The 219,383-nt window shown below is 55.3% G+C and overlaps 60 protein-coding genes across 60 annotated transcripts; 27 read left to right on the forward strand and 33 right to left on the reverse strand.

Moving 5' to 3' along the window:
• Positions 1–1,980: 1,980 nt before the first annotated feature.
• On the reverse strand, positions 1,981–10,050 carry J7T55_014998 (tpr-like protein; the record flags this gene model as incomplete). The annotated part of the gene is made up of 12 exons (XM_053133249.1): positions 1,981–2,121; positions 2,253–2,343; positions 2,479–2,734; positions 2,812–2,986; positions 3,065–3,148; positions 3,215–4,475; positions 4,562–5,771; positions 6,071–6,157; positions 6,515–6,618; positions 6,721–7,732; positions 7,791–9,865; positions 9,935–10,050. 12 exons carry the CDS (start codon positions 10,048–10,050, stop codon positions 1,981–1,983), a joined length of 6,612 nt encoding a protein of 2,203 aa, XP_052988727.1.
• A 1,105-nt stretch (positions 10,051–11,155) lies between these two features.
• Positions 11,156–13,080, reverse strand: J7T55_014999 (uncharacterized protein; the record flags this gene model as incomplete). Its single annotated transcript, XM_053133250.1, has 3 exons — positions 11,156–11,184; positions 11,240–12,520; positions 12,576–13,080. The coding sequence occupies 3 exons, from the start codon at positions 13,078–13,080 to the stop codon at positions 11,156–11,158; spliced, it is 1,815 nt and encodes a 604-aa protein (XP_052988728.1).
• A 4,531-nt stretch (positions 13,081–17,611) lies between these two features.
• On the reverse strand, positions 17,612–18,854 carry J7T55_015000 (uncharacterized protein; the record flags this gene model as incomplete). Its single annotated transcript, XM_053133251.1, has 4 exons — positions 17,612–17,732; positions 17,811–18,048; positions 18,130–18,683; positions 18,751–18,854. 4 exons carry the CDS (start codon positions 18,852–18,854, stop codon positions 17,612–17,614), a joined length of 1,017 nt encoding a protein of 338 aa, XP_052988729.1.
• A 1,402-nt stretch (positions 18,855–20,256) lies between these two features.
• J7T55_015001 (palb protein) lies at positions 20,257–23,264 on the forward strand (the record flags this gene model as incomplete). Its single annotated transcript, XM_053133252.1, has 5 exons — positions 20,257–20,274; positions 20,336–20,697; positions 20,773–20,992; positions 21,054–21,367; positions 21,425–23,264. 5 exons carry the CDS (start codon positions 20,257–20,259, stop codon positions 23,262–23,264), a joined length of 2,754 nt encoding a protein of 917 aa, XP_052988730.1.
• An 855-nt stretch (positions 23,265–24,119) lies between these two features.
• J7T55_015002 (uncharacterized protein) lies at positions 24,120–26,176 on the reverse strand (the record flags this gene model as incomplete). Its single annotated transcript, XM_053133253.1, has 3 exons — positions 24,120–24,319; positions 24,916–25,965; positions 26,149–26,176. The coding sequence occupies 3 exons, from the start codon at positions 26,174–26,176 to the stop codon at positions 24,120–24,122; spliced, it is 1,278 nt and encodes a 425-aa protein (XP_052988731.1).
• Positions 26,177–34,233: 8,057 nt separating this feature from the next.
• Positions 34,234–36,272, reverse strand: J7T55_015003 (uncharacterized protein; the record flags this gene model as incomplete). Its single annotated transcript, XM_053133254.1, has 3 exons — positions 34,234–34,903; positions 35,002–35,714; positions 35,793–36,272. The coding sequence occupies 3 exons, from the start codon at positions 36,270–36,272 to the stop codon at positions 34,234–34,236; spliced, it is 1,863 nt and encodes a 620-aa protein (XP_052988732.1).
• Positions 36,273–38,085: 1,813 nt separating this feature from the next.
• Positions 38,086–39,930, reverse strand: J7T55_015004 (tpr domain-containing protein; the record flags this gene model as incomplete). Its single annotated transcript, XM_053133255.1, has 1 exon — positions 38,086–39,930. The coding sequence occupies one exon, from the start codon at positions 39,928–39,930 to the stop codon at positions 38,086–38,088; it is 1,845 nt and encodes a 614-aa protein (XP_052988733.1).
• A 2,249-nt stretch (positions 39,931–42,179) lies between these two features.
• On the forward strand, positions 42,180–45,757 carry J7T55_015005 (uncharacterized protein; the record flags this gene model as incomplete). Its single annotated transcript, XM_053133256.1, has 15 exons — positions 42,180–42,320; positions 42,385–42,717; positions 42,774–42,837; positions 43,001–43,040; positions 43,106–43,163; positions 43,219–43,275; positions 43,333–43,593; positions 43,644–44,123; positions 44,175–44,295; positions 44,366–44,801; positions 44,855–44,970; positions 45,036–45,111; positions 45,163–45,253; positions 45,314–45,573; positions 45,646–45,757. The coding sequence occupies 15 exons, from the start codon at positions 42,180–42,182 to the stop codon at positions 45,755–45,757; spliced, it is 2,646 nt and encodes an 881-aa protein (XP_052988734.1).
• A 757-nt stretch (positions 45,758–46,514) lies between these two features.
• On the reverse strand, positions 46,515–48,613 carry J7T55_015006 (uncharacterized protein; the record flags this gene model as incomplete). Its single annotated transcript, XM_053133258.1, has 4 exons — positions 46,515–47,121; positions 47,221–47,559; positions 47,606–47,925; positions 47,996–48,613. 4 exons carry the CDS (start codon positions 48,611–48,613, stop codon positions 46,515–46,517), a joined length of 1,884 nt encoding a protein of 627 aa, XP_052988735.1.
• A 714-nt stretch (positions 48,614–49,327) lies between these two features.
• On the forward strand, positions 49,328–50,930 carry J7T55_015007 (uncharacterized protein; the record flags this gene model as incomplete). The annotated part of the gene is made up of 8 exons (XM_053133259.1): positions 49,328–49,406; positions 49,526–49,580; positions 49,652–49,798; positions 49,888–49,962; positions 50,041–50,527; positions 50,589–50,617; positions 50,671–50,763; positions 50,834–50,930. The coding sequence occupies 8 exons, from the start codon at positions 49,328–49,330 to the stop codon at positions 50,928–50,930; spliced, it is 1,062 nt and encodes a 353-aa protein (XP_052988736.1).
• Positions 50,931–51,064: 134 nt separating this feature from the next.
• On the reverse strand, positions 51,065–51,538 carry J7T55_015008 (uncharacterized protein; the record flags this gene model as incomplete). The annotated part of the gene is made up of 1 exon (XM_053133260.1): positions 51,065–51,538. The coding sequence occupies one exon, from the start codon at positions 51,536–51,538 to the stop codon at positions 51,065–51,067; it is 474 nt and encodes a 157-aa protein (XP_052988737.1).
• A 1,399-nt stretch (positions 51,539–52,937) lies between these two features.
• J7T55_015009 (lpha-l-rhamnosidase c) lies at positions 52,938–54,341 on the forward strand (the record flags this gene model as incomplete). The annotated part of the gene is made up of 1 exon (XM_053133261.1): positions 52,938–54,341. The coding sequence occupies one exon, from the start codon at positions 52,938–52,940 to the stop codon at positions 54,339–54,341; it is 1,404 nt and encodes a 467-aa protein (XP_052988738.1).
• A 698-nt stretch (positions 54,342–55,039) lies between these two features.
• J7T55_015010 (uncharacterized protein) lies at positions 55,040–56,513 on the reverse strand (the record flags this gene model as incomplete). Its single annotated transcript, XM_053133262.1, has 3 exons — positions 55,040–55,307; positions 55,386–56,323; positions 56,430–56,513. The coding sequence occupies 3 exons, from the start codon at positions 56,511–56,513 to the stop codon at positions 55,040–55,042; spliced, it is 1,290 nt and encodes a 429-aa protein (XP_052988739.1).
• A 1,033-nt stretch (positions 56,514–57,546) lies between these two features.
• J7T55_015011 (yippee zinc-binding protein moh1) lies at positions 57,547–58,039 on the reverse strand (the record flags this gene model as incomplete). The annotated part of the gene is made up of 2 exons (XM_053133263.1): positions 57,547–57,780; positions 57,941–58,039. The coding sequence occupies 2 exons, from the start codon at positions 58,037–58,039 to the stop codon at positions 57,547–57,549; spliced, it is 333 nt and encodes a 110-aa protein (XP_052988740.1).
• A 4,006-nt stretch (positions 58,040–62,045) lies between these two features.
• J7T55_015012 (uncharacterized protein) lies at positions 62,046–62,936 on the forward strand (the record flags this gene model as incomplete). Its single annotated transcript, XM_053133264.1, has 1 exon — positions 62,046–62,936. The coding sequence occupies one exon, from the start codon at positions 62,046–62,048 to the stop codon at positions 62,934–62,936; it is 891 nt and encodes a 296-aa protein (XP_052988741.1).
• A 588-nt stretch (positions 62,937–63,524) lies between these two features.
• Positions 63,525–65,908, reverse strand: J7T55_015013 (uncharacterized protein; the record flags this gene model as incomplete). The annotated part of the gene is made up of 2 exons (XM_053133265.1): positions 63,525–65,513; positions 65,570–65,908. 2 exons carry the CDS (start codon positions 65,906–65,908, stop codon positions 63,525–63,527), a joined length of 2,328 nt encoding a protein of 775 aa, XP_052988742.1.
• A 922-nt stretch (positions 65,909–66,830) lies between these two features.
• On the forward strand, positions 66,831–70,525 carry J7T55_015014 (uncharacterized protein; the record flags this gene model as incomplete). The annotated part of the gene is made up of 2 exons (XM_053133266.1): positions 66,831–69,836; positions 69,890–70,525. 2 exons carry the CDS (start codon positions 66,831–66,833, stop codon positions 70,523–70,525), a joined length of 3,642 nt encoding a protein of 1,213 aa, XP_052988743.1.
• Positions 70,526–71,029: 504 nt separating this feature from the next.
• J7T55_015015 (uncharacterized protein) lies at positions 71,030–72,889 on the forward strand (the record flags this gene model as incomplete). The annotated part of the gene is made up of 1 exon (XM_053133267.1): positions 71,030–72,889. One exon carries the CDS (start codon positions 71,030–71,032, stop codon positions 72,887–72,889), a length of 1,860 nt encoding a protein of 619 aa, XP_052988744.1.
• A 772-nt stretch (positions 72,890–73,661) lies between these two features.
• J7T55_015016 (uncharacterized protein) lies at positions 73,662–74,613 on the reverse strand (the record flags this gene model as incomplete). Its single annotated transcript, XM_053133269.1, has 2 exons — positions 73,662–73,784; positions 73,876–74,613. 2 exons carry the CDS (start codon positions 74,611–74,613, stop codon positions 73,662–73,664), a joined length of 861 nt encoding a protein of 286 aa, XP_052988745.1.
• Positions 74,614–75,239: 626 nt separating this feature from the next.
• J7T55_015017 (uncharacterized protein) lies at positions 75,240–76,800 on the reverse strand (the record flags this gene model as incomplete). The annotated part of the gene is made up of 3 exons (XM_053133270.1): positions 75,240–75,379; positions 75,543–75,631; positions 75,698–76,800. 3 exons carry the CDS (start codon positions 76,798–76,800, stop codon positions 75,240–75,242), a joined length of 1,332 nt encoding a protein of 443 aa, XP_052988746.1.
• A 794-nt stretch (positions 76,801–77,594) lies between these two features.
• Positions 77,595–79,344, forward strand: J7T55_015018 (uncharacterized protein; the record flags this gene model as incomplete). Its single annotated transcript, XM_053133271.1, has 4 exons — positions 77,595–77,685; positions 77,866–77,999; positions 78,064–79,167; positions 79,228–79,344. The coding sequence occupies 4 exons, from the start codon at positions 77,595–77,597 to the stop codon at positions 79,342–79,344; spliced, it is 1,446 nt and encodes a 481-aa protein (XP_052988747.1).
• Positions 79,345–79,709: 365 nt separating this feature from the next.
• J7T55_015019 (uncharacterized protein) lies at positions 79,710–80,628 on the reverse strand (the record flags this gene model as incomplete). The annotated part of the gene is made up of 2 exons (XM_053133272.1): positions 79,710–79,937; positions 80,014–80,628. The coding sequence occupies 2 exons, from the start codon at positions 80,626–80,628 to the stop codon at positions 79,710–79,712; spliced, it is 843 nt and encodes a 280-aa protein (XP_052988748.1).
• Positions 80,629–81,221: 593 nt separating this feature from the next.
• On the forward strand, positions 81,222–82,838 carry J7T55_015020 (uncharacterized protein; the record flags this gene model as incomplete). The annotated part of the gene is made up of 4 exons (XM_053133273.1): positions 81,222–81,246; positions 81,365–81,406; positions 81,481–81,779; positions 81,858–82,838. 4 exons carry the CDS (start codon positions 81,222–81,224, stop codon positions 82,836–82,838), a joined length of 1,347 nt encoding a protein of 448 aa, XP_052988749.1.
• Positions 82,839–83,473: 635 nt separating this feature from the next.
• J7T55_015021 (60s ribosome subunit biosis protein nip7) lies at positions 83,474–84,162 on the reverse strand (the record flags this gene model as incomplete). The annotated part of the gene is made up of 2 exons (XM_053133274.1): positions 83,474–83,850; positions 83,973–84,162. 2 exons carry the CDS (start codon positions 84,160–84,162, stop codon positions 83,474–83,476), a joined length of 567 nt encoding a protein of 188 aa, XP_052988750.1.
• A 472-nt stretch (positions 84,163–84,634) lies between these two features.
• On the reverse strand, positions 84,635–87,913 carry J7T55_015022 (eukaryotic translation initiation factor 3 subunit a; the record flags this gene model as incomplete). Its single annotated transcript, XM_053133275.1, has 1 exon — positions 84,635–87,913. The coding sequence occupies one exon, from the start codon at positions 87,911–87,913 to the stop codon at positions 84,635–84,637; it is 3,279 nt and encodes a 1,092-aa protein (XP_052988751.1).
• Positions 87,914–90,356: 2,443 nt separating this feature from the next.
• J7T55_015023 (uncharacterized protein) lies at positions 90,357–90,876 on the forward strand (the record flags this gene model as incomplete). Its single annotated transcript, XM_053133276.1, has 2 exons — positions 90,357–90,691; positions 90,756–90,876. 2 exons carry the CDS (start codon positions 90,357–90,359, stop codon positions 90,874–90,876), a joined length of 456 nt encoding a protein of 151 aa, XP_052988752.1.
• A 2,037-nt stretch (positions 90,877–92,913) lies between these two features.
• Positions 92,914–93,686, forward strand: J7T55_015024 (glycoside hydrolase family 18 protein; the record flags this gene model as incomplete). The annotated part of the gene is made up of 3 exons (XM_053133277.1): positions 92,914–93,088; positions 93,188–93,431; positions 93,539–93,686. 3 exons carry the CDS (start codon positions 92,914–92,916, stop codon positions 93,684–93,686), a joined length of 567 nt encoding a protein of 188 aa, XP_052988753.1.
• A 912-nt stretch (positions 93,687–94,598) lies between these two features.
• Positions 94,599–95,413, forward strand: J7T55_015025 (selT/selW/selH selenoprotein domain-containing protein; the record flags this gene model as incomplete). The annotated part of the gene is made up of 3 exons (XM_053133278.1): positions 94,599–94,666; positions 94,719–94,746; positions 94,811–95,413. 3 exons carry the CDS (start codon positions 94,599–94,601, stop codon positions 95,411–95,413), a joined length of 699 nt encoding a protein of 232 aa, XP_052988754.1.
• Positions 95,414–96,389: 976 nt separating this feature from the next.
• Positions 96,390–97,916, reverse strand: J7T55_015026 (serine/threonine-protein phosphatase pp1; the record flags this gene model as incomplete). The annotated part of the gene is made up of 5 exons (XM_053133280.1): positions 96,390–96,495; positions 96,769–96,797; positions 96,865–97,164; positions 97,244–97,645; positions 97,737–97,916. 5 exons carry the CDS (start codon positions 97,914–97,916, stop codon positions 96,390–96,392), a joined length of 1,017 nt encoding a protein of 338 aa, XP_052988755.1.
• A 7,809-nt stretch (positions 97,917–105,725) lies between these two features.
• Positions 105,726–109,371, reverse strand: J7T55_015027 (uncharacterized protein; the record flags this gene model as incomplete). Its single annotated transcript, XM_053133281.1, has 3 exons — positions 105,726–106,815; positions 106,872–107,887; positions 107,953–109,371. 3 exons carry the CDS (start codon positions 109,369–109,371, stop codon positions 105,726–105,728), a joined length of 3,525 nt encoding a protein of 1,174 aa, XP_052988756.1.
• A 2,805-nt stretch (positions 109,372–112,176) lies between these two features.
• J7T55_015028 (uncharacterized protein) lies at positions 112,177–113,513 on the reverse strand (the record flags this gene model as incomplete). The annotated part of the gene is made up of 3 exons (XM_053133282.1): positions 112,177–112,188; positions 112,356–112,652; positions 112,722–113,513. 3 exons carry the CDS (start codon positions 113,511–113,513, stop codon positions 112,177–112,179), a joined length of 1,101 nt encoding a protein of 366 aa, XP_052988757.1.
• A 1,404-nt stretch (positions 113,514–114,917) lies between these two features.
• Positions 114,918–117,558, reverse strand: J7T55_015029 (uncharacterized protein; the record flags this gene model as incomplete). The annotated part of the gene is made up of 2 exons (XM_053133283.1): positions 114,918–117,431; positions 117,526–117,558. 2 exons carry the CDS (start codon positions 117,556–117,558, stop codon positions 114,918–114,920), a joined length of 2,547 nt encoding a protein of 848 aa, XP_052988758.1.
• Positions 117,559–120,393: 2,835 nt separating this feature from the next.
• On the reverse strand, positions 120,394–120,597 carry J7T55_015030 (uncharacterized protein; the record flags this gene model as incomplete). The annotated part of the gene is made up of 1 exon (XM_053133284.1): positions 120,394–120,597. One exon carries the CDS (start codon positions 120,595–120,597, stop codon positions 120,394–120,396), a length of 204 nt encoding a protein of 67 aa, XP_052988759.1.
• A 10,788-nt stretch (positions 120,598–131,385) lies between these two features.
• Positions 131,386–132,706, forward strand: J7T55_015031 (uncharacterized protein; the record flags this gene model as incomplete). Its single annotated transcript, XM_053133285.1, has 2 exons — positions 131,386–132,193; positions 132,258–132,706. The coding sequence occupies 2 exons, from the start codon at positions 131,386–131,388 to the stop codon at positions 132,704–132,706; spliced, it is 1,257 nt and encodes a 418-aa protein (XP_052988760.1).
• A 160-nt stretch (positions 132,707–132,866) lies between these two features.
• Positions 132,867–133,934, reverse strand: J7T55_015032 (uncharacterized protein; the record flags this gene model as incomplete). The annotated part of the gene is made up of 1 exon (XM_053133286.1): positions 132,867–133,934. The coding sequence occupies one exon, from the start codon at positions 133,932–133,934 to the stop codon at positions 132,867–132,869; it is 1,068 nt and encodes a 355-aa protein (XP_052988761.1).
• A 1,474-nt stretch (positions 133,935–135,408) lies between these two features.
• J7T55_015033 (pyruvate dehydrogenase protein x component) lies at positions 135,409–136,575 on the forward strand (the record flags this gene model as incomplete). Its single annotated transcript, XM_053133287.1, has 1 exon — positions 135,409–136,575. The coding sequence occupies one exon, from the start codon at positions 135,409–135,411 to the stop codon at positions 136,573–136,575; it is 1,167 nt and encodes a 388-aa protein (XP_052988762.1).
• A 458-nt stretch (positions 136,576–137,033) lies between these two features.
• J7T55_015034 (muconate cycloisomerase 1) lies at positions 137,034–138,197 on the reverse strand (the record flags this gene model as incomplete). The annotated part of the gene is made up of 1 exon (XM_053133288.1): positions 137,034–138,197. The coding sequence occupies one exon, from the start codon at positions 138,195–138,197 to the stop codon at positions 137,034–137,036; it is 1,164 nt and encodes a 387-aa protein (XP_052988763.1).
• Positions 138,198–139,500: 1,303 nt separating this feature from the next.
• On the forward strand, positions 139,501–141,628 carry J7T55_015035 (uncharacterized protein; the record flags this gene model as incomplete). The annotated part of the gene is made up of 4 exons (XM_053133289.1): positions 139,501–139,784; positions 139,935–140,953; positions 141,192–141,313; positions 141,368–141,628. The coding sequence occupies 4 exons, from the start codon at positions 139,501–139,503 to the stop codon at positions 141,626–141,628; spliced, it is 1,686 nt and encodes a 561-aa protein (XP_052988764.1).
• Positions 141,629–142,335: 707 nt separating this feature from the next.
• Positions 142,336–144,263, forward strand: J7T55_015036 (manganese lipoxygenase; the record flags this gene model as incomplete). The annotated part of the gene is made up of 3 exons (XM_053133291.1): positions 142,336–142,689; positions 142,748–143,336; positions 143,398–144,263. 3 exons carry the CDS (start codon positions 142,336–142,338, stop codon positions 144,261–144,263), a joined length of 1,809 nt encoding a protein of 602 aa, XP_052988765.1.
• Positions 144,264–145,976: 1,713 nt separating this feature from the next.
• On the forward strand, positions 145,977–149,385 carry J7T55_015037 (uncharacterized protein; the record flags this gene model as incomplete). The annotated part of the gene is made up of 6 exons (XM_053133292.1): positions 145,977–146,057; positions 146,486–146,939; positions 147,001–147,209; positions 147,340–147,691; positions 147,745–148,438; positions 148,515–149,385. The coding sequence occupies 6 exons, from the start codon at positions 145,977–145,979 to the stop codon at positions 149,383–149,385; spliced, it is 2,661 nt and encodes an 886-aa protein (XP_052988766.1).
• Positions 149,386–150,148: 763 nt separating this feature from the next.
• Positions 150,149–152,913, reverse strand: J7T55_015038 (uncharacterized protein; the record flags this gene model as incomplete). Its single annotated transcript, XM_053133293.1, has 5 exons — positions 150,149–150,639; positions 150,700–151,147; positions 151,206–151,960; positions 152,011–152,407; positions 152,464–152,913. The coding sequence occupies 5 exons, from the start codon at positions 152,911–152,913 to the stop codon at positions 150,149–150,151; spliced, it is 2,541 nt and encodes an 846-aa protein (XP_052988767.1).
• Positions 152,914–154,796: 1,883 nt separating this feature from the next.
• Positions 154,797–156,212, forward strand: J7T55_015039 (uncharacterized protein; the record flags this gene model as incomplete). Its single annotated transcript, XM_053133294.1, has 3 exons — positions 154,797–155,207; positions 155,271–155,993; positions 156,051–156,212. The coding sequence occupies 3 exons, from the start codon at positions 154,797–154,799 to the stop codon at positions 156,210–156,212; spliced, it is 1,296 nt and encodes a 431-aa protein (XP_052988768.1).
• Positions 156,213–157,024: 812 nt separating this feature from the next.
• J7T55_015040 (ubiquinol cytochrome-c reductase assembly protein Cbp3) lies at positions 157,025–158,546 on the forward strand (the record flags this gene model as incomplete). The annotated part of the gene is made up of 3 exons (XM_053133295.1): positions 157,025–157,081; positions 157,354–157,930; positions 157,993–158,546. The coding sequence occupies 3 exons, from the start codon at positions 157,025–157,027 to the stop codon at positions 158,544–158,546; spliced, it is 1,188 nt and encodes a 395-aa protein (XP_052988769.1).
• Positions 158,547–158,674: 128 nt separating this feature from the next.
• Positions 158,675–159,406, reverse strand: J7T55_015041 (dihydrofolate reductase; the record flags this gene model as incomplete). The annotated part of the gene is made up of 2 exons (XM_053133296.1): positions 158,675–159,166; positions 159,242–159,406. 2 exons carry the CDS (start codon positions 159,404–159,406, stop codon positions 158,675–158,677), a joined length of 657 nt encoding a protein of 218 aa, XP_052988770.1.
• Positions 159,407–160,985: 1,579 nt separating this feature from the next.
• On the forward strand, positions 160,986–162,365 carry J7T55_015042 (uncharacterized protein; the record flags this gene model as incomplete). Its single annotated transcript, XM_053133297.1, has 1 exon — positions 160,986–162,365. One exon carries the CDS (start codon positions 160,986–160,988, stop codon positions 162,363–162,365), a length of 1,380 nt encoding a protein of 459 aa, XP_052988771.1.
• A 1,660-nt stretch (positions 162,366–164,025) lies between these two features.
• J7T55_015043 (uncharacterized protein) lies at positions 164,026–164,385 on the forward strand (the record flags this gene model as incomplete). Its single annotated transcript, XM_053133298.1, has 1 exon — positions 164,026–164,385. The coding sequence occupies one exon, from the start codon at positions 164,026–164,028 to the stop codon at positions 164,383–164,385; it is 360 nt and encodes a 119-aa protein (XP_052988772.1).
• Positions 164,386–165,550: 1,165 nt separating this feature from the next.
• J7T55_015044 (uncharacterized protein) lies at positions 165,551–170,620 on the forward strand (the record flags this gene model as incomplete). The annotated part of the gene is made up of 3 exons (XM_053133299.1): positions 165,551–168,478; positions 168,537–168,809; positions 168,866–170,620. 3 exons carry the CDS (start codon positions 165,551–165,553, stop codon positions 170,618–170,620), a joined length of 4,956 nt encoding a protein of 1,651 aa, XP_052988773.1.
• Positions 170,621–176,029: 5,409 nt separating this feature from the next.
• J7T55_015045 (uncharacterized protein) lies at positions 176,030–177,677 on the forward strand (the record flags this gene model as incomplete). The annotated part of the gene is made up of 3 exons (XM_053133300.1): positions 176,030–176,303; positions 176,377–176,538; positions 176,632–177,677. 3 exons carry the CDS (start codon positions 176,030–176,032, stop codon positions 177,675–177,677), a joined length of 1,482 nt encoding a protein of 493 aa, XP_052988774.1.
• A 2,063-nt stretch (positions 177,678–179,740) lies between these two features.
• Positions 179,741–181,903, reverse strand: J7T55_015046 (uncharacterized protein; the record flags this gene model as incomplete). Its single annotated transcript, XM_053133302.1, has 2 exons — positions 179,741–181,551; positions 181,690–181,903. 2 exons carry the CDS (start codon positions 181,901–181,903, stop codon positions 179,741–179,743), a joined length of 2,025 nt encoding a protein of 674 aa, XP_052988775.1.
• A 1,213-nt stretch (positions 181,904–183,116) lies between these two features.
• Positions 183,117–185,081, reverse strand: J7T55_015047 (serine palmitoyltransferase 2; the record flags this gene model as incomplete). Its single annotated transcript, XM_053133303.1, has 1 exon — positions 183,117–185,081. One exon carries the CDS (start codon positions 185,079–185,081, stop codon positions 183,117–183,119), a length of 1,965 nt encoding a protein of 654 aa, XP_052988776.1.
• A 3,681-nt stretch (positions 185,082–188,762) lies between these two features.
• J7T55_015048 (uncharacterized protein) lies at positions 188,763–190,405 on the reverse strand (the record flags this gene model as incomplete). The annotated part of the gene is made up of 2 exons (XM_053133304.1): positions 188,763–189,975; positions 190,089–190,405. The coding sequence occupies 2 exons, from the start codon at positions 190,403–190,405 to the stop codon at positions 188,763–188,765; spliced, it is 1,530 nt and encodes a 509-aa protein (XP_052988777.1).
• Positions 190,406–192,037: 1,632 nt separating this feature from the next.
• On the reverse strand, positions 192,038–193,283 carry J7T55_015049 (uncharacterized protein; the record flags this gene model as incomplete). Its single annotated transcript, XM_053133305.1, has 3 exons — positions 192,038–192,384; positions 192,447–193,101; positions 193,188–193,283. The coding sequence occupies 3 exons, from the start codon at positions 193,281–193,283 to the stop codon at positions 192,038–192,040; spliced, it is 1,098 nt and encodes a 365-aa protein (XP_052988778.1).
• Positions 193,284–195,108: 1,825 nt separating this feature from the next.
• On the forward strand, positions 195,109–195,685 carry J7T55_015050 (uncharacterized protein; the record flags this gene model as incomplete). The annotated part of the gene is made up of 2 exons (XM_053133306.1): positions 195,109–195,420; positions 195,488–195,685. 2 exons carry the CDS (start codon positions 195,109–195,111, stop codon positions 195,683–195,685), a joined length of 510 nt encoding a protein of 169 aa, XP_052988779.1.
• A 463-nt stretch (positions 195,686–196,148) lies between these two features.
• J7T55_015051 (uncharacterized protein) lies at positions 196,149–197,528 on the forward strand (the record flags this gene model as incomplete). Its single annotated transcript, XM_053133307.1, has 3 exons — positions 196,149–196,199; positions 196,286–196,825; positions 196,896–197,528. 3 exons carry the CDS (start codon positions 196,149–196,151, stop codon positions 197,526–197,528), a joined length of 1,224 nt encoding a protein of 407 aa, XP_052988780.1.
• Positions 197,529–198,567: 1,039 nt separating this feature from the next.
• Positions 198,568–200,137, reverse strand: J7T55_015052 (uncharacterized protein; the record flags this gene model as incomplete). Its single annotated transcript, XM_053133308.1, has 2 exons — positions 198,568–199,620; positions 199,688–200,137. 2 exons carry the CDS (start codon positions 200,135–200,137, stop codon positions 198,568–198,570), a joined length of 1,503 nt encoding a protein of 500 aa, XP_052988781.1.
• A 533-nt stretch (positions 200,138–200,670) lies between these two features.
• On the forward strand, positions 200,671–201,080 carry J7T55_015053 (uncharacterized protein; the record flags this gene model as incomplete). The annotated part of the gene is made up of 3 exons (XM_053133309.1): positions 200,671–200,690; positions 200,750–200,854; positions 200,915–201,080. The coding sequence occupies 3 exons, from the start codon at positions 200,671–200,673 to the stop codon at positions 201,078–201,080; spliced, it is 291 nt and encodes a 96-aa protein (XP_052988782.1).
• Positions 201,081–202,330: 1,250 nt separating this feature from the next.
• J7T55_015054 (uncharacterized protein) lies at positions 202,331–203,887 on the reverse strand (the record flags this gene model as incomplete). Its single annotated transcript, XM_053133310.1, has 1 exon — positions 202,331–203,887. The coding sequence occupies one exon, from the start codon at positions 203,885–203,887 to the stop codon at positions 202,331–202,333; it is 1,557 nt and encodes a 518-aa protein (XP_052988783.1).
• Positions 203,888–205,387: 1,500 nt separating this feature from the next.
• On the reverse strand, positions 205,388–206,318 carry J7T55_015055 (eukaryotic translation initiation factor 6; the record flags this gene model as incomplete). The annotated part of the gene is made up of 3 exons (XM_053133311.1): positions 205,388–205,934; positions 206,039–206,197; positions 206,284–206,318. The coding sequence occupies 3 exons, from the start codon at positions 206,316–206,318 to the stop codon at positions 205,388–205,390; spliced, it is 741 nt and encodes a 246-aa protein (XP_052988784.1).
• Positions 206,319–207,115: 797 nt separating this feature from the next.
• Positions 207,116–208,824, reverse strand: J7T55_015056 (uncharacterized protein; the record flags this gene model as incomplete). The annotated part of the gene is made up of 2 exons (XM_053133313.1): positions 207,116–208,446; positions 208,524–208,824. 2 exons carry the CDS (start codon positions 208,822–208,824, stop codon positions 207,116–207,118), a joined length of 1,632 nt encoding a protein of 543 aa, XP_052988785.1.
• Positions 208,825–210,054: 1,230 nt separating this feature from the next.
• Positions 210,055–219,147, forward strand: J7T55_015057 (multidrug resistance-associated protein 1; the record flags this gene model as incomplete). Its single annotated transcript, XM_053133314.1, has 11 exons — positions 210,055–210,060; positions 210,149–211,122; positions 211,179–211,856; positions 211,989–212,038; positions 212,680–212,909; positions 213,312–213,692; positions 213,799–217,713; positions 217,883–217,909; positions 218,030–218,096; positions 218,192–218,227; positions 218,813–219,147. The coding sequence occupies 11 exons, from the start codon at positions 210,055–210,057 to the stop codon at positions 219,145–219,147; spliced, it is 6,699 nt and encodes a 2,232-aa protein (XP_052988786.1).
• Positions 219,148–219,383: the final 236 nt, after the last annotated feature.

Here is a 219,383-nt window from a genome sequence, read left to right on the forward strand (position 1 = left end):
CCACAACCCACTGGAGGTTATCCCACAACCCACTGGAGGTTATCCCACAACCCACTGGAGGTTATCCCACAACCCACTGGAGGTTATCCCACAACCCACAGGAGGTTATCCCACAGTCTACAAAGGGTTATCCCACAGGAGGGTTATCCCACAGCAGACTATCCCACAGGAGGCAATCTTAGAAGAGGTTATCCCAGAGGAGGTTATCCCAGAGGAGGTTATCCCAGAGGAGGTTATCCCAGAGGAGGTTATCCCAGAGGAGGTTTTCCCACAGCCCACGGAGGGTTGTCCCACAGGAGGCTATCCTAAAGAAGGTTATCCCATACGAAATCGTCCTGAAGATCCTACAGGAGGTACTGGCTAAGACTTTCTCGTCTTGCGGGCAAATAAAACATTATCCGCTGTCAGCAGCTGGCTCGGAGGATTTAATTTGGGGATGTTTCACCAAACGAACAGATCGCCAGGTCAAGGGACGAGCCGATAGGCTGGCATTTAGACTTTGAAAGAGTTGGGACGAACCCTCAGGGGTTCTTCGCGTTACCCCCACTTACCAGCTATACGTGTATCAGTGATTTCTCACTTGCGGCGCAGTCCTGGCAGAAGAGGATTTTCGCGCTCAAGTGTGGTTGGCTGTCAATGCCCGCGCCCGGGCTTGACCCTGTGTACGTTTGCTGCCGAGGCCGAGATCCCAGAGATGGCGCTCTGCACAGGGGCTGAGCCTAATAGATTGACAAGTCAAAGCTCTCTGCTTGGCCTGCCTCACAGACCACTAGGTCTGAACTGCCATGAAGTCCCGTGCAATTGGCGGTCTTGCAGAGGTCTTTTACCCATGTTTCTATGCACGTCGGGTGAGAGAAAGAGTCCCACACGAGCCCACTGAATTGAGTTGACCTCGACCATCCATAGTGGGTCGGTCGGGTGAAGCCACAGTTCTGTGGGCCATTGAGAATGAACGGTCTGGACGTTGAGCCTACTCATGTAGCCTCTCCTCCTTCCTCTCATCGAACCCCGCGAGGTGTGTGTGCCCCCTTTCTCAGCCGGACGCCTGACAGTGATTGGACGCCACATGACGTTGTGTGCCCTTATTTTCCCTCAGACAAGAGAGGAAGCCACCTAGGACACCACACCACACCATTCTGTTCTTGCAATCGAGCCAGAATTGCAAGATATTTCTTCGCGCCCAAGGCCTGACCGGACTGGAGGGCGAGAGGCCTGGCGGCCGCCGCCTCTGTAGAGGCACAGAATTTGGAAATGGACTGGATGAGACCAGGGCACGGCACCAAGCGTGACCATCAGCCCTTGAAACAACCGGCCTGCCTCTTGGAGCGCCTGTCAGCCAGCCACTAATTACTATGCAGTAGCAGGACGTTTATCTCCAAGCGGTCTCAATCTGACCTAAACTCCTGAGTCTACAGTACAGTCTATCCACGGAAACATGAAGCCTCACATGGTGCTGGTCCCCAAGGCGCGCGGCTCAGAGGCCACCACCTGGCCGCCCGCCTTTTGGCTGCCGCCCAACCCACAACTTTATCACACATCCAGTCCACCGTATCAGTCCATTCAATCCCTCAGAAGGGAATTGTTTCATGAGCTTGCTAACGGCGCGTTGACAGGGTGGGATGTAATCACGACCCAGTGTTTGGTACGCCAATCATAACCTTCATGTGCCTGATCCCCCCCCTCCACGTGCATGCAGCTCAGGGGTTGGCTCACAGGAAAGAAAAGTCTCCGTATGCCCCAAATGCTTATCTATCCGCTTTGTGGTGATCGGTATGCATTCCGACTCCTCCTGTAAGCATTTCCTATCAAGCTTACTCGGCTTACACCGACACTATTTACGTACCGGCGACAGCCGGGGAGAAAAAGACAGGACGCAGGATGTGATCCGGGTGGCGACCTGCAGGATGGCGGGTGCTATCAGGCAGGAGAAGCCGGTCTTTCTCTCTTGACACCATGGGAAAAGAGGCCAGGGTGCGAACCTCAGGGCGAGACACGACGTATCACACTCGCACATGGCCCAAGCCGCTCCTCGGGAATCTCGCCCAATCTCATCTCGCGGTACAAGCCTCCCGGGCCTGTTATGCAGCTACCCTCTCTGGCTCTCCCGCTGAGGCCACCCAGCTGTATGGGGTCGTGCAACGTGTCATGGCAGCCATCGTGTTCAAAAAGCACGTTTTGCGGGAAAAGAAAGCCCGTGTTTGAGTATGTCTCGGTGACTGCCAACATGCCGTGCGCCGTGGCGTTGGACTTACGCAGATACTCGGGTGCGCAGCGCCGACCAGCTTGTGCTTTTCATATCTTATTGAGATGCCATTCGTGCATTCGAAGCTCTCGTAGTGACTCCTCATTCATATCGTATATATGGCGTGCTCGCAGTGTTCTATATAGATCACCACACCAACACGGCCGACACCCAAGTATACAGTAGCCTAGTCTACACGTCGTATTTACCCATCTGACCTCATAACACGGACTCACTCATCGGCCTCATTCGGCCAGCAGCTACCAACCTCCAGCCTCCCACCATCCTGCGCCTGGAATGCCAGCACAGGCGTCCCAAACTGAAGCGGGTTGCCCTCCCACACCACTACGTCACCGCTCTTCTCCAGTCCCAGGATCTCCTCCACGTTCGTCGATACGAGCCGCAGAGCCTCGTGCTCTGACAGACCCGCGTACTTGGCGGTCCAAGACGCCTCCAGTGCGAGTGACTGGATGCGGCCGTCTCCAGGGGGCCCTGTGTAAGTCGCATTCATAAGCCACGGAGCGGAGATAGGGGCGTGGCAGGGGGACCAGGGAGAGGGGAGGACTTACCGCCGTCAGTGTTGATAGCTACCGCGAAGAGAACTCCAGCCTCGGTGAGAATGTCCGACGGGCTTCGACCGAGGGGCGGGCCGGGCGGCGAGTCCTTCTTAGTCCATGAGTCCGGCCCGGGCCTGGTGCCCGTGAAGATCACAGATATCTTGGCTCTGGCGATCTCATCTGCTAGCTATAGAGAGAGGAAAGGAAACACGGGTCAGTAATCCACGACATCTGGATCGAGGGATAAGAGCTGGATTAGACCTACCAGAGGTGCCTCATGGCCTCCCAAGATGACCGCGTTGACAGTCGGGTAGTCTTTCTTCAGCAGAATAACTTGCTGGATGTCATGCTGCGTGAAAGGGAATAATTAGCCTGGACGGTTCCCCAGCCAATCCATTGAGACGAACAGACTTACGTTGCTGTCTGCCTTGACGACCAGAGGCAGCGACCCATTAGCAACCAGCACCCACGGGTCTTCAACATCACCCTCGCTAGTCCCCTTCTCCCCCTTCTGACCACCCGCCCTGATCAGCCCCCTCAACCTCTCAATAGCCACACTCACAGCCCCCACATTCAGCTTCGCGTCCTCGCCGAGCAGAACATGCAAGGCCACATCCTCCTGGAATAATCCCCCGTTCAGGAGGGTACTGTCCACACCCGTCCTCATCCCCGTTGATACGCCCACAATCAGGCCACCCTCCGTCATGGGTGCTTGTATAGCCCGCGTAACGCCGCCCAGCCGCGCCCTAGCGAACGTCTTTGACTTGGCCTTGCCGCCGCCAAGGGTCACCCCGTACTTCGCGTGGTCGACGACGGAACTGCCACTGGCGCCGTCTGACCCGGCCATCTTCACAATACCATCACCCGTAGTAGGGTTCATGGCGATCTCCGCGATGCCGAGAGAGGATGTCACCGCGATCAGCCCGCGGCTGAGGTGGCCGTTGTTGAGATGGATAGAAGTTATTTGCTCGTCATTATAGCTTTCATGGAGCTTGCTGGCTGCTGCACCGCAGTCTGCGCTAGTTCCGAGGCAGGTCACTTGTCCGTCGGCGATGATCATGGTGAGATTGTCCTGCGCAGACCCTTGTCCATCAGCGGCGATCAGGAACTGAGGGAACTCCTCCAAGAACGACCTGGTGATGCCGCTGATCACAAAGCCCCTGCCCTGTTCCCGAGACCCAGAGCACAGGCGCTCCCTCTCCTCGTGGGGTACTGTGGCCCGCATGGCGGGCTTGCCGGCCCCCCGGTGCGCATCAATACCCTGCCCTACGGCCACACGGGCCGAGCTCTTCTCGACTTGGGCAGGGTCCAGAGTGGCTACGCCGTCGATGAAGACCTGCCTCGGCGTCGCGCCAATGGAAAGCGGGTGCGAGTCCCAGACCACAATATCGGCGTCGTAGCCTGCCCGGGCATACCCTATCCGGTTGTCGATTTCTAGAGAGGCGGCGGGCACAGAGGTGACGGCCTGGAGAGCCTTATCCGCGGGAAGCCCGAAGCTATGACCGACAGCGGACTGGAGTAGAAGATACTTTGAGTTAAGGTCCTCCATCGAGTGGTCTGACTTGTAGGCGACAGGTATTGCGTGGTCATTCAGAATCTTGCCTGCTGAGAGACTTGCAGCGTATGCCTCTTTTTTGTAGAGCGCGAACTCGGCGAACGTGGCAATTGTCAGGTTTCTATTGAGTCCGGGTCAGCACTTTTTCGCGTAATCGGGGAGATTTAATAGAAGGTTCATGAGGAAGAATGCAGAGCCGCAACTCACTCGCCATATTCCTTAAGCATTTCTGGGACCTGCCAGGCCGAGATAGCATGGTGGAAGGCCCTGACGCGGAACCCAAACTCGTGCGAGATACGGAGCATAGTCTCAAAGTCCTCAGGCTCGTAGCAGTGGTTGTGCATCGCGACCTGACCCCTGAGCATACCCGCGGTGCTTTCAAGTTCCAGCTCCTCGGGGAAGCCTCCCTTATCCGCCAGGAGGCTAGCCCTCTCCTTCGCAGAGGCCGCGCCGCTCGCGGCCTCGCACCACGCGTCCTGCTTGTCCACCAGCTCCCTTGCGCGTGCCAGCCACTTCCTCAATTCCCACGCGTTGCCCATGCGCGTGTGTTTATACGTATCAATGGGGTTCTCGCCACATGCCATCTTCATGTACCTACCCGTCCGCTCCGCGGCCGGTATCCCGTGCTCGAGGAGCATCTCCTCGACGACGAACTCGGCGTTGGGGCCGGAACGCCAAGCGTTCTTGACAACAGTGCCCTCGCCGCCCATGATGTTGGCGCTGCCGGGGATGATCAGGCTGGCGGTGACACCACCGCTGGCGACAAGCTTCGTCGCCACGTCGTACGCCTTCATCGAGTCCAGCACGCGCACGAAGGGCGTCAGAGGGCCCCAGCCGCCGAACATCTCGTTGCCGTCCGCGATGTCACTCACCGCCGGCCAGTCCTCAACGAGGTGGTGGGAGTGCATGTCCACGAGCCCCGGCGTGACGTACGCGCCGTGGAGCTGGACCTCCTCGGCGCCGGCCGGGGCGGCGAGGGCGCGGTGCGAGGGCGTCACGGAGGTTATCAGGCCCTTGGAGAAGACGATGTCCATGGCATCCTCGATAGTATCTGCGCCATCAAAGAGCGTCGCGTTGCGTAGGACCACGGTGTGGTTCTGCCCGCTGGCGGCGTTCCATCTCGGATTCTGCTTGCGCTCCTTGGGGTCGGATCTGGTTGGAAGCTTCGTGATGGCAGCGCATGCGGCTATGCCTGCTTGGAATTTCTTTTCCTCCAGGGCGGACGATTTGGTGCGGGATAAAAGGCTCAGGTATATGTTTAGAGAAATGAGGAATACGGAGACCATAAGGGCCACACCGACGCGCAACGTAAATATCCCGCACAGGCGACGTGTTGGCCGTGTCTTGGGATACGCAGCTGCTTCATAAGGCGGAGGTGAGGAGCCGGTCTCAAGATTGGCCATGGCCTGCTTCGGGCCTGTAACCCTCTTGTCTTTTGACGTATCCATAATGTGGGACGTCTATAGCCCAATTGACCCCAGAAGAACTCAGACAACTCCAGACCGAGACCAATTGGTGCCTCGAGAAGCTGTGTGGCCGAAGGCGTGATGCCGCTTTTTAGTGGTGAATCCCGCAGCAATCAGGCACCAGAGGTGCGAAACAGCTACTCAAATAGCCGCGGAGGAAAGATGAGTATACAGGTAATAAAGCATGACGAACTCTGCTTAATCAAAAGCGATAAGGAGCCCCATAAAACTCATTCACTTGGGAACTCACGAGAATTGCATGTCGGAGTCGGAGTTCGGAAGGTGACGATGATGGAGCTTATACCAGGGTCAAGCTCCGTCGTCTCATGCACTTTGACTAGTGGGCGTTGGTACGCTGCGGCCTGCTCATTTGAGCCTCCTCACTAACCAGCCTCACCATAGTGCCATGGCCAGGGATGCAGCTCCCTCGGGTAAAGGGTCCCATCAAGGAAACAGTCCAGAAGCCAGGAGGCCTATATTACTCATAATGCGCCGTCTTCCTCTTCGTTATCAAGCACATATCCTAGTCCAGGGCCCCCAACATTAGCAATCAACCTGCACAGCATTGCCTGTTGGGAATGACCTCCCAAAAGACAGCCTGCCACGGAACAGCATGCTATGGGATGACGTCCAGTAAGATAAAGTCATATGTTCCTTGAATATAAGAGACAAGCTCTCCGAAAGACTTCATGACCATTTTGAGACCTCCCGAATTTCTTGAGTTCATGGACGACAGCGAGCGACGAAGTTCCTGAGGATGCACCATGGTTGACGAGACGTATCAGAAATTGGATCTGCCTGGAGCAAGCCCACGAAAAGTATACACAGCTGCACATCCTTTTGCAAGGCCTGGTTTTCTCTAGAATGCTCAAAAGACTCCTATGATCATGCATCCCTCACAAAACAAGCCATCCCTCCGTCAACGCCCTGGCACTCTCATAGTCCCCGTTCGTAAGCGAGTACGTCCTCAAGTTGACCGCCGACTCATACACAAAATCCTTGATCATCTCCCCTTCCTTCTCACCCCCCTCCTTGTCTCTGTGCTCCCGCGCCTCGGTGAGAGCGCGGCCGTAGAACTCAACGGCGAGGTGGTAGATGCCGAGCAGATGGTAGCAGCGGGCGACGTTATAATGGGCCTCGAGGCGCTCGACGACGTCAGGGGAGGCGGAGCGCGCGCCGTAGTACTCGAACATGTAGTGCATGCCCTGGGCGATGATGAACTGCCTGTTCTCGGCCTGGCGCTTCATGGCGTAGTGCACGTAGGCGATGCCCGTGCTGAGGTTGACCATGGGGTTGCGCGGGTCCAGCGCCGCCGCCCGCAGGAAGTAGTTGAGCGCGTACGTGTAGCTCGTGCTCGTCAGCAGGATGTGCCCGTACAGCATCAGCAGCGCCACGTCCAGCGCCTCGTGCCGCGGGCCCTGGCCCTCCTCCCGCGGCACCGCCCGGTCCCACGCCCCCATCGCCGACTCGGCGATGTCGTGCGGCAGCAGTGTCCGGTCCATTGCTTTGATCTGCCGCAGGATGTACTTCTGCGCTGGCCCGCTCGCGTACCATGAGACGGGTGACTGGCAAACCCGGCACAACGCGCTGAATACCCGGTAGCCGTCCGTCGCCGCGACGTTGTTACGCATGAAGAATCGCGCCACCGCGACGCAAGTCTCCTCGTCCGCGGCGTACACCGCGCACGCAGCCCATGCCACGTGAATAAGGAAGGTGTTGTCGCTAGATTTGTAGACGATGGAGTCACGTGCGGATTGGCAGACGAGGTACGCCTCCTTTGCCTTCTGGTGCCTGGCGAGGCTGATGGCGTACTCGAGGAAGAGGTCGAGCCACTCGTCGAAAGGAATGCCACGATGCTCGTTGCGTTTGAGGGTGGGCTGCAATGAGCCATCGCCTTCATCGGGCGCGAGGTCTATACATCGTCAGTCAGCTTGGCCCATGATAGCATAGAAGAAATGCCCAGAACTTACTCTGCTGCAATCGCTCCGCCATGGCCTCGAGCTCATTGTTTGCATGAGCGGTCTCTGACTCGTCCCTGTCACCACCGCCCTCGCCCTGCTGTTGCGCTTCTTGCTCCTGCTGTTGCTGCTGCATCTGCTCTCTCTTCCTCCTGTTCTCCTGGAAGAATGACCCATACCCCATGAAGCTAAGGTACTTGTCCCAGGGGTAGAACTCTTTGAAAGAACGGAAGTCATCCACTAGGTCCTGCGCAGCCGCCATCCACTCCGCCTCGGCATCCTTGTTCCCGCTCGCCATCTGCTCGCGCAGATCCAACACCCGCTGGTATTTCTCCTTGAAGTTGTTGGTGACGCTCTCCTCGTATTTTTCCCGCTGCGCCTTGTTCGCCATGCGTCGGACGTACACACGTCTTGCCCGTTTTGGCCTGGCGGCCCTGTCGCGGAGAACCTTCTGTCGGACTCGTTTCTGCCTCGTCTTTGCAGCCGCCTGGTCGCCCCCGTCTTCTTCTCCATTGTTCCGAGCTTCTCTCCTCTGGTCGCGCTCAAGTTGGAGAGCCTCGTTGACCAGAAGGAAAGCCTCCTCTTGCTCCTGGTTCGTCTCGTACATCTGGGCAAGCTCGTAACGCGCCTCAATATTGTCATCGTCAATCTCTATTGCGGCGATGAAGCATTCCTCAGCTGTGGCCTGGTCCTCCATTTCCAGATGGCATTTTCCTTGTTGGACAAGAATTTCTGCGTCAGGCTCTCCTGTCAATCTTCGGTATAGGTCGTAGAATTCCAGAGCGGTTGTTATCCTGCGGGCCTCAAAGAGTTCATTTGCCAGATCTTTGATGACGAAAGGGGTGTCGATAAAGAAGTTGTAAATGTCTGCGTCCTGTGAGTTCAGCCACTGCATGTGGCGAGTAGCCTCCTCTTCCTGCTGAAGCTTGAGCCGGAAAATGGCCAACTTGGCTCGAAGATCGAGTGGCAGCGCCGGACCGTACATTCCGTACGAGTACTTGTCAGGATCATACTCGGCCACCTCCTTACGGCGGTCATCCTCCTGGTCCCATTCCCGATCATCCTCGTACTTGTCCCAGAACTCCTCGACGGCCCTTCCAATCAGCATTCGCGCCAGTGACCGCAGAGCCAGTGCGGCCTCGTTGTACTTCTCCAGAAATGCACACATCTCGACAAAGATGATGACATCGGACCACTCAAAGTTTCCCCTCAGAGGCTGTCCGCCGGAACGAATCCACTTGATCACGTTCTCGTAGAACCCCCTGGCCTGCTCGACATACCTCTTCGCATTCCTTGCATCAAACGCCGCCTCCGCCATATTGCGTAACAAGATCATGTCGTACGGCCTCCTCTTCAACACTTTAGAGTACTCCGCGGCGGCGACATTCGAGTTCCCCGCCTCCAGCGCACAGTTTGCCTTGCCGACGCGGGCCTTAAGGCTCTTGGGGTTGGCCTTGATAGCGGCAGAGAAACACAGCTGCGCAATGCTGAGGTTGGTCTCACGCTGACCCGGTGTGACGTCGTCCAGCGCGTAGTTCGCGCAGTTCAGCCATCCGTCAAAGTCCCTGGGCCGCAGATGCGCCGCGAAGCATTTCGCCATAATGGCGTCGGCCATGGCCCCCGTCTCCTCGTAGATGGACGACAACATGACCCAGGCGTCCCAGGTCTCGGCGTTGACCCGGATGATCTCCAGGGTGATCTCGAGCGCGTCCTCGAAGCGCCCCTGGCCCCACGCCTCGGATGCCTTGGAAAGCTGCACCATGATGTCTGCAGACGGGGCGGCAATGTTGCTGCCTTTTGGGATGGCGGCGCGGCGCTTGGATCCCGGCGCAATGTCTAACCTGGGCCGTTTGAGCTTTCGCTTGCGAGGCAGACCCGAGCCCATAGCTAGCCGTGGGTCGAGGACATCTTCATCCTCGTCCGAAGAATCGGCAGCCATGGAAGCCTTGAATGCTGCGACGTCGGCATCGAGCTTGGCAATGTCGGCTTTGAGGCGGAAGTCGTCAGAGTCGGCGTCGGATACCTCAAGCTCCTCGTCTTGTTCCTGATGTCCCACCACATCTATGTCATCGTCCTCGTCTAAGTAGCTACCAAGGTGTTAGCCATGCCATGTGAACATGCGGGAGACATGAAATGAGTGACAATTTGAGACTTACTCATCAGCTGCAAGGGAGGCTTGCGGGAGTGGCTGGATGGAGAGCACATTGTTGATATTCGAGATTTCGGGCTCCTTGGGTGGCGGCGCCAATAGCTCTCGGAAGTCCGCCTCCATCTTGTGCCAATTTACTGATATTATTGACACGAAGTGAGCTCAGTCCAGAGGACGCGATGTCGTTTGCGATGAGTTGGCCGCATCAGACTGTTGAAGGCTGAGCTTCTTATGAGAGTGTACGGTGCAAGTGAAAGTTGCCCCACCAATCTCGAAGTACTTTGGGCGCGTCCATGCGTGGGCGGTACTTGGGTACTGGGGTGCAGCTTGCAGGGATGCCCACGGGTTTGTCGAGGCACCACAGGGTACGCAGAGAGCGATTAAGCTTGAGGTTCTTCCATCACAGGATTTGCCAGAGGAGGTCGTGTAGTCAGAAAGAATGCGCCTTGCCGTTAAATACGACGTTGGTCGGTCAGAGCCCACCCCCACTGATGCGCTCTCTTCAAAAACTACGTAGACTACGTCTTGAACGCAACGTCTTTGATACTACCACAGAAAGCCAATTCAAATTGCCGCCAGTCGAATCTGGCAGTGTCTGTCTCCGATCAGAGTTCAGACGTCCCATCCTATCTTACAGTTTGCACCTCCCCTGCCCAGCCCGTAGCGGCTCACGCTGGAAGGAGCACGCACATGCCTACACACATAGATGTCTACTGAGCTCAGTCTCAATTCTTTCAGACCGGCAGTTTCAGTTTTGCTCATGCTCCAAGGAATCGTATTGTCTTTCCGTGTCTCCCAAACCAGACTATGAAGGCATCTCATCTTTACTTCAGAGATAGCACTGACACTTTCTCGCCCGCCCAATGCTCGTCAGCACAGGCTACCTGGTTTTCCTGTCCTTCCAAGAGATTCTCGTTTCTGATGTGGTTCTTCATCTCATAGGCCACCTCCTCGTCCCCTGCCCTTCCCAAATTGCTTTGTGCCTCAAACTGTTTGTGGAGTATGTGCCGTAGACTCTCGCTGGATATGCCAGAGTGTGTGTATCCAGGTGTCGACTGAGTCAAAATCGTACTGATGAAGAATGCTGCCGCCGACTTTCCCGTCCATAGAGACCTCTATGCGGGAAAAAAAATAACGCACGTATCTCTGTCCGCATAAGTGAGGTCAACTCACGTCCTGACGAAATTCAAGTGCAGCGTTTCGACCAGTCGAGACAGGTATTAAGATTTTATGGAAGCTTGCCCGTAACCTTGGCTTCTGTGCATGCTGTCAGTTTCCACTCAAATTAGTCAGGAAGACCATCTCGACGTACCCTTGACTTGTTCGAACACCTTGAGCATCTTCCTCCTCGCACCAAGAGCATTGACACCGCGAGCCTCGAGCTGTGCATCGTCCAGCTCAACAAGCTCGGTCCACTTCAGGTCCTTCAAGTTATCAGTATACTTGTGCAGACGGAGGCTGCGCAGCCAAGCTGGAATGTCTTGCAGCAGGGTCGGATCGGTCGGGTCCTCAGGAGGCTTGCTAGTCCCCCTGCGACCACGCGGAGAACGGCCCCGGTTCATATCAGAATGGTCGGACAGGTAGCCCTCGTGGTGTCCTCCCATTCCCATCCCCCCAATGTTCAAGGAGCCCATGCCGTTGTTGAGCAGAGGAGATGCACTGCTGTACGGGTTTAGGAAACCATTGGCTTGAGGAGATGCGAAATTGCCCATTGGCTGAAACCCGCCTTGCATCGCAATGCCGGGAGAGTTGGGCCGCGACCTGTCGCCGCCAGCCAGCTGCTGCTGGTGCTGCTGAATGGCCATCATTTGCTCCGGCGTCAGGACTTGTCCGCGCTCATTGCTCATAACAATGTTCAATTGGCCAGGCACGCCCATCCCCGGTGGGAGAGGCGAAAGCGGGGCACCTGGCGCATCATTGGATCGAGCTCGGCGGTACTTCCGTACGTCGTCGAGCGCAAAGCGGTTGTTGACCGTAGAGAGCGCAGCGAGCTTCATCGCCGTAGCATTGGCCACCATGTCCGCCTGGTTGTTGCCCTGCTGCTGTGGGTTGAAGTTGGCAACCATGGGAGTATTCACCATGGAGGCCCAGTTTCCACCACCGGCACCGTACGGCGAAAGTAGAGGGAGATCGTTGACCGATTTGTCGCCACCTGTAGTGATAGTCTGGCTCTTGATTTGCTGGTTGCCTGAGATCTGTGGTCGAGGAGAACGAAGTCCAGCAGACGGAGGAGGCTGGACGAACTGACCCATAGGCGTCTGCCCAGTGGATGACTTCGGCCTCTGGTCCTGGCCCCATGGAGACGGGCTCTGACCATTAGGGTCATCAGGCGCCGAGATTGTGGGTGCGACAAGAGAGCTTCGGTCAACAGTGCTGTTTCGATTCGAGGGAGGGGCAGTGCCTGTCGATTGCGTGTATTTGGCCTTCTCGGTGGCAATAGCAGCGGCGGCATCAGGGAACATCGCATTGATAGTGCTTGAATCGAGGCCAGACTGGCGTTTGTTTGTGGAGGGCGCACGGGCGAGAGAAGCAGGTCTGTTTGATTCGACGCTCAGCTTGCCCATGGCATCGCTCAGGCGGCTGGACAGAGGGTCTGGTTCTCATGGTGTTAGCTGCATCTCTGCTGCCCAAAACTGGTGAGCTCTTACCTTTGTCAAAGTTGGCAGGTGACAAAACCCCTGACATCGGGTGCCCCTTGCCCATCTGCTGCAGGACCTGGATGAAGAATCGAATCTGCACCTGGGTGGTCTGCTGCAGCAGGGCATACAGAGCGGCAGTTCGCTCGGCCTCGCTCAGAACCCGGAACCATTGTTCAATAGCACTGAGCTCATCCTTAAAGTCCTGGTCCAGGGTTGCGGCTGCCATCTCCTCCAAGGTGGTCTCGTACTGATCGATGTCGGCGATCCACTGCTGAGCGAGCTTGTCCTGAGGGTCGAGCTCGCCCTGGCCCTGGCCCTGGCCATGTTGCGGCTGGCCGTAGAAGTCGGAGCTGGGACGGATCTGCTTGGACTGGGGCGTGCCGGTGAGGGAGGCCATGTCGGCAGAAGCGCGGAGCTGGTGCCCGGCGCCGATGGCCCTCGAGGAAGGCGGTCGGAGGGAAGAGGCGTTTCCAGCCTCGGGGGTGCTGTTGCGGTTGCTCATGATGTTGGACATTGTGAGCTAACCAATCAACAAAGGCGAAGTCGAGTCGATGATGGTAGCCGAGACAGGTGCTCGATGGAGCGGAGATCGGAAAGTGAAGGATGGGTACGTGGTTGTATTAAAAGTGAAGTCCTGGCCTGCCGGTCTGCGAGTGGACAGGGCCGTGTCGCATGGGACCTGAAACAAGACTGGAAGGCTGTTCGAGGAATCGGACGGAGGAGGTGTCGGGGGCAACGAGTGGCCCGTGACTAGCGATGCAGCGTTTCGTAGATTTTTCGACTTGACAGTCTCCCCTAAAACCGTGCGGCTATGCTCAAACGGGATGGGGGGTTGGGGGGGGGGGTTGGAGGGAGAGCCCTCTTCTTTGCGAATAGATATTACGATGGGTGGGGCTTTCGGCTTGGGCTCTAGGCGTGGGCTTAGGCTCGAAGTCGGCTCTTGTCGTTTGCAGGATTAAAGGCGGCGGCCGAGGAAAGTGATCTCACGAATGGGAAGACAAAGAGATGCGGACTTTTCGTAGGCTCCTGCAGTGACCGGCTGACCTCAAAGGAGATGTCGAAAAAGAGGAGCTTGAAGTCAAGTCGAAAGGCGACCGAGCACTGTTGAAGTGAAGTGGGCAGGAATGGAAAATAAGGGGTTCGGGTGGTCTAGTATGAAATACTCGGAGCACTGCAGGATTGTCGTGTCAGCGAATCGGCTAGCCTGGATTGCCCTATGGGTCTGGTGCTGCTACTGCTGCTGCTCAAAGAGGCGAGCCTTCTGGGAATGGATTGGGGGCGTGTGCTGTGGATCCCGCGCCAAGGTGGGCCTGAAATGCGGCGGCGACGACGACGACAGGGCTGGGCAGGGCCAGGCTCAGGGTCGAGATGGGCTGAGCGCAAGATAAACCTCGGAAGCACTGCAGCTCTAGCTTGGGTCACATGCAGCAGAGGGTGATGGGCGAGGTAGCTGCCGGGGGATTTATATTGACAAATGCCCCAAGGTTTGTCGATGAAAGGATGAAGGCAGGGGCGGGAAGGGAGTTGAGATGAATTTTGAGCTGCTAGAGAGATCGACGGCAAGGTAAGATTTGCGATTCGAGATCACACGCCACGGTAGCTCGCCGACGGGACAGTATCGAGTGGGGAGAAAAGGAGATGTGGCACCCAGAAACCGTTTGGAGAAGAGCTGTCTCCACCAGTCGACTCCCAAAACGAGAAACTGGAAGCCGAAGAAGCCTTTCTGGCGGCCGGGGGGGGGGGTTGATGTCTGTGTGCAGCAGGCCACGATGGAGGAGGCGAGGGTAGGAATGAGGAATGGAGGGGGGGGGTCAGCCTACTTACTCACAGACGCGATGGAAAGTCCATCAAGTAACAACCCAGGAAGAGTCTAAAAAGCAACTCGACAAGTTCAAGAGGGGGGTTTCTTTCGGTTTGCTGGCATCACTCGCTGGCCGTGGTAGGCCGATCGCAAGAGGTGACAGGTGGTGATACAGATGCTGATGATGATAATAATAATAACGGACTACGAAGATCAGTTCCACATCTAGTTGCTGGTGAGGCGACGGCTACGTCCATGGGGTTGAAGAGCTGTACCTGCCTCGTACCTATCACAGTCCACCATAGAGGGCCTGGTGGGTGCTGGGGCCCACTAGCGCCGACTGGGCGGGCAGTGTGAGACCCGGCTGGCCCAGCACGCCTGGGTACCTGGCTGGGCAGGTGGGCAGGTGGGCAAGCTGCCTGGCACGTCCTGGCTAACCTTAGAAACACCCCAAGATCCTACCACGCTGATGGCCGAAGGCACGCTGACTGGCCGCCCCTCGCTTGCAGAACCTGGGGATTGATTGATTGATTGATTGATTGATTGATTCAGGAACGCCATCCTCCACACAGGTTTCGGCAGCTTCCCTTTCCTGCTGCCCTCTGCGAGTCATTGTGCAGTTTGGCAGTGGAGGCTAGTCTCAACCTGCAATAGAGACAGATAGACACTCTACCTTAGGTAGCACTATGGCCAGATATGTGTCTGTCTATACCCATGGCTGACTGCCCCCATTCTGCCTAGGTATGTAGCTCCCCATCTCCTGACCAGCAAACCAGCAGCCAGTATTCCAGCAGGCCCTCTCCGGCGCATTCCCGGCTGAGGACACCGTTCGTTTTGCTATCCCGAGCTTACGCAGGTCCAAAATCTGCTCAGCTCCTGAAATCTCACTCGGGATCCATCAGAGGAGAGGCACACGAGCTCCGTCGGTGCCATGCCATGCAGCCGAGCCCCGCAAATTCTACTGCGAACTTACACTACGGGCCCCTTTCGAACCACGGCTTGTTGAGCCGCCCACACACACACCCACACACGGTCACTCACTCACTCACCCAGGCAGGCTAAAGATAGCACAGGATATTCCGGAGACGATCGCCCTTTGCGGGCTGTTCCTGACTCTTGCCGTCATGCTCCCCCAACGAGGCCACGGGTCACCAGACATCCCGGGACAGCCGGACGGACAAATAGAAAAATTCGAAATCTTGTGAGGTCTGCCTGTGTGTGGTCTAGATCGTGAGCACGATTCGGGGGAAACCTTCTTTTGTTCGCTTCTCGGATCTAACACCGATGAGTTCTTGGCATCCAAGGTGACGAGTAGTTGTTTAGAAGCCCAGGTTTCACACACTGCTCTACGCTGCGTTGCAGCGCTAGATGAAGCTCGCCTGTCACACAGTGTCATGCCACCACCTTGCAGCCTGATGGATGCACGCGGTAGATCCAAGAAACAGTGAATGTGTTTAGCTATCTGAAATTGAAGTGTTTGTGTTCGACTTTAGTTTCGAATCAATTGTCTCGATACACCCTACGCGAGACACTTTAGGGCCAGCTCTTCGGCCTTGTCTCCTCCTGCCTGAGTGTCCTCAGACACAAGTCTGAAATCAATCAGACAGGGGAATACATCATCATCTAGACTTGGAGATGTAGCCAGTCTTTCATGGGCCCAAGCCGCTTGAGAAGCGAAGGTACACAGGCCTTTGGTAATAGACAGGCTAGAGATCGATCTTGGCACGATAAAATCCTTCAGTCATTTTGAACATGGAGAAGAAGTTCAATGCTGTACACACTAATGCCTTTTGTTGGAGGGTATCATTATCCGGGGGAGGGGGGGTCGGGTGACGGGGAATTGTGGTCAGCGACCATCGTCTCCATCCGAAGCCGCAGGCCTGAGAGGTTGCTCGTCAAGCCGACGACCAGGACTTGGATGGAGGAGCATGTCACTCGAGAGACCGAGCACAAATGGCCTGGACGCAATGCGCAGGTTTGTTGTTGATGCCTTCGAATTTGGAGGAATCACGGCCGTGGTGGCATCCTAGCCGTGATGCTCAAAGCTGGGTGATATAAGCACAAGAGACGCCCCTGTAGTTTGTTCCCGACCGTCGTGATGGTATGATGCCTTTTCGCAAGCCAAATCCCTCGTCATCGCATCTAGTTTTGGTTTCGCTTAGGCTCGTTGCGTCCCTTAAACCGTCTCACGCTTGCCCTCCGCCTTCTCCTTCTGTTGTGGTTGTCAGCATCGCACTCGGCCTCCCACCACGGCCGCGGTGGATCAATCAAGCGCAGAGCTTGGGGATGCTCACCAGAGCCCGCATGGTACCGTGCAGGGCATATCTGTGGTTTCGTCGGAACTTGGGGTCGGTTCCGTTCAGGGAGGGGTAACGGTTGGTCTTGGGCTTCTTGATACTGTTGGCCGATTCTCCATCAGTACGATTGCTTCATAATCATTGTACGTTCTTGTTTAAATGTCTTTCGGTCGCCTTCATCTCGAGATGGAACGTGATGTGGGCAGGTTTGCGATGCATCGCTGCTGCGTTCGAACGTACCCGTTACGGTGAGCCTTCTTGCTCTGGTTGTGCTGGGACGAGTTCTTCGACTCTGTTCGCGAAAATGCGTCAGTAATCTAACGATCAAGAAAACACATCGTTCAGGGACGAGCGATCACACGTACTGGCCATTGTGACTGATTTGCCGCGATTTGGAGGTTCGTCGGTTGGTCAATGGTGGTGATGTGGATGGGTCAATTTCGGCGCAGGTTGCAGAGTTTTGGAAGTTTGTGTGTGTCTGTGGCCCCCCGGTGAAAATCGGGGCCATCCGTTAGAATGACCGTTTCGTTGTGTCAGATGCACGGGCCATAAAACCGTGACGGACTTGAATTCTCCCACTGATTTGCACATCAATTCACTAGACAGTGAAAATATTCAAACATTTCATTTGCTCATTTATGTACGAGAAAAGATCAGAACAAATGCTGTCTACCTAGCCACGCAGACTCCTGCGTCGCTTTCTAGCCCGCCCTCCAACTAATAATATATGCCGTACCAACTTGCAGTTCCGAAACCCACCGGTACTATAACGGAGTGCACGCCCCAAGAGACGGTCGTCACTTCGCTGTTGGAAAATCGCTAGTACGATTTTCTCCTCTGGAAAAGGGAGTCTTTCTAAAGTCACGCCAAACGGTTGGATTCCGGTCATGTCAAGAGACCCCCGAAAACAGAATGCTCATGCTATAGAGAGATCTTTTCGCAACTCTTTATTTGGTTGTGATCGGGGCAGTAGCATTCCTCGCAGCGACCAGCTGTGCAGTCTTCGCCAGTTGCTGTGACCGCAGCTTCTGCAGGTAGCGAACGAAGAGGATGAACATGATCTCGACACTGAGTGAGGCACGAGTAGTGTCAGTCAGCACAGCGATTCATCGTCTCCAGGGCTTGATTTTTTGGGAATCCACTTACCGTTCTTTTGTCATCATCAGAATTCCCTGCACCAGAACCCCTTTCAGGATCTGAGGACCAATGCCCTTGAACAATCCCAAAGGACCCTCATTGTTGACAATAAACTGCATCACCTCGCCGAAACTCTTGAACGGCTTACCCTTCCTCGACGGTGGGGGATTCGACTGAAGGCCGACCTTGGCGACAATGAGCGGCTGCGTGGCAACGGTCGCTAATGCTTTTGACAAGGCTCCCAGGACTGTGGCACTCTCGATTAGCACCCAAAGGTCGATAGAAATGTACCATATCGACAATCAGTTTGGCCAAGAAAAGGACTCACCAAAGGCCTGCCACGCGCTCAAGGGCTTGCCGCCAGGGAACAGAAGCGGCTTTAACCTCTCGTAGGCGCCATACGTGATGGATGGGTTGACCACCAGCACCAGACTGGCCTTGAGTCCCCTCCACAGCCCAGTCACGCCGTCCGGGCCATCGATGACCTCCTTGGCGGTCTCGAGCATGCCTTTCCTCTCCGACTTGCTCTGTGTCTGCTGCCGCGTGGTGACCACAGCCACGGGGATGGTGAACAGCTGAGCCAGCGCGCCGGCGACGGCACCCAGCGCCAGCTCGACAGCGGTGGAAGGCGGGGTCGAGAGCTTTGCGCCCTTGAAGTACAGCGTCCGCACGGTGCTGTACCAGTAGAAGTAGGCAAAGTTGGTGGACGCGACGCCGAGGAGCGAGCCGCTCATCCCGGCGTATAGGCCGGCGATGCCTTCCTCGTCGAACATCTTGCTGAGCGCATCCCAGGTGGAAGTGTAGTGGGGTGCGACAGAGGTCGTCGGGTCGGGAGTGTCGCCAGGCTTGCGTACTTCTTGGACTTGCAGTCTTGTCTTGACTCTGCGATGAGAAGACGTTAGGGCTGTGTTCAATATGTCGACAAGGGGATCAGGTCCAGAGAACGTACATGTCCAGCGGGTAGACCAGGGCGTTGGCAAGCACCGCGCCGGTGGCGCCTGCTGTAGCCTTACCCCACGGCCCAATTGGGGCTGCTTTGGACTGAATCGCCATTATTTAACTGGTATTGTCTAAGTACTGGACCTGGTTTCAAGCCAGAAGTGCCTGGACAAGTTGAGGCGGTCGTGTCGAAGAACCGAGGCGCAAAACGTAATCGGCGGTCTCGAGCACGCCGAACACCGGCGGCCGTCGTGGGGCTTGTAGAGAAACGAGATGTGGAGTGCTATCAATTCATGGGAACAATAGTAATAATATAGCGTGAATATATGGCACTATGATACCCACAGAATCTGCTGCGACGGATCTAGATACAAAGCACTGCAAGGGGACAATAGATGGAGCCCCGGCGTGGTTGTCAAAGACAAGAAGGGCGTTATCGAGACGGAGCACAGCAGGTTGATAACCGTGAACCTCGGTCTTCGGGCTGGCTCCCATGTGGAGCCGACCTGCCGCTCCCCGTTTGTTCTGGGGCCCGGCACCGCGGTAAATTGTGTGCCAGGTGACGTCGGCCCACGTCTGAGAGGTTCCAGTCACTGCGTAACACGTTTATATGTCCATCCGATCTCTGCAGCATGTAGTACTGCTAAGAGCTGATCTGACCTGGGTCAAAGTGAGGCTGAAGAGTGAGAATCATTAATGAACAGAGCGATTGCAACCAGGTCAACGGTGAACTGATGAACGGACTTTCACATTCTTTTCCGCGCACAGTTCCGTCCCCGAGAAGAGGGTTCAACCCTTGGCCAAGAGACACAACTGGGGTAGGGCCAAGTCGATGCCCAAGAGCCAGTCTAAAGATAGAAGAGGTCTGTTTCCAAGGGCATTCATCGCTCTTGGCAAGATTTCATCAGTACTGAAATAGACTCTGCCAACTCCTCAATATCGATATCCAAAGCCTGTCTTTGACTGGCCAGCTCTGCTCGGGGTGAGCTGTCATCTGTTGTAGCATCTCGCATATTCCCAGACCAGTTCAGTTCGCGGAGTTCGCGGCCGGTTAGACCATCGACTTGGGATTATGTCCTGCGGGCTGTGCAAGCTTGACTCTTGAAACGTCCACCCTCCCATTCTCGCACTACCACGCTTGGATATCAAGATATGCATCTCTCGGCTGACTCGATTTGAATATGATGTCCGCCTCTTGAAACCGCGGCCTTGGCCCTGCTGCTTCTCCTTGGACTCGCTTGCCCAACCTCATTATCTGAGGGATCCACCCGTCCTGCGCCTCGCGAATGCACCTCGTTCCTGCAGCGGATCAGAAAGCCTAAGGTATCGAGCATGTTGCGATGTTCAGTGAGGTCACCACAATTGCCTCGTTGCCAAGCAATTCCTTGACCCCCGTCACCTCGAGCCTCCTTTCGCCAGCGTGGTCATGAATGGAGGCTTTGTTACTCCGTGCCGTATGAATTCCCGCTCTTGACCGAGCACCTCGCTGTCTGCGTTTCAATCGTGTGTTATCGCCATGGAGGCCCAGGCCCGAGTGAGTATCTTGACGAGCCCTCTCGGACAACAGCACACCGAGGCTGACCACCCGGCAATAGGAATATGAGGCCAAGATCAGTCGCACGTCTGGCCAGGAGGCCTTCAAGAATGCAATACAGGCTGCCGAACTGTACATGAAGGCGGTCAAGGAAGCCTCCACGCCTGCTGAGAAGTCCCGCCTGAAGGGCAAGTGCCGCGACCTCATCGCACAAGCCGAGACGCTCAAGACGTCGGGCCCCACTGCCGCGCCGCCCAAGGCCCCGAAGCCCAGGGGCCCTCGCCAAAGCCGTGAGCTCCCAACGGCTGAGAAGACCATCCTGTGGCGGTCCTCCAAGTTGCATGGCAGTGTCTTCCCGCCTTGGGAGGCCGACCCTGATCCGGCCGTCTTTCGGAGCAAGAAGCTGGACGAACCGCTTTTCACGTGAGATTCCCTCCCTCTTTGCCCCCCCCCCCCGAATCCAAGACATCTGAATCGCTCTACTAACATTCCAACAAGTGACAACTCGGAGTTCTCGTTCTCCAAGAAGCAGAATGAGATCTTCGACGGCTGGAAGCGGCCCGCCGAGATCTTCAACGACTCCGGCCCGGAGCTGTTTGAGAACATCATGGTTGCCAAGACGAACAGCGACCTGGTGCAGGACATCACAACAGACTGCTCTGTGGTCGCGAGTCTATGTGCCGTCATGCGCCACCTGAATCCCAACAAGAAAGATTCGGTAAGCCTATCTTTGGACCCTGTCAAGCTCATCCAACGGTGCTCGACTAACGCTGTCCAAGCTTTTACCAACGTTACTATACCCTTTCGACTACGGCAAGGGCAGACCTATAGCATCGCAGAATGGAAAGTATATGTTCCGCTTGAACTTCAACGGATGTTTCCGCCAGGTGGTCGTTGATGATCGTTTGCCGACCTCCAAGACGTCTCGAACATTCTTTGTCGTCGATCGGAGGAACCCAGAGCTTATATGGCCAGCTCTCATGGAGAAGGCTTACTTAAAAATACGTGGTGGTTACGATTTCCCAGGCAGCAATTCCGGGACAGACCTTTGGGTGCTCACCGGATGGATACCAGAGCAAATCTTTCTACAGAGGTAATACGGACCAACATTACTAGATACTAATGCAGTTGCTAATGCGAGTCTATACAGCGACGACATTGAATTAGATCAGACGTGGAAGCGCATCAAAAATGCATTTGAGTACGGCGATGTGGTAGTCACTCTAGGCACCGGGCGTCTCTCGCGCCAGGAGGAAGAGACGCTTGGGCTGGCCGGCGAGCACGACTACGCCGTGATGGACCTTAAAGTCCAGAACACAGGCGAGCGCCGGATGCTTCTAAAGAACCCATGGTGCGACGGGCTCGTCTGGAAAGGCTTCGGTTCCACCACCACGGTTGACGCCGAAGTATACCCGCCCCCATCACCAACTCTGTCGCGCCCAGCGCAGCGCTCCAACTCCGACGTCACATCCCCATCACCTTATGCCGAGTTGACAGGGACATTCTGGATATCCCTCGAGGACGTCGTCCAGAATTTCGAGTCCCTCTACCTGAACTGGAACCCAAGCCTGTTCACCGACCGCCAGGACCATCACTTCACATGGACACTTCCCAGTCGTGCCATGCAGCGCTCGTTCGCTCACAACCCACAATACTCCTTCACCCCCCCAACATCCGGCGTAGTCTGGATCCTGCTCTCACGGCACTTCCAGGACGGCGAGCTTCCCATCGCGCGCAGCCGCCACACAAGACAACCAAACGCCCACTCGTACAGCCTCGGCTTTATGTCCATCTACCTCTTCGACAACGCAGACGGCCACTGCGTGCAGCTCCCCGACAGGCCGGCGCAGCAGTCCCCCTTCGTCGACAGCCCGCAGACCCTTCTACGCTTCGAGGCCCAGGCCGACACGGCCTACACGGTCGTAGTCGCGCAGGAGGGCCTGCCGCTGCCCAAGTACCCGTCCACGCTGTCCTTCTTCAGCCGCTCCCCCCTCACCATCAACCCGGCCACGCCGCCGCTGAAACACTACACGGAGCTCGAGTCGGCGTGGACGCGGCGCACGGCGGGCGGCAACGCGCGGACCGTGTCCTTCTTCCACAACCCGCAGTTCGCGCTCGTGGTGCCGCAGCCGACGCCCATCTCGCTGCACCTGGCGACGGACGCCGACGACGTGCCCGTGCACGTGGACCTGGTGTGGTCGCAGGGCGGGCGGCGCGTGACGGCGCTCACGGTGCGCGACATCGTGTGCTCGTCAGGCGAGTACCGGCGCGGGTGCGCGCTGGCCGAGATCCGGCGGCCCCAGACCATCGACGCGGGGACGTACACCGTCGTCGCCTCCACCTTCGAGCCGGGCCAGCTCGCCTCCTTCGCCCTGCGCGTCGGCTCCGACGTCCCCGTCCAGCTGCGGCCCGTGCTGTCCGACGCCGCCGGCCGCCTGCGCTCCGAGCTCGACCCCGTCGTCTTCCGCGAGGGCGAGAGCGAGCGCCAGCGCGCCCGCGTCACCGTCTCCCGCCTGACGCGCGCCAGCGTCGTCGCGCGGTCCGGCACCCTCGACGGCGGCGCCTCGTCCTCGTCCTCCTTCGGCAGCCTGCCGTTCTCGCTCGGCGGGTCGTCGAGCCTAGGGATCTTCAACAACAGCGCCAAGGCCGCGGCAGCACAGCGTGACCACCAGCAGCAGCAGGCGCCGCCCGCGTCGTCCGGCACCGCGAGCCCGATCAGCATCCCGTGCTCGGTGCGCGTGTCGTTCGAGTACGGGACGGGCCCGCACGCGCGGGCGGCGGCGGTGACGGCGGACGGCGAGTTCGCGGATGCGAGCATGGGCCTGCGCACGGGCGACGTCGACCTGGACCCGGACGCCGCGCGCCGCGCCGGCGGCCTGTGGCTTGTCGTCGAGCAGATGGGCGTGCATCGCGAGGGCCAGGGCATACAGGTCGACGTGCTCAGCGACGGGAGCATCGGCGTTGGGCCATGGGAGAGCGTGGACGATTGATTGATTTTTGCTTTCGTTTCGCCGGTCGGTCGGCTGATTGGTCGTGAAGTGCGTTTTTACATATACTGGCATGGATGGGAGTCTGTCTTCTCCTCTTCTTTCAGGGGTTTGTCTTCACATTGTGCCCTGGTGCCATCGAATTATCCCGCTACAGATAACGTTCTTTACGTGTCCACTGAAAGTAGAAACATAAAAATCTGTACCAGCCTTCGCTTACCGGAGCCCCATTGATTTCTTGCTGAACTGCAATACAGCTCATGATTTTTTGGCAATTTGCCAGACGACGCGAGAGGTTCCGTCACACATGCCCCTCTGCCCGCATAGACTTTCGTTAAGCAGTCAAATCCCCAACCAGCATCACGCGATAGTAGTAGGGGCATGTTACATCGTGTGCTTGCAAGGTATAGCGGTCAAGGCATTCAGCTAGCTAAAATGTCGTCTGCTGTACACTGTGCAATCCATCTTCGCCGAGAGGAGCTCTTGTGACCCACCCTATTCTCGTCGCTTCGAAACCAAAAATCGCTTGGGGAAACAAAGTTCACCAAAATCCTGCCCGCTCCAGGGGAACCATAACCTTGATACCATGCGGGCATTGTATCTCCACTTGCGAAAGAGTTGTCCGTCCTTCCCATTTTCTGAGCCAAATCTTCAAAGCAGCCAACGCCAGGAGCTGTCCGACAGCAATCGAATGGGTCATGCCTGATTTGAAGATTACCCCCGGGGTTGGGCGGCCACTTCTTGCCGAAATTCCATAGAGACATAGGGAAAAGAGGTGTCAAAAAAGTATGTACAGCGAGCGAGAAGTAGATGTTGTCGAGCTGTCGATTCACGAAGCTGCGTTGGGGAGGGGTATCGTCAAAAAGTCGAATATGTACAGGAGAAGTTAGAAGTGAACATGAAGTATTTATGACAGGCCGGCTTTCGTATTCGATATTGTTCAAAGCGGTCCGCCTCGTCGCCTGCGACCACGGCTTGGGCCATCTGGTCTCTGAGACAGAACATCGCGTAGTTCCGGATCATCCTTGTCTTTGTCCACATGGTGAACTCGGACATGTCTACGATTTGTGAGCAAAACTGGTCGAATCTGTAAACTTTTTGGGCCTCACAAACCTCTGCAAGTTATCCGGTCGCGGATATTTGTGTTCCCGATCTGGGCAAAACGGGCAGACATATCCAGGAGATTCATGGACTAGCCCATGACGAATCATTTCGTTCTTCCGCTTGAAACCCTTGCCGCCTTCCGATCGAGGGCAGCCCTTCACCGGGCAATAATGTGGCCGGGCTTGAGAGTGAACATTTGCGTGTGAATTCAAAAGGTATTGAGTCTGGAAAGGAGGGGCTTTGCATCCCTCAAATTTGCAGACATATTGGCCAATATCTTGAGGATTTGAGAAGGCCATACCGTCCAGGCTCATCCGATCCGCAACCGAATGCGTAGATGTCGCAGGCGTGGAAGCTGAGTGGTCGGTACTTGGCGTGCTACCGCTATTGTAATCAAGACTAGGTCGATGCGTCATGCCGGTTGGAGGGAAAGGATAGAATGGACTGGGTGGCAACAAGACTGAATGCGGCGAGCGAGGGTCGCGGGCATAAATATCGTGTGGTGAGATGGGTGGAGATGCATGGCTTATGGAAGGCAATCGAGGCATACCAGAACCGGGTATGGCAGGCGGAGACTGCTGAAAGGATGCAGGCGAGAGCGCCTCTGGCCCCAGATGATCTCTGATGGACGGAAGCGCAATCCCGCCGTTGGACTCCGACCTTGGCGAAGCATTCTGGATCGGCGGGAGGTCGCCGAGGCCAGGGCCCGCTAGACTACCCGTGGGCGATGTGAAGGTTCCGGTTCGAGGTGAATAGTAGTCGGTAGGACTGTATGGTGCTGGGATGACAGGCTGTGGCCTCTCTTCTCTCCGGATGGCTGTTTCAGGCCGAGGGATGGAGGGAGGAGGTGATGAATCTGAAGGCCGCGATGCCTCTGTATCCGTGTCTCCGACGGTGGTCGATGTCCGCCCATCCTCACTAGGAGACTTGTGGTCCCCCAAGGCAAGAGCCGCCAAAGCACCTCCAGCTAACGTCTGCAGGTCAGAAGGAGAGCCTGGCAGGACATCGCCTTTCCGATTTCCACGTCCTTGTGCCTGCTGTTCGACACCGTTCACTCCTGGGTCATCGCGATCGGCCATGATCTCTGACTCGTCCATCGAACTATCAGTGTCGGGGCTACTGGAGACTTCCTCCGAATCGCTCGGCAACGCCTCTTGACCAGCCAGGGTAGCGATGTCCGGATGCCTTCCATTGTCCATGATGCTTATCAGAACGGCATCGCCTTGACTGGGCCGTACCTTTGGTCGACGCTTAGTTTTCCTGCTACCAGGACTGGGAGGTGGACTGACTTGAACCAGTGGGATGTCTGGTGGAGGACTTAGGCTTGGTCGGAAGGTTACCTTTTTCGGAGCCAGCAAAGGACTATTCCGAGGCACCACTTCTTCGGGGTCGTACACTTCGTGGGCAGAAGCCGAAGCAGCGGTGGTAGTCATTGCTTCAGGTGTGCTCGCAGCTTTGCGTACGTCTGTGGTCAACTCGCCATGAGCGTAGGAGGCTGGGTCGTAGAGACAAGGTTGATGGAACGTCCGTCGGCGCACGGCTCCACCGATGATGCCGTCCCTGTGGGCGCCAACAATATTCTCGCCCTGCAAAAGACCAGCTGCTCACTCAGGAGCCAAGCCAACACTGCTTCCCTAGCTCTTGAATCTTTTCTGTGTGTGTATGCCAGTATGCGTGCGCGCGCGCGTGCTTCGCACTCTCTGTATCTCCTCGCTTCCCTTGACACCTTTGCGCCTGTTGGTACGAAATCGGCGAGGCGGGAGCTAGAACAATGGGCGAAGACGCCTTTGTTGCGCGGTGGTCGTGGTCATCCAAGGAAGGGGTGGTGTTGTGGCCCAGGCAGCGGTAGCCCGTGAGGGTGAAGCGAGAAGGTTGGGGAGTGGAGGTGTCCAGGACGGTGTAAACGAAGTAGCCCGCAGAGCCCCAACAGCCTAGGAATGCGGCGAAACAGAGCCTCTTAATGATATGGGGAAATGCTTGGCGCGTGACTGGGACCCCAAGTCCAGTCCCAAAAGCGACAGGCTGAGCGGGGCAAACAAACTGCTGGGAACAAAAACCGGGGGAACACGCCGGGCGGCAAGGATGAAGGGGGGAGGAAGAGAGGGAGGCGATGGGTGCTGTCCACGGGTCCCCGGTGAGGGGGTTTCGACCTGGGGGTTGGGAGGGATGGCCGCCTTTTGCTGTCACTCCAGACCCGAGCCGACTGCGAACTGGCGCTGTTACTGAGAGTGACACTGACACCGACTGGCAACCGACCAAGGCACCAGCGCCGTTCTGTCGCGGGGCCGGTGCTGGTAGAAAGCTAGTCACAGCCCGGTCTGATCCAACACAACCCAGCCAGCGCCAACTTAGCCGTACTCTTGTGGACGGCGCTTCAGCCCGAGCTTTTGTGGTCTCTGAATGCGATGCGATGCGAGACGAGACGATGCGATGCGCGATAGTGCGCTACGTCAGGATGGCTGATGGCTTTTGGCGTAGGGACACAATGTCTGCTGGTGGCAGACTGCAGAGTAGCTTTGTAGACAGAGCCTGGTCGAGAGAGTCACGACGTCGGATCGGGACAGTTGATCAGATCAGTGGCGCTCGGGAGGTGGAGGGAGACGGCAGGGCGAGACGAGGCTCTGGGTGGATCTCGTGGACCTGGACTTCGAGTGTCGCGAGCGGGCGGGCGAGTGAAATGCAACGCAATGCAATGCAGTCTGGGTCCGTCGTGCGTTTCTCCGTTCCCGGGCTGGAGTCCTCGAGGTCGGTTTGGCTGGCTCGCGATCGTCGTCAAAGCTGGCAGCTAGAGTAACGTGGGAAAACAAGGCGGAGCAGGCGACAGGGAGCAGGCTGTTCGCCGCTGGTGTTAGCCACCAGCCGAGCCGGGTCAGGCAGGTCAGGTCTGGTCAAGGTCTGGTCGACAAGACAAGACAAGACAAGCAATAAGATTGGACGGGACAAGGGAGGTGGGACGGGGGTGGGCGGGTGAGGTGGTGTTGGTCAGGTATAGATTGGGGGGTGTCAGGGAAGACGAGGATCGCAGTTTTAGTTCTTTAGGGTACGGGTGGTCTTCCGGGTGCAGTGCGCAGTGCGCAGTGCGAGGTGCGAGGAGCAAGGTGCGAGTGCGCGCGGCGTGCACCCAGGCAGCGAGCGCACAAATACTGTGTGTGGTAAGGAAGGAATCTAGAATCGAGTCGGTCTGGCTGTCTGGGCGTGGCCCAAACTTTGAGGCTGAGAAGCCGTGGAGAAATCCAAAAGCAAAAAGCAGAGTCAGAGCTTCCTAGTGGCACACGTCACCGATGCCGCCGCCGCCGTCACTGTCACTACAGTACCTTTTTGGAGCCTACAACGGGCCGTGGTGATTGATTGACTGGTTGACTGACTGACTGACTGACTGACTGATTCGACTGATTGGTGCATGCCATGTGTCACGTCATGGGGCAAAAAGGAAGTTGAGGATGAAGCTGGTGAGATTGGAAAGGGAGAGGATTTGGGCTGATTCTGGGGTCATTTCGCATCGCAGCTGATGATGGGACGGACGGGACGGGCCAGGCTGAAGCTGTCCGTCTGCCTGTCTGTCGACTCATTCACTCATTCCCTCGTTCACTGCTGGGCTGGTGGTGGTGCTCCAGTACACATACGGTACGGAGTAAATGTGGGCTACCTGACAGTTCAACGCACACCCACAACACACATGCACACACATGCACAGGCAGAACCTTGGGATTCCTTCAGAGGTGTCTTACTGTGTAGCTAGGTAGGGCAAGGCACACGAAGCCGGAACCAGATAATTCAGGCACGAAGACAGAAGAGAGGAAAGAAAGGCAGGCAGAGTAGAGTGGCTGACGCCTCGGGCTCAGGGGGGTCGCACCGTTTCCCCCAAGCTGTGCTATGTACTGTGGTGCATGTGTTGCGTGTTGAGCCGCGACTGAAGCTGTGCGTGCTCTGCTCTGCCATACTGTAGGTTCGTTCCATTCCCCTGGAGAAACCTTGAGATGCGGGCATTGTGGGTGCGAGGAGCCCTCGGGAGGGAGGGATGGAAATCAAAAGTGGGTAATAGGGCCTGCCAGCAGCGTCAAGACTCGACCTGCTGAGTCGTTGCCCAAAATTCTAATGGCAAGCGGGATTGCAAAAATGGATTGCGACGACAAACAACATGCTCATGGGGTGGGGAAACAAAGGAAGCTCTCGGAACACTTGACGTCTGCCCGCCTCAGCCCCAATTAAGCCTCATCGCTCGAATAACACTTGCGTATTATGCATTTCCCGCCTCCCCTTCCTTTCCTCGGGTATATTATCACCACCGTTGGTAAGCCGCTCCTATTTTAGTACTTCATGCACACCGACGACGAACAACCCTCTTTGAAACTGGCCTAGGCGAGGGAAACAGAACAAATTGTCTTGGACTCCCCTTCACACGGACCATGTATATATCATATATATATAGCAGAGTGCCGCTGCTTACCAGCAGACCTGAACCCAATCAAAACTCGGACGGGACTGTCAAACGAAACGATCGCCAGGACGTCTCGGACCCTGCTCCCCCCCGGTGCAACGCTGAGAACCAGTTCCTAGAAATGTCTGACTGTACCTGTACCCGATCACGGGGAAGCCCGTTACGCGAGCCACTTGGGGCGGGGGAGACCCCCGTCACCACATTAAGCCGCATGAAGAGCCAACCACTCAGACCACCTCAAGCCTGCCAGCTACCAACGACATGACTTGGAAGAGCCCGCGCAGCGTTGCAGTGGTGCTGTTCAGCTCATGTGCTACCGGCCCATCCTCGCGAGGGTCGCCTCCTTCGTCACCTGCACGACCTGAACTGACCTCCAGACCTAAAATGAGAGCCCATCCAGTGCCGTCCAATGCCGCAGAGGCAGATGCAGATGCAGATGTGAGGTCTGCGTACACACAACACAACAGTAAGTCCACCACCAGATCAGGTGCGTAGTAGATGCAACGATGAAGACTCGAAGCTTGAAGAGGCCTCTCCATTCGGTTGTTCGTGAGCCCACGAAGTACAATCTTCAGCCAGGAGGAGCTCATGTCCTACGTGACGTGTGCATTTTGGCAGCCATATCAGCTATACTGTACATGCAGGCAGGCCGTGTCCGGAATCGACAGCCAGCATACAGCAATCAGCAATAAGCAAGCAGCAACCAGTTGTTCGGCGACAACTCACGGCTCGTGGATGCCCAACGCCTGCTTTGTTGGTACCTAGACTCCAAGTGTGGCCCTTATGGCTCCAGTCCTGCCTTGCAACTTCGTTTCGTGTCGATCGGTGAGATTTGGTCGGATTCTTCGGGACGTCAAACCCATAGGTTGTCGTCTGTCGAATCGGTGAACTCATCAGTCGTGGCCGTGGGAACGGCGCCAGATTGCCCAATCTTGCGCTGGCGATTCGCAGCGGATCGATCCTTCGGCGGCCTCCAAGCAAAACTTAATCCCCTCTCTCTTGAGACAGAGCAACCTTGGAAGAGGCCCACGGGATATCCCATACCATACCATACCATACCATACCATAGCGTCCCATCCACCCAAATAATATCTCATCTCATACGCTTTGCCAGGATGGACACCGAGCAGGGACCGAACATCCCATCTCGCCGTTCCCGCTAGCGCCGATGGAGGAGGAGGGCTGGCTTCCTCTTACGTTTAACTTGGGCAATACATGGCCCCAAGGCTCAATTTCACTTCGGCGCCGGTAACGGTTGCTTACTGTGAATTGTGAATAGCCGACGCGTGGGTACAGTAACGTAACGGTGCCCAGACCGTCTGGACCGTTTGCCTGGTCAGAGCCTCCAGACCCCATCTCCAAGTGGGGAAAGACACGCCTGCCATTGGGCACAGGGCGGCCCTAGCCCCCACCTCTTGCGCGACCTTCTCCCCACGCTTTCCCCAGTCCAGTCCAGTCGCACGGCGTCTCCTCCTCACTCGACTTCCACTCACAATGGCAGCCACTCCAGCGGGAGATGACCATCATGCCCGACAATCATGGTTCTAATTTGCCCAGATTTGCTAATGAGAAAATTAAGGGAGGAAGGACCTTGGAAGTCACGGCATTTGATTCCACCGTTCCATTCCACTCTCGTCCGCCCCCCCCTCTCTTTCGTCTCGGCGACTATAACACCACGAATTATCTATCATGCCTGCGGAACTGAGACCATTGAGGGAATAACTGAGATGACCCTCCCACTCACCGGCCTGCTTGGGCCCCCAGGCAGATCAGGCTGGTCCTGGGGCGGCCTATCTGCATCCAGCTTCTCGACGTCCTTCCCGAGCACGCTTGTCGCTTTTCGTCGCGTGCGTCCGCTCATCGCATGACTCCATGTGGGACTGATGGAGACGTCGCGTGGCCTATCTCGAGTGCGGAGAAGGCCTGGCTTGTTGAGGCTAAAGCTTGAACGACCAACGACCGACACTTTGGTGCCACGGCTCTGATGGTACATGTACATTGTCTGTACTGTAAACAGAAACAGGACCCGAGGATGGTGGCAGCATCTCACACACAGCACCACATCTGCCAACGAAACACACGCAAGCTCGATGGCGGCATGCCTTCCCACCTGATAGTTAAAGAGTTAAGGGGTTGCCGGAGATGAAAACGCTGTTAAATAAGATGGTGGCTGAGCTCGACCATATCGTTGCTAATGTCTCGAACACGTACATGTGTCTTGACGGGAGTAGCGCCGCCAACGTGGTACACATTCGCTCAGCCTCAAAAATGGCCCGGCCCAATAGATTTTGGCCACTCGCAAATCACCCAAGATTTCGGCGAACATGCCCGGGTGCAGCGGTAATGCTACAGACACACTGAATTTCGAACACGAGCATCAGCGCTATGATGAACCCGCAAGCTTTCTCGCTACTGGGCCCATTTGCCGATGGGCCGACAAGATTTTCACTCTGCTCTATGCTTCTTCGCGCCCGGCGACGACAGGGCCACTGTACCGTGTAGACCACCGTGCCCATCTCAGGTCTCGGTGATTCTCGACTTATCGAATATTCAAGGCCGATCACAAGCTGACGTCAATCGGCACGGGTCGTGGAGGATCATTCTGGCTTTCCCGCCTTGACGATCAGCACCCGGTGTGCTGATGCTGCTGCAGAAGGAGAACACGCACTAGCATGCACGCACCCGCCTATGAAAATTGAGGCTCTGAGCATGGCGGCTGGTTAGCTCGCTGCTAGCACTGCCAAACAAGACAATCTCATTTTGTGAGCTGCCGATTTTGGCACCACCTCGGCTCAGGCTGTGCAACCGACCATGGCTTGCTACATTATCTTCGACTTTCGTACTGACCAGACCTCTGGGTGGGGTCAGAGATCAACAGTCTAGTACTCCCAATACTAAGCGGCTTTGATACCAGCTACCAGGGACAGTGACGGAGGGGACGCATTTTGCCCCCTCAGACCATTACCGAATGGCTTGTCATTCGCTCAAGGCAGTCGCTGTCAACCCGTCGCCCGTGGGATGAACGAGAACTGCACCACGTGAGCGTCTGACTTGCATTTGTCGCCGATGCAACCAGGTAAGAAAGCTCAGCTAGCTGCGTGGGGATCACAGCGGTGTGCAATGCAGTTATATGGCACCTGGGCAAATCTAGGCACCCAATGCCGCTGCAGTTAATCCTACCCGTCGAGGATGTTCACAGGTTGGGGAGAAACCGGACCTAGGGCGGCCTCGTCATCTGCAGTCATGCAGGTGGTACCAGGCAAGGCCTTCAGCCGCCCAGTGGCGGGGTGATGGCCCCAAGGACCGTCGACGGCCTTTGTGCTTTTCATCGAGCATCCGCAGGAACTGTTTTGGTCGACTGCTGTGCACCTTTGGGGTCTCCGCCGCTGCTTCCTCTCCGAGATGCGGCCTGCCTCACATCCATGTCCAAGCTGGATATGATGCCATGGATTGCTGCTTATCTCAGGCTTTCAAGTGACTTGTCACCCACAGATGCCACCAACCTCGCGTCTTAGAGCTTTACCTGGGCCCGACGATGTATGTGTGGGACACGAGTGAAGTGAGTTGTCAGAAATATTACAAAGCCCCCAACATGAAATAGGGGAGTATCATGATACTCATATCCTGACACGCCAAAGGGGTTAGTTGGCCACGATCTCTTCAAGTGAAGATCTTCCAGTGGTCGGGTCAAGGACTGTATATGCTCTATGAATTTCGCGACTGTTCTCCTTCTATTCCGACAAGTCAACAGCGCTAGGAAGCTCGTGGTGCTCGCTTATTGCTTCCGTTGTAGCCACCGTCGGCCGTCTGAAGTGCGCCGTCCGGTGCTGGGCCTGGAATAGTCAGCAATACCTCCTCGAAGATGTCCACGTATATTCAGTCCTACGCAGGTCGTGTATCTACGCCGCTTCAATGTGCTTGATTCAGCATCCGATGCTGTCTGCCCCCATATCTGAAGCCCCACGCGGATGAGTTGGCCGACTTTCGACCTAGTGTTCTATGAAGGGTCCAGTGAGACACAGCCGAGGATGGAAAGGGTGCAGAGACTTGTGAACTTATTTGCACGACATCTGAGAGCAATAACTGGTGTCCTCAGGCGGAAAGTTCTATGTCAGGGCTAAGACGAGGCGATCGAGTCAACGCGGGGTTCCTAAGGCGAAGCTCCATGGTTGATGTGTCTGTTCTCACTCAGAGGGCATGTACCATGTGTTTCTCTCTAGCCTCGCGGCTCGTTAAAACTCCTTCGCTACTCCCTTCGCGCCGTGGCTCAGTGCTTGGCTGCCATACAGAAATCCACCAGTATCGAGCAGTCGCTCGTGAACCTTAGCTCTTAATTGCGTCGTCGTGCTGGGATTCTCGAGGCATGTGACAATTCAAGCCTGTCATACCTGGGAATAGACCACGAGACGAGCATTCAATACTTCTGGGAACCTGCGTCATCTTGTGTGCCTCCCACATGGGCCATGAGTGCCTTGAGCTCCTTGAACAGGGCCTGGAGGTAGTAACTCACAAGCACTCCCCGCTGACAGTGCCTTTCCTAGGCAAAGATGAAATGTGAGCCCGAGTAAATCCGGCGGCCGCGTCTAAAGGCGGTGGCACCATGCCGCGAAATGCGCAGTGCGGAGGCCATCGTTGTCGGCTCTTCAGGTATTGGCTTGGAATTTTGGAGGCTTGTCCTCGATTCCGCTGCAGTGACGGCATGTTGGCTTCGGCATGAGCTTCACGTAACTTGAGTATGCGATGAGGCTAATGATCCATAGTTTCAATTCACAGTGGTGACCAGTACGATGGACTCACAATAGCCAATTCAGTCCGACTGGACTGTCACTTTTTGGGCCATGCGCGATGTACCAGCACCCCCTTGGCCTCCTGGCAAGACTGCAGAGCACGTTTCTTGCCTACTTTCGTCTGAGATTCGATAGGTGACGAGCTAAGGAGAGATATGGCAGAGCTTCCACATAAGTGAGTTTCATAACATGCGCACTGCAGCGAGGTACGAGATTCTCTATCGCCATGATCACTAGCGGAGGACCGCATCCATCATTGACTGGGGATGGTCAAGGCCGCTATCCATGGGTTTCCCTGGAATTCAATCGATGATGAGCCCGGGCTCAGCGATCAGTTCATGTCACGAGTATACGATGATGAAACTTTCTTTCTCCTGCGAATACTGATCATGAGGTGGAGTTGAACATGTTTCGACAGCTCAATATCGATCGAAATGTACGTCGACAGGTAAAAGCATAATCCTGGACACGCTGAGTGCATGGCACCAAAGCTGAAATATTTTATCGCTAGAATTTATAGCGGATTAATCTATAGTCGAATGTATGCTGGGGGGAGACCCTGCGGGCTATGTCCTTTCCGGCGAACCAATCCAGACATTCACCATGCTTTCGACTAGTCAGACCCTTAAACATCCTGAGCGACCTAGGCAACGAACGCGCGACGAGAGCGCCGAGACTTGGACGCCACCAGACTCGATGCCGCAGGGCATACAAACTCAGCGTTTGCAACCTGCTCAGGGAAGTGTCCGCTCGTGGGCGGGATGATCGTGCAGTCAGGCGCGCGACAGCCCTCATCGAAGCCGCAATCCGTCGCCTCCAGCGCCTGCTTCGCGAGACCGGCGTCAATGTTGATCGCGTTTGCCGGGTCCTTGAGATCATTAGGCCAGCCGGCGCCGAGCCCGAGGGTGAAGTTGCGAGCCGCGTCGCAGCGCAGGCTCTGGGCATCCGTCATGTGCTCCACGCGGGTGGCGTTGGTCTGCGTGTTGATGACGAGCCGCTCGCGGGCGTCGGCGCCGGGGCCGGACCAGGCGTTCCACTCCGGGGCGCCGCTGCTGCGGTCGGTGTTGGGGTCCAGGTTGCGGACGAAGCTGGTCCAGTAGTCGCGCGCCTGCTTGAGCGCCGCGTTCCTGCTCCCGTCGACGTAGCTCGTGGGCGCGGACATGTCTGTGCTGTTGACGCCGTAGAAGGCGTAGTTGTTCACGACGTGCCAGGCTCCCAGGCCCTTGGCCTCGTTCTCGGCATCACGGACGGCGTATTTGTAGTTGTACGTCGGGGTTCCCTTGGCTGCCAAGGCGTTCTGCATGAACTTGATTCTGGGAATTGTTAGAATGATGCTCCGAAGCCCGGACGATCAGGTTGTGAAAATCCCCAAGAAGGACAAGGGGGCCACGTCAAACAAAGTTATACGTACGGACAGTGAGTACCGAGGTCAGCGATAGCATTGGCTCCCTGGCGGTACAGGCTTCCCGAGTCTGGGAACTTGGGAGCCGGCTGGTACGCATAGAGGTCGTTGAGGATTGCAAGTGAAGAATTGGTCAAAGTGGGGACCTGTCCAGTGAAGTAGCTGTCGAACGCCTCAGTCGTGTTGGCGGAGCTGTCGAAGCTGTATAGTGTGCCTTCGTTGGCGCATGCTCCCATGATGGTCGGGACGTCTGCAACATCGCCAGCCTCATACATCTCCACGAGGCGGTCGCTGAAGAGGTCGTTGTCAAGGTTGGGGCCGAACCAGCAACTGCTGCTGTAGAGGTCCTCCAGGGCTGTTTCGCGGAGGCATGCCAGGCTATTGTCAGTGCCATTGCAGCCAGTCTGCGCCGTCAAGCAGTCATATTCCTTCTGTCCCTGTTCGACCTTTCGCATGGTGGCCCAGCCGCCTGACTCGACGATTCCACCGTGGAAGAGGGTGCCACCCAACGCTCCCTTGTTGGCAGCCAGCAGCAAAGCGACGGCACTTCCTCCGGCGCTGACGCCATCGATGGTTACGCGGCTTGGGTCACCACCGAACTTTGAGATGTGTTCTTGGATCCATTCCAAGCATTTGATCATGTCCTTGATTCCGGCGTTGGGGCTACCATCCGCGACAGCCTCCTCGCTGAAGAGGAAGCCGGTCATGCCAACACGATAATTCTGCGATTGAAAGTTAGGGCAAAGTGCAACGACACCTAGATGGTATGCCTAGACGAGTAGGCTTCGGATGCAGCTTACAAATTGCACGGAGACGATCTCAGCATCTGTGACCACATCGCTGGCGTTGTAATTCGAGTTGGAGTTGGAGCTGAAGCCACCGCCCTGGATGAACACATGGACCGGCTTGAGGTCAGTGGTGCTGGTTGGGGCCGTGACACTGAGGAACAGGCAGTCCTCGTCCACAACGAACCGATCAGACTGCCCACTGAGTGTGTAATCGGTCGATTGCTGGGGCGGGCAGATGGCACCGAATTTGGTGGCATCCTGGACGCCGTCAAAAGGCTCGGGGTCCTGAGGATCCCGGAAACGGTTCTGGCCTGTTGGGGGAGCGGCAAAGCGAACGCCGTACCATTTACGAGTACCGGCGTCTTCGAATCCCCGATACTTGCCATATCCGACATCGACAGTCAGAGGATCAGTCGCATTAGGCAAAGAGCCATTTGATGACTGAGCCTCGGCCACCGCTAGCAGGGCAGCCAAGGTGATGAGCGACCGCATAGCGACAAGTGGAGTTTATATGTACGATAGAAGTATAAAGAGTGGAAAGGCAACGCAGTTGCCGCGAACGTAAAAAGAGTGGAGGCAGACAAGTCTGTGAAGGAAAGAATGGGGCCCGTAGAAAGCAGATGCGAAAGCGAAAGAAAAGTCAAAAAGCTGCCGCTTGCTTGATATAAAATATTTATACACAGACTCTGTCACCGTCGTCGCATGCGCTCCCTACCACGGGCGGACCGGACCTTGAGCCTCCTCGCCAAGCCCTCCGAAATGAGCAAGGCCAAAACTAATTGACTGCCATTGCACAGAGAGTCATGCAACCCTGATTACATACTCGTCATTGCCTCCTTGCAAATGGTTCAGACCGCCAAACGATGGGAAAATAACATCTGATCTTGGGGGCTCTAGTTTATTTTACTGACAGGTCAAGTCTGTGTTGTTGCATGCAACATTGGGCGGCAGATCGTTATGATCATTGTGATATGAGACCTATAGCCAGATGGGTCGAAATCGATCGACAAGAGGGCCCTACCTAGTACCTTTAGGGGCTTTGTTTCAAAACTAAACCTTATAACGGAGCAAAAGATGTTCGGACGGACTGACTCCAAAGTCCGTGCAAAATAAACAAAGCTCCACATTGTTTCTTCGGTTAAGCAGGAGGACGTTTCAATCGTAAACCTTAATACGGCCAGCCGCATTTCTACCAGTTGGCTCATTAAGCCATAAAAAAGGCCGAGATCCATTTAGCTTCATCGCCTCGAAAAGCTTTGTAGGCGAGTCTCGAACAATCTTCTCCTGGGCTGGGGGCGGTTCCGACGAACCGATTGTAGTATAGAGGAAGTAAGACTATATATAGGCGCAATGCTGAAAAGGGGTGAAGTTTATCAACTTAGCCTCAGACACCTAGTTGCCCTAATCATGCTTAAAGGAGAATCAGAATTGCTCGTACGCGTGCCCTCTCAAATTTTTGCATTGCTAGCAAAGCTAGTAGGAAGTGTCGCCATTCCTGACTGCACAACTTTGAAACATAAGCAGGAGTGGCGGCAGAGAGCAAGTAAGTATTGCTGCAGTTGGCTTGGGATCTCTCACTTTCCTTTGGTACAGATGGAAACCTTCCGTCGCCAATATCTTCACTGAGCCCTACTCCGTGAGACTAACTCTAGGTAGACTCACAGTGATGGGAACTATATTTCCACGGAAACGATGTCTGAAAGCTTCCGGGGTAGCTTAGCATATTTCTCCCGATTTTTTTGTTCAGCCTGATGATAATGCCTCCAAATTCGGCCGGGTGGGCATGTCTTGATACTGCTTTGTTCGGGCGGGTTTGGCGGAAGAAATCTCAACAATTATGCGAGACGTCGAAACCCCACTCTCAGAGCGATAAAGACACAAACAAAATCTTCAAGCGGACTGAGAGACTGATTGACTAAGTTGCGGCGGATCATCATGGGTGCAACCTAGAGCGTCTCCTGTTATCAAACGGTGATACGCGGCGGCAATTGATTTCCGTTCCTAAAGACAGTCTGTTGTTCGAGCAAAGCGGAGGGCCATTACGCTGGTCGACAGAGAATCATATGTGAGATCGCCTGAGTCAATGACTACGTACACACAAAATTCCTATACTTCAGACTGTTCATAGACTCCTCGGCTGTGTCTCCGGCAACAGGAAAGCCTTCGCAGAATATTCCAACCACGTAATACCAGATGAATATCGCGCGAAGATAGGTGTCATGTTCCAAGCCACGCGTTCCTTATCGGGACTCTAAGCCCTCTTCTGCAGCTCATCTACATCACAGTCGCCATCGGGCAACTCGGTCTATCTCCCTTGCTGTCTCTGACAGAGGCCGCAGTCGCACTCAAATCCCCAAGTTGTCATCAGCGCTTCCTGTCTCGCCTTATAGCTGCTTCTCTCGTCGACGTAGCTGTGGAGAAGCTCCTCTCCAGCAGCGATGGGCCGTTTGGCGCGGATGAGCATCATATCCCCGATGAATTCCTTCTCTGTGTTCGGCATGCAGGAGTGATTAATGCGCGCAGCACGAACCCAGAGCCCTGTACTCATACTTATCCCACCGACCTCAGCTCCAGGTTTGACAGGGTTTCGGGCGGACGAGCCGAGGGCGAAGGCGTTCCGGGACACAATGTCATGGATACGGAACACGTCGACCACCGGGCTCTTGTCGTCTGGATGCACCTTTTGAGGATGGCAATCTTTATTCCCTCGGTAATCCCCATACATTTCCAAAACCCGCTCGATATTCGACGGCGTTCCGCGGAGCTTCTCCACTACCGCCTTGACCAAACCGACGGGTGACACCCTAATCCGGTCATCACGCACATCGTACGTGACTGCTGTCGCGGATGCCTTCCCGTCTCCCCACGCCACGCAGAAAGCTTTCTCGCAGAGCAGCAATTCTCCAGGTCGTACATCACAAGCCGCGAACAACCCGCAGCCTCGGCCGGGACTGTCTCCCACAATAGTCCTATTCACGAAACTTGCAGCGTCAATTTCGCGCGATCGAGAGAAGGCAGCAGCAGCTTTCATCTTCGCCCAGTCGTACGCCCCAGTATCTCGCTCGCGGATGCGCTGGTCGGCCTTGCGAATCACCGCATCACTCGCCTCAGGCGTGAGCTGTAGGCGTTTCGAGAAGAACTCCCTCGCTTCTTCGTACTCGCCGAGATTATACGCTGCGCAACCTGCCCGGTAATAGGCTTTGCTGTCCAGGGCTTGGGATTCCGTATCTGTTGCGGATGCCCCAGTGAGGGAGAACAAGGCATCACTTTTTGCGGCGTCGAGGTTGCTGAGGAGAAGGTTGGTGTGTGCTCGGTTGCGGTGGAGATCACGGATGATTGCCTCTAGCTGGGCATTATTGTGGAAGTCATTGACATGGTGTTGGGTGAGTTGTAGGCCGCGGGTGTAATAGGTATAGGCAAGGGGTGAATCTCGCGCCATGAGTGCGGCGTTTCCTCGCTCTTTGCAGCGCCGTGCTTCTTGCGCTGCTGTTTCTGTATCCTCGAAGCCGTCTTCGACCTTGCGTACAGAAGATAATTCCTCGTCATTGAAACACTCCAAATCTGAAGGATGATCCACCCTCACCGTCGCTTCCCCCTGCTCAGTGACCGTAAAATACGGCTCCCTCACCACCACCACTTTCCCTCCAGAGCACTCAAGCACATCCTTGCCATGCTGATGCGTGTGCAAGCACACCTCCAACCTCTCTACATCTCCATCCCCTTCCACATCCTGGACCAGAGTCCACGACCGCGCCGCGAGCTGCACGACTGCACTCAAGCCCTTACCTCTGACTCCAGTCGCCCTCTTCAGTATGAGCTTGCAACCGCGATGGTGCGTTTCCATACGCAAGTCGGCGAGTTTCATGGGATGTAAATCCGAAGTCGGAATGGTGCAGGCCGGGTAGGGCTGGCCAACTGTAAGGATGGGTAGGGTCTCACCCCGGCCCGGATTTTGAGAGGAGCCAGCCATATCTGCCAGTAGGGAGGCAGCCGTTGCTTCACGTAGGGATGATGGGGCATCGCGAGGCTGACGGAGTGTGCCTTTAAGTTGGGAGGCATTTTGGAGAGTGGATGTGACGGTGGCATGGATGCGGCTGATCTCTTGGGGAGTGAAGTAGACAGTGCTTGTGCTGTTGGGGTGGTTGGTCATTCTGAATTTTTGATGAAGCAGCCAATATTGAGATGTGTTAGATGTGTTTCCCTTTTACGATTATCGGTTTCGCACTGTTTGATACATTTGCATGACGGATATCAATCGGGACGAAAAGCGTCCTGGAGCGATCGCTGGGAGCGGAACTCATGTTCGCCATGCTGCCCGAGGCGAAGTTCACATTTTATCAATTATATCCTGATCTTTGCAATATACAAGGAGGTAATTCCAACGTGCACTCACTTACTACGAAGTCGAGTAATTACTATAGCACTAACAATCAGCACTAGCCTGCCTCTCAATCCTTTGTCAATTCCTATCAGCGTAATCATTGTGATCTACGTAGGCGGCTGGTCAGCAATTTCCATTTCTAGCACGCCGACGGAAGTCAGGCCGGTTGACGTGTTCATCTCAGTTCCATGAAGCTCGGGTAATGTGTCGGTGAGACTATTACGGCTAACTAGTCTGTTTCATTCAGCTTCTTCAAGATTTTCGTGGCCGAACGCCCGAGTTTAGCAATTGGTCGGACTCCTTCAACGGTATGTGCTTTCCGAGCTGCCCACTAGATCTTGTTTCACTTATCGCAGGCAGCCGCATACTAGGCATATTATCATACTAGGTCAATTGGCCATTCAAAGTATTCATTTCACATGACCATTCCGTACTTCAGATCATCAATTATCTGCTCTTTATATGCACATCTTTAATCTTTACTTTAGTGCAGCGACGGCCTTCTTAATCTTGAAACCATCTCAGATCAAAAAAGAGATAACAATCCAATTCATAGATAGTGAGATGCTGAATACATCTAGCATCTCGGCGGAGCTCACCACCAATATCTATGCATACCAAAACTGAGCCCCTATGTCTACTCGTCTTGGGAATATACACCGTCGACCTGGGCATTAGAAATCAAAATCATCTCGCCCTGATTACTGCGCACTCATGATGCAGAATGCACATCTCTCAGGATACCACTGTGTATAGTGCCACCGCTCCCCTATCTCTAACATGGCTGCGCATACACCAGAGATCCCTCGTCAAAGTTTCCGCGACGACCACCGGAACTCGGCCAGTTTAGAGTTGAAAGACCCATCTGAGATTGGAATTGAGACGACCCTGAGACCTTGACCCCTATCTCGAAGTTGGTGCGGGCGCGTCGAGTTGTGCTGCAGATTTCGTGCCTCTCACTAAGCCTGGTAAGGCGCCAAGTAGCAGTTATGGATATGATGGACCGTGACCACCCGAGGCTGTCAATGCCACTGTCGGATTGGACGGAAACGGACAGTCTGCAGGGCAAATAAGAGACATAGGCTAGAAGACCGGTCATACTTGAGAAGAGGGGAAAGTTATGATTCACCTTCAAGTCTTCTTCCCTCAGTCAAGATAGTGATCCAGGATAAGGCTCGAGTGGGCGCTCTCGTAAAATTTGTGGCGACTGGAGAATGTGAATATTTAAGTCCATAATACAGACAGGTTTTAGTGTGAGACAAATTAATCCCTATTTCGATGTCATTCCGATTAGAGTGGATGTGATGATAAGCGCGGCCTGCTTTCGCCGGCGTGCAGAGCGGAGTGTTCTGTTTCCTTCATGAAGAATACGAGACCCTATCTGGCGCAATACTACATTATCGAGGTGACATGCAGTCGGCCAGGGGCACAAGTCTCGGCAATGTCACCTAAGTAGAATCGGGCCATGCATTCCGATCAAGACATCCACGGAATCACGCGAATCCCATACCCATGTATTTCAGCAACTGCTCCTGTGGGAAACAGCGGTCGTATATGCACAATTGTAGTTGACACTGGTTGATCGACGTTCAACAGAGATCACCTGTGCATGTAAACTTGGACAGTTTGGGACACGAGAAATCACAAATGTCGCTCCTTTGCGCTGTTGCATACCGAAAGTCCGGCTTTCTAGGTTTATGACAGAGATAGTCTCATTGCTTATTTCTTTCCATCGTCCAGTCCCCGCTCGAGTGCAGCGGGTCAGTGTTCCCAAGAAGGAAGCTCGTTTGGACTGCGATGGCGATATCGCCAGGAGGCTTCTTGGCTTCACCCGTATCCGCAATGCAACGCTGTATTGGAGAGTCGCAACCTGGGATCTTGCAGAGAGATCCACCGCCATGGCCGAATATAGAAAGATAGATGGATTGCTTAAAATGACGACCATCCGGCACGTTTACTTGTGAACAGTGTGATTTCCTCACGCGACGCAGTATCTTGGCAGATTTGCTTGTTCCAAGATGCACCTGCTCAGCATCGCCGGTCTCCTCTATGTGCTTCCCTCCTTGGGAAGCGCACAGCCTTTTGCTGCTCGCCAGGCCCCTGAAGAGACCAACGTGACGACCACCGTTCCCCGGAGCTACATCATCGAATATGCTTCGGTGAGTGCATCTACCTCAAGCTCCCCTGCCCGACAAACTCCTGAATGCTCACGCCTCTTCTCAGGGTTCGACTAAGGCTCGGCGCGATGTCGCATTAGCTGCCGACATCAAGGTCGTCAAGGACTTTGAGACCGATGTATTCTCGGGTGCAAGCATCGAGACCGACAACCATAACGTTGATAGCCTGCTGAACCTTGCCGGTGTTGTTCGTGCTTGGCCTAACAAGCGCGTAACTCTCTCGCCTGTCGAGGGTCTCACGTCCATCGGAGACGCCGCCGCTGGCAACTATACGACACATAATGCTACGGGCGTCAGCAAACTTCACGACAGGGGCATCTTTGGTCAAGGAGTCAAGGTCGGCGTTGTTGATTCTGGGACGTGGTATAAACACCCCGCGGTATGAGTTCCCACTCGAATGCAAAAGAATAATTTCGTGGTCCTAATTACTCATAGCTGGGCGGAGGATTCGGCCCTGGGTCTAAGGTGGCCGGCGGTTACGACTTGGTCGGTAACGGGTGTAAGTTAAGACAGCTCATGGCGATGTCAAGAGTGTGATTGACGTTATATAGTATTTCCGAGTGAGCCCAAGGTTCCTGATGACGACCCAGAAGATCAACTTGGACACGGTACAAATCCCCCAAAATCCAAGGACAAATAAGAAAACACTGACAATTTTGCAGGCACCCACGTTGCTGGAATTATTGCTGGGAAGAATGACTTGTGGGCCTGAATTTTACAATGATCCTTCTTGATCGATCATGCCACTGACTTTTGATACTTCACAGCTGGACTGGAGTGGCGCCTGAAGCGGAGCTTTATTCATATAAGGTCTTCGCCCAAATCGTGAGTTCTACGGCCAAATATCGTAGCGACATATGAGGTCGCTAATATCCGGCAGGATGGTACAGATGAGGCAACCCTGATTGAAGCGTTCCTGAGGGCCTATACTGATGGTGTAGGTGATAAGTAATTACCGAATGGTTCCCAAGTATGTGACTGATCCGTCAACTAGGTTGATATCATCACTGCCAGCATTGGTAGTCCAGGAGGTTGGTCGACAGGCGCGTGGGCCGAGGTTGCTTCTCGCCTTGTCGACGAGGGAGTGGTCGTCACGATTGCAAATGGCAATTCGGGCGCTGCTGGTGCTTTCTTTGGGAGCACAGGATCCTCAGGCACAAACGTCCTTGCCGTCGCTTCAGTCGAGACTGAGACATATCCTGCGTCGCCCTTTGAGCTTACCTCTACTCTTGATGGCGAGAGCGAAACAGTCAAGGTGCGTTCCCCCAAACATTTATCGAGTAGCGGCGTTCTGAGACTTTGTAGGCTGGATATCTACCATCGACTTACTACTTCTCATCCAACGTGACTGACTGGCCTGTGGTGCCCCTGAACTTCAACACTACGGACCCTGCCGACGGTTGTCAGCCCTATCCCAATGGCACGCGAAGACTAGAAGGAGTGATTCCCTTGGTCCGGAGAGGTACTTGCACATTTGCCACCAAGCAACAGAACCTGGTTGCTCTTGGCGCTGAGTACATCCTCTTTTACAACAACGAAAGTCCTCTGATTACACCCGGGACAACTGAAGATGTTGGACTGATTGGACTCATCACCGCCGATGCCGGTGCGGCTATCATTGACATTGTCAAAGCTGGAGGAAATGTCACTGCAGACTTCTCCATCAACCCCGAGCAAGTCGTTGGTCTGGAGTACCCTGCTGGTGGCCGTCCCAATACATTCACCTCTTGGGGAGCCTCAAATGATCTACAGATCAAGCCCGACATCGCCGCTCCCGGTGGCCAGGTAGGGATAAGCTGTACCCATCACGTTATCCTTTTGCTAATTTAGATACAGATATTCAGCACTTACCTTGACAATACATACGCTCTGCTTTCTGGTACATCAATGGCGACCCCTTACGTTGCCGGTGTTGCGGCTTTGTATATCAGCGTTCATGGAGGCCGATCTGTACATGGTAGGTCTACTACAACTAAACTTCGTTCCATTAGACATAGTTCTTTATCCAGGTACTCATGTTTCTGCAGGAAAGGGATTTGCCAGGACTTTGCATCAACGCATTATCGCTAGCGGGACCTCCCTGCCCTGGTCGGACGGGACTGCAACCGACTACGGGTTCGCCGCTCCAGTTGCCCAAGTCGGTAATGGGTTGATCAATGCCTTCAAAATTGTCAACTATACAACGGATATCTCCTTCGAGAAAATTGCTCTCAACGATACTCACTACTTTAGCGGCGATCACGACGTCACCGTCACTAACAACGGAGGCAAGGACGTAAGCTATACATTCTCGTACGAGGCAGCCGCCGGGGTTGAGGTTCTAGGCTGGTACTCCTTCGTGGCGCCATACGCCGGTGAGAAGAGGCTCAAGAGCTTCTCAGAGCTCAGACCCACGAGCTTACCGATTGAGGTGTCTGTGCCGACCGAGCTCACGCTTGGTCCAGGAGAGAGCAAGACTGTGACGTGAGCATCAAACACATAGAACTCGATGTTGAGCGGGTGACTGACTTTTACAGCGTGAGCTTCCCCAATCCTGATGGCCTGGGCTGGAACTCGTCTGCCCTTCCCGTCTACAGCGGGAAAGTCATCGTTTCTGGCGATAATGGAGAGCAAGTTTCGGTTCCCTATCTGGGTGAGTATTCATTGACTGGCATGTGAGTTCTCTGTCTGTACATGCGGTCTAATCATAAGGAACAGGTCTTGCCGCGGATTTGAATGCTGAGATCGACCCCATTTACCGGCCTACGTACCCTTTCACAACACAAAGAGACTAGTAAGTCAAGTATGCAGAGATTCCCAGACTCCAATTTCTAACGAAGTACAGTGTCTACTCATTCAACCTGAACAAATCGAGTCCAGACTTCCCAATCATCTACTCCAAGCTCATCTGGGGCAGCAAGGAGGTCCGGTGGGACGTATGTTGCCCTCAGGATGCCACGTGTAGCAAAGTGCCACCAAACTGACGAATCCCCCAGATCTACGAGCCAGGCTGGACCGAGGAGCAATGGGAATACCCTCCAGTGCCGGGCGAGAACGGCTACGTTGGACCGGCCACCAGCCACGTCCTAGCTGGCAGCGTGAGCAACTTCGACCCCGACCTCTATGATCCCGATGACACCTTCACCTACCCCGAGGTGGATCTTTTCCGCAACGCTCAGACACAGAACTCGTACCATGAGTTCTGGTGGTTCGGCAAGCTGGGCAACGGAAGCCAGATCGAGCTTGGAAACTACACGTGAGTCAGCCTTTCCTACTTGCTGGAGGAGGCCCCATTCATTTGGTATTCTGACAAGCTCTTCTATTACAGTATGCGCTTCGCCACGCTTCGACCCTTTGGGGACCCCAGCGTTTCCGACGGGTGGAACATCTTCCAAACCCCCCAGATACAGGTTACTGGCAAGTACCCAAGACGAGCATGAGCGATTTGATGGCTCGAGCCGTGTTCTATTCTGCATGTGATCACTTGCCCTTGTGCAAGATAGAGACTTTTTATGAGGTTGGCTGTGGTATCATATTCAACCTTCTTGTACCCTTGAATATCTTCATAGAAATATCATCTCATTCTTCAAAAATATTGAAGGCTTCCATTACGCAAGAGCCACCAGCGGAGCAATTCCGTACCCTCATAGCTTGTGATGTCGAAAGCATGGCAGGACCCTAGTTGCCTCGAGAACAGACTTGCAGCCATATCTGCAGTCGAACGCAAAGGACGAGCAGCCTATCTAGCGACTCCAATGCTTGCTTCAATTTCTAGGTTCCAGATAGGTAAGTGCATTTACATACTTCGTCCAAAGAAATGTTTCGTTACAGAATAGCTGAGGCGACTTCCCAGCGCGAAGACCGAGTAGAAGGAGGCACAGAAGCATTTATCGAACATTTACTGCCCTAAAGACGTTGCAAATGTATATTTGGATTTATCGGCTTTCCCCACAGACGCAGAAATCTAGTTTGTAGGAGAGGGTGGTTTTCAGAACATAAGTATATTAAGTAAGATTAAAATTAAAGGTACAAATTTAATAGAGTCTGTTCATGCAAGAAGAGACCACAGGGATGCTCACATTCTGCAAAAGCGAATTTGCAGACGACCGACATTTTCACGTAAGTGATGCGAGCTGGCGACCTCACTTTTGTCTCAAAACATGCAAGAACGCTGCCCCAATAACATCGCGCACGACCTCAATCTTGACCAAGTTCCGGTAAGCTGTCTCGAGCTCGCTTCGAGCTCCCCGACGTCTCAGGCATTTCTTCTATGTTCAAATGAGCATAATTATTCACGAGATTCGTGAGCACGTAAGAATCGACATCCTCGTCCTTTCCGACGATGCTGACTGGCCAGTGGCTTCGCACGGTCTGCATCATGGCCTGTCTCCCAGCCGTCTTGCCGTCATCAATATTCATCGTCTCATGCAGCAGAGTAACTTCTTGAGGGCGCATTCGCCCCCGGACGACCCGATACACCGCCTCCGCCAGATAATAGTTGTGGCGCTGACTGTACAACCCCTTGGCAATTAGAATAAGAGTGGATCGTAAGTCTTTGAGCTTGGGCTCAGGCGTTTGGTCGTTAATGGCGTCGATACACTTGAATCCGGCAAGCACGAGCGGTACGACGAGAAACGAATCCATAGCATCATATCCGTGGCGCAAATAGTATAGTCGGACGAGGGTAAGGAGACATTTACTGGCATCGCTGACGATCTGCCGCAGAGAGTCTTCTTGATTCTGATCTGTTTTTAAGTCGAGTAATGGTTCATAAATGGCAAGGATAAGATTGTGGTAGTACATGCTGTCATCATGGATTCTTTTTAGCAAAAGTAAGACGATGAATCATGTGGACATTAAGGCTTCGTGCTCTACCATGATCTTTGGATGAGAGAATGCTCACTGCAGTTGCAAGTGCCCAGGAAGTACAATCGCCTTTGGCAGAAGCGGCCCTGGTAAGCCGTCATGCCAGCTTCTCAACCGCGAGCAAAGTTCGCCGGCCTTGTCTAGCGTCATTTTTGGGCCTTTTGTGTACGCAATATGGCAGGCCTCATTCATGATAACCCGAAACTCAGATCTCGCTTTGAATATTTGACCAAAGTATGACGGCGACAGGTTCTGGTTTGCTGGGTAATTGACCCAAATTTCACCATACCATTCTGCGTCTTCCGATGGATCTGGTAGTGGCTGGTCGGGAGGTTTCCTGAGCAGAGGAGGATACATAAAGGAGAAGCCGCAAAGCCTAGAATGTTCAGCTGCTGATCAAGCTCTGAGGTTGAAGTGCTTACGTTTCCCAATTGTACAACGCCCATGCAGCGTAGGCCCTGCCGTTCCGTGTTCTGTCGCTTTGTCCGTCTCCATCTATGGTGCCGTCGAAGAGCTGAAGTTTGTGAGCCAGGGCAAGGGCTTGAACTCGATACGCCTGGCCAATCTCGTCCAGGCCACAGAGGTTGTGTATAACATTGAAGACTATGCCAGCTTGTATTGTTGTAATGCGTGCCTTGGTAGCTTCCAGCTCCCAGATGCGCTTGGCCTCGGCAAGGAAGCGATACATCAGCGTGTTCGGATTCCAATACTCGGCGCGGTTCTCGAACCGTGAGTAGCAGCACTAGTACCGAGTCAGACAGGCCTCTTCAGGAATTGTGAAAATACTGTACACAAGAATATGCCAGTGTGACGTTGACGAGCAGTGATGAACAGAAGTCCTCTCGTCGTGCAGCCATGTCTTCTAAGAAGTAGTCTTTCTGGAATACCGCAGCGTGGTGAAATTCGCAACGGAAGAACACCCCGAGAAGATCTCGCATGAGCATATCATCATCGCAAATAGTGGTCCACAATGATGGTCTCGCGTCAGAGAGTCGAGGTTCAATAACTTGTGCTGCATGAAATGGCTTCAGGTAGAGACTTCTATACTCAGGGGATTTCAAATTGGTTATTCCGCCAGTTTTGGTGTGCCCTGAAGGCTTCGGGCACTGAGATGAGGAGTATAGTGATGCGGCCTCGTATATCAACGAGTCTAGGTACGGATTGTCTATGACAATGTCTCCGGGCATTTCCAATTGATAGGGGAATTCGTATCGAAATCGAGTCTCAGGAGAAACAGACAGCTGAAGCAGGAGGTCCCCAGCCTTGACTTGGTTGAGAATTGCTGAGATGCTAGAGCCGGATCTGAGCTTTTGTAGGACAAACTGAGCCTCTTGGTCCGGCAGGTTTTTCAGAAGCTCAATTAGCTCCTCATGATCCTTTGATCGATCCTGCAGATAATAGTAACTCCGTCTGAGGGCTTGTGACGACATCTCTCCTGGTTGGGTAACGTATTGGCACGTAATGTGCCGCAGGGCACAGCGACGACATGCCGGCCTGTCGCCAGAGCACTGGCAGGATATTTAGTCTCGATAGATAGGCTCTAGACTCTTCTGAAGAACACCTCAAGTACCTTTGCCTTTTTCATACGACATTGTTGGCAAGCTACTGCCGTCGCGGTGGCCTGACTTGGTCGAAGGCCTTTCAATTTGGGCACTGGCTGGCGGATGGTCGGTGCCGGCAGGAGAGGGCGCATGCGCCTTGCTTGACTACCTCCAGACTGCTCAGACATTGTTTCTCATCCATAGACTAAGTACTCCTTCTCGATCTCCAATATTGGCACACAGAATGAGGTAGACTTGAGGGGTTAAAGATCGGCTTACACACCAGTAATCACACAGCTCACAGCTCACAGCTCCTGGCTTATGTAACAGAGACGTCACATTCCCGTAATCGAATACCGCATTCGCTTGGATGCAACTAATTGAGCAGCCATCTCTGATTGGCTCAGATCCACAACGTTCTTGGACCGAGGCGGGCAACGGTCCCGAGGTTCGGACTTACGCCCGAAAAGCTGTCGTCCAGTGCGGGACGGTGCTGTACAGTCACGATCAGTCTCATCAAGGCTCTAAAATAGCTATAGCTGCTATTTTCCTTGTCTGAAAGCTCGCCGATACCCCTGGCTAAAAGCGCGCTCCTGTAGAGAGATGGCACAGAAGACCATGAAAGCCGTCGTCTTCGACGGGCCGCACAAGGTGTCGGTACAGGACCGGCCGGTCCCCAAACGTAAGTCCAACCTGAACGGCTCTGGACGGGCGGCCCCCGGAGCGTTCTTGAGGTAGAATACATGCTCGCTGTAAGACTTTCGCAATTTCTTTCCACTCTGCTAACGAAGCATTGTCCAGTGCAACATGGCGGGGACATCATTGTCAAAGTCCAAGCAGCTGCTCTGTGTGGCTCGTATGTCATCCCTCCAACACCCGACGGGCTCGAGGGTTACTTTAGGACTGGTGATGCTAACATTCATGAAGTGAGCTCCATACTTTCCGTGGGCACGCGGAATCCGACACGGGCTTCATTATGGGCCACGAGTTCACTGGGGTCGTGGTCGAGGTTGGTTCAGATGTAAAGACCGTCAAGGAAGGGGACAAGATCGTGTCTCCTTTCACTACCACTTGGTAAGCTCTATCTACGCATTCAAGAGCCGTCACAAACAAGACTGGTCGAAAACTTCAGACGCCGGCTGACAATCCCCACAATGATGCAGTGGAAAATGCTTCTATTGCGAGAATGGCTACTCCTCCCGTTGCGTGGACTGTCTCCTTTTTGGCTGTCCAAAGCTGTAAGCCTGGAACCAGTCCCACGCCCTCGATACGTGGCGCTAAAAAGGGGAGTTCCCCAGACTGACGAGTTGAACCAGAGACGGTGCGCAGGCAGAGTATGTTCGGGTGCCTCACGCCGACGGCACTGTGGTGAAAGCACCTCCCGAGATCCAGGACCAATCGCTTGTGCTGATGGCAGACATCTTCCCCACGGGCTACTTCGGCGCCAAGAACGCCTTCAGCCGGCTGACGCCCAGCGAGATCGCCAACGGGACGGTCGTGGTAGTCGGGTGCGGGCCCGTCGGGCTGTGCGCCATCATCGCCGCACTTGAGTACAAGCCCAAGCACCTCTTTGCTGTGGACAGCGTGGACAGCCGCCTGGAGGAGGCGAGAAAGCTGGGTGCAGAGCCGCTGAACTTTGTGAAGGACAAGGAGGGCATGTTTGAGAAGGTGAAGAGTGTCACAGAGGGCCGGGGTGCGGATGCGGTGATAGAGGTTGTTGGACTGAGCCCAGCGCTGAGGACAGCCTTTGACCTCGTGAGGCCCTGGGGCGTCATTTCAAGTATCGGCGTGCACAATGCCGAGGTAAGTGTCCAGTCGAGCCTGGAGGAAGACCTGTAGGGTGATTTGCTGACCAGCCTGACAGATCCCCTTCTCTGGTAACGACGGTTACAAGTGAGTCGGCCTATCAGCGTGGTCCTGCCTTCCCTACGCTAACTTCCGAACAGCAAAAACGTCCGACTTCAAATGGGGCGATGCTCGGTGAGGTCGTTGTTCCCCGAATCCCTTGCTTTGCTGGCGAAGAGCCAGGACAAATTGAGGTGAGATGACCACGTCTACCCTGTAGCAAGCAGTCTCATTTGAAAGTCCCCTGACTGACTGGTACCGCAGCTTCATGTTCGACAAGATCATGCCCCTGTCGGAGGCGGTGGAAGGATACGATCTGTTCGACAAGATGAAGGTTCAGAAAGTCATTTTCAAGCCGTGAGTCTTGAGCAACGAGAACTTGCGTGTTGCCTTAGGACACAAGGTAGCCGTTCTCTCGGCCGTCAGGTTTTTAGGCCTCAGGGTTCCCATGGATGCGATGGAATAGGGCGAGTCCCAGAATGCAACCAGTTGGCCCTAATTCTGTCTCGGCTTGACGATGCCATCGTGCATCATGTAGTAGACCACGGTAGAGTCGTCGTGGACCGTAGCAAGAAGCACCCGCTTCCCGCGCTTGGAGCCCCTCCACTTCTTCCAGTCGGGCGTGCTGTCACCTTCGGCTTCGATCAGCCTGGCGGCAGGCGGCAGGGCGTCAAGGGAGTCAAAGACGGCGGCGAAGGCGGCCAGCGTGGGCTTCTCCGAGATATGGATGGGCATGACCCACTCGTAGTCGGGCTCCTGCGGCACGCTCTCGCCCAGGGCCTTCTCGGCCTTGATGATGTCGATCTGCTCGTCTGGGTGAATGTACATGCGGCGAGTAGGCAGGCCCGAGAGCAGAGGTCGTGGCTGTGAGGGCTCGGCGTGCGACGTGACGTGCTTCCAGTCTTGCTGGTTCTCCAGGTTGTTGCGGACGACCTTGGCCAGGCCCTCGAGATGAGGGGGGAATTGCATTTTGACAGGACGCGTTTGCGTCTCGTTGCTAAGAATTGTGTGTATGGCTGAGTCCTGGGTATTGAAGAGAATTGTCTATGAGCGTATGTGTTGTGAGTAGTGAGCAGTAAGCCTGAGATTCAGTGAGCTTGTTAGTGGCAGTGAAATATTCGACCACACACGGGTCCCTTGATGGTCAGTCATGGCGGCCCATCCAGCCAGGGTCTAACCCTGAGATTGTTCACAGGGCAATGGGAACATTCATCTCCTTATTTTGGACAATATTTTGAGAGTGAGGACCTGGCTTATCTGGTTATTACCGGAGGTCGGCCTGCTGAATACTGATGCAGTGGCTGTGCGTAGAGGGATTCTACGTGAAGGTGCCCGAGCATACATAGTAGTCTAGTTATCAGCGGCAGCCATTGACAGACTGCGGAATACGGCAACTGCGTATAGGGAACGGGAGCGAATACGACAACGACAAAGTCAAATGCAATACGGAGGACGTATTTTGCTGAACGGGCAGACGGGCTGAAGGGCAGCTCCACCGATGCGCGCGAGCCACTTTTCCAGACCCGCATGAAATCTAGACCATTGCTGTCAAATCTACAGAAGTCCCTGAAACGATCTCAGTGCTTACATCTACCGGTTTCACATGCCACTATACAGTCAGACAGTATGCCCTGCCGGAATGAGTGCCAGTGAGTGGTGTCTCGCATTGTGCTGTATAGTCTGTGTTATTTCGCAGTGACATAGATGACATCACCCTGCCTGCGACTGGAGAAGCTGGCCATGATGATGAGCACAAGCTGTTACAAGCACAGCTCAGCACAGCACAGCACAGCACAGCACAGCAGCATTGTCACAACCGGCGGCCAGGGCCTCGACCAATGCTGCCCGGTACTGCCAATGCCCATGACGCTTACCCATCCTTGTAGACGCGGCTTGGGGGCCCCGGGAGCGCTTCTAAGTGGGTGGCTGCATCACTGCAACCCCCGGCCAAGGCATTGGGGGATGCTAGCTGAAGGTATGACCCGCCCCTGCCTCTTGCGCCACACTCATCACCCAAGTCTCCTCCTGCTCCCCCAACATCCTTGTTTGCCTGTGTGTTTGATTGTACCCGTACCAAATATTCCTTTGGACCTCATTGTTTCTCCTTCCTCACCACTTCAGGACTTGAACTTAATTCCTTTTCCCATCCTTTCCCTCCTTATCTCCTATTCTCCCATCATAATCTTGCTCCAGACAGCAGCCACGTTGGGCTTCCAGAACTAATTAATCATCGACCCAACCTCGCTTTACTCTTGCTCTTATCCTCGCCTTGTTATTCCATTCATCAACACTCAACACTATCACATATGCCGCTCTAGACAGTCAGCACCATTCTAAATCGGGTATTAACACGGTGACGGCTAGCATCATGGCCGAATCCGACGGGCCAAACCAGGCCACCACCCCAGGAGCCGATTCCCCTTCTCCGACGGACCCTCAACGCTCCCGACGTCCCTCCGTCACCTCGAGGATATCATACAAGGTCCGCAGCCTATCCAAAGACTTTGAGGAGTCCAACCCACCTGGCGGATTCATGGCAGCCACCAGCGAGTTTGCCTCCTCAGCCGTCGCCGGTGCAGAGACTCCCAGGAGAAACAGTGCCACCAACAGCGCCCAGTCCCTCCCCCGGCGGCGCACCACCATGTCCGACCAGTCGGTCGACCCAGTGCCCCGCGAAAGTGCAGAGTTCAATACCGCGACGGGACTTCGAGATGGCAAGACGACATCAAAACCCGACATGCTAGAGGCATCGGCCACAGCAGCAGCCACCTCAGGCTCGATTGAGAAGGACCACTCAAGAGCCACGTCTGACGAGGCGACGATCGCCGCGAAGAGCGAGCAGGAGGCACACGAGGCCGAGGACAAAGCGGGCGCCACGGAGCCCTTCGACAACGGCTACCACTTCCCACCGTCGTACCCCAAGCGCGAGGCGTTCAAACACGGCACGATGGCCTTCCTGCGCTACTCGGTGACGCCCGTGGGGTTCTGCGTCGTGCTGTACGGGCTCAACGTCGTCGCGTGGGGCGGCATGCTGTTCCTCCTGCTCTGCAACGCCTCGCCTGCCATGTGCTACCCAGACTGCAACGACATCAACTCGCCGCGCCGCAAGTGGGTCGAGTACGACTCGCAGGTCCTTACCGCGCTCTTCAGCCTGACGGGCTTCGGCCTCGCCCCCTGGCGCTTCCGCGACCTCTACTACCTCATGAAGTTCCGCCTGCGGGGCCAAAGGGACGGCCTGCGCCGCCTGGCCGGCATCCACCGCGACTGGTTCCGCATGCCCGAGTCGCAGAACCTGCCCCTCGACGTCGGCCCTGCGAACGTGGAGGAGCAGATCCGGGCGGGCGCCGTGTCGGAGGCCGTCGTCCCTGTCCCCGTGAACAAGATCTCGGAGGCGCCCCTGACCGGCGTGCGCGCGCCGGCGACAAAGGTCTGGAAGATGGACTTCATGATCTGGATGATGGTGTGGAACACGCTGTTCCAGTGCGTCCTGTCCGGCGTCATGTGGGGCATGAACCGCTTCGACCGGCCCAGCTGGTCCACGGGGCTGTTCGTGGCGCTGGGGTGCATCGTCGCCGCCGTGGGCGGCATCGTGATGTTTATCGAGGGCAAGAAAGTGAAGTCCATCGAGGGCGTCCCCCTGACCGACCGCGACAGGGCGAGGCTGGAGAGGGACCAGGAGCTGGGCATCAAGCACTACAACAACATCAAGGACAAGCCGCTTAAAAAGGAGAAGAGCAAGGGCGAAGATACCAAGGAGAAGGCGAGCTCCTGAGACGAGAAGAAAATGTGTGTTTTCAGCGTTGAATTCGCTATATACATCGGATAGGGCTTTGGCGTTACATTCGCTGTATACATGGGACATGCTTTTGGCATGCGGTTACGAATAAAACATGAGCTACGCGAACAGCGTTATACGACTTGTAATCGCCTTCAAACAGTACATATTACGGCGGTGGCCGAACCTGAGATACGCAGCACATAATATATCGCCCTACGCAAAAGGTACTATGGTCAAGATTGTATTCACATTTTGGTATTGAGCGTGACCTTGTTTTGTGAATAGTGAAGTCCATTTGGTACTAATGGTGTGCGTTGCTACGGACATCGAGCCTGTGAGACCTGAGCTAGGGGCCTATCGAAACGACAAATCTATAGTCACGAGATTAGTGCAATGTGTCAAGAACATGGGGTCAAGCGCTTTAAAACAGAGCGTGGAAAGGATTAACGATTTATGAGAGATGTCCATGGAGATAATAGTAGGCTTGAATAAGTTTAGATCTTTGTTACTATTTCCCTGCAGAGTAGAACCTCAAAACGCCGAGCAAACCTCCTATACCTAGTTCCATCCCAAATGCCCATAACGCCAGCCATCGTATGCAATCTGTAGACCCACATCACAGAGACAGAGCCCCTAATTCACCCATTCGTCTCCTATAATCCCATCTGTCTATCCGTAGCAATCTCCTCTACTCAGATGTGCTCTACGGGCTCCTCTGGGAGCAGCTCCTCCACTTCTTCTTTGGGCCGGAGGAACTCAAAGGGTGGCTGGACGATGCCGTTGAATAGGAAGGTGAAGTAGACGAGGAGGGCAAAACCGACAACCTGCAGCCACTTGAATGACTCCCAGCCAAGGCCGAGCGAGACGACCCAGATAAAGAGCGTCCTGCAGGTGTCGATGGTCGAGCGCGAGGTGGCGCTGACGCTCCGCGTAACGGAGAGGCCGAAGAAGTTGAAGCCGCTGTTTGTTTCACGTAATTAGCAATTCGCTCATTTCTTCAATTTGACGTGGTTGTGACAAGTGAAAAGCAGCTCTTACCCGATGCTGATCATGATGAGGAAACTCGACAGCAGCACCTGCGGATTTCCCGTCCACTGCTTCCAGCCCTCTACCATGTCGAAGGGCCCGTACTTGCCATGCTCGGTGCGACCGATGACAAAGTGCAGCACGATCATGCCTATCAGTGTGACGCTGAAGCCGAAGATGCCCTCCCAGCCGACGACGCGGATGGGGTCGATGGTGGACCGCTCGAGCAGGTACTCCTCGAGTACGAACTGCGTGGCGGTGAAGATCTGCGCGCCGGCGATCATGAGCACGCCGACGATGGCGAGGAGCGCGTCGGCGCCGACCTCGTCCGCGTGCGCGCCGCCGTCCCCGCCGCTCTTCTTCTGCTGGTCCGGCCAGATGGCGCCCGCGAGCCCCACGACCGCCACGCCCGTCACCACCCCGACAAGCGAGAGCCACTGGAAGAGATGCAGGTGCCGCTTGAGGAACAGCACGCTGAACAGCCCGACAAAGAGCACGAGCGCGCCACGGGTCATCTGGTAGATGGACGCGGCCACCAGCAGCAGGCCCGCGTTCATGAGCGTCGTGCCCAGGATGTCGCAGATGGCCGGCAGCGAGAGCAGCAGCACCCGGAAGCCGCTGAGCGTTGCGTCGCTGGCGGTGGGCTTGGGCGGCCTCCTGGAGCCTCCGTTGGTGTTGGCGTCGGCGCCGTTGGGGTTCAGGGGCTCGGTGGAGCGGATGCTGGCGGCGTCGGCGTCGGCGTCGGCTTCCGCCTCGGAGGTGTTGACGGCCTCGTAGCCCGCGGCGGACGACTCCTTGGTGACGTAGCGCCTCCAGAGCGCCATGAGGCCGACGACAAGCCAGCAGCCCATCTCGCCGACGAACATCTGGGCGGTCTGGATGACGGGTTGTTCGAAGTGTGCGCGCTTCTTGGGGTCGGGATCATCGCAATTGCGGACGCACTGGTTGTCCTGTTGTGTGTGACTCTGGGTCAGCTCTTTGCCCTGCTCTCTTCTTGGACTGCGCGGGCGACAATGTCGTAGACACTGCTGCCATTAGATGATGGGATGCACGCACCTGATACTTGGTGAGGAGGGTGTTGCACACGCCAGTGAGCAGCATCATCCCCACGAGGAAGGGAATCACGGCCTTGGTGGCCATTTTGGGAGGGTCGCCTTGGAGCTGTGCCGCTGGTTAGAGTGCGATGTTGTGAGAATAGAAGTTGTCGTTGTGTGTTCGGGGAGTTGGATGGTCGTCAGCCGAGATGGTCCCGAGGTGATCCTCTGACGTTCGCAGCGTTCCTTATCGGGCGCAAGCGAGATATGGCTGAAACCCGACAGCGTTGAATGAGCAGAAGCAATAGTAATGATTGTCAAAGAAGCAAAGCCTTTTCCGAATGTTACACGAAAAGAAAAGAAAGCAAAAATGAGAGGTAATAAAAAACAATTCAATCTCTATTCAGGACCCGATCTCATAAGGTCCTCTGTGCAGCTCAGTCTTTGTGTCAAAGGTGGGTGGCTGGACTGTGTAAGTCCGTCTTGATGGGGAAGTACAGCGGACGAAACGGCCGTCTTGATAAGGAGCGGCGGGCGGGTTATCTAAGTCGTGCCTGGGGAAGCGCCCGGCCGCTGTCCTCGTGCCGCTTTGGCCTGAGTGGCACTTGGACAGCAGGCGGCTGACTCGCCCAATACGACCGAATATCGGTCAGCTGAGGATCTAGAAAATACATTCGCTGTCATTATAGGCTTTCACGGCTCTTGAAAGCTTGTGGGGGAAAGCTTGTGAAAGAGAAATCAATGCAAGTCCGTTTTGCTGTAGGTTCGATGCACCAGGGCTGCTAGAACGACTCCAGCACAAGGACAAAGCACAGAACAGTTGACAATTGGCAAGATGATAATAACTACTACTGCTGCTTAAACAAAGCCCAACAGCTGGTCCCGTAAACAGGGTCAAAAAATCGATTGCTCTGGTCCCATCCAAACCTGTTCGCCTTCCGTACCCATCCTGATGCCTGGTTGATTGCCCCGTAGAACGCCAAATCCCCATTCTATGCAAATGCACATGCCCCCCCCCCCCCGGCCTGCTACAGCGAGCCAAGCCGTTCCCTCATCGTAGTCATCTCGTCAAGCGACATGTTAAGCCTGTATATTCCCATATGTTCGCCAACAAGGGCATTCCAGATCTTACCAGGCACCTAGCTGACGATGCACAGCAACTCGGCCTCCAGGATGAACTTGCCCTCCTTGTACTTCTCGCTTGACTCGTACGCCTTATCGTACTTCCAGCCGACGCAGGTGTTGCAGCCACGGCAGTGGATGTCCCGCACGACGTGGCGGCCCGTAGTCATGTTACGCTCGTTGGGCTCGGAGTTGTCGACATTGACGACGTTGTTGAAGAGGTAGGCCTTACCGTGTTGGCCGCGGAAGTTCTGTCAGGAAGAGGCTGATCAGTTGTCGTCTTTCTTATGCACCTCGGCTCTGCGGAAGTGTACTGTATGCGTGTAATGGGATGGAGGTGGAGGGGCAGGTGATCACGGCTAGTGTGCTAGGTGGGCGGGGGATCAAGATCGCAGCAGAGGAGAGACATACCCGGCTAAGGATGTCATCGTGGTCGGCAAGGTGGGCTTTGCAGTTGTGGCAGCCGTAGATCTTGTTGCCGTTGAGGTAAGTGTTGTATCTGAGACCCATGGCTCTTGCGGATCGTGTGCACAGTCGCACGATGCGTCAACGAGAGATGTAGTGTGGGCTGGTGGTGTGCGAGCAGTGTGCTCGTCTCTACTCGCCCGGCAGTCCAGAAACGATGCGCTGGGTTCACAGAGTTGACAGTCAGACTGGCGGAGATCGAGTCGCCAAACAGAAGGAGCAGACAAGCAGAGTTGGGCGGTCACAGATGGTCGACGATGTGGTGGGCCTGTTCGTGGCTCCAAGTTCAGGATGGCCGAGGTCCTGCAGGCTGGGCTTACCTTCTTCCTTCTTCGCTGGGTAGGGGAGAGTGAACAGAGGCAGTCAGTTGATACTTGATAGCAAAGTCGGGAAAGCAGTTTATGACAGGCGGAAGGAAGGCAAGATGGGCATGGGCCTCACAAGGCTCCAGCACTAACTACAGTAGACTGACTACCGGCTACTTGTAGTGTGTAGACTGGATGATGCATTGTAGAAGTGACGATTGGTCCCGACGCCCGAGAACGGGCAGGTGAGCAGTGAGCCAACCGTGGGGCCGCTGACCTCATAATTGGGGGAGCGACAGGGGCCCTGCGGACCACGGGTCTGGACGAACTGCATGGGAGACAGGCTGCTGCTGATCCCTTGTCACTCATTTACACCCCAGCAGCCCCAATTTACAGAGTACATCATCCCTCGACATCATCCGTCAAGCTCACCTTCGGTCTAAACCACTTCTACCGATTTACCTGCATTGTACAGTATTCTTATTCCCTTTTCTTCAAAAAAGCGATTTTTATGTGCCTGCCGTTTCACTCTCTTCTCAGTCACACATTGACTCATTGCTCTTTAGTATGTGCATCGTCGTCGTGGGCATTTCCTTCCTCAGGCCGGACTGTACACGATATTGCGCCAATCTCCAACTTCATGATTTCCTTTGGCTATAGTGTGCAATTTGCTTGGAATTAGAGCAGTCTCGGTTTCGAACTTTATCTTTAGCTGGCAATTCTGTTTCAGCAGACCACCAGTCTAGCCGCCATGACGATGTCTGGAATCATGCAATGACAACGACCCATCGTCTTCATGTCTGTGCAGCACCGTAATTCAGAGCGCTCTTGCAAGATTGGTGTACGATATTTCTACGTCTATCTGAAGCTCTCTCTCTCCCATGTGTTCTCGGCATCTAGACCTGGCGCATCTGTGTCCGTCCACAGGGCAACTGATTCAATTAGATCGAGCACGATCTCACTTCACTGGGCATCGAGTTCCAGCAAGCCACGTATTATGTGTCCATCCCACCCTGAATACGGGCTCCATGGCTTCAGTGAATCAGGATGACCTAGCTCAAGCTCATCTAGAGACTGATGCCCGCTACTTGTCTCGCCATCTGCATACTACGTACACTGTGGAGTTGTCTAGTCTGCGCTAATGTAGATCCCGAACGGGAGGTACTGCTAGCCTTCTCGTTCGAACGAATAGCTGGCACGGGACGAGAATACTGAAAAAGAGCCGAACAAGTTGAGAAGCTGGCGAGTGACTTCTCGCCTATTATGAAGTCAAAACTTTGTTGCCTGCGTATCTGGGACATCAACCGACAACTCTCCCAACCACACATTCAACCTTCCTGCACCGTGAATGGATTTTCGCGCTCCTGTTTGAAGAATTCATGAGTCAGGTTCTCGGCACCACTTTGAACGATAAATATCTGCCACCACGGAGCTCGCAGTCCAGTTACGCAGCAGTAGGCGCCACACATTCATTCGCTCGGCCGAATATTGAAGATGACGGCGTGCCGCTTGTATCGTAGGCCAGTTTTCCTCGTTGACATTCAGCAAGTTCTCTCAGAGGCATTCACTACGCCTCGGGCATTCAGTGACATTGCTGCATGACATACACACAATAAGGAGTCATTCTACTTGACACTAACTAGAGAAACAAATGTAGACTTGAAGTGTACAACTCTATGCTGTTTCATGGTAATTATTTGGTGGGAACGACGGATCATCAAATCTCTGTTGCGTACATGCTCGTCAATGCCTTGATCTCCAGCAGTCCAACATATCATGTTCCAATATGCACCCACCGAGGCCGAAGATCGTAGTCAGTGTGGAGTCTCTCTTTATCTCTATTATCATATATACTGGTCAAAGTCTGCCTGCTATTGACTAATCTAGGACTTTAGAACGTCAATAATTCGGAAAATGGTGAGAATTGGCATTGATGCCGATGTCGTGGGATGTCGGGACTTAGCCCCACCATGACAACCTTAATGCGGCTGCTCCCGAAACTCATTGCACATCAATAAACGACAAGAATCCGATACGTTGAATAATTACGGGAGGGGGGGCATCACCTCTTGGTGTAGATGGTCGCGATGTTATCGCTTTGCTGAAAATCATACATTGAGATCTCCAAGCCCAAGATTGATTGGCTCACATCTTCGAGCTGGCAAAATCTGAGTGAGAATTACCGAGCTTGACCATCCTCAACGAACAGGCTATCATCAGTGCAGAGACTCGTACGACCCCATCGCCGTCAACGCCTCGGAGGAATTAATCGGTATCTTGTGCCAAATATCTTCCCATATGGGCTTGTCACTTGTCTCACCGTGTGAGAATGTGACCAGAGCAATTTCGAAATAAGAGATTCTGCCTGTACAGGCGGCTAGGAGGCATTTGGAAAGAGGCGGTAGATAGAGAAAATACAAACAAAAGGGCGCTTTTACGAGAGATTCATAGGGATATGCATGCTGCAGAGTCTTCAATATTCCCAGCGACAACTGCAAGCAAGCACTACATCGTCTGCTGGATGCTGGTTGCGAGAGGAGCGATGTTTGATGCAAAAGCCCAGTCCTGCGAGGGACTATCAGGCAGACATGAGGAGTTTACTCCTAGATTGTGGCCATGGTGCCATGCAGGCATGTATCGTGTTTGCCCTGGGATAATCCGGTTCGAAGATCGTGACAGGGTGCGGTGCCATCCTCTGCTGGTTCGAAGTGATGTGATGAGACAATCAATGAGCTTGTATACGCCTAAAATCGCCCCAGGATTTCATTAGACTTGAAGGTGGGAGAAGTCTGAGTTGGTCTGAAACTACACTGACTTCTTCAACGATTTCTGACCGAGTGTAGGAAGCACTCGTCTTGTCATAGTGCGTATTTTCTTTCTTTCATTTTTGATTTAGCTTCGTGTTGCGTCCCTTTCAAGAGCTAGGTGCAACTCTGCGCTCCAATCCAGATTTCAAAATGTGAAATATGAAAGTGAAACTAGAAGTGGAAAGATGGCGTGTTTTTCGGATACATAAATTGAATTGAGTGAATCGAGATTCATCAAATCGAACAGAAGAAAGAGGCATACTTGCAGACAGAGACAATGGTTGTAGAACAGAGGATGTGTGCTGTGCTGAGGAGGCGCACTCTCAAGACATCGGGTAAGATGTAGAGCATGCATGTCTTCCACCCGCATGAAAACCGCAGCTTACGGATATCTCAATGTCTCAACGAATTTGTGGCAAGGCTGCCAGTCACGGTGGTCACAGCAGGTATGCCTCCGTCTCAGCTCGTGTCAAAGCAGCCACAGCTCACGCCCAGACGGCCTGCATATATGAGCCAGATTGAGTTGGGGGCTTTAGAGAGCTGATCCTAGCTGGCGTTCATGTCAATCTTGACCTCGAAGCTCACCGACACCAGTTGACAGCGGCACAGGGCAGCAGGGCTATGAGCTACCCCCCACCCTGTTCCCCACACCGCCTCAGTTTGATTGGGCCGAGTCAGTGTTCGGGGGATCCTACCGCAGCGCATGGCCTGCAGCCCTGCCGCCCGTACCTGGACTATTTCAGCACCCGCAGCCTCGGCCTTGACGTCGCCAACTTTTCTCCTCACCTGCAACAATCGAGCCATTTTCTCCCAACAGAGCGCGTACAACTCCCGGGCTGGTCCTGATATGCATAATCACACCAAACAGCAGCCATCCCTATTCAAACCTCGACCCGAGTCCTGCCATCTATAGGGCCCTGCTAGTCAGCCCCGTCCCCAATGCCGTCGGACAGCGAGACAGCCACCGCCAAGGAGGAGGTGCCGCCTGCGGCAGCGGCACCTCAGTCCGACGCGCATTCAGAGGAAGGAGAGGCCAGTGAGGTCGAAAGCCCCGAGGCCGACATCCACAACAAGAGCGACTCGGCCCAGACACCACGAGAATCGCAACCAGCTCCAGAACACGACGACGCACCGCCATTACCAGACGAGCCACTTCCAGGATCTACAGACCAGCAAGCACACGACGCACAAGATGACGGAGGCGCGCCCCCTCTACCCAACGAGGCACCTCCTGAGCAGGTAGACGACGGCTGGGATGCGATGTGGGACGCCTCGAGACAGGCGTGGTACTTCTACAACAGATTCACAGGCACGTCACAATGGGACAACCCAAGAGTCCAGACCGAGACAGCCTCCACCGAACCGTCATCCTCCGGCGCCGCCGCGCCAGCACCAATATCACAGCCCTCCTCCATAGCAGGCGGCTACAACCCTGCGATCCACGGGTCCTGGGACCCGAACGCACCCTACGCACAAGCCTACAAGCAAGCCGACGCGGTGGACGACGACACCACAACGCAGTACACGGCAGGCGAGACGGCGCTGGAGGGGTCGGCAGCAGACCCGTACGCGCAGGCGGCGGCGTTCAACAGCCGGACGGGCCGGTTCCAGGCGGCGGACCTGAACCCGGACAACTTCTCGGACGCGGCCAAGTCGCAGCGGCAGATGAACGCGTACTTCGACGTGGACCGCGCGGCCAACTCGCACGACGGGCGCAGCCTCAAGGCCGAGAGGAGGGGCAAGCAGCCCACCAAGAAGGAGCTGGCGCAGTGGAAGGAGAAGAGGAAGGCCAAGAAGGAGGAGAAGAGGCGGGCATGGCTGAGGGACTGAGGCACACGCACACACATCCCCCGTGAGGGGGCTTGAGATTTACGGTGCACATTTACGCGGGCATGTTGGCGTTGGGAGCGCCCAGGACGGCCTGAAGAAGGCCGGCCTGCGGATCGCACGCATAGACGGGCCATCAACGGTTTGGCGACGGTGGTGTTGATGGAATATCCGAGTTGGCTTGACACACTCCACCGGAACAGTTCCATGACCACTTTGGGCTAGGTTTGGCGAGAGATAGCCAGACTTTGTATACCCTGATTCTTGATGCTGAAAGCGCATTTTCTTTTATGATGACATAATGCACCACGCTGATGACACTATCCTCTTGGAGTGCTCGAAAATAGTGATATCCCCTTTCCAGTGTCCAGGGAATCTCACTGTTGGAGGCATGTTGAAATATTATCCAGAGGACTGATGCACCCGAGTCACGCCCGGTGAGTACAAGATTTTTCAAATCTCGAAGTCTACGTAAGACGCTCTTGAACTAGAGTATGAGGTTATCAGTGGTCATCTTCATATTATGTTTTCTTTATTTGCAACGACTCTTTCAATCAGATCTGTTGCCTTCTCAACGAGCTTACTTCTAAGCTAATCCTCGTCTCCATCATCCGAATCGTCGTCCAGGGCTGCATTCAGGTGCACGCTACCGTCACTGTCACTATCACTCTCATCATCCTCGCCCTGGTCAACATCCATCTTGACCTTGACGTCAGCAGGACCACCGAAGACCTCGGGTGCCTTCCCCATATCAATGCGTTTCGCGGGAGGCTCGTCCAATTCCTCACTCTTGCGTTTCAGCGTGGACGATAGCATGACTGTCTGCTTGGACCCGCCCGGGACAGACTCGGATAACAGCGTGGTCGTCTCAGTCGTGGTGACGACTGATGTGGCTGCCTTCGCGCCCAGATCGAAGCCAGCCGGGGGCCCGTCGGCAGCGTCGGCCATCTCCTCGTCCTCCGCCTTGCCACCAGTCCACCCGTTGCCCCAGCCCTTCTTCCCGCCTGCTGCGGTGTCTTCCGCATCCTCCTGGTCACCAGGCTCTCCCTGCAGTTGCGCAAGGATCGCCTCGTCATCTCCAGCATCGGCGAGTGAGGGCCCAGGTGCAGTGCGTAGGTTTGACCTCAGGACCTCCACAGCTTGATCGCGCGGGAAGTCTCTCGCCAAGAACGGGAACACACTTGCCAGTGCCTTGCCTGTGTGTGTCCTGTACGGGTTCAAAATGCTAGAGATCATGGCGTCCTTGTTGTGTGACAAGACTGCGGTGCGGTCAATCAGTGCCCGCAGGGTTTGTTTCAGGTGCTGCTGGGGGAGATGGGATAGCAGAGTCTCGAGCAGCGCAGACGCTGCCTCGATGTGAGTTGCGGACAGGTCGGAGGCGGCGCTGCTTGCCTTATCTTGTGTGCTGAGATAGGCATCGGCGTTGGAGGATGCCTTTGCCGACGATGGCTTGTTGTTGCTGCCCTGTTTCTGGGCGTCGGTCCCTCCAGATGGACTGGATACGGCGTGGCCTGACGCCACTAATAGGTCCCGACAGCAGCCTTGGATGATACGATCAAGAGAGTTGACACTAAACTTAGGCATGGTAGGACCGTGTATGAGCAACAATTCTCTGAGGAGGACGTAGCCTCGCTCTCGCGCAAGTGAGATACGCTGATTTGCGTCGATGAGTCGCACAGCCTGGAGAAGAAGATCCGCAGCAACGGAAACGGAACCATTCTCTAGCCTTCGTATGAGTGCTGTCAGGAGATCCATGGTGGCAACATGGACATCTGGAAGAACGCTCCACAACTCCTCCTTCTCTTCTCTTCCAGCGGCGGAGTTGAGTTGCGTTTCATCTTGCCCTCGTGCCCCTTTCTTAGGGGCAAGCACCATAGATATTCGTGCTGTCAAGTCGACGAACGAGGAGACTGGGATTGCTACGGGAGTCTTGGTAGGACACCTTAATGACTCCGTAATAGTCTCCAAGAGCCCTACCAACCGTTCCGCTCCACTAGTGACACCTGTCCACGAGGGGAGGTCATCAGCGGAATCACCACCACCTTGCGGTTCCTCATCATAATCGACAGATTTCCGGGTGTAGCCGCTATTAGACTCCCACGACTCCTGAACAGCACGGAATACCTGATCTGCGGTGGCATGACTGCTGTTGAGGAAAGCTGCGATGGTCTTGATCCACTCATCTGCATTCCCGTCCTTGGGAGTGGTGTAATGCTGCAGAATCAGAAGCCGCCGGGATGCTGTTCGTAGTTCTTGGGAGACGGCCAGCTTATCTGACGCAGCAGGAGCCAAGTATGCTCTGAATGCAGCCTTGATCTGGGCGCTAAAGGGGCGCAGAGTCGTCGGATAGAGAGGAATAATGGCAGCTAGAGCGTTTGCTATGGTCTCCACCAGTCGCGCTGGCGGTGCACCGGCTTTAGAAGATGTTGGAGATTTGACAATCTGCAGACAGGCAGTGACGAAATCACGGAGGGTAGGGGTTGCTATCTCCCTGACCAGGGCTTGATATTCATGGAGCAACGTATATATCCTCGTGAGAGTGATCACTGCGATCTCTTTGGACTGGTACGAATCATTTTTCTAGGACGGGGTCAGTGTCCGTGCAGAGTCTTTCTTGGGGGATTCGCACCACGTACCTGCAATATGGACAATAGTCCTCGAACCCATGGCTCTGAAGTTCGGAGGCATTCCCAACCGCCAGTATCGATCACGCCTTTGATTAAGATTGCGGCAGAGAATCGTCCAGGCAGACTTCTGCCGTTGTTCAGCAGGGTTGTGATTTGTGTCCTCAACTTGTGCACGAGGACGGAGGATTCCGAGGATCCTTCCTTGGGCTTCTGGTCTGAAGGCTGCGAGAGCACTGCTTGACAGCGCTGAATTTGTTTTATCAGAGATGGGCAGAGGCGTGGAAGGTCATCAGGATCTGTCGAAGCCAGACGTCGACAGAGGACTTGGAGATCCGGAGGAAGGGACATGGTCACTCCGTTCAGGTTTGGTGTTGCTGCTCGGAGATATAGGAACTTTTTGATATCCAACCGTCAAAGGCTGTCTTCTTCTGCGGCTGCTCACAGCTATCGATGCCTTGGGGGCAGCACTGTGTGGCTAGAGAAGAGGGAAAAAATGGCGTAACAACGTGAATGTGATACAGCCACAGTTGAAAATCAAGTGATGCAATGCGACAGTGACCGTGAGCCTGATACTCAGAATGAGGTCCTCACTTCTCACAAGCTTCACGAAAAAAAATCCAATTTGGGTTAGGAAAAAGCAACAAGCATCCCCGTCAAGGCGTACAGGGGTTATGCAGACAATCTTCGCTGTGGGGCCACTGTTTCTAGGCGGAACCTCGGCAGGCAGGACCCTGCGAAGCTTCCCCTGCAGCTGTCATCTCGTTCCTGTCGAGCTGATCAATTCAATGTGCCGTGTTGCTTGCACTGCGACCTTGTGAAGTTCGTCGTGGGTGCGCTGCGGATGCTGATGCCGAACCCGATGCCGCTGCTGATGGCTGATGAGGCGCATTCCCATTTCACACCACATTTCGACCCCAATCACGGTTTCCATCTTTAGACGTTCCAATTCCACGTAGATCCCACTCTGCGGCTCCAGTGGAGGCCCCCTGCCGCTGCCCCAGCTTCTTTAATTGACCACCATTGCTGCATCGCATCGCACCGCACCGCACCGAACCGCACCACACCGCACCACACCGCACCGTCTCAGCCCCTACCAACCTCGACGCGCTCCTTTTCCAATGACAGTGCCCAGCCCGACCCTCGTCATCAAGCATTACTCTTACTATCCAGCCGCCTAGCGACCATCCGTCCTCCTTTCCGACGTACGACCCATCGAGAACCACCCAATCCTCTGGGCCTGTTGGACGCTCATCATTGAGCCACCATCACAATGGCTCCAAATGCCACCAAGGGGCGAGGCTACCTCGACCAGCTCGACACTGCACGCTGCGAGGGCGACTGGGAGGCTGTTCCAGAGCTTGTACGCAAGGTGCGCAAGCATGCGCCAAACCGCGCCTGTCTCGCCTTGACCGCCGAAATCGAACACGGTATCGTCAAGTCCACAAAGTCCCAGAAACCAACCGCGCGCCCCGATACCGCGGGCTCTGGCAACACTCCGGCCACAGAGATCGAGGTGGCTGGCCAACTGCCCAAGCTCCTGACTCTCATCGACGAAGAACACACATATGCTGAGGACAGGTTCCAGGCCCAGGTCTGCGTTGGATGGCTGCATTGGGTTGTTGGGGAGTACAACCTAGCATTCGTTCGCCTGCCCGAGGGCCTCGAAGAGAATCAGGTCGAGAGCTTGGACAACATCTCAGAATGGACAAGGGTCTGCATGTTGAAGTCCGCTTACCTGCGGGCCAATTGCCTGGCGCGCAACGGGAAAGAGGTCGAAGCCCTCACCGTCTTCGAGTCTGCGATTCCGCCGAGCACCTTTTCTTGGAGCAGCCAGACGGCCAAGAAAGAGCTACGATATTGGTCTGAGCTGTTCCTCACTGAATACTGTATGCTGTTTAATGGGTCTCGCGGCAAAGGGGACGTTTCGCTCGAAGACGATAATTCACTGGCTAGCTTCCGGTCTTGGGGCAGATGGTGGGATGCGTCGAAAGGGCCAACCTTGGCAGGTGGCTACGGTTTCAAAGGCTCAGTGCCCCGACGCCGGATATGGTTCGAGTACTACGAGGCCTTGTCGACAATTCTGCAGGAAGACCTCCCCTACCCTATGAAACACATATTCCCTGCACAAAGCGAGCCATCCGCCAGAGGCCAGCTTCTGGTTGAGTTGAAGCGGGCGGAGACCTCATTTGAAGGTCTCTTGCTCAGCGAAACGACATTCCCAAAGGCCGACGAGGATAGAGAGGAGGTCGAGCTCTTTGTGGAAATGTTCATGCGGAACTGGACGATTCTGACCGGCCGTGGGTGGAGTGAACGGGATCTGGGCCAAGGAGGGAAGGCGGGCCTCAGTGCGTCTACTCTCGAGATGCTGTACCGCGCATCGACGAAAACCTTTCATTCGACTGCAATATTAAGGAACCTGTTCATTGTCCATCTTGCCGTGGCAGAGTTCGACCTGGCCTTGAAGGCATTCGACTCGTATCTCGATATTGTCAAGAAAGGCAAGGCTCGGGTGGAAAAAACAGGGCATCAAGAGAGCACACTCGACGACGATGCGACTATGCTTGATACAATATGTTTATGCATCTCGGTATTAAGTCGCTTCGGCGGTAGAGAGGCAGCCGAGAAAGCAAAGGATCTGGCTTCGGAGCTCGAGCATTGGCTTGGAAAGATTGCGCCACCTCAGTCAGGTGGTGCGATGGCGTCGGTCAGAGAAGACGGGGGCAGGTCTTCGGCTACAGGGGATCGTGTGCCAGCCAAGACCCTGGCTCTGGCATGGCAGTCTATCGGACTGGCCCAGGCACAATGGGCGCGCACGACCTTCGACCCATCGTCTCGAACAGAGGTTCAAAAGAAGGCCATAAAATCTTTGCGTGTTTCCCTGTCGGCAGACTTCGCTACCTCTGCAGATGTCCGAGGTGTGTTTGCGCTTGGATTGCTTCTCGCCGAGCAGCGTGAACTCACTACCGCCATTGAGCTTGTTAAGACAGCCCTCCTGACAAGAGCAGCGGGCGACGAGTTGCTAGTGCTGCATAATGGCCCATTCTGGCGTGAAAGATCGCTTATCCCACTCTGGCATCTCCTGTCGCTGTTGCTCAGTGCCAGGCAGGAATATGTATTGGCAGCTAGGACCTGCGAGTGCGCCTTCGAACAGTTCAGAGATCCTGTTGTGCTTTTTGGGCGTCAAAGTCAATTCAAGAGCGACCACTTGAATGAGGCGGAAAAGGACCTTGACGCGAGCCAAGGTCTCGTTGACGAGATGGATGATTTCGAGAAAGAGAATATCCTCGAGATAAAAATGACACAACTGGCAATCGTCGAGATCACTGAGGGGCCAAGAGTCGCTGTCAACGCCAGCCTGGAGCTGCTGACTTTGTTCTCGCGCTTGTTTGGTAGCGTGCAGTCGAAGCAAAATCTTGAGCCACCAAAAGCGGCAGTCCTGCCAAGGACCTCGGGCACTTTCCGGAGCATCAGGAGCGGCATATTTGGAAATCGCAATAGTCGCGCGGAAAGACGAGACAGCAATGGCACAGTACGAGCAACGGATGAGAACGCGGGATCAACTCAGCCCCGCCCACAAACACAACAGACTATACAAACGATCAGCCGAGCACCAACGATTCAGATCACTCAAGAAAATGGCAGTCCTCGCACACGTAGGAAGTCGACTAGTAACGAGAAGCGGAGCGAGTCTGCTAGGAGGAACTCGCTGCGTAAGAGAGAGAGTCAAGGTGCCAGGCGACGCGCTGCGAGCACCGGGCCGGCTCCGCACGTTGCGACAGTTGTTGATGGAGAGACATTCTACACGCCCATGCCTGGGCCCGAGGGCCTGCAGGCATCCGACTTCTTCACTTTCGCCAACAAGCGCAATCCGCTGTCGAGGCCTTCGTCTGCTAGCCGGGCGAACTCACAGCTGTCCGACTGGTCGGCCCGGCCACCAGGCCCAGACATGACGGGGATCGCACTGGAGGGCATAGAGCCTGTTGGTGCCGTGTTGCCAGTTATACAGTTCGACAAAGACGAGGTGAAAGCACGGAGAAGTGCCATCCTGCTGAAGGTTTGGCTTATGATCGCTGGCTTCTACCGCAGGGCTGAGATGTACGATGACGCCAAGGGTGCAGTAAACGAAGCACAGAAACTAGTCCAAACGATGGAGTCGGAAATGGGCCAGGCCTCTGGAGACAGTGGCAAGAAATCTTCAGGCTCTTCATCGCTTAGAAAGCCCGGTTGGGGCGGTCAGAAGTCGATTGAGGAGTTGTGGGCCGATGTTTGGAGCGAGGTAAGTTGACTTGGCCCAAATGGCGCATAGAAGTAAATACTAACTCGAAGCAGAATGCCCATCTTCAGCTCGGAAAAGGAGATGCCGACGCCGCACGCAAGGACTTCGAAGCGGCTCTGACGCATTTCCCTGATCACCCTGCCGCTATCGTGGGGCTGTCCAATATTTTACTCGATCTATACTGCGAGAAGACTGTGCCACCTCCGGCCTTCCCAAGCCTTGATCTCGTTGGCGGATCGGACGCGATGCCAGGCACGGAGCAGAGCACCGCGGAGCTCGTGTATCCAGAGCGAAATCAAACAGACTCACCCAAGCTTTTCCCCACAGGTCCCTTGGGCCTAGGCGCCTTCAAGACACAGAAGAAGGAGCCATTGAAACACGCCGGCCTGCCGAAGAGCCCTACCTCCCTCCATCACGAGACCCACCTTGAGCCACCGTACAAGGCGGCTTCAATACCGAAAGTGGACAGACTTGCTTCCCGTGACAGAGCCTATGGGCTGTTGTCGAACCTCACGAAGCTGGGCACCGGGTGGAACTATTCTGAGGCGTGGTTTGCGCTGGCGAGGGCGCATGAGGAGAGTGGGCAGCTGGACAAGGCCAAGGATGTGCTGTGGTGGTGCGTCGAGCTGGAGGAGGGATCGGGTGTGAGGCAGTGGGATTGCGTGAATACAGGAGGGTACGTCCTGTGAGGCCTTCAAAGGTCCGAATATGCAGAGACGCTCCCAGTCGACCCTCACGATATATATATATATCGGCTGTCTACAGGGCAGCTGCCCATACAATAGTCTATTTCTTAATGGCAAGCCCAGTGGGGCGAGGTGTCGACAATCTAATTAGAGTTTTGAGACGGTAAATTTCCTGTATCTATGACTTTTGTGTACTGGACAAATTTGCTCGGTTCTTGACTTAATCTACGGTACACTTTTTGCAAATGTATAAGCTGCCTGAAAGGGGTGCAGCAGCTACGGCGTGCACGGACCACGACGCGGTGCGCGTCCGGCTGGCCTCCCTTGTTTTTCCTCCACCACCAACCTAGAGCTCCCCCTTCCCTCCCATTGACATCCATACATGTGTTAACACGGCGCGTGCTGCTTTCCGCCCAGTGACGCAATCTAGCCATCTGAATCGTGTTCATCTATTACACCTACTGAGCATAATTTGTAACGACACGCACAAACAACCAAAGCACCGCAATGCCGCGACCAACACGGTCTCGAGCCGCCGCGTCGCGCAAGGCAGACTCCTCGTCCGACACCGCACCTGCGGCCCCCGCCGTGAGAGACAAGGCGCCGATCCAGTCCGACTCGACAGATAACATCTATGGGGTCAGCGATCGCGAAATCGAGCGCCAAAGGAAGAAGAAGGCCGCCTCGCCGAGGATCTCTGCCACGCCCGCATCCGAGCGGTCTGCCACCACGGCGGGACGGAGCACGCGCAGCCGCGCCACCATGGCCAGCAATGTGATGGATCAAACCGCCCTGCGGAGCTCAAGAAGCCGACGCGATGCCGCGCTGAGCAAGCTCGACGATCTCACTTCCACCACCACCGACGCGCGCGACAGCTCCGACATGGTCGTTAGCCCCGTGGTCGAGGCCGGCCGCAACGCGCAGATGGAGGCGTCGTCGCTGCTGGGCCCACGCGGTCGCGCCGGCGACCTCTCCGGATTGGAGATCAACGACAGCGAGATCTTTGGCCACCTCGACAGCAGCTTCGACATGACAGGGAACAACGACAAGGACGAGAGCGGTAGCACCACCACCACGGGACAGCACACGGGCACTCGTTCGGCCGACACGTCCACCTTCAACGTCAGTGTGTTCAAGCGCCAGCCGCGCCGCCGCCAGTCCAGCATTGTGGGGAAGGACGACGCGCCCATCCGCCCCAGCAGCCGAGGCCCGACGACGCCGGGCCTGAGCTCGACTTTTAATCTGGGCAACTTCAAGAGGCGCGCGCGCCAGCCGAGTATCCTGTTGTCGTCTGCACAGAAGGCATCGATGTCTGCGCAGCGGTCGAGGGCTGCGTCGGAGGCTAGCGAGAATGCCGTCGAGTCTGAGGCCGAGGAGGAATCTTTCCTGCCTGAGGCAGAGGGAACACCTGTGCGGCCGTCGCGGGGAAGAGCCAGTGCTGCGAAGGACGTGGTCGAGTCGGTGGAGGGTGGAACGCGCTCGCGGAAGAGAAAGTCTACGGAAAGCCACGAGGCCGAGGTCGCCAAGAGACGAGCTGTTGAATCAGACGAGGACGCGATCCACCAATCTATCGAGATGGATGACCGGTCGTCGCCACCTACCCTTCTCTCGCGCACTCCAGACTTGGATGACGACAGCGTTCTCGCCCCGCCAGCCAGCAGCAGCTCGTCTGAGGCTGGCAGCCCGATGGTATGGCCCTCGCTGAACATGTTGGGAAAGAAACACCGCGGCCGTGCGGCGCCCCGAGGCACGAAGACGCCGGTCTTGGACGATGACATGTCTGACATCTCCGAACCGCCGTCTTTGACACACTCGCCGAATTTGAAGGCGAGGGACGCAGCACCCAAGGGCAAAAGCAAGACCGCCGCACGAAAGGAGTCACCACAGCTGTCCACTGCTGATCTTGCCGCACTTCTCCCACGCCGACGACGCAAGGTTCGTCGTGATGGCGAGGGGTCAGAGAATGAGGAGACCGGGTCCGATCACGACGTGTACGACACTTCACGCCAAGTCCGGGCTTCGAAGAAGAGGACGGCACGACCAATGACTGGTCCGTCATCGAAAGCAAACCAGACAAACCAAGCAAAGCCCACGGCCGCACCAGCAAAACGGACGACGAGAAGGACATATGGATCACGGAGGTTTGACAAGGAGAACGACGCCGAGGGAGACTCCATCGAAGTCGGCGAGGACGCATCCACACCCCTGGACGACACCATGTTCGACGCTGACGAGACAGCGGCGACGTCTCAGGAGCTGGGCGAGGAGCTAAAGGCCGCGTCCAAGAAGTTCAAGGAGGTGGATAAGTGGGAGCTGGACTATGAGGAGGTTGTCGAATCCTCGTCGCCCCTGCCTGAGGGGCGCTAAATTGGGACGGTTGTCTTCACTTTTGTATCATGCACATGCGAGGTTTGGGATACCCCTTTGCTGGTTCTGTATTGGAGTGGACTGGTGCGGTAATTTGGATGATAGGCAGCGGCGCGGATACATTGGAGCATGGCTTTTTGCTAGAGAGGCCTCTGAAGCCGGAATAAAAACCCACAGTTGCCACCGTGACAGACTTGGTGTCTTTTGTTTAGACTCGTGCATTCGTGGAGCTGGATACTGTCACAGCTCTTTCCGGGCCACACTAGCTCGAGCAACCGTAAGGGTGTGTATAAGGCTTGCTAATTATTAGCTCTGTGGGAGGCAGACTCGGAGACACTCGTGCTATTACATCTGGTCACTTTGTCGACTGACTTAGATGACGCAGTGACCACAGCAGTGCTGTTTCGATGTTGCCGATGCGCCTCTTTCCGGGTTGTCTGAATACTCGAGACCGAGGCGGTGCTGAGTGGTCACATCCCAGTTCCTACCGTCCTGCTAGGTCACTCAAGCCTGCAATATTGCCTCACATGCTGATTGCAAACGCAAGTTGGGTATTGCCCAAGGTCGAGTCCCCTCGCTCGACTGCTGGCCCCATTGGGTTGAGTTATGCTATCTCCCCACCTGGGGCCGGCTTGCCTCTGTGCCTACCCCGCCGGTGGATAGCGACGCTGGTTCCGTGATCACAATAGCAAGTGTCATGCCTGTCCATGGCATCTGCTGAATTCCCAGTCCTCCTGCCGAGATTGACGTCCGCTTGGAAGAGATTCTTGGATCATTCCGAAAGCGAAACACTGTCTATCTTCTGCTCGACGATGGGCAGCAGGTGCGCCACCTGATTTGCGTCCCTAAAGGCAGCGGTGACAGCATCAGGATGGAGCCCTGACATGCGTAGACCCTACAGTAGCAAAATCAAATATCAGTCACAGATGTTTCGGTAGCAAATGAAGAGCACGTAGTAGGAAAGCCCTGCAATTAGATCAACTTACCCTCGTCACATTCTCGTACTTGTCCTCCTTGGCCGTGTACTCACGGATGACCTCGTCCTTTTCAAAGTCCACATAAACACGCGTGTCGCGGACCCGCACGACCACGCCGTCCAGGCGCATGTACAGCCTGCACAGCAGCAGCATGCGCTGCTCCATGACGCGCAGCTTGCAGCTGAAGACGGAGACGCCATTGTCGTCAAGCTCAGACTCGAAGAGCACGACCTCGTCAAAGAAGAGGATGGGGTCGCGCCTCTTGAGAAGCTCCAGCGGGATCTGCCTGCCCTCCGCCGCGGGCTGCAGGCCGCGGCCCGGCGCCGGCCCGTGCAGGCTGGCGGTCTCGGAGCCGCGGTAGGTGGTGCTGTAGCTCCAGTCGTAGGGCTTGACGACCTCACGGATGTCGTGGGCGGACGACTGCTCGCGCGACGAGGACCACTCGCCGGCGTAGGCGACCTGCAGCATGTTGGCGCCCGTCTTGTCGACGGCGTCGAGGGCCGGCTCGGCCGCGAACTCGACCGCCCACCCGGACGGCGCGTGCCGCACCGCCACCAGGTTGTCGCCGAAGATCATCTCCGGGATCGGGATCCCCAGCCGCCGCGACATGTCGTCGATCGGGCCGGACTTGGAGATGGGTAGCTTGCGCGACGAGATCTCGAAGTTGCCCTGCTTGTGCGTCGTCGTCGCCTGCGCCAGCATGGTGGGCGCGGGGAAGGGCTCGTTGGGCGAGCTGATGTGATTCATGGTGAGTGTTCTGTGTGTGCCTGTGTGGCTTGGTGCCTGTGAATTCTGCCCTGTAGACTGCGATGGAGCCTGATGTTATGTTGCTTGGCGAGAGTGAGAGTGAGATGTTGCGCAGGGTGTATGAAACTGCGTCGACCTCTCAAGCTTGGAGTTGTGAGAGCTCCGAGCTATATCGCTACTGCGCACGCCGTATCTTACGTATTCTTAGCCCATAAGCTACGGTCCACCGACTACACACTGCACGTCTTTGGAGTCACTGATTTCTGAAGTAACAAAGGCTTTGATTTCTCGTAAATTGTGTCTTGCAAAGAAAGTACTACAACTCAAATTTTGCAACTTTCCAGTAAGAAAACCATTTTGGTGGTAGATCAGCCGTGAAACTGGCTGTAAAGACCCCATCCCACAAGGCGCATAAAGGGTGAATTGCTTTCCTGGATTCTCCCATAACACACGATACTGACCTATTATTGCAAAGAAAGTGGCCATGACTCCATGCACTCTACCTACCATTCTAGCCAGTCCCTCTCAGCTCACTTTCCACCACAAATTGCTCCATTTGGCGCACCAAAAGCAGGCTTCTGCCGCCTCTAGCTTTCGCGCGGGTAGCTCATCTACTTCGACTCGTCTCAACGAGGCTGATTCTGTCCGAAAATGGCAAGGCTGCAATCTTGTGCATTTGACAAATCCGCGTCCGTCCAGCCTTCGTAATGCGGGATGTGAGTCGGATTTTGAGCGAAGGATATCCAGAACCTCGGCCCAAGTCCCACTGCGCATATAGACGTCCTGAAGAGTCAAACTGATCTCCGGGACGTTGCAGAGTCCCCTCAATTGTTCGAAACTCATCACGCAGCGACTTATAGCCAAGCTTCGCAGGCATGGCCATGTCCTCGAAGCTAGAAGAGCTATGGCACTTTTCCTCTCCTCCATACCAAACTCGTACTCCCCTGAGTCATACTCCACTGGGAAGTCCTCGTCCACATCGTCCACATCGGACCAGTATCCGGGCCCATCTACCATTCTAACGTGATTCAAGTCGAGTTTGGCTCTCTGGAGATTTCGGGCTGCCACAACAGTAGACACGTACCTGTGGAAGTATTCTGGCCTTTGTTCTAATGGCTCTTTGTCTGATAATCGAGTCCCAGACCCTTGGGATCGCTCTATCTCAAACACCCTGAGGTCTGTCACTGCCGCGCGGAGCCCAGAGAAATAGTCGTCGTCGAGGCTTGATTGCAACTCGGATAGAGAAGACATGAGAATCCGTAGCTGAACCAGCGACGTTCCTGCTGCTCGGATCGCAAGCGGCAGGCGATAGAAAGTCGAAAGAGGTGGGGCCCCAAGCCATTCGTGATCTCCCCATCTGGTCTTCCGCACAGTTACACTTTCCACCAGAATGGTATGACCGTTGACCTGGTCAGGGTCTTCTCCCAGAGTCTTTCGTGACCAATCCCTTCGGGGCCAGGGCATGCGATCCAAGTCCGTTATGGAAAGACTGTCCAAGCTGGGCATTCGTCTCGCCGCTGCCTCGATGGCCTGTAGAAATGCGTTGCCTCGTAGTACGCTTTCTTGGTCTTTAAACAGCTGTTGGTACAGCTCATGAGCTACCCTCAATGTAGCCACATCAAGTTTGGTTCCTTCACTTTGTGGGTTCTCTGGGGGTTTGAATTTAGATTTCGCCCACAAGTCTAATATCCGGTCCGCTTCCGCAAACAGTCGCCTTTTGGTATCACCTGGTACGTACGTAGCCCATTCTGGAGTGGTCTCAGGCTTCCCCCTGCAAAAGATACCCATCAGGTTTGCGAAACAAACCTCGGTGAAGGCCACGAAGTCATCAGCCAGCGCCGCGCTATAGAAGCCGACGTGGACGCGGAGAGTGCGTACACCTTTCGAGATGGTTGGATGGCGCGAGATCTCATTGAGATGTGCAAGCGATGGTGAAGACATGTCAATGTCGAGGTATGGGAGCAGTAGATGCGAACTGGCGTTGCAAAAACGACGGCAGGTCAAACGGACCTGCTGGATGTTCAAATTGTCGAATGGATCACGGGAAGTAATTTTGAGCGGAGGTTCCGTCAGATCACCTTTGACGGCCTCAAAAGTTTTGATTAGGACCTCCTCTGGCAATTTAAAAATGTATGGCTCCATGGGCTGAAAGTTGACCTGGGTGTCCAGGATATCCGGTGCTGGCATTGCGAAGCACGTATACTGTCGAGAAACTTGGGAATGGTATCAAGAGCTTAGAAGAGTCGGATATCTTTGGGAAAGACAAAGTCACCTAGCAGAAGCTTTCCATGTAGTTATGATATTACTTGTCGTTCTCAGGACAGCAAAAAAAGGTCGGCCCGCCCTGTGATAGACTCTGATACAGAGCTTCCCAGGCTTGATATGGAACGCAACAGATGTATCATCGCAAAAGCTCCCGTTAAGTACTTATTCTACCAAGTGTCTTCTGTGTGCAAGGGATCAATCTGATGATTGAGAGCAAGACTGGTTCACCGCCCTTATGAACAGCGTGTCAAATCTGTCACCGACCATGATAAGATGCGTTCAATCAACTTGATTGATCTGAGCCCGGGAGGAGATGTGAGACAATACAGTGCATGTGGCTTGCGAGGGGATGATGACCGGTGGAGCACACAGTCCGATGTGCGTGTGGAAAAGTAAGCCGGCACGAATTGATGTATACACATAACGATGATTCTTGACGATGGTGATGCCCTCGCGGTTGCCATCTCAGGAAAGACTGTTCATGTGTAGAAAAGTTATCTCAGAGGTATGCAGGCTTGGAGATGTCAGCAAGCCAGCACCCGCCAGCAAAAGGGAGGATGCCGGCTTTTTTGACAGAACTCAGAGATTCTAGTTTGCCATGCAGGAAAATACAGCCAAGGCGTCGTGAAGTTGAAATAGAATATAAGGGCGGGGTGCATAGCTCCTCACAGGCTGAAATCAGGGCGGTGGTTGGGAGCCGCAGAGGGCCGACGGGGATGCCACCCGTAGCCTCCGCAACCAAGGAAGGGGCCCCGCCATCCACCCTGTTGCTCGGCAACTGGCCCAAATATCAATACGAGCTACCAGGTCCAGCCACCACCAAATCCACCTCCTACACAATTCCGCAGACCATAATCAGTCCATCAGATCCTGTCCTCCGTCTCTGCAATACAGCACCACTAATCCGCCTCCAACCTAGACACTGCAATTGCACACATTCGAATCCAATCTCATATTCGCTCTCAACCTAAAACGTCAAACCACCAGCGAAGTGCAGCAGCGGCGACATCCTCCTCTACAAGATGGCGGCCACCCGAGCGCTGGAGACTGGGCTCCAGCGAATGTCCATCACCGATGAGAACGATCCTGGTGAGGCTGGTCGCATCTACCAAAAGTCAAAGGTGAGCCAAAAAAAAATCCCATTGCCCATGAAAGCCCCGTTTTGAAGAATCGCTGATTGCTCAGACTGTTGCCTCTTCTTCCGCACAGCTCACCCAGTCCATCAGCCGTACAGGCCTCTTCAAGGTCGCTCTTCAGTCTCAGAACACCAATACAGTCACCACTGTTACTCTGCCTTCCCAGGCCGCACAAAGAAAAGGCCAAGCAGCCGCCTCGTCGTCTACCGCCTCAACGCTGCCCCCTTCACCCACCAAGAAAAATGCCCAATCCACCACCGTCACTCTGCCTTCTCAAGCAGTGCAAAGGAAAGCCCAGGTGGCCAACAGCAACCCCCCATCGCCGACCAAGAAGGACAAGTCCAGCTCCGCCAGCACAATTGTCTCTCGTAAATCAGACGAGGCCGAGCCCGAGCAGCAGTCCCAACAGCTGACATTGTTGGACGAGCCGCGGATATTCCACCTCGGCATGTTCGAGATCGGCAAGCCACTAGGTAAGGGGAAATTCGGTCGAGTCTATCTGGTCAAGGAGCGCAGCAGCGGCTTCATCTGCGCCCTCAAGGTCATGTACAAGTCGGAGCTGCAGCAGGGGTCCGGCGTCGAGAAGCAGGTGCGCCGCGAGATCGAGATCCAGAGCAACTTGCGGCACCCAAACATCCTGCGGCTGTATGGGCACTTCCACGACCCTAAGCGCATCTTCCTCATCCTGGAGTACGCCAGCCAGGGCGAGCTCTACAAGCTCCTGCGCAAGGCGAACCGTTTCCCCGAATGGAAGGCCGCCCAGTATGTCGCCCAGATGGCATCTGCGCTGAGGTACCTGCACCGCAAGCATGTCATTCACAGGGACATCAAGCCCGAGAATATTCTCGTCGGCATCCATGATGAGATCAAGATTTCAGATTTCGGCTGGAGCGTCCACGCCCCTACCCACAGGCGAGCTACGCTCTGCGGTACGCTGGATTACCTCCCGCCAGAGATGATCAAGTCCGGGAGCAAGGACAACTGGTACGATGAGAAGGTTGACCTGTGGAGTCTGGGTGTTCTGACCTACGAGTTCCTGGTTGGCGAGGCGCCCTTTGAAGATACTCCTGTGATGACCCAGCGGCGTATTGCCCGAGCGGACATGACTATCCCGTCCTTTGTCAGCCCTGAGGCCAGGGATCTCATCAAAAAGGTACGATCCGCCCCCGTCTTCCTCAACACCTCTCAGTCCACAGCTAACATTCCGTCATAGTTGCTGGTACTGGACCCGGATAAGAGACTGCCTCTTGAGGACGTCCACACGCACCCTTGGATCTTGAAGCACTGCGTCAAGGGAGAGCGGGCCACCAACCGGGAGACGAGTAAATGATCCAAAATTGCATTTGTGGTGACTGAGCGCATCGGTGGCGCGCACAGAGTATCCGAACTTTGGTGGGCCCCTCGCGAGATCGATGCGTAGTGACATGCTTGTTTACATCTGTATGGCGTTAAGGTACTCATGGAAGGGTATGGTTTCGGCAAAGGCATAGGACCTTGGGGGTTTTAGGAGTCTCTCTCTTTGGCATTTAGCGTTTCTCGTTACTCTGGTCTCCGCTGTAAAGTCTTGAGCTCATTTACGATGGGGTCACAGCATACATACACAGATGAGCTCATCATTTCATCGTCTGTAGAAATACATTTTGTTAAGCGTTAAGTGGTATCATGGCATCCCCTCCTGTGTTTCTGTCCCGTGCCTCATCTATACACCTCGTCAAAGGGCCGCGTGTCTGAGAAGCACGAGTCCCAGACCTCGTTGACGACCTTGACGGCCTGCACGTCGTTCTTTACCCATGGCCTCGCAATCATCGATTGTACCGCCCGCGCCCGCACACATTTTTGGAATTGCTCTGTGAGGGTGTAGTTGCCCCGCGTGAAGACTTCCCGCGTCCACCTGCATTCGCCACTCAGCATCGAGGCTCGAATCTGTGTAAAGCACAATGTCAGCCAGCAGTTCTCCATCTACCTATGTCCAACAAACGAGAATCAGTGCTTGACTCACCTCCGTACAAGCCGCCTGCCGCAGGTCCCTCTCCCCGCGGAAGTCGACCTCGAACCTCAGCTGGTCGTAGGCGTGGACCATCTCGTGGGCGAGCGTGTCCTCGAGGTGGCCGCGGTTGCGGACCTCGTTGGCGCAGACGAGGATGCCGTGGGCGGGCTCGAAGCCGCCGCTCTGGCGCTCGACCTGCATGCCGTCGGCGGTCAGGCGGGCCGGGCAGCGGCGGCACAGGACGTTGGAGGGGGTCATGCCCTGGCCGTGGTTGAGCTCGGCGATCTTGTCGTTGAGGAAGCGCACCGTCGGCGAGTAGGCGAACAGCCAGTCGCGGTACTCCTCGCACCGCCGCACGTCGCGCGCCTCGTTCGCCCGGTACCGCGACTCGCGGTAGTGGAAGACCCCTTCGTTCGTCACCTGCCCCGTCAGGATCTTGAAGTAGTTCACCCACCACTGCGTCTTGGGGTCGAAGCCTGTGCGCGCCGGGTCGTTCTCGAGGTAGAGGCTCGGGGCCTGGGGGGTTGCTTTTGCTTGTGAGGAGGTGCTGGTTGTAGATGAGGATGAGAGAGAGGATGATGTCTTCGGGTCTGAGCCTGACGGGCTCGGGGCTGCGGTCGAGGCCATCGTGGTGGTGGATGATTGGAGTGGGAGGTCGCAAGAGGCGAGCACTCGAGGTGGCTAGCCGTAGCTGCTGCAGCTATACTGGCTGCTAGTGCACCCGAGGTCGTTCACAGATGGGGCGTTCACACGGTATTAGATTAAAATGGCCTTCGTGAAGCTGGAATTGGGCAATGTAATCCCGTCGTATATGCACAAGGCGCGTTCTCGAGGTCCTAGTGGACTAGCTGGGCTCCTTCAAGAAATTTAGAGCAGGCATTTGAGCAGGCCCTCTGCGGGCGCAGGCCAAGGAAGCGGTAGAGACGGAACGGACAGGGATTGACAGGGATGACCGCCGTGGCTTCTCCGCGTCCAAAACGGCCGGCGCTGCGGTCCAAATGCGACCGAACAGGCTCTGCCCCACGGGATCCCGCGCCTTCGACCCTTGGCGGCTGCCATCGAAAACCTGGAAAGTCTACTTTGTAGTCAAACCGCTTACCTTACGGCTGCTCAATTGCGCGGTGCCGAACCCACGCTGCTCGGCAATAAACAGCACACGCTATCCGTTGTAATTCGCTCCCCATCCCGAGCCCCCCAGGGTGCTTATGCAGAATCACACCATGGATCCAGGGGACGAGTCGTATTGTAAGTCGAGTGAAAAGGACGAGATCCCCCATGTTGTTTGGCTGTTATTATTCCATGGAGTGTGCTCGTCATTTTCTTTTCTATTCCCTTGGTTCTCCAGGCTGATCAACCGCTGCAGATATGAAGGGACCAAAGTCCCTCGGCATAGTCATCAAACTTGGTGAGAATTTGCCCGGCCTTGCAATAAGATCCCAACTTCTTACACAAGGCTGACTCACAGAAACATACGTGCAGGGACCAGTTCAATTGTAGATGAAAAGACTCACCAGCCTCTTCTCTCCAACCTGTCCCTAATAGTCGAGACTGCCTATAAATTGAGAGCAGATGGCCACCGCGTCGTCATCGTCTCGTCCGGCGCCATTGGCGTCGGCATGAGGCGCATGGAGAGGGAGAAGAGACCAAAACATGTTGCACAGCTCCAGGCCCTGGCTGCCATCGGCCAGTGCCGTCTCATGAACATATGGGACAGCCTCTTCCAGCACCTGAAGCAGCCAGTTGCACAGATTCTCCTCACCCGGAACGACATAGCAGATGTGAGCCCGTTCTTGCTGATGCCACTCATCCATCCCTACATGACGTCGAGTGAGTTGAGCGACTAACTGTGTTCCCAGCGATCAAGGTATTTGAATGCGCAAAACACTTTCAACGAGTTGTTGGACCTGGGCGTCATTCCCATCGTGAATGAGAACGACACCCTGGCAGTCTCAGAAATCAAGTTTGGAGACAACGACACGCTGTCCGCCATCACCGCAGGCATGGTCCACGCCGACCTCCTGTTCCTCATGACCGATGTCGACTGTCTGTACGACAAGAACCCTCGCACACACCCAGACGCCCAGCCCATCGAAGTAGTAGAGGACATAGCATCCATCCATGCCGATACCTCCTCAGCAGGCTCATCCCTAGGGACGGGGGGCATGTCCACCAAACTCGTCGCCGCACGTCTAGCGACCTCGGCTGGCGTGACAACCGTCATCACACGAGCCTCTAACCCTGGCAACATCATCAAGATCGCACAGCACATCCAGGCCATCAAGTCGCCAGGGTCAAACCACTCCCACACGAACGGGGACGACCACCACGCCGAAGACCCCCTGGCACAGTCCAGGGCGTCCCTGCAGAGCATTGAGCTCAACTGGCCCGACGTACCCCTGCACACACGCTTCCTGCCGTCGCCATCGCCCTACCGGGACCGGTCCTTCTGGCTGCTTCACGGGCTGAAGCCCCACGGGGACGTGTACATCGACGCGGGGTGCTACCGGGCGCTGCTGGACAAGGCGGGCCTGCTGCCCGCGGGGATCGTCGACGTGGACGGGCACTTCGGGCAGCACGAGTCGGTACGGCTGCTCGTGGTCGAGCGGGTGGAGGCGGCGGACGGCGGCGAGGGCGGCAGGCTGTGGCGCGGCGAGCCGCTCGACGTCGGCCGCGCCCTCGTCAACTACTCGTCCACGCAGGTCGCCCTCATCAAGGGCCACCAGAGCAAGGAGATTGAGGGCCTGCTGGGCTACGCCGATAGCGGCTATGTTGCGGAGCGCGAGCATATCACCTTTTTCATGAGCAGTAGGCCGCAGACGCCGATTCCCACGTCATAGAGGCGGCAGGACAAATTTCGAGTCATTTAAATTGCATTGGAGACCTGGATGAAAGCTGGGTAGAAGCCATTGATAGAGGCTTGGTTTGAACAAAAGTTTTTGAGGTTCTTGCATGGAGAAAGCCCTACATGTTCAACATCATTGGGTCAAACAAGGCGCATACCCTAATAGATTCTTTCCGTTCTTCGAGTATGAAATGCTTTCGATCTGATGACATGCATGCTGTTCTGTCATACTTTCAACTCATGCCACTGGGTTATGCGGCATCTTGGAGCAACTTCACTGTTTCTGAAGTGCTGGAGCATATGGACTTGAAGTAGGGGACATCATGCTTTCTTAATTTTGGTATCTAGAAGAGGTAGCCAAGCCCGCTCGCAAGGCCCCCGAGGCGAAAGCCCCGAATTTGAGTTGATTTTTGAACTCCAAAACGCCTTCCGACATGCTTATATGTGGGACCCATACTCGAGTGCTGACTGGCGACGCTTCATGTCGAGCCTGCCTTACTCCTTCGTTCCTCAACCCACGACTTGATGGAATGCAAGCATTCATCTCAGGCGGTAGAATATAGAGCCCTGATGTCAACTCCCCACCGCCCACATCCAATACCACACGTATCTCGAAGCGCTCACACACGCTCAGCCCGTCGCGAACAGGTTATCCTCGTCGCGGAGGTACTCGCCGCAGTCGGCCTGGCGGAAGCAGGTGATTCCCGTGGGGTCGAGGCGGCGGGCCTCGGCGGTGGAGCGGGCGGTGACGCCGAAGCCGAGCGGGGTGTCGTTCATGGAGTAGACGATGACGCCCTGGTGCTCGGGGCAGTCCTCGGACCAGCGGCCCACGTGCGCCTTGACGATGTTGCCGCCGTACAGGAACGGCATCTCGCCGTTGGGCTTGACCCAGATCTTGTACCGCGCGTGCTCCGCCAGGATCGGCAGCGACGTGATGTGCAGCCTGAACTTGCCCGACTTGGTGAACTTGCCGAGGCAGATGCCGAGGGAGACGAGCTTGTCGCGTTCTGTGGTTGGGGGTTAAGGGGTGTTAGCCTGTCGGCCCTTTTCTTCTTCTTGTTCTCTTCACCTCTCTCTTGGAGCGAGAGAGAAGGGGGAGGGAATTTGTTGTGGGAGTCAGGCGGCTTACCAATAGACACGGCGAGGTTGGCTATGGACAGGCGCACGTAGTAGACTCTGTCCTTGTGTATCCTGAAGACATAGCGGTCGGCGTTGGGCGAGTCGTCCAGAGGCGCGATGAGGTTCTTGAGGGAGTTGCCGGTGTAGTGCGCCAGCTTCTGGAAAAGCGTCTGCGTCTCTGTTTCTGTCAGGGGCCGCATCTTGACTGTACGGCAGCAGACGAGTGCTGTTCGTTTGGCGTTCGTATGAAGTCAGCCGATGGGAAGAGAGTGCGACTGGCAAAAAGAGAAAAAAGATACAGCCTCGCCGATAAGATAAGACCGACCCACCTTTACCCGCGAGGCGCTGGTATCACAGCATCGAGTGCGATCTCGTCTGCTCCCGTCATGCATGTGCATGTGCCAAGTTGACAACTAACTCATCTTGCCCAGGTTGTTGTTTGAAAATATTCAAGCAAGGGATCAAATTGACGAAGAGGGACATATAATTGATATTGAACGTTGCAAATAATCACAGTGACGTTTACAGTTACAGGTTTGAATCTCGATCGAAGGAGGTACCGTCGCTTCATTCTCTAGACCGCGGCTGCTACCTAAAACACAGAAACCCTCCGCAATAGACAAGTGACTGAATTCCGTATAACTCCAGGGGCACATTACTTCGTGAACTAGCCTACTGGCCAGCCTGGTCCCGGAGGTGCCTTGGAACCCACTTGCCGGGGGCACGCGACGCCGTCAGAGTCTCAGTTGGGGCAGCGTCCCTCCCATTCTCACCCCTGCCAGAGCCCTGGCGAGCTGGAGGCGCGCTTCTCTCAGTCCTCTCAGAGTCACCAGCAGGAGCATCAAAGCCTGACTCACGCTTAGCAGCTTCACGGTCACGCCAGCTGCTTGCAGGCTTGCCACCGCGTCCTGCCAAGTTCAGACGTGGAGGCCCGGAAGACCTCTCATTAGAATCGGTGCGCTCAACTGGAGGAGCACGTTCGGCACGCTCGACCCGTTCGACACGTTCGGCCGGTGCGGCGCGCTCCACCGGTGGGGGTGTAGCGCGTGCGGGAGGCGCGTCCGAAGGAGCCTCACCGCCAGCAGCCTCCTTCGCGGCCTGGCGTTCACGCCAGCTGGGCTTGCCACCTGCACCGGACAGGGCCAGACGTGGTGGGCCAGCCGACGGCCGCTCGGCAGAGTCGGTGCGTTCCAAGGGTGCGGCTGAGCGGACGGGGATGGTTCGGGCTTGTTCCTTTTCCCTTTGGCGCCGCGCAAGAGCTTCCTCCTCGCGACGAGCCTGCAATGCAGCCTTCTCCAGAGCCTCCTGGCGCTCCGAGTCGCGCTGCGCCTTGATCCTCGCCATTTCCTCGCGACGCTGAGCCTCGCGCTGTTCGCGTTCCTCCTTCTCGCGGGCAGCCTTCTCCTCGGCCTCCCGCAAAGCCCGCTCCTTCTCCTCGCGCTCCCGCTTCTCGCGGATCTTCCTGTCCCGGAACTCCTTCTTGCGTGCAGCAACTGCCTTCTCCATCTCCCTGTCTGCCTCACGGCGCTTCTTGTCAAACTCGTCACGACGACGCTCGTACAGGTTCTCCTTGAACTTCTCGTAGAATGGAACGAGACGTTCCACACGGTGCTTAAGCTCCACTGCCTCTGCATGCTTCCGCTTGGCCTCGATGAGGGTCTCCTGCTTGGTCTTCTCATAGGCGGCGACATCCTGGGCTCGCTGTTTCTCGTAGTCCTCGCCCAGCTTCTTAGCCTCTTCCTTACGGAAAGCACGTTCAAGATGGTCGATACGCTTGCCAGTGATGCGCAGCTTCTCATTGACGTCGTTCTTCTCACGCTCGAGCTGGGCGAGCTTGATGGCACGGAGACGACTGCTGTCCAGGTTGGCCAGGTCGTCAGGATCAATGCCAAGCTGTTTGGTTCCGATCTTGAGCTCCTTGATGGTGTTCTCGATCTCGATCTTGTGGATCTCTTCGCGCTCCTTCTGCAGTCTTCTCTGCTCACGCTCCTTGAGCTCCTGCTGCAGTCGCTGCGCCTCAGCCTCCTGCAGCTGTTGCTCACGGAGACGCTTGGCATTGGCGTTCTCCCGCTCGATGCGTGCTCGGATCTCAGAGGCTTGCTCCTTGCGCTTCTGAATGACCTCCTTGCGAGCCAGAATCTCACGGTGCTCCTGCTCAGCGCCTGCCTTGGCCCGATCGAGGGCAGCCTGGCGGGCCTTGGAACGGTCCTCGTTGAACGTGGGGTCGATGTAGTAGCAGGTAGTGTGAAGGGTCTTGAACAACCGAGTCAACTGAGTCCGCACAATCTCTGCGGGGGTACTCTGCAATCTCTGAACAGATCCGACGCCAGTCTCGGCTTCGGCAGATCCGGCACCGCCGGCGCTCGCAGCCTTGGCCGACGAGAAAATGTCCTTGTCGAAGCTCAACACACCGGTTGCATGATCCATGCGAATAGCGAGATCGCCCTTCTTGTTGCCGTTCATGATGAACTTCTCAATTGTGGCACGAGTAACCTGGAAAGGTTCAGGGAACTTTGCGAGACCCTCAACATAAGACAAATCGACAGTCTCATACACTTGAGATAGCTGCTGGAACAACCGCGTCAGGATGACTTGTTGCAGAGGCAGCACGTACTTCTGCATGTCAGGGTCCGCGCCGATCTGAGCCAGGATGGGCGAGATCTTCTCGCAAATAGAGAGGGGGTGGAAATCAACCTCGAGGATGTTGTAGAGGTCGCGGATCTCGGGGCGAACACGACGGATGAGCTGCTTGGCACGGATGTCCTGGAAGAGGACGGCTCGAGTAGGCGCCGAGTTCATGCCCAGCAGATGAGTCAGGCGGGAATTTTTGTTCTTCCTGGCCTCGTCGAAGTCGACCATGGCACCACGGGACCTCGTGGTGCTGATGACAGGGATCGACAGAGCCGACAGCAAGACAAACGAAGCAGCCTTCTGCAGGTCGGCCTCGGTGGCAGCCGGGTTGTCGGACTTCTTGCTCTGGCCAGTCGCGACAGAGGTAGCGGACTGGCGGAGAAGCTGGTAGTAACGGGACCAGGCGGCGGCGTGGAAGAGGTAGTTCTCGCCGACGAGGAAGATACGAGTGAGCTTCTCGTAATAGTTTGCCATCATGATGTTCTTCGGCGGGCGCTTGCTCAAGTTGAGAAGGGTGTGAATGTCCTCCACGCTACGGAAGGCCTCCTGCCACAGCTCCAGCTCGACGGCCACGTTTAGTTGTTGAAAGCGAGTCTCGAGGTGTCGCTGCAGCGTATCAGGGTCGTTCAGGTTGATGGCGTGCATCTGCTGCGAGTACTTGGCAGCGGTCTGGACATGGTTGCGGAGCAGCTCGCACAGGCGGCGGAACTCGGTCTTTCGGGTATACTTCAGACAGAAGTCGAACGCCTGCATGGCAGTGCTCTGGTAGAGGATCTCGAGTCGGGCATTATTTCGGAGGATGTCGAGGACAGTCCGGTAAGCCTCCCAGAGGAACTTGAGCCATGGGGTGACGATGGCGCGGTCGGTGCGGTCCTTGGACTGCTCGCCAGAAACGGTGGCAAGCAAGATGGACTCTGGTGTCTCGGTAGCCTCCAGGTCGTCCACGCCAGCCTCACCAGTGGTAGCCTCGATGCTGGACTGGACCTCGTCGGCCTTGGCCTGGGCTGCGGTGACCTTATCGGCAGCGAGCTCGAGGAACTTCTTCAGGACCAGCTCGATGGTTCCGATGTTGCTATTTTGGGCGATGTTCTTGTACTGGTACATGGCGTCCTTTGTCAGCTTGCCCTTCTTTTGCTCGACGGACAGCTCCACGAGGAGGAGCATGACCGGCTCCAGCGACGCGATGGGGACATTTCGTGATCGCTTCGAGGTGATGTGCTCGTGCAGGAGGGTCAAGGCGGCGGGAGCCTGGCCGACGCCGATGAGCTCGTGGGCGCGCTTGAGGACATTCTCGGGTTTTTGATGCGGCGGGGGCGGCATGCTGGGCAGACTGTGTCTTTGTCGCCTCTCAGGGGTGGGATGTTTGATAATATGGGCGGAGGGAGATTCCCAGGGCGCGAGGGTCAACAGAACTCGCTAGAAGACCGAAAGTCGATGGACTTTGGCTCTGTTGATTCTCGTTGGAAAATCTGCGAGCTGGTCTTGCCTGACGGACGAACAGGTCAGGTCGAGGCAGTCACAGTCAGAGCCGGCCTACTCAAAACTCTGCTGCAGCAAAAAATCTTGGGGAGGGCCGCCAGTGGGTTTCCAGGCTTGGTTGTGCGAAACGCCTAGTCCGAAACAGGCATGGTGCAAGTCACGTGCATCTGGGCATTTGGCTGGATGGATGTGGTCGCCGACAACAAAAAGACAAAGGAATGGATGTTGTGGGGTTTGATCTTGAATGGCAGTACTTTTGAGTCACAGGATCGAGATCACCATGCTGGCAGCAATGTCTATTTGTGAAGTATTCCCTCCGTACGTGATGCTGGTGTTTACGGGAAGGGGACAGACAGACAGACAGAGACGGACTAGCTTGAGGGGGGGCCATGAGCATGGGCATGGGCATACCCCGCCATTCAGCATATGTGAGGTTACAGTACTATCCACACGAGGATGAAGTCCTCGATAGAGAAATACTCTGTTAATGCAATACTTGCTTTTCTTGTCCCTTGCAGCTTCTCCTGAGAAAGTATTGAGCAGTTCCCGCTCGGATGGTCAAAGCTTTTCTCCGACACGACAGACGAGCTTAAGTGTCCGAGGATAAGCTTCACAAGTGGTCAGAGGCTAGACACTTGTTGGTTTGAATTATAGGTTGTGTGTACATGACAGGTGCGGATACCGTAGTCGGACACCTCGCCAAGTTTTGGCTTGATCTTCCCTGTCTCGGTGCTGCATGCTTATCTTTAGTATACAGGACAAGAAGGGTCAGAGTCTGAGTCTGCGTCCGTGGGCTCAACTTGCCGGGTCCCACGATAAAATTGTGCGTGCCGTTCAGTCTTTCCACAATGTTATCAAACGGTGAGACAAATAGGCAAGAGAAGGCTCATTTCCGCGATGGGGTGGGGAGTGGGGAGACAAGCCGAAGAGGGCAATTGGCAATTGGCAGCACAGCCAGGAGGGGGGCCCAGGAGCACTGGAGGGCTGGGCTGGGCTGGGCTGGGTGGTCCAATGATCCAATGATACAGTATCCAATGTTGCAGCAGCGCAGGCGGAAGGGCGACGGAAGGGCCCTTGGCTCCGTCCAGGTCCGTCCTACCGTTGAAACCCTGTCCAGCCGCAATCTCAGCGACCACTTTCCGAGCCAATCGCCGCGCCCCAATCTGGCTTTGATTCGCGTATTCTCCTTTTGCTGCTGCACATCCCCAAGGCAATACCCCGGCTGACTGTCCTTCCTTTCTTTTTATTTCCTTTTTCCCCCCCCTCCCTTTGTGTCGCGTAGAGTCAGTCAGTCCCCTCTCTCCTGCGTGTGTGTGGTCAAGGTCACGGTCACGGTCAGCTCAAGGTTTAAGTCTGTCTGCCTATCAGCCTGTCAAGGGAGGAAGAAAAGAGCTTTGCGTTGCTCGCCCCAATGCTACCTGCTACCTGGTAATAACTGCAGCTCCAGCTCCCCAGCTCCAGTGACAGCAGCCAGTGGCCCCCTGACCACCCACCCATCTGGCCAGGCCAACCCTGATTGCAGTGTCGCAGTGTTGCAGTGCAGTGCTGCTGCCCCAGTGCACCTCACCTCACCTGGATAGTGGATGCGTGCAGGTCCTCACCGCAACCCCCAACGCCAAACCCTCTCGGAAGAACCCCAATTCTCCCAGGCCCTTCAGGTACCCTAGCACCCTTAGGTAGGCACCTCCCCCATACCTGATTGCCACCCGCCCCCGTTCTGCCTTTCTGCACCTCTCCTGTACGGTACTTGTTGACCTGGACCCATGTACTTGTCCGTCCCCCGACGCTGGATCCACCTGCTTACCTGATCGCAGCAGGAGACGGCTTTCCCAGGCGGGCTCTCGTCTTTCCAACCTGCTGCTCGCTGCACTCGCTGTACTGCACAGCTTCATCAAAGCGTGTTGTCGTCGTCCTCCTCCAACTCCTCATTCCCTCCTTTGCACATTCCAATCCAATCCAACCCAACCCAACCCGCCGTCCTCTCCTTTATCGTCCACCAATACCTGGCCGCACTTCTTGCCGAGCCTCAATTGTAAGTCAACCCCTTTTTTCCCCCTTGTGCAGCCCTGAGCCCCAACATCCGATCGATTACCAATTGCCCTACTGTCCTACTGTCCCACCGCTTGTCAAACCTCACCGTCAGAGATTGGTGATCCGGCCAGCCCAGCCTTCCCGTCCGTCCGTCCGACCGATAGCATCAACCAACCCCCTCCCCGTCACCCGCTGCCCGTCAAACAAGCCCCCGCCTCAATCGGCAAGCCCTTGAGCATTGCTAACCCTCACGATGTTTGAGCAGCAGGAGCAAGACAAGGACAAGGATCGACTCCGCCATCACGCAATCCCCCGATCGCCCACTCGACCCGACATCGCCTCCGGTTCCGCCCAGTCTTCCTCTCCGTCCAGACGTCCTTCGCGCAATAGGGCCAATTCGGCATCCACCTCGTCCCACGCACCCAGCATGCCTCAATACACCTCCCGTGATGTCGGCGACCCGACCCAGATCAAGAAGAACAAGCAGAGCATGGCGGACCTCAAGCTGCGCCGCCTGACCGAGCTCAACAACAGACTGCGCGAGGATCTAGAGCGAGAACGTATCCCCGTCAGCCAGGCGAGCAAAAGGTGAGATTGCACAAGGTGCACATGACGACGCAGAATTCACAAGCTGACACATTGCCCGCTGCAGCATCATCGCCTACTGCAACAGCACCAGAGATTACATGGTCGTCAATGTCTGGGGTGTCGTACCAAAGGGCGAGGACCCTTACGCACCACAACAGAGCGGCGGGTGCTGTTTGGTCATGTAATATCTGCGACGACAAATCAATGATGGATGCGATGTTTCCAAGGAATCTCGAAACGATGGGAAAGCCCGAGCGATAAGCGGCAATCTTCGAGATACACGAACGGCGATGGCGACAACCCCGGGGAGGAACTCTTTGCGTTTTGCCTTGTGTTTTATTTGTTTGCTCGGCCGGCGTTGACACGCGGAAAACGGAGATCCCCTGCGAGAACTCCTTGGCCGTCAGGCCACGGGACAGAGAAACGGCTTCGGGGCAAGCACGAATCGAACGACGAAAGGGGAGCAGACTTCGGCCCCAGGGGAAAAACAAAGGGCCAAAACCGATACCCACCCCCCGACCTTTCGCCGCCGATCTTGCCTGGCTGGTGGGATCCGAGGGAGGAGAGCCTTTCACATGGGGCGGTTACGATAATGGTCTTGTTATTTTTTTTTCTTCTTCATCATACAAACCTCTTGCTTATGGGCTTTGTGGATACCGGCAAGGGGGATAATTCTGCATGTTATTAATACTGCGTCACACTATTTCTTCACTTGTACCTCGTCAGTCTAGGCCTCCCCAAAACGTGAATACCACCTCTGTCACAGCGAATTCATCTAGAGATTCTTCATCGTGCGAGACAGGTGTTGCGAGTCATCCTGCAGCACATTGGCAGCAAGACCTCACGTCTGGCATACGGTGAGTATTCCTCAAAGTTGCTTTTCGAGCCAGCTGAGAACCCAAGCCACGGCTGCAACTGCCCAGGATTCTTGGCCTGTATACCATAAACCGCCATGTCCGCACGTCTGGGTCCTCGAGCCGGACAGATAGACACTCACGACGCCTCCAATCTCCGGCCTGGTTGACGAGCCGCACGACAATGGCCATCGGCTCCAGTAGTCTACCTCCTTGTGTCTGTGGTTGTGCGGCCCGAGGACAACCTTGAGGGCTTCCCGAGACATTTGCACACACACACAGGTTCGGGGTAGGACACGAGGTGCGGGCGCCGGGGAGACTTCTGGTTCCTGTCTAACATACCTTTCGGCGTCCCCACCTGGCCCTCGTTGCTTGGTCCCCAGTGTGCAGTGCGGCCTCTCTCGAAGCCTTCCCCAAGTGGTGGGTGGTGGATGTGGGACGCTGTCGGACCCTGGGTGGAGTGGCTTGCTTTATACGTGTGCTGACTGCTCGGACTCTTCCATCTGCCCTGAATTCTCTTATCGCTTCAAATCAGGCCGAACCCTGAGGTGCTTTCAAGGTTATGAATCACTCGCATACCTCTCACATGTGCTTCGGTCTGGGCTCCCATCCAGGTGGTTCTTTGTCACTGGGAATGTCAATCTTATCTCTTCCCGTCGCTATGTGGTCGTGCGCTTGGAGTCGCTAGTTTGCCCTCTTGCTCCGTTTTCATCAGGTTGTCTCACGCAACAGCACGTGGGTTTGGAATTTAGCAGCATTCCGGTGCCCAGGGGCCTGCGTCCACCCTCATTCCCATCTGCACACTGACTTTCGCGAACGGGTTCAGCGTCTTGAAGGGGATGATTCAAGAGAGCAATGGCATAGAGAAGGGGGGGTGTCCATCCCAATGGGATGACTCGACTCCTGGAGAAGGAAGTGTCAGACGAAAGGAGGCAGGATCAAGGCATTGTCCGATGTCTTTTGTCCATTGTGGCTATAGCCGAGGAATACTTGCTGCGCAGAGGCCAATGGATCATCACCGCCGTCCAATGCACGGCCTCGAGCTCCATTGTTCACAATGACGGAAGGAGCCTCGATCGCCCATTCTCCCCGTCCACCTTCAACTCTCAGAGTGATAAGTAGCCTCAGCTCACTCCTAGTCGGGGAGTGACTGCTGGGGTCCTTCCCAAACACGAGTTGCCGAGGTTTCGAGACAACCACATTCCAACGCCGCCAGGCCCATTCGTTGCAGATCGAGGCGTCTGCTCTTCGCGATACATAACCCACTTACACGCCCTGGCGGCCGTCTGCTTCTCCTTTCACACTATAGCAGCACCGCGAAAGCTCACCGGCGGCGAACAAGCCCTTTTGCCCCTTACGTCAGGCACCATGTCGCGGTTCTCAACCTTCCTCGCCGCCATCGTCCTGGCTCTCACCAGCCTCGCAGCCGGCCTCCCCGCAGGATCCATGCTCGCCTCGCATACCGCCTCACACATCGTCCACCGCAGCATTGGTCTTGGTAGGGACACCCTCCGCGAGGACGACCGGATGGAGCGACGCGACTGTAAGCACTTTCTTCCTGTCCACCTTTCCAGAATCCCCGCCCCCTCCCTCTCTCTTAACTCTCGGAAGTATAAAAAAAAGCTCACGCCTCGCGCAACAGTCACATGGACCAACTCCAAGTCGCCCCAGAACCTCTGCGGCGACAGCAGCTTCACGACGAGCGACGACGACGCAGGCCCGTCCGTCTCGGACTGCCAGACGTTCCTCGACTGGGTCTCAGACCGGGAAGGCTTCTGGCTGGTCACAGGTTTCAGCTCGGGCGGTGATTCGTGGGAGGAGTTCGCACGCGTTGAGTCGTGTGCAATTGCGGTCCGTCATGCCGACTCCGCTACTGGAACTATTCCGTAAGTCACAGCTTTGTCACTCTCTCTTCCGCTGTCTGTTCCTCCTCTGCGGATCTCTTGACCCATTTGTGATGTTACATCTTGCTGATCAGAGACTGCGCGCACAGAATCGGCAACCAGGATGTCAGCGATATCATGAAGTCCGTGATATCACAGTACGGTGGTGCTGCTAAACTGCCTTCGGTACACGGCACGATGGATTGCAAGCGGGATCCTTCGTCTGCGAGCGTGGAGTGGAAGGTCTACAAGAGCTGAGAACTGGGCAGAAGATGAGTGTGGGTGATCACAAATAGTATCCCGAGGGAGCGGGAAGTGTAGATACCCTGGCTGCGGATGGAGGCAACGGCTGCGTGGAAGCGTCATTACATATTTGCTTGATTTGCTGCACATATTGATACCCCTCTTTGTTTCCGACAAAGACTACTTTCGGGATTTGGGGCAGATTCAACACCATATTCTTCGGATCTTAAGTACTCACAAGTGTCAATGTGCTGAAGTGACTATTGGATATCGGATGCCATCCGGGAAGAACGTCAATAGCCTGGTTGGTCTTGTGCGATTCACTGGAGGCTAAAGAATCGACCAAGACCGTACAGGCTCTCAAATGTGAGAAAGCCTGCTCTTGAATCTCTCTGTGCGATATTAAAGGATGATGTGTGATCAAGTGCCTTCCGTTGAACTAGGGAGATAATGAGTAGGCCCCTAGAGCCCTCGCTCGGCACTCAACGCCTCGGACGATGGTTTTGCTGCGATGTCCATGCCATCTAGCACAGACACCGTTGACGTTGTCGCGGAGTCAAAACAGAAACCAAAAACGTTGACGGTTAATGAAAGTCGTGTCCCGACCGTCCCGGCCCGAGGTGAAGAGGAACAAACGGTCCGGGGTCGGGCTCCGGTGTGCTGGGTCAGGTCAGGGGGCTCCTCCCACCTTCCCACCTCCACCCCACCAAACGGCCTCGGGAAGTCTGCCCCGGAGGCGACCGGCCGGCTGCAACCCACACCTTTTGCATCATCGGCGATGCCGTGTTGCATTCAGCACACCTCCCCACCGTACAAGCACTGCCTAGGAAAGAGCAGCTATAGCCGAGAGAGCGACCAGTGGACAGGCTCTCCGAAACCACAGAGTCGACGGCCAGCGAAAGGCAATTGTCTTGAATCTATTCGGCCATGGCAGACGGAGTCGAGACCGGCGCTCCTTACCCGCTGCCTCGAGTGACCATCAAGTTCTGCACTCAGTGAGTTCCCTGTCTTTTTAAACGCATCACACAAGACTAAACCCACGACCAGGTGCAAATGGATGCTAAGAGCAGCATACGTACGCCCAGACAGGCTTCCTCTCCCCCCAAGCCTGAAGAGCCCCGATACTAACCCAAACGCAGTACGCCCAGGAGCTGCTCTCAACATTCTCAACCTCCCTGGGCGAGGTTGCCCTCCAGCCCTCCACAGGCGGGACCTTCGTAGTTGAGATCTTCCACGCCCCCTTCCCAGCAACCACCACCACGACGGACCCCTCGCTATCTCTGCCGCCACCAGCAGCAGAAGGAGGCCCCGCGGTCCAGGCCCGCACCCTCTGGGACCGCAAGGTCGACGGCGGCTTCCCCGAGACCAAGGAGCTGAAGCGCCGCGTGAGGGACGTGATCGAGCCGGGCAGAGACCTCGGACACGTCGACAGGAACCACGCGAGGCCGGCCGCCGGGGCTGGGGCTGGGGGTGAGTCCGGAGCCGGCACGGAAACGCAGCAGCAGCAGCAGCAGCAGCAGCAGCAAGAGGAAGGGGAAGCGCAGGGGCACAAGGACAGGCCGTCCAGGGCGGAGCTGGAGGCCGCGGGCCCGGCCGGCGCCGGCTACCCGGGCTCGAGCGAGGCGGCCGCGCAGCTGGTCGGGGCCGCTGTGCAGGGTGGTGGTGGTGGTGGTGGTGGTGACGGCGGGAAGCCGCCGAAGGGCGCGTGTGAGAGCAAGGAAGGGTGCGAGGACTGTGATTGAGCTGATCATATAAGAAAGACGGCCCAGCATGGCCGTAAGGTAGTCAGTCACTTTGTGATTGATAGCCCAGTATCAATGGCCAACCTGGAAGCCCACTTCAAAAATTCAGGGACATGGTGGTAAAAGGGCGTTATTGCCCGCGGGATCTTCTAATTGTGCCTGCCCAGGTCGTCTGAAGTCTACGACATGTCTCCGTTCTCGTCAAAGGCGCCGGGACTTCGGCTTTCGACTCAGCACGAAGCCGGTTGAAGACACCCGTCAGCCAGTTACTCGATCCTGTAGACTGAATCATCTGGAAATGTGCGGAATAGTCATTGTATATCGTATCTCGTCACATTTGTTCCGACGAGGTTAAAGTTTTGGTCGAGGCTCTCCCATTCCCAACCCAGCCACCTCCTCCCTCGGCCTTACCCCAGCAGGCCAGGGAGTGTGGTGTAGCATATTGAAGTGGGCTGCAGAGTGGCAAGACTCCGTCACGAACGATCACAAACAGACGCGGCCAGGTCAAAGCAGCAAGAAACCGCAAACTCAACAGTAACAATACTTAAACATGGCGATTAAGAAAACCCCTTTGCCCCCCTTTTCCCGTCCAGTGGTCCAACCCGACCGACCCGGCACAACCGTACCATCCGCTGTCAATTGCCCGTCCATCAAAACATCCTCTCACATTAAAGGACATCTTGTACTTTCCCCTTATTACCGATCTCGGTGTTCCAAAGAGTCTTGTAGGAGCATCCACACAGGCATCCATCCACGACGTCGACCAGAAAGAAATGACCTTCGCCACCGCTATCCGGCTGTACCATGGGAGGCAGGATCCAGGTTATCGAAGACGCGCTACATTGATATCGTAGGAGAAGGCGGATGCGAATCAGTTGTCTGGTAGGATACTCAAAAGCTGGCAAGAGTGCTAGCGCACTTGATGGTCCAGTGACCACCGTTCAATTTGAGAATGAGCTGTAGAGAAAGACTACCATTATGCATATTCGACATAGTCCGGATCCTCAAATGCTTCAGCCACGGAGACGGTTGGGCAAGTGGGGTCCTCTCCTTCGGAAGTCGGTTGAGTCAGGGCGTGTCCCCTGGGTACCGCGGAATGTTGTGTACACCGAGGCGGGAGTTCGGCACAAGGAGAAAAGCCGGGAAAGAGGGCCTTGTTGTTCTGACACGGCAGTGGCAGCAGAAATCCGCTCGTGATGGGAGTCAGGTATGACTGTTGTCGGGCACTTTATGGATGAAGCAATCATCGTCGTCCGAACCTAAAATTACCAGGTGTTGGCGCGTGAATTCAAACTTAGGTTTTGGACGGTTTCTTGGGAGTGATGGATCTATTGCCTCCGAGGCCGGGGACGTACTTTTGTTTCTTTTCAGCGGGCTTGAGAATCTGCGAGAAAAGCCAAAGATTAGTCACAGGGCTCTTTTTAAATCTGCCATGGCTATCTGGTACGAACCTGGAACGAGCAGAGCAAACTCTCGTCGACGCTCATCATGGCACCAGCATTGTCGAATTCTCCGCAGTAGTTCGGTGCACTAAACAAGGTGACAAGTTGACGTTTGGAGAAGAACTCGTATCCGTCCTCAACCACTTGATGGGCACGACAGATGAGGTCCATGTCATGTTTTTGCAGGAAGCGAGAAACCACATCAGGGCCGAAAGTGAAGCTGACACCTCTGTCATTTTCACTCCAGCCAGTGATGTCTTTGTCGGGATCAGACCATAGGAGGTCGCAAAGGAGACCGCAGTCAGGGATCTGCAAGATTATTGTCAGCGCCCAACACGCTCCGGGAAGAAAAGGCAATATCGCAGGCTGCTCTTGAGTAGAAACTTACGTCAGTTGGACGCATGACACGACGGATCTGCTCCATGGAATTCAAGTCGGGACTCAGACCGCCGTGCATGGTGAAGATCTTCTCATCAATGATAGCTGCAATGGGCAGGCAGTTGAAGCAGTCCGTAAATGTTTTCCACAACTTGATGTTGTACCGACGCTTGCACTCATCGTAGAAGCCATAAATGCGGTTGATCGAGGCGCATTCGTGGTTGCCACGCAAGATGAAGAAGTTCTCCGGGTACTTGATCTTGTAGGCCAAAAGAAGGCAGATGGTCTCGAGAGATTGCTTGCCACGATCGACGTAATCACCGAGAAACAGGTAATTTGCCTCTGGAGGGAAACCGCCATATTCGAAAAGACGGAGGAGGTCATAGTATTGACCGTGGATGTCGCCGCAGATCTGTTGGGGGGAGAAGAGGTGGGGTCAGCACAGCGCCCAGACTCTAAAAAAGACTTGCCGCGACCAGAAAACTGCACGGAGCCTTGCGTACCTTAATAGGAGCCTCGAGCTCAAGCAGGATGGGTTGGGAGATGAAGATCTCGCGGGCCTTAGTGCAAAGGTATCGAATCTCAGCCTCGAGCAGTTGGACCTGCTTGCCCGGGCGACTGCCCCGGACCTCCAGGAGCCGGTCGATTATCGAGTCCAAATCAACGTCATGTTGATCTGCCATGGTGATTGCGGAGAGCCGCCAGTAGGTGGCGGGAGGAGGCAGAGGAGGGAGGAGGAGCGGACGCGCCGGAGGGGATGGTTTGCGCTGGGGCCGGACGAGGTTTCACGCAATCAGGCAGGCTAGTGGATTGATGCACTTCTCGTGGCTGGATTGGAAATGCAGTGTTAGCATTTGCCATCAGGTAGGCATTTTAGCAGTGCACAAGCCAGAACAGCCCAGCTATGCAGGTTTCGTTGTGTCATGGTGGTGAGAGAAGGAGGGGCGAGGAAAGCAATGGAATCGACAATCGGAAGGTGAAGGGGAGGCAACAAGGCTGAGGGGGAACAGAGAAGCCGGGCGGCATGACGGGTTGGGTACGTACTTTGTGGAAGTGATCTCAGCTGTGGTAGGCTTTCAAAAATGAAAGCGTCTGCAGCGGGCGTGTTGTTTCGCAGGCGGTGATGAGGGCCAGATGACTTGATCTGAGGGGGTCGACTGGGCAGGAGTCTTTGTGCTGTCGGACGTCCTGGACAGAGTCGCGTCGAGACAGCTTCAGCTTCAGCTTCAGCAGCGGCGGGGGCGGGAGTGGATCGCCTGTCCGCGGGAGCGATTCGCTGCGAGTGAGTCGCGTGGAAGTTTACCTCTTGGAAGTGCAAAAGGAGACGTGTGCAGTTGATGCGGTTCTTGAACGAACCGTCGTCGCCTCGAGGAGGTGATGATCGCCTGTTTGCCGCAGTTCGAGGGCGGAAAGCACGGGGGTTGAGGGAGGAGACCACGAATGTGGATTTTTTTTCGTCGTCTTTGGTCGCCGGGGATGGGGAATGGGGCTAAGAAGCCAGTCGCCAGAGGTCGTCGCGTTGTTTTTTGGGATGGGAAAACTGGAGATGCAGCTTTTCTTTCGCAGTGATCAAGTGCAGCGTCAAAGAATATGCCTCGATCGGGTTTTGATGTCGCCGTAAGGATGGATTGATTGACAGTTCACTCTTGGTCGCTCTCGGTTTTGGGGGGGAGGGAGAGATGTCGGTCAACAAAAAGTCCCAGGACCCAAGGTCGGATTGGAAATGGCAGATCGGGGACGTCAGGCCAAAACGGGGGGCGCCTTGGAAATTCTCAAAGGGCTGCCCGTCGCTGGGCTGCCCACCTACCACAATACCACAACAGTGCGGGCGGTGTTTCGGAGGCGACGGGGGCGGTTACGACGCTCAGGGCGTGGTGGTACGCTAGGCTCGTTGGCAGAACGGCGGCCCAAGAATGGCAGCAGAGTCAGTGCTGATGGCTAATGACGGGGAGGGGTCCTTCACCTTGGAGCAGCTGGGCGGCGGCGGCAGCAGCAGCAGCAGCAGCACCTGGGGGACCGGTTGCCTGGGGACGCTGGGTAGGGAGGGACGTGCCAGCGTGCCTGGGCAGTGGGTAACGGAGAGCGCTCGCCGTCCTCTGTGTCGCAGTTGCCAGTTGCAGACTATCCCCTCTTTTAGCGCGAAAACGGACCAGTGCCCAATCACAGACCACCGCTTGCACTGCCCGACCAGGCTCCACCCCTTCCCAGGGCTCGAATAAGGTTCGGTGACTTCCTACTCTCCTTACTATGTGTACGTACTGCATTTGTCTTACTGGCCTTACTGGACTCGTCGACCCTCGTACTCGACCTCGACCGTCCCAACAACAGGAGATTGTGCCTCTGGCTCCCGATGAGGAACCCCTCTAGCTACAGAAAGCTCCTCGGCACGCCTGGATGCCTTTGAGACCCTTGTCAGTACAGTAGGTAGTCCGTTTGGCCGGGGGTCCAATTCACAACCCGTCGTCGTCGCACTCGAGCCTCACCTCGCAGTACAAAGACCTGCTTGTTTCCGCGAGCAGCGTTCCCCTCACGCCCTCCAGCTCTTTCTTCTTTTACTTCTGTTTCTTCCATGTCTGCCGTCCTTTGTCCCCTGCCGCCACACTACTGCTCTTCTGGAATGCGTCTGTGCCGCTCTTGAGGGATCAACATTGGGCCACTGGGTCGCTGGGCCTTCACCTCGAGACCCCATCGACTTCTGGTCTGGGCGTGGCAAATACGGAGTCCGCCTACAAAACCCGTGTCCATTATCGATCGTGACTGCAGCAGGACCTCTGATATGTCCCCACTTGCAATGGGATCTAGAAGCCCAACTGCGGATATCTCAACCTCCTAAAATTTCTTGCCGACTCGCGCCACACTACTCGCCTTTCTTTGACCGGAGTCTGGAAGCTCGACGTCGAGACTGTCTCACCGCAAGCAAACCCCAATGAATCTGGGCTTTGACAAAGCACTGCGTCAGGTCGGGAGGCCGCTGACTCCCTCACTTGGACCGAATGCCCCCAAGCCTTTCTACCATAGGCTTTAGCCGGATCAGCAAAACTTGGAAGGAGAGACTCCTGGGAGGTTCTTCTGGGCACCACAACGGACGGCTCCTTAAGGATCAGGTTCCCAAGCCATCAACCAGTTACGAGTGACCAGAGGGGTTCCCCCACGGCCGCTTGCGCGCCGGCCTGCCCACCATCATCTGCAGCCCGTCTATTCGAGCATTGCGGCGCCCTAAAATCACTCACAAATGCATGTCTACTGCGTATCAGGGCTCGACGGCACACGTGGACGGGCAGGGCACGGCTAGCGGCCTAGAGACCGCCGTGTCTGCCTCGCCGCTTATGCAGCAGCGATTTCCTATGGCAGATAGGCTGTCGGCGCAATAGATCAGGGGGTTTGGGCGATCCTGTTCCATTCGCCGCCTCCCGCTTTGCAGCCATAGAACTAACTATCCTAGATTGCGACGGCACCCTCATTGACACTTGCCCAAGCCTCACGGTCACCTCGGACCGCATTTAGGTCGGTCTTATTCGCAGTCCGCGACCGTAGCTGCAGTGACTCCTCCCAGAGCTGACGCCAGTCTGACAAGCCCGCGCGTCAGACTGAGGGCTAGCGCAGCCAGTGACTTGTGTGGAAGCTGTGTGGGTGAGAAGCCACTATAAAGCTTCAGAGTCGCTCTCTGGGGGCTCACAGCAGCCCGCCGCTTACCCCAACATTGGAACTGCTTTTGTGGCACAAGACACAAGAACAAATGCTGATTGCCAGGCACAAATAGGACATGCTGAGGGCTCCTGTGCCATACCTCACTCTCTGAAACTGCATAGTTGCGCAGTCTCGTCACAAAAGGTTTGCCTGCCGCAGGCTCGGGTGGCTTGCCCCTCGCCCCAACCCCGGCCTCTCATCCCGCTTTCTCCTCCGTGTGACCGGCCCGTATGACAGCATGTGCTCCGCCAACGCTCCGTTTTCCCTGACTGGCGGGCCATTCAGCAGCAATGTGCGCTACGTGTCCCTGGGTGATCATCGCGGGTACGCCTGCAAAACATTCAACATTTGCATGGCCGAAACAGACTAGAAATGCAAAACTCGGACCAGAGAGGCCAATTGGTGGGTCACCGAGTCCCACGCGCTCTGTGCTGTTCCGGCTGTCTGGACTGTTCTCGACTGTCCGCGACCCAAGATCGGGGACCCCCTTCTAGTGTTCTTGACGGGTCGAATATAGGTTGTATATGGCCACTATAGTCTAACAGTGTGGCTAGCTTTTCATTCACAGATAGTGCGAACCTGCTTCGCGGGTGCCATAGCACTCACCAGAATGGTGCTCTGCTGTCGACTGCAGAGAGATACATGACGTGCGGCTAGCATAAGCTTCCAACTGCCGGCTGAATCCTAGGGCGAAGAGAGCATTTGCCACCAAAATCGACCATAATTCGCTAGGTATGCGACATCTGGATCTCCGGAGAGGCGGTCTGCAAGGTATTGTATTCCTCAGTTCGGCTCCACCACATAGACTACATTCTCGAGACTGTCTTATGCTGCTTATGAGAGTTTCCCCAATATCGACCCGCGTGTTACGACTCGACGTGTTACGACTCGATGCTTTCCTGCTCATTGATAGTAGGGTCAGGGCCCCTCACCAGGGCCGAGCAAACCGCACAAGTTTAAACACAAGTTTAACATCCCTTGTGGTAATGTTAGCTACGGCTGCTACGGGTTGACGCGGCCACGGTCGTTCAGTCCCAAGCAACCACTATGCATCGCTCTAGATTACTCTACTCCCAGTAGTGACCCATGATCAAATCCTCATTATCAAGACTTGCTGTCAATGTACAGGCATGAGTCAAGGAAAGTCAACTTCTTTCACATGTGCACTGCGTTCGGGCCGCAGGGGCGAATGACCACTGGTTCATTTCCGGTATCCGCTCGCCCTTCCGCCAGTGCAACTGGAGACGACGCAGCAGTGACAGTCAGGAGGCTAGCAACTCACACGAGGCCTTCGTCCCGGACGGCGGCGTTGGTCCTGAGATCGAGCCCATCACGATGAGAATTAAATGTCAAAACTTTGGCCTCTCGGTTGTCTTTTGGACCCCCTCTAGGCACCATGATGGTCTTCGATGTTGCTGCCATCTGGCGGCTAAGCTGGCGTGAGCGAGGCCGAGCACGTCGACGAGTTCCATAAATACGGAAGATATTCCCACATTCCAATCCAACTTAATTTAACACCTGCTTTGCGACGCAAGGCACTATATCAGTCGATTCAGAGGCTCTTGGACTGTGTGACGTGCGAGATAAAAGCGCAACCCACCACGATAGCTGTAGAATCAAGGCGAGGCATCCGAACGCGCACCACCACGACCGATAAGCGTCAGAGGCCTGTTCCTAGGCTGGCAGTGCATATCTTGGTTCGACGACTTGAGTGTTTGCCAGGACGTCTGAGCACCCTCGCCATCGTACAAGCTTTTGCGTTTAACCTACTGGGTTCGGTTGTCTCCGAACGGCCATTCCATGTTGTTGCGGGGATGGAGTACACTTCAAAGTCCCGAGTGTTGCAGTCGACGAGGAAGATGGGCCTGGAAATGGTCCAATCTTGCCAGTCGAGCTAATTCAGTAGGGTAGGTAGCGAGTCTCGGTGTTCTGTCTTGGTATAGTGATGTGGTGTAGTGACAAGGAGAAGCACACTTAGTCTTTGCGTGCTTGGGGTTACTACGAGACTTTATTGTTCATTCCACTAACAAATCAGTATCTATATAGACAGCTTTCTATTTCTTTCGCTCGTATTCTGCTAGATCAAACTACTATCCCTTGTGGACTCTACTTTGGTATTGCGCAGTAAAATGAACTATATTCTTTCATCTCGTCTACCCAAGCTAGTACAATGGTTGCTCAAAACCACAAATAGAAAAATCACAAAGATACAGGACTTCTATTCACTGTCCACTATTTTGAACTGCTTAACAAACATCGTGAGACCTCAATCTCTTAGGGAAACATGCACCTTTTTGCAGTTTACGTTAGCAAAAACTATCAAAGTCCCATCACGATCTATTTACTTGTAGCTTCAACAATCCTGTGTGTTCTCAAGCAAAAGTTTACGCAGAAGAACAATTTGAACCGCAATAAAACAAATAGGGATTTGAGAGCCTGGCAATTTGGCCTGGATAGGGCGCTCGTCACCAAGCAACGACGGGGATGTCGTGTGACAGCAATAACCGTAAGCGTGACAAGATTATCAACGTTGGATATTACATGCCTGACTACTATCAAGGAAATGAATTTGGAGATATGCTCTGTTTGACCAGGCTAAGTCTGAAAATGACCCAAATCTCAATCGAGAGTACCTCACTTGTTATATTATAAGAAGAGGTCGCCGACCCTAGCAGAAAACTCGCGAGTTGTGGTCGTTACCTTTAAAAGCCACACAAGAATATCAATATTGAGGCTCCCGTATTGATAGCAAGCCTAATTTCTGTTCATATACGAGATTATACAAAGAAAGGAAGCTCACTCACAACATTCTCATCAATTGTAACATCTCAAGTGAAGACCACCGGTTCCTTTAGAAAGTTTGCGAGCGTGGCCTGCCTTGGTCTAGCCAAGAAGCACAGATTCAAATACAATGGCACACTTCCGAGCACGAGCATAAATGGAGACAGAGCGAGACGCTTCTACTGCCAAAGCTCTTGGCCAAAAGCCCTGTCCCGATCTTGGTTGCCATCTGAGCTGTTGCGCGCAACACAAACACTACTCCTAGGACATATGATGAGAACACCCAGGAGTGCCGGCAACAGCCAAATGTCCCTCAGATCATGCGTAGTCATCGAAATTAGACACCACTTTCTTGTACTTCAGTCACCAGCCAGTCCTCTTCCTTTAGGAGCCCCTGTACCGCATCCTTGGCCCTGATTATATATGGCTATATTGACACAACAATACGAAAATTTCCAATCCGCCAGTAGAACCTGCCCGAGGCAGAAGCCATGTGGGGAAAGGCAATGCATGCGTAGGTTTCCAGACGCAGACCGGCAGGCCATCCTCGAGGAGACGCTGGTGAAAAAATGTGCTGCCACCATCGAGGCGAAACCCAAAAAAGGCATTTCGTAAACGTTCTTTCGACACGGTCGTTCTGGAAAGAAGGCACGGCTCTGAACAGAAGATGACCAGAATAAAAAGATCGGGTAGATCATTTTGGCGGGGGGGGGGGGAGGGGGAGGTTTCACTCAGGAAGAGTATATTTCCACAATCAGGATTGACTCCAAAGACCATGTTGGGACTAGGAGTTAGGGGACTGTTGGCTTCTGAGACCCGAGATGCCCGTCCTTACTCCCATGAGAAGACATCTCTTTGTACGCAGAAATACTTGAGGGGCGAGATCGTCTCTAAGCCCCTTTAAAATAGCCAGACGGCCCAAGACGAACACCCCAGAAAATAAAAGATATGCGCAAGAATACATCTGCCACGATATTCAGGGAGACACGAACAGTTCATTAAAGAGGCCAAGCCTGACAGACCTGAGGGCCTCGCAGTCAAGAGCCATAGTTCCTTCTGTACACCTGTACACCAGCCTCATTCCGGTGACATGGCTTCTTCTGGAAGCCACTATCGGTCCGAGGAAATGACTGGAGCAGTCTCTCCATACGTTGATATGGCGAGCACGCACTTCCGCGTCGCCACATCATGGCCCAATCACATCATCAAGCCTGGGCAGCTCATCGGCATCCATCCTGGCACAGACCGGAGCATACATGAAGAAAAGAAGATCTAAAAAGTTTGTCCTCGAAGCGGAAACAAACGGCACACACGGCCTGCTCTCCTATCTTCCCGTGATCAAGGAGGCCGTCACAACAGCGAGTCGCTCTACTGCTGGTGAATACGAGCAGACATATAGGGTCAATAGTTGCTACTTCCCATCTAAAGTAACTGAGAGGCAAGAGCCACACGACAATAATCCACACCGCAAGGATGGTGGACAGGCAGGCATTCAGGCAAAAGCAGTAGTAGGACAATCGAAGTCTCTGTATTGGCACGCACAGCACACCGTGGTAGCATCCCAAAAACCTTCGGCCGCGAGGGACCAGTCATGCCCCCCTACCAAGAATCACTGAACCGGACGTCTCTCTTGCACGCGATAAGCAAATGAAGTTTGCACAAACAAAACACAATGCTAAATTTTCCGTCCGTGAAGTGATGCCCCCGTAGGGAAAAAACACCATTCTCAAAAACCAACTTGCAACTTCCTAGAGGCCATTATACCACACAGCGGGGTGTTTTGTATGCCGAGCCATTCTCCTGACGCCGTAGAAATGTATACCACTCCGAGCACTGTTCGAAATAAAATAAAAAAAACACATTTGGTATACTGAAACCATCCAAGGTAGAGCCGGAAGGAGGCGAGGGAAACGAGTCTCCCGACGAGAAAGCAACGAAAGACGGAAGGGCAAAAAAGAAAGAAAAATCAAAGCGACGGATTATCAGTACATCCAGTCTAAAAATTCCCATCCGCAGATCTCTACTCAACGTCGTCTCCCCGAGGATCGCAATCGTTTCCTTGAATTACCGGACCCGGCGCTGGTGCCGTAGCGAAGCTTCCTGGCCGACGATGACCCGGACGGGACAGCCAGCGGCGCATCAACAGGCGACGCGGTGATGGTGCTATCCTCCACGTTGAACTCGAGATCATTGAGCTCCTCCTCGTCCATATCAGTCAGCTCCTCACTAAGACTGCGCACAGCGTCTCGGCCTGCCCATTGCTCCTCGATGGCTGTCGTGCCCTCAGGTTCGAAGTTCTTAAGGTACCATGGTACACCACCTTCGGTAAGGGTATTGTCTGCTCCCCGTCCAAGACTCCCGTTGGACTGCGGGGGTGTCAGAGGCGTGGGTTGCTGTGAATGTTGGGACACAGGCACGTAGCCGTTCGTGTCAGGCGGCGTAGGGGCAGATTTCACAAGGCTAGGCAGCGCCTTGTCATTGGCCGCTTGATCTGTACTATCCTCCCCAACGGCGTTGGTATCTTCACTGATGCCACCGTTGGCTTGTGCAGCCTCCTCTTCCTTGACTTCGATACTCTGATCGTCGACGTCCATCGGTTCAGCATTCTCCGCGACGTCGCCAGTGCCAGTGTGGCCATTTTCAGCCTCCGCGACTGTAATATGACCATCCTCGGCAGCGTCAACCATGATGACATCTTGGCTAGGTTGTGTGGGCGCTTCTGGTTGAGATTGGGCACCAAAAGGCTTTCGGATCTCCAAAGAAGCGTCGATCATGCCCTCTAACTCTTTGAGGAGACTTTCAAACGGCTTCGAAGTGATGTCGGCTTCCGCTTTAAGAGCAGCCTCCAGCTGTGGCTGGACCGACTTGAGAATACGCTTGCCGAGTCTCTTGCGGTCTCTAGCCTCCGAATATGGGTTATTATTCTTGGTAGGCGACACATCAATTGGTTCAAATCTGGGTTGGTCTGAAGCCAGGGGCTTTGTCTCGGCGTTGATGCCCACATGAATAACCTCACAGAGGTCGTGAGCAAATGCTAGAGTCGTAGTGTAAAAGCGCTTCTCGAACCTGGCCTCTAATTGTAGCAGACCATCTTTGAAGACGTTTTTATCGAGCCTGGTTGGTCATGTGTCAGTACATAATTATTTTTCATGGTATCAGGCAGTACTCACGCTTCAGCCTTGCCGATGACAGGCACGAGCAACTTGAAAATGGGGAAGTAACATGAGTCGACAAAGTCTTGCTCCATCTCTGCTGCCTCCAGCTTCTGCGCTTCTCGAGCGACAACATCGTCCGCGAGAGACTTCAGCTGCTCGAGGTCCCTCAGCAAGGTCTCGGCAAAATCGATACGCCTGGCGAGCCGGGTCTTTCCCGAGGGGCCCATGGCTGCGAAGTCACGCCTTGTGAGCTCCATAGATGAGAATGACTCCATCTGCAGTTGCAGACGTTTGAGGAGTGCGGCACCACGACGGGATTCTCGCTTCAATGTCCAGTAGCGACATGCTTCGGCAACATATTCCTTTCTCTTGCGGAGAGCAAATCGAGCCAAGCCACTGTCAACAAGGTCGAAGACTGCCTGCGGAATGACCGGTGCCCCTGACGGCAACTTCCATATTTTGCCGGACTGACCCTTTTTCTTGTCGCCTGCTCCTGAAAGCTTATCACCAAGCAATTGTGACCCCTGAGGAGGATGCTCTGTGATTGCGTTCCGATGAATGGCAGCCAGTTCCTGAGCCACAGCTTGGCTGTCGGCCCAAATGCGCCCCTTCATCGTCCGCTTGTAGAACTTCTTTGCATCCTTGGTGGCGGCAGCGACAGCATGCTCCTTGTCATAGTCTGGGGGGCAGTGCTTATCACAGAATGCCTTCAAGACCCCATCCAGCGCGAGGGCACCCTGCGGGGTCTTCATTTTCAGGTACAAATGCGCGCGTCGTGCGCAAGTAACGTGGAAGGCCTGGTAACAAGCCTTGTTACTGCATTGTATGCAGGCCCCCATTTTCTGGTTACAGATGTAGCATTGGAGCTTCCATCGGTTTTTGGGGACCTTGTCGACGTCCATAACTGGTTCCAAGAAAACATTGTTGCCCAAATTGACTTCAGGAATCCAGATGGCACAAAGAAGGTGCGCCCATTTGGAAAAGTTTGTTTGTTTGAATGCACCATCGGTATTGGGGCAGAAAATACAAGTCTAATGGCCCACAGTCAGCCAAGTTCTTCAAGTTGAGCCTTCATAGTAATGCATATATCACTTACCGGGATGCCACGCCCAGCGAGTTGGCATTTTCTACACATCCACTGCCCTTCAGGAATGAACGGCACGCCGTAACAATCTTGGTGCACCGCAAGATCGCATCCGTCGCAAAAGACTATTGCGTTTGTGTTCTCACAGTCGCCGTCATCGCAAATGGCGCATTTGCTGTCTTGCTCTTCACCGCCCTGTGTCTCGCCATTCACGGCTGCAGCAGAGCTAGACCGCGGCCTGTGAGTCTGGGGAGGTTTCGGATTTGGCTTCGGTATCTTCTTCTCCAAGGCATGCCACTCCTTCTCAATCTTGGTGATTGTGATTTCGAAGACCTCACGAGTGACGGTTTCGAGCCCGTGGGCTTTCCGCTGACTGTTGAGTGTCTCCAGCCACATATCATCTTGCTCATCCATATCATATTCGACGCGTCCAAGGTTAGATCCGCTGTGTGAAACAACCACCTCGCCGTCAGGCTTCTGGCCGAGTAACTGATCAACATCCTCGTCGATATGGGCGTCGCTGGCCTTCAGAAGACCGCGTTCGGGCCTGATGAAATTGTCGCTTTCCTGGTACCCCACGTTCATCATGGCTTTCTCGACATATTTCGCCTGGCCGAAGGTCTTGCTCTCGAAAAGCAGTATCCGATCTGTCTTGCGGTATGACGGGTTCTTGAGGTCGAGACGCTCTTTGGGGGTCTGGTTCAGGGTCGACAGCACCTTAGGTGTCTTTGGAGTGGAGGCAAGCTCCGATCGTGTGGCGTAGAAGGACACCGCGTCTCTGGTCGGGCGAGGTCGCCGCCGCGAGGGTGTCTCAAGCAGATTCTGGGAAGACGGTGCTGTGCCGTCTGGCTGGGCGGTGGAGTCACCTGCGCCGCCAGCGACTGCACCCTCAGCATCTTTTGACGGGGTGCTGACGCCGTTGACAGAAGCGCGAGAGGGCGCAGGAGGTGGTGTTGCCTTCCTAGTGCCGTCTACGTCTTCCGAGTGGAACATGAGAAATGTCCCCTCAATATCAAGATTGGGATGAAACTCCTCCCAGCCGCGCTCTTCTCTTGGCTTGTACCCTTCGCTCTGGGCGACAGCCGCTGCAACAGCGGCAGCTGAGCTGAACTCGGCATCGCCTCGTATGGAACGGTTGGCAGCGGCGCCGAGGCGGGTGCTTCTCTCTCGGGGGAGGACTGCGGTGGCACGGTTGGAGCTTCTGCGGGCGGCGCTTCGGGGCCGTGGCGGGGTCGATAAGTTAGAGGGGCCAGCTGGGGACTCGGTAGTCCCATCGTCGAGAACAAATCTACCACCGCCCCCCGGGCCTCCTGGGACATACTTTCTCTTCTTGAGAGGTGGTTCTTCGGGGTCGTGCGGGGCCCTTACTCTACCACGACCTGCCACACGGCCAGAGCGTGAGCTCCGGGGTGTAGAAGGCCTAGATGCCATGGCACCTTTATCGGGGGTTGTAGTGTATCAAGCAGACGCGGAGGGAGAGTATCGCCGTGTGGGGGTGCGCGTCGTCAAGGGGTGGCGGGGGCGAGGCTGCGGGAGGGCATGAGGAGGAACTGGCATCGGGTCGGACGTGTCTGAGTGGCCAGAGGCAGTGATCGCTGGAGAGAGCAGCGATCCAAGGGTTCGCGCGATGTATTCGAGTGGATGTGGTTCAGGTAGGAGGATGGATGCAGTGCGACAGATGGCCAAATCGAAGAGGGAGAATTGGGGTGAGGTCGAACGCGCGCAGCTCCAATTAGGTAAGGCGCGAGCTGCCTGGGAAAAGGACGAGGAAGGTGGGTCCCCACCTGCCGGCTTATGTAAGTACCCTCCGTGGTGCAGCGTTAGGAGAGCGCGAAGTGCAGTAGTCAGGAACAAGCTACCCCACCCCTGTCAATCAATTGTCGGTCATCCACCAAGGGGCCAAGGGGGCAGCAGAGGAAGAAGGGACTAAGGTTGTCAGAGTCGCTGCAGCTGCAACGCAACAACAGAGGAAGGAGGGACTGTTGAATCATGGTGTACAATACTGCCTTGTATCCAGAGTCTCTGTTGTATTTGACCTTGGTGCGTAACGAGACACCCAGCTACTTCAAACGGTATCTCATTTTCAATCAGTCTGTCTCTGTCTCTGTCTCCGTCTCCCTCGCTGTCAATTGCCCACGTACTCAACAGCATACACGGCAGTGTACTTCTCAGAGTCAATCAAGCGCCCTAGTCTTTGGGAGGGAGGAGCAGCGAATAGCACAGCACACAAAGTCTGTGATTGAAATCCAAGCCTCGAGGCTATTCTCGATGAGATGCGACGCCGATCAGGAACCTGCACGTCTCCACAAGGGTCCTCTCGATTTACCCCAGATTCCCGGATCGTGACGTGCGTCTTGGATCTCGCGACTCGCGCCCCATCAGACAAGCAATTGGCCCGGCAGCTTTCCGAGCGAGCAAAATTAGGGTCGTACTGTGTTGTGCTGGGGACGGGAGGACATGGGGGTTCCTCTGCAGGTCACGACCTCGCTACTCCCCTGCCCTCCACAGCAGCCGCCACATGGCACTGCAGATGCAGTCGCTTCGTTTGTGGTCGACCCAGACCCGGACCCAGACCCAGACCCAGACCCACAGCTGATGCTGCTGGTGGTGGTGCTGCGCATTCCAATCCCTTCTCTCTACTTCTGTCGCGATGTCACCAATCGAACGACACATCATTTCGTTCGTCTGTGCTGGGCGCCAGCCACCCACACCTGGACCTGCAATTACACTCACACCTGCACCCGCATCTGCAACGATGGCGGCGACGAAGCTTACTACAAGCATTCCCAGGCCCTCGAGATCTATGCCATGTCCATGCCCACGCCATGCTATGCACGCCATCGCCCGCCCATGCACCCATGCCTTCGCTTCCTCCCGTCCCGAACGTCTTACCACACCTCCCCGGTTTAGACCACACACCTGCCATATGTCTCCTAGCTTCCCGACGGACCGACCAGGCGATTGACCGTTGCCAAGCAGCCTTGATGCCGTCCAATGCGGTCCTCGAAACTAAATTCCCCTTTTTGTCGACCCGCCGCCCCATGATTCGTCCCCCAGGGACGAGAGGAAATGCCAGTGGACAAAGCAAGCGTCAATCTCACCACTCATTCCTCAGCCAATGGTCATCCATCAACCCACCGTCCCCTTGCGTCTCTTCTCCTACCCTTCGCTCAGGACTCAAGCGCTTCCCGCAAAATCCCCACTTCCATTCAGCGCACAACATGCCCATTACATCACACCCAAGACCCGTGTATTAAGGCTCAATTGCTCGTTCGAAATACTGATTCATGACGGGGCGAGTCATCATTCCTACGCAAACATGAGAGCTCTGCCCTACGCCTCCCACAGACCCTGTTCTGGTAAATTGTTGTCTCGCTGTTTTATCTAGCCTTGCTGGGAACATCCACTCTTGGTCCGTCCGTTCTCGTTTGAGCACGGCCAATTCGCAGATTTGCGCAAGTTCCATTTTCTGTCTCTTTTATGTCCCGGTCTTGACGGCTGATCATCCAGCTCTCTTTTTCCTAGAGCCTTTCCTCCATACCATCATTCATTTAATCAATCTGATGAAGTGCAATCCTCTTACACATTAAGGCTTTTTACAACGATTGAATCCCCAGCATTTGATGAGTTCACGGTCCAGGGCGGAATGAGATTCTGGACAAAAGATCGATCTTTCATGATTCAGGGCTCTAGGTGTAAGCAGTCCCGAGTCTCTATCCCAAAGCAAGCGCGAGGTGTCCGCACCACTCAGAGCCGCACAGGAGTGTAGATGACTGTAAGTTGTACATACCAGTTGTTCCACGACGACTAGCCTTGGCCGACCGAAGTGGTCAGCTGCTAGGTAGCAATATGAAGTATGTTTTGTTTGAAGTTAGGAAATCAAAAAAGAAAGATAAAAAAAATCATACCAGAGACGAGAATCGAACCCTGGTTGCCACCCTCCAGCTTGCCCACCTTGATCCCTCGCTGGACCACTATTGACCCGCAAGCAGCCCGGGGACTTGACCGCTCCGCCAAGTGGCTTTGGGAAAAGATGGGATGAGATGGGTTTTGAGGGCAGGAGCGCAGGGACTCAATCGAATGGCTTTCACTGCCGGTACTCAATCTTTCATCCAAAGACTTCACACATCGACCGATGCATAAGCAACAGCACTCACTCGACCAACACGTCCATTCAGCTATCCAGAAATCCGCATACAATAACACAATGTCAAAGCGAGGCATTCAACGAAACCCCTAGCACATCTCCTGGAAAAAGACCGACAATTAGTTCAGCAGTGCTACATTTATGGGCCCAAATGCTTCGCTTCAAGGCCAAGGGGACAGGTACTAGCCTGACTGCCTTCAGCCTTAGTACTCAGTCTCTCCTCCAGCTTCTCCTCGAGTCCTGGCTTCGCGGCGTGCGATAATCTTACGAACTTCTCCTCTGGGCCCCCTACGCTCACGCTCGTAAGCCCCAAGTCCTTGGCGAGGCAGTGGATCAGGAAGCGCCGCTCCCTGATCGCCGGCTCGAAATCGATAGCCACGTCACCTTGGATGCCCACGGTCCTCGCCTCGACCGCGAAGCGGAGCACGCGCACTAGCTCGGACCGCGTGCCCTCCTCGTCCACCTGGGCGTTGACGTAGTACGCCGTGCAAGAGTTCTTAGACCACTTCACCAGCCCCACGGCCTTGAGGTCCACATCCGGCACTGTCAGACCTGCCTCGCGCGCCTGATATGTCCGTCCGCTGTCAGCCCATCCGTTTTCACCCCAGAAGGACATCCCCCCCAGAACACTTACCTCGTTGCGGATCTGAATCCACCTCGGCGTATCGTACTGCGCCACCGCTGGCTGTTCCAGCTTCATGCCCCAGCAGCGGCACAAAAGTACCAGCGACAGTCTGGTGGGTAGCTCTTTGGGCCCAGCGATCCACTCACCCACGAATGCGATATTCACACAGCCCGCCTCCTTCCTCGCCCAGTCCAGCATCTCGTCGACGGCTTTCTTCGCCTTGCGCGTGACGACGCCTCCGAGATGGACCGGGACCCCTGGTCCGTAGACCTCGCTCACCTTCTTGACAATAGCCGTAACTTCTACAACACAATTATCTAGGAGACATCTGTTTCGTGCGTCCAGCAGCGTGCCACGCACCCAGTCAGGCCGCCTGGCGACCATCCACGCGGGCGCGGCAGTGAGGTCGACCACGACGGACTCGACAGCGAGCCGCGGCAGCGAGGTCGCGCACCGGACCCACGAGTCCGGATCGAACACGCCGCTGGCGCCGAAGGCCGTTATGTAGCGCGCGGCGTGGAGGTCCATGTCCGCAAACAGCCGCAGGCTGATGTTGCGCATGTGCGGCTCGTCCGGCCGCCACCGCGCCCCGAGGATGGTCGCCGGCCGCTCGAAATGGTACACTGGTGACCACTTCTTGAGGAGCTGGAGGGTGTCGAGCCGGATCTTCTTGCAGGCCAGGAGGAGCGGGAGCAGCGGTGCCGTCCTTGGGGCGGCGCCGGCGTCGCGGACCTCGCTCGGGATGAGGTGGTCTAAGATTTGCTGCCGCAGCTCGGCCGGGCAGTCCAGAAGGGAGACCATGTTGGTTTCTTAGGTATCGATGCAGTCTATGTCGAGCCAGGTCAGTCTTATGGCTGAAATAAGAAGATGAGAGAAGGTTTGGGGCTTGAGCTAAGTGTTCTTTGGTTAATGGACAGAGGAAACATGGAGGGTGAAGTCTTGCTGACTCACACTTGGGTGGCTAGGCAGCCAGGCAGACCTTTGACTGATGTCCAGCTACTGCGCTCAATGAAGTATGTTTAGTACCAAACGGATTGGTAGTGATGTGTATTGGGATGAGTTGGCTCAGAGCACCTGCATACCCGGGATGCTCTCAAAGCAACTTTTGCTCACTTTAGACGCATCTTGCTCACGTTGCATCTCACAGCAGGGGACCCTTTCAAACCAAGAGGGCAAGCCACGAAGAAGACACCGGGTCAAAAGTATTGAACGCGAATTATTTCTGCCGTGATATCATTTCTCTGTTTGACCATCCAGGCCACCTAGATCGACCGCCTCTAAGGCCGACCAATTATCTATCATCTGCCCATACCATACAGTAAAATACGGTACCAACAAATCCTCTGGCAAGTCAAACCCTCAACAGACAAGCAGGCATTTCTCTTCCAGACTCTCTCCTGTTCGCCAGGCAACCAATCAGACAGCGCAGCGCTTCAGAAATATGTTCACACCGAATTGAACTCAAGCAAAACACTCGTGGAAACCTTTGAGCAACGAAGAACGCAGATGCAGAACCCGTCGTGCTAACATGCAGGAGCGGACAGTGACAAACACGACGATACGCCAGATCCCGCCATAAAGAGATATCTTCGTCGAAGAGAAGAACCTGGACGCCAGCCAGTAGTCCTGAGCCAGGGATTGCCGAATCGCAACAGTGACTCTTGACTATTTTTCTACCAGTGCCATAAACACGCCAAAAAAGAAAAAAAAAAGTTGGATATTCCGTCAACCTCGGACCCCGGATGACACCGGGGCCAGACAAACAGTAAGACAACGCAAAATACACAGCCGAATGGGCTGATGACTCAAAATCATAGAGCTGGCATGAACATCGTTGCCAAGTCGTACGTAGCCTCGTAATTACGCAGATGGCCGTCCCTGTGGGTGGATAGAGACGCACTAGTAGGCGGGCGGATGGAGTCTTGTAGTTTTGTAGTATAGGTCGATGAGGAGAAGTGAGATGAACCATGAAAACGCCTTTTCCGCTATGCTCCGGTGAAAATGATGAATCTTGAAAAAGCCAACCATGAAGCCGCGCGCTGTTCTTTTGAAAAACAAAAACACTTTGGGTATTTCGAAAATGACTCGGGATGTATGTATTCGGCAGCCAGACTGCCCTTAGTTCGGAGGGTTGGGGTATCATCGCAATCGGCTGTCGTGGACTTGGAGTGTGTTGGGTGGTGAATAATGTGTAGCGCGTGGCGCTCATCCAAGTGTGCGACCGCTGTGGATAGGTTGCAGAGTTGGTCGATGTACGGCCGGACTTGGGTGCATTGGTGAGTCAGGATGTCCGAAACGCGACCCCGGAAAGTGAGGTGTACCGTTCACATCCCAGTGCTCTTCACTGAGAACGTTGAGGTAGCCCTCGCCAACTTGAGTTCGCAAGGCCTCAATCTTGCGCCGGTACATCTCGCCTCCGACATCCCATTTCTGGGAGTCCGTCCACGATGTGGGCGTTCCAATTTCCTGGGTAGGCGACACAGGTGGTAGCTTGGGAATGACAGATGTGTCGATGCGGGGGACACCACGGCTCGCCTGGGTCCGGCCTTCCTCTGCCACGTTGGGGTTGTTTTGATGTATCTCGGTGGTTTGTGAAATACGGTAGTTGCTATCGAGGCCAGTCACTGCCCCCATTGCTTCGTTTTCACCTGGCTGCCTGGCAACATGAGCTTGAGAGTCGGCCAGATCCACAATGCGCCGTTTTGGCGCTCTGCGACGGCTCCGAGTGGAGTTGGTGTTGACCTCACTGGCGGTCGCTTTTGGCGCCGGGCGCTCTTTACGAAGCACCGAGGGCTCCTTGGGGTTGTCGTAGACGATCGCCGGCTTGCTCACGTCAACCGCCTTCAACTCCGGGACCGGAGGCTTGATGACAGGAACCGGAGCTGGCTCCTGGGTACGTTCAACTAGATGCTTCCTTTCCGAGTAGGTGGGACCCGTCATGTCAATCAAAACATCCTCAGTGTAGCCAGGCGACTGCCTGAACAAGTTGAAGATTGTGATACGGTAGTCCTTGTGCGTGCGGGTGAAAGGGTTTCCCTCGACCCAAATCTCACGGATGTCAGGAATTCTCGTCAAGCGCGCTAGCTCGACAGGGTCTGTCAGACGGTTGTCCCTCAAGTCCAGCCTCTCCAATGGATACAGTCTCTCGATTCCGGCCAGCGATTGAAGGCGGTTGTCCCGCAGGTTCAATGCCGTGATTGCCGGCAGCGGATTGCGCGTGAGCGAGTGGAGAGACTCGATAGTGCACTTTGACAGGTTAAGAGCCCGGAGGGCAGTGAGCGTGGCCAGGCTGTCAGGGATCTCGTTGAACTCGTTCGAGGACAGGTCAAGCGAGTAGAGTGTATTGGCCAAAGGCGCAAGACTGGCCTCGGGTATCGAGACAAGGCCGTTCTCTGCGAGACTCAGATGCCTCAAGAAACGCCATTTTGAGGACGGAAGCGCACCCGTAGACAGAAGGTTTGAAGTGCTGCCCCGGTTGTGGTGCCAGGAATCGGACATGCTCGACTGCGAGCTGCCGGAGCCTGAGCGATGGACCTTGTGAGAGCCGCGGACGTGATGGGAACCGTGCCGAGCACTAGCGGGCCTCCTGGGAGAGTGGCTCCTGGGACGTGAGCTCTTTGTGGGCGACTTAGGTACCTCGACGACAGCGACAGAGGCTCGCCTGCTGTTCCGAAGGGCAAGCTCGTTCTCATGGTCGACAGCGGCCTCGCTCCCTATGGAGCCGACATTCAGATCTGCAGCTCGTGTACCCGGCGATCCCGGTGCCGAAGTTGACTTCTTCAACTCGGCAGGAGTCGCCAGCGTCATACTCCGCCGTGGGCTAGCAGTTCCGGGCCATGTTGTTGTCGGTGACGAATGTGACTTCGATGTTCGCCGTCTCCTTTTATCCATGTCGTCAAGCACGATGTCGATGAGAATATCAGCAGGGTCGGTGAGGCTCGCTCGCTTGACTGTCAGGGACCTCAGCTGGTCCGCCATGCGATCCCAGCCGAAGAACTGCCGAAAGTCGATGTCGCTAACCTCGAGCGCCTGGCAGTTCTTGAAAATGTGTAATGGTACTGCTGAGTCGAAGGGGAATTCCTCGTAACCCTTGATAAGCCGAGCGCGAAAGTCTGGTGCCAGGCGAAGGCACGGCACCTTGGTGAATGCCGAATACAGATATTTTAGGTCGGCGTCCAGAGCAGCTTTTTGTCTTTCAGTGCGAGCAGCAGACATGCCCGATCCGATGCCAAAATTCGACCACAGTGCAGACATCCCAGACATGACACTTCGGATGCTGGACACGGACCGGATTGAACCGACCTCTGAGCTTCGAGTCTTGGAGCGTTGTGACTGGCTCAGGAACGATACATAATTCGCTGATGTACTCGTATCATGTAAATTCTCAAGGCGCACCTTCATGGGGCCGACGGGTATCTTGAGCTCCTCGAACCGCGAGAGGAGGTAGAATAGGTGGTGCGGTGTGAGAGCCAACTTTGCTGATTTGGCCGTCTGAGACGTGAAGTTCAGGGAGCCGAAGGACAGCGCAGCGGCGAGTCCATTCGAAGAGGGCCCTGCAGCAGTGGAAGGTCGTTCGGGAATGGTCGTCGGAGTCGTGAGCCCTGCGGTCGGCACTGCGGAAACGCTTTGTGAAGCTCCATGTCGAGGGGGGTTTTGCCTTCGCAGTTGCAAAGCGTTGGCCAGGGCCTTTTCGTGGGTGCGCACGAAAGTGGCCAGTTGCTACGACAACGCAGCAAAGTCAGTTTCTTGGACCTCGTCAAGATACTCGACAACTAAGGAACCGTATGTGCGGGCTCAGGATTTCCAGACGTACCTTTATGAACAGCTCTCCGTCTTCTGAGTCCATGATTATTTCTGGGAATGCATTGGGGGTAGGAGTAACAAGTGGTGGACGAGTTGGTGGGTCACGAGGTCGATGGGGGCGGCAACAGTAATTTGAGAGCAGGTCGAGGCGGGAGAATGCCGAGAGAAGGTGAGGGTCTGCTCGTTACTTTTTAGGACGGCCCGGAGGAGATGAAGGAGGGAAATTCAGGAGAGCAACTGCGGCGGCGGTTGGTCGCAAGCAGCCTGTGCGAGGTGGTATTGTCAGTGTACAGCGCGCAGGAGGCGGCACAGTTATTTCACGAGAAAGGGGCTGTGAAGCAGGGCGATTGCAAGCAAGTGACTCGACTGGAGCCAGGTGTAGTGCGATGGGAACTGAGGTATGGTGGTGTGCCGTGCCAGCGTTGTACCGATATCCAGCTCCAGAAGTGGTCCTCCAGTGCCTAAGATTTCGGGTCGGACCTTTGGAAACAAGAGGCTCGGCGGGTCGTCGTGCTGCGGTGATATAAAGATGCAAAGGATTCAGGGTGCGGGGCGTTGCCGTGGTCGTGGTCAGGGTCGCGGCCGTGGGTTGCTGTGTGGGCTGGAGATGGATGGGCCTCGAGAGAAGGGCCCGGTAGTGGCTTTTCTACCGTCATCCGTTGGGTTTCAAGCGTGCCCTCGAGGTTTCAAGGCGGCTATTGTCACGAGAGCGGTGTCGAGGGCATGTTTCCAGCAACTAGGCAGTCGAATTTCGAGAGGCTGAGGGCCCAAGTTCGGAGGATTGTTTTGTTTGTGTGAGGCACCCGGTGGCTGGGCTGCGGTGTACTTTGGACCAGGTAGACACACGCCGCAGTCGCCTCAGTGACAAAGCACAGCAGTAGACTCGACTCTGTTCACACCGTGATGTGCTTGTGACATGACACGCAGTGGACAAAAAAGGCCAGCACAGTTGGGCATCCGGGATTGGGACAATACAGGGACAGAAGGGTTCATATGGGACGACGCCGACCAGACGTTTCGATTGTGTCGCTTTGTTTTTCCTTCTTTTTTTTCAAGAGCCTGCTTCTTCCTCGCAGGGCTCTTGTTGAATTTGTTGAAGACTTGATTTGCAGTCTCGAGGCACATATGGCACGCGGCTCGCTGCAAGGCGTACCGGAGGCAACCGAGCGAGGTGAATCATCCGGGCAACGGTGGCAGAGGGCATGAGGGAGGGGAGAGACAAAGCAAAACACCGGAGATAAGACAACCGGCGAGCCCGCGATAAGAAAGCACAAGGAAGCAAATGCAGACTCACAGTTACTGGCTTGACTGTCCAAAGTCAAACTGACCGGCCCTGACGTCCACTTGTTACAGTGACGAGAATGACTGACTGCAGAGAGGGAGCAAGATGTTCGAAGGAGGTGGTGAAGGAGGAGGAGGAGGAGGAGGAGGGAGAGAGTATCCAAGCAGTCGGCGGCGGCGGAGGCGGAGGTGGTGGTGTAGAAGGGGGAGGCAGAGAGGGTCAACGACAAGGGCTAGGTATACCGCCTTGTTTAGTTCGGTCGCTACTGTGTACAGGACTTGTACCGTGTTGTATGGTTGGTCTCTCGGTTGCGACGACGGGGCGGGAAAGGAGAGAGGGGGCAAGAGTTGGATGGCTCTCCGTTCCCAGCTGGTAGGCGTCGAGCTAGTCTTATGCCAGTGTAGGAGGTGGCAGGGTGGGTCGGCACCAGCAACGTCCCCAGTCAAGATTCAGGGTGCAGCTGCTCAGGGGCCCCCTGCCTAGCGGGACTGCCAGGTAGCTGATAGTGCACGGGGCGCGTCTTCTGGAGACTCTTCTTGTCTACAACCTGCGTGTGGTCGGCTCGTCGACTGGGTTGTGAGCGGTGATATTTCTTGCGCGGCCCACAGCACCCACAGCACACACGCACGCACGCTCTCACTCACACACAAATGTGTGGGTTTCGAGCCGCGGTGGGTTGTGGATACGATGCAGTCCAGTACAGTACATGCCATCTTTCGGAAGCAATCATTCAATCAAATAAGATCAAAGAGGTTCTGGCTAAACTTCCAGCCTTGTGCACGCCGCTGTTGTACGGGTACGAGATGCTGAGGCTGCTCATCTCCCGCCGTACATTAGTCCTTTTTTTTTCTTCCATGTACTCTTTCTCTTACTCTCCCGCCTTTGAGAAGGCAGCCGTTTGTTTACTTGATGTCACCCTCCCCGGACTCGGGCGAGTTCCACGCAGTTCGCACTCTAAATCTTTCACATTAGCGTCTCGGATAACTGGAGAATGCTTCCAGGTTATTATTATGTATGATCATACGCAGTGCGCAGCATGCAGGTCGGAGAAGGCACACAGTAGATTACCCTCGCCTTGACCAGTGACCACCACGGTCTCGACTTCGATGGCCTTCTAGATGGGTCACGACAGTTTTCTGTCTCTAGACTTTTTGCCGCCGCAAGGGCCGGAAAGGTTCTTCTATGCTGCATGAGCAGGTCAGCCGTCCAATCCGCGCACGGAGGATGCTAGGAAGGTTGAGGCTGCATAAGCAGTCGCATCGCGCTACAGTAACTCTTGTGTGTGGGTGGGTGGGTGGTGGATGGTGGGATGGATGGATGGATGCTACTGTATGGGTGGGTGGTTGAGCGTTGGGGGCTTAAGCCGGGGCGGACTCGCCAGACTCAGGTTGTGCATCCGCAGAGTCAACCGACTCAACTACAGACGCATACTGTACGTACATGGAGTATAGTACATACGAGATGCATGTCTGAGTCCTTGACAAGACGACAGCTGGTCTAGAGCCAAGACTACGTTGAGATTTGAGCCCCTATGCATGATGCAGGCAGGCCTCTTGTCTCCGTCCCTGCCGCCAAATGCACATCAGAATCCTACCCCTACTGCTCATTGACGCTACTGTTGTTGATGATGTTGCTGCTGCTGCTGCTGCTGCTGCTGCTGCTGCTGCTGCTGCTGCTGACTTGTCGCTCACGGGCAACGCATCGGTCAATGTTGCGGTCAACTGATATTTGCGCCGGAGGCAGCTGGACAGGCGAGAGTGGCGGGCTGACGGGGGCTGCACAGGCGGCAGGAAACAGCATCGGACTGAGGCCGAGGAGACGATCAGATCAGCGGCCCAAGGAAGCTCCTAGCCGACGTCTTCATGGCATTGACTCCGAGGCATATCCGGCAGAGGATGTGCTGTCCTCATGCTATGATGCCTCACCCTTTCTCAACGGCTATAGCAACGGCGACACCGCGACGCGACGCGACTCGACAGCTGGGGAAAAGATATTGTGTGCATATGGGTCTTGTCTTGTCGATACGATAGATAGTCTAGAATGGAGATGCCGTCCGTCCCTGGCCGTCAAGGGTGACTATGACCACCGTCCGTCTCTCCCCGTTCTCCACCTCGAGTTGTTGAACAGGCAGGTTGGCAGGGGCAGTCTTGCACTGTTCCACTTGCAACTTCTGCATCTGCAAGCTGCAGCTGCCCCAGAGCCTCATTCCTTCCCCTTCCAGATTCCTAGTAGGTTGCAATTGCAAAATTGGCGATGTTGATGCTTGAGGAAGGATGCAGCCGGCTCCTTCCACGGCGACCAAGGCACATGCCTCGTCTGTCACAGTAAGCTGGTAGATACGTACCTGTACCTGTCGAGTGTTTACTGTCGATAGGTATAACACTAGGCCGTAGACTACTAGTAGGACTTCACCTGGGTTGTGTGTGCATCACCAAGGCAATGGAGCTCCCGACAAAAAAGTTTTTGTTTACTCTCAGCTCATTGACACGCCACTGGTGTTATTGAGCTTCGGAGCTCCCTGGTCTCTTCTCATTACTTTCTCGTCTGAGCAATTCATGCAGAAACCGTTAGTGGCTCTCCTGTCAAATTGCGGTGCCACTTGGGATTGATGGCGTCAGTCGGCTTCTGGGATCCTTCCATGAGTGCCCCGCCCGCAAGCAACCTTGGTGCTGAACGCGCGACTAAGACCGGTGGGCAACGGACGGGTACGGGGCAGCATCGTGCAGGCCAGAGCGCCAGGATGCCAGAATGCGACCAAGGCTTACACCGACTTACACGCGCCTTCAAGAAAATCTTTTTTTTATGTCTGTCTGTCTGTCTGTCTGTCTGTCTGTCTGTCTGCCTGTCTGCCTGTACAAACAGCAGGTTCTGTTGTCATTATTACGGCCCCCGATACATGGCTTTGTTATTACATCAATCTGCTTCTGACCGCTCTTCAGGTGCATTTGGTACTGATGATCCCAATTGGCTTTTCGCACAGACAGGCCCGACTCTTCAGAATGGTCGAGGGTGCCGAGAGTGCACACAGACTCGCTCTCTCAATCTCGTTATCTCATCCCATGGCTGCTTTGCTCCATCCAGGCCCCGGTCCCCGGACGCGCAGACACGACAAATCCCTTCGGATCTTCCTTCCCATGCAACCATGCAGCTGAAGAAAACGGGTCCATTTGCCATGGTCGCTCCATGGACCGCGCCAACCTTGTCCCCTAGGGCCCCTAGGGGAGACCCTGACTGGTGTCTGCTGTGCATCAATTCGCCAGCCTTCTAGCGCCCGTGTGCTTCACCAAGACAACAGACGGCACTACCAACACCAATTGCTGGGCGACATGCTGACGGGCCAGCGGCTTGGACAGACGAGCTTTGGCGCCCGTCGGCCGACTGTTGGCTCCGACAACTTTTTTTCAGAACTCCAGGCAGCGCAATTCTTCCGGCAACCGGCCGCTCGTGGTAGCCGTCTAGCCCTTTGAGCTGGCCCGTTTCAGCGAAGCCTCACCGTCCGCTTCTGCGTCGCCTGGACAGTTGGAATGGACCCTGAAACAACGTCTGCAAATCATTTCCCCATGATCCTTGTGCTGAACAGAGCTCTGACCATAAGCCGCCGATTTCTTGGGGAAGCAGTCAGCATCGGACCGTCGACGCCACTGTACATCCAAACCGCAGGTCGCATTACCGAATGTGTCCTTTCTTTGCGACCTGTACGGTCCATGAGCCGACCTGATGGCCATGAGCCGACCACATGGTTCCCAAGGGCATCTAGAAAACCAATCGTTGCTGGACGCACATATTCCAGGCTCCGCAACTATGTCATCGCCTCCACACGACCGAATCCACCAGTGGTCGCGGTTTGGGATGGCCGGCATTCATGTTGCATGGCATCTTGCGTGCGCTGCGAAAGCCCACGATGCGCCAGGGAGAGCCATCTATGGATCTCTCATGCAACCCCCCACCTTGAGTGGTGTACCGCGGAGCCACCAGGGGACCCATGACCTGGCACCGATGACATTTGTCGTTCTCTCTCCTCGTCTTCGTTCGGATCAATGGCCAGTCAGGGACGCTCGAAACGACCTCATTGCACACTTCAAGGCCCTCCCTCGTGTGCGGCACGTTGCCATAGGCCCACACAGACAACTGGCCGTGTACATGATCCCCATCATCATCCCCGCTATTACTTGCGTACGCTGGGCATAGATGCCTATCTCTGTTTGAACGCGCCACAGTGGGATCGACTCCTCTCCCGAATACATGACTCGAAGCCGGCTCAAGCAAGGAAAAAGAGCGACAGCGGTTGTCGCATTCGCCTTCGTTTCAGCCTCTTTACTTGTCATGATACCTCCCCTTTGGTCACTGATTCTGGCGATTTGCTAATCTGATTAATTGATCAACGACATCGATCACGTCTTCTCCGCATTTGATAAGTGTCCCTGAGTGGGACCGCTCAACCGTACGTTGAAGGTGAGGGCCACGGGGCACGTGGGCTCTCGCACTCCGAATCGAGCGATACCTCCCGTCTCTGTTCCTCCCTCAATATAATTACCCAAGCACGTGTTGAATACCGGCGCAGAGGCATGACCAAACCCTCATGGCCACAAGCTCGTTTGGCAAGTTAAGGCACAGACCGTGCACAAGAAATGTTAGTCCGAGGACTGACAATCTCTTATCCTTGGGTGGATCTTGTCTTACGGATTGAGCAAAGCACATGATATTCTCTATAATTTTCTCGGGCTGGCCATCCATACTCTCAGCCTTGTGAAGGTAGAAATCAAGGCTGCCAGTGTCCACTGATTCCTTCAGCCAGCCTCAGCGGCTTGTGCCCACTCACGTGTATTACCGCATCTTAGAAATGGTCCTCACTAGCGTCTACTGCCTCGTATCGGGAGGCCAAAGAAGCCAGTCAGCCATCCGAACCCTCCGCGCAATGGGTGTGGCGCACAATAATCACGATGCCGATTTGCTCACCGTCAAGGTCTGCATGCGCTGAGCCTAGCAACAACATCCAGGCACGCCACGCCAGCACGACAGAGACTGAGAAAGTCAGGCTTTCTGATGCAGCGCCAAGGTTCCTCTGCCAAACACTGCTTAAGTGTTGCGCTGCGCGCAGACAGAGCTATTGGAGGTGATTGTCTAATAAGTGGGCGGTGGGCGGCGCATGCCCAGATGTTGTATTACTACACTAGCACACGGGACTAATCAGAGTGGTGTCCTGTGTGTAGGTGTTCACTCCAAAAATATAGAAGATGGTGTAGGGTGTGGCACTTAGTTATCCGCATGATCTTCCTGCCATTGACCTGTCATCGCAAGGTCGGTGCAACCCTTGTCCAACTGAGGTTGATTGAGTTCACAAGCCAACGGACTAAAACTTCGACCTTCATTTATTGCACGGACATCTCGTCAGCCGACAAAGTGTCGCGCGTCTGATTTTGTTTCGGTATCACGCAAAGCTCAGCGTAACCATGAGACGGTGTCTGCGACATGAAAAAAAGACACTCCGCATTGAAGCCATGCAGGTCTATCACCTCGCCTTCACAGAGCCAATGGCACTGGCTCTGGAGCGCACACACGCACTACCTGCTTAAGTGTTTGCATGCAGCCCGGCGATCCTAGACGGCGCGTTGGGAGCCTCCGGCCTCCGGAAACCACCACACCTGCGCTTCACTAAGCGCAAGTGCCGTTGGACGCATATTAGCGTGAGCTGCGAACCACATCTTTTAGCAGGAATCTTATCAGTGTCCAGCTGTTCCGAGACGAGCACTGCCTCATTGCGACGAGGGTTACGCGGTCTGTTCAAGAACAACGCAGTCTTTCCCTCGCGTCTTGTGAACGAGGACAACAAGATTGCGAATTCAAAAGCTCTGTTAATGAGTGCACGACACTTGATCTAATCTGTGGCGGGCCGTGCACGGATTCGATATTGGACCCCGGATCGTCATCACTGTGTTGCATGGTTCCATGGCCGTTGCGGCGCTGTCGGCGGCAGTACCAGAAATTGTACTCGCCGGCGCCTGGGCGCTCTAACCGTGCTGGGGGGGACAGGACCAAGACGGCCAAATGCATGGATCCCTGTCCCTGACCCCAAGAACCCTTTTGACTCCATGGAGGGGCTGCTCGGAACCATCATGCGTTTCGTCCGTTCATTCGAGCGCCAGCAAACAGCCCCCCACACTTGCCAGGGAGAAAGACCGTCTGCGGGCTTGGCCCAGACATCAGACTGCCCGCGTACAGTACTATGCGTTGCAGCGAAATGTTACGATGGGCAGAGTGTGTTGCACCGCGCAATGCACAGCACGGCTACTCGGCCTCTTGATACGCCAATTGGCATCCTCACCGCCATGAGACATTCGGACCACCTGACGCTTGCCCTACCTACACATAGACTGTGACGCAGGATCATTCGACGTTCCCGAGTTGCTGACTTCCTTTGCCTCATCTTCGGCATCTGGATTTGAAATTCTTGGCTGAGGGCGGCGGAGAAGAGGGGTTGTGTCAGGATTCGCGGTGAGCAATTCAGAGTTTGATGGTGTCGTCCTTCCGTTGTAGATCGACCGGAGATCTCTAGCGCACGGATTGCTGTGGTTCCGTTTGTCGGTCGGCGAGCGTAACCTTTTTCCAGCAGAGGCCTATCACGCCAGCCCAGCCAGCCCAGCCAGCGAACAGACACCCGCGCGGAGGCGGCCCGCGAGCTACGAGGTGCGCGTGCTAAACTGCCGACCGCCGCCGATGAAGCCAAGTCTGGGAAGAGGTGAGGGGGGCCGGACACTTGAGAACCAACCGACTGCGGAGGCGGGCGACGCTGCCGGGCAATCTTTAGGTTTCGCCCGCGATTACGCGTGTATCATTGCAGGTTCAGGAAGCTATTTTCGAAAGAAAAGGTGAGAGGCGCCCATAATGCCAGCTGTGCAAGTTCTTGGTGTTGGCTCTCTTCCGCCGAGAAATAACCCTATCTGTGCATACTGCAGGCACTCACTCCTCTATGCCATGCAGGCGGCTAAAGAAACCCACATATTCCATACACTGCTGTCGTCGCAGGTCAGTGGGTCTATTTCGCAGACTGATTGCATCCTCATCAGCAAGCTTGCCGGCCTCTCTATTTTGGATGCTTCGTCCGCGAAGGCCGGTTCTGGCTGCTGGTGCTAGTGGGAATGTTTCCTGGACAGTGCCAAGAGGCGGTGGCTGGACTCATTGACAAGCCCCAACTAAGAAGCACCCCTGTCCACCTCAAGGGATTGAGTTTCCCTTTCCAGGACATGTCAAGGATTCTCATTCGCCGGATGGAGATCTCATAGATCTAGATAGCAGGGATGCCGGGGAAAATAGTCATTGTTTTGATTTAATCGACACAGCTGAAATGTCGACTCTGGGGAAACATGCTTATTTCTGGTCAACGGCGGAGCCCAAAACCTGTTATTCCTGGAGCGATTTCCTGGGGAAGTTTGTTTCTGGCCTAAAATCATGCTATTTCGAGGGACTTGAAACATCGCGTTGGTCGTTCAGAGGCTGACCGCTCGCTGACCGGACAGGGAGCCTCTGGTTGAGCGGCGCGGCCGAGCAATGTGCGCGGGCGGCACGCTGCTGCCGGTCGCTGTCACGGGTCAAGAGACAGACAGGCCAGAAAAGGCAAATGCACGCCCTTAATTATTTTGCGCTTTGCCTGACACAATCGAATGCTTTGCGTCTGAGGTTTTGCAATACTCGAACCACCGCGCGAGTCACATGGGCGCCTGCTGTCACGACAGATGCACGGCTCGCCTTGCCGGCGCCGAGTCGCGCACCGCCAGCGCTTTTGAGTGCCAGCCTACTTCAACGCAGTGCATCTACCTACCCATCCCGCGTGGCTTGTCCACGGTGTGGCATTCGCTGGCTACGGATTGGTTGCCATGGAATGTCACCACACTCATAAAGAGAGAGGAGGATTCTCGTCGGGTGTTGACGATTCCCTTATCCGGGTGGGCATGACTCGCAGCGCGGTTCCGATGACGCCCGAGTGTATGTAGCGTTGCGTTTTGTTCTAAGACCGGCAATCCGACGTGCCGGTAATCTGTACTGCGACGCACGCCGGATCGATTGGGATTGCTTTTTTGTTCTTTTTTCCCTCTGGAATTTTCTTCTTTCCCTCTCTCTTGAGCACAGACTGGCTTGGTGGGCCTGGTGTGACTTTGTCGTCGTCTTGGATGATGGGCATGATGACACGCATGAGGATGGCATCTCGTTATCTGCAGGGCTGAGGAGGGGTCTAAAGTACCAAGCAATGTTTGCATACACGTGATGATGCCTTCGGTGGACAGACGTATCGCTGGTGGTGGATGTCTGTGTCCACCGCAGTCTGACGTGCAGCCAGTCCTTACTGAGAAAAGGTGACCCCATTCGACTTCTTTTTTTCCTACTTTCTGCCCCGAGTAATGCCGTCATCGTTCGTCTGAACATTTCGCAGCCATGAGTCGGACACACCACAAATAACCATCAGCTGCTGCACACAGAGTGGGAAAGCCGCATATTGCAAGAATTATACACACCGTACCATGTTTTCATATTTAGAAAATTCCCATGTACTGTATTGCGTACGTCCTTCCCCCTGTGTCTCGTGACCCAGGCCTTGTGGCACCTGTTCATGGCATGAGGTGAAGAAACCTGGTATCGACTGGGTGGCTCACCTTGTTCACGCCCTAGGCGCCCGACAACATGTGGGACCAGGGCGCCTTCAACGGCGGCCGTCGTCGAACGAAAGCCCTGAGACGGGGAATTCCACAGCTTGGTCTGGCTCCACTCGCTTGCAGGTGCTACAGGGCACGCTCGGCAAATTTTCTAATTCTTTCCCTTGCCTGTCCTTTGCACCGTCTTATCCCCCTTCCAAACCTGTCCCTATGTCTGACCGCTGCTGCTCGCTGCTGCTGCTGCTGCTGCATGCGTGCATGCATGGTGACAGCTTTCCCCAGACTCTTTGCCCTGGTTGCGCCATGCACTGGCAAGTGCCGAGGGAATGTTCGCTGCGGTCCCACTCGAAGCCCAGAAAATTTCCAGAGCTATCAATAGCCACGCCAATTTTGTGAGGCTGACTTACCGCCCCGAGGAACATCCGATTGCTCTGGCAGGAGGGAAATTGTGGAGGGTGTGAGGTCATCGATGGCGCCCTCACACCGAGGTGGGTTCGGGATGCCGCTGGGTTGGGTTTCGACCGTGGCGTGGCTGTGGGTTGTGGTTGTGTAGGGCAAAAAGGAGGGGTTCCGAACGAGTGTGTGGACACCTCTTGCCCCTCTGCCCCTCCGTGCTGCCCCGGGAGTCGAAGGATCCTGAGGCCATCGTGCTACAATGCTGTCCTACCAAACCTGCCAGGCATGGTGGTTTGGAGACTCCCGAGGGCTCCTCCCTGCTTTTCTTGCGAACGACCCTCTCCACATGCTTGGAGTGTGACTCACAACAGCGGAGATGCCGTACGGACCACTTCATATCTGAACATCGTCGATGACAGTTCCGATAGGGCTTCGTGGTACAGTCAAGTCAGCGATGGTCTGATGCTTGAGCGCAGAAGGCCCGCTGCTCATTATGCTCCCTCGCATTTTCGATCTTCAGGGACCGCTCTAGACAAGGCACCACCCTGAACCATTCATCGGGACGGACAGGAGACATTCCCGCGCGGATGGTATCGAAGTGAATGGAATACCAACGAAGCATTGCTGCCGGCTTTGCAGTCTGGGTTCCGCATCAACAGGCTCGGGACGTGCCCGCGCGGGCTCCAATCACCAACCGGCAACTGGTCAGGCACGCCAGCTGGCCGTCTTGTTGTCTGGTTGGAGAGGGGTGGGATCTCGATCAGATCTGGCTCCCGCGCATATATACCTGTGGCTCCCACATATCGCTTCCGTCTTTTTGGCCGTAGCCGCTGTAGCCCGGCAGGCCAATGATTCCATCAGATGATATCAAGCGGGATGGTGACGTTGCCCGGTTGCGTTGACAGAACAGTGACAGAGGATATGGTTCGTACGGTGGAAGTCTTGGTATTGTATCATGGGGCTAGAACCTACGTTCATAGGCCTTCATTATCGGAGTCTACACGAGAGCCAGAAATAAATGGTTCGGATAAAGCAGTCGATATTCTTGGGGGGCGGCAATGGCACGAAGATATTCACGCGTGCCTATATCTTATGGGAGAAACTTTAAACTTATCGCATAAGTATCATGTTGAATATTGCAGACTGCAGTACAAGATGTTGTAGACATGATCACCACACTCAGGGCTACAGGCTATGATGTATGAGTCTATTCCTCGTGGGACTACGTGTCCAGACGTCCCTTTCGCCGACGATGATGAGGGAACCTTTCATCGGCCACAAGTTGTCACGGCTCCACATCCAACCCAGGCTTCCGACCTCCAAAGGACCAGTGTTGTCCACGAAAGACTTAGTGACGTGGATTGTCTTGGTACTGGGTGTATAATCCTATACACAACTAAGATGTTTGCTCCCAATATTGAAATGTAGACGTGACTTACTTCCAAGGCAAATTGACAGATGAGGCGGGCATGGAGTTTTGTATCATTTCTAGCAACATGGGCGCGTTCTACCTTGCTGGTAGAGTCTTTCCTCCGACTTATGCGGCAGGATTGCTCGCAGGCTTCCGAGACAGATCTTTGATCAACGATGATGCTCATTAACATCACATTAATTTAAATAATACGACAGAATTACGTGTGCTACCAGTCATTGTTCAACTGATAGTCCAGGTCTTGGAAGTGGAAACGATCAGCATACCAACCTGACAGCTATCGGGTCAAACTCAAAGCAAAATCATTAAGGTGTTCTTATATGAGGCTCTCAGATCTCGGTAAAGTGTGAATCCGGCCCCAGTAAAGTTTGACAGTGTCTTGAGCTGCGAAGTATAGAGATATCCCGAGTGGTGGAAAGAAGTCACACTAGAGCTCAGATTGGGAAGATCCTCAATTTGATGTTTTACCCACCAATGTGAGGAGTAAAGCAGCAAGTCTACATAGAGTCTCCCAATTGTATTGTTCGTTTCATATTTATCGCACATTGTGATACATTTTTTGCTTTTGTTTTCCATTTCATCACGTGTCTGTTTGTGCCCCAAAGATCGTCATCACGAGCAATTTATTGATAGACACTCCTCCCCACGTGGGTTGCCTGGACGTCTCAGGTAAAAATCTAGTTGAGCTTGGTCCTATCTCGGAGGGTCTCGTGGCCAACAACTTCTCCGGCGTTCATCCTGTCGTACCGCTGGCTTGAGGCATCCAATCGTTACCATCCTGCTGCAGAAACAATTCAACAATTCCTGTACAGCAGGAATGAGCTTGCCCTTGGCTAATGCAACGGATCAGATGTTCAATGTGGCATAATGTTTGGAAAGAACTGAGCGTGTTTCATCAAGCCACCGAGTATAGTGTTAAGGATCTGCATTTTGTGTGATTGATGAGATTTTCACTTTCACAGCTGCTGTCAGGAAGACAGTTGACGTAAATCCTTGGCGAGCGACGCAGAAACTTGAATGTCACAGGCTTGAAGTAATGGCCAGTCCAGATTACTCTAGAATACGCAGTGCTCTCAGTTGAAGCACGTTTCTCTGCACAGAAATCACTAGTAATCGAAGCAACGGCTTGGGTTGAAATTGCCTAGACCAATCATTCCAGGACGTATGTACGCTCAGCCAAATCAAGGGAACTGCTGAATGAGCGCAGAAAGCTCACAGGGCTCTTGAATCAGGACACCAGTGCTTGAAGATTCGCGTATGATTGCCCGCAGATACTTATTTCTGAGATCATGGTGGTGCCTTCCATTTAGAACTGATACATCTCCCATATGCGAGAACACTGCTCTTACAATGAAATCGGTCATGTTATTGATTGATCTGGTTCTGAATAAAAGGCAGTCACGCCAAGTATGGGAAGACATACGATTAAACCTCGAGAGATTCATTGCGTCCTTTGTGTGATTCAGCTCTTTGAGTGGGCTTCGTAGCGCGGTAGTGCTGTTGTATACTTCACTGATACAATATCATTTTCATGTCTGAGGTACAGAGGCAAGAGGCAGCCAAGAGGCTCCATGAAAGAGTCAAGTCGCTATACTTCCTTCTCTGCGCCATGTTATTATACTGTAGGAGACATGGGTATAGTCATGTAATTGATTAGTCGAACATTACAGAGTAGGCTTTATTAGACAGGCAGCCGGCCTGCCAGTAAATAGTAATTGATCTTCGCGCTCAACCTCATCCTATGAAACCTACTTTTTATCATGAATGCCCTTCAGAATTCGCTCACGTGTGTGTCTAGAAACAAAGAAGCACCCGTGGAACAATTCTTGCGCGGGAGCGCTGTTACATGGAATGACCGGAAACGGATACATAAGCTGAGCCCTCGAACAAACACCAAGAATTGACAAAGCTAGACCAGTCTGAGTGGCAGATTCATAGAATTGTCAATTAGTTGGATGATTGAGACAAGTCTCTCACAGTCATGAGTTTGGCTCCCTTCTATAAAGCTCCATCGACTTCCCGGAGCAGTCTGTAGTCCCAATGCCTTCCTCCTGACCCCAACTCTGTAAACACTTATAAACACCCAGTGCAAGAAAAATACTTAACCCTTGAGCCATGGCTTCTTCAAAAAGGCCCAATACGGATGTCGAGCACAACAAGGTCACATTGGGTCGATCGAAAATTCGCAGAGGAAAGGACGGGAAGGCGCTTGTGGACGCCATTCGCAATAATGTACTATTGTTTCTACAAAACCTCAGCGATGAAGAGGCGCAGAACTATTCACAGAAAAAATTCGAAAGCACCCTCTCAAGTGCAGTCGCAGGAGCGCTCGACCCGGGTGTGGGACCCGAGGCGGTCGTCGACCTCAGGGAACACGGCTACGACAACACGATCCTGTATGCCAACAGACAAGGAGGACAGCTGATGGCATCGCTCCTGAATCTGATCGATGACAATGCGGAGGGTCTGCTCGCCAAGATGCGGCAAAACCTGGATGACCAGACGTCGAGAGCGGACCAGGTCGAGCAGACGCTTGCTTACCTCCAAGGACTGATCCCCATTAGCCCAGCCGGGCAGAGCCATCTGTCCATGGACATCGAAGCACTCGAAGAACCAGGCGCGAATTCTGGCTGGATGTACGGTGTACTGTGGGCAGCGGTCATGCAGTGGATGGACGCGAGGCTCAGACAGATGAGAATGTATGGACAAGCAACTGGTAGAGGCCCGAAGGAGCCGCCGAGTCTAGATGAACGCACCAAGATGATCAACACACGTGTGCATGGGGGAGACCTGCGTGTCGATGCGATTATTTGTAACATCAGCTTTGGTGACCACCGGCACGCCGACCCTCATTACCAGGGATTTTTCAAGGACGCTTTCGTGGAGATGTACCAGCTGAAGGTAGACGACGGATACTGGTTGGGTGAGTACGAGTATGCCCTGCAAAACAAACGTCACGATCTAGACTGACAGTATCCGGCGAACAGCGAAGCGTGGGGACGAGACCAGTCAGGGAGTTGACTGGCCTCACATCATAGGCATTATGAATAAATACGTCGCTGTGATGGATTCCCTGATACTTCTCGCTAAAAAGCTGCCCGTTGACTTGAACTTGGTCCATAAAGACCAATACAAACCCTATGCAGCTCACGTCACAAGCCTCATCACGCAGGCAAGGAATAGCGAGACTTGGCAAGCAAACGGAGCAGCGCTGCAAATCCTTGACACACGTGAAAAAGCAGTGATCAATATGCTCAAGAAATGCACAGTCAAGAAAAATCCGACGAACCAATGGGACCTGCACAAAACCCCACTGACAAACTGGCCACCGGCGGCCTACTTGAGAGACGCGGCCGGTCCACAGCAAAGGACTGCCGGCACGGCTGGCGCGCCGATGACGCTTCGGACTCAGCCGAGAGTCAAGTATGGGCCCTGAGCAGTTAGGGACTGGCACACAGAGAGACGTCAGCAGGCAAGGCTGGCAAAGCACGCGGGCTCGGCCTGCGCAGCTTGCCCAAGTTGAGGGTATCACCAACATTCCAGAAGATAGATTCCGATGCCGTAATAATGTTCATACCGCTGTTCTTCCTGCAAGTCTACCATAGCTTAAACCCACTCGAGACTCTATCGGGCCGGTAGGCCACAAGGTGATCCAGTATCTTGCCCTCCTCCAGCACCTTCCCGCCCAAAACGTCGATCTTGTACTTGTCGCCCTTGACCTGGATCTTCGCAAAGCCCTCTCGCGTCAGGCCCCTCACGATCCCGCTGAAGGGCCCCTTGACCGCCCTGCCGAGCGCCTCAAACGGCGCCGCAATCTTGTCCATGACACCGCCACTGCGCCCCGATGCGCGCGCGGCGGCCGTTTCTCCCCTGCCCACAGGCGTAGACTGCATCTTGAAGGGCAGCGCGACCTCCTCGGGCGCGACGACGATCTTCTTGGGCGGCAGCAGCGGCAGCATCTGGCTGAGGGCGACCTCGAGGGCGACGGGGCTGGCGTTGAGGGCGACGAGCGACCTCTCCTCGGCCTTAGAGCGACTTTTGGCCGTCCCGCCGGTCAGGTAGGACCGCGGCAGGGAGTCGCGCGGCACGGCCCTGATGGAGCTGACGATGTTGGCGGCGCCCAGGGCGAAGTGGCCGCCGAAGTAGCCCATGAGCATCAGGATGGGCACGAAGGCGTGCGGCACCCACCACGGCAGGCCCTCGGGCGGGTGCACCATGATGCTCCAGTAGTGCACGCCCACGTAGCCCATGCAGAAGACGGACGCCGACAGCCCCGACGCGCGCAGCCAGAAGTGCGACGGCCCCTCGTACAGCACCGTGGGCGCGCCGCGCTGGGCAAGACGCTCGGCGACGGACAGGGCGACGGCGTTTTGTTTTGCCGTGGCTGCTGCCGCGGCGGCTGGTGTTCCTTTTGTTGGCTGGTATGGGAGGGTCGGCGGAGGTGGCTTCTTCGGGGCTGGTTTCTGCTTGTTGCCCGAGGGGGCGTGTTTCTGTTTGGCGTGGAGGTGGGCTGATGTCTCGAAGGTGCGTATTGATCGTATCGTTCGGCGCGCTTGGTATATCCGTGTCGCACAGGGTTGGAAACAGTTCGCGCTGCCGGCGGATCGGGGCAGCAGGAGGAGGATATCGCGGCCGAGGCCGTAGCCCCTCGAACAGGAGGCCATGTTGGGTGGTGTTTGCTCAGAAATAGCAAGATGATGCCCTTCTGCTTGTAGAGATTGATCAGTCAGAGAACTAAAGCTCCCAACACTGCGTACTATGCGAAGAAGTGGAAAGACCAGCCGCTAACGCCGAGAAATGAAAGAGTTGGAGCAAAATCATGTGAAGTTGAAATGCGCCGGAGCACCCAAAAATCGTCGGCCGGCGACAGGGATTTGGCTTTCGGCGTTGGGGTTGCACTGATTGGTCAATTGCCCGCAACAAGTCGGGAACCAGTACCTGTGTGCATCAATACTTCATTTCACTTGTTTCTCTGAGCCGCAAAATTCCATCAGAGCAAGTCTACGAGTAGATTCAGTTTCAACCAGTCTACATGCTGAAGGTTTTGAGGATCTCCGGGAGTGAAATCTGTGTTGCTCCCGTCATGGTTGACTTCAAGGTATTTGTTAATTCTACTGTAGTAGTAGTAGCTCATAGCAATGCAAGTGCCCCTCAGAACAGTCCAGCCCCTTGAGTACCTGGACAAATGATTACTATCTTGAAGGATTGAACTCATAAGATGCTACAATAGTATCCGAAGCACGCCAGCCCTACACATCTGGTTAGTGGATACCGTTTTGTTGGTGCACAGCCCGCAGATTATGTAGACGCTGAACAAACAGATTTCATGAGTGACCTTCTCTGCCAGCAATATTCTCTCAGACGATGCCCATATACTAAGAATGGCATTGCTAAGACTAAGTTGTAGCTCTAAGATGTGGTGTTGGAGCTCCCAAGCGTATGATTCTGGGCGGGCAACGGAGGAAGTACCCACTCGAAGTATATGACTAGGTAGGTGAGCGAACCGAGTTACTCGTTCAATGTCACTGCCTGATATCGAATGCCAAGTCTGTAAAAGCCTCATTGGAGGCAGTCAGATAGAGAAAACGAAATATTTTCAATATTGAAGTGCTCTGCATTTAGGCCCAGGTACCTGCACGAAAACCGGCGGATCTGCACCACAGCCAAGAGAGGTTCGGAGCTTGAGCTGGAGCTGGCCTGATCCCTGTCGGGCAAAAGCTCATCAATTGGGGAGACCCGGACACCGATCGGTTCCCAACGGGACCTCGAGGGCCAAATTATTTCTCGCTGCCCGCGACAGTCTTCCCCTCCGTTTTCGCACCCGCCGCACGCCAACACCCTACCCTGCCTCGCCCATTGCAAACGTCGCCAACTCACCTGCACTCTCACATCGAGGGGCGCCTGACAAGAGTTGCCGACGATGGCTTCCCTCGCCTCTGCTTGCCGCCTGTCCTCCAGGCTGGCGCGGTCCAAATTGCCTCACGAGGCAGCTGCTCGGGGTCCGTAATCAGCAGCACCCAGCACCCCCCCCCCCCCCAGACCACACCACCACTGCCGGTGAACCTCATACTGATATGATTCTTTGCGCACACAGGCTTTCGCACGTCGGCTTCCTCCCTAGCCGCCCAAAACTTCACAATGCCCGCCCTTTCCCCGACGATGACCGAGGGCAACATCGCAACTTGGAAAGTCAAGGACGGCGACAAGTTCTCCGCTGGTGACGTCCTCCTGGAGATCGAGACGGACAAGGCGACTATGGATGTGGAGGCGCAGGAAGACGGTATCATGATGAAGGTTCTGACCGGTGACGGCGCCAAGGGTGTGCAGGTTGGCTCGCGGATTGCCGTGATCGCCGAGGAGGGAGACGACATCAGCACGCTGGAGATCCCTGCGGATGAGGCTCCGAAACAAGCATCCGCCACCAAGGCACCAGAGAAAGACTCTAAATCAGAGCCGGTACCACAAGAGGAGCGGACCACATCAGAGCCTGCCACACATGGCGCTAAAGGGAGCGGGAAGGCTCAGAAGCAGACATACCCTCTGTTCCCCTCAATTATCCAACTGCTCCACGAGAACGGCATCGACGAGTCCAAGGTACACGAGATTCCTGCGACCGGACCCAAGGGCCGTCTTCTGAAGGGCGACGTCCTGGTCTATGTTGGCAAGGCAAAGGCCGACTCGGCGTCCAAGGTGGAGGAGCGGTTCGAGAAGTTGGCACACCTGGATCTCAGCAATATCAAGGTGGCTGCGAAGGTAGAGAAGAAGGTCGCACAGGAGAAGCCGGCCAAGCCAGCTGCACCTGTACTGGAGGACTTGCAGGTTACTCTGCCCATCTCGCTGGCGCAGGTGATCGAGGTACAGGGCAAGGTGCAGGAGACCCTTGGTGCATTCCTGCCACTATCCACATTCATCGCGCGTGCCACCGAGGTCGCCAACGACGAGCTGCCCCTGGCGGCCGATTACAAGCCGTCCGCGGACGAGCTGTTCAACCAAGTGCTGGGCCTGGACACCGTGGGGCCACAGGGCTCAAAGGGACACTATCTTCCACAGATCTCTGCGCTTCCACCACCGGCATCGTTGTCGCAGAAGAGCTTCACCGCAGCCAAGCCGGACATATATGATATCCTCCTTGGGGGTTCGGCCAGCAACAAGACAGCTGCCCCACCCAGCAGGCCGGCGGGTCTCTCTACGGGCGTGAATGTTTTCTCCCTCAAGGTGCCCAAGGCCGAGGAGCAGAGGGCCAAGATTTTCCTCGAGAGGATCAAGACCGTCTTGGAGAACGAGCCTGGCCGGCTAGTTCTGTGATGAAATACAGTATAACCCACAAACAGCGAAGCCGCTTTTTATGCGCACACTGTACGAATACCAATTTGCATTCAATAGACACCGTGGCAAGCCTTCTATGCATGTATCAATTTGCGATCTACTTAAGTGATTGTGATTCATTGTGATGTACTCATCTCATTCCAGGTCTAAGTCTACGCGGCTTATGATATCGGACTGAGTCGACGGCCCAGACGACGCCTTGTAAGCATTATCACCAGCCGTATCTAACCCCCTGAGTCGGACCAATCGGCGTTTGGCTCCGCTGCTGGACATAGGCTTCCAACAGTACCTGAAAAGGATTCATAATAAGCTTTCCGTCCTCCAGAAGTTCACCCCGATTCCTTCCTGATTACACATTGCTCTGGAGGACACAGTCGATCCTAACTCATTGCCCATGGCTTCATCTGTCTTCATGACACATATATGCGTGTATCTGCTCACAGCCAAACCGCAGTCGCGGCTTGTGCCACCTCGCCGTTCTCCCGCTCCAGCTTCGTCATCGCGACCTCCCTGAATTTCCTACCATCAAACCCAAGAATGACCACAAAGCCCTGCTCGCTATCCGTCAGAGCTATAAACTCCTCCCCAGTCTCTGAAATCGGCCCAGGCGCGGGCTCGATAGCATTCGCAAGCCCACCACTCGTCCTCGTCTCGAAGATGTCGACCGCGGGGCCGTTGATGTCGCCGTCGTCGTTGAGCTCATACGCGGCGACGTAGCCCTTCGTCTCGGGCTGCAGGCCGCGGGTCGAGGCGTAGAGGAACCTCGGGCTCACCCCGTCCTCGGCCGTGTTGCTGAGCCGCACCTCGTCGGCCCAGAAGTCTTCGCACCGCTTGCCCTCCGGCAGGATGGCGAAGCCGTGCATGTGCTCGAGCGAGACGCCGTCGTCCGCCACGCGGAACGCGTCCACCATGCTGCTGTGCTCCTGCACGCAGTACAGCACGCGGCCGCTCGGGTGCGGCCAAGTGTGGCGGGGGCCGTCGTTCGTCCGCGGCGAGATGTGCTTGGAGCCGAGGGCCAGGGGCGGGCGGCCCTCCGCGGCGGACTCGTCGACCGAGTACGTCCAGATGCAGTTGTGGCCTATGTCGGCGACGTACAGGCTGCGGCCGTCGGGCGACAGGTCGACCGAGTGCGAGCCGTGGCGCAGGCCGCCGAAGCTGCCGTGCGCGACGCCGCTGCGCTTGCCGTCGTCCAGCTCCTCGGCCCGCCGGAACGACACCTCCTGCGCCAGGGCGCCGATGCTCCCGTCGGCCGCCAGGGCGAACACCTCGCCCGAGGGCCCGCCCGCCGAGTACAGGTGCCGCTCAGTCACGGCCACGTAGCCGCTCAGCGCCCGCACCGGCTTTTGGTTTAGCAGCTCGACTGATGCGTCGTCGCGGATGCGGTACGACGCCACTGAGGGGGGATCCGTCCAGCACGTCGTGTAGAGCCGTGTCTTGTCCTTGGACAGGGCGAGCCACGAGTGGCCCCCCACCGCTGGGGACGTCCTGGCCACGCTCAAGGATGCCTGGCCATCGGGCTGGCTGGCTGGCTTGAATAGTAATGTGTAGACCTCGGGTGATCTGAAGGTGCCGACTAGCAGCAGGAACCCATCTTGGACCATTGTTCAAAGGGCACAGTCGGATGTGGGCGTGTCAAAGGAGGGGCACCGTGTGTGCAACATGCACATGTATATGTGGACTAACACAGGGGGCCCTATACCGCCAGGACGTAAGATATGTCGATGTAAATAGATGCTCTCTTCCCTAGATCACAAGCACAGAAGAAGACTGGAGATTATGTGTAAAAAAGTAAATAAAGAAGCAAAAGTCCAAGTAGATTATGGGTCGATCAACAACCTTAGTGTCCGTCTTTAAAGCATGGGAGAGGGATGTGTCGGTACTTGGGTGGGATGAGGTGGACTTCTGGGTCTACATTATGTGACGAGTGCGGATAAGGGGCAGCGTCATCAAATAGGCGGTATCACAAGAAGCGGAGAGGATACAAGACGAGGAGAGCCAGTCGTCACTTTTTCTTTTTTTCAACAAATTATCTAAGGAAGAAAAAGAATGACCGAAGCAGCTGCTGGGCGAGGAGGGTATATCAGAGCTTGGGCGATGGTGAGACGATGGGCTATTAACCGTCCGTCCCTAGGGTGTAGACATCGTGGGACTGGCGCGGGTATGAGCGTATGGTGCTCAGACAGGGCTGGGCGCTGTAGTCTGCTTTTTTGCCTGCAGTCCTCTAACACGTCGAGGTTGGAATAGTAGCGGGAGTAGGCCCGTGAAAGGCAATCGATCGGATGTCCAGATCGAGGATATGGGTGCGTCTTCCGACGGCCATGTTGTGCGCGCCCACAAGCCGCCCAGCAAGGTTCAACATTTGCTCCAACTCCGACTCGCCAGGACTCTCTTCCTCTTCCCCTCTAGTCCCTTGTCATCTATCAATTAATCCCATGTTGACTTGTTAATCTGTCGTCCCATGTCCAGTCAGGAGATATCCGCGGCTAGTATCGGAAACCTTCGTGCTTTGAGCCTCTTTCACAGGTCCGCACCAACCAATACATACCCCCCCTTTTTGCCCCCCAGGTCGCCCAAAGTCCTAACCCTTCATAGTACAGAGCAAGGTTGCAATCTGGACCACAATCCATGATCTCACCATGCGACAAGTCGGTCCGGCAACCGTTATCATGCACCTATCATGGCCGCACCTATGTCTCTCCCCCATCTCTGTATCTCCTGACAGGGTGTGACAAGCAAGAGATAACGATATGATGGGCAACGACGCATGATCGGCCCTTAGATGGGCCCTTAAATATGTAGGCCCTCGTGGGCTTATATTGCGGGGGAAAGAGAGATGTGTAGGACCACCAGTCGCTGTCTTTCACCGTAAACAGTACGACTGACCTCGTGGGCTACAGCACCAACATGAGAGAGCAAGACTGGACTGATGAATCGGCATGGCCCCCCGGGACCGTACGCCTGGAGAAACTCCTCGGAGCCGGCGCGGGCAATGCTTCTCAGACCGAGATCATCCTGCAGCCACGCCCGACCAGCGACCCCAATGACCCCTTGGCGTGGCCGAGATGGAGGAAATACCTCAACTTTGGTCTTGCGACCTTCTATGCTATGATGGCTTTCGGTCAGATCAATGCAACTACGCCTACCTGGGGGCCAATGATGGACGAGCTAGGCTTTGATGCTGTTCTCATGTGAGTGCTAACAGCCTTCACTTCTACATGGTCCTTCCTATACTCTGTCTGCCTGCATTTTGCTGCTACTCCAGGGGATAACTTCGACGTCACTTAATAGATGACTCTTTTTGATGCCGGTGGAGCATTGCTTGCTGACTATCAGCACAGGAACAACACCTATGCCATTGGCTGCGCAACGCTCGCTCTGGGCAGTTTCATGCTGATCCCCTTTGCGCTCAAGTACGGCCTGCGTCCAATCTATATCCTCAGCAGTGCCGCTCAGATGGCCATCATGATCTGGGCTGCCAGGACCATGACAGGGGGTGACTGGTGGGGTGTGAACGCACTCCAATGCTGGGTGGGGTCACTCGCCGAGACCATGGTGCAGATGACGGTTGCCGACGTCTTCTTCGTCCACCAAAGAGGCCTGATGAACTCGATCTACATCTGGGCGAGCAACTTCGGCTCTAGCTTGACACCTGTTGCTGCCGGGTTTGTCACGGCTTCGCAAGGCTGGAGATGGGTGTGGTGGTGGATGGCAATTTTCTTCGGAGTGGTTCTCATTGCGTTCATCTTTGGATTTGAGGAATCGAAATTCGACTGGACTGCAGCGGTTATCCATGGCGTTCATCCGTCGCCGGACGTGGGCAGCACGCATAGCGATGCCGAAGCGCAGGCCGAGAAGAAAAAGCCAGCATCGGACTCCGAGAAAGCAGCCCTGTCAAATCTGTCGCCGAGTGAAGAACCCCTCACGTCTATCCAGATCGACCCATCCATACCTCGCAAGACATACTGGCAGAGGCTAAGCCTCGCAACCACAACCCCGGGGTCGTTCATGCTGTTCGCGCGCCATGCATATCAGCCCTTCCAGATACTCTTCACCATCCCCGGGGTGGCCTACATGTCTCTGGTCTACGCTGTGCTCTTGGCATGGTCCACAGTCATGTCTGCAGCTCTCAGCACCTACATGATCCTGCCGCCTTATGATTTCAACTCGACCCAAATTGGCCTCATGAACCTCGCTCCTTTCATTGGCAATACGCTGGGCTCGCTGATTTGCGGTCCTCTGAGTGACTGGACTATCCTGCGGCTGGCAAAGAGGAACAACGGCATCTATGAGCCCGAAATGCGTCTTTGGGTCTTTGTGCCCTTCATCCCTTTCCAGGTTGCGGGCGCCTTTTGGTTTGGTATGTCTTTCCTACTTAAATCTGGATTCTGTATCCGGAATGCACCGACCCATCTAAGCGGCCTGCTTTCCAGGCAGATTGGCCTTTGCAGAGGACGCTTCGGCCTGCTAGTCAGGTGCAAGTTCAGCAAGAGCCAATCACCTTACAAGCGGAGCACACTGTCATTTCTCAGATATTGACACTGCCGTGCCAATTCCTTCCGTCCGTGTGTGGCACCCTTTACTGACGAAGTAAGCAGGCTACGCTCTGCAAGGCGGCCAGTCTTGGGTCGCTGTAGCCTTCGCCTTTGGCATGTGTAACTTTGGATCCGCCCCAATTTCGAGCATTGCGTTGACATATATGACTGATGCCTACAATGAGGTCAGAGACTACTCCACATGCTACAAAAGAAGACGCTGACAAAGTCATGCCTAGATCATCGGTGACGCCCTGGTCGCGCTCACGTTTGCGAGGAATACTCTCAGCACTATATTCGTCTTCGCAATGACCCCGTGGATACAACGCGTCGGCATGGCTAATGTGTTCAACACTATTGGGGCTATTGGGCTTACCGTCCTACTATTTGCTTTCGTATTCCTGTGGAAAGGCAGGTTGTGGCGCGCTCAGAACACCAATCGCTACAAAGAATTTGCTGCGAAGCAGTTTGATCCTCGACCCATTGACAACCACGTGTAGGATTTTACCCACGTGGAAGGTTGGTCGAGGCCAAATGCGGTGTAATGCGCCACGTGCAATTCACCAGGCAATTCCTCAATTCCCTCGGGTAACCTGTTAGAGGATCATTGAAGCCTAGACATGGGGTAATGATCTTCGAGGGGCAATTGAAATTCTCCGAATTGAAGATACTCCTTTCACCTCGTCACCATAGCGGGTTCTGTGTTGGTGGTTTCGATGTGCTTGCCAACATATGTCTTATATCCACAAATTGATTCCTGCGTAACACGGCCGTAACGGAAGCGGACGAGAATCGGTAAATTGTGACATCAGCCATGAGCAAAAGAGAAAATTCGTGTACGGTTCGTGGGTCAGACATGAGCTGCAGCTAAAAGTAAATTGGCAATCCTGCTGGCGAGCATGTCGATCCTGCTGACTCCGCCGACCCAACGAAGGAGCTGGTCGCCTTACGGCGCGGCTGTACCAACAGCGCGAGAATCAGCCCCCAACACCCACATCTCGAAGACTCAGCCGCACGAACACATCATTTTGGGTTACATTCATGGTGGTTGCACACGAACGCGCCTCAGTAATCCTCTTCAAGGATACATACATAAAGTCGCCATGCGCCGCCGGCCGCCCCTCCACAGGAAGGATTCAGCGGTGCTGACCTGCTGCCCTTCCACTCCCACGCCCAGCCCTTGAGACACTGGCTGCATCGTCCAAACATGATTTTCTCACAGCCATTGGCGAGTGCGGCCGCTCTGCTAGCCGTGCAGAGCGCCTCTGGTGCCGCCGCGATAGCAGTTGACAAGGTTAGGAGGAACGAGTCGACCATCGTCAAGTACACGCTGCCACAGGACTCGAGTGACCCAGCCGTGCGAGCAACAGAGCTCGACACCACGCGAGCTGGATGGTCCTACGGGCCGCCCGTGGCTGGCGGGCCGTACTATCCCTCTGGAGAGCTCGGGGTCGCAGCAGGCGCGGCAGACCTGGCGTCCCTCCAGGCCGACCTTGCAGCAGAGCAAGCCCTTGTGACGGAAGACGCCGCAGCGGCCGCTGCTGGAGAAGCAGCGGGAAAGGTATGTAATCAATTCCCAGCCTTGTCCATCGGGGCCTTTCACTGAACTTTCGGATCAGTACAACAACTTGACGACTGTGAAAGACTATGAGCTGTTGTACGATGGCGAGTGGTTGAACGCACTGCCAAAGGGCCCCGTCCCGGGCGTTCTCACAAACTACACCCAGGAGCTGCTCTTTTCGATGGAGCGGTTGTCGACCAGCCCCTATGCTATCAGGAGGCTCATCCCTGGGCGCGACGGGATGCCCTTCTGGGTAGACGACTCGGTGACGCTCAAAGTCGCAGGCGCGCCCCTTTGGGCTCTGTTGCTAGAAGGTCGTCTCTTCTATGCGGATCACTCGAACCAGGCAAACCTTCCTCGGACCGACCGGTACGCCCCGGCCTGCGACGCCCTGTTTTTCATCGACAAAACCTCAGGGAATTTCCTCCCGTTGGCCATCCGGACCGGCGTTGGGCAGAGTACCATCTACACGCCCGAGGATAGCGACGAAGACTGGCTCCTAGCAAAGATCATGTACAACGTCAACGACTTTTGGTTTGCTCAATGGAACCATCTTGCTGCCACCCATCAGGTCCTGCAGATCACCTGGCTTGCTGCCATCAGGGCGTTGAGCGTGGAGCATCCCATCCACGCTTTGCTTGATCGCCGTACGTATGATCCTTTGAGACTGTGGTTGGGTGTGCTTGTACTGACCTGTTTTGACCATAGTAACCTTTCAGTCTTTTGCTGTACAGCCGCTTGCATTGAGCGTCTTGTTCGAGTCTGGCGGTGCGGTGGACAGGGTTTTCGGCTTTACAGGCACCGCGGCGCAGGACTATGCCACTCTGCTATACAACAGTGGCAGTGGTGACTTCCAGAGTAACTACTTCATTAAGGATCTGGAGACAAGGGGTCTCCTCAACTCCAAGTTCGGCCCTGCGTTGAACCACTTCCCGTTTTACGAGGACGCCTCCGTAATTTATACGGCAACCAGGACATTCATGAAGTCCTTCGTGGACTCATATTACAAGTCCGACTCGGATGTCAAAGCCGACACTGAGCTCCAGGCGTGGGCGAAAGAGGCCAACGGGCCGGCTGAGGCACACGACTTCCCCTCGACCATCGCGACCAAGGACACCGTCGTCGACGTCCTCACGCACGTGGCTCACCTCGCCTCGACGGCCCACCACGCCGTCAACACCAACCAGCTGCTGTCCGTGTCGTCGACGCTGCCCTTCCACCCGCCGGCACTCTACTCGCCGGTGCCGAACACCAAGGGCGGCGACACGGACGTGGTGGCGTTCTTGCCGTCGTTCGAGCAGGTCGTCACGCAGCTCAGCTTCGCGGGGCTATTCGCGCGGCCGTTGCTGGTGAACACGAACCGCAGCCTCACTCACATGTTCGATGACGCCGACATGCTCGCCAAGATGAACCCACAGACGACGGCGGCCGCCGCTACGTTCAAGAGCGCCATGGAGGCGTTCAGCGACCGCGTCAGCGCGCGGGGGTTCGACGCCCAGGGGCTCAGCCAGGGCATGCCGTTTGTGTGGCAGGGTCTTGATCCCAGGGTGGTGCCGTACTCGGTGACCATCTGATTGCGTCTAGACACTGACGGCCTGAGGGCCGCAGAGCTATATATATATATTGATATAATGCGCGTTTCCTTAGATATATAATTCAGATACACAGAAACGTTTAGAGACGGCCGGGGTATATCTGTAGGCACGTCGGCAGATCTGGAGGGCTAGGTGTTATATCCGATGGGGCCCAGACTGGGTCCTCCACCGGCAACTGCACCCATCGCCCGGCACTGCGATTCTCTCAAGACGGAGTTAGAGATGGATGCTTTTCTGGTTGTAACGCACTACGCGGACGTATTCTCACCTAATAGTACTTAGGTAGTAAGCATAGTTAGTAATGCAACTAAATACTAGTAGTAAACTCTCGGTGCATTTGCCCAAACCGCGTTGCGGCATGATCGGCAGCTGGCCAGCTCACATCTGCACGACACGACGCTTTCATCGAGATGGCGTCGACGCCTCAATCACATCTGGGCAGGGGCACGTCGAAACCAAAGGCCCCCTTGCAATCGGGTTGGTTAGAGGTTACATTCCTCACTGAGCAGGGCGAATTTGACTTGCCAGCTCCAGCCAGCCACGGGCAGGCTGCGAGTCAGCCCTCAACAGAGGAATGCAACAGGAAGCTTCCGAGCATCCGTGTCCCCGTTGCTGTTGTGCCATGGCCTAGCGAAGGGGAAATGAGAAGAAGCAGCAACATCAAACGCGTTGACTGTTGGTACAAGGGCCGGCCTCTATTAGCTTCTCTGTTCCTCGGCCTCCTCGTCCTCCTCCAACAACAGCGTGCAAGCTGGGAGTAATCAAGTCAAGTGAGCCGGTGCGTGCGTAGCAATTAATCTTCTTGCTCTCTCGTCACTCGAACGTAACGCACGAGACCATCACACACGCGCTTGGGCAGACATTCCAATCCCGCGTGCCTTCTCCCGGGAAACCCAAAATTTATACTCATCAGCTCACCCTGACATACTTACACGGCGGATCTGCCCCTCTTCCGATGGGCTGACCTCGCCCAACGGCAATTACTTTCTCACTTTCTCGTGCCACACGCGCGCCAGCCCATCATCCATCCGCTCACCGCATTCGTCGGTCGAAAACTCAGTTTCCCTGGAAGCCCGTCCTCGTTGTTAAGCCGCATCATACAGTCTCTACCATGAGCTCTATCGTCGCGCACTAGGCTGACCCCACTCCTGTGGATGAGACAGAGAGCCAGCCATCCGGCAAGACGGACAGCTAGGCCAGGCCAGGCCAGACCGCAAAAGACTGGGTGCTTGTCGTCTATCCGTCGACGGACGTAGCCGCATAGCATACATAGCTTCCTGCCTTCTCTGGACGCCTTACCCCGTTCCCGGTCCTGACACGGAAGAGAGACGCATACAGACACCGGGGGGCCTTAGCCGACCTTTCCGGCACTTCGCATCGCAAGAGGCTAGCAGTCACTCACCGTGGGCACACTCTCCCTCCCACCGAGAACGAGACGCGCCATCTTCCGTCCGCGTCCCCCTTCCAAGCCGGAGAGCCCCGGGAATTTGTCCGGATCCACCTTAATCCCGTCCAACTGCGCCTGGTTGGGGCCCTTGACGTCCTCCCTTCCTGCTCCCCGGGGGAACTTTCAACAAGCCCGGCGTCGGGCCGCCCATGGCGGTACCGAACCCTGTTTAATTTCTCCGGCCGCCTTCAAAAATCTCCGTTGCTGTACACCCTTAGCCCCTACCCGCGGCCCAGCTTGTCGCCATGACAAGGCCCAAGGTCCCTGATGACAAGAGGATACGTACCGCCCAGGCCTGCGAGTCCTGCAAGCGTCGGAAGCAAAAGGTGAGCCTGCCATTTTCGTCTTGTCTATCTATATATCATGTCAGCATTCCAAGAGCCAATCACCTCTTTTTTTCGGCCGTTCCACGCCTGCCTCTCTTCTGCCGCCCTGCATGAACAACAGCTCCCTCGATGTGTTCGTCTGGTGTTGTCTCTGCCTGGGAATGTTGCCTCCTCCCCCATCATATATATGCCTCCTCAACCCCTGCCTTATCGTGAGGGACCAGCCTGCATGCAGTAAGACGCGCCAGTGTTGGGCTGGTCCCACGTGTCTATATTCACCGTGGGAGCGGACATGCTCTTGTGCTGTGGCTCTGCAATGTATATCACCTCCCTATTAGATCATGCCCACCGCTCCCCGGCCTGTGACAGGCTATCTTGAGGATACAATATATATCAGTGCTGATGCTAACGGTTGACGTAAAAATAAGTGCAACGGGCTAAAGCCTTGCAACACTTGCACGAAGCGAAACTTGGTCTGTGATTACCTGCCAGGCCACGGGCATGGCCACTCAACACCACATCATGGCGGCCAAAGCGAGATCGTGGTGTCGGGCTCGTCACCAAATAAACGTAGGAAGTCGACCCCAGACACCATGGAGTCCGATGAGGCAGCGGCCCCGAAAAGGGCCAGGTTCGGGGGTGGTGACGTACAGACAGCCCCCTCGAAGCAGGCCGTGGAGACAACCGAGCCGTCGAGGCTCCTGGGCCTCCCGACGCCGGTACCTGCACCAGCCATACCCGGCCAGCCCCATCGGGAGGGCGAGCCGGAGCCCGAGGCCGAACCAGAGACCACATCAAGACAAAGCACCGTGAGCGGTGCCGACGAGGTTGCTGAGGTGTACACGGAGACACGCATGCTTCAAGATCCCACTGGGAGACTTTGTACGTAAACCGCCGTCCTCCCACCCACACATGAGTCTGACTGTCTGATAATGATGGGCAGTGTACCTGGGCGATTCCGCTACGCTGTCCTACCTGCAGTTCATTCGCATGATAGTCGAGAGCGTGGATGGGCCCTCACAGTTCACCATGGACCCCAGCCGCCACCGGCTGATGGAGCTAACGACGAGCCTGCCCCCGGATTATCGCACGTCACTCCTGCTCCCAGACCGGAGGACGGCAGATGTTCTCATTCGATCGTACCTGACCAACGTGAGTCTCATTTCAGTAATGTCTACTTGCCATGAACAGTCTGCAATCGAACGGTGGGGCTTCGCAAACATTGCGGGATGCCACGTCGGCTGCTTGAGTACCGAACGGACAGAATGCTAATCGCCAGCAGACCAACGGCCTCATTGAGGTGTTCGACAGAAAAGTCTTCGACCAGCGGCTCGAAGCCTGCTATCAGAACCCGCTGGCAGCCGAGCCCACCTTCCTATGCTTGCTCTATCTTGTCTTCGCAATTGGGCTCGTCCTCGCCACACCAGCTCCCGGTAGCCATGATGATAGCATCATCAAAAACTTGCAAACGAGCACAGCAGACCGTGCCGAGATGTTCTTCATGAATGCCAAGTGCTTATGTGACCCGACGTCCGGCTTCGAAGATGCCGATTTCTGGAGCGTCCAGGCCCTCTTGCTCATGTCGCTCTTCAAGTTGGCGAGGACAAAACGCAACGCTGCGTATGCTTACCATGGTACGACTCTTGACACCTCGCAAGAACGTTGTCTCAGTACTGACTTTTGCAAGGCATGGCGGTGAGGTCTGGCTTTGCCCTCGGGCTCCACAGGCAGGAAACAATGGTCATATTCCCAGTCCCCGACCGCATCGTGAGGAGGAACGTCTGGAGGAGCCTTTACATCCTCGACCGTTTCCTTGCAGCCGCGTTGGGCCGGCCAACATCTATCTCGGAAGAAGACTGCTCAGCAGAGGCGCTTGTCACACCCGAAAGATACCTGGGGCAAGAGAAATATCTCGCTGACACAAACACTGACCCTTCGTCATCGGGCGGCCTGAACGCCGCCGTGCGGAGCTGTCAGGTGATTGGCATCATACTGAAGAAGATCTACGCCCAGCGCAAAATTTCGACGAGGCTCGCCCAGGAGATTTCAGAACAATGTAAAGGCGGCCCTCAGAAATACCACGCCGGCCTGCACTGGCGACAGGCTATGAATACGGGGATTAATCCGGCACATGGCATGGCAGTTATCCACGTGAACCTGCTCTACTGTCACGCGGTCATCCTTTTGACCAGGCCATTCTTCCTCTTCCTCATGAACAGGATGCAGCAGGAGAGGCTTGGGATCCCACGAGCAGCCATTCGGCCTGGCTCAAAGATGGAAAAATTCTCCGAGGCCTGTGTCAACGCTGCGTACCACACCGTGTCTCTGGTACAGATGGGTCATGAGGGCGGCTACCTGCCGCAGCGTGACCCGTTCATAATGTAGGTGTTGCATGCAATTGTTCTTTTGTGGACGTCATAAAATCCTCCGCCGATTAACCACTGACCATGGACACAGACACTTTCTCTTCGCTGCTGCCCTGGTGGTACAAAGCAACGAGTTCGCCTCCCTACACAAGAACCCGTCGTACGGCGAGACCTACCACCAGGCGCTCTCCATCATGACATACTGCGCCAAGACGGACCCGCAGGCCAGCCGGCTGGTGTACATCATGACGACGTTCCACAACGTGATCGTATCGCGGGCGCCAGCGACCTCGTCTCTGCGCGACCCGGCCTCGATACCAACCACGCCGTCCGGCGCGCTGGTCAGCACCCCGGACCCGATGGCCAACTTCTTCCTCTCGCACTCGACGCCCACCACCGCCCACGCGGCGCCGACCAGCGCCCCGGCCTCGAGCGGCGCCTTCGACCCGGCCCTCTCGATGCCGCCCCACCACGCGCAGCAGCCCCAGGCGCCGCAGCCGCCGCCCCCGGGCCTGCACAGGCGCGACTCGGCCAACACCAACCCCAACAACAACCCCCAGACCTGCGGGCCCTCCCCTTCCCCGGGCATGATGCCCTCCGCCCTGACGCCGACGACGTCCTCGGCCGGCGGCGACCCGCTCCTCAACGACGCCGAGTGGTTCCACTTCGACACGCTGTGGGAGAACTGGGCCGCCACGCCGCAGCCGCAGGGCCCGCAGGGGCAGACGACAGCCTCGTCCGGGGCGCCTGGCCATCACCAGCAGCAGCAGCAGCAGCAGCTGGCCGACCCTGCCCTGTTCGGCGACGCCGCGCTCGGCGGCTTCGACGTCTCCGGGGCGGGCGGGGGCGGGGCCCCTGCGTTTGCGACGCCGCCTCTGCCGGGCGCGCAGGGCAGTGGGGGCGCCCATGGCGGGGGCATTGGGAACGTGCCGCTTTACCCCATGATACGATTCGCGGAGTGAGGGGCGTTACTAAAGCGTTGTTTTGCTTGCTGGAAATTGAGGTGTGCAGGTGGGTGGCATTGTGGGCTGCATGAGCGCTGTTCCTTCATCTATTCGAGTTGGGCGAGTTAGTGAGCGCAGGATCTTGATATTTATGTATGTGTGTACGTGTGTATGTACGTATTGTCATTGGCAGAAGGAAAAAAACAGAGAAACGCAGCATGGCGCTGGTGCTGGCTGAGTCGAGGGTTTGAGAAAAGTTCAGGACGGCGCAAGAAAGGGAGGGAAGGAGGCGTGAGGGCGGCGGAATACAGAGCTGGACGCCGAGGATGGAAATCTGAGCTGAAGGACTCCTTGCTAGTTGCTAGCCAGTAGATGCTTTTATGAAAGAACGGTCAAAAGAGGAAGCGATTTAATGAACTGTGAGTACCAAAGGCCGTAGATACGGGCACAGGCCAAGTCCCAGAGTGTATCTACCAAGCTTGCGTTGTGTACAGACAGGCTTTGGTGGGTTTCACTAAAGCTCAGACAAAATCCTGACTCCGGCTAACGAACACAGGAAATGAGCACATCGCGGAAGTCATAGTTCATGAATGCATAAAATTAAAAAAGGAACTAGCTTAGACCTAACGCCGCCCGACACGGCAAAGATACCTCCCATACATGCCATGTAATTAGACCGATGTACCTGAACTCAGACCGATACCCCTAACTCCTTACCGCTCCCGCGAGGGACCATAGCGCCTTGAAGAAAATGTGTACTCTTAATCTATCGAGACATGTATCACGACCACGTCGCTGGGCCAAAGGTCTGGCCCTCAGGAAGTACGGTCTGGATGGCCGTGTCCTGGAAGTCCATCGTCGTGGTGATGACATCGTTGCCCCACCAGCTAGGTGGGTTGATGTTATTCAGAGTGAAGGCGAAGAAAATGGTGAGCGTGCTGAGGGCGAGGCCGAGATCGAGACCGGAGGAAGTCAGGAAGTTGAGGCGGCTCCACCAGTTGAAGTAGCGCTTGCGGATGTAGTACTGGAAGACGAAGCCTACGATGCCCCAGGACAGGTAGTTGAGCGGTGTGGCTGGCGGGATGGAGCCTGCGCCACCGAAGATGAGCGGCGCCATGAGGTACTTGACTGGTGACTTGGGCCACTTCTTGGCGGCAAAGTAGAAGATGATGGGCACGATTGTGCCGATGCCGAAGAAGATGAAGAGGCCGGAGTAGATCTGGCCCGGGGAAAACATGCGGGACGGTCCAATGAGTCCCCAGATGACGGAGGCTAGAGAGGTAGTTAGAATAAGTTGCTCTGACTATACTGGGTGACATGGTAGTAGCTTACCAGAGAAGAAAACCTTTCCGCCTGGGCAGGTGAAGTGCTCTCGCTGAGTTGTCGTACAAACATTCGGAATGGCCTTCAGCGCAGAGTTGAGAACCATGATCTGGATGAAGCACGAGAACGTCGTTGCCACGACCTGGGCCATGAACATGGTCCGCGGAGGGATCTTCATATAGTGACCAAACTTGAGATCGGAAACAAAACTGAGCGCCTGACTCATAGTAATGTAACCGAACGTCTTGAAGATCATGAGAGCCAGCGGACGACCAGGCTGGATGTAACCAAATACAAACTCAGTCAGGACGTTGAGCCCGATCTGGTTGTTGGTGATGGCTTGAATAATTCCAATGGGCAGGGAAAAACAGAACGAGATGGCCACGGAGAGCAGGAACGCCCACCACGTCAGGTTGGTTGGGAAAGCTAGAACGGCAACGAAGCCGAGAGCCAGCATCTGGAAGACGACGGTTAGAGTTTGATGCGACATTGACACGCAGTCGAGAGAAACTCACGAGGACAAACAAGCTCATGTACCACCAGGTTGGAGCCTCGGGGTACTTCCTCATCAGTTTCATGTGGATATCGTCATTCTCGTTCTTGGAGTTCTTCCATTGACTCCAGATCATCTTGCCGTGATGGAGGTACGTGTACACAATCAGAGAGGCGATAGCGGCAAAGGACAAGCCGTAAGACATGGCGAATGTCGTGCTGATGAACAGCGGCGAGTACTCCTTGTAGGCCTCTAGGTTCAGGGTGAACTCGGGTGTCAGGATTCTCGATACATTGTAGGACGAGCCTGTGTTGTCGTAGGTACCAGAGTCACTCATGGGTAAGAACTCGGCAAACCACACACCACTGTAGTGGAAGACCGACGCTCCAATGATGAAGAATGTGAAAACTCCAATGAGGGTGTTGGCAATGGCATGGAAAGGCGGAATCAGAGGGGAGCCAACGAAACCCGCGACCTGTGACCAGTCAAAAGTGATGGGAAGAATCGACAGGCCACTTGTAGCACCAAAAAGCTGGTTGACGACTGGGTTCTGCGGGGCGATCCATGTGGCAAAGGCGAAGGTACTCAGGAACTGCGCCAGGAAGCCAGGGATGAAATAATAGACAAAGGCGCCGAGAGTGATGATTGCAAACCACCTGTAACGAGGCATTTTTCCACCGAGAACAGTGGGATCCGGCTGTTCGTTGCCCTCGTACATGGCATTCATCAATGTCACGGAGACGAGATTTCCGGGCCAGATCATCGCCGCAGGATAGACTGTTTGTTCGTTAATTTTGCGGACACACTTCTACACTGGTCTTGCTTACCGAGGAACGTCCTCATAATACCAGCAATGCCGTAACCAAGTGACTGGGTAGATATGGTGAGCATGAGCTGCCAGGGGATTCCGAAGTCCTGCTTGTAAAAGACTTTCTGGGCCAAGATAATATCAGTCGCATACGCGACAGAGAATGAGACACTAGCCATCACAACAATGATAGAATGCTCCTTGATGTTGAACGGTCCAGGGTTCAGCGACCATCGTATCCCGAAGAAGTTAAACTGTCGCTTGGGCATGACCTTGGCCCAGCCGTGACCGATAGGCCAGGCGATGATCTGGGCAATCAAGGCACCAAGGCCGATGGCGGGGTTTCGGAGAGAGAACAAAGTGTTCATGGAGGCGCCAACGACGACAAGTACCATTCCTATGGTCCAAGCACGAACCTGTAGCCCATGGTTAGTAAAGGCATATAGCGTTATGCTGATCAGGGTTAACTGACAGTGTTGCAAGGCGCTTCGACATCGTAATTCCGCACGGCAGCTCTGACTTCGGGGTAGGGTGAGTCCTCTTCGCCTTCCTTGTTGATATCCAATACCTTCTCCTCGTCGGCGGAATATGTCGAGGCCGATGAGCCACGGGGACGCGGCATGCTCGGTCGTGTATACTCCTCAGGAAGATTGGGATCTAAAAGAAGTTCGTATTCTGATCCTTCTTCATCACTGTCATTTGGTTGGAGGTTAGACTCACCCCATAGCGAGAGACGGTGCTTGAGGTCATCGACAGGACTCATCCGACGACCCAGAGGAGTCTCGAATGTCGACCCGGATGCCTCCACCTCTCTTCCACTGACCTCCACGACATCGACCTTTGAGCTCGAGTTGCTATCGTTTCCCGCCATATCGGACTTTGATGCCGTACCAGACGGCTTGTCACTATATGGTTGGCCCATGTTGCTTGAGGACCGAAAACAGGGAGAACGGGGCAAACTCTTGTTGAGCTCAGGGGTAGATGCGAGAGAGGGGTGGGTGCTATATAGGGGCTGTCTGATTGTCCAACAGACTACAGCGGAAGTAATGGGTTGAGAACCACGTGCAGGTCACAGCCAGCACAGCGTCGTCCGTCGATCCCAAACTCAGTCGATCCCAGACGGACATGAAGCGTCACGCGAGAACCCCCAAAGTAGGCGCCAGATAAGCAACTGCGATGGGATTCGCCGTCCCCACGAGGAAGCTTGTTTTCCGGGGCTTCAACCGATGTCCTGGGCTGTGACTAGTATCCCAGGAGCCAGAGTGCCGGGAATGCTTGGACAACAGCGGTAGATCTCAAGCCGGGAAAGCCTGTCAGTCGAGGGTTTGCCACGCTTGATCTGCGGGATGGATGGCAGATGGTGGAAGAGGAGGCTGAAACCTAGCGTTGACCTCGGGGTGCGGGTTGTGGGAGGACAGAGAGTGCGGTCGATGGTGAGCTTGCAGTATGGAATCGCGCGGTCTCAGGGAGACAACGTTGCCGATTGAGAGCCGGGTAGTGGATTCATGCAAAGGCAGAATTCCAGATTGTGTTGGTGGTGTTTCCCTGTCGGTAGCTTTGGGATGGGACAGCCGTAGAGCTTGTGTGAGCCGTCCGATAAGGGGCCAGAAACAGAATCTGGGCAGGCTGAAACCGACTTGCGGCAAGCACAGATTGCATAAACTGGCGATACCGCGTGTGTGCTGCACGGCGGTCTTGAATTCAGCGGGATAGATTGGATGGTTCGTGGTTACAGCAGCCCGGGAAACAATGCAACGCTGCAAGAGACAGACGCAGTCGCGGTAGTCCTGGTTTGGAAATGTAGATGCCCTCTTGCGATAGGTCCAACTCAAACCCTCGTGCGCAAAGTTGCTAACGGAGGGAAAATGCTTGCCTCTAATCAATTCGATGCTTTTTGAGGTAGATTGCGTGCTGGCGAAATTGGTGGAAGTGAAACCGACGGCCTTGACTGACTGTAGTGATGTTGAAATCCGTCGTTGTTGAGACTTGGGACTTTGCTGCTTCAAACCTTCCTCGCGAGCGGGCTCACTTGAAGTGGAGGTGTAGGAAGATAAGGCACGACCGAGGGACGCTGCTTACTCTACTCGCTTGTGGCTGCCAGTACAATGCAGTCTCAGATAAGGAAACAAATGCACAACGCATGCACTAACGTGAAATCCGAGGGGAAGGGAAAAGGAATCTAGAACAGAAACACGCCTCTCGCCAACGCCTGTCAACTTGCGGATGTGGCTAGGTGTTGTCGTGGGAAATCTGGGGAAAGGGGCCCTTCCTGAGCCTCAGCCTCAGAGCGCTCGGGGCAGCAGGGACTTACGTTGGCTTTGTCGTCAGGGTCCAGGTCGTGGCCGTGGCTCATCCCTGCCCCGTCCTGCACTGGCCCGCGCCTATTCAGGCCTAGATTTAGAAACGTCAAACGTCGAGCAAGTTCACCGCCTGCCCGTTGCGGAAGTACCTTTCTCGCCTATCTGCCCAAACACGCGCGCTTTGAGGAAAGAGGCACTAGCCCCGCTACGGACGGACCTACCGAGCGTCTAAACTGCCGACGGCGCGCGCGCAGAGAGCACAAGCAGAGAGCAGAGAGCCACTGAAGCATCAGCCTTGGAAACCCCATCACCTCCAGCTGTCAGTTTCACCATAACCTAAACATCTGGTTTTACCCCCCCAGTCTCCCATCTGAACTCAATCAAGCTTCCTCGTCTCACGCGAAAAACCCACCTGCTGCCAGCCACAGTTTCGATCCACCAAGCCCTGGGCTTCCCCATTCTAGCCACCAAGTCAGGACGAGTTCTAGACTTGGGAAATGGGAGCATGCGACGAGTTGTCGTGACAGGTCTAGGCGCTATCAGCCCTCTGGGGGTTGGTGCGCACAGGACATGGCAGCGCCTCCTGGCTGGACACTCTGGCATTGTTGATGTTTCTGCAGTCGAGCCTCAGACTAAGTGGAAAGGTCTTCCAAGCTGTGTCGCAGGAGTTGTGCCCAGTGGCAGCACTGGCAAGACAGACGGGAGATGGAACCCCTCGGACTGGCTCGAAGCTGGAGAGCAGAGGCGCATGTCTAGATTCGCCCAGTATGCTGTCGCAGCTACGAAGATGGCGCTCGACTACGCTGGCTGGGACCCCTCAAGTCAGGCTGACCTCGAGGCTACCGGAGTATGCCTCGGAAGTGGGATAGGCAACCTGGACGAAATGTACTCTACTAGCGTCGCTTTCGAGAAAGATGTGAGCCTGGCCTCCTGGACTGCAACTAGGCCGAGGGAATGAAAAAGCTAAGACTATAGGTAGGGTTACAAGAAAGTCTCTCCGTTGTTTGTCCCTAAGATCCTCATCAATCTTGCCGCGGGCCATATTTCCATGAAATATGGCTTCCAGGGACCTAATCACTCCGCCACAACGGCCTGTACCACCGGCGCTCATTCGATTGGGGACGCCTCACGCTTCATTGCCTGTGGCGATGCCGATGTCATGATCGCCGGCGGTGCGGAGTCTTGCGTGCACCCCCTGACCTTCGCAGGTTTCGGAAGGTCGAGGTCCCTATCAACCGCCTTCAGCCATGATCCTAGCTCCAGCTGCCGCCCCTTCGATAAGGACCGCGACGGTTTTGTCGTCGCCGAGGGCGCTGCTGTCCTCGTTCTGGAAGAGCTTGAGCACGCTAAGGCTAGAGGTGCAAACATTCTCGCCGAGGTGGCCGGCTACGGCTGTAGTGGTGATGCTTATCACATGACGGCTCCCCAAGAGGACGGCTCAGGGGCTCTGCTGGCCATGAAACGGGCCCTGAAGAACGCGGGTCTCAGACCGCGCCACGTCGACTATATCAACGCTCATGCGACGAGCACTCCCATAGGCGACGCGGCAGAGGCTAGTGCAATCGGTACCTTGATGCTGGGCGAGGAAGGCCTTGAGAAGGACAGCCAGGTCACCGTGAGCAGCACAAAAGGCGCGGTCGGCCACTTGCTTGGCGCCGCCGGTGCGATTGAGGCCTTGTTTTGCGTGCTCGCAATCACAGATGTGAGTTGGTGGCTCTGAAACTCCTCTTTAGTATGTGCGGCGCTGACTCGATTCTAGAATGTGGTTCCTCCGACCCTGAATTTGCATAGTCCAAATGTAGGCAAAGACTTCAACTTTGTACCTATCCATTCGCAGGACAGGGATGTCAATGTTGCCATGTCGAACTCTTTCGGGTTCGGTGGTACGAATGCGTCCTTGGTCTTCTCACGATACAGCTAGCCGGGCCAATGCGCCTCATACTGGTCGCATCAATGGCTTTGGAACTGGGCTAGAATGGTCTTCAAAGCTATCATTTATTGCTTCATGTAGTAGATCATGTAAGATGGGTCTGGGGCGAGTGAGTTATGAACGGTACCCTCGTGAGCCCATGGCATACAATGAGCCCAAGGCGGAAATATCGCCATCAATCGCATTTCGTTGTCACCACGGTGTTCCTGTTCACTCTCTTGTTTTCCAGGATGCCTCAGCACCGAAAGTGACAAGAATGTAGGATTGTTGAATACAGTGGGCCGACGCTTCGGGTGAGCAAAGGCTATGATGATGGCAAGCAATCTGTGAATCACTAATTCGTTGCTAGAGGCTGTGCTGTGGACGACTCTCACCAGCCGAGGATTGATAAACCTCCGGGATGCTGAGGGGCGCGTCAGAGGCGAGAGGGTGTGGATACCTATTCCAGAGCGCCGATAAGAAGCCCATAAGGCCTATCGAAGGGCCCGCGAGGCCCAAACCGCCTATCTAGCTAGGACAGAGGGGCAATTGGAAACCAATCCTAAGAGTAGACCAGCCAGAACTGTCGAGCACCATGGAGGCAATCGTCGTCGTCCGCAAGAAGAGTCGCAATCCCCATCAGAAGCCGCAAATCAAAGAAAACAGCAACGCCAAGTAAACCGAGAGGCAGTCGTCATTGATCTGGACCCTCCTACCCTCCCACCACCACCAGCAAACCCTCCCAGCCCCGGAGGCACATATGAACCCGAAGAGGCTGCCACTCCCGGACGAGACAGCGTGGCAAGTGAGGACTTGGTGTCACCATGGAACCCTCACCGAACGGCGACCAGGGATGGGACGTGGGCCCAGAACAAACAACCGTGGGTGGCGGATGGTCAGCGGGATGGCCAACAAGGCCTGGCGGAGTGACATGTTTTACAAGGCTGAAAACGGGTTCTCGCGCTTTAGTACATCTTTACAGTGAGGCTAGAAAGAAGAACCCGGAAGCTGTTCGGTTGAGAACCGCATATATTATATAACGAGGCCAATCGTATCATAATAAATAAAGTAAGATTGCCGCGACATGGTTTTAATTGAAGACCAAGTACACTATTTGATCAAGGTCCAATGTTGGCTCCGGATGTCTTGGTAGGATACGGAGCCGAGCTCGGCAAAGCATGTCTACAAGGATAGCTGCAGCAATATTTTTGACGTCGATGCGCTAAGCGTCAATGACATCTATAATCGAGACTTGAGAGCCTCGACAGCTGGCTTCGCACTGTCTGCTGATTCTCCTAGTTCACAACCCATCCAGTTCCAGGATATGGCAGACCGGCTTTGCAGACCATGTCGCGACGTTGCGCGGCGACAGCTACGGCTCTTGCGCGAGCTCAATCGCGCCCCAACCGTCTCCCAGCGGGCCACCGTCGCAGAGATCGCGCGGGCGTCAACGAGACAGTTCCACCAGACTGCACCGAGCCGCTCGCAGGGCTCGCCCCAGTCTGAGAAGCAACCTGGGATCGCGCAGACCTTGCTAGGCATCGCGAGCAAACTTCTGCCGTCGAAAGCAGTCCAGCCTTACCAGATCTTTGGCGCCACCGAAAGCATCTACAAGGCTTGCGCGGCACCGGCCACATACAAGATCCCGCCGGAGTTGAGGAAGAAGGAGGAGGTGACATTGGCAGAGAACGGGGAGGAAGTCGGCGTCGGAGGGGGCGTGTGGCATGATGGTACGCTCAGATCTCAACTCGACAGCATCTGATGCCTGCGTTGCTAACAGCGTGACCCACAGAATTCGGTCTGCCCCCAACCTTCAGCACATGGTCGCAAGTCACCATGCTGCACCTCTACCTCATTGTCGTACGATTAAGATGCCTCGAAAAGAACGCATGGCAGGCGTGGCAGAACCAGCTTGTGAACCACTTCTTCCACAACGCCGAGGACGTGATGGAGGTGAACCACGGCATGTCGTCGCGCATGATCCGGCAGAGGCACCTGCAGAACCTGTTCCAGACGTGGAGGGGCGTGATACTGGCGTATGACGAGGGCTTGGTCAAGGGCGATGCCGTGATGGCGTCGGCTGTGTGGAGGAACATCTTCAAGGCGGACGAGAACGTCGATATGAGGCATGTTGCTGCCATTGTCAGCTGGATGAGGTCGGTCTCGAGGTCCCTAGACAAGATGCTTGACCCTGCACTGCTCTATCATGGAGGCAGCGTATTCAAGACGCAGCCCACGGCAGAGTTGAAGCTGGTTGATGAGCCGGCCTCGCTTGAGCAGATCACCAAGGGTGCTGCGTCAGAGGCCCAGCCGGCTAAAGCGAAGCCGAGCAGTCGCTTTAAATGAGGTTGCAGGCATGGGCTTTGAGGTTCGGTTACTCGATATGTATGTACAAACAGAACATGGGCTTCAAGAAAGGAAAACTCTGGGCATCGGAGCTGGGGGGATTATGTATTATTTTGATATTAGGGATATCAATTCGTCCTCTCCCACATCTGAAACTCATAGGACGTGTCGTTTTCCACTTGAATACCGTCAGGAACCACCTCTCCAGTCCAGCTGTCGAGTTCCTGTTTTGACCTCTTCGCCCACTCCAAAGAGCTCTCGCCCTCGCCGTCCAACTTCAGTGAAAAGAATGTGTCGCACTCGAAATCGGACATCACCTTCGTAAGCAGCACCCTCCTTGCCTCCTTCATTTGCAGGGCCGCGGCGTAGATCTGGCCACCACCTATCACAAAAACTCGCCCTAAGCTTCCCTGTGGCTTCTGTTGCAGATATGCGATGGCTTGCTCGAGAGAAGAGGCCTTCACTGGGTCTGTCTCCACACTGCTTGGCTCTTCTGGTGACGGTCCAAAGGATCGGCTGATGACTACGTTGAGTCTTCCCTTCAGCGGTCTAAATTTGGGCGGTATGCTCTCCCATGTCTTGCGCCCCATGATCACAGCATTCATCACAGGAGGTTCAACCTGGGTTTATGTAAGTGATAATCGTCTGTGAGGAAGAAAGGTTGAGCAGTCAAGGCTGCGGAATACTCGACTTACTTGAGGAGGAAGTCGTTTCGTAACCCTGGCAAAATAAGCCATCTCCTTCTTCAATCCAGTCCAGGGGAGAGTCCCTCGCAGGCCGATGCCCATGTCCCGGGTGGCTGCGAGGACGAGTGTGAGCTCCAGGGGCAGCATCGCGTTCTCCGAGGCCGGAACACTCATTTTCTATGAGCACAGTTGCTTGAATCTTCTCAAATGCCAGAGCGAGACCATCCGAAGCCAACAAATTCATGATCAAAGCCCGTTACGCGCTCCCGTCTGAGATGCTCGTCGCCAGTTCGAAGGCGGATCCCTGTCGGACTAGCTTACATAAGTAATCACGTGACCTGGCCGTTCCCTTGTTCGCCAGTCCACAACTCAAAAAGCTGCGCGTTGCAGCTTTCCCCTCTTGATCTTTCTCTCCCGACCATCCAACGCAACCTCATCGACAGAACCAAGTAAGTTATACTCCCGCAGAACCACAGTGAATGCAGTTGTCTGCATGAGCGTTTGATCAGTTGATCCTCATTCAATTGATCAATTCCTCTTGCGGCGATGCTTTTCACCGGGGCTGCTGCTACCGACGTCACTTGCGAAAGGCAAACAGCAAGCTAACCCCACCAACAGCCCCAATCGTTCACGATGAGAGCCAAGTGGAGGAAGAAGCGCGTCAGGCGCCTTAAGCGCAAGAGAAGAAAGATGAGGGCTAGATCGTAAGTGTCATCCGGTCTTTCGATGCCATCAGTTTGAGCAGGTGACTGACCCCGATCACAGGAAGTAAACAACTCGCACCACTCGACCTCACGCCAGCTTGAGCATCACACAGAGCCATCATGACAATCACCAATCATCACCAGCAATTGGGCAATCACTCGCCTCAAGCCACGCCGCCCAGTCACCACCCGCCTGTGTTGGGGAGGATCGGATCTGCTGAGATTCCTGGACCCAAGTTTCTGTGGAGGACTGGAGTCAGGAGGGACTTTTGAGGACGCCCGAGGGCTGGCCTTTGATGTGCTCTGGGAGAGCTGTCTACGTCAATTGGAGGTCGACACTGGTCCAGTGTTTGCGGGACAGAAGCCAACTACCTCGCTAGCTTGATACGCTCATGGAATCTTCATGAGTACGAGACAGGGAGACATTGACAATCAAAAAAAAGGAGTTCGCTTCATTTTTGCCTTTCCTCCTCGCGTGATGCTAAAAGTTACTTGTGCTGTTCCCTCCGTTCAATGCTCCAAATTTGTCGCACAGGCGACCCACAACCTTATGGTAGTGCGCTTAGCGCAGATCGTCCCGCCCAGTCCCAGGACGCCCGTCTGCCAATACCGGTATCTCAAAGCAAGGCTGGCTCTTCAAAGGTCCGTCAAGGAATTAATCCTGCAGTCTCAATCTGACTCTTTCCTAAAAGTTAGATGTGCGCATGCGACCATTATTGCGATGATGTAGATGTGGGAAGTGTGGGGTCTTGTCCCAAGCTTTACGCGCTAGGAAGGTGGTAAGTGGCAGAAAAAAAAAGTTACGGACCCTCATATCTTTCGTATCGTGCATCCACCAAGGGATTCCCGCATGCGAAGTCCAGATCACATTCATGCTTTTCTTTGAGTAGCCCGGCTTTCCACTCAAAACAACCGGAAACTGCCACGGCCACAATCATTTCGGCGACGGGTGACTCGGCCGTCTTCCCATTAAAGCCACCAAACTGTCCCCCAGATCGCACACCACACTATTGGGTCAAGTTCCCTACCGAGACCGCACCTAGCAGACGATGGCGGACAGCGGCAAGAAGAGGAAACATAGGGACGATGCAGGGGCCGAGAGCAAACAGAAGAAGAAGAAGGTCACTTCTGTTTCTCCATCATCAAAAAACAAATCCATCAAAGTCACCTCTGTTGTCCAGTCGAAAGCTTCTCCCCCGATCGTGGCCACGGCTACAGGCATCTCAGTGTCAAAAGATACTAAATATAACACATACTCTCGAGCCCCCACGAAACGGTCCAAACATGGCGCAAACGACCTTCTACTCCATTCTTCGAGTCACAGAACTGTCGACTATACGGCGCGGGAGGACAAGCCCTCGGCTGGGACTGGGGCTGGGCAGCCGCTTCTCAAACATTACATAGGACTTTTCGACCCGGCAAGCGGTCAGTTGCAACTGGTTGAGTCAAAGAAGATGACAATAAGGGGTTCTGTTCGTGCCCAGCAGGCGCCGCAGGAGGACATGCAGTCGCGGAAGCTGAGCCAGGTACGGCCCACTCCATCAAACACTGCGAGCACCGCAGCTGACCTGTCGCAGACAACGATGAACCTGAAGGCCGACCTTGGTCAAACCTTTGGTACCAAGAAGGCGAAGAAGGCGCTCGCAGCCATCACCGAAAATGCCATCTCCCCGCGTAAACCTCAAGCCGGCGACGCACCACAAGCGCTTGACGCATCAGACAAGGCTATCATGGCGACCATTAAGGATGTCACGATGAGCGTGGCTACAAAGGAGGACTTGCAGAATGCGATGGATGCTGCCAAGCCAGTACCGCGGGGCAACTACGAGGCCGAGGAGATCCAGGACGTCTACAGGCCGGAGCAGCTCATCGGGAAGGACATCTTGGAGCTGATACAGGTGAGCGACTGGGCGGAGGCGGTCAAGAACAACGAGAACGTCGAGCTGCGGTCGAGGTTCGTGGCGCACCGGATCAACCGCATCGGGTCGGGCGAGATCGCGGTGCTGCGCCTCAGGGTGCTGCGGTACCTGTACTGGCTGGTGCTGCTGTACCTGACGTCGCGGAAGGGCAGGGAGCGCGGCACCAAGGAGGTGCTCAAGAAGGACAAGCTGGCTGAAGAGCTGTCGCCGGCGCCGCCGCCGGTGGTCGAGAGCATCCGCCGCAGGTTCTCGGATAATGGCATCATGCGCAAGCAGCACGTCGACCTGCTCGCGACGCACTGCTGCGCGTTCGCGTGCATCCTCGACAACTTCGAGACAAACACCTGGGACCTCAAGGAGGACCTTGGCCTCGAGCAGAAGCAGATGAACCAGTACTTTATGGAGATCGGCGCCACGATCAAGAAGGCTAAGGCCGAAGGAAGGATGGACTGTATCGCTCGGCTCAAGATACCGCTGGTCTTCCCAAAGATCAGGCAGATGAGGCGGTAGATAGATACCGATTGAGGGGTGGTAGCATTCGATATCATCTTGCTCAAATGTGTCATTGGGTCATCATCTTCGTCGCATCTGGGGTTTACATGTTGCTTTACCGGGAAATTGCATATTTGTCACACAAGAAGGCATTCCATCATGGCATATCGCCGTATCTTATCACGGTCAGAGGGCGAATAAAAGCGATGTGGATCGGGCCAGTACAAGCCCTCGAATAAAGACAGGGCGGTCGTGTGCCGTTTGCTTGCCTTCTGTGATGTCTAAGTACGTGTGGAGTGAAGACATATAGCAGGTACGAGCATGAATGCCGGACCAAGGGCGATGGTATATACAGTGAAGCCAGTTGAAGGATTGACAAGACTCTCTGACATTTTTGCCCACAATAACACCAATCTGCCTGGGGTGTAATGCTTTCCTTCCAGACCTAGCAACCTGACTGAGGTGAGCAACTCGAGAGTACCTAGATAAGACGGAGTGTCTCTCTGTTGGCGGTGTTGGTAGATTCGAGGGCCGGATTCGGGTTTCCAGATCTTTGGGCCTATTCTTCATGCCGCCCCTCACAACTGTGGATATGCCCTCTTTCTGGATTGTGTGATGTAGCCATGTATATTCCAGGGCTGGGTGCGAGATACATAGCAAATCTCTGCTATTCTTCGGGCTTTGAGAAGATGTGCCGTCGATGGTCACTCAGCATCTCATGGGCGTAAACCTTGACCTGGTGCTGCCCGCCATCAAGGTCACATATACGAATGCTGAAGACACTTGATAAAGGAAGGGAAGAATAAGAACAGGAAAGGAAAGCGCATTTCATGCTGTCTCTGGATTCGTGTCTTAGTACGTATTGTGTCCGTGAGACCGTGATAAATGCCAATATGAGCCAAGCATTCAGTCAATCCGCGCATCGAATTCCATGAGAGTTGGACATGTGCGCCTGTCACCTCAATCGTCATCGTCGTAGGTAGATAATCAAGACCATCATCGAGCATTCTGGCATACGCATCCCGATGGAGGGTTCTCACCATTGGGGTTGCGTCTTACACTTCAGTCTAGGGTCTAACCCGCACCACTTCCCTGCTACACCCACTCGCATAGGTGGCGTATGGGGGGCAGGTGTCTTATACTGAACTGTGCACACACCGCAGATCAACTTACACACATGGCTTATGAGCGGGATTTCGTGGCTTCTTTCCCTCACCGCACCATACTCGACAGCAAGGCAGAGGCTAAGAAGTGCTGTGAAAGTCTGACATCCTTGGTATGTAGACAGCAAGAAGCTCGCCAGTGCCTTCTGGGCTGTCAAGTCTGAAGCAATTTTCAGAAGTCACACACAGCTTCTCGGAAGACCCGAGAATTGCAAAGGCGGGGCCTGAAATGCCGGGTCCGACTTGTTTAATATCGCGCCGAACCTCACCCCTACCTGACACCATGGGTTGCTTGCACGTCGCCTTATGGACGGCGGCCATGATGAATTGGGATTTGGGATTTCTGGACATGCAATCAGACGGTCAAAATTTGCTCTGACTTGAGGGAGAGCGCACCTCTCCCATGCTCCTGGACAGACCAGCCGCACACCGTTCTGTCAACTGACGGACATGCCAACGGGCCTCGTCAATCGGGAAGACTCGAGTGAGTCTGTGGGAGTGAGTGGTCAGTCCCAATGGGCCAGCCGGCCAAGCTCGACCCTCTCTTTCCTGCCCAGGCGTTGCTGGGGACGAACAGCCCCTTGCCCTCCACCTGCTCCATCTGCGACGAGCCCGTCACCAGGTCACGCTGGGCCCAGGCGGATGGCGTCTGGCATCTGGCATCGGGCATCGAGGCGTCGGGCACAGCCGAAGCCGATCTGTCATGGCCCTTGACCCCTCCTCAGCCAGCCAGCTGTGGCCCACGTCGGAAGCTCTTGAGCCTCATCAGTTCGACGCAGCCGTCGGTCCCCGTCCCCGTCCCCGTCCCCATCTCCCACATGTGGAGTGGTCCCGACAGCGCGGCACCCTACCCCAGAAAACCTAGCAGCAGATGACGTGACGGCACATGCCAAAACAACTTTCCCATTCGAGTAGTCTATTTTCTTTTTTTGAAGCTATCGTGGGGTCGCCAACAGCCATGAGCCCTTCTTGTCGCCCGCATGCGCTCAATTGGCATCCAATTTGACCCAAATGCACCCGAATGCATCGCCATCAGTGCAGCTCAGGCGTATTCATGTGATTTCCGGCTGTCCTGGGCAGCCTTTGCAGCTTGTGTGCAAGTTCTGTGGTTATGACCAGAGATGTTGGTGATTCACCGGACGTGAATGAGCTACGAGCTGAGGCGACAGCTTCTGCTGCCTGTGATTGGCGCAGGGGGTGGCTGGGACCCACTCTTCGCCGGGAACGCGTCGCTGCCATTTTCCCGCCCAGCCAGTCGCAGCCGTGAACGTGAAGGCACAAGGCCTGCTGCCCGCTGCCCGCTGCCCACTACACGCTGCCCATTGCCCACTGCAACCTCCCCGTCAGGCCTAGGCGGGTGCTCGCTCATCATTCTTCGACCATAGCAAACTTTTTGCACTTCATCCATTTGCATGCTCAATCCTGCATCTTTTCATTTCTTCATGGTGCACACAATGCTTCGGCCATCGCCCTAGTTCATCCTGCCTACTCGTTGCCCGAACACCCCTCGCCGCGCTGCCCCGTCCCGAACCGTTATCCCCCCAACCCAAGCGCACCGCACCGCACCGCACCGCAGTGCCGTGGAGTGCACTGCAGTGTGCAGCCACAACGCGCTCGCAAGCAACCACGCAGCACGCCAACCACCGTCCACAACCTGCCATCAACTACTGAATGCAGACATAATATCTGGATCGCAATGTGTGTGCCCCTGTATATGAATGCCATACTCCTTCCCGACTATACCACATCCTCTTGTCTCCAACATACTTATCCCCTGGCACCACGTAAACACTATACTGTTGTAGATGTTTTACTGTCCACCACAAGCTCACTACCCCCCACCATGTTCTCGCATACGAGAAGCTGACCTTGGTTGTGATGCAGTCATCGCATCCACTGGATTCTCATGCACTATAGTCTCGAAAAGGAATCAGTTTGCTGCCCGATTTCGTAGCGACTGCGCCTTTCAACCTCGATCCATACAACAGCTTTCTTTTCTCTGCAGCGCATCGACCTTACTCGCTTACTCGTCTGCCCATCATGGCGCCGGGTAAGAGGAAGAGAGACCCCCTCGAAGGCTTCGATCCAAATCAGTCCGATCCTGACGACGAGAACTTCGATCCATCCGAGGCCCGTCCAAGACGAAACAAGAAGACTCCTCGTACAGCCCGGAAGGGCGGCGGCCGTACACGCACGAACAGATATCGTGGCTCAGACATCGACGAAGATGATGATGAGGAACTCTCCGATAGCATGGGAGAGGGCTCCTTTGAAGATGAATCTGAGGAAGAAGACGACGACGTCCCTGTTAATGCCTCCGGCCGCCGCGCAAGGAAGGCTGCTGTCCAGCATCCCAGCTATAGGGAAGAAAGCGATGACGATGAAATTGTCAATGACTCTGTCGCCAACACAGATGTCGAAGAAGAGGACCCTCCAAAGCCCAAGTTGAGGGGAAGGATCGTGACATTGAAGATCAACCAGGCCAGCCGGAAGGGCGCAAAGGAGCCATTGCCTCCCGCGCCATCGACCCGACGCACCAGAGCAAAGACGGAGGAAGGCGATGAGCTCGTCGAGCTCACAACATCTGGGAGGCATCAGCAAACAGCTCGAGCCGCCTCGAGGAGCAAGAGCCCAGAGACCTTGAGCCGAGCCACTCGCAACACGAGGGGAGCAAAGGGTGTCAAGAAACCAGACCCGGAGCCAATCGAGGAGGCTTCCCACGAGACTAGTTTTCAACCCAACGAGGAACAGGTCGAAGAGGCTGATGCCGAGGCCGACGTGGTCGAAGACTCTGCTCCGGATGCTCCAGCGAATCAAGGAGACGGCGAGGACGTGCCAACCCCCGTCCAGGGTGATATCCCAATGGAAGGGGTGGAAGAGGCGGCGCCGCAGGAGCAAGAAGCTGAGGAAGACTCAGATGATGTTCTCACTGGACGTAGGATGACCCGGTCTTCCCGACAAGGCAACAATGTCCCTGCTGCTGAGGATGGCGACGAGGAGTCTGATGTACGGCCGCGGCGAAATACACGTTTGAGAAGAAAGGGAAGTGACCAGGGAAAGAAGAATGGACAGGACCAGAGTAGCGACTTCGAGCCAGACGAGTCGGGTGGTGAAGGTTCTGGGTCTGAAAAGGGCGCTGAAGCCGCCAACGATGATGACGACGACGACGGAGAATATTCTAGCGCAAGACCCTCGCGCGGGAGAAGTCAGGCTGCGGCTAGGAGCTCAAAGCGGGGCCGGGCCCGAGAGACTGACGACGAAATGCTTGACCCCGATGAGTTGGCTGAAGAAGCTGATGATCTCCGTCGAACCTCTCGCTCCCAAACTCGCGCCGCCCGAAGACGCCAATCTACGCCGATTGTCTATGAGGTACCCTCCAAGAGAAAGCGCAACAAAGTTGATTACACGATAAGGCCGTTTCAACAAATGGATGTGGAACAGGAGGAGGAAGAGCCAGCAGCACCAGTCAACACCCCAGGGCGTCGGAAGCGCGGCAATGGCGGGGCCGGGGACCGCTACCTCAACACGACCTATGGTCCATTCGGCGGAGCTGGTGGCCTTGGTTCCCTGCTCGGAGGACCATGGGGCACAGGTGCTGCTGGAGGCGTTGACTCGGACAGCAGTGACGATGAGATGGGTGCGAGGTATGGTGGCCCTGGTGGTGTTGGCGTGACTCCTACGGCGGCTTCCGGGCCAGGTCTACCCCAGGGGGCGCAGAACACACATCTGGAGAATCTTGGACTTGGTGCGGCGCCAAATGTGGGCAAGGTCAAGAACCAGAAGGCACTCGCAGATGCTGACCCGCTCGGGGTCGATATGACTGTCAATTTCGACCACGTCGGCGGTCTGGCGGGTCACATCAACCAGCTCAAAGAGATGGTACAACTGCCGTTGCTATACCCTGAAGTCTTCCAGCAATTTCACGTCACACCTCCAAGGGGCGTGCTGTTCCACGGACCGCCTGGCACGGGTAAAACTCTTCTCGCAAGGGCTCTTGCGAATTCGATCGGTAGCGGCGGTCGAAAGATCACATTCTACATGCGCAAGGGAGCCGACGCTCTCAGCAAATGGGTGGGTGAGGCCGAAAAGCAACTGCGACTGCTGTTCGAGGAGGCCAGAAAGACACAACCAAGTATCATCTTCTTTGATGAGATTGACGGTCTGGCACCTGTTCGGTCTAGTAAGCAAGAACAGATCCACGCCTCAATTGTGTCAACCCTGCTCGCCTTGATGGATGGCATGGATGGACGTGGTCAGGTCATCGTCATTGGTGCTACCAACCGACCGGACAATATTGATCCTGCGCTCAGGAGACCGGGTCGTTTCGACCGAGAATTCTACTTTCCTTTGCCGGACGTTGATGGCCGTAACGCGATTATCGATATCCACACCAAGGACTGGGGTCTGACACCGGAATTCAGGAAGAGCCTGGCAGAAAACACGAAGGGGTATGGTGGCGCGGATCTCCGAGCACTCTGCACTGAGGCCGCTCTCAACGCCATCCAGAGAACCTACCCTCAAATCTACTCCTCGGAACAGAAGCTTGTAGTGGACCCCAGCAAGATCAGCATACACGCGACGGATTTCATGATTTCTATTAAGAAGATGGTCCCTTCTTCTGAGCGGTCTGCGTCATCAGGGGCGGCACCTTTGCCAAAAGCCGTGGCACCTCTTCTCCGCGACCAATTCGTGGCGATCGAGGAACTCGTCAAGACTATACTGCCATTGAAGCCAAAGATCACCGCCCTGGAAGAAGCTATGTTCGAACCTTATGAGGATTCTGACCATGGCTTTGGGCGAGAGAACTTGCAACAAGACTTCGACCGCTCTCGTTTGTTCAGACCAAGGTTGCTGATTACGGGCCAGCCTGGCATGGGCCAGAATTACATCGCATCCGCTATCCTGCACCACTTTGAGAGGGTACACGTACAGCGTTGCGATTTGGCGACGATACTTGGCGATGGACGGGTAAGTGTCCTTTTCACTTCTTGCATGCGAAGCCAGCCCGCTGACATGTTCAATACAGCCCCCCGAGCAGGTCATAACTGGAATGTTCTCAGAGGTAAAGCGTCACAAGCCGAGCGTGGTTTACATACCTCATGTAGACACATGGTATGCGACCCTGGGCGCTACAGCTCTGAAGGTCCTGACAACAATGCTCATGGATATACCACCGTACGAACCTGTCCTGCTGTTTGGTACTGCAGACTGCGAAGCAAGCGAGATCGACAGGGACATACTGAGGGCTCTATTCCCCTTCTCGAGGAAGAACAGGGTAGAAATCGCCCGTCCCAACAGCGTAAGTTGCACAAGAACTTCTTTCGCTCCAAAACAGCACGACTAACCATCAGATAGGAAAATCGCATGGAGTTCTTCTCCAACATGGCTATGCATGTCAAGAAGTCGCCTCCTGAGTTCCCCGATCCATCTACCAGAAAGAAGAGGGTACTCGAAGAATTACCTGTGGCTCCGCCGCCGCCGCCGAAACCGAAATCTAAGGCTGAAATTAAGAGTGAGCTGAAGAGGGATCGGCAACTGCTGAATCACTTGAAGATGAGACTGCAGCCGGTTATGGACCAGCTGAAGAAGGGAAAATACCGAGTATTCTACAAGCCCATGATCCCTTACGACAGAATTAGGTATCTTTTCGAAGAGGCCGACCCCAACTATGTCAGCCCCGATGTGCCGCAGCACAGGCCGTACATAATTTCCAAGGACAGTCATGGAACGGAAGGACTTCTTGAAGTCGACACTGGAAAGTTCTATTACAATCTAGAGCTCATCACCATCGAAGAGCGACTTTCCAACGGATACTATGCTCGGCCCAAGGATTTCTACAGAGACATCAAGACACTTGTACATGACTCGAAGAATGTGGGTGACAAGGACAAGATTCTCAAGGCAAACGAGATGGAGAGCAACGTGGATGTAGATATGGGCGACATCGAAAATGCTCTCGGGGGTCCAGACCCGTGGAATGCACTGCATGAACGTCAGCTTCGACGTGCGGCAGAAGCTGTCGAAAAGTCAAAGAAAAAGGCCGCTATGGAAAGTGCTATTGGCATGGTCGAGTCCAATTTAAACGGCGACGACAGCGAAACCCAAGTCGGTCCCATAAGGATCGGCGCGCCGGTGCCACCGGAGAGCACGACGTTGGCACGATTCAGGGTGATGAGCCCTGAGGAACGTGACGCGGCCGGGGATACTCACATGAGCAACGGCAACTCGGTACCCTCCCGCATACCGGAGGAGAGCGGCGGTGATGAGGCGACACAGCCATTGTCGCAAATGGGGCCGCCGCCAGCGGTGCAGCGCTCGATTACCACTTCTTCAGTAGTCAGAAATGCTGCGGGAGTGGAGACGCAAGTATCGCAGGTATCAGCCCTGACATCTCTGCCGCATGGCGTGTCGCCATCTGCTGTGCTGAACGAGGCATCGACGACCAATGACCCGTCGACGACGAACAGATCGTCGAGCAACTGGAGCACTCAAGCAACGAATGGATTCCATAGCGACGTTGAAAATGTCTCGCAGCTGCCCGATACGCAGCCACCGGGAGACCACCAGTCTGGCCCAAGTCAGCACACAGGGTCCAGCCACTCGCCCTGGATGCACTCTCAAGCCGACGCCCTTGCGCACGGCAAGCTGAGCAACGTAGGCTACGGCGGCACGTCGAATTTACAGACCAGCCCGACTTCGTCGCAGGTGCCCACGGAGCGACGAGACTCTAGGATCGGCCTGCCCAATCTCCTCAACGACCCGGTATCCGTAGCGGACAACTCGTCGGTGCGCAACTCGGGCGGGTCGTCGTCGTCGTCACAGCACATGCCGGTGGTGCACGACGGGCAGGTGCAGCAGTTCCTCAACGACCTAACGGAGCGCACGTCGGGGTGCACGATCGAGCAGCTGGAGCAGATCAACCGCGAGCTGATGGACCACATCTGGCTGTCCAGGCATGAGTGGAACCGTATGAAGGTTCTCAACCAGCTGGTCAAGATCTTTAACGACACCATCTCGGACATTGAGGAGATGCAAGGTGTAGGCCAGTCGAGCCAGGAGCTGAACGACGAACGGGCGAGGGAGTACTATAGTGGCAGCAGCAGGCACTGAGGAAGAAGAGGGCGGTCAGGTACGGCGCTTAGTAGGTCGGGCGGAAAATGACAATTGGCGGCCATAAAAGAAAGGCAGGGGGGGCTGCTGCGTTGGACAAGCAGGGAACGGTTGGAGATGTGGGCGATTATTTTTCCTCTCATCAGGTTTTGGTTTTCTTCGGCTCTTCCCTTCTGCTGGCGTTTTTTGTCTGTCTGCGTGGCGCCGCAGGCTCTGCAGCAGCTTTGTATAATTACCAGTGGCTTTCCCTGCGAGGGACTGAACCCCCAGAGTGGGAGAAGGGAGAAGGCATGGGGAAGAGGGCTCTCCCCTCAGATGCCTAGGTTATTTACTTTTCCCTCCTTGGAAACGACGGTTCCTCGGGGAGGAACATGTCAGACATACAGGATGGAGAACAATGCAGAAGACATAATTCTTGTGGGCCTCTCTTCTTCCCGCCTACTCGTTTGCTACGATACAACAAGCATTCTGCCAGAATCTTGGGAGGGAACCGGTGCTCCGCAACAGCTCTCTTTCTCTCTGCTCGGGCTTGGAGCAACCAGCTCTCCTGACTACTGTCTGTACAAACCCTCCAGTTGGCCAAGTATTAAGCTTGCCATTGGCCTCAACAGGACCTCCATGCCATGCATCACTATAGGCGAGATGCATACCCCTGTCCTTCCTTGTCCTGCCCGCGGGAGTAACATGGGAACAATCGGTCCTTTGAGGTGGGCATCTCTTTTCCCTGGCGCCCGCCCGCCCGCCTTCTTTTTGTTCAATTTAATCTACCTGATGCAGCCCAGCCAGCCCTGCCTCAGGGCCGTGTGGATGCACGGTGTTGTTGCTCTAAGCTATATGTGTGTGTGTGAATTTGAACAACCTGACGATCTTTTCTGCCTTCAATGTTCTGTCAGCTTCGCCTGTGCCATATATGTCGGGTGCATATTTCCGCGGCCCTCGCCGGACGGACGGACGGACGGAGTGGCCGTCCGTCGTCCAATGTGTGTGCGTGTGTGTCGTTGAGGCTCTGCACACCCCAGAACGGGCAGTTTTGGTGCCCTCCCCTCCCCCACCAGGCCCCCTTGGCATCCATCATCCGGCCCAGAGCGAACTGGCTGAGCCACCTAGCCTGCGGGCGTGCTTTAGCAGCCCAAACCACCGGGTGCATGAGTGCTGAAAGGGGGTAGGGATCAGGGGTCGTTGGCTCTTTCCGACCATCGTGTCTCGTTTCACACAAGCCTACACGGCTAATCGACGGTAGGAGAGGCGGGAGGGCAAGTTCCCAGGCAGGGCCAAGGAGCGAAGGGGGGGGCCAAGAGTCGCCGGGCTAGGGCTGGGCATCTATTGTCCTTTTTCCTGGGCATCACCTGTTCCGCGCGCTCACTTTCGCAAGCCTGACTAGAATGAATTGATGGTGTGCTCCGCGTGTGTTGGAAGGGAAAAGGCAAGGTACGTAGTGAAACCCGTAGGGCTCGCGGTTGGCTTTGGCCCGGGCGTTTCAACTGCGAGTGCTCGTGAGCCGTGTGTGGTTGGGGGAAAGGAAGCTTGCTCGTTCCCCGGTGCGGGCGCAGGAAAGGGGGGGTCCTCCGAATGACGTCCGTTGTTTGGTCAATTACTCAGGCTTCAGTGGCAGGAAGAATTGTTCACTCTTGTCTTGACACTCTGCGGGTGATCCACGGCTTGAAGAAGAATGTCGCAGGACCCGTGGCTTCGTATTCGCGCGCAGAGACTTCCCAGATCGGAATCAAGTCTGGAAACTGAGCAAGTTTACGGCGATATCGCCACAAATTGTATTCTTTTTACTAGAATGCAAGCTATGTGCTGTGCTCGACTACCGTTTGATATTACAAGTAATTACCCTCCTATGGGCTCTTGACATTCCATAGCCTCATCGACCCCCCAGCTCATAAGTCAGCTCGAATATAAAACATTGCGTCCGAACCCAATGCCCGTTGCCCCCCCCCCCTTGTCCAGGGTTCAGCACGTCGGCGATCCGGCGGCGTAGTCATTGCATTCGGCAGCGGTGGAACAGCTGAAGCAAGTTGAGCCGCACTTGACCTGATACGACCCCTCGGCGCCACAGGCCGCCTGTGTGGTTGCGGCGAGGCCGAGGATGGCGAGGATGATGGCGTAGGGCTGCATTCTGTGATGGTGAGACTGCTTGAGTGAGACTGATGTAGTATTGCTTTCCTGAGCTAGCCTGTGTTAGTCTCTTTCACAGTTCGCAGTCTTGAATACAGTTGTAAGGCGGACAGGGTCTTTACCTAGATGCAACCGGCCTGGGAACCTGCACACTCGGACAGATTGATACTGCAAGATTTGTAGACTTCTTGCTTCAAGCCTGTGAGAAGTTAAGAGGACGTCGCTCCTTTTATTCATGTGCCTGTATACCGGCGAAAGATCTACACGAAATGACACGATCGATGACTTTCAATGGCCCGGATTAGATTGCAAGTCCCCATCGCCAGGCTGTCCACGGGATATCATAGCGTGTTAGCAGCACCGACGTCGAAGGGCGCTGACTCGGACGCCTCCACGCACGACAAGGCTGATCGGGATGGGATCTGCGAACCGCCAAAGCCTTGCTGGTTCCCATGACGCAGATTCATCTCTTAAGTCTACTATATCTTGTACAGCCCCGGGCGGAGCCGCGAGGCTGGCACTGGGCATGTAAGGCTCGTGGTTCTTCGGGCGAGTTGCAACGCGGCAGAGCCGGTCGGGCAGGCGTTTCCTGCAGGCGCATGGCATCTTTGGTCCTAGCTGTGCGACCTCAAGCCTACATTGACACAGAATTTCTCATCGTTCCCTGTTTGGCGACGGGATTCGTGGCCTATCGCCACCGTCGGAGGCAAAATAGCTCAGCAATCTGCACTGGCAGATATATAGGCTGGCGAGTACACGAGCGCATGGGTGGCATGTTAGAGCATTATTGACCCGCAGATGGGCCGGAGCCCACTATTTTATACTTTCGGGAACGAAGCTAAGCCGGCGCCTGCTATGCGGCCTCGAGCAATTATGGATGAAGGGATATATGCGCAGCACGTGAAGAGGAGGGGAGAAGCCTTCATCGCATGCCGGCGGGGAGGACAAGAAAAATATGTAATGGTATGCACAGAAAGAGATTGAATATACATGTATATATATATATACATATATATATATATATAGGGCTGGACCCCTACGGTAAGGCCAAGGGTGCGTGCCCGACTGGCTGCCGTAGTGCAACCCGCACATTGCATCGTCCTGTAGCACCGAGGATTGCGTGGGCAGGAGGGGCAGGAGGGAAGCCACTCGGGCATAGGTGTGTGGCGCCTGTGAGAAGGCGGGATGACGGGGGACAAGGCTTGGCTGCTGTATCCAAGTCCAGGTATGGCATGACGGCCTTGCACACCGGAGCAGAGCAGCCAGTGACTGGAAAGGCCATTACGAGTCCTCTTTGCGGACTTTCCGGTGGATTTGGAATAGCGGCGATCAGCAGGATTGGGGCCGGGCTCTTTGGGCAGACTCAATGCCGAGGGCCTCGAGTGATTGAGGTCAAGTCGTGTTAGGCTCGAAGTGTAACAAGTGACAGGCGGGCGTCATAGCGATGGATGAGGTCAGAGGGAGGGAAGTCCGTGGATGTCTCGCCCGTGGGCCTGGGGGATGAAGCGAGTGGCCATGGCTGACCTGCTTTGTGAATGATGTGAAACTGGAGATAGGCTTCAACACTGCGCAAAGTCGAGTCGGCGACGGCGACGACGACGAGAACAGAAGAAGGAGAGGTTGGAGGTCCTGGCAGCCGTTGATAGGAGGGGCTGCAGGGCCTGTCATCCAATCACGAGACTAGCCGCCGCCAGCGTCAAGGCTGTGTGAAGAAGGAGAGGCCGGATTGATTGATTTCTTGGATGATGATGGATGAATGATGGCCAGGGGCGCCGTTGCATGGGCGTTGGCATTAATGTCGTGGGTGGTATTGGCATGAGAGAGGTCGTCTAGGTAGGCTAGGCATTGGCATTGGGGGTGATTGAATGGCTGAGTGGGCAGTGACTCCCAAAGCAGTCAAGGTCGCAAGTTGATGAGGCCATCACCTACCTTGCCTCAGATCCAGGTCCCTTGCCCACCAATCCACTACCTACGTGCCTACCTACCCACGCTGCCATACTAGGTAGACTACGACTACTAGGGTACATACACTGTTAGACTGACTGCAGTATTAGACCTATCTAGGTACCTGTCGCTTGTCGATGCAACGGCTCGCACTCGCAGATACAGTAAAGACAGAGACACAGAGACAGAGACAGACAGAAAGACTGTTCTGGCCGCTCGACTGGCCCGACGATCCAAATCTTTGCCCGCATGCAAGCAATCCATCCAGGCCTTCCCACCCAGCCAATGCTGTCAATACCTACTGTCACAGTAAATACTGTAATAAGACTCTGAGATCACTTTTCCAATAGCAGCGCCCGGCCATTGAGTCTCCGCCGTCACAGTCGGGCCAATCCACTCCCACGATTCACGCCGTCTCCACCAGCATATTGTGCCAGCCTTTCCCCGACGGGCACTGACCTGGCTGTTCCTTGATTGCTGCAATACTATTACTATTGCTGAACCGAACTGGTCCATCCTGTACCGTGCAGCACCCACCGCACTGTGCTGCTCCGTATCTGTCGCCCTCATCCTCAATCATCCTCCTCCTCCTTCCGCTGCCGCCGCTGCTGCTGCTGCTGCTGCTACCACTGCTACCACTGCTCGACCCAAGCAACAAGGGCCCGCTTCAGAAATCGACGAGACAAGAACCCAACCTGCCTCCTGAAGCAACGAAACACCCTCGCCCAAGCCGAACCCAATCCAATTCAACAAAGTCCGTTTAGGGAACACTGTCATCCATCCACATTTTCGTCCACTTCTGCACGGCCACCAGCAGAAAGGAACACCCAGGCCCGCACCAACCAGCTAGCAAGCACCGTGTGCCAGATCGCAAGGCTCCCTCCTTGTAACCGCTGTGGGCTGTGGACTGTGGGTTGTGGATTGTGGGCTGTGGATCTTTGCTGGCTGCTGGCTGCTGGCTGCTGGCTGCTGGCTGCTGCACCTCGATGGTGACGAGCTAAGCCTCCTCAACCTAAACTCATGGAACAGCTCCCGAGCCCAAACCCACTACCGCCCTCCACCTGACGAAATACATACATTCCTACCCGCTGCCCATACCTCCCACACGATAGTCTGCCATACGTGTGTGTGCCCAATCCTAATCTGCCCCTCGACCATCCGTGTCGCGCCTCGCCTCGCCTCGCCCTGCCTCGCCTCCCCTCCATCCTCAGCGGCCGGCCCCCATCATCGAACCTCCACCTTACTGTCTCAAGATCGACCCGACCTTGGCAGACCGATACCACAGACTAATCCGCCCTGCCTGCCCTGCCCAAAGCTCAGCCCAGGCCAGACTCAGCCCCGACCATGAGCTTCAACACCGGCACGGCCTACGCCGAGTCTGATGCCGACGATGAATACGAGCGAGACCTCCACGAGAGCTCCCCAATAGACGCAACCGACGCTTCCATCTCGCCCACCGACTCTGACCCTCCTTCCAACGAACACACCCCTACCACATACGGCTACCGTTCGAGCGCCGATCGCCTGCCTGAGACCATCATATCCGAATGGTCTGTTGACGAGGTCGCCGATTTCATCGCAACAATCGGCCTCCAACAATACTCGGATCGTTTCATCGGTGCGTGTGAAAATACTGTCTTTCGCTGCTTTCCTGTCTGCCGCTGGAGTTCTGACATGCGCCACTCGAACAGAAAATGAAATCGTCGGAGAAGCTCTGGTCGCCCTGCTACACGATGACCTCAAGTCCATGGGCATCACTAGTGTCGGCCACAGACTGACCGTCCTCAAGAGCGTCTACGACGTCAAGAAGGCACAGGACGTGCCAATAGAAAACGACCATTATGTACCATTATGTATGTGATGGCCCCTCATCCTCGCCCCTGATGCTTTCCGTCCCTTCTCGCTCGAGTTCTAAAGACCATGCTGACTGACACCCTCTTCTCCAGCTGCCGACGCCGAGGCCCAATATGCTACCGCGACGCTGAAAGACATCAAACATCTGGTGGAACAGCTTAGGCTAAGGGACGAGCGCATGAACTTGTTTGAGCAGGATTTCAGGAAACTAGCTGATGACTTCCGGCGATTACGGGAGGACATGCTGCCAGCCTTGCGCCTGGCGAAGGACGCCCAACAACCCTTACCAAACGTGAGCAATGGGCAACAAACAGCATCATACAGCTACGACACTACAGTTTCACCTCCAGCCCCAACGCCGTCCACTATTGGCAGTCAGTCTGCCAGCCTCAAGCGGCAATACTCGACCAAGCGGATCGTCCTCGGTACGACACCAAAAACTACATCACCATCACATCTACAGACCAGCCACGACCGAGGCATCGTGGAACAGACATTAGACCCGTCGAGCGCCGCAGAGAGGGCTGTCCTGTCATCATCGCATCTAGCTGCTATGAATGGATCAGGGGGTCCAACCGCAACCTCACCTTCATACCCATCACCAAACATGCCCTCACCCACATCGCCACCGAGCATCGGCGGGACAACCCTAGGTTCCCGATCCTACCGCGCCGACCAACCGACCCCTTCCAGCCGATCTACCTTCAGGGAAAACGAGCACGGCTACGACCCGCGCGACAAACCAAATGCCGCGCCGAGACGAGGCCAGACCCCGGCACCCGACACGCCAAGCTCGAGCAACGCATCCGTCGAGATATTCAAGTCGTTCAGGGTGAGCCTGGACGACCCCTGCTACAAGGTCCTACCGGCGGCGCTAAAGAAATACCAAATCAACGCCCCGTGGGACCAGTACGCCCTCTATATAGTATACGGGGACCAGGAGCGGTGCCTGGGGCTGGAAGAGAAACCGCTGATCCTATTCAAGCAGCTGGACAAGGAGGGTAAGAAGCCCATGTTCATGCTGAGGAAGACGAACAACGCCCAGGCCGACGCGGCAGGGGAGGCGCCCGGGAGCGCGGGGCTGGGATCAGCAGCTTCTACCAGAGGTGGCTACGATCCGCCTGGTGGCATCATATGAGCGGGTTGTCATGGTATCTGATGAACAGGGACATGTTTATCAGTGAGACGGTCCCGGCTGGACGGGTAACGGTCTCCGTTCCGGCCGCCTCTTGTCGACCGTTGTATATTCGTTCGGGATGGTATCCACCCCATGTAGGAACCGGAGCATGGACGACAGGGGACGAGAAGGCAAGGGTGCGGAGGATCTTTTGGCATGGGAAGGTTTGGGGATGGCACAACGGAAGGGCGGACGGGCGGACGGACGAAATTCTGGACATGGTCTTTGGGGGTGGTGTTGTGGAACAGGGGACTTGGATGTATGGATGGCTGAATGAACGGACGGCTTGTGGCTTTGATATGGCTGGGAAACTCAATTGTCTTCGATATTGCGGAAGAGGCCCTTCTCCCCCTCTCCCCGCTGGCAAGGATCTCTTCTGGGTCTTTTTTACTCTCGATTCTCTGGGACAAAATTAAACACACATCCATTTCCCCCCACGGCTCGCCATTCGCCATCTCTTTGTCATTCCGCACTCGTCGAGAGGTTGACCTTACTCGTAGCTGGAGGACTTCATGGGGGAACCTCTGGGCGGGACATCGTATGATTGTGCTGGAGCTGCAAGGACGCTCAACCCCGTACCGGCCGGGATGGGGTTGCAGAGAGCGTACGGATGAAACATGCGTTATCGGCGCCTCCCCTTCTCCCTCTCCCCATTCTCTCTTTGTTATGAGGGACAGAAAAAAAATCGGGAACATGACCGGGACGGAATACAAGCAAGTGCGCATGTGCCGAAACATAATCAGTGAGGGAATGGGCCGACCAGTGGCACGGCCTCCCCGTTGGGACTTTGCGCGTGTTGGGGATGGTTTGTCTGGCTCACCGTCTCGGATGGTCCGTCCTGCTCTTGCTGTTTCTTTGGTAGCACCTGATTTTTATGCTGTCGCCGTTTTCCTCCTCTCTCTCTGCCTGCCAGTGAATAGATGCGTTTCTCCTTTGCTGTTGATCTTATTGACCCAGCATGAGGTACAAACATATCCTATGATATGTCGCGCAATATGTGGATATACCCCGGCTCATCTGGTCAAACTGTCGAAACTCAGTTCGGGGCACGCAATGTGTGGACGATGTTGGTAGGTGATGAACAGAAAACCACACTGTTGAAAGAAAGACGGGCCATCCTGAGGCTGGTCTGTCCCGACTATCTTCACACAAACACAACACCACACGTTGTTGTACGACACACACAAATGAGGCAGCTAAGCAGAAGGGGAAAAGACGGGCACGAGGGTTGAAGAAAATCTGAAGGTCCAAAGGGATAATATCCTCCCCAAAGGAGTAGGTTATCCCACCGATTATGTTCCCTATCTCAATGGAAGAGTAGAGCCAAACAAGGCAACGAGTACCAGGATCTTAGAGCTCCTAGCATCAAATTCTCACCGCCAGTGAGTGTCATCATCATCATTAATCTATGGACCATGTCCGTCAGAGAAAACCGATTCCTGTCCTGGAACCACCAGCTCGTGTGAGCCTTCATCCTTGGTCTAATCAACCACAAGAGCTTGCCCTCCTCCATCAACCCAATGGCCCCTGATTTTCCAGTGACTTTTGCTCGGCGAAGCCAGCACGCAATTTTGTCCGGGTGGAAAGGAAGCCATGATATGTACATCTCGAACGACGATTGCTGGCCAGGCGTGAATGCCATGCTCGTAGTAGACTTTATTCCGCCCTTCCATCAAAAGAAAGGGACTACCCTTCTCAGCCGATTGCCCCTCGAGCCAGATGAGCAGTAAGCTCGAAGTAAAATTATCATCATTACCCGCCAATTTTCGCCTCTTCATATTAGAAGTCAAAACCAGCCAAGCCCTCGGTGGTTACTAGGAGCAGGGCGGATGCAAGGAAGACATGAGACCGAGAATAATTCCAGAATCCAAAGATAAAGCTGTTGGTTAAGGTGCCTTGCCAACAGAATGGGAGGCGTGGTGCCAGGTGAACCAGATACTGTCCAAGAAGCAAGAGGCGATAGGTCGTGGTTTCACAGCCACTGACGATAAGAGGTCGAGCAACACCACACAGGCGAGCACCCTTTACCGGACGTACTTGCGCCCACCTCTCGACGCCTTGGCGGTGTCCTTCTCCTGCGCCATCTTGACGACCTGCTTGAAGTCCTCAAACAGGCGCTTGACGATGCCGCGCTCGTCCCAGTCCTCGACGATGCCGTCGGCGAGCTTGCGCCGCTTCTTGGGCTTCATGCCGTCCTGCTCGGCCAGCTTCTCGGGCGCCAGCCAGCCCTCCCTCTGCAGGGAGTTGTTGACCCAGTCCCGCAGGGCCGGCTTCCAGTGCAGCAGGTTGTGGGCCGTCTCGGCATTGCTGTTGCACGTCGTGCCGACGAAGAACTCCTTGTCCTCGGGCGGGAGGCTGTTGCCATTCGCGTCGATGTCCGGCTGCTCCTCCGAGTCTTCCTCGTCGTCCGAGTCGGTGGTCGTGTCATTCTCCAATTCGTCCAACGTGTAGCTGTCGTATGGCTTTCCCTTAAAACTGATAGCCCACGTCGCTGGGTGATTCGACCTTCCGCAGGCCTGGCACTTCTCAAATTCGGTGCCGAGATGACCCGCTCCAAGCTCGGTCTGCTCGATGTACGGGCGAGCCCGCAGGACCCGGTAGAAATCAGGCCTCCAGACAGACGAGATGAACTTTGACTGCGCCAGGCCGATAACCTCATCGTTGAGTCGCGTCCAGGCCGTCTTGTAGACCTCATCATCCCTCTCGAAGGCAGGGTTGATCCTGCGGTGGACGAGCCACTCCACAGCATCTTTGAAGTGAGCCTTGAGGGGCTTGCGGGCGGCCCGCGTGAACTCCAGAGGAATCTGGTAAAGTGCCTCCTCCGGAACTCCGATCGTATCGTCATCCTCGTCAATGAAGCCCTCCAGATTTCCATCGCTGTCGGCGGTACCCTCCTCGTCCTCTGCGTTGCGTCTGCTCGAGGCCTGACCCTTCTGCTTCTTCTTCGCTTTCTTTGACTTCTTAGCAGGTGCTGCAGCTTCCGCGGGTTCATCCGACTCATCGTCAAAGACTTCAAGAACCTGGTGGTCTGAGTCTGTATCATACAGAGCACCCTGGTCCTCATCAACCTCCTCATCGGATGTGTCAAGGTCTGACATGGTGAGGTTTTTCTCTCCAGCTCTTCGGCGGCGCAAGAGCTCCATCTTCTTCTCCTTCTCAGAACGGTGGCCCCTGCGCGCTCTCGATCTCATCTTGCGAGTCGAGGACTGTGGGGAAGCAGACTTCTTGTTTTGCGGAGTGACCTGGCGGTCCGATTGACTCGACTGCGAATCTGAGCCATCACTGCTGGCCACAGGACTCACTTTACGAGCGTTGCGGGTAAGCTTCCGTCTCTTGGTAGGGCTCTGCACGTCTTCCTCATCATCGTCCTCGTCGTCGTCGTCGTCTTTGTCTTCGTCTTCATCCACAACAGCCCGGCCCTTTTTACGCGCGCTGGACCGCGGTGTCACCAGGGGTACGTCGGAGTCGTCACTAACGGCCGCCTGATTTGGAAGGGATTGAGACGAGCGCATGTTGGGCTCATCATCGTCGCTATCTTCTAAAGTAATAACAGGCTCATCGCCTCTCTGACTCGGCCGGCTTAGATCTCTCCGGGTGATCTCGGGTCTCAGGGGACCTTCGCCATCTGTGTCATCCACTTCGCCATCCTCTTCGGCAGGGGTGTCCGAGTCGCTGTCTACTATGCGACGGGATGCTTTATTCGACTTGGACATGAAAGACGACATGGGCGGAGAAGGCGGCTGCCTCTGTCGCATTCTCACATCGTTCCCAAGGGAGACAGGCTGATTGTCATTTCCCCCTCCGATAGCTTTTGGCTGTTTGGCTATGCTCTGACCTAGAAGTTTGTGTTAACCGTTTGCGGGATTGCAAGTATTGTTGTGCAAAAGCCCGAATGGTGCGAAGTGACCAGAAGCGCCAGGGATGGATACTACATAAACAGGGATGAATAATAAGGTGGATGGGGTACACATACCAAGCGATGCATCCAATGTCTGCTGCTTCGGTTTCTTGGATCGCGCCATCCTGAGGGGGCGTACTGAACGACTGCTTGGACTTCCGTCCTTGGGTGACTGGAATCTGACCCTTGCAGGCGAAAGCCCTTGGCCGAGGGCTGGTGAGCTAGATTCAGAGACAGGCTCGAAGGTGAGCCTCTGCTGCTGCTGTCGGCGACGCTTAGATGAGCTCATCTCGAGGACAGCTCGTTGCTTCTGGGAGTGAGGTTATTGTTGGTGATCATGAGGCAGAACCGATACAGTTGAGTATGTTGTATCTGTGAGAATGTTGCGATGAGGTAGTGAGGATCCTCGCTTCTGTTAACAAGCGCGCTAACGTGATGATCTTAATGGATAGCGAAGGTGGCGATCGACTCTCTAGCCAACGATGGACCAGAGAGCTTGGTATTGAGCAGGTCACCTGGTGCAGGAGAAGGGAATCTGGTCTTTAAAATTGTTTGGTTGGTGTTGACCGGCCACCCCGTTGTATCAATGAAGCCTCTAGATGGGAGACGCGTTGAGGGGCAATTTAGGTCACCAAGCGCGTAATAAGGAAGCGCACGGGCCACATTCAAGTACTTGCTTCACTTCAAAGTACAGAGATGGCCAGATGACATGAAGGACAGGTGAACGGTTCCAATCTATGGCTTTGATCTGCTTACAGCTCGTACAAATCCCTGTATCTTGTATTTCAGTCATATGTAGAGCCTCTTAAAGGATATACTTCTATTCGATAACCTCTCCCTCACAAACTTCCTCCTCACAGCCTTCCACTTGAAAGCCTCCTTCCGCTGTTACTTGGCAGAGACAGCACTCTGACTACGTGACCTCATTCCCATGAAAAAAGCCATCAAGCTGTGTTTACATACGCGAGTACACTATATCATAGCCCTGACTAACAGTACAATTCAAGTCACACAGCATGAAACATGGTTAGAGTGGGACAAGATGATCAAGTTGAACGGAATGGGGTATTAGAATGTCGTATTTGACGACTATCTATAATCTCTCTGTCTCCCAGAGATTTCAATCATCCAGGCTCTAGCGATGGCCGTCCGAAGAATGCAAAAATAATCATGGTGGATGCCAGGACCAGACCCTCAGCCATCGTCGTCGACAGCATCAAAGCAAGAAAGACAGCCCAGCCTCTCATTCCCCAAAAACCATCCCCACGTAAATGCGCATCTCGCAAGGTTCGACTTCTGAACCGCGGTAGAAGTGAAGAAAAGTTTTCTCATATACGTTACATCAAAATAAGAACGCCGTCATAATGTTGTTTGAGGAGTCCCTTTGCTCGCCCCTCTTGTTTCTTTTTCGTTTTTTCCCCTCCTTTACACAACACAGGTGGTATCGTCTAAGCAATAATAGACATTAAGTAGTGCCTGCAGATAATGTTCCTGAACAACACCTATCGCAGAGGCAGCTGGGTATCACGAGCGCCACACTCAATCACATCCTCCAACCTCCAGCGCGGTGGCTTGATAACTTCCTGTCCGTTGGCCTTGCGCCACTCCTTCTCGTTCTCGGCTGACACACCCGTGGGCAGTGGCTCGTCGGTTCCTCCAGCGATACCTGAGGAGAACTTGATCTGAAGGATGTCACCGACCTCGTCGCAGGCAGCCAGCACGCGGTCCAGGTCATCCTTGTTGTGTGCAGACGAGACGCAGAACCTGGCTCGTGAGCTGATCAGCGGCGTGCCAGGGTAGCCGACGACGACTACTGAGATCTTGCGCTTGAGCATCTCGTGGCTGAATGCTGACATCTTGGCCGGGTTGTAGAGCATGATAGGGATAATGGGAGAGTCGTCATGGCCGTAGACGATGAAACCGAGACGCTTAAGTCCAAGTCGGAGGTACCGCGAGTTGAAGGTGATTCGTTGCAAACGCTCATCTCCTTGCCCAGGGGCCAAGACACCGTCGATGATCTTGAGGGAGGCCAGAATTTGCATCAAAACAGCAGGGGCCGGAGACTCTCCGTACAGAGTCGCGGCATTGACGCTCCTCAGCTTGTCGATGATGGGCTTCTCCGCAGCAATGTAGCCACCATTAGCACCGAAGGACTTGGTCAGAGTACCCATAAGAATATCGATCTCGTTGGGGTCGATCTTGTAATAATCACAGACGCCACGTCCCCTGGGGCCGAGAGCACCAATGCTGTGAGCCTCATCGACGTAGAGGTAAAAACCGTACTTTCTCTTGAGGGCAATGACGCCTGGGAGATCAACCATGTTACCCTCCATGGAATACAGACCCTCAACAGCAACCAGGATCTTCTTCCACGGGCGGTGCGTGCGGGGTTGACCTTGGGAAATGGCTTCCCGGAGCTTCTTTTCGAGATCGACCATGTCGTTGTGCTTGAAGGACTTGATGATAGCGCCAGACAGACGGGCGCCCACTCGGATGGAGGCATGGTTGAGCTCATCAGACAAGATCAAGCTGCCCTTGGAGACGAGAGCTGGGAAAGAGCCAGCGTTGGTGACGTAACCCATAGAGAAGACCATGGCAGCAGGCTTTCCGACGAACTGAGCAATCTCTCTCTCAACCTCGAGACACAAGTCAGACGTCCCGGCGTCGGCCCTAGAGCTACAGGCAGCCATGCCGTACTTGCGGACGCACTCTTCTGCGGCATCTGCACAAGGCCCCTCGGACTGGGCGAAACCAAGGTAGTTGTAAGAGCTCATGTTCAGGGTTTGGGTGTAGGTGCCGGGGAACGTGTAGCTCTGGTTGTAGTCGGTTGACGTACGGTCGACCAGTGTCACGTAGCGACCAGGAACGCCAATGGTTGGACGGGAAAAGCAATCGTCGATTCTCCTCTTCAGCCTACGGATGTAGAAACTGTCGAAGTCATCGGTGAGAGGAGCGTAGCCATTGGAGGCCCGGATGCTGCTGTAGCGCTTCTGGTCGCCGAAGTGCTTGCCGAAGAAGTCGCGTGCATGACCGAAGAAGATCAAGAGCAGATAGCTGATGTACGTGGTGAGGACATAGTAATAAGGAGGCTCGTCCTCGATGGGGGGATCCAGAGTGCCGCCGTGGTGTCTGCTGACATATCTATGGCTTGAATGCAGGAGAGGACCAAACTGTGCTTCTGCGCGTCTCTTGATTCTGTCCTCGGCGTCTGAGGGGGGCTGGAATAGGGTAGTCGAGGGCTCATCGTCGTTGGCCTCGCCAGCGGTCGCGGTGGATAGAGAGATGGTCGGCAGCGATAATGAGGGAGCGGTGATCTGATTTGAGGTGGCAACCTGCTGCACGGCCAGCAGAGACTGCTGAGCAGAAAGCTGCTCTTTGTTCTTGGGGGACGCGGAAAAGAGCTGAGTCAGACGGTTGGTGCGAGACTGGGACAGCCTACGGTCACCAAGCTTCTCGTGAGGCGTCATGTTGGACAGGGCTGAAAAAGGGTTCGAAAGCTTGCTAGGCATCTCTGATCGGTCCTTGACAGGCCAGGAGATGACGGCAGGTGGATGCGAAGCTCTCCCAACGCGGTGGCGGTGTTCAATTGAGCGGGTGGCTTCGATTGTTGAGGAGCTGGTAGGGAGGAAAAGTCAATAAGATAAGAGCTGACGGATGAATTGACGGGTGCGAGGCGGTTTTGTAAGATTGTCTGGGACAGATTGGGCAGAAGATTGGCGTGGCAAGGGCCCAGACAGGGGAGGAGACTCGCGTGAGATGGTCGAGGGCTGGATTGTGCAGTGCAGGAGAAGGAGGATGAGAAGCAAACCCGACGACACTGCCGGGAGAGCTTTTGATGGGGAAGAAATTGAAGGTGTGGGAAGGTGCAGGCTGCAGGGTGCAAGGTGCACGTCGCAGTTTTGCAGGCACAGGCCCAGGCACTGGCACTGGCTCAGGCTGGCTGCACTGGCACTGAACACGGTCACAGTCGGCTGGACCGGAATAGTCCAGTCAGTCCTGTCAGTGCCAGGGGCGAGGAGCGCGAAGGAGCCGGGGAGGCGCAGAAGAAGCGCGCACCGCCAATTCCTGCCCTGGGCACCGCGATAAGACGTGCGAGTGTTGGGGATTGGGTGGCGAGGCGAGAACTAGCGCCCGAACCGTGCCGTACAGTACATACGGTCAGACAGTGTGTGCCGTTGGCTGAGGTACTCACTTTGAGAAATGATGTTGATGAGACTGTGGTGTGCCTGCACAACAAACTGGTGTACTATAACAACAACAACAACAACAACAACAAGTCTGTAGCTGTTGTGCGTTCTCTTGTCTTGTTGTTTTGTTTTGTGAAGGCGAGGGCGAGGGCGAGGGCGAGGGCGAGAACCAGATAGATTGCCTGTTGTCGAGCAGGATGTCCAATTAATAAGAATCGACTGACAGGTCGCAGGTCGCGGCTCTTCGGTACGTGCGTTGCTCTCCCAAGGCAGGGGAGTTCATGCACCTTGGGGCTGGCAATCGGCAGGGAGCAAGCTCTGGGGGCAGAACGGGCGCAACGGGATCGGCGATCCCTTTTTCCCTTTCTTCAGAGAGCCGAAAGGGGGGCCGAGGGGCGCGAGGGAAGCAAGCTGGCAAGCAGGCAAGCGAGCAAGCTGGGGCCGTTGGATGAGCTGTTGTTGACGTCGAGACGCCTGCCGTTTGGGAGATCAGACACTGACGGTCGGGCAAAAACCAGAGTGAGCAGCAGGAATGACTCTGGCACTTCGATAAGAAGGGTGGGAGAGATCAAGTTGGGACGATGCAGTTTTCTCGAGCGAGATTGGGACTTTCATATCAATTTTGAGATGACGGGCTCGGCCTCAGCCAGACCGCGCGAGGCCAGGCGAGAATTCCCCAAGACCCAAGCACCAAGGGCCCTTCCTTTTCCCTTGTCCATGTTAACGGGTCCCCTGGCACTAACAGCCAACAAGCCCAATCCTCACCCAGCTCAACCTCCAACGGTAGCCCATCCGGACGACCCGACAGAGCAAGCTGTCGATGTGCCATTATCACGAGGACCATCTCGATCGGCATTTGGTTACAGGTTACAGACTCACGATCAAAACTAGATACTACATTCAACGTCAAACGTCACCAGCAAGACAATGCACCCGGGCATAACAAACACTTGCCTAGCCTGCAGCCCTGCATAGAATTCTCCGCGCCGGCGAAGGTGCAGGAAAGGGTCAACCCTCCAGGCACAGGAGCTGTCTCATGCCAGCCCAGCCCCAACGACATCATCGTCGCCAGCCTCGCCTCGCCCGGCCGGCATGCCCCTCCTTCCATCATGCCTTCCAGAACAAAGAACATGCGGAGGGGGGCATTACTGTACAACCACTGCCGAGCCAGCGTGTGTGTCCTCGCGACAATGGTCCCTTGCGCTGCCATCTACCCACGCCGAAGCAACGCAGTCCGGTGACATGGGACGGGCGCGGACAATTCACTCGTCCCGGGATCTGTTATTCGGGTCGTCCCTGCTTATAAGTTTATGGTGGATGGTTCGTCAAAGCTTTCTTGGCCCTTGGCGGCCCTGGAGATTGGAAATCCTCAATGCGCGCTTACATGACCGCTTGACTGCAGCTCATTCATTACTGCTTACACAGCAGCAGTGCTTACTTTTTTGGTTCGCTGTGGCACTCAAAATCTGCTGCAGATGTCGCCTTTGATAACCCAATTTCAAATTACTCTAGGTTCCGTTCATTCCGCCCTGCCGCCAATCATTGGAGCTCTGGAGGCCTTGCGCTAGCTTGGCAGGGTTCTGCACTCAAATCTCAGAAAGTCCGTGAGAGGGAGACGCTTGGTGGGTTGATCTGTCGGCTACTCACGTTTGGCGATCGTACCTGTGTCTGATTGTCAAACCCCCCCCCCCCCATGTGGCTCCGACTTCAGGCGAGCAGGGACATTCGCAGCATCCGGGCTGGCAACCCGCTGTCGTGGCACAGGCCAGACAGCGGCAAGCCTGCAAGGTTGTTTTGTTGACTTGGGTGGTCGGTGTCCCTATCACAGACTCTATCGCGATCAACACTTGCTCCCAATCGTCGATCTGATTTTGTCTCCGATCCCCGAATCGACGAAACACAGGCTGTTAGCTGGCAGACAGACCCACAGCCTGGGCGAGGCGAGAGAGGAAAGCCCGCAACCGAGTCAATCCTCAGCCTTGGAAAATCTCCAACGCATAACATCAGCCTACCCAGCAATGCTACTACAACCGCCAGGCGGTGTCGCTTGGGACAAGTCAGCAAACGAAAATGTGCATATATGCACCTGCAGAGCGTAGTAGTCAGGCATCAAATTCCACCAGCCGGCACTCAAGTCAGTCGGTCAGCCCTGGAACTACCTTGTCTAACTAGGTATCAGGGGTTGAGCGAAGCGAAGAATCGCGCCAGAAGACAAAAAAAAATATTCAAAAAAAGAAGAGGCGCGCTATCAGAGCGGAATGACGCCACACGCGAGGCTGCCGACCGCAAGTCCTGCCGCACCAGTATGGCGGGATGATGCCTTCAGCCCGCCCGCGACAACTCAATGCCTTTGACCAGGAGCACAATAGCCGCGTCGCAGTCCGGTGCCGAACGCGGTGAGCATTGGCAAATCATTGGTGGCCCCTGGGCCGACTACTGTTATTCATGCCCGGCCGGAGACGGTCTTACTATGTACGCCCCAAGAGTCAAGTCCCCTGCCGCCCAGTCTGCCTGTGTTGCTGCATCCAAGGCCCGACGAGGTCATACGCACTAGACTGCACACAAAATTGGCAGCGGCAGCGTGAAACATGGCGCCCGCGCGCGAGATCTTCAGTTTCCAGTCCATCGGTACTGGATCTAAAGACTCGGCCATGATACTTCGATGAATAAATTGCCCGGACGCAGGGATAACCCGCGCGAGGTATGAGTAGCCCCTACAAATAAACCAATATCAAATGCGAGCAGAATGCTATCACCACCCATCCCCCCTTAATGTCGTGCACACACTGAACTCCAGATAGGGGGTAAAAAAAAGAGAGAGAAAGTCATCGTGCCATCCCAGTCATGCTTGAACAACTCATAAACCTTAAATCCGCCTGTTCCTGCGTCACCCGTCCTCGTCACCGTCACCGTCGACGTTCGCCCCATAAACAAATAAACAGATGCTTTGTGCCCTGCTCTTTACTGCAATGACGTAACGATCTTCTCCAGGGCCTCGACCAGGATGTCGGCGTGCTTCTCCTCAAACGTCAGCATCGGCCTGAGCCGCACGGCGCTGGCTCCAGACCCGCCGATGTTGATGCCCAAGCCCTTGGCCACCTTGAGGAACTCGTCGCGCTTGGGGTTGTCGAAGGCGAGGAAGGTGCCCTGACCCTTGCCGCGCAGGTTGTCGAACTGGCCCGGGTACTTGACGGCCAGCTGCGCCAGCTTGCCGTACAGGTAGTCGCCGACGCGGGCCGTCTGCTCTACCAGGCCGTGCTTCTCGACCTCCTCGATGATGGCCCGGAACAGGATCGCCCGCACCGGGTCGCCCATCCACGTGTTGAACTGCCGGTACGGCTTGTTGGGCCGCAGCTCCGGGTTGCCGAAGTAGTAGCCCGCCGTCTGCGCCTTCTTGGAGAAGGTCACCATGTCCGGCGGCGTCGCCAGGTTCCAGTGCTCGTGTGCCCAGAACTTGCCCGTCGCGCCCACGCCCGTCTGCACCTCGTCCACGATCAGGAGCACGTCGTGCTTCTTGGTGATGTCGCGCAGGCCCTGGAAGAACTCGGGCGACGCGTGGTTGTCACCGCCCTCCGACTGGATGGGCTCCACGATGACGGCGCATGGGGGCAGGTGCCAGTTCTTGAGGAGGTGCTCGACCTCGGCCAGCGAGTCTTGCTCGGCCTTGCGGTTCTCCTCGACGTGCTCCTCCAGGGGGTACTTGAGGAGGGGGAAGGTGGCCTGGGGCCAGTCGAAGGCAGGGATGTCGACCTTGTGGATGGGCTTGGAGCGAGTGGTGGACAGGGAGCCGAACAGACGGCCGTGGAAGGCGGTCTTGAAGGACAGGATGGACAGCTCGGAAGCACCTGGGGACTGGTTGTTCATGGACGAGTTGAGCTCCTCCTCGGTGAACTCGATGTGGGCACCACCACGCTGCTGTTGCCGCTTCCACATGAAGGCCGCCTTGTACGCCGTCTCGTTGGCATCGGAACCAGCCATGGCCGTGAACACCTGGTCCAGGCCCTTGGGAGCCACCTTGAGGATGCCGGTCCGCAGAATCTCGGCCCAGTCGTTTGGAGGGAAGTTGCCCAGGGCGGGCCTGTTAACCAGAGAGCTGACAACGGCCTCGCTCTTCATGGTCTCAATCAGATGAGGGTTGTTGTACCCCACAGGGATAGATGCAATCTGAGCGTAGCTACACACCGAGGTAACACCGCGTTAGCCCACGCCCTGTCCTGACACATCGGTGAGGCACCGTGTAAGGTGTCACGGAAGAGGGGGGGAGGAGGGAGAGGGGCGGCAACTTACACATCAAGTAGGACGTTCCCATCCGGGTCGGCAATATAGTTGCCGATGCTGGCCTTATAGTCGGTGAGCATATTCAAGCTCCTCGTGTCAAAGACCTTGTTCAGCTCGGCGGTCTGCTCCTTGGCCTTGGGGCCAGGGATGGCGGTCTTGACCGAGGGAGCGCTGGGCTCGACACCATCGAAGCGGCCCATGTTGCTGGCGGAGGCTGAGAATGACCTGCTGGAGAGCGCAGAAGAGGACACGGGCGCAAAACGAGAGGAGATGAGTCGGGCAGAGCTGGACGCAGTGCGCCGTGACAGCGTCCGGAGAGCGGACATGGCGGGCTGTTTTATACTTTGGTGTTTTGAGAGTCGCAAGTCGAAGGTGGAAGGGGGGGGGGGCAAGCGGTATTTCGCCGAAAATTAAACTAGAGAACCAAGTATGACGGGAACTAGGTAAGAAAAACTTGATCAATTGGATCCGTACAGTACACCACGAAGTCGCAAGTACAAGTGAAACCACGCAGCAGGAAGGGTGGGAAGTGGGCGCGAGGGGGGAGTATTTACGTCTCGCCCTTTGGCGCGGCGGTTCATGAAAGTGGAAAGCTACCACGAGCTGGGGTCCCGCCTTTCGCACAGGCCTATCGCGGGGTGGGCTACTACCGGCTTATCAGTGGAGTGGCGACCTGCAGCTCAATTGACTTCTCCGGGGACCAGCTTCAGTTTGATGGTCCTCCACGACATGCACTCGGTCCGCCACAACAAAGAGATCTGGCTCTCATTCATGGGCTTTTTGCAGTCTTGATACTCTTGAGGTAGCTACGATATTTTTCGCTTTCCTCTCATTAATTCTACAGAAACTTCTGAAAATTCGCAAATATCATCATGTCGCCAGCATCTCCAACGGTCACTGACGAGGGGGCGGAGGCCAAGCTTCGCCGGGTCCCTGTCGAGACCTTTCCGCTTCAGGCATGTCCAGCCGGCGGCGATCCGGCTGCTCTGCCTCGTGCGCTTTGGACCGGTCCGGCCTCGTCTCTCTGTCATGATTATTATTATTACTATTGTGGCAGTCCTGCTTTGTCAATCCCATCTGCCTCCAACCTAGGCTGGGGGAGAGGGGGGGGGGATGCACGCCCGGCCCGTCTCGAATCGTGAACCCCGATGCCGACGTCGGTAGGCGGCTAGATCTCCTCAGCCCAGCCCACAGTACCACCCCCAAGATCTTGTTACACTCATTTGTGGCCCAAAGAGGAATGTCCATGCGACGGAGCATATTTTCGTGCAATCAATTGTGCAGGTGATGATCTCTGTACACCGCGAGGAAGGTTACACATGCCTGATGTAGTAAGATATTATCAGATCTCGTGGGTTTGGGGTCCAAAGTCTCGAGTACTCCCGAGTACTTGGGCTACGGATTTCTCCTCCATGATCTTGGATGCTCTCACGGCATGACTACTTCTCTTGCCATCAGTCCACTCGTTTCAGCAAAATACCTTGGGATTGATGATGGCAGTCGCCGGTAGCACCCCTTGGCCGCAAAGTATTGAATCCGTTCGATCCCTGAATAAGGATGCCTGTGGACATTGTCGTCCGTCTCCCTGAACGCCGATGCCTACACGAAGTCTATGGAAGCAAACCACGATGCCTCACTGATGGATACGGCTGTCAATTGCCCCACCGTCACAAACAAATAAGCGTCATGCCAGAGGAAACAGCATCCCGCCATTATCGAAGCATACATAGGGCCACGCATACATGTCTCGAGTTGCTCCCAAAACCCCTTGCGCCCTTTACTTGAAATGAAGAAAGCTCGCCCTGTAATGCCCAGCCCTTCAACGTCAAAAAATCAGATGAACGCGAATCCTTTGGTTGAATAGAAGGTGGTGACGGAGATCACCACGAGGGTATACCTAATAATCGCAGAAGAAGCAGAGAGGAATGCGTTCATCACGGCCAATCGATAACATCATCCTATGGCTTCGGGTCGTTGCTCTGATCCGTGCCATCCGCGTTCTGGTTGCCATCGGGAGACAACCCCGCTCCTTGGGCGACCCGCTTCCACATCTCAAGCTCCTGGTAGAGACGGTCGCACTCGTTCTTGAGCTTGTCGTTCGAGGAGCTGAGCTCGGCGATAGCTTGCTCCGTGAGCAGCTTCTCCAGAGTCCATTTCTCCACCGCTTGCTGCTCGTCCTCCTTGAGCTTGGTGATGTAACGCACAGCGTTCTGCAATATGGAGCCCTTGTTCTTCTCACAGCCAGGTACTATCTTTGCAAGTTCGTTGATGCCCTCATTGATCGTCTCACGGCGGCGTCGCTCCACTGGAAGGTGTAAGTACAGACATTCATTACGCTAGCAGATACGGGGTTGCGGGAGTGCTGACCCTCTTTATGGTTGTCCTTTCGCATCTTGTGCCACTCCTCGGAACCAACAGCCGGTTTTGGATTCGGTGTTGTCGAGTATCGAGCCCCTGGTATGTCGTCCATCTGGCGCATACCAGGATCTGGCGGCTGGTGGGCGGCGGCAACGTTGGCTAGTGCCTGATGATCCATGGGCAGGCCATCTGCTTGGGATACGTCATGCGTATACGGGCCCAACTCCATGTTATGTTGGTCCTCATGGTCTCCGGTGACCTGGGCGGCAAAGTTCTCTTCTGATGGTTGAGGGGCATGGATAGTAGGATAGACCAGGGCGGCGGCAGCAGTGCTAGATGCGTTGGCCGGGTCAGCGGCGTCAGTGTGGTCACTACCAGCCGCGGCCTGCTGGAGAGCATTAAAGTCGGAGACGTTAACGCCAGCAGCAGCAGCTTGTGCAGTGTCCATCGCGCTGTTGACGTATGCATCCGTGGGATCAGGACTGCCCATGTTGTTTCGCTTGGAACGGCGAAGGTCTGGTGAGGTCTCCCCGGGGCGCTTTCGTTTTTGAGGCGGGGAGCTGGTGAGGGCTGAAAGATCGGGCTCCGGGTTTGAAACGTGCGCCATCACCAGCGCAGCGAGTTCTGAAGACATTGTGTACCGGGGCTCCTCAAGGCCGAGTGCCTGATCGGTTCAGTCAGAATGTGAAAGAGATTTGCATTTGGCACGTCATGACGCTGGGGCACGGCTGCGCTATCTGAAGTTCACACGTTGAGGAGTTGTCTTTCAGGCGAGCTATGCCCAGACGCGTTTTCCGACGAGCAGAGCAGATGCAACAAGGCCACTTGAACCTTGTTGAGCTTCATCTTGGAGGCTCTCATTGACTTCGCGTCGGGCTCACTTGAGCTTCTGGGGCACGCCAACTTGGGCCGTGTCTCAGTCGGAGTGCAGTGCACATAGGAGGATGACCCAAGTTTGTAGGGAATGAGGCCAGGTCACCCTGAGCTGAGCGACGGAAATGACAGCAAGATGGGATGCCGAAGATGGCATATGAAATGCTGATGCGGTCTGGGGATCCACCTTGGGACACGATGCTGGAGGTCTGATTTGACGGCATGGGGGAGAAATCGAGACCGCCTACTTACACGATCTATCTCTTGTCATGTGGCAAGTCAGGTGCTGATTGCGTTTGATAGGGAGGCAGCGCGGGATCTGGGCGGCAGTGGGCGACAAAACCTCGTCGGAATAACTATTACGGGGAGTTGATGGGGATTTGATGGGATCAAGGGCTGTGTCTGCTTCTCAAGAGTCAGATTCGACAAAGTCCGAACATAAAAAGATGGATGCTGATGAATGCATACCTGTATTGTCGGGCGCCTCGTCGCCTTAGAGGGGGGTGGATGCTCGTGACCAGTTCCAGATTCACGTGAGCTGGAGGATTGTCTGGAGGGAACCTGGCGGCCTTTTGAAGGTGGAGGGGGGGGTGGAAGAGACCGGCGCCGTCAAAGGCCTCAGGCCAAGGCAAGCAAGCAAGCAAAGCAGCAGGGAGCAAGCTCTGGGGGGGACTGGGGGTGACTTGGGGTGACTGCTGTCGAGTCTGGCCTCTGCTCCTCGCTCTTCGGACGGGCGCCAGGTCCCCACAAGTCACACCCCGCCTGGCCACTCACAGGCGGTTGTGCTCGCCTGAATCATCCACTCCCGACCTCAGCTCTAGCGTTGCAGCGTCGACGCACCCCACCCTGCCTGCCTCCCACCCGCCATACCACCCTACTGTGCTGCAACCCCACCAACAGCCGCCGACATTTCCTAAAGCCCCGTCCCGTCGCAGTCGCAGGTGTCTTGTGAAGGTTGCAAGCTCTCGGGTGACATGTCCAGGATGCACAGGATGCACGCTGGTGTCGAGGCTTGCAAATGTCAACGGGACCGGTGAGATACTGGCTGCATGGTGCTTAATTCATATGACAAGACAAGACACAACACGACACAGCACTCGCATCACAGACAGTAGTCTATCTAGTCCGCTGGCTCTCGGCTGCTGGCTGTTGGCTGTTGGCTGTTGGCTGTTGGGCCCTAGGGTGGGCTGGCTGGCTGGCTGACTGACGTTCTGATATTGGAGAGCACATACATATGCCGCTGTCCATCCAGCTGTACAGGTTTGGCGACAGTCGAACCAGGGTGGTTGGTCCGGTCCGAAGTCCACACCAGATGTCTAACAGCCCTGACTGGAAGAGACTGAGAGAGAGAGAGAGAGCTGTGACGAGGCTGCTGTCTCAGCTGAATACTCTCTCTTCGACTCGCACTCCCTCCCTGATCACGTAGACTCGTACGAAACCCCGTGGATGACTAGCATACGATGAGATTGTCCGCCAAGCTGGGTCAAGTGATACACACTTGGCCAGGCTCAACTGAGATGGTGTGAAGGCTGCCCAGGTCGGAAAGGAGCATCCCTCCCCTCAACCAAGCTGGCTTCCTACTAGGCAGCTTCTGTCTGATGCTCATCTCAGGTGCATTCACCCATCCCCTAGGCCCTAGAGCCCGGACAGCGAGCTCGCTCCTCCTTCTCCTCCTCTTCCCCCTCCAAGCTCGACTGAAAGTAGCAGGATAACATGGCCTCTAATATATGATCCGTGTTAATTCCGGAGCTGTACCAACACCTTCTCCAATAGCATATCCTCATTAAAAGCATTCACGATGAAGTTCCATCTGGTAATAACATGTCTCTCGTTTGTGTTCGCAGCTGCTGGTACATCCTTCCAATCATCAGAGTCTACTCTGGAACCAAATTACACCTCCCCGCTAGGTGTGCAATACATCAACCCTTCGATAAGCTACGATGTCACGGGACCCTACAGTCTGCTTTCTATCGCAGGCCCAACCCTCTTTGTCGCCGGCGTTCGTGGAATACATCCTTCGAATAACACTCTCGCAGAGATTGGATATCCCAGAATACGTCTAGCGTATGAGAATATGGCTTATTTGGCGCGGTCGGCGGGGAGTGACCTGGTCAGGACACACGCCCCCCCCCCCCCAACCGAAGCAAAAGAATGGCCCCTGTTGACCTGTCTTCCAGACATCATGCGTCCGTCTGGTTGTCTATGTGTCGGATATGTATCGCTATCGCCCCTTGGTCAACCAAGTCCAAATTGAGCTATGGGCCGAGTTGAACACAACGGGCAAAGTGCTGTTTCCACCCAGAACGATTATTGAGGCACAGAGGCTGAACGACGACGATATTGTCGAGGTCGAAGGAACATTCTGGTTGGGCTGAGATGCTTCATCACCGTCTTGGGTAACTTGGACTCAACAAATGTATTTGGGTAGGACAGTCCACAGAGGCTAGCTGATCTGATACGTAATCTTAGCGAAGTAGTAGCTCGACCTCTTCTCGGCCGAAGATGCCGGACATGAAGTTGATATTGATTGCAGGTGCCCAAGTGGGTAAGACAAGACTCAGCTCGACAAGTCAGCATTTAGACGACGCAGGTAGATCCCATAGTCTGACCACTTCGTCAGCCTGCAGTAGAGCAGTAGAGCTGTGTGGAAATGCCACCCCGCACACCTGGGGTAGTAATAAGGAAGCTCTCCTTATCGGCTTATCGGCTTGACCACAACCTCGGAGCGTCATTGTCACGCAACGCCGTCTTCCAGAGCATCTTCCCCTACGAAACCGCCCGACCGCCCGACTTGAGTTGGAAATCTCATACATAGCTAGCACCTGATTTGAACTCAATATGGGAGACCACTCGGTCACCAAGATTGACCAAGCCAATCATCTCCTGCTGGTAAGTCCACGTCTCTGCAAACTGCGAGACGCCTCCACGGCCTCGACCATGGGAGAGACAGCTAATGACGGGCTTCCTCAAACCAGGACCAACCCCTCCTCCGCCTTCCACACGAGCTCCTCCACAAGAACTTTCGTTCCGCCCACTTCGTCATCGAGAAGCAGGGAACCTTTATCAAGAAGGAACTAAAAGACACAGCCAACGCCGCTCTGAAAGGCGGCGCCAGTCCAGATGAGGTCCTCCGAAGCCTCGACACCATGATCGCCCGCGTGCGCGGCGTCAAGCGGAAGTTGGAAAGCTGTGAACAGGAGGAGTCACGGCTGTACCGCCAGGTCGGCGCCAGGGTAAAACACCTGTCGGATCTCGGGTACATGCACGCCTTTGAGGACGTCAAGTATGAGCACTGGTCGCGGAAGAGGCTCGACAGGCTGCTGGTCGACTATCTCATGAGGCAAGGCTACAGCCAGAGCGCGAGGGCCCTTGCTAAGGACAAGGGCGTCGGGGATCTAGTGGATATCGACACATTCGAGCAAATGAACCGGATTAGACAGAGTCTGCTCAACAAAAATGTCAAGGACGCGCTGGACTGGTGTACAGAGAACAAGAAGGAATTGAGAAAGATGGATGTAGGTCAAACACATGTTCCTTTCACGGCGAAGACTCGTCACTGGCATTTGCTGACTCCTTGACGGACAGAGCAACCTCGAATTTCAGCTTCGCTTCCAGCAATACATAGAACTCGTCCGCACCCAAGACGAGGAGAAGCTCCTCGAGGCCATAGTCTTCGCCCGCAAGTTCCTCTACCCCTTCAAGGAGTCCTTCCCCAGCGAGTACGGCCAGGCAGGCATCCTGCTCGCCTTCCCGCCCGACGCCGCGGACGACGAGCACCGGCAGATGTACGACTCGTCGCGGTGGAACAAGCTGGCCGACATCTTCACCGAGACGCACAACGCCCTGCTGGGTCTCCCGTCCTTCCCGCTGCTGCACATAGCCCTGCAGTCGGGCCTCTCGGCGCTCAAGACGCCCGCCTGTCACAGCACGCACGCCAGCTCCTCGGCCACGCCGTCCCACCACACCAGCTTGACGAGCTCCGTCTGCCCCATCTGCTCAACCGAGCTCAACGAGCTCGCCCGCAACGTCCCCTACGCCCACCACACGCAAAGCCATGTCGAGCCCGACCTCATGCTGCTTCCCAACGGCCGTGTCTACGGCCAGGCCAAGCTGGACGAGTACGCGCGCAAGGCCGGTCTGCCGTCCGGCAAGGTCAAAGACTTGCGGACAGGGGATGTGTACACGACGGACAAGCTAAAGAAAGTATTCATCACTTGAGCCATTTGGGCTGTCGTGGTTGGTCAACGGTGGGCACGTGTACGCGTGTCGGGTGCACAGGAGAGTCTATCGTTATTCGCATATCTTTTTTTGTCCCCTGTTTCCTTACAGCATAGCGGTCATGGTCTTTATGGAGGAATCGGCGTTTCTGGCATCGAGAGGGAATCTCTAATACGGACATCCATGATGTGCAGGTGTATTGTAGCGATGTAGCGTTACAATATGATAGGTGACTTGACTAGTCGGCCATGTTTTGGTGTGAATCACAAGACATTGGCTAATTTAACTACTATATTCAAGCACCAAACATTGACGAAGAGGGAACTCGACCATATGTGCAAGAGTAGTAGGAATTCATGAGAATGCATATATTCCGCTGTGCTGTACCGGGTATCCACACCCATACCCTCTGGCAGAAAAAAAGGAAACGCAAGAGAAAAAGACGACAACCCTGCAGAAAATACACAAAGACAACATATGGATACACACAAGGTTTCAAGAAAGCCCTCCGTGCCCGCCCGTTTCCAGAGACCATCCCTGGCCAAGTTCCGAGAGAGAAGCTTCCCCGAATTTTTTTTGCAACTCTCTGGCCGCCCACCTGCCCCAACTCCGTTTAAACAGGCAAGCAAGCAAACAGACGCACGCACCAAAAGTTGTAGAGGCCAGGACAACCCCCCTCCAATTTCCATCCCATAAGGTGGAGGTGCTAGAGTGGGGGGAGGAACTGGTGACCGACCGCCTCATTACTACACGCTGCTTAGAACGATTAATCAGAAGTGGGAGGCCCAGGCTCGGCTCCTGTGCATTCGCCTGTCCCTTCGCCTGTCCCCTCGCCTGTCCCCTCGCCTATCCCCTCGCCTGTCCCTCGCCTGGCCCTGAAAGCCGGTGCCGCCGGGTTCAAGGACCATGGTGGCCGGGAAGCCAGATTCGGGTTGTACTTGAGGCAGTTGTAGGGACAGTCCGGCGTGTCACACATCTCGGAGCCAGCAGGCGGCGGATTCCCCTCCTCCTCGTCCCCCTCCCCACCGACGGATCCACCCTACCTGGCGCCGATGTGGAAGCTCCCAAAGACCCCGCCGCCGCCCCCGGGCGTCATGGGCCCCATGCTGCTGACGCCGTTCGTGTTGTGCGACTGCGCGGCCGGCGTGTTGACCAGGCCCGCGCTGCCTTGATTGGGTGTGCTGGGCGTCCCTTCGGCGTTGTTGTTATTGTTGTTGCCCTGCGGCGGCGTGCTGTCTGCGGCTGCCTGCTGCTGGGCCGCTCCGAGCGGTGCACCGATGTCTGGCACGCCCAGCCCCCAGATCTTGCCGACCTGCTCGGTGGGGATGTCGCCGTTGAATACCTTCTCACGCATCGAGAAGAACACCCTGCCCGTCAGGAGGCCGTCCGACCCGGCCTGGTGAGCGGCCCCAAGTCGCTTAATCTTCAGGGCTTCTGCTATGCTCTCGAGGCCGGACTTTTGCTCGAACTTCTGCAGCAGCTCTGTCGTGCTCGGGTCGCTTGGTGTCAGGAGCCCGGAGTTGTGTTGCTTGATCGCGTGCTTCATAAGGTGCTTGACGTCGTAGACGCTCGGGAAGTACTTCTTCAGCCGTTTTGTGAACTCAAGCTCGTCGTTCGGCATTTGTTCGCACATCAAAAGCTTTGTGAGGTATCCAAAGTCGTAGCCTCCGTGGAAAGATATCCATTTGACTTCTTCGAAATGGGTGAGACCGGAAGGTATCAAGAGCGCCGCGAACTTCTTGGGATCGATCCCGTCCCGCTCCAGAAGCCCGAAGTCGATCCCAGCGTGCTTGAGAGAGTCGATCGATTGCTCGTTGTACATGTCGTCGTTGAGTGAGAAGTTGAAGTTGAATTGCCATGCGTGGGGGACTAGATTCTGGTTCGCATTTTTCCGCCCTGCGCCACCGATTTCCGCCGCATTTGTCGAGTTTGGCCTTGTCGCTGGCGTCTCTCCGTCTTCGTTAAACAGCGTTATGCCGATTTGAATGACCTTGAGAAGATCTACGTTCACCCGCAGACATTGGTAGTGGTAGTCGCTCTTGCCTCTGAACGCACCCATCGGCCGCGCAACGACGCCAGGAAACTCGGTATCCTGTGGAAAGATCAGATCAGAATGTCCCTCTCATTCCGAGCTCGGACGGCACCATGCGACGACTCACCATGGCAATATATGGGTATTCTAGCACCAGGTCGCGTAGCACAGCCATCTCGTCCTCCAGGTTATGTTTCCACACCTCTCGTATCCGGCCCTTGGCCAATGGATTGCGAGCAGGCTGGTCCCCCATCATGGAGTGGCTCTGTTGTTGGGCATGCTGTGGATGCTGGAGTGTTGCGTTGTGAAATCCCATCCTGGCGGCCTGGCCACCTAGGCCCGACTCGTGCCCGACGCCGAAGCTCGCAGCGGCCGAGTTCATACCTCCTGCCAGCCCTAGCACATTGCCATTCGTAGCGAAGGAAGGGATCTGGGCGTTCGGGTTCAGATGGGAGGGATTGCCGCCCAGTTGTGGAGTGTAGTTGTTGGAGTGGCCTGGGTTCAGGCCAGCGAACTGGTGTTGGTATGGAGCAACGTTGTTGGGCCCATTTTGGAACCTCGATATCTGTGGAGGCATCGTCAACTTGCGCCCAGCTCTGTAGGCTCAGGTTTCTGTCCTGGTAGTGTCGGAGGAGTCGTATTCAGTCTGAAGTGGACAACGCGCTGTCGCATCTGTGAACGAGAGTGGGATGCTCGTCGGGCAGGGGTCGACAGCCTCGGCTGATTGAATATGCAGGTGTGAGAATGTTCGGCTAAGAGTGTTTTCGCTCCTTTGTGATCGGGGTTCGCTGGTGTTCCTCGCTTTGCATTCGTGAGGTCTGTCGTGGGATGCAGTTCAGCATGTCAAATGGCCGATTCACAGTAGCCGTAGACAGCTCCCACGGCTGGGCCAGTGCGGGTCGCTGCCCGCCGCCACAGGACGGGGCCGGACCACGCTAGATTCACCCTGGTGGGTACCTAGGTACCTGGGCAGGCACTATAGGCCTTGCATGCCTCCAACCTCGAGACTCTACTGCTGCTCCAATCCGACGAATCGAACTCGACAGTCCAACCTCACCGCGCTCTTCACACAACCACCAGCCAGCTGTTGACAGACTGAACTGGTTCACCATGCTTCTGCGACCTACAATGTGCGCTCTCGAGTCCTTGCTCCCACTCCACGAGCCCAATTGACTGACCGAGCTTCCAGGATACTGCGGGCCGTCAACGGCCGGACGGGTAACATCACCGGCTTCGACGTCCGCAAGCTGAAAGAGTCCATCGAGAAGCCCCGTTACGACCCATGGGAGCGATAGTTAGTCTCGCAAGACACCCCAGAAGACTAATGAGCAAGGCTGACGTGGGGATTTCACAGCGAGAACTGGCGGTACACAGGACTGTTCAGCAGATGGAACAGATTCAAGAGCGGTTTTCCCGGCCTGGGTATTGCGACGGTGGCATTCGCGGCATACTGTGGATATGAGTACGCGTTCCTGCAGGACGAGCACCACGGCGAGCACCACGGCGAGGGACACCACTGAGGTCTAGGGAGCTGGGCAAGGGATTCTGGTTGGTTGGGAACAACAATGAGTGCTCCGCTGTACATATTAGACGTCGAAGTCAGGTCTGCGAAAAAAAGAGACACATCAAGCCGTGGAAGTCTCAAACTATGCAGTGCTATACATGTGATCATTCGGGTTGGGCAGTCTCGTTTGTGAACACTGCGAAGTAGAGGGTTGGCCCCTCAAAGGTAGATGGGAAACGTTCGATCAAAACAGGGGCTGGCTCTGAGCTCCGTCTAATTTCCCGGATGTGGCTACAGGACGGCAGCCAGGTGCTTGGACAAGAAGGGTGAGCAAAGAGAAGGGGGAGGATTCAGAGGAGTGTGAGGGCCTTGTAGGAAGAGAGGATGCGATGGAAGAGTGATGCATGTGCTTTTAACGCATCTGATGTCCATTCCTACGCCTTTGCATAAAGTAACGCATGTTCACCGGAACTGCGAGAGTATATGGCACCTGTCTGCACCTAGAGGTTCTACTAATACCCAAGTCTGGTTGCAAGATCTACGACTTGAGTCCAATGCCAAAATATTCGTCCCATACACAAAATGCCTGCTCAACGCTAGCCGACCAACTTCTCAGACGAGACGGCTCATGGTGCCATCTCAAGACTAGCAAGCCGCCACATAATACACACGGCCGCTTTCAGGGCAGAAGAACTCATCGGTCACTACATCGCAGAGCATTGGGACGCACGAGTATCTAGGCGACAAGCGTCTTGTCATTTGAGTTTCCAGCAGCGTCAAGCCGCCATTGTTGTCCGCACCCTGACCAACTATGAGAAAGTATCCGAAATCTATAATTCTGGGGGGTATGAAACATGGGCGAGAGTCCTCCAACAGCCTCGCAAGGCAGAGAGTACGTGCGGTGCGCCAGCCAAAAAATAAAGATGTTGGTGTTAAGCAGGTGCTCCTCCATACGATCATAGTAGGAAACAGGTATAATGTCGATTAACCCAAGAATCGAAACACAAGAAGGTGAATAAATAGGAAAGAGGAGAGCCCGCGAGCGCCGCCGTATGCAAGAAAGGGGTTGGCAAGCAAGAAAGCCAGATTAGCCAAGGCCGGGTTACTCTTTCAACTCCGTGTAGGTGTGGTGGTGTTTCGCTATATTCAAAAAAGAAACAGGGAGAAAAGGAATCCAAGTAAGAAGACTACCCAGAAATATCCTATCTCCCATGCCGCTGTTGTAATTCCTTGTCGCTGGGGCCGGGGCCCATGCCCCTAGCCCTGTCATAAGACGATACCGTTGACGGCGTCTAGCGCGCCCTCAAGGCAGTCCTCCAGCTCGCCAACCCGTGACTTGAGGTGCTTGTTCTCGTCCCTCAGCAGGCCGACCGTGTCCCAGGCGACGCTGGCATCCTGACCCTTGCAGTTCCGGCAGCCGTCGTCGCCCGAGATGCCCTTCATCAACTTCTGGAAGGTGCTCATCTGCGAAGTGGTGCTCTTGCGGTTGGACGAGGCCACAGACGACCTCACGTTGCCGCCGCGGGTGGACGTCGGAGTCGGCAGCGGCATGTCCATCACGCTGCTGTTGTCAGCGCCGCCGCGAGTGGTGGTGAAGGTGGAGGCCGAGGGGCTGCGGGGGCGCGAGAAGACGCTCTCGCCCTCCCCGAAGCTGATGCTGTCGTCGTCCGTCTCGAAACTGACGTCAGTGCCGTTGCTCTTGCGCCACTTGCGCTTCTGCATCTCCTCCGCGTCGTCGACGCCCAGGTCCTCTGATATCGTGCTGCCCGCCTCGGACTGGATTCCCGTCGGGAGCCGCTTGAGCATAGACTGGTCTTCGGCCCTGGCGCGGCGCTCCGCGGCGAGCTCTTCCATCAGTTGTTTCATATGGCGCTCCTGCTCGACTGCTTTGTGTGCCATGTCTTCGAGTTGGAACTTGAGGTGCGTGGCTCGCGTCTCGGCCTCTTCTAGCTCGTCCCTGTCGGCCTCCCGCTCCTTCTCGAGCTCGGAGAGCGCCTGTGCTTTCTGGCGGTAAGCATTCTGCATCTTGGTCAGCAAGCCCGTGGCTTGCTGTTGCAGATTCTTGTACGCGGCGGGCGAGAACGTGTCCTTGCTGTTTGGCGAGCCGGCAGGGAACAGTGCCTCCTCCACCTTCATATTTAGCAGCTCATCGTGCTCGGCTTGCGTTAGCACAACAGGTGCATTCCTCGAGAACATGGAGAGTAGAGACATCTTGGCGGGAGCCGGTGCTGGAGCGGGAGCTGCCGTTGTGTTCTTGGTTGTATTGTCCATGGGACCGGCGGTCTGGCTCCTGACGAGCCTCTTGGGAGTCGTCTCTGGGGATGGACAGTCGTCGGGGTCTTCTTGAGGTTTTTGAGTTGTGGGATAGCCCTGAGGTGCAGACTGCCTGAAGGTTTTCCTTCCTTCGCCGGTGAAGCCCATATCTTGTTCGTCTACAGAGGGATGGTCCTCGGATGGCTTCACTGGTGACTGCAGTCTCGCCCTGATGCTTGCAGGAAGGAAGTTGGTGAGTGATTGGCCTCGACCGTGCCCCGTGCGATGTGCTGTAGCAGGTGCGAGAGGAGCGGGTTCCACTTGTCGGTCGTTCGCGTGGCTGTGGTTCTCTTGTTCCTGTAAGGGGCGAGGCAGGAAAACGTGGTCAAGGGGGGCTTGTGCTTGTGAGTGCGTGTCGAGAGAGCTGGAACTGGCTGGACGATGACCAAGATCAAGTAGCCCGGCAGAAGCAGGGGAGCATCGGGACTCTGTTGGTGAGGGCAAACGCGGTGAGAGATGGCCCCGGTCTGAGAGGTCTGGGAGAGAGGGATCGAGGCCGGACGTTAGCATGGTGGCTATAGGTTTCGTGGGGACGTGGTGGGTCCGTTTAAAGGAGAACCCGTCCGGTTTATCTGGTGTCCCCTGTCGCCGCGGGGCCAAGCGTGATTGTATTGTGTAAGGGAAAATGAGCGGCGGTAAACCGTCTTTGAACGGGACAAAACGAGTCGTTTTAAGGCGTGCCTGGCGTGTGCCTGGCTAAAACATCTAGCCGCGCCGTAGCAAGGAGAGGAGGCGTCGACGATATGGTGGCTTTGGACGGGCAGACGGGTGCCACGGCAGGGACTCGGCGGGATGGCAGCGTATTGTGCAGATGAGATCTGGGAACTGCCCTGCACAAGCGGAGCAGTTGCATAAACCCTCCAGGGACCCGATTAGGATTGACGTGCCGGCCTGCAGCTCCAGCAGACCAATCCCTGTTTCTTGTCCCTGTCCCTGGCTGTTTGCTTGTCTCTTCTCTCGCTCTCCTTCTGTCTCCGCTTCCTCTTTCAGTACCTCGGTGGCAATGCGCAGATGGGCAGATGGGCCGCGACGCCGGGAATCTGGCGGCAGTGTCGACTTCCTTTTTGTCTGAGCCTGTGCCTGGTGACGTATTCAACCTTCCTTGACCCGGCACAATGTTTCTGGTTTGTCCTCGCGGACAGCTATGCGCGTATTGTGCACGTTGAAATGCCCGCGGCGATCGAGACGATGGAACGGTGGGGTTTCGCTGCAACCTCGGAAGGATCTGATGTCGATGGAGAGCTGAACAAGAGCAGTGGGTGTGAGGAGAGGAGCGAGAGATTTTTGTCTTCCTCAGAACGGTAGGTAGGGAAAAGGAATTCGCAGTCTTATTCTACGGCTGCCGAACCAACGGGTGAAGCGGAAACTTCAGAAATATACTTTGCTCGATACAAGGCTCTGCCAAGGTCATGCACAACAGCGTCACTGGTTGCCTCGGGAGTCCGGTCCAGAGTGTTGTGGTGGCTGGGTTGCTTTGGAATTTTAGGGGTCCACCGGCCACCACAACTCTTGTATGACGCTGGATGCACCTTGCCCTGGCCTGCCTGGCGGTGTTGGCTTTGTGCCTTGGTAGCCTGATTGCCTGCCTCGCCTCGCCTCGCCTTGCCTTACATTCAACATGGCAACTGAAAGCTACATTCCAGGCACTGACCTTCCCAAGATGATCAAGGCCTTAGTGTATTGGTCTCAATTTGCTTTTTCAAGAAAGAAAAAAAAAGGTTGTTGTCAGGTCATCCAAAACCGTACTGAGACCTGAATCCCATCTACTGATTGATCGTCCTGAGCTTGACCAGAGGTATATGGAGTGCTCGCTCCTCTCGTCCGAACACTTTTGACACGATCCATGGCCACCATGTCACGTATGCTCATACATTTCTGTGGCATTAATAAATCTTGGACAACGTAGCTTTATCGCTATAGCAAGAGTCAATCCTCTACAAACAGGCTTGACTTTACTGCCCCAAGGATGAATCCAAGGTGCTTGTCCAGAAAAGAGTCCCGCCCGGACCTTTAGTAGAAAGATTCCACCATCGTATCCTTCATGTTGGTATTGATGTTCCCGGGCGCCGCGCCCTCACCAAGTCTGAACACGCTCTCGATGACACTGAGCTCCGTCGCCGTGGTATCCAGACCTGTGACGGCCATCCAGTCGTTCACCACCATGCCGCCCCCCACCACGGAGCTGCCTCGGTTGACCGAACCAGCCACAAGCGGCACCTGCAGCAGGCTGGACAGCTCGTCCTGGTCGCTTATTGAGGTCTTGGGGTGCACCAGACCGCCCTGATTCGACAACGCCATGTAGGATCCCACCAGGACATTGTCAGCCACCGTTTGCCTAAACACCTCCACGCCCAGCACGTCTGCGATGATCTCCTCCGTCTCGCGCTCCAAGTCAGGGTGTACCAGAGCGATGTGGTCGTTTGCGACAATCACGTTGCCTAGCGCCGAAAGGCGCTCCTCTATTCTTTGGATTTTTACCTCGTCGGGGAGGGCATTTCGGATGTGCTGAAGCTCTTGATCGGTTGTGCTGGTGGGAACGAGGAGACCTTTGCGGTTACTGTAACAGGTCTGGGTTAGCAGGTAGCTCGTCTTGGCTGCCCCATCTCTCGCGATCACGAGTGACCAAGACCAGACTGGGCCAGGCTAGGTATTGCGACATACCCTGTTGTTAACCTGCCGACGATGCGGGTGCCGGCGATGGTGGTTCTGACGATGGGGATAACATCTTGCAGCTCGGCCTCGAAGATGCTGTAGAAGTTCTCGCTTGCGCCAATGGCCGTGAGCGCGTAGGAGTTTGTGAGAGTAGAGAAGACTCCGACTCTGCAAATTGGGTGATGTTTGGTCAGCGCAGGCACCTTGGGTGAGAGAGCGGCACAGGATCGCGGGGCCGCGGGGTAGATGCTTACTCGTTGGAGTTCTCGAATTGTGCTCGCACCGCCATGATTGTGATTGCTCGTGTGTTTAGTTTGCTGCTGGTAAAAGTTTCGGAAGTGGTCGTGAGTTGGAGAATGGCAGAATAGAGGGTGAGGGAGGTCGTCTTTTGCAGAATTGCTTTGCGGTGTTGCTGATGGAGAATTTTTGGGACGGCCGGGAAGGGTTGACCTTTATCTGCAATCGCCGCAGGGAATCAAGCAGTAGTGGCTCAGATTGACGCAAATTCAAAGCTGCAGAGACACGAGAGCACGACTTCTACAAGGAGCACCCAATTTTTTTTTTCGACACTGCCTGGATGAGAATGACTACAACACACTATGGACCTTCTATTCTCGGCCCTGGTCACGACAGGTAAGCTGGCCAGGTACCTGAGGATCAGAATGATTGCCGGTGAGTCAACTAGTCTAAGAGGCGAGGGCGTCGCCTTTCGTTTGGCTGCATCGCCACCCCTCGACGCATCCCATCCCAAAGCGGGAAGGCCCGCGTTGTAGTCATTCAGCATCATCAAGAAAGCGGTGGGGCTCAGCTGGGGTCGACCACTCAGCTTCGAGTTGCCAATGCTTCATTCATTCCTGTGCATTTCTTCATCATCTAACCAACGCCTTTCCCGACGTGTCCCAGAGGTATCACGACACCATTATTACTGTACATTTTCCTCCCTTTTGACATCAATATGCGTATTCACAGCCGAGTCCCTCTCCAAATATGGCAGCGTAGCCAATGAAGATCGTTTCCTTGTGCATCCGCCGACGGGCATCACCCTATGCAGTATCTCGCTCAAATGTGATCATCCAACAAAAACGATTAGCCACTTGGATGTGTCTCGCTAGCGCCTGCACCCGTATCCGTGCTTGGGCCTGCTGCATTGGCACCAGTGAAGCTTGATTGCGCCTCGTTTGTGCCTGCTCCCGCCGTGTTAAAATGGGGTTGCCCGCCAGTGCCCATGGGAGCGCCGTTAAAGTTCATATCCATGGGTGGCATGCCCATATGCATCATCGAAGGGTCACCCATCAGTCCGTTCATGTCTCCGTTGCCCATCCCGGGGATTCCAGCCATACCGCCGATTCCCATGGAAAGCAGCGACGCGCCGAGGTTGCCTTCCGGGTGAAGAGGATATAGGCTGGCCTCCATGTTGTTGCCGTCGAAAATCACAGTGTTCTGGATGGGCTGCTGGGTCTGACCGAGTACATTGATCACATCCTGTGCCAGTTGCCCGCCCAGTATGGCAGTCACTGGTGCAACCTCACACCCTATGTTCTGCAGGAAACTTCGGAGGAACTCAGCTGTAAGGGTCTCCGTTGGCAACTGGAGATCCTTGTGCTTTTGAGTGGCCGATTTCGTGAATGCCGCGAGATCGGCCTGGTTTGCTCCTGGATTGCGACCGTTATGGGACGTCTGGAACTCCCATAGTGCCCGAAGGCACGACAGGGCGGGGCTGACCGCCTTGAGGCGTCTCTTGCTCTTCGTGTACTCTTCAGGTAAGAAGGCGCCATCGCTGGAGAGCAACCAAGTGCTGTAGACTTCCTTCTTGGAGACGATCTCCATAGTCTTCCCGTTCTCCTTTTTCGTGTCAACTTGGAAAATAGTTCGAGTTCTAGTCTCCGCTTTCGGCTCTGTTGGCACGTTGGGTTTCTCCCGTTCAATTGAGAACGTGTGCTCGATCAGGTCAGCGAAGATGAAGCCGTACAGGCCATGTGTACCAGCTGCATAGAATGGCCGCATGTTTAAGCGCGTCGCGGTGTTGATGATGTTGAGAGCATCCGGATCTAGGTCGGTTGCAATGATCATGTCGAACAGGGCGAAGTAGCTCGCGCCTTTGAAGCGCACATCGTCCGTGTCGGCGATGACGTTGACGCGTGGATTCAGCTTCGCGACCTGGGGCAAGGCTGCCTGGGCCCTGTTCTTCCCTAAATGACCTTCTTTCTCAGAGAGAAAGAACTGAGAACCCAGGTCGGCCTCGGTGACGTTCTCATGGTCGACGATAGTCAAAGACCCTATGCCCGCAAGCACCAAGTTCTTGGCGATCTCGTTCGCCAGGCCCTTCATTGTGATGAGCAAGACGTTAGCGTTGCGAATTTTCTGTTGGGCCTGCATACCCCACAGGCGTATTTGTCTGTCGTACAAGGCAATCTCGTCTGCGAAAATGTGAGCTTCAGGAGTCTTGACGGTGTTTTAGCCAACCTACCGTTGCTGATGCCATTTTGCGGCATACCCAACATGCCGTTGGTGTCCATCGAACCGTCCGGCATCATCATAGGCATCATCATTGGCATGTTCATAAGCGCATCTGGGCCCAGCAAGCTTCCGTCCTGTGGCATCATGGAAAGAAGATTCAGGTCTGCTGGCATCTCTGTCTGCATAGGTAGATTCGAGAAGTCGCCATGCTGCATGGGATTGGCACTGGCTCCGGGCGCAGACTGAGCCTGCGTCGCGCTGGAGGCTTCTGCTTGGGCATTTGCGTGCGTGGACGTGCTGTGCTCCTGCCCTTGGGCCGTTTGCGCTGGGTGATCCATCTTGAGACGGAAGAAGTGGTTGAACCTCGATGGAATGCGGAGGTTGGAAAGGGATGTGGGTGTTCAAACGGCCTCCCAAAAGGGGTTCAATGCTCGAAAAGAAGAGGAAAAGAAACCCAGGAAGGATGAAAGAATTGGAATCTTGGCTGGTCGCCGTGCTTTCAGTCGTGGTCCTTTGCAATTGAGCAGCTGAAGTTTCGTATCTTGAGCCTCCAGAGGTTAGATTGTCGGCACGTATCGCGTTGCTTGCGCTGAGCAAGTAGGTGCCGAGCTTGCGTCTGGAGCTCAATAGCGCACCTTGGACGCAGTGAGCCTTGTCCCGGTGAGCTTCAAGGTGAACGCCTCGTGGTGGAAGTCGTTCTGGTTGAAAAGAAGGCAGATCTTTTAATGTCTAAGCCGTTGTCTAGAGGTCGCGTTGCAAGCTTCCAACTAGCCAGTCACCAACTAAACGCCTGGGCACCTGCAGTTAGTTACGTAGGTAGGGCAGCTCCTCAGCTGTACCGTACTGCACACCCCGTGGTAGCTGGGCAGCTTAGATGCGTACCAAAAGTACCTGGGTACATACTTACGTAGGGAGGCAGGCGGGCGGGCAGGCAGGAGTGGCACCCATGCGGTCGTGCTGACCCGACCCACTCTCTCGCCTTACTGAACAGGGATCCCAAAATGGCTCGGTCTGCGGAATCAAGTACCTAGGTACCTACTTGACTTGACCATGACTTTCTTCATGTGCCGATACCTCCTCGGTATTCTACGCCTCAGAGTCTGTTGGTTGGCAGGTAGCCTTGTCCCCCTTCCATCTGCGCCTGCGCCTAAAAGGTATGCGTTATTTCAGTGGGCTGCCGACCTGCCGCCTACAGTAGGCAGGTAGCAAATTGATGATCCGATTAGATGGTTTGCAGATAGACTACATGGAGGGGTTAGCGCCTGTGAACTACTCCGTACACACTAAGCACGCCCGGATTCAGTGGTCCCTGTCGCCATTGACGTCGCACTTCACCCTCCCTCTCAACGACCACGCTTCCATGTGCAAACCTCGTCACAATTCGCCCGTCCCATCTTGATCTTCTAACCCAACCCACATCACATTTGTCCTTCCTGGAAGGACGGGCTTGACTCACGCAGTGCAGCAAACGTCTTGTGCTGTCGAACCCCACGTCACTGTACCGAGCCATTGGAGTAGGTGCGGCGCTTTATTGGCCGTTTCGCCTGCGCTTCGATCTTTGTCTTGAAATGCCCGTGAGTGATTGATTGATACCCTGCATCTGCTCGGTTCCACCTTCGCCCACAGCACCTGCGATCGCTCTAACTCAAAACACCATCCTAGTACCAAGACCAACGCCGTCTGCTGGACTTCTCTCAGGCCGAAGTACGAGGGGACGACGAACTAGAACGAATAATCAATCGAGTTCGGCGCGAGCGACAGCGTTTGTCCAGGAATCGTTTGCTGCAGAGAGTCGAAATCGGAAGGGATCCCGAGGGAGACTCGCTCACCATCTGGGAACGAGAAGCTTCTGAAGACGCCCCAGGAGGAGCCACTGCGAGACCCAGACCCCGTCCAGGCCTAATAAGCAGCGACGGGGAGAGTGCTTCTCCTGAGAACATGTCGACCAACCAACGGGACCTCCAACGCAGATTCTCACGAGAGCCTGCACCACGACACTCGGAGGCCCTGCCCAGCTTCGCCAGCCTAGCCAGCTCGACAGCCCTCCCGCCTCTGCGCTCTCTAGGCACGCGGCGGGGCTCCGCAACATCCACGCCAACCGGCTCGAGTGGACGTCCCACTCGCCAAAGGCTTTCCGAGAGATACCTTGATCGATACCGAACTTCTGAGAACCGGACCTCGAACCCGATCAGCTTCGAAGACCTGGAGTACGATTTGGACGATGCAAATTCACAACTGCGTGCACTTTTAGAATACACCAACACCGCCATGATGTCATCCCCACTGAGTCCGACATCTCATTCACATACACCTTACCCAGAACAGGCCGAGGACAGCCGTCGAGTCAAGCGACGCAAGCTGGATACAGAGAGGACGGGATCCAGCTTCAAGGGCTTCCGCTATGGCAGGTTTGGGCAGATCGAACCCGGACTTCTGAAAATGGAGATCGAGAGCTGTGATGGTGGAATGTATGCCGATAGCAACATGAACCCTCCAGAAAGTATTCTGAAGAGCGACCAGTCTGTATATTGCACGAAGCGGAACCGCTGCAACATTGTGCTGAAGCACCAAGGTGCCACGGTCTTCACACTGACAGAATTGGTGATCAGGGCACCGAGTGCCAACTACTCCTCGCCGTAGGTCTCTGACTCGAACGGTGTGTCAAGAGGAAGCTAACCTTCACCAGGATCAGGGAGGGTATGGTGTTTGTTTCTATGGCATGTGACGAAGTGCTCAATAGGACTGCGCAGTACCAGGTTCAGTACGTCCCTCGCGACGATGTAAACCCACACGCAGACCGGGACAATCGGGTTCCCATATCCTCTGTACGGCATAATGACGATGGGACGGTGGCGTCGATAAGCCGTGCGCGTCAACGGCGAATCAATCTCAACACCCGCCTGGAAGAGGCTTTGGAGCACAAAGCAGCCGTGTTCCCAGTAGACCCTCTGCCTTTCCCCGTGACTGTAGCCACAGACTGCAGTGACAGCGAGGAAACACCAGCGCCCCGTGGCTTACTTCGACGGCAAGCGCCCCCGCCCAATAGGATTGGCCCACTTCCATTTGAGAGTGATGACAGCGAGGACGGCGAGAACGGGTTCTCGTCTTGGAACGATGACATGCGGTTCAATGACGATGACGGCTCGACGCCGCCGGCGCCGCCGATGGACCGGAACACACAGGATATGACGTTGGCCGAAGCCGCTGAAGCATCACAGCTTGCCACGCAGGAGGCCGTGAGAGCTGTCGGTGGCGCGCTGCTGGCACCACATGCCAAATTCTACATCGAGAAGGACAAGAACAGGTGCACCATCAAGTTCGACCCGCCAATTTCGGGGAGATATATTCTGCTCAAGATGTACCATCCAACGTACGTATTTCGAGAAGAGGTTGCTCTTAACTTTCCCTTTTTTTCACCCCCGTTGCGTGTGATCATTGGTTGCCGCTTTTGACCTTTCAACCCGTCCTTTCAAAGTAAATGCTGACTTTCAATGATCAACAGATCCAACATTGACGTCCAAGGCGTCTTCGCCAAAGGCTTTGCGGGTCCACGTTACTTCCCTTCAGCGGATCTACGATGAAGCAACCTCTAGGTGTCATCACGCTGCGGGGAGGCGTCGTCATGCGATGCTGGGCGTTTGAAGGATCGAAGCAAAACTTTTCCGCCCTCGACCTCATGTAATGATACCATGAAGATATGTCGGGAGGGCAGTGAGTGTATATTTGGCCGGACTTTCTTTGGAGGATTAGCATATCCTGGTGGTAATACGTGAATGCGGTGGTGTTGGTCTTGTAGGAGAAGCTGACTGAATGAGATACCATGGCGTTGCGTTGATTTTGATTTGCCTCTCAAGTCCGTCTTCGAAGGTGATTTTTTTGCTCTAGAACTGAAGTCTTTGTAATAAGGAAGACCAGATCTCGACCGGTTTACCCGTAGCATCGTGGTGGTGACTTGTTGCATGTGTGACTTCGCCTACATAGGGCTGGGAATTATATTGGTCCGGTCTCTTGCAACCTGTGGTCCATGCGAGTTGCAGAGTCCGAATATTGGGATGATCCGGTGAGGATCTGTAAAGCCTAATCTAATGGACTACCGTGGTGATTTGTCAGGGCACATATGAAATATTTTGACAAGTGCAAACTGAATGACTGGCATGGACAGACAGACTAACTGACTGACTGACATACAACAGCCATGGGGGCTTGGCTCCCGAGACCTTGCATGAAGCTGCATGGGTGCATGGCCGGGCCCGCTTATCAGGCACAAGCCACAAGCGGCAACCCACAGCTGCAGTCCCGCGCCCCGATAGCCGGAGGAACGCTGCCCATGAACGAGAGACCCTCCCAGATCCCAGAGTGCACCCGGCAGAACTGCGAAGAAAGACTCGTGCATTACAAAGCATGCGTCTGCCTGACAAGCGGCGTGGGTTGTTCAATTGACCGTCAGGAGAACTGCACAGATGTGCGACAGCTCTCACCTTACTCAGCTTGTCCCCCAGAGGAAGAGACAGCTCTCCTGAACAGAAATCGTGGACGGACTGATTGACTGGATTAGTGCCCATCAGAAGACTAATTGGAAGAAGTTGAATGACGAGGACAAAAAACGTCATCGGCTCGGATCTAATAGCTTCTCAACTCCGAGGCCCAAGCAGCTGGTAACAGTATCGTCCGAAGAGGCAAACCATACCTCCGGGACCACCCAAACTTTTCTATTTTTTTTCTACTTTAGTCGTCTTGGATTCTCGACATCCATTCGACATCACCCAGCCTGACAAGACCAAGACCGCCCTCGTAGGAAACCCTCAACCGACAGCGTACTTCCTAGCATGTCCTCAGCCCGCGAGTGACATCGCGCGAACGACTGAGAACCTTCCCGGACATGCAGCGCGTTCTTGGCGGCGACGACCCGTCCCAGCAGGCCGTCCTCGACTCGGGCTCCTTCACCGGCTACCGGCCGTGGCGCCTCGAGCTGGGCAAGGGCTACCTCACCGCCGGCGAGGACTTCAAGCAGCCGCTATGCGGTAACGAGGAGGGCTGGGGGCCCCTCAGCCCCTTCCGCTACGACTTCACGCCCTGCTTCCTCGACGTCTGGGTCGCCTCTGTCGCGCTCTTTGGCGTCGTCCTCGGGCTGCTGGCTGTGGTGTGGCTGCTGAGGATGAGGAAGCCGGCCGAGGTGTCCAAGGGCTGGCATTTTTGGACGAAGCAGGTACGAATACGACCGCAATACACCTTGATTGACCTTGCATTATCCCCGTCTGCACGAGAATGAAAAAGGAAGAGAGCATGTGCGCTGACAACTTTGTGCCTGACAGAGCCTTCTCGCCCTCGTTATCGCCGATTTCGCCGCTCAGCTCGTCATCCAGATCATCAACTACCCTCACATATGGTTCGGCGACTTCAGAGTGTGGACGACCGTTGTCACTATAGGGTCTCTTGCTGTCATATTCTCGATACAATGGCTCGAACACGCGAGATTGCGGAACGCGAACGGCGTCGTCCTCTTCTACTGGCTGTTCCTGCTTATAGCTCTGGCGGTCAAGCTGCGATCCCTCATCTCGCAGCAGGTCTACGTCTCGAACCTGGCATACTTCGTGACGTACTGCGTGGGGTTTGGGCTCTCGGTGTTTGCGTTCCTTGTGGAGTGGCAGTGGCCGAAGCAAAGCAATCAGTACGAGGCTCTTGTCGACGAGGAGGAGTGCCCGGCTGAGTATGCGACGGTGTTCTCGCGGCTCACTTTCTCGTGGATGACGCCGCTCATGAAGTTTGGCTACTCGAATTATCTCACCGAGGAGGACCTATGGGGGCTGCAGAAGAGCGATACTACTAGAGCGACTGGCTCGGCCTTCGAGACAGCATGGAAACACCAGTTGGAGCACCGCGAGCGCCCGTCGCTCTGGATCGCGCTGTTTCATGCGTATGGAGGCCCGTATGCGCTCGCTGGCGTGTTCAAGATGATGAACGATATATCCGCGTTTGTTCAACCGCAGCTGTTGAGGTTCCTTATTGCCTTTGTCGACTCATACACTCCGGGCAAGGAGCCAGAGCCCGTGATCAAGGGTGCTTCTATCGCACTGGCTATGTTCGCCGTCGCTGTATTCCAGACCAGCATGATTCACCAATACTTCCAGGGCACGTTCGTCACAGGCATGCGGATCAAGGCTGGTCTGACTTCTTCTATATATCGCAAGGCCTTGAAGCTATCTAACGAGGGCCGCGCATCCAAGTCGACAGGCGACATCGTGAACTACATGGCCGTGGATGCTCAACGTTTGCAGGACCTGGCGCAGTTTGCCCAGCAGGTGTGGTCTGCGCCTTTCCAGATCACCATCTGCATGATCTCGCTGTATCAGCTGGTGGGCTGGTCAATGATGGCTGGTGTTGGCGTCATGCTCGCAATGGTGCCCCTGAACGGCATCGTAGCTCGCTTCATGAAAAAATTGCAGAAAGAGCAGATGAAGAACAAGGACACCAGAAGCCGTCTAATTGCCGAGATTGTGGCCATGATGAAGTCCATCAAGCTGTACAGTTGGGGAGCTGCCTTTATGAACAAGCTCAATTATGTCCGGAACGAGCAGGAGTTGAAGACCCTCCGCAAGATAGGAGCTGCGCAGGCAGTTGCCAACTTCACTTGGAGCACAACCCCTTTCCTTGTGTCGTGTATTACGTTCACAGTGTTCGTGCTCACTCACAAGCAGCCCCTGACGACGGACATTGTTTTCCCGGCTCTGGCACTCTTCAACCTGCTCTCTTTCCCACTCGCAGTCTTCCCTATGGTGATATCATCGATCGTGGAGGCTACTGTAGCTGTGGGTCGCTTGACCGCATACCTGACTGCGGAAGAGCTGCAGCCTGATGCTATCTCATGGAAGCCAGCTGCTGAAGAGGCCGGTGAGGAGACCATCTCAGTCCAAGACGGCACTTTCTCGTGGGACCGCCACAATGAGGACAAGAACGCTCTTCAGGACATCACATTCTCCGCAAGCAAGGGAGAGCTGTCCTGCATTGTCGGTAGGGTAGGAAACGGCAAGTCGTCGTTCCTGCAGAGCCTGATAGGGGACCTGTACAAGGTGAAGGGCAGTGTCACCGTCCACGGCGCAGTCGCGTACGTCGCCCAGACGCCTTGGATCATGAATGCCACCGTGAAGGAGAACATTGTCTTTGGCTATCGGTACGACTCAAATTTCTACGAAAAGACAGTCAAGGCGTGCGCGCTGCTTGATGACTTCAACGTCCTTCCGGACGGGGACGAAACTGTTGTGGGAGAGCGAGGCATTTCTCTGTCCGGTGGGCAAAAGGCCCGTGTTGCTCTGGCCCGCGCCGTGTATGCGCGGTCCGATGTGTACCTCCTGGATGACGTTCTTTCTGCGGTAGACGCCCATGTTGGGCGTCATATCATTGATAATGTTCTCGGTCCCAAAGGCCTGCTGTCTTCAAAGACACGTGTATTGGCTACCAACGCAATCCCTGTTCTGGCTGAGGCTGACTACATTGTCATGCTGCGAGATGGCAAAATTGTTGAACAAGGGACTCTGCAGCAGCTAGTAGCCATGCGTGGCCTCGTCGCAGACATTTACAAGTCTGCCGGTCAAGACTCGGGCTCTTCAACGCCGGGGCCAGCCACTGCCGACAGCCCCGGTAATGCCTCCTTTGACAGTGAGATTTCCTCGATTGAAGACAACCAGGAGAAGGACGAGATGGAAGAAGCACAAGAAGGGCTTGGAACTCTCGAGGCTATTCGTCCAGGGCCACGCCAAGGCAAGGTGAACGGACGCTCCGATAGCATGGCAACTCTGAGAAGGGCCAGCACTGCCAGTTTCCGTGGCCCTCGGGGCAAGCTGACCGACGAAGAAGCCGCACCCAGCAAGACCCGGCAGGCCAAAGAGCACAGTGAGCAAGGCAAGGTGAAGTGGTCTGTCTACGGCGAATACGCGAAAATGAACGACCCCTTGGCTGTCGCTGTGTACCTGATCGCGTTGCTGGCCGCCCAGACCGCCTCGATTGGAGGCAACTTCTGGCTGAAGGATTGGGCCGATACCAATTCCCGTGCTGGTGCCAACAATGACGTTGGAAAATATATCGGCATCTACTTTGCCTTCGGAATTGGCTCCTCCAGTCTGACAGTGGTGCAAACACTGATCCTGTGGATCTTCTGCTCTATTGAGGCCTCACGAAAACTGCATGAACGTATGGCGAAGGCCATCTTCAGAAGCCCCATGTCATTCTTTGACACGACACCCGCGGGCCGGATCTTGAACAGATTCTCGTCTGATATTTACCGAGTGGACGAGGTACTGGCAAGAACCTTCAACATGCTCTTCGTGAATGTGGCCAAGTCAGGTTTCACGCTAGCTGTTGTGTCTTTCACGACGCCTGCCTTCATCGCCGTGATTTTACCGATGGGCGCCATGTACCTCTGGATCCAGAAGTACTACCTGAGAACTTCTCGAGAGCTCAAGCGGCTGGACAGTGTCAGCCGCAGCCCGATCTACGCCCACTTCCAAGAGTCACTAGGCGGCATTTCCACCATTCGTGCATACCGTCAGCAACAGCGATTCGAGCGTGAGAATGAGTGGCGCGTAGATTCCAATCTAAAGGCTTTCTTCCCATCCATCAGCGCCAACAGATGGTTGGCTATTCGCCTCGAGTTCATCGGCGCCGTGGTCATCCTCGCAGCCGCAGGATTCGCCATCATCTCTGTCGTGAGCCACAGTGGCCTGAGCCCTGGTATGGTCGGTCTGGCCATGTCATATGCTCTGCAGATTACGACCTCCCTCAACTGGATAGTGCGCCAGACCGTCGAGGTCGAGACGAACATCGTTTCCGTCGAACGAGTGCTGGAATACGCCAGGCTCCCCAGTGAGGCACCTGAGATCAACCCTAACAAGCGGCCGCCCGCTGCCTGGCCCGCTTCCGGTACCATCTCCTTCAACAACTACAGTGCTAGGTACCGCGAGGGTTTAGACCTTGTTCTAAAGAACATCAAGCTTGACATCAAGTCGCATGAGAAGATTGGGGTTGTCGGTCGCACTGGGGCCGGCAAGTCTAGCCTAACGCTTGCCTTGTTCCGCATAATCGAGGCGGCCAGCGGCAATATATCGATCGACGGCATGAACACATCCAGTATTGGTCTACTAGATCTGCGACGTCGCTTGGCGATAATACCTCAAGATGCTGCTCTCTTCGAAGGGACGGTCAGGGATAATCTGGACCCAGGACATGTACATGATGTAAGCCACTACAATTCTCGTGTCCACGGCATCCCATTGCCCAGAAAGGCGAATCCGCCCCAAGTATTTGGACGGATTCGGAATCGCCACTCCAAGCCCCCTAACACGATTGACACTTTTCGAACCCTTTCCGGCCACGAGATCATGAGTACTGATTCAGATGCTGCAGGATACCGAGCTGTGGAGCGTTCTCGAGGTAAGCCGTTACACGGAAGGCATTCTCTCCAATAGCCCTGCCACATGGCAGAAAACGTTTATGCAGTGGCGCCTCGGTCTGCTAGGCTGTGTGATCTTCTACTGACCGTGTCACTACTAGCACGCCCGACTGAAAGCCCATGTTAGCCAGATGGACGGCGGCCTTGAAGCACGGATACAGGAAGCAGGTGAGTCCACAACCATACAAATAGATCAGATCCCCTTCGCTTTCCGTCGGCCCTTTCGTGCACCCTGCCTCGCACAGCATCATCGCTTGTAACAGCGGTCTGGATCCTCTGCTCCATGTTGGCACATACGAGTATGTGGTGGGTCGATGGCTAGTGGCCAGCCCGGCGGTGTCTTTGGGTGCGAGTTTCTGGGCGGGTGGCTGGATGGCAATCGCTGTCACCTCTCATCTACAGCTTCCTCTTGAGCCAAAAGAGGAAGTGCCTGCATGATCTCCATTACATGCAGGAAACTCTGGTCTCGTGGCCATCCACACACTTTTAGGCTCGCTCGCCCCCTTCGCTTTCACTCCAGCCAGACGCTGCCCGTCATGCCTTGCACCCTCACGTGGCACACGCCTGGTCACACACGTCCGGCTGGACAAGGCCGGTCGTACACGGCCTGGTTGGACATGCTCGATCTGGCTCGTATTACAGCCGGCAACGTCTTACCCACCCCAATCTTTTAGCCGACGATGTGCTCGCAGACCCTACCCGCTCTTTCGCTTCCCTTCCCTCCCCTCCCTCCTCGCCCCCCGTCTTACATCATCGCCTCCATCCTTGAGTAACGAGCGGGAAAACTCGCGCGGAAATTCCAACACGCTCTGGAAACAACGACGTGTGTGATGGTGATGATCATGAAGGCTGACCACCGCTCTTTCTCTTTCCCCCACGTACAGGCTCGAACCTCTCACAAGGCCAGCGGCAACTCGTGTCCCTGGCGCGTGCTATGCTCACGCCCTCGAACATCCTGATCCTGGACGAGGCCACGGCCGCGGTGGACGTCGAGACGGACGCCATGCTGCAGCAGACGCTGCGCAGCCCGCTGTTCGCCAACCGCACCATCATCACGGTCGCGCACCGCATCAACACCATCCTCGACAGCGACAGGGTCGTCGTCCTCGACAAGGGCGAGGTCGCCGAGTTCGGGACACCTCAGGACCTCATCGCCCGCAGGGGAGTCTTCTACTCGCTCGTCAGGCAGGCCGGGTTGGACAAGGATGCGGAGGAGTGAGCATCTTGGGACTCGGCTAGGTAGGGTCCCATCGCCTCGGGCCTAGGCCGGTATAAAAGATGGTGTTGTTGTTGGTGGTATTGGTGTTGGTGTTGGTGGTGTCGTGGTTTTCCTGGCATTTGGCCGGGCAAAAAGGGTGAGCGAAGCATGCATGAAACCGGCAGGCAGCGGGTCAAGGCATTTTTTGATTTCATGTAGTTACACAGAGACGACCTGCTCTGACCATATAAAAGTCC

The sequence above is a fragment of the Diaporthe amygdali genome (assembly GCF_026229845.1).
Source record: "Diaporthe amygdali strain CAA958 chromosome Unknown NODE_36_length_484128_cov_64_979186, whole genome shotgun sequence".
NCBI classification, from domain to species: Eukaryota; Fungi; Ascomycota; class Sordariomycetes; order Diaporthales; family Diaporthaceae; genus Diaporthe; species Diaporthe amygdali.